Raw genomic sequence first — 246,880 nt, 5'->3', positions numbered from 1 at the left:
TTGTGGGAATGGGAATGAGACAACTGGACCGTCACCCTGACACATGAAATCGTGATGTATCTTTATTTTATGTAAGCTACATACGCTGACCCGTGAAAGACTGGTAAGCAATGATGCCGGCCCTAAGCATACCTAATTATACGTCAAGAACTCTGCTTATATGATGAAAGCTACTCACGAAGTCGTGGCTCCTTCTCATCTGATGTATAAACGAAGTTCCTCTAAAGACTTGTTGGCAATGAAGCTAAGTCACCCTTCTTTTTAATACTTCACTCATTCCTGCTTCGTTTTCCATATTTCAATGCCAATAATTTGGTCATTATTCGAGGGACAATATTGGTAATGTGGGGGCCTTATCCCACGTGTCCACTCACGAGTACATCCATGCGTCTGTCCGCGTGGTATTATCCCAGCTAGGCCACATGACAGTTCTTTATCACTACTCGGACAACCTTTAAAGCACCCGGGGGAACATTCTGTCAGGACCATTTGCACCACTGAACAGCCCGCATCCCCCTAATAGCCTCAAATCTTCTCTAATATGCAAGACCCTGGTTAGTTGACACTAGATTGACTGATGAGACCCTTCCCATCCTCATGTCTAATTCAGTAGATAGGCACGTCAAGTCTCAAGTCACTAGCAAAATTGAAAGGATGGCAAGCTATGTCATGACGCGTCATCTGACACCGCCCCCAGCCATCCTACAAATATGATGATTGCCCTGTCACTACTGCGCAATCATCATTACAATGGTCAGCTCAGCACTACTGAGCCCCTCTCCACCTTCGAACACTATAAAAACCCTACTGTAATAGAACATAAAGGGAGGACATTGTGAGTTTTATGATCTCTCTCTCTCTCTCTCTCTCTCTCTCTCTCTCTCTCTCTAAGGGTTTCCATTCTTCTTAGCGTCTGACTTGGGCGAGGGTGTGCCCAGACGATCCGTTTGGACATCTTATGCAGGGAAGCAAGAAGTTCAGATTCCAGCATCTAAACGGGAGCTTTCATTGCCACTTCAGATGGAGGAATCCATCCTCAGTTGACCTGGTATCAACATTGGCGTCGTCTATGGGAACGAAATACAAATGTCAACACCTTCCAGAAGTCGATCATCGGCCATAGGTAGCAAAGACTACTTCAACTAGCGCGAGTATGGAAAGATGTCAAAGCGAGAGTGACAGACAGATGCAAGCCCTACTCCTCTAAACAAGGAGACTCGGGGAAGAGAACGAAGTGTTGCGTATTCAAGTGTCCTCATCGGGTCCTTCTCGTAGTCGACAGCCTAGAAATTAGCGTGCGAACTCCAAGCAGAACAAGGAAGCTATGTATCCTGGGAATGCAGAGCTCCCCTATAATGAACAAGAAATGCAGTCTGAGCAAAGGTCCTCACCAGCCTGCCATGCATAGCAAGATGAGAGCTCTGACTCTACTCGCGTCTTAGCAAAAATGAGACGCAATAGGAAGTCTCAACTATCGGATGCAATGCGCGCAAAGCTAAAGCCTCAAATGCCTAGCATGGGAGGGAAACCGCATATAGCAACGGTTTCCCAACCACACCAATCGTAACTGACTGGCTCCCTCATCCGCTAGTACAACAACCAGTGGGGGATCTGGTAAGTAAGGGTCCTCCCGGCTCTATCAGTAGGCGACTAGATGACATGCTCTCCACATCTTTCAACCCTTACATCATCAACTACAAGCCCTCAAGAGGGTTCATGGTTCCAAAATTCTCTACATATGATGGAACCAGCGATCCAATTGACCATATCATGCACTACACGTAACTCATGACCCTTGACGTAAGGAATGACACGCTACTGTGCAAGGTCTTTCTAGCCAACCTCCAAGGTCAGGCTCTTTCGTGGTTCCACCGCCTCCCGATGAATTTTGTGAATAACTTTCAGGATCTATCGGAGGCTTTTGTGGGACAATATTTGTGCTCAACACAGCATAAGCAAAACATCAGTACCTTACAAAACATAAAAATGTAGGAAAATGAATCGCTAAGGGAATTTGTGAAGCAGTTCGGGCAAGTTGTACTCCAAGTGGAATCTTACAGCATGGACGTCGTCCTACAAATCTTTAAAAAGAGTATCTACTCAGGTACACCTTTCTTTGAATCTCTCGCCAAGAAGCCTCCAACGATTATGGATGATTTGTTCAAATGAGCAAACAAATACTCTATGCTCGAGGATGACGGTTGCGCAGCTACTCAACAGGTCATGGTCACCAGTCGACCTACCAAAAATGACTCAACTAGGAGCTCTAAAACCACGAGCCAACGAAGGCAATTGAGTAGAGGGCAAGGCGAACAGCAGCAGTCATACCAAACCAACCTCACCCCCCTTAACATTTAATATGAGAAACTTCTCCCCATGATCCGTGAGCTATCTGATTTCAAATGGCCATAACCAATAAAGACGGATCTGACTAAAAGGGACCGGAGCAGAAAGTATGTCTATCACAAAAAAACATGGCCACACCACGGAACAATGTAGAAGTCTCCACTACTTGGTGGAAAAATTAATAAGAGCTGGACATCTGAAACAGTACGTTCGCTCAAAAGAAAAACGTGGGAAAGTAGCCCGGAATATGGTCACCACAGCCCTTATAATTTCAACAGCTCCTAGAGTCATAATCAACTATATTCATGGAGGGCCCATTGATGATAAATACAATGCTAAACGAAATAGGCAAAAGTTACTTTGAGCCGCCTCTGTACGAGAACAGGTTAGTTCCATCCAACCTGGATTAGCTTATGAGGGCATACGCCCAATAAATGGGGTAATCATATTTCCCCCAGTAGACCCCAATCGGGTGTTACAGCCACATCAAGACGCCCTCATCTTAACATTAGGGATTAACGATTTTGATGTAAGGCAGATTTTTGTTGATCCAAGTAGTTTAGTTGACCTGTTACAGATGTCTGCATTTAAACAGATGGAGTTCCCACCATCAGCTCTAGAAAATCTCGGGCGAATACTATTAGGATTCAATGGAGCTTCTACCACCTCTCTGGGTAATATTGTTTTATCTGTCCAAGCCGAGCCAGTTATCCTGAACGTACAATTTTTGGTGGTAGAAGACTTGTCCCCGTTCAATGCCATCATGGGGCGCACATGGCTACATGGCATGAAGTCCATTCCCTCTATATATCACCAAATGGTGAGTTACCTAATCGAAGACGGACAGATCAACCTCTATGGAAGCCAGCTAACAGCACACCAATGTTATTAGGTAGCATGCGAGTCCAGGTTCGCCAGCGATAACGAACCACCCACAAAACCAACGGGTGCAACGAAACAATAGAAATTATAGAGCCTAGCGGAGATAGATTCGCCAGCAGTTGACCCCCTACAGTTCATACATCTCTCAGAGGAAAGTGATCACTTTACCTATGTCAGTTCCCTCTTAGAACTAGAAGAGTTGCAAGCTCTTGAAAGAGTACTTCATCGAAATAAAGATGTCTTCGCATAGACCCATTCTGACATGCCCAGGATCCACCCATCAATAGCCTCGTATCGGCTTAATGTTATGCCATCCTCAAGACCTATCCACCAGAAGATCCGAAGTTTCCATCAGAATAAACAAAAGATCATTCAGGTTGAAGTAGATAAGTTGTTGGCAGTTGGATTTATCAAAAAAGTTGAGTATCCCGATTGATTGGCAAACGTGGTTATGGTCCCAAAAAAATGAGGAAAATGATGAGTTTGTGTCGACTACACTAACTTGAATGACGTCTGCCCAAAGGATAGTTTTTCCTTGGCCTAGATAAATCAGATAGTAGATTCCACCGTCGGACATGGAATGTTCTCCTTCTTAGATGCTTTTTTCAGATACCACCAAATTCCTATGTACCAACCAAATGAAAAAAAAAACCCGTCTTCATAACACCACACGGACTCTATTTCTACAGAGTCATGTTGTTTGGGCTCAAGAACGCCAGAGCCACTTACCAAAAGCTAATGACAAAGATCTTCAAACCTCTAATTGGACGCATTGTAAAGGTGTATATTGACGACATTGTGGTGAAAATTAGAACCAGGAGTGAGTATGCTTGACATTTAGAAGAAATCTTTCACTTGATGAGATGATACAACATGAAGTTTAATCCGGCCAAATGCGCTTTTGGTGTCAGCGTAGGCAAATTCTTGGGATTCATGGTTACTCAAAGGGGCATAGAAGTCAATCCAGACCAAATCAAAGCTGCCATGGCGACATTCCCCTTAAGTTCCAAAAAAAAGTTGTAGTGTCTCACAAGCCGTCTAGCTGCTGCATTGGGACGCTTTATAACAAGTTTCACAAACAAACTAAGACCTTTTTTCCTCACACTAAAAGGATTCAGCACAACCGGATGAACAAGTGACTGTGAGCAAGCAATATGAGAGATTAAACACTATCTTACACAGCTACCCATTCTGAGTAGCCCTCAGCCCGGTGAAGAACTGTATATGTATCTAGCAATATCTTATTATATTGTCAATGCTATACTCTTTCACCACGAGAAAGATAAAGAACAAAGGCTCATCTACTATGTAAGTAAGGCCATGGTTGACGTAGAAATACGATACTCCAAGATGGAGCAGATGGTTTTAACCTTAAAGAGTGCTGCGCAGAAGCTTCACCCTTACTTTCAGGCCCATCAGGTAACCGTGCTCACAAATCAACCACTCATAAGTATTATGCATAAACCTGACCTATTTGGAAGAATGTTGAAGTGGGCCATAGAATTGAGTGAGTACGGAATCAAATATCAACTCAGATTAGCCATAAAGAGGCAGGTCATGGCTGATTTCATAGTTGAGATCCCTCAGAAGTCATCTCAACTCACAAGACCTAGTGAAAATGGATGGTGGATTCTCCACGTTGACTAGGTCTCCCAGGTCTCGGGTTCTAGAATAGGTCTCCTCTTACAATTGCCAACCGGAAAACAACTATAACAAGCCATCTGGCTTGGATTCCCGGTCTCTAATAACGAAGCCGAGTATGAGGTCATTCTATTTGGATTGGATCTTACTCTTGCTTTGTCAGCTTCCAAGCTTGAAATATGCAGTGATTCATAACTAGTTGTTAGACAGATTCAAGGGAAGTACAAAGCCAAGGATGGACGCATGGCTCAGTACCTTTCTAAGGTACGAAATACCTTGGATAAATTAATCAAGTGGGTCATCAAGAGAATCTCCCGCACATAAATCGTACAAGCCAACGTTTGGCCAGAATAGTTGTTACACTTCCTATAAAGGAAGCAGTATTACTGCCCATCCACTTCCAAACTACATCAATTGTAGTCGCACCAATTTGCAACACCAGTTAAACAAGCGTTGGTTGGATGCACGAGATCAAAACCTACCTCCGGACAGAGGATCTACCTCAAGAAAGCAAACAAGCACATAAGATCTGGGTGCAAGCATTCCGCTTCATTCTGATCGGGGACAGCCTCTACAAGCAATCCTTTGGAGGTCTATACCTCAGGTGCTTAAACAACGCGAAGACTCAGTATGTATTGGCATACCTACATGAAGGTGTGTGTGGCAATCACATAAGGGGACAAACCCTAGCCCATTGTGCTCATTCGCAAGGATACTATTGGCCTACCATGAAATAAGACCCAAAAGACTACGTCAAGAGGTGTGATCGGTGCCAAAGACACACACTCATTCCTCACATGCCATCTGAGGTCCCCAATCCAATCACAAGCCCTTGGCCATTCGCGCAATGGGGAATTGACATAGTTGGCCCCTTACCCGTCGCTATCGCACAAAAAAAAAATTCTGATTATAGCCACTGACTACTTTAGAAAATGGGTAGAGTCATAAGCTTATGCCAACATCAAGGACAAAGACGTTTCCAAATTTGTTTGAAAGAACATCATCTGTCGATTCGGAATCCCACAAGTGATTGTAGCTGATAACATACCACAATTTGACAACATTGCCTTTAGTTACTTTTGTTTGGAGCTGAAGATCAAAAATTTGTACTCCATTCCACGTTACCCTCAAAGCAATGGACAAGCAGAGGTAACAAACAAAACCTTGCACTCTACACTAAAGAAAATGCTCGAAAAAACCAAAGGAATGTGGGTGGATGAACTACCCGGAGTCCTGTGGCCTATCAAACGATACTCGAACAACCAACAGAAACTACTCCATTTGCTCTTGCTTATGGGATGGATGCAATTATCCCAACAGAGATAGACATGCCCACAACCCGGATGGCTGTCCAAGGTCAGAGAGACGAAATTCGAGAACTGGAAAGACACTTAGATTGGGCAAACAAAGTAAAAGGAAATGTGGTCATCCTACCAACAAAGAGTCATTGCCCATTACAACAAAAAAGCTCAGTCACGCACGTTTAGAGTTGGGACCCTGGTCCTCAGAAGGGTCTTTGAAAACACAGCGGAAAAATGAATCGGAAAACTCCAAGCAAACTAGGAAGGACCCTATCTTGTATCTAAGGCTGGAGATTCAGGGGCTTACCACTTGCAAACACTAGACGGAACACCCCTGCTCCGCCCCTAGAATGTATCTAACTTAAAACAGTTCTATCAATAAATTGAGTAAAAAAAAAAAAAAACTTCAATAAGAAGACACAAATAGAATAAAAGAAATATGTAGTAATAAGTGTTAAATGTCATTATAATTCGGGCAAAGCAAGACGAAAGAAAAAAAGAAGTACAAAGGAAACAAATCACTGTCCAGATGGACCAGTAGCATTCAGATCTTTTTCTCCTTGGGTCGGGCCACTAACTATTGCATTTTCTTCTTCATCAGAAAGGTATCTAGGGATATCTTGTATGATGTCGTTCTTCCTCATGCAGTATTGGTAGCCGAAGAAGAACATTTCATCAACTTGTTTCTTATAATTTTTCTCCAGCTCCTTCTTTTCAACAATGAACCTAACTCGAAGCTCCTCAAGCTCTTTTTTCTGAGCCTCAAATACTGCCCGGAGCTCCTCTAGCTCCTTCTTTAGTTGGTCCCTCTCCTACTCAGCTTTCTTGCACTTGGCCTCTGCAGCCTCTTTTTCCTCTCCCATCCAGCAAGCCTCAACCTTCACCACTTGCATCCCCTCTTCTAACTCCTTCAGTAGCTTTTTCATGTCTACGACGGCTTTTCGAATAGTGGCTAGCTCATTCTTTACCCGCACAAACTGAGCGCAAAGTCTTTCATTGTTATCTATCTATTGGGTAAAAAATGCACGCATGCTATTCGAGACCTCCAACCATTTGAAGAGCAAGCTTCGTTGCCGCATCAGGTTATGGATAGCAACCACCCCCTAAAACAACATTGAACCAAGTGTTAGAGTAGGACATTAAGTAGATTTGGGCAAAGAAATAGCAAATTTTACCACTTCCGTCGTCTCCTCGGCAATGTACTTCTGCATTGGATAAGTACACTGAAGTATAGACTACAAAGTGCCATGGAAGGGGTGAACCACGCCAGCAAGGCGAGGATCGCTACGTAACTCAACAAAATGATGGCGGGTGAAAGGAAATAAGGCATTCACACCTAATGCTGGAGGTTTGGGTGTAGTAAAGCAAGGAACCGACTTCAATCGCATCGCTATATCCTCCCAGCTTGAAGGACTGATCGGAGTCTCTTTCATTAGTATTGCCGCCCGAAGTGGCTACAGGAGTCACATCTTATGCCAGGCAAATGTCTTCAATAGAAGGATTTGCAACCAGTTCCTGCCCGGGTCTCATGGAATCAGAATGAGGCATCTACACCATAGGGTCATCCAGAACCGATTCCTAGTGAGAAGCCTTCGGGCGAGTCTTTTTAGTAGGCAGAAGTGCAATCGAAAGTGCTTCAGAAAGGCGCTTACGTTGCCTCTTATTGAAGTCGGACCTTAGATTTGAAGCCATTTTTGCTTCTTCTTCTTCTTCTTCTTCTTCTTCTTCTTCTTCTTCTTCTTATTCTTCCTCTCCTTCTGGCTTAAGAATAATGCATGGCACCACTAGCTCAGGTTCCCGGTTCGGACTGACTCCCACTAAAGGCGATCCGGTTAAGCCCTGGTTACTACTGGCGTCTACAGAGAGTGGAAAAAGAAGAAGAAGACGGAGATAAATCCAAGGTCTTCTCAATAGGCCAGGAAACAAACTTCTTCTTGAAAGAGGGGTGAACAGCAGAGCTGGTGGCCGGACAACCTACGCCTGAAGCATGTCTTAGGGTCCCCTCCTGACGTTTTTGCTCTCTTTTATTGAGTCAGTCTTGCCTTGCCTTCGCATCTATCGTTGAGGCTTCCTCGTAAAAAGAGAGATCCTTCAACACATGGTGTTCACCGGGCACCAACACTCTAGGCTCAAAACAAGGAAGAGTGGGAATAGCGTACGGTTGAGAGTCCTGGACCACTGCTTGCAAATTCTAATCAATCATCAAAGTCTCATGATTCTGCTCACTAACAGAAATCACAAATAACTTGTTTAATCGGTCAAAGAAAGTCTTATCCACGAACTCTACCAGCTAGTCTTTCCTCCTCTTTCCTATAAATACATCAAGAGATGCATATCAACAAAAATCCAATAATTATAAAGGAAATGACAAGAGAACAACAATCTTCTCTACCCAGAATCCCCAATGAACGATGTGGCTCAAATCCTTGAGTCGGATGCTCATATGAACTAGCCCAAGGGCCCGAAACAACAATGTGTCCTTTTATTGCACCCTTGGTGGAATCTGGAAGTCCGATCACCAACTGAAGTGACGGAATATGAGCAGACAAACTGAAAACTTCTTTCTAACTCATCTTGACCGTATAGACAGGCAGAACATCTAGCAAAGAAAGGTCCAAGTGGTATAGCATATTCAAAATGCTACACCCCATCAGTATCTTAACAGCGTTCGGATGGAGGAAGATTGGGGGAATCTTTGTAAAATGGATAAACTGCTTGAAGATGAAGAGAAGAGAAAAACGGAGTCTAGCATTTGAATTGCTTCTTACTAAAAAACAGTGGTGTTAAAAGGCTCCTCCTCGATTGACACTAGGCCACCACCCATCAAGCGGATTGTGACCCCATACGGAACATGGAAGCGCTCCCTGAACTTCCGTTCAGTAAAAAGTTTGATGGGCTTCTTCGCATCAGTGCATCTAATACCTTCTCTCGGTTAGACACCCGTCTTACCCTAACCAATCGCGCTGGTAAAAGCAATACCCCCTCGTGATGACATTCTGAAGCGGTGGGCCGAGTAAAACCTGCACGACACAACGACCGAACATCATAAAGCAGTCACTCGGTCCCCCTACTCATGAGCAGTACCTCAATTGTGCAAGGGCCAGCTTACACTGACTCAAAGCCCATACCTGAATAGAGCTCTTAGCTCAGCCTATAGGGTAGACCCTAACCAAGGGTCTCCACCTTAACCATACCCCACATGGGTCTTGAATAAAACAGAAGTGAAACCGCGAAGAACAAACGCCATCGAACCTATCACCAGCGACGGTCTTCCTTCCCCAAAGAAGTACCAGTACAACCCTACATTCTATACACCACAATGTTTATATTGTGTCATGTAAAACCACAAACTCAAAATAATCCCCAATAGCAACTAAATATGGCAAATGAAGTAAAAAGCCAGTATGAGGGAACAAAGTCTTTCCAAAACTCAAAAGAAGCAGCGCTAGCAAAAACTGAGATTTCCTATGCCAAAACTAGGAAAAATGGCAGGACCACTTGGAAGATGGACAGCCACCGGAGATGTGGCGAGGCAGAATGTAAATGTCACCGTGAAGATAAACGACGAGGCGACAAGAAAACAGTAGCTGGATGTAGAATGTAGAGGGGATAATGACGAGAAAAAAGAAAACCTTGGAAACAAGAAACGTCCAAATGAATCCCAAAAGGTCTGAGGTCCTCTATTTATAGGGAACCAAAACCTTAGGAATCCTAAAAGGCAATCGTCAGGTAGCGCACCCCAAAGCGATAGGCCACTTGACAAAATGCCTCGACGGGAGTATCCCTTCTGTAGCCAATTGACACGTGTCTCGCCCACACTAGGGAGGCTCCAAAGGATAGTCTCAACCCATCCATCTCTGTCCAGACACAGCTGCTTGTGCTGAAGGGGGCATTGTAGGAGCCTTATCCCACGTGTCCACCCACGAGTACATTCACGCGTCTGTCCATGTGGCATTATCCCAACTAGGCCACGTGACAGTTCTTCATCACTACTCAGACAACCTTCAAGGAACCCAGTGGAACATTCTGTTCGGACCATTTGCGCCACTGAGCAGCCCGCATCCCCCCGATAGCCTCAAATCTTCTCTGATATGCGAGGTCCTAGTTAACTGACACCAGATTGACTTATAGGACCCTTCCCATCTTCACATCTACTTCAGTAGACAGGCATGTCAAGTCTCAGGTCACCAACAAGATTGAAAGAGCAACAAGCTATGTCATGACGCGCCCTCTGACACTGCCCCTAGCCATTCTGCAAATATGATGATTGCCCTATCACTACTGCATTGCCCTGTCAATATAGCGCAATCATCACTACAATGGCCAGCTCAACACTATTGAGTCTCTCTCCACCTTTGAACACTATAAACACCCTACTGTAATAGAATAGAGGGGGAGGACACTGTGAGTTCTATGATCTCTCTCTCTCTCTCTCTTGTTTTAAGGGTTTCCATTCTTCCTAGCATCTGACTTGGGCTTCAGAGGATGTGTCCGGACATCTTTGTGCAGGGAAGTAGGAAGTCCATATTCCAACATCTAAACGGGAGCTTTCATTGCCACTTCAAATGGAGGAATCCATCTTTAGTTGACCTGGTATCAACAGGTAACACCCTAAAATTTGATCATTCTCAACGACGATGCTATTGGATTTTCAAACCACCACATTCATAGCATAACTAGTGAATCTCTATTGGAGATTTCATTTCACACACCACCATGAATCTTCAATTTGTTCCTTCTTGTCCATTTTTTATATGTTCAATCCTCATCCTTAATACTTTATAATCTATATATGTTTATAGTTTAAACAAATATATGCATAACCAAGGACATGTTGAGTTATAAGCTTTGAGAAAAAAGAATATATTTAAAAAAATCATAAAATTAAAATAAAAAGAAATCTAAAAGTATATGTTCAATCAAAATAACTATCAAACTATTGCATTTGACACACTTGGGTATTCAAGTTACCGAAGATTTTTTTTTTTTTAATAAGTACAATTTTTATTTTTTATTTTTGTTTTCAAACATAAAATCATAATTAGTGACTATTGTTGTGCAAAACCACGACAAAAAATAATAATAAGGAGAAGAGAATAAGAAAATGAAAACAAAATACACAACATTTATGTAGTTCAGCCTTAAGTTTAAATCTATAGGTGAAAATGAAAAAGAACTTTTACTATTGTTAAAGGAAATTACAAGCTTAAAGCTCTCAAATTCTAAAACCTCAATTTATACCCAAAAAGATACTCACTATTTTGGTCAAAATCTCTTCTTCAGAAATTTTTATATAGGAAACTAAGTGTATAATCGTCAAAGACATCTTTTCCTAAAAAGATAATATCATAATAAGATATTTCCTATATGACTAGGAAACTCACTTTTAAGAATATCTTTTATTAGCAAGTTGTCAATAACTTTTCAATTGATTCAAAATACAATTTGAAACACTTTCCAACAATCTCCACCTTAACTCAATTCCCAATATTCAAACAAATTTGAAAGTCTTCCAAGTTATTTCGTTCCTATACCCCATAGGGACCTTCAAATACTACTAACACTAATTAAGTCCAAACAATACTTGAACTTAATCGTAGGAACGGACTTAATCATTATATTTGCAAGATTGTCCATTATAGGGATTTTTTTTTACTACAATAGCACTATGTGCAATCATCAAAACTGTACTTCCAACTTTATATGTGCATTCATTGGAGTCAAGCATCCCTAAATACATCAATTTTTTCTTCAACTCTAGAACATGTCTTACATCAGTTAATGTCATTACAATGTCATTATACAATTTAATTCAAATTATGTCTATCCCAACAACCTTACTATCTACATCAGTTCCCATGAGAACCTTCCCACCATCTATATGTTGGTGGTAGGTATTGAACCAATCTTTATTAAGGAGATATAATAAGAGCATCCTAAATCAAGAATCCACTAATTACCTAAGTTTTAAGTAATTGAAAAAACATTTGCAGTATTTGAATTTTCTTCTACATCATCAAAATTAAAAGTTTTCTCATTTTATTTTCCTTTACGGTCTATACAATTTTTTGCATAATCCCTTCTTTCTTGCACTTGAAACATTTGTTGTTTCCCTGGGACTTTGATCTAGATATCGACCTCTTCTGTCATTATTTTTCTTCCATGTTCTCCCTCTAGCCATCAAACCTTTACCTAAGTCATCTTCTCTACTCTCAGACACTTTCTTTTTCAACTCCCTTGAGTTCAAGGTTGCTCTAACATCTTTTGTAGAGAGAGTATCTTTACGATATATCATGGAATTTATGAAAAGTGCTCATAAGAATTCAATAGGGAACACATCAAAATTATGGTTTGGTCTTCATCATCAATTCTAACATTAATATTCCTTAAATCTATGATAATTTTATTAAACTGATCGAGATGGTCTTTAATGAATGTACCTCCTTTCATCTGGAGAGTATATAATCACTTCTTTAAATACAAACGATTTGTAAGAGACTTCGTCATATGCAAACTTTCCAACTTTAACCATAACTTGGCAACTATATCCTCAATTGTAATCTCACGAAGCACCTCATTACCTAAGCGCAATAGAATAGCACTATGCGTTTTCTCCATAAGTTCATCATTCTCTTCATCAGACATCATTGTCAGTGGAGCTTCTATACCTTTCAGTACTTTGGACAACCTCTGTTGAACCAATAAGGCACGCATCTTAATGTGCCACAAACTGAAATTGTTTCTTCCATCAAACTTCTCAACTTCAAACTTTGTCAACATTCCAGGTCTAATAACCGAAACTCTGATACCAATTTGTTATGCGAAACCACAACAAAGAATAATAATAGGGCAAAATAATAAAAAAAAATGAAAATAAAATACACAATGATTTACGTGGTTTGACCCTAAGCCTATATCCATGGGCGAAGAGAAAGAAGAACTTTCACTATTGTTAAAGGAGATTACAACCTTAAAGTTCTAAAATCCCAAATCCAAAATTATACCTAAAAAAAGATTTACTATTTTTGTTAAAATTTCATCCTATATTTTTTCCTAATTACAAAAAAAGTTTCTATATAAGAAATTAAATGTATAATTGTCAAAGATACCTTTTCCTAAAAGGATCTCATAATAGAATATTTCCTATAATAATAGGAAACCCATTTTTCAAGAATATCTTCTATCATAAACTTTCTGATTTACTCAAAACATAATTTGAGACACATTCCAACCACTATAATTAAATTTATGTTTAAAACCATAAATCAATTATGGTTTTAAACATAAATTTAAAGTCATAGTTAATAATTATAGGTTTGATAATTTAAAGAAAAAATTCAAAATTATAATTATCATATGGGATTTTATGATTTGGATCTGCACATGATAATAAGGGATTTACTTTTTGGATTATTTTTAAATAAATCATATTTGTCCAAAACTGGAGTTTCTTAATCCATCCTTTTTATTTGCCTTTTTAACTGGGCATCACTTCATTAATCACCGTGGACCCTACCAAGTTCCATTTATTCCAGCAACGTCCGAAGACCCAATTGTGAAATGACTGGAACTGATTTTCATTAAGTTGTTAAAGGAGATCCATTGATATTTTATTATTTTATTCCTGAGGGAAGGTGTCCACATTTGCCAGCTAACAATGAGGTCTTAGCTTGTGTGAAACTCTTACAAGGCTGGAAGATGCGTTAGTTTGAATATGTGGTCCTATTAACGAGTGGAAATTAGGCTAGGGAATGCACATGGGAAATTTTGAATATAATTAGGCCAGCGCATGCATATCGTTATAGGACCACCGGCTCATTGAGTCATTGGTGTGGTAGGCCGTAGGCGGTATGCCTAACATTTGTCTTCACTCTTGGTCATGGATGATGACTTATGCTGAGACAATCAATCCTTTGACGAAAGACTCTTTTACTGATTGGAACCCTTCTAGTCAGTTTTGAATAAGAAGGGTAGTTATTCATAAAGGCACGTTGCTTAAAGCACAAGCTGCACCCAGCTACCTAACCAGTCATAAGGCAAAGAATTATCCACACATTTTCTTCCTATAGATCAAGCAGGACCTTCGAGTAGATTTGAGGTCCCATAAACAGCATTGTATGTGCAGACCCGAAAATCAAAAATAAAAAAATAAACAAATAAAAAAGATAACTTTCATGGCATTTGAAATCACAAGCCCATTCATTAGGAGTTTTTTGTGGCTTCAAAATTTGCATTTGAAGTCGCTAGTCCATTCATTCGAACGAAGTGGACCCAAAACATGTCCCAACTTCATATGAGCACACCCATATTTTCAGCAGCAAAAGTGGAAGAAATAAAATGCAAAAATGATGTGATTCATTTGCTAAGCACATTGTTCCCTACAGCTAGATATCGGATTTTGACCCATCCTAACGCTTCATAAGAAGCAGTAGAATGATTTCATTTGCTGAGGAAAAAAAATTTTGCTTGACGTTCAAATAAAAAGTTTTGAGTTACATGAGTACTATGATGTGCATGTGTAAGGGATATCTTTCAGCAGAATTGATCCAATGGAACCATCCAGATTGGTCTTTTTTGGCAATGATCCCTGAACAAACTCCTGGTCAGAAAATGCACATCAAATGGACAGAGAAGGAAAAAATTTGCACATTTCATCATTCTTTAAATTATAGAATCATGATCTGAGTCCCAAATAAGGGATCACACTAGTCAACATCTCACAGTCACTCAAAGAATAGCTGTACAAATAAATAATTTTATATGGAAACCATGGCACCTTGGATTAAAAGTTACACTAGTTTTTAAGGGGGGCATTGTTGATCCTCGCACTTAAGAAGATTCATCCTTTGAGACCTTGAGTGGACTTGCCTGATATTAAGGATATCAATGTAAGTTCGAAGCCTATACCGGTCTGAGTTTGTAAGAGAGAAGGGAGGGTTGAGAATGAGGGACGGTGCTTCCACTAGAAGGAACACTAACAAGTGCACTGCCTTTGAATACAAGGACACTGCGCTTTCCACATCACCCATGAGCTCATCAACCTGCAAACATGTATGAAACAGAAATTCTTAATTGGCACGACCAAATTGCTTTTATGTGACATTAGCTGTTATTCATCTTATTCCAGGTATTCTCAGGGAAGGTGTCATTGTATTTGTGTTGGATCACAAATCCATATCCATATAATGCTATTGCTAACACATCTTTAGTTGCAGACACACTGAGTTTTTGCCAAGGGCAGTTAGTCATAGACTATAATTTAAAAGTCTTAGCATATGGACAGGAAATCTCTTTAGTAGTGAAAAATGACACCAGCCAAACCAAGGCCATGTTTCAGGTTTCCAGCATATCACATGTCAAGTCAAATGGAGAGTGTATGATTAATGATAGACTCCCTCTACTTCAGAGTCTGAGACATGACAAAATGCAATCTTCACACGTGCACTAGTTCATGTTGGACCTTACCTTAAAAATATTCTTATAGGATGTTGCTTGAGGAGCATGACGTCAAAAACTTAAGTAACACCACAAACAAACAACAACCCATACTTATTTTTTCTGATAATTCCAGAAGAGTTCACTTTTCTTTTTCTTTTTTCTTTTTTCTTTTACTTTACAATCTAAAAAGTAATGCAAAGCAAAAGCAAGAAACTTACTGCCAATTAGTTCAATTGAATGTGGTAGTAAAAAGTAGACATGGAAAAGCATGATATGATGTAAGTGCAAGAAATTTCAGGGAAAATAAATCACTCACAGCCCCATTTCTACCCAAGGCAAGGGCAGATTGAAATATCATCTCCATTGCATCTGGCATCTCTGTACTTCCTGCAATCATGATGAGAAAATTGGTGTTTCAAAAATCAAACATTACTGAAAAAAAAAAATCAGGAGTGTGCACTTCTCTATTTATGTTTATAGCCTTAATAGAATGGAGATCTTCCTGCCAATGCATCAAGGCAAACACCCAAACTTGCAATATGGGAATAAAGCTCTATATTTCCTAGAGATAAACCAACAACTTGACATGAAGGATCAAACCAAGAGATTTGGTTGAAATTGTGGTAGTTCAGTTCTCAGTTCTAGTTTATCCAAGCAAAAATAGTTGACATAAACAATTACTGTTATTTACTTATATGGTTGTCCTTTATTAGTTACCAACAAGTTTTGGTCTTCACGACATTCCAGAAATAATAATTTATCAATTAGGCATCATCCAACAGTTTTGGTATACAAAATATGTAAGTAGGCATTAAAGTGGCTTTAAGTTTTAAATCAGATAAAATGGCTGTAAGAATAAAGGAAAATGAAAACATTTGATCCTAGAAGCTACAAATACCCATGCACTCAATTTACCACCTGCATAATAGTTTTGATAAGGATAGTGAAAAATCCATACCAGGCTCAATAACCTTAGCAAGTTCCTCAGCATGCCCAACTTGATGGAGAAATTCCCTCTCAATCTGGGAGCAAATATCCCCTGGCCATTGATTGTTAACAATATCAAGACATTCTCGCATATCAGGACTCCCATGCTTCTTGTCAGTGCTCCTCCTTAATCTAGAAGTTTCTTGGGTTGGACTTCCCTCCATAGCTGAGGCAGCCTGTGTATGGCAAATATGCAGTGCTTGCTTCCAAATTGCAAGAATTACAAGCTGGATTGAGAATGCTTCTAGTTGCTTACCAGCCTCAATCTTTTTGAGGAAAAAGAGACAATGTAGTCATTTAAAGATATACAAATTGTTAGTTAAAAAGAATTTGTATCAGCAGAAATAATACATGGTACTGTAAAACATACCACAAGGTGAGTCTACCACAGACCAGTACGCATGTGGCACACATACAGAGACCAGGAATCAATAATAAGTTAATGTCTATATGGAAATGAGCTCTCAAATACTACTCTATCGTGAGACATTGCATCTATGAATTTACTTGACACATATTGTTGTTAAGACAAAAAATTTCATGTTTTAAACATAAAACAAAATTTGCCGATGCTAAATATACTGATCACTTCCAATCAGGCAAGAAAAGTTTTAACCTCAGATACTAAGTCACACCAGAGCTTATGGGGATCCCAATCCATTTATATGGAGCCAGGATTGTGGCTCTACAATGATTGGTCAATGGTTATTTAGCTGATGATTCCTATACAATATCCTAAAATACAAAGACCTACAGGAGAAACAAATTAGAACAAGTGATCTAGAGTTATTCAGTATTGGGGCAGATTTAGTCCAGCGCCACCCAGAAACCATGCTTGCACTTTTAACCGACAAAATAATTTATTACAGGACAAAATAAGGAGAGTTGATTTCACAAGTAGGATTGATAAGTTACCTTCTCATTTACCAATTCAGTGATGACAGATGCACATTGCTGCAATGACTTAATCCTTGTCATGCAGTGAGTTGATGGCTGCTCTAAAGCATCTCCTATATCCATGGATCCTTGTGAAGTCCCAGAAGGTGCCGAGCTATGACTTTCCAAGCTTCCAGTATAAAATGTATTAGTGATTCCTGCACCAGCAATTGGCATTGGTGCACTTGATTTGGTCTTCATATTTACAGATGTTAGAGGGGCACTCCCTGATCTGCATTGTGAATGACTTGGCTTGGAAGCAATAGCTGAGGAAGATGACACATCCATTGGGGGTCCAGATACAAAAACATAATCCTGATCAACCAACTCCTCCAATGAATCCACAACTGTGGAATCCATACAAATAAGATAATAAAAAAGAACATAAATTTTAGCAACACGTTTTTTTAGATAATAGAATATTAAAATGAGCAATGAAATATTATTGAAAACTTTGGTACCTCTTGAACAACTTCTCATTGGTCTTTGTTCCATGGATTTTAGAGGTTCTTTGACATTCTCATCTGAAGGCCTAAGACTGTCAATCCTAAAGCCAGTAATTTCTGGTTTACGTGATGCACTGCTGTATTTAGAAGCAAGATCCATGTTGTTGGGAGTGTTAAATATTGTTTCCCTTCTATCAACTTTTTTATCAAGAGAAAATCCATAGGTAGACTTCATTGAGGACCTCCTCCTCAAAAATGATGGGCTCCCTTCAGGACCACTAGAATCATCATCTAGAGGGAAAGGCATACAATCCTCTTGAGAACTTTCCTCTGTGTTTCTCACAGGATTGCATTCAGACAAAGGAAACCCATCAATTATTCTTGATGATCTCCTACTACTGCATGCCACGAAGGATTTTAACATGAGTAAAGAATGAAAATATCATATGCCAAGATCGAGAAGAGTAAAATTTTTTGTCTCCTTTACCTTAACGCTTCATCTGGTTGCTTTCGAGAAAGGAATGGATGGTTAAAAAACTCTTCAAATGTTAGTCGTTCCACTGCAGATACAAGGACATAGAAGGATCAAAGAGCTAGTAAACCTCAATAAGCCTTTAGTATCAGAACTACAGTGATTTCTTTTTGGCACAATCAGATATCATATATGTTTCACTTTTGTATCATCTTTAGCTGTTTTAGGCTTTTCACTTGGTGCCATGAAGAATTCCTAGCAACAAACAGATTTCCCCAATAAAACACACACACACACACACACACACACACACACACACATATATATATATATATAAATGCTGCCAGTTTCGAGCTAAATTCTGTGAAATACCTGGATTGCGGCGCAGCAATTTCTGACACAAATCTTTGCAGTCAGCACTCAAATCATTATTATCAGGAGGGAAATGCAATTCACTAGATTTAACAATGTTTTGGAGCAACTGCTCAAGAAACGAGACAAAAAGTTAATCAAGGAAAAGTTAAGGGCTCAAAGAAAGACAAATTAAACCTAGCTAGAGAATTATTACTACTTAAATTAAACACAAGAAGAATCAATAATTAAACCAAGTTGAAAACCCAACCACTACAAATGATTATTTCAGATGGCTAAAAAAAAGAAAAAGAAAAAAAATACCTGTATCTGATTGTTTCCTGTAAATGGTGTTCTTCCAGTCACGAGTTGAAAGAGAATGGCACCAACACTCCAGAGATCTGCCTGCGTATTTGGTTCAAGTTAATAGGAGAAGGTTATGCGAGAAAATGGATGGATTCTTACAGATGGAGAAAGTAAATATCACCTTTGCGTCATATTTCTGAAGTTGCATTATCTCTGGCGCCATGTACAGTGGTGAACCACACAATGTTTCTGCAAGCCCTCTAGGTTGTAGAGATCTGCCAAAAAAGAATTGGAACATATAAACTTATTGAAAGGACCTTAACTATAGAGCCCATTTAGCTGTACTAGAAACTAGAAACGTGAAACAACAGGATTATTAAAATGAAAGAGAACAGGTTTCATTTCAATGAATATTTACACCCTTTGAAATCAGGAGACTCATGAGAAAGTTCAATTTGTTGAATCATTTTGGAATACAAACTGAGGAAAACTTGTTAAAACTTTGTCATGTAATGTTAATATCACAACTTGGTTTTGCTAAAAGTTAGACTATCAAGTGTTCTCAAAAAGGAAAAATAAACAAAAAAAATAAAAAGAAAAAGAATGTATTAAAAGAAAGAATCTTATAGGATTGCTCAAAAAGATTTCAAAAGTAATCACCATCAAAACCCACATACAAAATGTAAAAGATAATATGAATTTTACCTTGCAAATCCAAAATCAGCAATCTTCAGGACTGAATTGTTGTCATTTGTGGAGAGAAGAAGATTCTGTTCCAAGTAATACATATGACAAATGGAATTAGATCTTATGCAATGCCTCTTTTGCACAGGATATACAGCATAAAGAATACCCGTCACTAAAATTCCCATAGTATTTGCAGAGGATAAAAATAAAAAGAGAATGCAGTGATAATCTTCCTGAACCAATAGTTTGCTGACTCTGTCTAAAGACAAAAATATTCTGTCAAGGTCCAAAGTACTGCAGCACTCACTTAAACTATTTGACCATCATTTACTGCTTTTCCATTATGCTCTTCACTTGTTTCTATTGGTGTCAATTCTCTCATACCATTCATTGGTTGGCTGGCTTGGGTTCCTAATAAAAAAAAGACACATGTTTGAAAGTGGAACTTACAAGCACCCAAGTATTTGAGTTGATGAGACAAAGTTATGGTCTGCATAGATGGTCAGGATCCATCACATAATGGTTTCGTCTAAGAAAATTGTTTGCCCAAAATCAGTACTTCATGTAGTAAGATTCCATAGACCCCATTTCACCATGCTTATCCTACGACTTTTAGATTCTAAAGTTCCTCTCAAGTTCTAACTTATAATTAATCCACACTCAAGTCTGATTAACCAAAACAAAGTTATCAATTTTTTTGATAGGCAAAAGAGCAAAAGATATATTAAAGAGCCAAAAAAGGCTACACCATGTACATAGGAAGTATACATGTGTGCACCAAAGAAAAAAAAAAAAGAAAACCCTCCTCTTATTGGTAACTTGACCAATCGATAAAATCAATCATAGAGAATGACTCTTGCCCTAGACCCTCTTTAGTCCATTCTAAAAAAGTAATACAGAAAAGAGAATTTTAACTCTTGATCTGAAAGCTTAATATTATCAAAAGCCCTTTTATTTCTCTCTTTCCTAATAGTCCAAAACAAACAAAGAGAAACAACATTTCACGGCTTCTTTCTCCTCTTCCCAACGGATCAATTATGCTAACTAAGAAGCATTGCTTGGACAGTTGGACTGAGGTATGCAACACCAAAACCACTCCAAACAAGGAGAAGACCAACTGCCATAACAAACTTGCCTTGGAACAATGATGAAAGATGTGATCGCAAGATTCCTTCTCACCTTTGCATAGAAAACATCTGTTCACCAAAGTTCAATCTCTCCTCTTCAAGCTGTCCACATTTAGAATCCCTTTCCAAATTGATTTCCAAACAAGAAAACTCACTTTTATTGGAGCCCAATAATTCCAAATAAGTCTTGCCGGGAAAGATCCTAAACCCCTCTAAACCATCCCATGATAGAAAGATTTAACTAAAAACTGGCCGCCCTTCGTAGCCATCCACACCACCTTGTCACCCACCTCCCTACTCACTGATTTACCATGCAAACGCAAAAGAAGTGCTTCAACACAACCCAACTCCCAATCTTGAAAATTCTTTAAAAACGGGGGTTCCAACACCCCCCAAGATCAGCCTGCTCCCAAGCATCACAGACACAAGCATCCTTTGAGGTGGCTATAATGAACAAAGAGGGGAAAGAGGTCCTCAAAGGGGTGTCCCCACACCAAATGTGCTTCCAAAATCTTATCCTTCTTCCATTGCCCAAATCATAGGAAATCTTGCTTTTGAAAGCATCCCATCCTTTCCTTATAGCCTTCCACAACCCTACACCATAACCCTCCCTCGCCTCCAAAGAGCACCAACCCCCTTCTTCCACTCCACACTTACCAATTATTACTTTCTTCTACGAGGGCTCCCCTTCTGACATGAACCTCCAACTTCATTTGCCTAATAAAGCCTTATTCAAAATAGAAAGATTATGAATGCCTAGTCCTCCTTCCACCCTTAGCTTACAAACTTTGTGCCAACTCACTAAGTGAGGCTTATTTTCAAGAGACACCCCTCCCCATAGAAAGTCCCTTTGAACTTTTTCCAATCTTGGAACCTTATCCTGGATATGCCTCATGATTTTATCCATGACTGATACAAGGTAAGGGCTCAATGTCAGCCCTTGGTATAAACCTGTTGTCATTTGAAATTGATTTGTCTTTGCCAACTATTCCCATACTCCTCCAGCATACGTAACTACCATAATGTTCAAAATCAGCATCATCAATATACTGAATGGAGGATGCAAATTTTATCCTTCAGAAAATTATAAACTTAAGGCTAGAAGTATAAAAAGTCGAGCTTGGTTTTAGGATGCTTCTACCTTCTCTCCTCTCATTAGTGACAAACCAAACAAAGTGTAAATCTTTTACAATCTTGCTGAAAATTTTAGTCAACCAGATTATACCATTGTCACCCATACAGTTCCAATTCGTTCATCTCTATAGCTAAGAAAATCAAACAGAAAACGCAATTTTCAGCAAAAACTAGCATCTTTTTTAGGGAACAGGTGGATGGATGGATACGCATAACAAAATAGTCACAAACTTGAAACAGAACTGACACACTAAACAGAAACAACTAAAACAAACCTGTGGCTTTAGATCTCGATGTATAAGATTATTATCACGAAGAACTTGTAAACCAGCCGCTGTGAAATGCACAAGTTCACCAACGTCATTACATGAATCATTGAAGATACAAAGAAAAGAAGTGAAGAAACAACCAGACAAGTGTGAGACATACCTAGCTGCTGCATGAAGTGCTTTGCAGTTGCTTCTGGAACTCTTACATAGCTTTGAATATACATGGAAAGATCACCCCCTCGGCAGTATTCCAAAACAAGGTGTATCTTTCCAGGAACCTAATGGTGCATATAGGAGATAAACTTTAAAACTAATAACCCAATAAAATTTGGAGAGAGATTATTTAGGGTTCATGCATAAAGGCTGAGATTTTTCATCCAGAAGGAAAAAAAATGTATACAGAATTATAGAAATATTAGGTGCACCATGATCCATTACTTCCACTCAACCCAATTCTTATCTTTCAACAATGGATTTTTTATACAAGCTTTTCCCCAATTAGTACAAGTCCCAGGAGAAATTTTAGAACTTAGTACAGGAAAAGATCAATCGTTCCAAGTATTATTTTACACTCTCCAATCATAATCCTCCCAAATAACCCCTTGAAAAACCTGTTACTCGCCCCGTCAAGTACTGCTCAAAAATCCTTATCTTCAATTTGATGTCTCAGCCCACGTAAATCACCAAGAAGGAAAATAATTTAAATGGGGCTATCATCTCCCAGTGATCGAAGCCATAATTTAACAACTTCCACTGAAAGTATGGTGCTCAAAGCCACTAGAAACAGTAAAACTATTCTTGATCTTGTGTACACAACAATAGATTTTGATTTGACTTCGTTTCAATATACCCCAAATCATCAACAAAATATAAACAAATAAACAACAACAACAGTTCCACATAGAAGCAATGGGTTTGGTATCCACAAAATTGAAATTCCAAATCAAATCCAACTCAGCAAAACCAAATGCCTTCTAACAGTAATCCATAATCCCCTTGCAATCTCAGCTTAAAGTGCTAGTTCCAATTTATCTAGAATGACATAATTTCACAGCTCTTCGATTCCAGAAAATTCTAGAGAATGTTATAGTCTTTTTGCAGAGAGAAAACGAAGCAGCTTCTGGTCTTAAATTTTTGAGAAATGGCAAACTGGAGTCGAGTTGAATTTTTATCTATTTTCCCTCTCTGCTTCTTCAAGAACGGACACAACCAGAAACACGATTTCCAAATTTCTTTTCTTATCTTTCCCTCCAGTTTGTCAACAATAAAAAAGAGAATTAGGTCATAACCCCCTCCTCCAACAATCATTACAGCAACAGAAACAAACAAATAAATAAATAACGTAGCAAGAAAGTACAAATAATTCATCGAATAGATATTCCGAACCTCAATTATATCATGTAAACGAATAATATTTGGATGATTGATCTTCTTCAAAATAAAGATCTCCGACATCAGACTTTCCTGCAATTTCTTGTTCAACCGACCCGTCACGATCTCCTTAATCGCCACCTCGGTTCCGTGAACTCGGTGCCTTGCGTGCCACACCACCGAGAACGATCCTGACCCTATCTGCCGACCCACCAGATAGTCCCCAACCACTCGCCCTCTGCTCGGGGTCTGAGCCATAGTCCAAATTCAAAACCCTAGACTCCCAAAAACCAGCTCCAACCGTCGAAACTGAAGGTTTTCCAGGAGTGGTGAGATAACAAAAGAAACGGACCCTCGTGAATCCGACCCGAAGTCTGTTTTGGTAGAGATGGAAAGACTGGAGATGAAGGGGTGAGATTAATAGAGATTTGTTTAATGGTAAGAGTCCCGTTGTTGATTAGTTTAATGTAAATTAAGTATAATTAAGGAGCTCGATTTGGGAGATGAGCGTGTCGGATTTGGTGGCGTTAACTACAGGGATATGATAGAACGAGGGCGCAAGCGATCCAGATAAGAGGCAATAATGTGGCAAATCCAAATGGGTTTTCTCCTCGGGGGGCTCCCATCCTACGGTGTGCCGGGTGCGTATCGTGCACACAAGCGGTGCTGGTTCTGGGGCAGTGGAGGATTTAATAGGCCTAGGTCCCCGTATGGATTGGGCATAGAGACGTGGCGAATGCTTATTGGCTGGTGGCCAGCAGACTTTAACGACTGCCATGAGGCTTTGATGCCGATCTAATCACCCAGATTCATCACGTCTACATCTAATTTCAATTTCATCCCACCATTTACTCAGCTGTTGAGATGCAAGTACACTACAACGTTAGCATGGCCCATGCCTGTCAACCTTTATTACCTCTCCTTATAAAAGAGAAGAATAATGTGTTGTTTTTTTTTTTTTTTTTTTTTTTTTGGGGGAAACAACGTTTTAAATTCTAACATCTAAGTTAGGATTGATGCACTCATGTTGTCTTTGTTCCTCGCATTGTTACCTATTGAATGTTATTAAAAGCGGATGGATCATTAAATAAAAAAAGTTATCTATTTACAGTTCAATAATCATATAAGTAATTGAATCGTAGTTGAATCGGTGATATAATAAATATATAAATTAATAATTTATATATTATATAAAAATAAAAATAATTATAAAAAATAATCAATATATAGAATTAAAAATTGTAATAATATTTAATTTTTATTTAAAAAATATATATGATATTTAAGTATGAATATATATTTAAGATTAAAGAAAAATAATAATATTTAATTTTATTCATATATCTTATTATATTTAAAATTTATTATATTAATAAATTTATATTATTTTCATCATATAATTGTTATAAAAATAAAAATGAATGTAAATATTTATATTTATTTAATGGTTTATAGAAGAAAAAAAAATCAATGTGTCTACACTAACATATGCTAAAACCATAATGGTATAATGGTTCATGCCTTATATTTAATAATTACAAGTTAATGGCTCAAATCCTCTTAGGCGCCAAAAAAATAAAATAAAATAAAACATTTTTCCTCATCTTCAAATGAATCCCACATCGATAAAAACAGTTTTTTTCATCTTCAAATGAATCCCACATTGAAAATTTGCAGCAACGGACTATTTAAATACCCTGAAACAATTACGGTATCACACATAAGTGTGGGCAATGGACTTGAATATGGCTTTGAGTAAACATAGGCTTTGAATGTGAGGAGCCCAAATAAATTTTGGGTTAATTAGCCTTTGACCGGTTCTTTAAGAATTAGACTGTTCAAACTCAATGGCCTAATCAACGATTCAAACAGTTCAATACCGGTTCAACTGCCAAATGGTTGGATCCAACAAACCGGATCGAAAAGGCCACCGGTTGATGATTCATCTGGTCCGATTGGCTAGTTCGATCCGATTTTAAAAACATTACCTATTCTAGTATCATGAATCTTACTATCATCCTATTAATGATGGAATTTTTTGAACAATACCCTACTAAGGTTTCACAAAATTGAATTTAATATGATGGATTTTGAAAAAATTTAAGTAAGGTAAAATATATTAAAAAGAGATAATAATTTATACCGCAACATAACATCAAATTGGAAGTTCATAAAAAATGAAAAAACATATTTCATAAGTTTATAAAAAATGAAAACATATTTTAGAAATAGCATAAAGCAATGAACTTATGGTCTGGTGTAATAGCAATGAATGATTTTTTAACATTTTCTTAAGTATGGGGTTCAAAACCCCTCATGTGAATTTTTGTATAAAAAATATACCTTCAAAAATTTAAACATTACATATATTTTATTGAAAACTAACATCTGTCTGGGTGGTGTAGTTGGTTATCACGCTAGTCTCACACACTAGAGGTCCCCGGTTCGAACCCGGGCTCAGACATGAATATAAGAAATAATGTGCTAGTATTATTTTTTTATTACTCCTTAAATACATATATGTATAAGAGTATAAATTATGATACAACTTTGTACCATAAAAATAATATATAATTTTAATCTACAAGAATAGATGGTTATACTTATATTATCATTATTTTTACACAACTTTTGTTGTAAAAGCATACAATTTTTTTTACTAAATTTTTAGGCTTCAAAGAGTTAATAGAATAATTTAAATATATATATATATACATATATATTTCTAAAAATTAGATAAACCAAATAAAAATATATGCAATATATGTATCAAATAAATTTTCCTCAATGATAATAATAACAACACTTGATGTGGGAGAGAAGTTTAAGAGGAGGATGAGTCTTTTCGATTTCATAGTCATGAGTCTTATAAATGAGGTAAAGAATAAAAGGAGGAAAAAAAAAAGGAAAATTTTAAATAAAATGGGAATTCGTCCGATCAAGTTATATTTATTTTCATTCTAAATGGTTGCCCTCACAATTATGAAAAGGCCAAAAGTCAACTATTACATTAGTATTTAGACATGAAAACAAAGAGCTAGCAAAAATACCAACAAAAAGGGGTAGTAATTCACATTTTTGAGCATATATTTACGATATATTATTATTATTATTATTATTATTAACTTTCTCTGGCAGTAGCCTCCCCGCAGCATAAAACGCGACCCAGCCCAACAGGGCCACAGATACTTAGGCCATTCCAACCCCATCCATCCACCGATTCCACCCACGCTCACGATTCTCCTTTTTCTCTCACCTCCTGCTTCCTCGTCGTCATCCTTTTCAATTACCACAAATTAAAATTTTTTTCCTAGGGTTTCACAGAGCACCCGATCGACATGGATTGGGGGAACGTAACAGCGGAAGATCTGATCGACGCTCTCCGAGAAGTTGACTGGTCAACACCCCCGCGCCCCCTCTCTGAATTCTTCTCTAGATTCACCCTTCCCAGATCTTACTCCAAATGGAGCAGTCGCCTCAAATGTAATTTCTACTAGTACGTTTCTCGTCCTTGCTCTTGCTTCTTCTTCATCGCCTCCTCTTCGCTTTTATTCCTCCTTTTGGTGTCTAATTCTGTTATTATTACTCTTATTGTTTTTCTTGTATTGAACTGGTTTGTATTTCGATCATCGAATTTGTAATATCCGTTTGGTTGCTGAGAAACTGGATGGATAGAGAAGGAAATTTATTTGAAATCCCATACTCTTAGCGGTGAAAATGAAAATAAAATAAAAATAAAATCAACTCGATCAGAACTGTACAAGTATTTTTTTCTTTTGTATGAGCTTTAATTTTCTAGCAGTAGGGTTTTGAAAATGAATTGATTTTGTTTTTTTGTGTCTTAAATTTTTAAATGTGTTTGCAGCTATAGGACGAACTACTTCATTATGATCGTCTTCATCCTTGGTAAGCCAAGAAAATGATTTAATTTCTGATTTGTTTAGTTGTGTATATTTGGGTACATGTTCATTAGCCTGTCAACTGCAGGGATGGGGTTCTTGAGGAGGCCAATTGCTATTGTTGCTGCTTTCTTAACAGCGCTAAGCATTGCTTTTCTGAATGATAGGTATGCTGCTTCATGCCTGTTCTGTTTTATTGTTATGTATCGTGTTGACAATCTTGAAGGAGGAGGTGTTGGAATACTTGATTACATGAAGCTGAACCTCATAATAGTTCTGCTCTCACGAACATTCTGTTAATAGAAATTTACTTGTCTGTGAATTGCATTTTTGCAACTTTCGTATTCTACATGTTATATAACTCTGTAACTCAAATCCCTCCCTGGTTTTAAGTTTATTATGATTTTGGCCAAGATAAGAGTTTTGCGCGCCTAGATGCAACCTTTAAAAGGCTAAAGGCGGTCTTTTTTTTTTTTTGATAGACAAAGGCTAAAGGTGGTCTTGATAATATTTGTTTTCCTTTGTCCACCAATTGTAGTAATATTTTTCTCATCTATCAATAATAATATAATGATTATATTTGACATACGCCACTAGGACAGCCAACTATTGCCCTATTCTTTCTTCTCAATCTCTCCTTTGCTCTTCCATTTAAAAAGTTAACCGAGAAGTTAACTAAACCCTTATTTCATAAAAAGGTTTGATCAAGTTGGGATCCAATACAAAACTCAAGAAATCTATATTAAATAGCATAGATGATAGAACCCATCAAAACTCAATGAATATTGAGGCTTAAAGTCTCTTAAAAAATATACACCAAAAGCCCACAAAGGCCTAAAACCTTTTGAATTTTTGAGGCTTAGGCCTCAACAACCTTGATGCTTTAGCCTCAAAGCTATAAGCCTTGACAGAGTGAGACTTAATCCTTAATTACCCTAACTGAGGCTATAGAAGGCTAATTTGCAGAGCCTAGCCTTAAGGCGAGCCTCAATAGCCTTTTAAAACATTGCCTAGATGCTAGAAAACTCTCAGATGGAAGATAAGGTCCTGGTTGTGACTTCTGAGTGTTCCATGGAAATCTGTGTTTAGTATAAGTCAAATTCCAACTCTGTATTTTTGCTTCCCTTGTTCATTTTTCAATCACTTTTTAAATAACTGAGTGCAGAGGAAATTTATTGACCTAACCTAAATTTTAAGCTGAATGTGGGGAGTGTTGCATTGCTGAGTGGTAGAGATGTTTGGGTCATCCTATTACAAAAAGGCAAAAAAAATTGAAAACAGTGAGATGGAGTGTCAAAGGATGTCAGTTGGTGAGCAATGATTTTGGCATCAGCTTCTAATAGAACTTGAAAGGGCAATCGATTTTGGATCTGTACAGTATTGTTCAAGTCATCCCCACCCTAGTGAGAGTAATGAAGGGGCTTTCATGCCATTCAGCAAGTGGGCACACAAATAGTTGTTTGGTGGAAGGGCCTTCTAAATGGTGGCAAAATTCCCAGTCCCTTAATTTTCATGCTGCAATAAAAGTGAAGCTGTAAGCCATGTGCAAGTTGCTAAGTTGGATGTTGTGCATGTCTTGAGAGATGTGGGGGGAGTCTGATTGTGCATAGATGGGCGGCTCCTGATTAGTAAGGATCATTCTGATGAATTTGCTATTCCACTTTTGACTATTGTCATATCTAAAGAAACTTTTGCATAATCTGTATGTCCTGTACAATTTTCAATATGGTTTTTGCCTCATTATCAAATAGATTTAGTTTGTCTTATTAGAGCCTTAGTCCCTAACCATGCCTTTTTTTGGCCATTCAGCTCTGTTGATGCAGTGTCATTTGTTAAATCTTAGGCCATCATTTCTTTCCTCATTAGTGATACAGTAATACTTCTTATTGAATTTATATCATGTCTCATTTTTCTGTATCGGTTGCTATAGAAGCAAAATTTGTTGATATAGACAACAAAAATGACTGCATTGGTGGAAGTGTAAAAAGGACATGTCTGGATTCCTTTTTTGTCTTTATACAACAATTGAGATGCTACCTGGTGTTTATTTTCCCATGAGTTATCATTCTTTCAGTTTTCCATTTGTTATTGCTAAGGATTGTTGTTACAGCTTTGCAGGCACTTTTAGTGAAAAGGTGACAAGAACTGTCAGGCAATTCTCTCCACATTTAGCTGCAAAGATGAGACCTCCTCTCACGTAAGTTTGTTGTTGGTCTCTCATTGCTCTTGCAGAGCATTTAGGAATGCTGCTTTTATAACTTTCTACTCATTACCAGGCCTGTTATTCGTGGGCGCCCATCAGCTAAAAGATCAATTCTTATATGTGGACGGCCACGTTGGGTGTTTGTCTTAATATTCTCTTCTGGTATTTATAAAAATTTTCTGATTTATTTCTTTATTCATTGCAGTGCAAACCAAGCCATTTTTATAATCTATTATAGTAATTTAGATCTCATGTTGACTAATCCTTTTTCCTTTTTCTTCTTTCCTCTCTCTGTAGTGAGCTTCATCCTTTGGTTTGTTTCTTGTAGTATCTTAACTGTTCTATGGGCATTGGCCATTGGTCTTCTTGGTATTTTCATCCATTCTTATTTTCTTCCACACTTTTTTCTCTTAGCATTTCGTTTTTTAATACTCTCTCTCTCTCTCTCTCTTGCAGCCACTATCCTCCATGCAAGCTTTAGAACACCGAACTTGAAAGCACGTTTAAACACATTCCGTGAGGAATTTCGTGCAGTTTGGCGCAATTATAGCGAATTGTAATTCCTTGGAGTTTGTAGAATGTAAGTGAGCTCTTGCTTGATCCTTCCATCTAGACTTTACTATTTATTTGTCATTATGCTTTCTTGTTAAAAGCTCTTCATTGGATTCTTGTCCCTATTCCCCCATTATAATTTTTTCTTTTTCCTAATAGGTTTCTTTTAGTAATATGGAATTATCAGTTTCCTTCTTTCCTTTGGTTCTTTTATTATCATCATCATCATCATCATTATTATTAACCTTTTTATTTGGTGAGTGGGGTCATTTTCATCATCATATTGGTTGGGTTTTCCTAACCTCGTGTCAGGGGAGAGATTTCAGGGGGTTATTATTGGGGTTTCTTATCACTTTGTTTCTGTGCATGCACTTTTTTTTTTTTTTTTTTTTTTTTTAATTTCCATTTTTTTGTGGGTGGGTGTGATGGCTGTTGTGGTGATTCAGTAAGAGTTAGTTACACAACCCAGAGAGATGTGTAAATAGAAAATGTAATTTTCACAAAACCTTATAATGTCACATCGAGTGTGTAACTTTCTTCCAATATCACATAGGAAGTTTAACTTTTACTGAAATTTCCAATGTCACAAAATTATTAGTCTCTCTTTAGGTTTCTTATAGAGGAATTGATTCCTTGTATTAACTAAGTGGAACAGTTGCTATCCCAAGAAAATACAACTCAGAGAAATAAGAAAATTAGTGGCCAGTTTGGCGGTGGGTGTATAGGTATTGTATACCTTGAGTCGCTCTTTTGGCGTCTCTTGTCAATAGATCTTTTCTTTACCTATCAAAAAAGAAAAAAAAACTCTTAAGAAAATTAGTAGCTTTGGCTTGGTGAAGTATAATTTGCCTATGGACTAAAATTTGTTATTACCATTGAGAGAATTTTGCCTTTAGTGTTCAGATGAGCTCATTTCCTTCATTTGGTTGCTTCAAACTGATTTTAAATTGGAAGAAATATTTGAGTAGTCCATCTGCTCTTGGGTTGGAGTCATTTGGTTGACTGACCTTGACTTCATGATTGGTTCATTACAACCTGTGTATAGACATGCTAGAGCCTCTGCCTGATGCGCCAAACTGAATGTGATCTTCCCTTTCAATGTGGTCAGATTACTGATTATATTGACCTTGTTTGTTATTTAGGGTTTCTTATATTTGCATGTTTTAATCTAAGTGAATAATCCGTGAAGTTGTTGTATTCAAATTTTCCCATGTCAACATTTTCCTCCAACCATTTTTTACTGTATCAGGTTGAAGCTTGCTAATTGTTATGACAGCATGAAGTGAATATAGCACCAATAGCACAGTCTGTTGTTGGTGGTCGCATGAAGTGAATATAGTGCCAATGGCATAATCTGCATTGATTTATCTTCTTTTCCTGCTATTCTGTTGATTCTTCAAGGCATTTAATGTTTGAAGAAGAAAATTGAACATTGTTAATTTGTAGCAAGCATCTCATTGTTGAATTCTTCAAGTAGATTAAGCAGAGCAGGATAAACATTTATTTTTGACCAGTCTATTCTATGGTTGTTTTTTCTTCCCTACCTTTAAAACTTGAGACATGCAAATGGTCTGAGGCTTGGCAGGTATTAATATTTGGTATTTACTACCGTTCACCTTATATTGATATTAAAACCATTTCATCCATGGAAGCATAGAAGCTGGAATTCAAATGTTTCAGAGATCGGGAGTGTGTTTTTTTTTGTTTTTTTTTAATCATAAACTACTCTTATTTTTGTTTGTTTAATTATGATTGTAAATGACAGCCTTTGCTTCTTTGTTTAGGTTATCTCCTGTTGATTGTGAAGCTAATACAGATTGTTCTTCTGAATTTGGGCTTTAGCTGCTGCTGCTGCACTAAAATAATTTGCTATAGCTCGACTGTGGAATTCTCTGGAGGTGGTCAATGATATATGCATATTCACTAACGGGTTGTAAATTGTCTTGAACACTTGCTGCTGTAAAGCAAACCGTTTCTTTATCATCCATATGCAGGAGAAACGTTTGAAGATTTTAATATGCCTTAAGCTTTCATTCTTAAAATTCTTGTGCCCTATCTAGACACCTTGTCTAGGTGACTGGAACTTCTGTAGTACTCTTTAAAGAAGTTAGTAGTTTAGTTGTATGAGTTCTATAGTGGGAAACCTTGTTCTTTATTTTTATGGATGGATCTCCAATGTTAATTTCAATATGAGCAGGAAAACATTGTTCTTTTATTTTTATGGAACCTACATGTCCAATGATAATTTCATTATGAGCAGGGCTACCATTTCCAGCTGCCATAAATTTAATTAGCCGGTACGTTAATATTTACTAGACATGCTTGTTGATAAAAAGCAATTTTTTTTTCCTCTCTTGCATGGACTACTGATATTGAGCTGGTTGTGCCGGTTCATTGGAGGTGAGTATTTCCTGAAGTGAATGTCTTGCGTCTTTGTGGAGATCGAACAGGCTCCAAAATGAATTAAAGGTTCTATAATGGATGCTGATTATCATGCGACCTGGTACAATGCACGAGCATGAGATTGGTGAAATTCGGTACATAGGAAGAGAGGAAGATTCTATGCCTTTGGTGATGTGCTGATGTTGAAAAAGGTGTACGTTTAAACATTGGGGGCTGGAGCCATGGAGTTAGGGAAGGCGAACAAAAATAGAACCTACCCGATAGGAAACAATTGATTCCCTAGGCTTCTCTTGCTTGGGCAGATTTCTTATTTGCCGTGCAAGGGAGTTGCGGAAAATGAATAAATCAAAGGTTTAAATTATTAATAATAGCAGGCACGGGGTAGAAGAAATGGATTTTAAACCGGAGATGAAAAATTCATGGTAGCCACCAACGTGCTATGTAAGCCACTTATCAACACTGGTAAACACGCGTTTTCAAATGTGAATGGGGCATCCGAATATTTAAGAAAAAGTTGAATCGGGGTTACTTTCGGGCCTTTGGTTTAGGACAAAAGCAACGATGTTCCAGTGGGTTTTCTGACTCGAATATTTTGTAATGTGGAGGCACGCATAAAGCTTTTCTTTTGCTTTCTCCTTTTTCTTCACTACGTTTCTCTTCATTCATTCACGAAACAACACTTCTCCTACGGTCTTTCCAAATCATCATAGGCTCCAGGCCATAGGAAGCCACGTGCTTGTAGCGATTACCTAAAATTTTTGGTGAGTGAGTTGCCAGTTGTAGCTTTTCCAAATCAAGGCTTACACTAGTTCATAGTTCATAGTGCAGAACCTGGCCTTGTATGCAATGAGAGTCGTACAGTCACCTGGATGAGCCGATCCACGTAAATGGCTTCCCTGAGGGCCAAGTGAGCGGCACTTACCAATTACCATGATGGTGCACATTCGTGTGCGCTGGCAATGATCTGATGCCACTAACATTTAAGTTATATTAATGATACACTAAAGCACTTTCAATGCCAGCCCAAAAATATGACTGGAAACATCTTTAAATGTTTTGATCCAGGACCACCACTCTCTCAGCCCTGTAACAATTGCTTTTGCAACTTTGGATTCTCAAAGGTGCCCTCACCCTTAACCCTTCAGCTTGGGAAGATTGAAGATTGAACCAATCACAATGGTATAGGCGGGCTCTCTCCCTCAAAAGCAGAAGGCGCTACATATCTGTATTAAATATTCAAACATTATTATCTTTTTTACTCATGTGCGTAGTACATGAGTTGTAACTCATTAAATCTGGAGTTTTGTCGGCAGAGTCTTTTAGGTTTTAGTAATATTATATTTTTTGAACTTTTTTTATTTTTATTTTTTTATTTTATATTACTTTACAGATAACTTTGTAACCATTAATGATATATAGAACACATAGTATTACATACCATTGAATATATTTGGAAAAAATATCAGAGGCATTTGGGGGTTACCTTCATTATTAAAGCTTAGATTGTAAGGCCTCTGATAAGATATCACAACTGCCACTAGTGCCTAAAGTGCGGGAGAGACTGCAAAGAGTGACCATTCCAATCTCATCCTTTGAATGATGTTTCCAAGTAGTTAACTGAAACAAAAACTCATATCAACAATTGACATGTGGTTTTTGTGGAAGGAAACTTGATGCGACTGTTAGCCGTTAGGTTCACAGTTGCCCCATGTTATTTTGGCCTCTTTCAAGCTCAGCCATGTGCTCCACTAATTCTTTCCCGCGTCTCTCTTCTTCCTTCTCTCACCACCTGATACCATTATTCTTTCACTAATTAAAGAGCTGGCACCATTGATGAATACTCTGTAAGCCGTGTGATGAGCAAGAATAAACTTGTTGATGGCTTGTTGACATGATGGGAGAAGAATTGAGGAAAAGGAAGAAGATGGAGCATTATCTGAAATGGGCGCAGGCCTTGGCCTCAGCTTCGGGCTTCATGCTGTTGATAGGCCTCGTGTGTTGTTGCATCAGCACTAAACCTCCCCAACATGGCGACTTAAGCGGCAACGATGCCAACTGCACTTGTGATGGCTATGCTGGTGTTTAATCACTCTACTCTCTACCTTTCTTAGATTTCATTTTCATTTCCTTTCCTTTCAAAGCTACACATTTGCTTTCCAATTTTTCTATTTGATTGGAGTGTGTAAGGATGTTTGATGTACATGAAGAGTTTTAGATGCCACTCATATAGATTTCTCTATGTCGATTCTATCAAATTAGTGGATAGAGCAATCAAATCACATATATTTTTTCATTAATCTGTTGTTTCTCTCTCTAATTTCCCAACATCCATCATGATCACCATTTTTTTCATTAATTTTGCCACTATGTGATGTTACTTGGCAATGACTAATTGCCCCACTCCCAGATCAGTCTGCAGTCCTGACTTTTTCAGTGCAACACTTTCTTTTGTTTTTTCACCTCCAAGAAACAAATTGGAAAATGTGTTGGGTGCTTAATTCTCTGTCGTGATGCTTTGAGACCGAAATTTAAGCAAGGACTCTGGACAGAAGTGTTAAAAAAAGCATAAGATTGAAGACTCTATTTCAAATTCCAGTATACATTAAATAGAAAACAAATGCTCTTTTCAATGCTTGTCTGGGGAGGTAGCATTCAAGTTCCACAGGTCAACTGAGGCATCCTTGTAAGAGTGTAGGAAACCCCAATAAACCAAAGTCAACTTCTGAACCGCAAAGTTTCTGCATAACATCCTCGATAGCTCAAAGACTTGCCACTATATTGATATAATCTATGGAAGGTTCAAACTTGGCATCCCATGGTCAGTTTCTTCCAGGAAAATGGAAGGGCGTGCTGTCGGCTCATAGCATGCGCATCTGGGTTTGCAGCCATTCTAATCGTGATGTGTCTTTGCAAGCTAGGCCACAGGCAACAGGAAAGATATAAACCGCCATGCAGAGTCACTAAAAGAGCTATGGTAAACAGATGGCGGCACATGGTTGCTCTGGACAGGAGTGATGGTGGCGGATCTGAGAGTTGAAGTGATCATATTGATTTCAGCATGTTGATGATGTCAAGCGAATGAGTTTTAGGTTGTGCAGACAAGTATGTTGGAGTATTCAATCCATAGTAAGGGTGTTTCAATATTCTCAAAGTTTATTTGGATATTACTCTGTATATTGGAGAATGGAAAATTTTCAATTTTAACAATAAAAGAAAGTAATCATTCTAAAATGAAAAAAAATAATTTAGAAGAATTTGAATAATGATTATATTCATGGGGTCATACGAAAGTTAAAGTGATTCATGGAAGGAATTTGGTAAGTTTTCCTCTTTAGTTTCCATTTCCTTTTTGACCCTTTACAATCGATTTGACTCAGGAGTCAAGCTTGCTTACAAAAATGTATGGCGTCCATCTCCCAACAAGGTTCTAATAAAGCTTGACTTACACTAGCGTAAAGTTGGATCCATTGTGGTCAAAACTAAAATCATTCCTTCAAGCCTTCAACTGAATTGTCTTATCTTTGTAATTTTGAAAGTGGACAATTAATTGGTAGTCTCTACTTACATACACTGTGGAAATTGGAAGAAGACGAAGATGGTGTAACTGTGGTTTTAGGTTTTCTATACAGAATGATAGTCTTTACTTCCATCAACCAATCTCCTGCAGACACCCATGGTCTTCAACGTCAATCAATTATATGTCAATGGGAGTCCATTCGTTGTTCATTCATAAGAAGATTTCTCCATCATTCTCAGTGACATTTATAAAGCAATTGGGCTGAATATTATAACTAGTACTTCATTAGAGTTTTCATCGACAGAAAGAGAGAAAAAAAATAATAAAGAAGGTGACTTTCTTCAACTAATCTCCAATCATGGAGGACCTCAGTCTATATCATCAGCTGAAAATTTGTGTATTTTTAAGTTAAAGAAATTAGGCAGCTGAAGGGATCATTTTGGGTTTGTCCTGCTCTTATAATCCAATGGTATCGAACTTTGGGTTTCACCTTATACTCAATTAATCATGCCTCCATGTGTCGTGGGGGTTTAAGAGGTGAACAGATGAAAACAGATGAAGTTGAATCAAAACTGTCCTTACAAAAGGGGTGGAGATGGTGATATTATTATACCTAACAATAATTGGCTAATAGAAACAATTTCTCATGTGTATTAGAGCGAGACCTTAAAATCAAAGCACAACCTTCTCTTAAGCTTATAGTGAGTTTTATCATAGATTGATCGAGTTGCAAGAGATAACTCATCGGATTGTTCAAGTCAATGTTTTCAGAACCGGACCGGTGATCGAATGACTCCTATAAAAGCCATCCTCAGCAAGGGCTTAAGATGGGATTGTGGGCTCAAAACTCAGCCCACATAAAGTGGAATGGGTATGTGGGCCGTGTCATAAGACTGGCCCAACATGTCCTTTAGTAAAATCTATTTTAAGTTCTATGGAAAGCTTGGTAATATTTTCATTTTGTAATTTTTTTTAAAGAAAAATTAAAATCATTTGAATTGGCCGGTTTCCTTGGAATCGGCCGGTTCGTCTGGTTCACCGGTTGAACCGCCGGTTCGAACGATTCAACCCCGGTTCGATCTCAATCCGGTCCAAATGACCGGATCGGACCGGAATGATGACCGGTTGACGATTGGACCGGTCCGACCGGCCGGTCCGGTCCGGTTTTTAAAACATTGGTTCAAGTTCACCAATGCCCTAATTGTTCTCACAAGAAAGATGGAGAAAAAGCATTTATAAGACTCTAAAATTGAATTGCAGACAAAATAGCTTTGCTCCATTGAAATGTATGTTCCAAGTACTAGATTATAACTTACAAGAAGGTTCCGTAGAGAACTGCAAGGCCTATTTCCCAACCATATTGGATAATTGTTTGGTTATATTTAGGCACAAGGTGGGGCGATAGAGGATTTGGTGAGGCAGAGGTGGCGATCGAGGCGGTTGCTGAAATCCATTCTTGAATAATCTCACAATTTTTCTATGTTACACTTTGTTTGGCTCTAGATTTAGAAATTCAGATCTTTCATAGTGAGACAAATGTAAGGCTGTTAGGAAATACTTCATACCCTATCTTCTTCCAAAAATGTTATTCAAATTTCATAGAAATAATTTTTTATTTGATATAATTATAGAGTTTTTTAGCCTTACAATTTACAATTTACAATCCCATTCACTGCAGGCTGAAAGCAGGAAGGAAGTTGAGAGGCAAGAGGCAAGAGCCTGGAGCTTATCCCAGAATACAAATTTTCGACGATCGAACAGACACATCTGACTTTTCTTTGCTTTGACTCGGTAGAGATTACTTTGCGTATAATTCAAGGACGGTTATTAGGAGAATATCTCCGACACGGTCTCTCAACAGCGATGGAAGAAAAAAAGTTGATTTCCTTACATAGTACTATTGAATCTGAAAATCTGAAATTTGACTGTACGTCACATGCATTTTATCTCATAACATGAGGCTTCAGTATAAAACGTGTGCATTTCCTTGACCAAGGAATCAGTCATTTTGACTATTATTTTTTTCGACTTGAGCTGAATTTTCTTATGCCCTTCAACTATATAAGCAGATGAGCAACCGAGATAAGTTTATGCATTTAAAGCGGATATACAAAGACGATAAAGATGAACTCGGTGGTTGTTGCTATGATCGCTGTTTGGTGTTCGGTAGCCGTTGTGGCTGTGGTAGTAGGTCTTCTATGCAGGGCGCGAGGTTATAATGGCAGACCTGGCCGTCTGTCTGGTGGCCATTGGGGTATGGGCGGAGGGGTTGTCAACGTTGGTGGTGGAGGAGGAGATTTTGGAGGTGGGGCTGTCCACGTTGGTGGTGGAGGGGGAGGTTGTGACGGTGGCGCTGGCGCTGGCGGAGGAGGCTGTGGTGGTGGAGGTGGAGGTGGAGGTGGCGCTGGCGCTGGCGCTTGCTGAAATCAAGTGATAAAATGATGTTGCAGTTGCTTAATTGGCGTGGCCTCATTCTTGATTTTGTGACGTTTGTTATTGTAGAAAATATATTTTGTGAAATACGTTTCTTGTACTTCGTAACTGTAGATATTATATTTACATTAAAGGAAATTTTTTATAGTTTGATGTGTTCATGGAGTTTGCTGTCTTAATTAGACGCTGTTGCCTGCAGGAATTCAGAATGAATAAGCTCTCTGAAAACCAATTTCAGCTCTTCACTAGTTTGGGTGTAAATATTAGACCGTGTAACTATTAAATTTAAAATAATTAATTTCATATTATATGAACCAATATACCAACTACTTCTGCTTTCTGTATTGCATTTTAGCATTTGCTACCTCAAAAATAATTCTATAATTTATAATTTTTTAATTTTTTTTATTTTCAATATTTATGATTAATTTAAATTTTTAAAATTTAAATAAAATATAATATTATATTATTAAACATAAAAAATAACTTATATATATTAGGTTTTTATTACAAATTTAATTTTTAATCAAAATTATTTGTTTTATAAAATAAGTAATATAGAAATTTGAAAAAAATGAAGAAAAATGATAAGAAATATAAATTTATGATTGATATATATATATATATATATATATATTTTAACTCTTTAATTTATTTTATATTTGATTGAAAATGATATATAATAAGTGATAAGATAATTTATTACGTCTCATCGTCAATTTATTATCACATCTTTTATTTTATTCATATCATATCGAGTCAATAAAAGATCAACTTAGTGCATATGTTGCACAAATACTAGGACTTCCTAAATTACACATTTATTTCAAGTGTTGGGACAATCCTACATTATAGGTGCATGCTCTCTAATCAACCTATGGACGCAAAATCTACGCTAAGCTAAATCTATGCAATTTAGTGATATAAATATTAAAAATTGTAGATTAATTTAAGGCTTACAAAATGTACCTTTCATTTAAATGTTTCTATATCAAAGTGTTAACCAAACAAGATGATCTCATTTACTATGATGATCTTCCACCTAATCACTCATTCTCTAGACCTTGGCACTTGTATAGAATGATTACACAACCTTCCACTTGTGTAAAGTGACTACATAACCCTCTTAAGGGAGGGGAGGATGGTAGCTCTGTCTAAAAGACAATGGTCAAGTTTTTCTAGATTTAAGTAACTTGAGTACATTTTAGGTTTGAATCGCTTGATTTCATCGACTAGTCATAATTAATTATTTAGTTTTATTGAACTTTAATTAATTAATTAGTTTAATATAAAAAAACTAAAAATAATTAATCATAAAATCTCGTACAATCTCATATTTTTACCAAAATGCTTTTATGCACATAAATAATTAATTCTCCAAAAAACCTCAAGTTTCTATGTTGATAAGGAATATGAGCTCGAGTGAGAACCATTAGGACCTATAAGAAAATCTTGGCTCCTTCAAAATCTAATTTTAAAGTTAACTCAACACTCCGTTAAAGAGATTTAATTACACTTAAGTATCCTATAAAATTAAATCAAAATAAGAAGTTTGGGTCTATGACCTATTATCCATTACATGGTTACTCCCCATGAATTGGTGTTTGGAATCTAATAAGGTAAATGTTATCAACCTCTTAAGATTACATTTTCAATCCTTAAGTCTCACATCCTCTTATCATGTGATCAATTGACATATTCTACCTCATAAAGAGAATATATCAAATTCCACAAAACATTGAAAATTATGATAATAGTTTTCTTGATCACAAATCCTTAGTATCACTCAAGTAAACATAATGATTGAATCTTATCATGAGATATTATGATGTTTATCTTAAAAGTATATGTTGTTATCTACTTTAATCAATCATGATTCAGTTCGTATAGAATATATGATAATCTTAAGGTCTTATCTATAGGTCAAAACCACTAAAGATTTTATCACGAGCTTATTATTTTCTTAAGGCTGAGAGTCAATGTAAGATAGTAATTTGGTGCATTATGATTACTTAATTGATAGATAATATCATGATTCATAATAAATCATGTTCAATGTCTAACTATATACACTAGTATACTTATTATGAAAAAATCATTTCAATGATTATGATAAGTTATTCTTCTAATTAGAATGTAGTATACCACCGTTTATGATGAATTACCCAATTTCATGAACTGGTATGAACTCATATTCTTGTAAGGTAACATTTCTATTCCACCAGTCATATATGGTATTCATGTAAGAGTCCAAGAAATTCCAATAAACCAAAAGCCAATCAAAAGTAAAGTTATGAATCGTAAATTTCTACATGAAATTCTCACCAACTCAAACACTTGCCATTACACTTACATAATCAATGGAAGTTTCGAAGTTGACAACCCACGATCAGTCTCTTGAAGGAAAATGGAAGGGTATGTTATTAGGCTCATAGCATGCGCATCTAGGTTTGCAGCCATTCTAATCGTAATATGTCTTATATATGAAACTAGGCTAAAGACAACAAGAAAGTAATGAATTAAAGAGAATTTTGGAAATTATGTCCTAACATTCTCATTAGGGAATATTTATATATAAATATATTTGAGTTCTACTATAATTTAGACTCTATCTCGTACTATAATTCAAACTTTATATTCTACTATAATTCAAACTAATAATAATAAAATAAATATTAATAGTTAAGTTAAAGATAAATATTTAACTTGTTTAGTTAGAAAGAAATCAAACCACCATACACAACCACCAGAAGAGCTATGACATATAGATGGTGGCACATGGTTGCTCTGGACAGGAGTGATGATGAAGGTGGTGGATCTGGGAGTTGAAGTCATAATTGATTTCAACATGTCGATGATGTCAAGTGAATAAGTTTTATTCTGTAGACAAGTATGTTATAATGTTCATTCCATGGTAAGGGTTTCAATCTTCTCAAAGTTTATTTTGATATTACCCTATATTTTGTGAAGGGAAAATTTTTAATTATAACAATTTCTCTCATTTTCTGGGATAACTCATAGGCTAAGAAAAGTGGAAAAGAGAAATAATAATAATAATAATAATAATAATAATAATAATAAAAAATGAAAATAAAGAATAATCATTTTAGTGAATTTGAATGATGATTATATTCATGGGTCATACGGAAGTTTAAAGTGATCTTCATGGAAGGAATTTGGTAAGTAAATTCCTCTTTAGTGTCCATTTCCTCTTGACTCTTACAATCGATTTGGCTCAAATAGTCAAGTTTGCTTACAGAAATGTATGGCCTCAAGAAGGATCCGTCTCCCAACAAGGTTGTGATAAAGCTTTACTTACACTGGCGCAAAATTGGATCCAATGCAGTCATAACTTCAATCATTCCTTCAAGCCTTCAACTGAATTTTCTTATCTTTGTAATTATGAAAGCAGACAATTAACTGGTAGCTTACATGCTTTATACCTCAGATACAGGAAGAAGAATTTCTCCAATATTTAATATTATTTGAAAATCCCTTTATAACTTATAATTTAATAAGTAATCTTTTCCTTAGTAGCATTAATATTTATGATTTAAAATATCACTAGAACATGTGATATAATAAAATAAAATGGTAACATGACTTATTATATCTTTTAATTTATTTTAACCTCCGTATTCGATACAAATTATTATTTGCTTCATAAAGTTAGCCAAGAGACTTTTTGAATTACTACACATTTGTTTCAACTACCTTTTAACTCCACCAAAACTCACCTGCGAACCAACGAGGAGTGTGGCTAAAAGTGGGCCCATCATAAGGGAGTTGAGAGTGGCCCAGATTGCAAGTTCCCATCCAAGGAAATTGGGTGACTTTTCTTTCGGTTTGGCTGTGAACAGGGTAGGGAGCGGTAAACGAACAAGGCAAGCATGGCATTGGCTACGAGGGAAACGGCTGCCGTAAAGTTACTTACATGACATGCGTCTGAATTTGGCTGAAGCCATGCACACAAAACTCCAGTATTTCCTTCAATCTTCACTTCTCAATTCTCATGACCCGAAAACCTACCAAGAACCAGACGAAATTTCTTCTCTCTTCAATTACAAAAGAGCAATTAATAGATTAATTCATGCTTGTCCAACAGAAATCCAAAGAAGATGAAAGTCACGGTCTGATTATAATTTTGGGTGTGGCACCTACACTCATTATGTTTATTATTGAAAAGAATCCCAAATCTAAATTATTTTGTATAGAATATTTTTTAATTTGATATATTATTATAATATTATATTTGTTTTATAAAATAAGGGTTACTTTATTGAATTTGAGTTATTAATAATATATTTTATAAATATTTTAAGGTATGTGATAAAAGATGACCTTTTAAAAATTATGCATGGAAAGAGATATGAGAGAGAATGAAATTTACTAATTAGGGGCTCGTGGTTTAACATATAGATAAAAAAAGTGAGAAAACATAAGATGTTTTAAAATCTTAATAACTATATTTGATTTTTTTTTTCTGTAATACTTTATATGGTATAGTGAAATGATTTTCTCTCATTCATGAATATAAGGATAATTGATTAAATCACGTTAAAACGTATTTTCATGTGAATTATTTTATTTTTATGTTTTTAAATTAAACTTATTTGCATAACCTTTTGCTACACAACAATTGTAAGTTTTGTATGCAAAGGACGTGGTAATATGGTTGAGAAACGTGAGCCTAAGTAGGCTTTGGTGGTGGGCTTAATGGTGGCATTGATGGAGGAGGAGGACAAGGACGAGGACGAGGACGAGGAGGGGTTGTGGTGGTGGGGATGGGGATGGGGTGGACGTTGCAGTAGTGCTTGTTGAAATCAAATGACAATGTGGCATTTGACTCCATGGACTAGTGTCCTAGTTAATTTTCCTCCTCAATTTTCTCTGTTAACTTTGTTTATCTTTCTACTACCAAAAAAATCTTTTAATATTGAAATAAAAACGTAGGGTCATGGGAATTCCAATGCTCTGGTGTACTTCGTGCTTTATATTAATGCATAGCCAAAACCCATTTTTAAGTCTTTAAAAAAATATAAAAATGGACTGTTGCTTTCAGTTTGACGCCACCTTGTAAATATAATTTTAATTAGTTGTCAGGTATTAAAATTTGGAATAATTTTCTACACATAAGAATTTGCAAGCTCACAGCATTAATAAGTCCAAAAAAATGACCTACCTTTCCCATTGCTTAATCACAGAATTGCCTTCAAAAGAGGAAAGACCAATGGCCTTCATCCATGGTCCACCTCTGTCACCACCCATCTCCCACTCTATACTGTTTCAAGCTGCTTATGCACGTCCCAAAATCTAATTAGCTCCTGATGAAATCAGCCTCAAAGCTAATCTAATTTAAGAAAGGAGACTGCATTTTACCAAAAAAAATTATTGGATTCAGAATGGTGTTGCTCAAGTCTGGTCACCCGAAGAACTACTCTGAGTTGCAGACAAATATTCTGACTATAAAATTGAATTTCAGCCAACTTCTTTGGTTCCCTCAAATGCTTCTGCAAAAATCTCCTGTCCTACATCATTTATTTGATTCGACCATTTCCACTTCCAAAATTATTTTAACATTTTTTGTGCAGATTTCATAGGAATTTGATTACAAGAAGCAATGATAAGCAAACACTTTACAATCTTATAAAGTGGGATAAGATCGATCCTTTGGAACCAGAGAATAAGAATTCAGCAAACCAATAATGAGAATTCTAGCAAGGTCATTCTCAAGAAATAACAACGTATTTTACTTAGGACTAATTATGAAAAATTGTCACTAAAATAAATAATGCTTTGGCAAATAAATATCAGAAAATATAGGATCCAGCAGCTTGTTAATGGCTTAACTTCCTTTCAAAAATTCAATGATATATCTAATAATTGGTCTGATCCCCTCACCCTCAAGCCCATTGCATCTTGCAGGCTCTGGTGGGCAAATATAGGCCGAAAATGCAATTTTCCTCGATACACCACAGTTCTTTCAGAAAAAAAAATCCAGACAGTATATAAATTTTGCTCCATAGAGATTAGGTGACCCATAATTTCCTCACCCAATGGAAGAAAATTAAAAAGGAAAAAAAAATCCTTAAAGCAAAGTGTCATCTGATCGAACTCCAATAAAAGAATCAGCAGGCCTTCGGAACTGAGAATTCGCTCAATGCAGTCAAAATTGCAAAAGATAAATAGCTGCCTCAATGCCAGTCTGTGCGGCTTCATGTACCAAAACTACGGTCTCCAGCGTCTCCAAGTCCAGGAATTATAAACCTGAAAGTGCCTCCAATCAATATAAAGGTAAAATGAAAATAGTTCGCCAATTCCTGTATTACTAGGCGAACTGCTGTGCATGACATCAAGAATAGGTACTTACCCTTTATCATTGACAGTTGGATCAATGATTCCTGTGTATATATGAAGCCTGAGAAATGAAAAACAAGAAGATGTTCAGAGCTCAAGGAATGGTTACTTTCATACAAGTTATGAAATTTAATCAGATAACATTATTACCCAGGGAACTTCTCACTGAGCTTCTGAAGGGCTGGAGGAGCAGCTACAGCAGATATCTGTGACATGGTAGTTTACTTTAGTAGTGTTCTAATTATAGAAAGGTAATGGTTATTAAATCCTCCCTCCCTCCCTGTGTGTGAACATGCAAAATGAAGACTCGATAGAACTTGACTTTATGGTGTTTTACAAACTCAAAATCATCAGCAATATAGTGATAGGACGATTTCTGTCCCTAAGTTCCACAAAGGTTGATCTAGAGTACAAAAACCTTAGTTGAACATATCGCTGCCCATGAAATTAAGAGGACATCTTGTTAAAAGGAGAAATCACTCTCTGTGCAAACAGCAGCAACTTGAATTTATAAGAATGAAAACAACCAGATTAATGCAGGCAAAAAAATTGCTAGACAGAAAATTTTCTCACCGACGTCAGAGATTTTCTCCCAGATGCCACCTGCTCAGTAATCTCTTTAATGATTATCTAGGTTAGGGCTAAGGATGTTTTTACCCAATTTCTTGAAATTAAATGCATCCCCCAGGCGTCTCTCCTCTTTAGCAACTATCACTGGATTCTCATCATATTGAAAAAATTGGGTTTGAATGCTCTTGTCAAATTCAGCATTAAAAAAATGACTGGGAGCCTCCAACTGTCAAGTTTGGCAGATCAACTTTTCAAATGATTAGCTTGATTAGAAAGTTTCCACATGGAACTTGGAACGATCTTTCTGAAGCATGCTCCCTTTTTTTTTAACACAAAATTATATGCAAGAAATTTTAAAATTATGAAACTTTCAGCTAAAATAAATATATGGATGGAGGATCCAATCTTCTATTTGACATTGCATGTTGTGAACAGGACCAGCTCTTTAGGCTGTGACTCAATTTGGACAAAGACAAACCTGCTAGTGACTCGTACAAACAGAATAAACCCATAAAAAATCTGTCACCACCTATTCCATCCATCACAGGCTAAAAATTAACACAGAAAAAACTTTGAACATAAATACGCATACCTTGGTGACCGCCAAATTGCCATACCATCACCAGTACAGTATTGTTCTTACAATACCACCATCATTATACTATTGTTACTTTATTGTGCACACACACTTGTGCCAGAATTGCTAATTGGAATAATAATTGCGTATAAGCTTAAAATGAAACACACAGGAAATCTACTATTTCATTTACCACTTTAATTTGCTTAATGTTAATTCCACGTTCCTTTATGAGGTCCAGAGCCGCCACTATAGTGCCGCCTAAAAACAATTAATATACTATAAGAAACCTATATTCTTCAAAAGAGAGTTCAATCATTGTACAAAGGAATAAAATGCCTCACAAATAAAACAGTTATACTAGTTATGTTATAAACATGCAAAGCTTATTTCAGTAGCTATCATTCACAATCACAAAGAAGATTTATGCACAGTAGAGAGGATCAGCAATAAAAGAAATAAAATATTTTGGAATTTGAAATCTATTGACCACCTTGCTACTAACATGCTAAGAACATTCTGTGCATGGAGGTTCACTGATTAGAACAGTAATCAATTATGGTATCATTAATTTCATGCTTTATCTAATAATACAATAAATTTTTCAGATTGAAACTTGTCCTCAAGATAAAAATCCAAATTATCATAATGTCAACCAAAACATGTTAAATATAACAGAGAGGATATTACTTCTTAGATAGGGAGAGAAAGGATTACAACTCCTTATAGTTCTAGTAGAAAAGGGGACATTTCTTCCAAATGGAAACATCCATTTGCAAAGTCCCACTCAATTGAGCCTCGTTTGATAGCAAGAGTGAAAAATGTTTTGGAATTAGTTGATTTTGATTTGACATGCATTCATTACTGACATAAATGATCTTTTGATTGAAAATTTTGAATATCCTAAAATGCATGAACTTCACAAAGTTTTACAAATATGATTGTAAATTTTGTATTCCAAATGGAAAATATTTGATCTATGAAACTACATTTTTGGGCTTTGAGCTCACTCCCCTTATTGACTAATTCTTAGCCACGCTCAAGAAGTGATGATTAGGGTGAGAATTTGTTCTATGTTAGGATTTGCTTTAGACTTATATTTTTTTCTTTAGGCATATTTAATGAATGGTTTGCAATTATTGAATAATTGGATTGTTTAAAGATTGAAGTTACTTTGAATAATAGCTAAGTATATTGATGTTTTTAGTCTTGATCGTTATTACAAATAATACTTTTGGAGATTGAGTATTGGATGAAAGTAGCACACTTACTTCGATTAGGAGATAACCGGTAAATTTCCAGTTATAAGATACTTGTTTAGGCCATTTACACTTTAAGCCTTTAAGCTTAAAGCATGAAATGACCGTTATATCCTTGGAGTAGGTTTGAGGCATGACAGAGTGCTTGTCCGACCCCATAAGGGGTGTCTGTCTACCCTCACAATCTCATAGGATATAATGAGAATGTTGTGCTTGCATGGGGGGTAATTGTGATTTCTCGCATTAGTTAAGGGAAGAAGTTTTTGGCACTGGAGATGTATTGAACTCCTCTTAATCATGTAAAGAGACATTTTACAGCTATGAGGGCCATTGGGTCCAATGCGAATAAAATCTACATAAAAAGGAGTGGTATGGTTTTCCTTTGTCACTATTCCTCACTTCGAAGGATAGCTCATCCTTCTTCTACCTATTATATTCATTTTTCTATGGCATAAGTTGCTTGCCTTATAATTAAATAAACATGCTTACCATCTTCAAATTTACATTTTTTTAAGAGTCTTTCTTGTCTTTATTCTGCAATATCATTGTTCTAATCCTTGAAGAATAATTGATCCCTATTATACTATTATATTCATTTTCTATGAATAATTTTTTTTTGTTTTCCATATATACACAGACGTCGATCCACTCTTTGAGGGATAGCTCATCCTTCTTTTACTGTGAAATTCATTTTCTATGGAATAAATTGTTTGTTTTCCATCAAAGACACAAATACAGACAGATGAACTCACCTTTCCATCAAAGACTCCATATTAAAATTTTATGCATGAGTCATGACACAGGGCACTAATGACACTGGAAGAAAACTAATACCTGTTGCCAACATAGGATCTACCAAAAAAACTCGAGACCCTTCAGGAAATTTGTCAGGTAACCTGCAAAACGTATTATGAGATGTCACATGACTCACAGGCTAGAACAAGCATAAATACACAAACAAGAAACAAGAAAATCAAGTTTGGAATTTGCTCCAAATAGGAAAAATGAAAAAGAATGAAACAAGAGATGAAAGTTGGTAGGAGTAATTTTTTTTTACGTGAAATCATATTTAACTAGAACTAATGAGAAAAGGTCCTATTTATATGTACTTAGGAACAATGGATGTTAAGGACCAATATGAATAAGAAAACACCTCCCTATTAAATAAAAAGGATTTCTTACTTATTCAAATATATTGTTGGCTGAAGTGTCTCCTCATCTCTGCTTATCCCTAAATTTGCAAAATCAAATACAAGGTATAAACTACTCATGAGATCAGTCGCATGAAGGTAGATGAAACTTCAGTTTGATAAAATAATTTTGATAATGAATTGACTAAGTTAAGACCATCCAAAGCAAATAAGAGCACATAAGAGAGGATAATCTTATTGGAAACATTTACCAGGTTTATATACTTATGGTTACAACTTTTTTTTTTCTTGACAGGTAAATAAGCAATTGTATTAAAAGCGCTTGGAAAAGGCCCACCAAAGTACATGGTTACAACATATATTCAATAACCTCAGAAAAGGGAAAAGAGTTTCAACATATAATTATTATATAGCATGGCCAATAGGCTTTCTGATCCTATCATGCTCAAAAGATTAGGGTAAACATTCTTAAACACTCAATTTCAAGCCCCCTTTGCTGATATGACCACATGCATGGACCTTTACTTACCCAGATGGTATGTTTTCGTTGCTGGCAAGATTGATGATGCATATTCCATAAGAGCAAGACCAGCTCTCAGAATTGGAACAACCTGCATGGCTAGAAGAATAAATTATCAGGAGAGAGAACAGCTCAATGTAAAAGCCTCATTCAGTGTAGTCAAATAAGCTGATCTTATAGAAGACCATCATGGGCTCAAAATACAATCATGGCCAATAAACTATGACAAACATAAATAGGCTAGCCAGAAATCGATTGTAATGAGTAACAGGACAGTCATGTTTAGACTTGACATGATGCAGAATGGAGATAGACTATAAAACACAATCTCATTCAGACTGGGAAGAAAAAAAACACCAATGATACAGAATTGCTGTAATGCACTTACCGCCACAGGCTCCCTTGGATCAATAAATTCAACAGAAGCAACCCCCATTGGTGACTGAATCTCCCCCTTGACAGTAGGCTGCAGTAAATCAGGTCTTAAAAATGTAAACATAAAATATTTGGTTAGATTTATCCTTAATAATTAGGAATATTGGTAGCTGATAGTTGTGAAAGGACCAAAAATTAGAAAATCATCAACTAAATCCAACAGCAGCCCTAGAAGCTGATAAAGCAGGGACTCCACATATTAGTATGTTATGGTTCAACTTCTTCAAAAGACAAAACCTAGTTGTGAACAAGATACAACCTGATTTTGTCAGGCATCTTTCAAAAAATTGTGAATCTTTTGGAACTGTATCAGAAGGTTGGGTGAATTGTCACAAGACATAAGAATTACTGAGAAAAGTAGTTCAATTTTGATAAGAGTTCAAGTGTTCATATTGTGCATGCAATTCCTAATATTCATTATTTTTAGTGAATTTACTATCTGATGAGAAATCCACCAATCTTCAAACTAACATTATTTACTAGGAAAAAAGAAAAGATGCCAAAAAGAACACCCCATATATGGCTGAATAAGCACAAAATGCAATGCTTTAACTAAAATAATGCTTAAAAAGATTAATATTGTGAAATAATATCCAGGTTGCAGACCATAATAATATGAAATGAGCACCATTTTCTAGGGGGCTTCAAGAAAATTTTGACTACACTGGTTTCATACTGATTATTTTTCTAGCTACCCATTCAATTTCAAGCCATTCCCAAAATAAAGTTCATGGAACCCTTGTCAGTGAAATGTTAAGAAGTTTCAATACAGGGGAAGAAGGGTCCACTCCCATGTAAATGAAGGTCAACCACAAGTTCCCAAGTAAGAGAATTTATAAACCCTCTTCCTATTCTTGGCCCCCTGTTTATGGGTAGGGGATACCTCAAATCTTCAATGTGAAGGATCCTTCAAAATGGAAACGGATGGTAGCCTAGTAGGGTTTAAGTGACAAGCCCCCGGAGCCACTTCTCCCCCAACAATAAACCAACCTTCCTGGCAAAGTGGATGTATGGAAGCACGCATATAAACCAAAAATAGTAACAGCATCATAACAGCTAATGGATGCACAATGCAACATCTCACCAACCAATCCCTTGAGGCTTCATACATGAGTAGCCTTCCCAACTCAGCCATTGCATTTCCTATAACCACAGTAAAAAATTAAGGCTCACAAAAAGTTATCTTAAAAAGGTAGAACAATAATAAATACATAAATAAATCTTTGCCAACAATCTTAGCATGGTACATAAGCATCTACCAATTACCAAAAAGTAGAAAAGACATGTAATGTTGTAGTTTCTTGGTAGGTATTCGCAAATCCACTCTCATACAAATAACATAAATAAAGGTATAAAATAAGAAGGGAAAAAGAAAATGGAAAGGCGTCAATGCATCCCAAAATGTGGAAAGGAGCATGATAGATGAGTCATACTCCAGGGTAATAAATTTTTCCCGTGAAATGACTATTGATCTCTAATATCCTGAGTAAAAACTCAAAGATTACAGTTCTAACCATCTGAAAACTCTGTTTCGGATTTTGCATGAGAAAGACAAAAAAAATATGTAAAAAAAAGTTCTGTTAGCTTATAAAGACAAAATATATATATATATATATATATATAAAATCTCTAAATATCTCCAATATTTCCAGTTCTTATAGCCCATAGTGTAAACATGAAGGGACATAGCCTTTGTAATAGGATCTCCAATTCACAATAGCATTGATAATCCGACCTCCATTCCTCACAGCCTTCTCCGGGAGAAACTCATGAAATATCCCTGATACATTTCCATAATCTCTCCATCTGGTACTAGTGAATATTAACCTGCATTCATATTTCCCTTTAGGCCTTTCCCATAGTATTTTTTAAATCATTTTAGTCACCATATGGTTCCTTATTAGCATCATCCTATATACACTCATTTTATCTCATACATCATATATCTTCCATGCAGTCATTCTTTTATTAATATTTTGACTTGATCGATTCATTCTAGTGTTGCATAATGCATTATTGTTTGTATTGACAACTCATATAATTTTATTTCAAGTTAACATGGTTTCACAGTAATTTCTATCATTAGTATAATTTCTATCATTAGTACAAAGTTTTCCCCATATTAACATCCAATGTAAATATCCCATATAGAGAAGCTTTCAACAGTATAATTGACATCAATACTTTGATACAACACGCAGAACTAGACCATGTGTTCCATAGTCATGGATGAATCAGTTTTGTTGGTGGTTCCAGAGGCACTAATGGTCATTCAATGATAAAAGTGAATGGCAATTCCACATGAGCATGCAGATGGTGGTAATATGTAAATCAATGGGATATACCTAAAGGGCTTAGGAATAGGAATTTTGTACTTTCCATGCAATTTCTAACCGGTGCAGCTTTTCACAGTGATGTTTTGAATAACACTTAAAAGCTGCAAAACAGAGGGTGGGGTAAGCTACTTCCTTTGCCAGAATCCTTGGAAGTATTCAATTGGAGACAGCATCCCAAGTGTGATTAGGTGCAAATGTGCCTTTTTGAGAGATTTCTAGTTAGCAACCAAAACACTTCATTTGTCTAAGATGGTGTTTGTTTTTTTGTCTTAAATCTAAATAGACCTCAAGTAAACTTAAGTCTTAATAGTTTATGTAAGTTTTTTTTTTCTTCTTGTTGACTTAAGTGTTAAGCAAGTTGCTTTAAGACTTAAACCATTTTTAAAATAGTTTGTTTTTTAACTTATGACTTTTTCCAAGACGATTTTGTTTTAATGGAAAAAATAAAATTCTTTACTTTTATCTTAAATCTTAAAGCAACTTGCTTTAAGCCTTAAAAAAGGAAAAACAAACAACCCCTACAACCCCTAAGTCTTAATTTCGAGTTTTGTTCCATTATGCCCAAAGCTTTAAATAGCTTTTTCAAGTTTTGTATGATTTTGTTTTGACAGGAAGCAACAAAATTCATAGATTAAAGATCAAAAAGAAACATGAAAGATGAGCAGTTCTTTAAGAAAGAAAACCAACAAAAACAACTGAAATGCTAGATACAAGGACAAAAAATAGCTAGAGTCTGACCCTAAAACCAAAGCACAAAGTTGAGGGAGCTAAGAACTCCCTAACAAACACCACTAACAAGAAAGCACCTCCCTTAGCCAGCATATCAGCAGTTTGATTGGCCAGGTCTGGCATCCATCTAAAAGAATAAGCTATCTACAAAGAAAGACCTACAATTTTATGCAACCAATGTTTCCACTTTTCATGACCTCTATTATTTTTTTGTTTTCCTTTAAATCTTGGGGAAAACCTAAGGAAAAAACAGTAGTTGAGCCTTCTACTACAAAGTAGTTAAAAGCCAAAGAAGAAGCTACTTTCATATCTCAAGCAAGGGCAACAACTCAACCTCAATAACAATACTTGAGCTTTCTCCAAATCAGATCTAAAGTTAACCAAGTAACTTTGACTTCAAGTCAACAATCATGCTGCCAAGCTCTTTTTTTTTTTATTAAAAAAAAATATATAAGCAAAAAATGCAAATATATTAAAATGTGCCAATATATGAAGCACCAAAGTACATGAGACATATACAAATAGCACCTAAAAGCACATCGAACAAGAGAGAACACAAACAATGACCCCCTATTTTAACAAGAACCCAACCACTCTACAAAATCGAATAAAGACATACAACCTAACTTTATGTACATCTTCACCCATGAAAACAAATTTCTAAGAAAATAGTTCTTCAAATATTGATCCAAATGCTCCTCATTATCAAACAACCTTTGATTACTTTCCTTCCTTACCATCCAAGAGATGCACAAAGGAGTTGCTCTTGCTCTTCAAACCTTCTTGAAGTCTTTTACCCACAAAGGGGCTATGCCACCCTAGGAGAACCTCCTTAATGGTTGCAACTTGCACCCATTGGATACCAAAAAGAGTAAACAACAATTGCCAAAGGACCCTAACCTTGGCTTAATGAAGGAGGATGTGATATGTGGATTCTTCCTCATCTTTACAAAAAAACATCTATTAACCAAAGACCACATTCTTTTTTTGAAACTGATCTATTGTCAAAACCTTTCTCAAACTAGGCTTGCATGCAAAAAACCTAACTTTAGAAAGCACCCAAGAGTTCCAAATTACGCTATTTGGAAAGGAAACCGATCCTGCTAGTTCCAAAGTAGCATATACATACTTAACTAAGAACATGTTGTTCCTCAAGTTCATTTGGACCACCTTATCTTCCCCTATAGTATCAACAACCCCTCTTTGCAATCTTGAAGATAAATCTTCTACATCGTCCACTTCCCAATCATTTAAAGGTTTAAAGAAATAGGAGTTCCAATGACCTATCTCCCCCTGTCTTAACCCATAAATCCACAACTCATGCCTCTTTTGAAACAGTTAAGACATATAAATAAGAGAATAAAACATATGACGATTCATCCCCACACCATTTATCCTTCCAAAACTTCATCCTCCTGCCATTACCCACCACAAATGAAGAACTACAGTACAAGTAATCCCACTCTTACTTCACAAGAGCACCATCCTTCGTCTTCCTCCTCATATTTCCACTAATGACCTCATTCCAAAAGGCTCCTCTTTCAATTGCATACTATCAATTCCATTAGCATAAAGTGCCTTATTCAACAAAGAAAGATGTCTAACACCTAAAAACCCTTGCTCTTCTCCATACACATTGTTGACCACCTCACAAGATACATCTTTTTCTCCAACGCACCACCCCCTAGAGGAAATCTCTTTAAATTTTCTCCAACCTCAGTTTGACTTTCCTTGGAATATTAAATAAAGACAAAAAAATATATGTGAATGCTAGACAAAGTACTCTTGATCAACATAAGTCTCGCCCCTTTAGAGAAGTATCGACTTTTCCACATTGAGAGTCTTTTACGAAATCTCTCTTCCACCCATATTTTGCACTAAAGAGATCAAAATTTATGTAAACAATTTTGTTCACATAGTTGAGTTATGCCTTCTTATATTAACAACTCTTTAATATATTCAATTACCTATCAATGAAGAATTATGTCAATAATTTCTATAACTGCATTGAATTCTTAGGGACTTGATTTGGCATTTTTCAATTACATAAAATTTGAAAATCAAGCTAATACCATGGTTTTTGACCTAATGAATTTAAATATAATTCCAAATTAGGCATATAAATCAACCAAACAGCAAAGTGTATTTGGAGCTTCTAATTCCAATTCCATACAAGCAATTAGAGGATAACCAAATTCAATGCAAAAATGCTCATGCCCATCAAGGGTCTTAGGTAGAGCCAACAATTTTTAACATTGACCCACAAACATAACTGAAAATGAGATAAATTAGCAGGTTAGATTGAACTTAACCATGTTTGTTTAGTAATCATTTTAACCTACCTAACCCATTTATTAAATAAAGTCATATTTGGATTAAGAATTCAACCTCTTCAACTCATTTTGTTTGATTCAATTAATCATATCTACTTGACAGAATTACAACTTCACCCTATATGACTCATTTAATTATCATATCAAGTTGACACAATTATGGCTCCTTTTTACAATCCCTTTAGAATTCATATAATTTTGTATACTTATTAAAATTATTGAAAAAAAAACATTGTTATTAATAATATACTATTTTTTGTGTTCTCTCTTCCTTTTTGCTTGCCTATTTTTGGCCCTAATTGTATACATCAAGCATACTTTGTTGCACTCTCTCTAGGCACTTTCTTCATTAATATATATCCTTGTTTGCCTATCAAAAAATAACAATAATATAAATTTATTTTATGACATTTTTACAAAAATTAATTGAAAAACAATTTTTTTTATGAGAAATGACAATATAATATTAAGGTAAGTAAGAATAAGTACAATTGAAAAACAATTTTGATTGCAATTTATATAAATTTAGGCTACATTTGATTCTCAAAAAAATTGGGGGAAAGAAGATAGAGAGGCAAATTAAAAGGAAAGAAAAAGAAAACAAAAAAAATGTAAATTTAAAGTCAATAAATTATTTTTATATGTTACTTCAAACTCATTTTACTTATTTTAAATTTTTTATATAAAGATTACATAATTTAAAAAATCATAAGTTTGCAACTAATTTTAATTATATTTTACTTGTTGCCTATCAACACAAAAGTATATTTTAATTTCTATCGTATTTTTCATGTTGAAACTAAACATGGGAAAATCATTTTTTTTCTTAATATTTTTCAGAAACCAAACACAGCCTTATTAACAATTAAATAGGATTATGTTAAATTGATTATAACCTTCTCAATTGATCACATATACTAACAGCTTATGTGGTCTGAATTTGCCACAACTTGACCTAACTCAACCTAACGTATTTATTAAACAGGATATAGGAATTCTATCATGTTACCCATGTAAATGCTTAAGTGTTTGTGTCACCCGAAAAAATTATTTATGTTCATGTCATTGGCATAAATAAGTCATGTTCATGTCATCGGCATAAGCAAGTTATGTTTATGACGTCCATGTAAATAGATCATGTTTGTATCACTCAAGTAACTGGATCATGTTTATGTCAGAAGATTTTGACTCAAGTATCAAAAACAGGCCAGTCCTCTATGAATTCTATTCAGATTGAAATCTTACTTGATATAACATGAACCCAACACAAACATAAACCATTACACTTTAACAGTAGAAATTATAAGCAACAGGAACTAAATTTGCAGCCACAATCAAACAAAGAATAAATAGAATATATCAAAATGAAGAAGGTACCATCATTTCGACCCTTATTTTGCTTTATCCAGGGTTCACAAAACATAATTCAGAAAAAATTCCTAAATATGAAAACAAAGTTAACCTCCAACTCCCAGCCTGTAAATCTCTAATTCTTCTTTAACACCAAAATCGCATGCCAGAAAAAGAAGCAATGCAGAAGCAACGAATCAAATTTACTTACGAAAAATGGGGCAAGGGGTTTGCTCATTTCTGAGAACTGAAACCCAGTGCTTGATCAAGGGATGCGGAGGAACAAAAACCTAACAATAAATAAATAAATAAGTCAACACATCACATCAGTTGATTAAACTATTAGGCTGCTGAAAAAAGAAACGAAATATTTTTTGTTTGGAAAACCATATCTGTACTGTAGTGCTTCGGCTTCCTAGAAAAAGAGAATAAGTCATGATAAAAATTAGGGTTTAGGAAGAGTGAACTGACTAGCATTTTCTCGTCCGGAAGGGACCTATTATCCGACGTCGTCTGAGACATGGCCGTAATAAGGCAACGGCGCCGATGGTTGGAATACGAAATCTGAGTGAAACGGCTATTAGGGGTTGAAGAATTTAACGAAAAAATCGAACTGGATTGGGTATGTGTTCCTGGACAATTCTTTCCTTACCATTTGGGGAACTTGATGAATTCGAATGCTTTGAGGTTTACATGTAGGCGATAAAATCGGCCCATCGAACTGACACCGGAGAGGAAAATTAATGCGGCACGCCATTCATTCGATTGTGATGTTCAGAGTTGGATTGGTTTATTTGGTTTCACTTTGTTTTTTAATTTTAATTTTTAAAAAAAAAAAATATTCAAAATTGGTTAAATTAATGGGAAATTACCATATAGAAAAGATTACGGGTGATAATCGCCCAAAAAGGATCATCATAAATTTTCAAAATACCAACTCAGATATATTCTCATATTTTCTAATTTAAAGTCAAACATGTTGCTACTTTATCTTTTCTTTATTTTATTCTTTCCCTTTATCTTTTTTCTATTTTATCTTTTACTTTTCTAATAATAATAATAATAATAATAATTAATATTATTATTATTATTATTATTTATTTTATTTTTATTTTTTTACAAAATTATTGTTTCATTTTATAATTAAAAATATAAAGTTGTTACTTTATCTTTTCTTTATTTTATTCTTTCCATTTATCTTTTTTCTATTTTATCTTTTACTTTTCTAATAATAATAATATTATTATTATTATTATTATTTTTACAAATTATTGTTTCATTTGATAATTAAAAATATAAAGTTATTATATTTTTTATTATATAGATTTCATAAATTTTGTTTCTAGTTTTACAATATAATTATTAAGAAAATATTACAATTAAATAGATTTCATAAATTTTGAATTATTTAACTTTACATTATAATTATTAAGAAAGCAATATAATAAAAAATTTTGATTTTATAATGGTTAAATATCGAAATTAAAACATGTAATAATGTATTGCGTTTTTAGTATGTTTATCTTGTAAATTCAATGCATATGTATTTATAATTTGGGTCTTTTTGTTCTAATTATTATTATTATTATTATTATTATTATTATTATTATTATTATTATTATTATTATTATTATTATTATTGTCATCATCATCAAACTATCAAATAAGAATAAAATTAATACTAATAAAAATAAATAATATAATAATTAATTATAAATTATTGTTTCATTAATTATTACTTTAAAGATATTATAAATAACTTATCCAAAATAATAAGAATAATATAAAATATAATAATTTTACTAATTATTGTTTAATTCCAATAATTAAAAATATAAAATTCTTATATTTTTTATTATATAGATTTTGTAAATTTTGAAACATTTAATTTTATAATATAACTGCTAATAATAATAATTTTTATAACAAAAATCATAAACTTAAAAAAAAAAAAAATGTCTTCTAAGGTTAATTTATAGTAAAAATAATTTTAAATATCTTCCAGGTTATTTTAAAGAGAATTTTGAAATGGTTCATTTTTTATTATTATCTTGTCTTGCGAGATAATTAACTCAATATTCCCTTATAACCAGAAATGCAACAAGAGAAATACACCTATTATCATTGTTTCCTCCACCCGTTTAGTAGAGATTATAGGTGTATTGAGTAAGAGAGTGCTATGGTTTATCACTATATAATTCCAATAAGAAATTCACTTCGAATTCGTTTTTTTAATTTTCAAATATAATTCCAATAAGTAATTTCTCTTCGAATTCGTTTTTTTAATTTTCAAATGTATTTTTTTCAAATAAGAAGTTACATAAAGTTTTATTTCCTATTTTGTTTTCTTTTTAAAGATAAAATAAAATAAAATAAGTAGTATCTCTAGTTTCAAAATTTGGATTTTCATAAAATAAAAAAAAGGACCATGTGAAAATTTGGCATATAGAAATATAAATATGCAAAACATTCAAATAAATATAAATAAAAAAAATAGAATTAACATGATATGAAGGAGATCTCTCTCATTATTCAATTCAACCATGCAACAAACAAGTATACTAAAAAAAAAGAAAAAAAAAAAGACACATAAATAATAATGTAAATATGTGGAATATGCAAATGAGACAAATAAAATTAACATGACATGAAGGAGACTATCGTGCATTATTCATCCATATAATTAACTGGTGTAGTAAAAAAGTGAAAAAGACAAATTAATAATATTCTAACATGCTAAACACATATTTCCGAACTAATGTAAATAACTAAAAAAATTAGATAATCTAAAAAAAAAAAAATAAATGAAAAATAAATAATGGGAAGGAGAATAGTGTACCCAAATGCAACTCTCCAAAGCTTCCCAAAGTTCCAATAATATAACCAAAATATCTCAACTCTCACTTACAAAACCCCAATGTTTTTAGAATGAGACCAGTCATTAAATCGAAAAAGTTATCAATTCACTAATTAGACCTATGACGGTGACATCATAAATATATATTATTAAAATTAAAAAATAAATAATTTACTTTCAAATCAACTATTTATTTAAAATTTAAAAATTAGAATTTCATTTGAAAATTAACACAAATTTCAATAATTTCAATAAATTAAAATTCCAATGTACAATAAATAAACAAAAAATTATAAAAATTAAAATATTAAACATAACATTAAAACTATAATAAAAAGTTAAGGCATTCAAAATAAAACATTAAGAATTAAATTTTAAAAAATAAAAATGGAAGTTTAATCAACTGAAAGAGTTGGGGTAGGGGCAAAGAGTGTTGGGGTACAGATTGCAGGAGTTGGGGCTTTGGAACCGCATAGGAGAGGGGAAGGGTAAATGGTGGTTTGTTGTGTGGACAAGGCAGGTGCAGGCGTCGGTGGCAGGCGCAAGCGCAAATGTTGGCAGTTGTTGTTGGAGCGGTTGTTGAACTGTCCGGTTTGGAGAGAACCGGCCAATCGGACTGCTAGTTCACCTGATTCGATTCCGGTTCAATTATATTCCGGTTCAATTCATCGGATCAGATCGAAATCGTGATCGATTGATGATTGGACCGGAAATCAAAATTTTAAAATCATGCAAAATACAATCACTTAAAAAATACAAACAGAACAAAGAAAGCATAAAATAAGAGAGAGCCATCCAAACCCCCACAGTCCCATCCCCACTTGCTTGTGCCCTAAGGTTTGACTTTTTATAGGCTTCTTCAAGTGAGAAAATCTTAACCTCGTGTTGATCATCCTACCGATTTACCATCCTCCAATAATCATCCCAACTAACAAAGAAGCCATGCAAAAAAAAAAAAATGAAATAAAGCCCAAGAGTAAAACAAAGTCGAACAATTTAATTAGGTCTAATAGAAAATCAAGCCCAAACTTAATCCAAAGACAAACGAAGCCCAAATCCAAATAAATAAGATTCCACAAACAATTAGAAATTAAGCCTAATAGAACAAGCCCAAATAAACATGCAATTCAATATCAAATCTAAAAGCCCAAATAAACATAAACCAGCCCAAACCAGTAAACCCAATAATCACATTCAAAGCCCAAATCAAAATTCAAACCTAAATAAACAAACATTCATTGCAAAATAAAAAAATAATATCATAAGGGATCAAGATATGTAATGGTGGTTGGAGTGGGATGAAATTGAATCAACCATATATTCTAAATTATTGTTTTTCTTGAAATATTTTTTTGATGAGTTAGGGAGGCTTGTGGAAGTATTTTTTTTACTAAGTATTTAAAATGGCCTATTTTAAGATTGATTCAGAATTGCAATTTTGTGATGGTACTTTGTTGGATCAAACATTTCTTGTAACTTAAATAACAAAAATTTGTTTCCTAAAATGTAGAGACACCAGCAGTCATTAGCCTTTGTGCTATCTTCTTCTTATTACTAAATTTAGGATGTTTAGTTGCTAAGAATATCTTTTTTTCTTTTCCTAATTTTCAAACTATTTTCAATGGATTTTCTTAAGAAAAAGAAAAATGGGTTGATTGATTCATTCATTTATCTCTCAATCTTTGATCTATTTGGGTTTAGGTAAAAACTCATTTTCTTGTTAAGTAAAGATGTCAAGTATGTCTCAAAAGATGAAGGTATAAAGTGCTAGTTACTTTTTTTAATACACCTTGATTTATTTTTTAATTTTGGTTTTTATTTATTATTTGAAGATAAGTTGAATGAAAGGACAATGAGTTGAAGTAGGTGCGATCTTTTTTAATATCTTGAATATATTTTTCTGTGTATTTTAATATAGATATTCAATAGAAATTGGAAATTATGTTAATGAGAAATTGTTTTTATAAATTGTGTTGGGGGGTGTTAAAGCATGTCTATATGACTTAAATTTGAAAATTGTTGGAGACTGTTCTTACATTCATATTTACACATGACTTTTTCTTTGTTGGAAAGTATTTAGAGAAAGGAAAAAAATTGTTAAAAATCTCCGGGATCCTTCTGAATTGTTTTAAAGATCACCTATTGACCCTTTTAGGTATAGTGCATAATTGACATTCACCTTCAATAATAATAATAATAATAATAATAGTGCCGCGAGGTAGTCGGGGACTCTGCTGGTGGCGGTGCAAGGGGGAAGAATGGTGGCCATGAGAGAGTGGCAGTGGGTTTGGAGTGCTGTGAGTGGTGGGAAAAGAGAAGGGGAAAAAGAAGAGAGAAAAAGAAGGAAAGGGAATGAAGAAGGAGAGGAAGAAGTGGGGAGTGGACCGAGTGGTGGTTGCTGTAGTAGGGAGTAGAAAGGAGGAAGAAAGTGAGGGTGGGTGAGCGTGAGAGGAAATCAATAAAATCAAGAAAAATAGGAGAAAAAAAGAGAAGTGTGGCGGCTGCCGAGATGAGAGGGAGAAGGGTGGGTCAAAAAAAGGGGTTGTAGGGCTTTTGTTGCCTTTTGGGGGTGTACAATATGATATATGATATATCCCATTATAATAAATTTACCATTTTTATCGATTTTCTATATTACTCATCTCCTAAAACAAATAATTTTGATTAAACTAAAAAAATTAAATTTATAAATTATAATTAAAAAACTATAATAAAAACTATTATATATATAAACATAAATTATTTTCTATATTTAATAATATTGCATAATATTTTTATTTATAAATTTTAAATATTTTAAATCATAAATATTATGAATAAATAAATAAAAATACATAATAAATTGTAAATTAGATAGTGATTTTCAAATAATAAATGAATGAGAGATTTCATATTTTTTTTTAAAAAAAGACAAATATCAAAATACAATATAATATTTAATTTAAAGATATATCTAACATTGAAATCCAATGTATTATAAAAATATAATACCTTGATCATTTCATCCTCCGGGATATCATATTTCACAAAAAATGATATTTTAAGTCCGTCATGAGCTGGAATTTGAAAGTCAGATCTTTGATATAATTTTTGTGAAGCAAAATACATATGAAGTACAAGAAATGTATTCCTTACATTTTGATTCCAAATGGCAAAATATCATTTCCTACTATAACAAACACAAACGAAAATGAACGTACAAAACAAAATTAAGAATGAGACCACGCCAAGCAAGGGCAATATCCTATTGTCACTTGATTCCAGCAAGCGCCACCTCCTCCCCCTCCTCCTCCTCCTCCATGTACAACCTCCTTCGCCACAGCCATCGCCTACACCGCCGCCTCCATCACACTCACCGACCCCACTACCACCCCCCCACCGCCCCACTAAATGTGACGCAGCCTCCATCTTCTTCCCCGTCATACCACCGCGACAGCTAGATCCTGCAATAAGAGATCGCAGCTAGCGCATATAAAGTATAACCACAATTAATGCAGCAACTACCGAAATCACAAAAGCACCGATTTCCTCTGCGTCCTTCTTTAATGTCTTTGTATATCCGCTTCAAAAGCATGAACTTATCTCAATTGTCCATTCTTTTTTTGATCGGTGATGGAGACTGGAAGGGCAATCTTGGCACTTATCTCAGAATGTATGAAGGAAATATTATTTTCCATATTAAGATCCGATTCTCATATTTCATAAAATTGGGTTTTAAAAACCATATATTTATCAAATGATCCCATCAAAACACAAGTTTCCAATATTAAATGGAAAATGAGAGAAATTAGGTATGAAACTAATTAAAAATAAAAAAAAATGTACAAATTATGAATAATTTATATGGTAGGAGCTGGTTTATTCATGATGGATAAGTTTAGGTTATGGTTCAACTGATAGAATATTTCAAAATCAGCATTGGTTATTGAAAATCCATCAAGATTGATTCTTAATATCTAGAGAGAGACTTTGAAGGTAGGTACTTCTTTCTAAGATGTTAAAAAAAATTCTTCACTATGATACACAATATCATATACTAGAAGTTTTATTCGTCACCAACCATGGATATATCTTTATGAAACGAAATCAATTCGGAACTTGAAAAACTATTTTTTCTAGTTGATGGTTATATGAATCTCTCCCGTTCCACAAATATTTACTTTTAGATGAGTTTCGTTGATAAACAAATTATAATTATAATTTTATTATTAATTTATACATGACACCAACAATATAAATTAAAAAAATAAGGCTTTGATTGGAAAATATTTTTTAAAAATAATTCTGAAAAATAGTTTTTGAAAATAATTTTTAAAAATTGTTCTTTATGTTTTAAAGTACAAAAGTATGTTTGAGAATTAAACATATTTTTAGTCTATATTTTATGTTTTTGAATGTGTTTTGAAAATTATTTTTATATATATTGCTTTATATTTAACCATTTGTATCTATTTGTATAATTATTTTTAAAACAACCTTCAAACATTAAGTGAAAATAATTGAAAGATATTTTTTGAAAATACTATGTTTTCTAGTTTTTAGAATAAAAAACTATTTTTATTTTATTTTTTATTATAAAAAATGTTTTTCTATTTTTTTTAAATGAAAAACTATTTTTAAAAACAATTTTCAAATAGGACCCAGATTTAATACCTACACAATATTCTAATCTCCATAATTAAAAATACTCATAAAAATCTAAATTATTGAAAGAAGATACAAACAAATATGATTATGAGAAGAAAATAAGACTAATTATAAAAGCAATCAATATACTTTTACAACAAACACTTAACCACATTTTTTTTATGAGTATCGAACAACATGTATAATCGCATGTATTAATTATGTATGCTGAAAGATTGGGACTAAGAACCGCCAAAATGGACACTATAAAAAAAAGGGAGAGGATGACAGGAAAATATTGTCATCTTGGCTAGTTACTTTTTTTAATGATCTCTATTTATTCAAGTTATTTTTTATTAATGAAGCCTATTTTCTACTATTAATTAGTTGGTGAATATTTTTCTTGATTTCCAAAGCTTTCTTTCAATCATTATAATAAATATTATGAAAATGATCATTTATGCCTTTTATGTTTATTTTTCTTTTCTTTGTTATATGCATTTACTAATTATCATCAAATATTTAATTTTAGGTTGTGTTTAATTCTTGAAAAATACTAAAGAAAGAAAAAAAAAATACAAAGGAAAATATTTTTTTTTTTATATTTGGTTGTCCAATGAAAAATATAAAAGAAAATAAAATATAATTAATCTTTATATTGATGAGTTAAAATAAATAAAATGAGTTTGAAGTAACAAATAAAAATAATTTAGCGACTTTTAATCTATTTTTTATTTTTCTTTATTTATTTTTTATTCTACATTTCCTTTGTATTTTTTTCCCTTCCATTTTCCCTCAAATTTTATGGGATCCAAATATATCCTCACATTAAAATTTTTTATTAGGACTTATTGCAACGTTGTCGAGGACTTCTTGTGATGCTATGCATGTGGAGTAGTTTTTAGTTGTAGTAGATAACTTATATTTTAAATTTAACAAAACTATAATATAACAAAGGCAAAAATATAAGCAAATTTGAAAAAATTTAAAAACAAATAAAATATAATTAATTGATATTGTTAGTACTACATTTTAAGGGAAAAACTGCCAAAGTATGTTAACACCATTAAAGTATATCCATAACAAAAGATTGATCTAAAAAAGAAAAATATCTTTTATAGCCTATGATTTTGTTGGATACAGACAATCTACTTTACAAGTGCATAACATATGAGATGTGTGACTTTCAATAACATTGAGATTTTCTAAGTAATGGCTTTTGAAAATAGATTTTAAGAATAGTTTTTGAAAACTTTTCTTTAATATTTTGTAAATAAAAAATCAATTTGAAAACTTGAAATATTTTTAACTTATTTTTAATATATTTTAAAAATAATTTTTATGTCTCTAGAACTTTATTTTTAATCAATATGCATGTTTATATAATTATTTTTTAAAATAACTTAAAAAAAAAAATGAAAACAACTAAAAGATATTATAAAAAAACATCATATTTTATATTTTTAAGAATAAAAATATTAATGTCCTAGTTAGTCTTTTTTTTTTCAGGATAAATGTGAATGGTTATAAAAATTCCAGCCCACTCGAAGGCCCAGTGACCAGGTCATCGACGGACCTCAGTTTCCGGACAATTTCCCGTAGGTTGTGGTCCTATGAGATCTCAATCCATGGTTGTCTCGACTCTTGAGTGAGGCCATGTGTGTTGCTCAATTATTGTATATGATTGCGAATCTCGCCAGCGATGCGTGTTCTAGATTAATTAGTTGGCGAGTGGACTTTTAAGCATGACCATTATTTGTTTAAATTATTTTAAAATTGTTACAAATGAATAAGGATAAAATTAGGCCTTAAATAAGTCTGGACCATCGCGATTAGCTGAGTGAACTCAATACTAATTAAATTAATTGCCAATCATTTAAGCCCAAGAATTGTAGGTGAGCCAACATTTAATGGTCAATGGAGAAAAAAACAAGATTGGAACTGGTGGATGAACAGCGACAACAACGGCATCCATTCCCCCTTGGTTACGCGCAGAAGATTCCTTCAATGACATTGAGCGCTGCTGCCTAACTGGTGAGTCAATAAAATTAACATTTCCACGACAATTTCACAATCTTTTTGCAATTTGCGATTTACGAGTAGTTGAACTTTCAAAGAAGACCGGTGTCAGTCTTCCCTATAAATTTGCCTTTAGCTGGAGGGATATCATTCACCAAGGGCAGAGAAATAGGTCCAGTTATGAAGCCCAACATAAAAGAGCACTTCACAAATCCGGGCCATTCACTAACAGAGGCTTATGGGAGCGAAGAGTTCCATTGCGATGGCTGCAAGACCCCTGGAAATGGCCCCAGATATCGATGCCACACATGCGATTCCACTCTGCATGAGTACTGTGGAGTGTGCCCAACCACCCTCTCCACCTTTATGCACCCCCGGCACCAGCTCAAACAAGTGATTCGAACCCAAGGCAGGCGCGTTAACGAGCGGTTGTGCACTTTGTGCAGGGACGAAGTTGAGGGGCTGTTCTATCGGTGCGCGGTCTGCGACTTCAACATCCACCCGCTATGCACCAAAATTCCCGAGTCTGTGCGCCACCCCCTCCACCCCACTCATCAATTAAAGCTCCGGACGTCGTCCTCCGGCCGGTGCAGTGTCTGCAAAGGGGAGTGCACTTCATGGCGGTACGGATGTGGGATTTGTAGTTTTGATATTCATCTTGAGTGCATTTTAGCACCGTGCGAGACGCCAACGATTTCACGCTCAATGGGAGCGCCAACTACTCCAGCACCACCGCCTTATGGTCCTTATGGTATTGCACCACCGCTGCATCCATGGGGTGTTTATGGAGGGCTGCCTCCTTATAGTGCTTACGGGCCGTGGTATCCTTATTATTCGTCAACACCACATCTTTATAATTGGCCATCGCCAACTCCTTTTAGTGCTTATGCTCCACCACCCCCATCTTCTTTTCCTGTGCCACCTCCGTCTTCTGGTTTTTATGCTCATGGAGGTACCACTGATTTTGGTCCACATAACACGAATAATCAAGCTCAAGGAACTGGTAAACCGTCAAAAGGGATGCTGAGCAAGATTATATATTCGCTATCGATGGGAATGTTGACTAATTTGATCGCAGGCGGAATAACAGGCTGACCTTCTTAATTTGCAATGAATTTACATTGGATGTCTTGTGAGGTTTAATTCTGTACGCTCGGGCTTGTTTTGAGAGGTGACTAACATCTCTTTTCTATTGAAAAATTGAAAAATGAAAAAGGAGAAAGATCCTTGATATCATTTTTCTCAATCCCAAAGAGGATTCAACGTTGAGATACTTAATTTATTTTGTTATTTTAAAATGTTTCAAAAACAAAAAACAAAAAAAGAGAGAAAATATTTAGTGAAAAGTATCAAAACTTTTCTTTACAACGGACTTTCTAAGCATTGCAAAATTCACAGGCCTCTCATGGTAAACAATCAAAACCTATATCGACTTGTTCTTGTTCATTCAATCCAATCAATCCAGCTAGTGCATACTCACAAATGAATTGTTTTTTTTTTTTTTTTTTAATAAACCAAATGTCATCTTAAGCTAACATTTGGTATGCTCGATTAGGTCATTATTCCCTTAAGATTTTATCTCAAGCTCTTTCCTATAATTTTTTGCTTCACATCAGTTTGACAAACACGAAAGTCAGTTTGGCATGCTCCATATTATCTTCAATCTTCTTTTGCATTCCTCTATTTTTATATATATACTTGAAAAGCATATCCAAGTTAAAAAAAAAAAAAAAATCAAACTCACATGGTCCCTAGAAATAAAACAATTTATTGAACAAGATCGTGAACAAACATGTTTGAAAAAAAAAAAAGAAGGAATAAATGAAAAATTAAGGATACTTACCAATAGTTTTAAGGGGCATTCTCAATTCAATCACCAATTAGGTCCACCTTTCTCGGCAAAATAGCGAACTAAAGTAATTAATTAGCTTCAGCCAACCAAACCCGATGAAACCGGATTTGCACATGGACCTCTGGGTGTTTTTGGTAATTTTCTTTTATTTCAGATGACCTGGTGATGAGGTAATCAGTAATAAATATAATGATCAATATGGGAGATATTTTAGATTAATTGGGAACCGTACCTTCATCCATCACCGCTAGATTATGTCCAACTTGATTATTAAGAAAATAGAAATTAAAAAAGTAGTAAAAATGGAATAAAATAGAAGTTTCAAATAAAATTTTTCTCTATACCAGTGTCTTAATTTTCTCCAATCGGGAGGGTTATAAATTTTCCTAGATTTCTGTCGTTGGTCTATTAGCTCTAAAACGCCGCATGTTTCATCTTTGATGATGAAACTACAGTGGGAGTCTTAACGGTTAAACTAATTGTTACTGGAAAGAACATATCGCTGCTACACGGATTATGATCGTAATGGGTCATATTGAACCAAAAAATATAGCATTGAGATCACCGGAAAATAAGGGTAAGCGCCTTTACGAGTCAACGGGAAGAACAGCATTCTCTTGATACATGCACCAACTCCAAATCGATAATTGCTGCCAAACACTCAAGTCTGAGTCAACGGAATAAAATTTCCAATTTTCTATCTCACCAACCATGAACCCCTTGAAAGTCTAGCTATTATGTAAAGTTTTGCCATCATACAATTGAAATTAAGCAGAGAGACTGTTGAGCAGGCAGAGACAGATGGCTCCGGTGCCGAAGAAGAAGACAATAAAGCACTTCACTCACCCAGGACATGATTTGGCAGAGATTTCAACGAACGAAGAGTACCTCTGCGGTGGTTGCAGAACTCCAGGAGGGGTGGGCACCAGATACCGATGCCATCATTGTGATTTCAATCTGCACGAGTACTGTGGCTCCTGCCCCTCCACCCTCTCCTCCTTCATGCACCCACAGCACCACCTCAATATAGTGGTTCGAACCCAAGGCGGGCGCCAGAACCAGCGTATCTGCGATTTGTGCGGCGACTCTGTGGAGGGGCTTTTCTACAGGTGCAAGCTCTGCGACTTCGACGTCCACCCGCTGTGCACCCAGTTGCCTCAGTACGTGCGACACGCGCTTCACCCAGATCATCAATTGATGCTCCAGCCCTCCGCGCCTGGCTGGTGTGCGGTTTGCAAAAGCGTGTGCAGTTCTTGGCGGTACAGGTGCAAGACTTGTAGCTTTGATATTCATCTCGAGTGCATATTATTAGTACCGTTCAATGGAGCGTCGACGTCACGCTCAGTACCGCCGACAGGTCCGCCACCACATTTTTATTGGGCTGCGCTACCACCTCCACATGGTGCTCATGGCTATGGGGTCCCTCCTGGTTTCAGTCCACAGTATAACCCTGTTAGCGAAGCACAAGGAAGTAGTAAGCCGTCGAAAGGGAAGAAGCTGGGCAAGATGATGTATACGCTCGTGGGGAAGCTAACCATTGGAGTGATTGCTAATGTGTTGTTTGGAGTGGGAGATTTCTCTTCGTCCTCCTGACTTTACGTGGGAGGACTTTTGCTTTTAATTTTGTGCAGGCAGTACTTGATTCTGTTGTTATTCAAGTGTTCATCAAATTGATGTTATTGAAGTGTTCGTAATTTCGCTCTCTGTATTGGGTTTCTATGACACTACAAATCCGGCTGATCATGGTTCAGAAAAGTCATGGTAAGCAAGCTACAGGTGAAGTATGGATATATGGGTGAAAAAAATTCCCTCTCAAAGAACGTCAAGGTCGGCGAGTATTACAAGCTTTTTAATTTGTAGTAATCATGAATTAAGAAATTCTTTGTCAGAACCGCAAACATTTTTGCCATAGACATAAAGCAACAAGGTGAATCAGCCGTCTTTAACAAATATTGAATGCAAAATGAGAGGAATTAGGCATGGAAATAATTAAAATTAAGAAAAAAAAAATGTACAAATTATGAATAATTTATATGGTAGGAGCCGGTTTATTCATGATGAATAAGTCTAGGTTATGGTTCAACTGATAGAATATTTCAAAATCAGCTTTGGTTATTGAAAATCCATAATCAAGATTGATTCTTAAATATCTAGAGAGAGACTTTGAAGGTGGGTACTTCTTTCTAAGATGTTAAAAAAATTTCTTCACTATGATACACAACATCATATACTAGAAGTTTTATTCATCACCAACCATGGATTTATCTTTACGAAACGAAATAAATTCGGAACTTGAAAAACTATTTTTTCTAGTTGATGGTTATATGAATCTCTCCCGTAGTTATTCAACATCCACAAATATTTACTTTTAGATGAGTTTCGTTCATAATCAAATTATAATTATAATTTTATTATTAATTTATACATGACACTAACAATATAAATTAAAAAATAAGGCTTTGATTAGAAAATATTTTTTAAAAACAATTTTGAAAAACAGTTTTTAAAAAGTATTTTTTGATATTTTAAAGTACATAAGTATGTTTGAGAACTAAACATATTTTTAGTCTATATTTTATGTTGTTGAATGTGTTTTGAAAATTATTTTTATATGTATTGCTTTATATTTAATCATTTGTACTTATTTGAATAATTATTTTTAAAATAATCTTCATAAATTAAGTGAAAATAATTGAAAGATATTTTTTGAAAACACTATGTTTTCTATTTTTTAGAATAAAAAAGCTATTTTTATTTTATTTTTTATTATAAAAAATGTTTTTCTATTTTTTTTAAAATAGAAAACTATTTTTAAAAACAATTTTCAAATAGGACCTAGATTTAATACCTACATAATATTATAATCTCTATAATTAAAAATACTCATAAAAATCTAAATTATTGAAAGAAGATACAAACAAATATGATTAAGGGAAGAAAATAAGACTAATTATAAAAGCAATCAATATACTTTTACGATTAGAATTTAAACACATTTTTTTTTTCATGAGTATCGAACAACATGTACAATCACATGTATTAATTATGTATGCTGAAAGATTGGGACTAAGAAACGCCAAAATGGACATTATAAAGAAAAAGGGAGAGGATGACTGGAAATTATTGTCATCTTTGCTAGTGACTTTTTTTAATGATCTCTATTTATTCAAGTTATTTTTTATTAATGAAGTCTATTTTCTACTATTAATTTGTTGGTGAATATTTTTCTTGATTTTCAAAGCTTTCTTTCAATCATTATAATAGATATTATGAAAATGATCATTTATGCCTTTTATGTTTATTTTTCTTTTCTTTGTTATATGCATTTACTAATTATCATCAAATATTTAATTTTAAGTTGTGTTTGGTTCTTGAAAAAAACTAAAGAAAGAAAAAAATATAAAGGAAAATGATTTTTTCATATTTGGTTGTCCTATAAAAAATATAAAAGAAAATAAAATATAATTAAAATTTATGTATGTTTAAATTATTTAATCTTTAGATCGATGAGTTAAAATAAATAAAATGAGTTTATAGTAACAAATAAAAATAATTTAGTGACTTTTAATCTTTTTTTTTTTTTTCGCTTTTTCTTTCATTCTACATTTCCTTTGTATTTTTTTTCTCTTTCACTTTCCCTCAAATTTTATAGGAACCAAATATATCCTCACATTAAAATTTTTTATTAGGACTTATTGCAATGTTGTTGAGGACTTCTTGTGATGCTATGCATGTTGAGTAGTTTTTAGTTGTAGTAGATAACTTATATTTTAAATTTAACAAAACTATAATATAACAAAGGCAAAAATATAAACAAATTTGAAAAAATTTAAAAACAAATAAAATATAATTAATTGATATTGTTAGTCCTACATTTTAAGGAAAAAACTGTCAAAGTATGTTAACACCATTAAAGTATGTCCATAACAAAAGATTGATCTAAAAAAGAAAAATATCTCTTATAGCCTATGATTTTGTTGGATATAGATAATCTACTCTACAAGTGCATGACATATGAGACGTGTGACTTTCAATAACATTGAGATTTTCTAAGTAATGACTTTTGAAAACAGTTCTTTAATGTTTTGTAAATAAAAAATCAATTTGAGAACTTGAAATATTTTTAACTTATTTTTAATATTTTTTTAATATATTTTAAAAATAATTTTTATGTCTCTAGAACTTTATTTTTAATCCATATGTATGTTTATATAATTATTTTTTAAAATAACTTTAAAAAAATAAAAATAATTAAAAGATATTATAAAAAAACATCATATTTTATAGTTTTAAGAATAAAAATATTGATTTCCTAGTTACTCTATTTTTTTTTTCAGGATAAATGTGAATTTTTATAAAAAATTCCAGCCCACTCGAAGGCCTAGTGACCAGGTCATCGACGGGCCTCAGTTTCCGGACAATTTCCCGTAGGTTGTGGTCTTATGAGATCTCAATCCATGGTTGTCTCGACTCTTGAGTGAGGCCATGTGTGCTGCTCAACTATCGTATATAATTGCGAATCTCGCCAGTGATGCGTGTACTGGGTGGGTATGTTCTAGATTAATTAGTTGGCTAGTGTACTCTTAAGCATGACCATTACTTGTTTAAATTATTTTAAAATTGTTACAAATGAATAAGGATAAAATTAGGCCTATGAATAAGTCTGGACCATCGCGATTAGCTGAGTGAACTCAATACTAATTAAATTAATTGCCAATCATTTAAGCCCAAGAATTGTAGGTGAGCCAACATTTAATGGTCAATGGAGAAAAAACAAGATTTGAACTAGTGAATGGCAGCGACAAAAGAACAGAAGGGCATCCATTCCCCCTTGGTTACGTCCAGAAGACTCCTTCAATGACATCGAATGCTGCTTCCTAACTGGTGAGCCTTAAGTCAACAAAATTAAAATTTCCACGAAAATTTCACAAGCTGTTAATAAGAGCAAAACACGAATGCGATTTGTGAGTACTTGAACTCCCCAAGAAGACCGGTGGAAGCCTTCCCCGTTAATTTGCCTTTAACTGGAGGGACATCATTCACCAAGTGCAAAGGAATAGTTCCAGTTCTGAAGCCCAACATTGAGCACTTCACACATCCAGGCCATTCACTAACAGAGACTTATATGGGAGCGAAGAGTTCCATTTCGATGGCTGCAAGACCCTTGGAAATGGCCCAAATATCGATGCCACCCATGCCATTTCAATATGCATTAGTAGTGTGGGGGTGTGCCCATCCACCATCTCCACCTTTAATGCACCTCACTTTACATAATAACAGCTTTGTATATTTGAGCCGAAGACATATCTTTTTATTCATTATGAATGGTATATATAATACACAAATGATAACAATATAACTAACAACCAAACTAATCAGCTTAACAACCAGCTAATAACAAAAACTGGTACAACTAGTTTTGCTGTTCAACATCCCTCCCAAGCTGAACGACGGATAAGAAAGTGAAAGCTTGGAACACAGAAACTGAAACTGAGAAAGAGACAAAGACTTAGTAAACAAGTCTATTGGTTGTTCCTGATCAGAGGGTATATAGCGAACTTCAAGAGTATGGTGGAGAATCTTTTCTCGGATGAAATGGACATCCACCTCAATATGTTTAGTGTGTGAATGATAAATAGGATTGTGGACAAGAGCATGCACACCCAGGTTATCACACCAAGCTATGGGACGATGCTATATTGGAAGTTGAAGTTCATCCAGTAAAGATTTTATCCAAATTAATTCCATAGTAACACTAGCCAGCGCCCGATACTCGAATTCAGTACTGGACCTTGCAACGACCTATTGTTTGTGAGAATTCCAAGTTACTAAATTGCCACCAAGAAAAACACAATATCTGGTCTTCTGTCATCAACATTACACGCTCAATCCGCATCCGAGAAGCCTTCAAGTGTAAATCGAGCAATAGGTAGGAAAAATAAACCAAGAGTGCGGGTACCACTAACATAGCACAAGAGACATTTACAAGCACTCCAATGATGTTGTGTAGGAGCCTTAAGAAATTGGCTCAAATTATTAACCGAGAAAGATATGTCAGGCCAAGTTAAAGTTAAGTATTGGAGAGCACCGATGGTGCTATGATACAAGGTGACATCAGGAAAATGAGCACTGTCTTCAAGAGCAAGTTTCTGACCGAGAGCCATTGGTGTAGAGGATGGTTTAGCATGAACCATGTTTGTCTTTACAAGTAAATCGGAAATATATTTGGCCTGATTGAGATAGAGACCAGAGTTATCTCTAAATGCTTCAAATCCAAGAAAGTAACTAATAGAACCAAGAGTCTTCAAAGCAAACCGATAAGTGAGAGCCTGAATCACAAAATGAATTACTGTAGAACTATCGCCAGTTATTAGGATATCATCAACATATACTAATACCAAAACCAAATGACCATTATTCTGAGAGTGAAATAAGGAATTATCAGAAATGGAAGACTGAAATCCCCATAAGACTAGAGCATTTCGAAGCTGAACAAACCAAGCTCGAGGAGCTTGTTTAAGCCCATAGAGTGACTTGATCAGCTTGCAGACATGAGTAAGATGAGTAGAACTAACAAACCCTTCAGGTTGACACATATAGACATCTTTATGAAGAATGCCATTTAGAAAGGCATAATAGATATCGATCTGCTGTATGTCCCAATTGTAAGCGACAACAAGAGTAAAAATTATCTGAATAGTAGAGGCTTTGACAACTGGACTAAATGTGTCTGAGAAATCTACACCAGCATGTTGTTGAATCCCCTTAGCAACTAATCTGGCTTTGAATTTATCCAAAGAACCATCAGCCTTCAACTTGGTTTTAAAGATTCATTTGTTCTGGACAATATGCATTCCTTTAGTTTTAGGAACCAACCGCCAAGTACCATTGCAAACAAGGGCAGAATATTCAGCCTTCATTACTGTTTTCCAGTGAGGTAATTCTAAAGCTTATTGAACACTAGAGGGCTATTGGAAGTGATCTGGCAAAGCAACAACAACTATGTAAACCTTAGGTTTGTAGACGCCACTTTTAAACCTTGTCTGCATAGAATGAATATTGGTAGAAGTGTGGAGGAGAGGCTGGGACATAGTAGCAGTAATAAGCTGAACAACATGCGTGCAAGGTGTGGAAACTATGTTGTCAACAATAGGAACTATAGTGCCGGTAGCAAGACAAGAGTGTAGTGAAACATAACCTGTTGTAGAATTAGAAAAACTAGAGCACGCATTGTCAGATAAAGCATTAGAGACAGGTATGGTAAGAGCCATTGGAGTATCGGTAACAACTCCAGTAAAAGTATTAGACATATTGGCAAAAGAAGAAATATGGCGTTGAGAAGATGAAGTAGGTAAATGAGTAGAAGATGGAGAAACCGAAGGACAATAAGGCAACACATATGATGAACAATTGAACTTGTGGATAAAAGATTGATATGGAGTATTAGGTTGAGTAAACGACGTAGAGTAAGGAAAGTCATTTTCATTGAATGTGACTGACTTAGCAACATAAATCCGATTAGAAGGACTAATACATCTATACCCATTATGAGCAGGGTTATAACCAAGAAAAAGACACTTGGTGGACCTGAAAGAAAACTTGTGAGAATTCTAAGGATGTAAGTAAGGATAACAAGAACAACCAAAAACTTTGAAAAATGAGTAATGAGGTTTAGAACCAAAAAGAGTTTCAAAAGGAGACTGAAAATTTGCTAGAACTTTTGTAGGTAACCGGATGATGATGAAAACAAAAGACACACAAGCATCCCACCAAAATGTTAAGGGCATAATAGCTTGGGCAAGAAGTGTGAGGCTAAGATCAATGATATGACGATGCTTTCGCTCAACTCTTCCTTGTTGTTGACGGGTGTAGGGACAAGGGAATCGAAAAATAATACCAGATTTTTCAAAAATAGGTAATAAGGGCTGAAATTCCCCTCCCCAATCTATTTGCAAGGCTAAAATTTTAGAAGAAAATTGTTTTTCAACAAAAACTTGGAATTTAAGAAATATAGAAGGTATCTCAGACTTGTGTTTCACAGGATATATCCAATAAAAAAGACTAAAATCATCTACAAACAATAAATAAAATCGATAACCTTCAATGGAAATATTAGGAGAAAGACCCCACACATCCGAGTGTATCAATTGAAGAGGTTTATTAGTTTTGACAACAACAAAAGGAAAAGATTCTTGATGAAGTTTGCCTAGTTTACAAGCATCATAAAACATCTGATGAGAAGATGGTGAGATTGACATAGAATGTAAGATGTTATTGAGAACAGAAACAGATGGATGCCCTAATCTATTATGCCATAGAGATTTTACAAGAGAATCTTGAACAACAGAAGTATTACAACTGTCATGTGATTTATTTGGAAAGGAAACATTACAAGCCACAGAAGAGTGACAATAAGCAATTTTATTGTAAAAACATGAAGAACAAGATTCGGGTTGACTAGAATGAGCAAGGAACGCCTGTGTAGTACGAGTAGGAGACAACTCAAGATGGTAAAGTCCATGATCATGTACTCCCTTCAGTAAAGTGGCCCCCGTGATCAGATCCTTAACATAACAGCAAGAAGGTGTAAATTCAATAGAAACAGAGTTGTCAGTGGTAAACTTGGAAATACTAACAAGATTTTTGGTAATATGAAGAACATGTTAAATGTTATTAAGACATAAAGATTTGTCAGAATGATGAGAAAGAAATTTGGAATTGCCAATATGACTAATATGAAGTTTAGAACCATTACCATTAACCAATTTCTCTTTGCCGTTGTAATCATTCTTGCTGGCCAAATTAGAGCTGTCAGTTGTAATATGATGTGTAGCTCCACTGTCCAGAAACCAAGAATTGTTGTTTGGATCATCAGAACTTAGTGCAGCCATGTAAGCTTGAAGATTGGTATATGTTGTAGATGAAGTATTAGCTGAATTAGCGTTGGCAGTAGCTTCTTGACCTTGATAACTAAGATCAAACCGATGATAACATTTTAATGCTATGTGTCCGGGTTTCCTGCAGACCTGACATATCGGTTTATTCTTGGACTGATTCCGTTCTACTCTTCCACCTCGTGAACCATGAGGTCGTCCACGGTAATTTCCATTGCCTCTGTTATAACCAGAGTTGAAGGAGTTCTCCTTGGTAGCATAGTGAACACTAGTGCCATTAACATCCACTTGTGTAGTAGATTCACAACTTTCAATTCTTTGTTCATGATTTTGCAACATGAACATAACACGTTGAAGTGTTATATGATTTTTAGAGGTTATATTCACCACAAAAGACTCATATTCTGGACCAAGACCAAATAAAATGTAAAGAATAACCTCATCATTAGATATTGGTTGACCAGTAGCAATTAAACAATATGCTAATGTACATTTTTTTAAGACATATTCATCAACAAGTGTAGCACCTTTCTTAAGTTGTAATTGTTAACGCAACTGAAGAATTCTTGCCTTAGATTGAATTCCAAATACCTCATGAAGTGTGCTTCAAATCTTTTTTGCGGAAGTGCACCGTATAACATGTCCAAGTATTGCCTCAGAAATGGATCAAATTAACCAGCTAACAAGAAATTGATCCATACAAGTCCAGTAGAGGAAATCAGGATTTTCAACAAACACTTGAGGATCCTTTGCATCGGCTACCATGGCAGGTGGACGGACATGATCACTAGTTAAAAATCCTACAAGACCATATGCTCGGACTGCAGGAAGAATCTGTGATTTCCAAAATGAATAATTGGTGTGGTTGAGTCGAATATGTAATGGAGGAAGCGTTGTCGGGATCTAAAAATTAGCGCCAGTATTGAATGGAGCAGAAGAAGAAGCATCTATGGAAGCAAGAACCGTTCTGTGCTTTGATACCAACTTAACAAAATAACAACTTTGTATATTTGAGCCGAAGAGATATATTTCTATTCATTATGAATGGTATATATAATATACAAATGATAACAATATAACTAACAACCAAACTAATCAGCTTAACAACCAGCTAATAATAGAAACTAGTATAACTAGTTTTGTTGTTCAACAACCCCCAACACCAACTTAAGCTAGTGATTTGAACCCAAGGCAGGCGCGATAACGAGATGTTGTGCAATTTGTGCAGGAATGACGTTGAGGGGATGTTCTACCGGTGCACGCTCTGCTACTTCGACATCCATCAGCTATGCACCAAACTTCCCAAGTATGTGCCCTATCCCATCCACCCCACTCATCAATTAAAGCTCCAAACGTTGTCCTCCGGCTGGTGCAGTGTCTGCAAAAGCGAGTGTACTTCATGGCAAAACGGATGTAGGATTTGTAGTTTTGAGATTCATCTCGAGTGAATTTTAGCACCGTGCGAGACGCCAACGACGTCACACTCAATGGGAGCGCCAACCACCCCAACACCACCGCCTTATGATCCTTATGGTATTGCACCACCACGACATCCTTGGGGTGTTTATGGATTGCCACCTCCTTATAGTGCTTACGGGCCACAGTATCCTTATTATTCGTCAACACCACATCTTTATAATTGGTTATTGCCAACTCCTTTTAGTGCTTATGCTCATGCTTGTGCCTATACTCCACCACACCATCTTCTTTTGTTTTGCCACCTTCGTCTTCTGGTTTTTATGTGTAGGGAAGTACCACTCCATGTAACATGAATAATTTGTTGGGAAGTTTCCAAATTCCTTTTTGTAAAAGAATATCATGTAGAATATTTTCTTAATTGATATATGATTGTTATATTATATTTTTTTTTTATAAAATAAGAAAAGTTATTAGAAACATTTTTATAAATATTCTAGGTTATGATATAAAAAAGTTATGAGATGGAGATGTATTTATAAACTATACGAGATGGATAGAAATGTGAGGGAGAACGCGAGATACTTGGTGGAGCTCGTGGTAGGGTAAAAATATAAGGAGTTGGGAAACATAAGATGTTTTGGAAACCCAATAGTTGTATTCAGCTTTATCATTTGTAATATTTTTTATGATATAATGAAAAGATTCTCTCTCATCCGTTGATGTAAGCATGATTGGGCAAATTACATTAAAACCTTGTGTACTTTTATATTGATTGTCTTATATTTTTATTCTTAATTTAACATTGTTGGTATCAAAACTTTTGCTGACATAACATAATTAGACTCAAGGAAGTGATAAACCGACAAAAGGGATTTTGAGCATGATTATATATGCGTCCTTAATGGGATTGTTTTCTAATTTGATTGTAGATGGAATAACAAGTTCACCTTCTTAATTTTGCAGTGAATTTACATTGGACATCTTGTGAGATTTAATTCTATGCATTTGGGCATGTTTTGAGAGGGGATCAACATCGCTTTTCTATTGAAAAATTGAAAAATGATAAAGGAGAAGAATCCTTAATATCATTTTTCTCAATCTCAAAGAAGGTTCAATGTCGAGATACTCAATTTATTTTATATATATATATATATATATATATATATATATATATATATATATATATATAAAAGAGAGAGTATTTAGTGAAAAGTTATTTAAGCATTAATTCTATTTATCTGTGTCCGTCATGACATTACAAGGCTAGGCAGCATTATAGACAATATAGATGGTTCAAGAAAATGACCTCATTTTGGCTCGTGCTAAAGAATTTTGGTACGAAGGATTGGCTTGACCCAATCAATTGCAAGGCCAAACTCCGGCTTTTGTCATTCATGAAGTTCTACTTTAGATGTTGTATGAAAAAACTCTTCATATTTAAACGCTGAAATCTCCCACTTTTTGTCAATGGGAAGAAGAGACATGCAAAGGAGCTAACTTCAAGATTAAAGTAGGATGCAACTTGGGCTTGTTTAACCAATAAATTTATATCCAATTGAAGAGCAAATGCTTCTGTTGAGCTTTCTACATCAGAAACAATAAAATGATACAAATATATGAAGTCCATTGAAATCGCAAAATTTTAAAATCCTGCTTTGTTTCCGGGTGATCATTGCCTATATATATATATACACAAACTTTAATGTTCTCCAAAGGACCATCTTGAAGGTGTTTTGGCCGGTGATCAAAAGGTTGCAAGTTGAATTTTCAGTCATTGTTTCTGTGTATGTAACCTTGAAAAAAAATAAATTTTATTCCATTTAAGATTTTATTAATTTCATTTGTGAAATTCAATAATACTGTATTTGCATTTGGAAAAAAAATAAAATTTCTTAATTACAATTTAATATCTCACTTAAGCTTATTTAAAAAATAAATTTAAATCATCAATGTAACAAGGCTCACAATGATTAAAAAAAATATTAAACATCAAGAAAAAAAAGTTGAAATTGGACTAATTTTAGCTAGTTGGGGAAAACAAGAAACATAGTTCAACAAAATGGGAAAAATAACTAGAGATATGGATTTTAATTTTGTTTTATAGGGGGAAAAAAAAAGAGAAAGAAATCAATTCATGTCTTCAAAAAATTTTAAAATCTCTAAGATAAACTATTTTTGTTGCCTAAATAAGATAGGATAGGAAAGAAATAAACCTATTTTTATGGCATTAAGCATTGCCGTGTGCATTTGTTATATAATATTTTGATCTTACTGGGGGTTAATTAGAATTTGGTAATTTTCCACAAAAATTCTAGCCACTAGAAGGCATAGTGACCACTGACCAGGTCATTGATGGGCAAAATTTTCGACAATTTACCTTTGAATAGCAGCTCCAGTGAGACCTATCAGTCCATATGGTTTTTGGTCAGTGAGGTAATGTGCGCCACTCAATTATTGTGAACATTGTTTAAATTATTTAAACAATTTTACATCGTCCTAAACTTCACTCCGCCGTGGGCAAATGAATAAAGCTAAAATAGGCTCATGGATCATGTAAATTGAGTCCTAGTAAATTCGTAACATTCTTCAGTCAAAATTATAATGGAACCTATGAGGTATGGCTGTAGTTTAGAAGCATCCATCAAAGGACAGAAGGGCATTTATTGATCAATTCCCCCTTTTTACGCGCAGAAGGGTGAAGACTACTTCAATGAGATCGACTGCTGTTTCCTAAGTGGTGACCTTACTCTTAAGTCAACAAAATTAAAATTTCCATGAAACTCCCACAAGCTGTTAATAAGAGAAAGCGTGTGCAACTTGCCAGTCGAACTCTCAAGGAAGACCCGTGATAAAGTCTTCCCTACAGCTTAAATATGCCATAAACTGAAGCCATATCATTCACAAAGGAAGGAGAAATAGGTCCAGTAACGAAGCCCAACATGGAGCACTTCACACATCCAGGCCATTCGCTAGCAGAAGTTTATGGGAGCGAAGAGTTCCAGTGCGACGGTTGCAAGACCCCCGGGAATGGCCCCCGATATCGCTGCCACATATGCGATTTCAATTTGCACGACTGCTGTGGGCGCTGCCCACCCACCCTCTCCACCTTCATGCACCCCCAACACCACCTCAAACTCGTGATCGGAACCCAAGGCAGGCACGATAACAAGGGTTCCTGCGACTTGTGCGGGGACAACGTTGAGGGGCTGTTCTACCAGTGCACGCTCTGCGACTTCAACATCCACCCGCTATGCACCAAACTTCCTGAGTATGTGCCCCACGCCCTCGACCCCATTCATCAATTAAAGCTCCAGACGTCGTCGTCCCCCGGGTGGTGCAGGGTCTGCAAAAGCGAGTGCACTTCATGGCGGTACGGATGTAGGACTTGTAATTTTGATATTCATCTTGAGTGCATCTTAGATCGGTGCGATGCGTCCACGGCCTCACGCTCAGTGGCAGCGCCAGCTTCACCGCATGGTGTTGCGTCACCGCTGCCTCCTTGGGGTTGGGGTTGGGGTTGTTCTTATGGAGGCCTAACTCTTCATGGTGCTTATGGGCCTGCTCCTTATGGTACTTATGGGCCTGCTCCTTATGGTACTTATGGGCCTGCTCCTCATGATGCTTATCGACCTTCTCCTTATTATGCTTATGGGCCGCAGCATCCTTATTATTCATCAACACCACCTCCTTATTTCCCATCAGGACCACCACCAACTCACTTTGGTGCCTATGTTCATCCTTATGCATTTACTCCACCACCACCATCTTTTTATGGTGCTGCACCACCATCTTTTTATGGTGCTGCACCACCACCTTTTCATGGCGTTGCACCACCACCACCACCTACTTATGGTGCTGCACCACCGCCTACCTATGGTGCTGCACCACCGCCTACCTATGGTGCTGCACCACCGCCTACCTATGGTGCTGCACCACCACCACCTTCTTATGATGGTTATGCTTACGGGGAACCTCCTGGTTTCAGTCAACATAGTGCGGATCACTCTGTTAGCGAAGCTCAAGGGAGTGGTAAGCCGTCAAAATTAGGGAAGAAGCTGGGCAAGATTATATATTCCCTTGTAGAGAACCTAACGATTGGGTTGCTTTGTGGTGCAATCTTCGGATGAAGTTATCTTCTTTGCCGTGAATTTTACATTGAAGGAGGACGTCTCATTGTTTTTGTGCACTCGATTTTAGGGCCTGTTCAGGAGGTGTGGTTGCACCTGCACCTAATTTTGTGCACTCGCCGATATTGGACAAGAGACAAGGCATATCTTTTCTATTGAAAATTTTAAAAATGATAAAAAAAAAAATGCTTATAGCATTTTGCAAACCCTCAAAGAATATTTAATGTTAAGATTATTTATTTTGTAATTGTAAATTATTGTTTCAAAAAAAAAAAAGTGAGAATATCTTGTGAAGTGTTTTTTTTTGTCGGTTGGCCTGCCAAATTAATATTTGTTAAGTATTTCAACCTGCCTGCAGGTCTTTTAAAATGACATTACAAAACAGGCCGGCCACTACCGGACAATGTGCAACGCGTCATCTATCCATAGATGAAAATATTGGAAATCTCGCCTAAAATCTCTCTTCGGCAACTGAAACTGACACGAGGGGCAGTGAAGTTTTACATTTAAATGCTGAAAGTTCAATCAGGGTTAACCAACTCTGAAAAACCTGTTTGAATAAGGATTCTATAACTGAAAAGGGATGAATTGTATCTGATTGTAATTCGATCTTCTGGTTGACCTTATCTCCCACTCTTTTACTCGATGGGAATAAGAGATATTATAATTTTGATTATTTATTCAATGATTTAAATTAAACATTCAATAATTGGAATTAAGTTATGATGATACAACATGGCCACGAATAAGTTTATATTCCAAACGAAGAGAAAATGCTCTCATTGAGCTTTCTACATCAGAAACAATAAAATACCCATTGATTCTTAAAGACAAGTAAGCCAAGTTCATTGTATTCATAAATTTTCTAAACACTGCTTTGTTTTTGGTTGGTTATTGCCATCATATATGTCCTAAACATTCATATATATAGAAAACCCGTGATATTCTCCAAAGGTGTTTGGCCGACCGGAAGACTGCAATTCGAATATCTGGTCATTGTTTTCGTCAATGTAACCTTGGGAGCTGAAATCCGGTATGGCCGGAATGGTTCATAATCATTTAGGCTATATATGATGAGTACGTTGCTGGCTAATGAAGAGAGGACTCCTTTAATGCTTTTCAACCATCTTCAAGTTTGCAGCTTAGCTTCGGTGCTAAATCATGGGTCCTGCTGCCAAGGTTACATTGACGAGAGTAGTGCCCACAGCCTTAGTTTTCACTTGAGATTGCACCGGTATGCATTCATTTGATTGGTTTTCAACATCTATAACCATTGTTTTTAGTTGGTATTCTGTTAATTATTGTTTGGGTCATGGGAAAATAGAACATCTCTGAAGCCTCTCGTTCCAGAATGTAAAATTATTTTTCAGCTCACCCCATTTTCCTTCTTACAAAAAGGAAACCCCGTTTTCTTCATCAAGTGTTCGTAATTTTATAATTATAATTATTATTGGTTTTTAAATATAAAATTATTTATAAACTAATATATTTAATACAGATATATTTTTTTAAATTATATATTTGTGGTATGCCTTTGAATTTATGCATGAATGATAATTTTTTGTCGGTGTATGATTCCATACGATATAATCAGGGCTCGCGGATAAACATAGGTGAATATTTTGATAAAAATATTAGTGAAGTGATTTTTTTTTTTAAATTTATAAAAATATTTTAAAAAACTTTAAGTGATACAAGAATATACCTATACATTTTAAAATTATTTTATAAATATAATTGATATAGATATGATCAATGCTAATATTTATCAATTTTTTTTAAAAAAATTATCTCAAATTCCTTTCACATATTTCTATATATATATTTATTTTAAAATTTAAAAACTACCTTTATTAAAACATGTTTTATTACATTTTAAATAAAAAATTAAAACCTTTTAAGATTTATATAAAATATTTTACTCAAAATTTTATTACTTGTGGTGACAATTTTTTTCTATTGATATTAATTTATTTAAATAATTAAATTATTAAAATTTATATTATTATCAAATTAATTTTATTAAATAAAATATTATAACTTCATTATTATTATTTTTATATTTTTAAATAAAAACATTCAAAATTAAAAGGATAAATATAAAAAAACTTAAAAGTAAAGTGATAGTATTAAAATATGATTAATAAGATAAATAATGATACATTTGATATTAAAATTTATTTAATTCTAACACATCTAATAATATAAAATAAATGATGATATATATATAATTTTTTTTAATATTTATATTTAATTACCATATAAATGATATAATTTTTTTTATACTTTTAATCAATTAAATAAAATTTAAAATAAAATAATTAGAATTAATTTATTTATTAAAATATTCTTTTTAATAATACGCTTTAATATATTTGAATTTGTGCATACATGTCCATAATGGCAGATTCACCCCGTTGTTGCCTGGCTTCACTCCAAGTCTTTTGGCCTTGGCTAGGGTTCGAATCCCCAGCCCTCACTTCACATTTAAATCATGTTGAAAACTAACCAATATTAAAAAAAATATACATATTAAAAGGGTTGGGAAAAATGATATTAACAAAATGTGTTTTTGTGATGTGATCATGTTTAAACGTAAATCTTAAGAAAATTAAAAGGAAAAGTGGGATTTGATTACTAAATATATATATATATATATATATATATATATATATATATATATATATATATATATAAGAAAATATCAAAATTTTAAAATTAGTATTATTCTAATCTATTTAAAAATAATTTAAAATATATACACTTTTTAATAAATTATCTAATTATTTTCTAAAATACTCATTTTATTTGTTATATCGTTAATATCAATTGACAATTAAATTCATTCATGTAAATGTTTTTCTTTTTTTAGATATTATTATTATTTTATTTAGGGATTTTTTTTCTCTATAAACATTATAAAGTAAGAATTTGAAAGAAAAAAAAGTTTATTCTAGTATTAATAAGATAAAAATAAATTAAAATTAATAATAATAAATAAATCAATAATAAATTTGTATTTATTATATAACATTAATAATTGTTTAATATAATAGAGAGTAAAATTTATTGTAGGAGTTTTTCAGATATAAAATATTTTACAATATGATTGTACTTTGATATATAGTATAAAAATAAATAAATAAATAACTAAATAAATATTTTATATTAAATAAATTTATAATAATTAAAATAATTATAAATTATTAAAGTTATTATTTATTATCTAATAAACAACCTTATTACTTTTTTGAATTGGTAATTATGATTAAATAGAATTTGTTTGAAAATATTTCCTTTTAAAATTCTAGGAAATAAAAAAATATATTATGATCTTTTTTACACAATATTTCCTAAACTTTTAGGAAACAAAAATAAGAATCTTATGAGGTTTTTATTTCTAAAGAAAAAAAAATCCCAAATAAAATAATAATAATAAAATATTTAAAAGGAAGGAAAACATTTATACGAAAGAGTCTAGTTGTCAATTGATTTGAATAACATGACAAGTAAAAAAATATTTTTTGGAATAATTAGATGACTGATAAAAAAATACATGAATTTCAAATTATTTTAAATAGATTAAGATAATACTAATTTAAAAAAATTAAAGTTCTTTATATATATATATATATATATATATATATATATTTTCATATTAGTGAATTAAATCCCACTTTTCTCAAAATTAAAAGTGTAGTTGAAGAGATTTTTCATTATTAATGGCAATAATAATATAGATATTACTAGATAAAAGTACATTAATAAACAATGGAAGACTTAGATTTAGACATTCTTTAATTTTAATTTTTTGATGATGCCTCTTGATCAAGTGAAAAAGGATCTCACGTGATGAATGCTATAAAAGCAAATACCAATTTATTGACTTAATAACTTAATATAGATCATTAAATAAAATAAATATTTGAGAAAATAAATTAATATCACTATCTAAAGTAAAAAGAACTTTAAATATTAAGTTAAAATTATTAATTTATTTTTAATGTTAAATTTTTTTTGACTCATTTACTCATATTCAATGAGAATATATTTTATAATCATGACTTTACATTCCCAACTCATCTTTTGTAATAAATATTTTTATAATTATCAAATGCATTTATAATACTTCAAATTTATATGTATCACAAATAAATTTATTATTTAAAAATAATGAAAGGATAGATATCTATTAAAATTAATAATGATAAATATATATAATGTGATGATTTAGAAAAAAATTTAAGTTTAATTTACCAAATAACCTTAATACTTAACTCAAAATTAAGTAATAATTTTTAAATTAATAATTTAAAAATAATTTAATTTAAAATTAATTTAAGTCGATTAAGTTTCACCGAATACTTTGCATCTATGATTTAAAAAGTCAAGAAAAACAGAAGTTCATATAGGGTAACTATTCACCTCCATATGTCAATTTTTTTTATATGTTTATTGTTAACAATGAGGAAAGAAGACTCCTAATTCTATAAACACTAAGGTAGAAGACCCGGTAGAATTAAACCCAAACTCGTGCTTCATCTCTGTGTGTGTGAAAAACTTACAACATGAAGACAAGTTTAAACAGAAGAATGAAGTTGGTCATATTTAATGTTGATTTTCTATATCAAATTTTAGTGCATGTTTTGGGATTTGGATATGAATCCTTTATAATTTTTTTTTCTTGTATAGGTGTGTATACATATGATTTTGATTTAGATATGAAATTTTATATTTTTATTACAGTTAGTGATTGGATATGGAGCAAGATACTGAAATTATTGAGAATACCTTTTATATGAACAAATAAAAATAAATAAATATAGATGTGAATATAGATTTTATGAATAATTATTAGGTCTACCAATTTTCATATTGTAGGAACCATCGATAACATTGGCACCATAAAAAATAATTCACATGCATGGATGGGTCATGTTCACAAAATCTAAAAATATGTAATGTGCAATAAAATTTTGACTTAACTATAAATTAGATATATTTATAAAAAATAGTAAAATGGAAAATGGTTAATTTTATCATATTTCATTATGAGAAAGACTAGGAAAAGTGGATTATGAATCACTAATTTGAAAAAATATATATATAAAAAATCAATTTTATAAATTAGTTTTAATTTTTATCTATTTAAAAATATTTTGAAATATATATATATTCTTTCATAAATCAAGTAATTATTTCTTGAAATGATCATTTTACTTGGTTTGTTATTTCTAGAAAGAACCATTTTACTTGTTGTGCTATTTCTTGAAATTTCATTTCACTTGATATATCAATAACTCCAATTAAGAAGTAAACTCATATATGCTTAATTATCTTTTAATTATGTTTTTTTAATCATGAGATTTGATTCAAAAAAAAAAAAAGAAAAGGAAATTTAGTCCTTACTAATATTGAACAACAATAAAATAAGAAATTTAAAAAAATTTAAAATACCATTAAAACTCAAATACTTATTTTTTTTTTTTAAATATTGATTGCTATTGTATTTCTTTTTTCTTGATATCTATATTTTTAACTAGCATATTAAGTGAAAATCAATATTTTATTTTTATATTTTTTACTTTTAATTTTTTTTAAAATTTCTTATTTTATTGTTAATGTTAATCAATAAAAATTTTATTAAAAAAAGATAAGAAGATGAAGAGATTTATATAATATAAAATATAAAATCATTGTTAATTAGAGAATTAAAAAATATTTTATTTACCACTTGAGAATTCGATATAAATTTTCAATAATAATTTGTAACTCATATTATATAATAAAAATTTATAATATATTTATTTATAAGATACTTTTATTTAATATATCACTTGAAAATTGGAATATTATTTTTAAATAAAATCTGTTTTAATATTTTTGGATTGAAAAAACAAAAAGGTAAGTCATAATTTTTTATACATTTTTGTCTTGTCACATCTTATTCTAATTTTTGCATTTTTATTTATGTATTAATAATAGTAAAAGTATTATATTTTAGAATGAGAGTTTTTGGTAAAATAATCATAAATATAAAAGAAAGACATAATTAAAGAAATAAAGGAAAATACAGTTGAAAAATGGAAAAAGAAATTTATAATCATAGGATATATCAATTCCATCCTTTGGACATCAAAGAAGAATATGTATAAGAAGTACGAGAAATGAACTGCTATGTTGCAACCAATTATGAGATAAAGAGGGGTTATTGGTAGGTTTAGTTAACAGATAATCTTTATCTGTTAATGAAATAAAAATAAAAATATATTTTTCAAATAGAAAATATGTTGCATTCCAATTTGGGGATTACTAAATTCGCATAAACAAACGAGGAACAGAATGAATATGTTATTTGACTTGGTATTTTATTCTGTTCTCAATCAAATGTACAAAAAGTAGCCATGCATACATGTATCTATTTATATTATTCTGTTCCCATATGTTATTTGACGACACCATATGGGAAGGGTTAGAAGGTGGTGTATGTGAGGGGCGGAGAAGTGACATGAAATGGTAGTAAGGGGTAACTAGGGCCAGTTTACTTGGATCGGGCGTGGAGATATTGGTAATTATCAGCGATTCAAATGAGTAGGGAAGCTGGCAAAAGATGGCAAGCTGGTATTTGATGGAGAACAAGAGTTGAGGGATCATTAGTCGTAACTGTTCACTCAAGCGCCTCTCTCCGCTCGTTTCGCTTGCCCAGTTCTGCCAACCGCATTCTTCATCATCATCTCTCAGTGTGGGTGAGTCGACTCCGTTCCAGACTCCATGGATTCCTCTCGCGAGTTCGTCAAGGACGTCAAGCGTGTCATTGTTAAGGTTGTTTCATACTCTCATTTTCTGCGCACCTTTTTACTGTTTCATCATCTTTCACCTTCGATTTCGTAAGCCCTAGTCTCAGAGTCGTCAGGATATATATATATATATATATATATATATATATATATATATATATATATATATATATATGCATGTATGATCACGTATGATTCCTTTATCCTTTTTTCTGTGTATCATTTTCTTTCTTGTTCACGGCTCTTTGCAGGGAGATTTTGATTTTTAAACAAATAAAGAAAAAAGTAATGCTATTCTGATTGGGAAACGAAAACAAAAATAAAAAAGGCTGTTGATTGAGAAAAGTGACAACCTATGTCCTTTTCTATTATTATTTTCCCTTTAAATTAAAAGACTGATATAGACCAGCGTCATTATTAGACGCAATATTTTGATTTGGTTTTGAAAATCAAGTTAAATTACTTAATGTGATTTTAATTTTTAATTGCATATTCAGATCGTTTCCTTTTGAAGATCGTCGCTTTCCATTTGATTTGGCATTTGTTATTGAAAATAAAAGAAGAAAAGTGATAAGTCAAGTGAATGCTTCATGGCATTAAGCATTCTAATCCTTTGATCATTTACTGTGGCTTTAGTCAGATTTATTTATTTTAATTTTTTGTTTTTCTGGCAATCTTGACGCAATTGGATACCATTAATTCTGTGCCATTCAATTCTATTGATTTGTTTCTCGATTTATTTTAATTAATTATTTTTTTAATTGATCTCAGTAATGGGATTTTGGCTTAGAAATTAAACAGACAAGTGATCATTTATATTATGTAAAAATTTGATGATTTATCATGCTTCCGATGATCCGGCATTATTAGCATTCACCATTTGTTTTGTTGACTGGTTGGTTTTTGGATGGTGAAGGTTGGAACAGCTGTGGTTACTCGAGCCGATGGAAGATTAGCAGTGGGTAGAGTTGGAGCTCTTTGTGAGCAGGTACATTTGGCTTGCAATGACCATTTGTTTGGAGGTTTTCCGAAAAGCTTGCTAATCTAGCACATCCTGCAACAATGCCTTCCACTTGTTTTGCCTTTTGCTTTCCTTACTGTTTCTTCTTTCTGACAATATTATGTTTCAAATGAATGAAAACCCTACAGCTTAAAGAATTGAACTCCCAAGGCTATGAGGTCATATTGGTGGCTTCAGGTGCTGTTGGTGTTGGCATCCAAAGGCTTCGATACAGGAGATTGGTCAACAGCAGGTTTTGTCATCACTGGTTATGCTTGCTGGTTTCTTTTATCGCCTTGTTTCTTGAGAATGATTAGTGTTTTAGTTTCGTTATTATCTATAGTATATAAATGGTTTTGGCTTAACTCCAAAATTATGAGCATGGTGTTTTTCTGTGCTTTTTTACACCTGGAAACTTTAGTGCTTGAAGCAGTCTGGCTGGAAAATTATGCATGTAGATGGCAAAATAGTTCTGAGATAAAATATTTTGTCCATTCAGATGTTAAATTCAACCTGTGCCGAGCTGGTAAATTCTTAACATTCACACCAAAATGCTAGGTTGATTTGATTCTTCTAGTTGTTAAGACGGAAAAAGGAAAAATGAAATCATGGTGTAATAAGTTGTTAAATCAATGATCATTTTGTTGGAGTGATAATTGTTTGTATTATTAGAAAGACACTCATGTTTGGTTCTAAAGAAAGAAGGAAATTTAATCGTTTCTTTCCTTTGAAAGGGAGAGAATGGATTGCCTGAAGGAATTCCACATTTGTTTTGCAGCTTGGATGATCTCCAGAAACCGCAAATTGAGCTTGATTCAAAAGCTTGTGCAGCTGTCGGACAGAGTAGTCTCATGGCTCTGTATGATACTTTATTCAGCCAGGTGAAAAATAATCTATTTACTATCGCATTCTGGAATATGGAATTGCATTAGAACATTTATTATGGCTTCAGTACTTACCTATTTATGGGTAGACTAAGCTAGTTACCATTTCTAATGGATTAGCCCCAGCTGGTGGCTGTTGAGGTTAATTTCTTTGAGGTACTAATGAAGCACTCGTTTTTATGCAGCTGGATGTTACGGCTTCTCAACTTCTAGTCACGAATAGTGATTTTAGAAATCCAGATTTCAGAATGCAACTTTCTGAAACAGTTGGATCCTTGTTAGATCTAAGGGTCATTCCTATTTTTAATGAAAATGATGCAATCAGTACCAGGGATCATCCAAATGAGGTATGTTACTGCTTTAAGTTTGCAGCTACTTCTACATTTGGCTTCATTTTCAGTTAATAAGAATTGATGATATTTCTAATCAATCAACAAATTTATAACGGCTCTAGACCAATTTACCTATATGGTAATGTTATATGAAGCCTATGTGCATATGTTCCTGTATAAATACACAAATACACATATTACATGTGTTATTAAACTGGTGGGCCTAGAAGATTGGATAATCCCTACTTCTGGTATGAAATTTAGTCAGGCTGAAACTCATCACAGTCTCCCATCAGGGTCCAACTGGGCTCAGGGTTCATGCTCTAAACTAGACTGCCACAATGGGCTAGATGTATGCTTGTTGTATTCATATCTGTTTTGGTAGTTTTATGCAGTTTTACCCTTTGGAAGGTCACTGACTCACTGCTATCTGGCGCTGACACATTCATGGTTCATTTTGTAATTTTCAGAACTGGGTAATTTAGAGGCTTGCTACAAATGACAAATGATCAATTACTTTCATGCATGCACATATGACAAACATATGATGCTTTTATAAGATTTCTCATTATGTGCGTCGAACATACAACACTACTTTTTGATTGGTAATTGCAGATTTACCATGAGGACATGGAAAATATATGCGATAGTTTTTTTTTTTTTTTTTAGGAGCAGCTTGTCTTTACGAAGCCACTGCCTAGCACTAATTTTGTTAAAACCCTTAGTTCATGCTTCCCCTGTTTTAACTCATCTGAAATTCATGTGTCTGTTACTTCTATGCTCCCTTTTTCTATTATTTATTTATTTTATTATTTTTGCACTTCAGTTGCTTACTTATGTCATTTGCCAGATATATATGTTGTCTGATTATGAAAACTGTTTTCAGGATTCTTCTGGTATATTTTGTGATAATGACAGTCTGGCAACTCTACTGGCTCTGGAACTAAAAGCTGACCTTCTTGTCTTGTTGAGTGATGTAGAGGGTCTGTACAATGCCCCTCCAAATAAGCCACATGCGGAATTAATCCATACATATGTTAAGGAAAAACATGAAGGAGAAATTACATTTGGAGACAAGTCTAAGGTTGGAAGAGGGGGTATGACTGCTAAAGTAAAAGCTGCTAACCAGGCAGCCGATGCTGGCACCCCTACAGTGATTACAAGGTACAGTTGTATCCAATTCTTGTTTCATCATACAGAACAATCCGAATTTGGAGTCAGGGATGCTTTCTATTTCCTCAGCATCCAATGTTTGCAGACCTTGGATATTGGCCAACTAGTGGAAGGGATTGGTTTATGTGTTAGCTGTTCAGTCTGAATGGCCAGGTTTAACCATGTGGTTAAATGTGTGATGGTTAAACATGGTAATTGAGTACAAATATGAAAGAAAGAAACTCGGATAAACCCAAATGAGGGGAGGGTTCTTTTATAAGGATTGTTTTTGGGAAACTAGAAAGGTGCTTGATTGATCATCTAGCTGGTTCAAACATCCAGTCTGGTTGAGAACACTGGCGTTTGTGTTTGAACATGTGGCTGTAGTTAATGGCAAGTTCTCTTAGTGTCTCAATAATATCTAACTGTGATTGAAAACATAACCTGATCCATCATTTGACCCAGTTTCAATTATTGAATTTAACCTGCTCCTTCAGAAGTCAATTCACCAAAAATCTAATCCTCCCTCCATTTCATTCTTAGATATTCCGTTTTTTTTTAATGCTTAATATGTATTATATATCCCAAGACTTGATTTATTATTGTCTTTGGGAGCCAATATATCACCAAGTATTGTGAGAGGCATGCTGGTTTTCTCAATAGGATGGTTGTTCCATGTTTGAATTCTAAATTTCTTTCTTTCTTTCTTGAAGTGGGTACGCCACTGACAACATTGTAAAAGTACTTCAAGGGCAGCGTGTCGGTACACTTTTCCATAAAGATGCACATTCATGGACCCTAGTGAAAGAAATTGGTGCCCGTGAAATGGCAGTGGCTGCACGAGAATGTTCCAGGCGGCTTCAGGTAACTACATTCTTTATAATTGCACGACTAGAGGTTCTTGTAACATAACTTTCTTTGGCATCCAATATTTCCTCACTATAACTTCTTAGCTTTCTGTATTCTTTAATTTATAGTTTATTGGGAAAGTGGTTACACTGGAATTTTGAATAATCCATATGGATACTTTTTCAGGCCCTGCCTTCAAAAGATAGGAGGAAAATTTTGTTGGACATAGCCGATGCCCTAGAAGCAAATGAAAGCTTGATTAAAGTTGAGAATGAAGCTGATGTTGCTGCTGCACAGGAGGCTGGGTATGACAAGTCATTACTATCTCGTTTGGCCTTAAAGCCTGGGAAGGTGGGGAACTATTGATTAGTGGAGTACTATCATGACTAAGAGCTTGCATATTCATACCTACTTTGTTTCTTCTTCTATTCTTTGGTTTTTGGTTGCTAATGAGTTTTTCTTTTTTCTTTTTTTTTTCCTTAATAAAAAGAAGACTTCATCCTGTTGTTATAACTGTCTTAGTTGGTGCTCTTCTGTTTGTTTCTCAAAGCTTGCCTGTCTTATTTCAATGTTTAAGAGAAGTATGTCCATGTTCTTCATAAAGTTCATTGTGTTTATGCAGATCTCTGGTCTAGCAAAATCAATTCGGATGTTAGCAGACATGAAAGAACCCATTGGTCATGTTTTAAGTAGAATGGAGGTAAGAAAACGATCTGCAGAGTTATGTAATCTTGATCATCAATAACCAAACTATGAAATGAGGTTTGGATGGTTATTTAACGTGGAGACATCAATGCTACACGTCTCCCTTTTAGGTATCTGTAACATACTGATGGTGTCTGACTTCTGCTTCCTATAAAAGTTGTATTATTTGTTTAGAAGTCTAGTTTTCAAATTCTACAAAACAACAATAGATTCAATCATCAAACATGATTACTCTTTGGACTCATGAAATATGCACTAGGCTTGATATGATTTTGTCCATATGCTTTGGTTATTAGTTGTCTCGACATCTGATGACTGCTCTTGCATCCAGCTTGCAGATGGACTTATCTTAGAGAAGACATCTTGTCCTATGGGTGTCCTCCTGGTTGTTTTTGAGGCTCGACCTGATGCGCTAGTTCAGGTAGACAAGAAATTTCTCTTCTCATCAATCCCAGCATATTTTTATTGATTAGTATGTTTAAGGTTTAACAAGAAAGAAAGAAAGAAAGACTATTTAAGGTCCCACTGAACAAGTTGATTTGGTTCTGTTATGCTCAGTGGTGGCATCTGATATCATTAAGCAGTAAAGCAACGCTGCTTGGATGCATAAGGATTTTTCTATTAGCAGTGACTATGGAAGATAATTCATACTTCTGAGCCAATCTTTGGCTCTCCCATCCTTTTTCTCCTAGTCATTGAATAGACAGTGGTTTTGTGCTGTTGTCAGTCAGCTAATCTACTCTCTAGTATTTTCTTGATTTATTGACCATTAATTTTTTTAATCATTCAATAGATAGCTTCATTAGCAATTCGGAGTGGGAACGGTTTACTGTTGAAAGGAGGGAAAGAAGCTAATAGATCAAATGCAATCTTGCACAAGGTTTGATATCATTACCCATGAAATTCTTTCTCAACTATTCTGAAGCATGATATTAACTGATTTTCCTTGTCTACATTTTCATTTGAGCTACGTTTTTTTAGAAGGATTTCTTCACTTTTATAGGTTATCACTGAAGCTATCCCAGATACTGTTGGTGAAAAACTTATTGGACTTGTCACTTCAAGAGAGCAGATTCCCGATTTACTAAAGGTGGGGATTGACATTGGATATGTTTGATGGTTTTTCATAATAGGTTGGTTATTAACTTGTTTTAGTTCTGCTCCAGCTTGATGATGTCATAGATCTTGTGATCCCTAGAGGCAGCAACAAACTCGTTTCTCAAATCAAGGATTCAACTAAAATCCCTGTTCTTGGTCATGCTGGTAAGATAAATTGTGACTCTTTAAATTTATAATCTGCAAACTAGAGGTTTTATTATAGTGTTTGCTTTCAGATGGTATTTGCCATGTTTACATCGACAAGTCAGCTAATATGAAAATGGCAAAGCACATTGTTCTGGATGCGAAGACCGATTATCCTGCAGCCTGTAATGCAATGGTACTCCACTCCACATTTTCTGTGACTAACCATCTAGTTTTTGTTTTATCTAGCCTAGATTTATAGCAGATGCATGCTATTAAAGAATATCTTTACCAATCATTTATTAATCTAGTTTCTTATTGTTGCTCACCTGGTATTCTCAGGAAACCCTTCTTGTTCACAAGGATTTTTTGAGTAATGGTGGGTTCAATAAGCTTGTTACAGAGCTCCAACGTAAAGGTATGAATTTCTCCAGGAATTAGTATCCTCTCTGCAAAAATATGTTCTACATCTTCAGCTTGTCTGTTAATACTGTAGCCAAGTTTCAAAGATTTTCCATAGAACAGTTATGATTGTTCTGCTACTTATAATTGTGAGGACACATAATCTGCTACATTTGGCATGTCAGACAAGAAGTCCGGATAGGATGTGATATGATATTATTTTCCAAGGATATAATATCCATAGTTAAAGATGTTCCACTCATGAAACCTTAGGTTGAGATGGATATCCCAATCCAATGGATATACATATCACCTATTTGGGGGGGATTATGGGAGATTAGAAAAACTGGTTGGATAACTTATCCTGTCCCTCCCATCCTACCCATATCCAAACGTGGAATAGGTTTTCTAAACAAACTTAGCCTTACAGTAGAAATTAATTAATCAGTGGAGAAAATGTATTGTAGCCACTCGATAGCAGATAGATTTGACAGTTTCTTTGAAAGTAAGTATTCCAAGAGAATCATTTTCAGTCAAGAAGAGGAAGCCTGAAGTTAAATGTTTACTTTTGACATGGTTAATATGGGTTTCATCCATTATGATACCCTAAGAGTGCACTCCTCAATCAAGACTGGGAAGCCCAGACTCGTTAGTTTAGGCATGGAAGAACATATTAATCATGAGGTTTAGAAAACCATCAACTTAAGAGCTAGCTACTAGCAGTGATGTTGATCACAAAATAAAAATTAAATCTTGGCCTGTACTTCATGGCCTTGAAGAAATTTGAAGATATTCATTTACTCAGGGAATATATGGTGACCATGAAAGAAATTATTTAGGCAAAAGCAGACCATTTAAGGGAGACATTGACATCTAATTAAACTGTTGTAAGTTCATCTGCTGCAGGTGTTACTCTACACGGTGGACCAAGAGCAAGTGCACTGTTAAATATTTCTCAGGTTAACTCATTCCATCATGAGTACAATTCCATGGATTGCACAGTTGAAATTGTAGATGATGTGCATTCTGCCATTGACCATATACATCGACATGGAAGGCATGTTGAATACTCTCATTTTTCTTCTTTTGTTTTGTATATAAATATTTTATGGCCGTTTGTGATATTCTGGTTTTTCTTTAACTTTTCTTTCAGTTCTCATACTGATTGTATCATCACAGAAGACTCCAAAATTGCTGAAATTTTCCTACTTCAAGTGGACAGGTATGGATGATTTGATAATGCAGCTCTATCTTACAGTATAAAGATAAAATAGTAGTGTATACCTTCGGCCCTGCTTCCTGAGTCTTTCTGGTTTTGTTGTCTTACAAATGCAATGGTCTGTAAATACTAAATAGTTTGAATAATTTATGCTAAATTGTTGCACATATTTGTGTTAACCTTGAAATGTGGCTTCATTATCTATCTCAACAGTGCTGCAGTTTTCCATAATGCAAGTACCCGATTTTGTGATGGAGCACGTTTTGGACTTGGTGCAGAGGTATGGGATCTTCCAACTATCCAGCTGTTAGAAATCAACATGAAAGAATCTTGGTTTCATTTGCTGGTCTTGTTTGATGTTTGAATAGGTTGGCATAAGTACGAGCAGGATTCATGCTCGAGGTCCAGTAGGAGTCGAAGGATTGTTGACGAGCCGATGGTATGTAAAAGTCTGAATTTCTTTATTGTGCAATCAAGTGTTTTTTTTTTTTTTTTTTTTTTTGTGTAATCTAGCAATTAGATGGGTTATGGTGCAGTAAGAAAAATGTCAGGCTATTAAGAACTGGCATTTTGAGGGAGTGTATAGCTAATGTGGATTCTGAGATTGATGGGTTGGAAGCAAACGCAAGAAATTGGAAATGAGAATAGATAACAAATGTTTCTGCGTAGCCTCTTTTTGTGAGTGGTGGAGAGCTGTTGATTGGGCTTCCTAGGCACTGTAGTAGCTCAAATTCTGTACAATAGTCTTCTTTCCTTCAACAACCATGGCTCTACATTCTTCCTTCCAATTCATAGATGGGGGCCTTTTTTTTTCCTTGTTCTCTCTCCATGAAAGTGAGAATTTTGGTTCGTGATTGATCGCTTCCATTTTCTGTAAATGCAGGATTCTGAAAGGAAATGGACACATTGTGGATGGCGATGAAGGGGTCATTTACACCCACAAGAGTCTCGCTCTACAATCTTGATTGTGCTGCAAGATATCTGTCGTGGCCCCCCGCTCCAAATGGCTCCAAATGCCTCTGCTTAATTTTTATATTAGCTACTGTTCTTAAAATACGTCAACACACCTTCATTTCATGTCCTACGGATTGTACTTCCATCATCAATTTTCTCCATCGAGGGGACCTTTGCCTGATCTTTTATAGCCGGAAAGTGCCTGGGGCCACAAGCTCTTTGTATTTATTTGCTTAAGTTTTTCAGTTTCATACGCAGCTTCTTGACAGTACTTTTTGCTGAGAATCAATTTAGAGAATCGTTGAGAATCTAAAACCGAATTGGCATTGTTGAGAATCGTGCTTGTTTATTTATGGCACCCGTATCTTTGCATATCTACCTGAACGAATTCTTTCCAAGAAATGAAAGTAAACCCTCCTTGAATGCCTCCGTAGTCCACAACCAAGAATCCAAATGCTCCATGAATCTATCAAACACTGCAATATTAGAAATCCATAACCAGGAAAATGGATCTGAGAATTTAGAATCCAGAGCTTCTGGGAATTTATTGGTGAAATCTAAACCGTTCCACTTCGCAGATCTAGTCTGCAAAAGGCTAATGTAATTTCCACTAATTGGTTGAATTACCAAAACATTCTCCAATTCAACACGAACCAAAAACAACCCAAATTGCCGCTTACACATCTGGAATTCAAGGTAATCTGGCTGAACCATGGACCAAATGGTTGGAGGGATCACACTCCAATCGCTCCTCAAGAATGAGCGATGTAGACTGAAAGGTAGCTGAAAAATATAGAAAGTCGCAGGTCGGCTCCATGTTTGATGCTTCAGCTTAAGTCTGCCTTGGTGTTCCAAAGTACGCTGGCAGGGACGCGTGAAGGAACATGCTCAAGTGGTTTTTTATTGTAATTTTATGGCCAGGCTGGGCTGCCATAATCAAGTTTCTGCAAAACGTTTTTATACCAATAACTTGCAACTTTAGCTCCAAAAGCTTAACTTCCATGTTTTGTTTGAGAGAGATCTGGGTACTAGTTTATATGATGTCCAATTGCTTCTTAAACGAGACTTTCATAAACAAAAAATCCTGAGTTTTCTGTTAGATCAAAATAAGATTTGAGGATCTTCTATCATTCTCATATTTCTCCATCCCACAGTTCTTCCAGGCTTTTGTAAGGGCTACAGCTTTCATGGACTGCAGAATCCCCACGAAGAAGCCTTTGCTGCATCAGATATCATCAGCATTTTAGAATCCTAAGCAGGCAATTCACTGTCTAGGACATGCATGTATCTAGGTGCAAATGTATGTCCTGAGGCACATTTACCTGGTGGATAGCAGAAAATTTTGAGAAGAGTTCTGGAGGGATGAACCAGTCAAATAAACTGAAGTTCTCCTTAATCCTAGACTCATGTACACTCTTGGGAAGGACACTGTGACCGCTCTGAATACCCCATCTGAGAGCTACTTGTGCAGGTGACTTGTTCAGCTTCTCAGCAACCTCCAGCAATATTGGTTCCTTCAAGATTTCCCCTTTTACCCAAGACCCTGGGGATCCAAGAGGAGAGTACGCCTGCAAAGAGAATGTTCATCCATATGCTTCATTCAAGTTTCATTTGATACCACAAATTATGCCAATCATCAAACTGGAAGATTGTACAGTGAATACCGAGAGGTGAACACCGGTTGATTTGCACAAGTTGTGAAGTGCAGTTTGCTGCCAAACAGGGTGGCATTCCACCTGAACGACAGCAGGTGGGACTTTTGAATATATGAGCAGGTCCTGCAGCTTCTTAGTTGAGAAGTTGCTTACCCCAATTGCACGTGCCTGGCCTGATGCATACAAGCCCTCCATTGCAGTCCATGTTTCTGAGAGGCATAATGGAGCCATGACATCAGGGTCCCACCCACGAGAGCCAGGCTGTGTCCGAAATGGCCAATGTATCTGTAACACAGTCATATTCCAAAACCATTTCAAATATATCATCTCTGCAGTTCCAGCATAGTACATGATTAGACAGACCGACAACAATATGAACTATCACATAATCCAGATGGCACTTGCCTAGGCAAGATACGCCCAAGAGTTGAGACTAATAAGGACTTTTAAACTGGGTGTTCTGCCTAGGTTTTGACTGAGACAAGATTAAGTTTGTAACTAAAAATAAACTCAATGGTGGTAGCACTTCAAAGAGACATACAAGATATAGGTCAATATAGTCAAGTTGCAGGTCTTCTAAACTCTTGCTCAATGCCCTGGAGACATCTTCTGGTGCATGATCACTGCACCTGTAAATGATATAATATAAGTTGAAAAGTTTCCACAGAGAACAAAATGACATGTCTGGGGTTGGGAGCCAGAATCTCACTAGAACCAAAATGATAAACAATATTCAACCTTAGAGAATAAATATGAAAACTGATTGAACAAACAGAGATAAGAAATTCTAAATCAAACAGGAGACGAGAGAAAGAACTATTAGGAACTTACCATAGCTTAGATGTGATCCAAATTTCATTGCGCTTCACCACTCCATTGGAAAATACTTCCTTCAGTGCTGCCCCTATCTGCACCAGATCAATATATCACAAAAAGTTACCCTATATGTATAAAATATTGAGCATGATGAACACAATGAAGATGCATTTACTCCTGGAAATAGAACAAAACTGCATAAACTGTGTTAAAGTGGTTGTTCACCAAATGACCCTTGTGCATTGTAATTAATCTTCCCCTTCGCCACAAGAATCAATTAAAAGATCTTGACTAAAAAGAAACTAACAAAAACTCAAAAGAAGTTTACCTCTTTTTCATTATCATATACTCGAGCACAGTCGATATGTCTGTAACCAGCCTGCATCCATTTAGGAACCAGAACAACCATACCTTAAGATCAGGTTTTTATAACTGTAACAGAAAGAAGAGACATGATTTTTATGAGGGAAGGCATGCTAGGAAATTGTTTTTGACAACAATTTTGTTCATTAGGATAGAAAACAGTTTTTCTTTTTTTCTATAAAGATTTTACTAATATCAGCATTTGGAAAATTTGTTCTGAAAATCGGTATCTTAAGAGTAGATTTGAGGGGTTTTAAGTATTTTTGTAAAATGTTTTGAAAACAATTGAATATAAGGTGAATATATTTTGGAAAATTTATATTTTACTCAAGTGCAACAAAATTTTGTTCGAGAAAATAACTGAGAACTATTTTGAAAAAGTGTTTTTTGAAAGCCAATTTTTAAAATTATTTCTTGAGAACTTATCAAACATTACTCGAGTTTCTTAATACTATGTTTAATTTTAAAAAATTGCCAGGAAATTGGAAGAAAAAACAATAAATCAATAAATTTTTTAAATAGAAAATGCAGAGCTCAAGAACGTAAAATTTTCTTCCCAATTTTCATGTATTATTTTTGTATTTCTTACTTTCTATTACAATTTACAACCAAACAGAAATCTATTCTCTCTACATTTTTCCTTTTCCCAGTTTTCCTCGACACCGACATCCAAAATAGTGGTGGAGTTTTGAAGTTAGAATCCCTAACTTACAAGACAAAACAAACTTGCAATTTCAGAATTCTTTTTGTATCATTTGTTCATAATTTCAGTCCTACTTAATTATTTAAATATGATCTGCAATTGTAATCCAGATATCACACAAATTTAATAACAGAGAATAGATGTCAGCATTTTTCTTTCTCCAGAATTCAATTTAAGGAAGAGAACCTTAACGGCAGCGATGACAGCTTCACCGACCACGCCGGGAGGGGCTTTCCAGGTTCCGAGACCGACGGACGGCATCTTAGCTCCGGTATTCAACTCAAAATACAATTCACTCTCTTCATCCATTTCTTCTTCTGCCAAAGAAATGTAATTGAGCCACAATGGATTAGAGAGGATAGGACGGGTTTGACGAATGGAAGATGATAATAGAATAGGTTAATACCTGAAAGAGTGAGGAACGTGAGATTGTTTAGGAGCGAAATCAACAATCAGGATAGCCGGCAACCACCAACCTACTCATGCCCAAATGTTTTGTTCCCTCCGAGTTTATGCCGAGAAAGTCGGATCTGTGGTCGTCGTCTTTCCATAAAAACGATGAAGTGTGCCTCTTTACCTATCTCATAGTTTAAAATTATTTTACATAATTGCGTATTACATAGAATTTTCTATTTTTGAATTCAAAATCGATTGTGATGTAACGTCTGGGGGGGATTGGTCAATATAGTCCACGGGTGAAGAAACTTTATAAAAGGCTTGGAATCCTGATCTTGTAATGCAAGAAGTTGGTTGTGCTGGGTTTGACTGATGTCGAGGAAAAGGGGGAAATCTCACCAGGGAAAGCAGCGACTCCATTTCATACTTCTTTAGAAACACCCACAGCCAGTGGAATACTAGACTGACCGATAATTATTGTCATAATCGCCAACTCTCATGACGTACGTCAGGCATGTCAACTTCAACTTGATTCCCACTTATTGTTCACCTTGTTGTATTGTGGCCTTTCTTAAAAAAAGGATAAGTGTGGAAGCAGAAAGAAGGAATTTAGCAATTGACAAACATGTCTCTATATGTCGTGTTAGCATTAAAATTCATAGTATTTGAAAGCAACCCTGCCACTAGAGCAGAGAAAATATGTTCCTTATCTAATCTCCACGGGACAATTTGGGCCGACAGATTCGCAAGGCTAAACAATACCCAAATGACTTAATGAGACTCATCAATTATTTTCTTTAGATGATAAGCTTCTTGTCTTTTTAGTTCAGCTTTACTAAACATGTACATAATTTCTTGAATTATTCAGCAGAAATATAACCGTCACTGCGAATATTCACTAATATGTCTGTATCAGATCTCACCATCCCAAAATTCCTCAACAGTCTTGTAGGGGCTCAAGGTGTCATGGACAAAGAAGCTTGCTGTCATAAGTCTTGCCTGCAGAGTTAAAAACCAAACTGTTATTACTTATTATTATGAAAGAACGGGTAAGAAGAAGAGTATCTAGCACAAGATCCTGTGCCTCTCAAATGATCTTATACTTCCTTGTATATCACCACATACACCATCCAATCGTCCAGTCGTTAAAGGAATCAAGTAAAAAGATTTATATAGTGGCCCACTAGTCAACAATTACTAGGAGCCATGATGATAAGGGAATCGACAGAGGCAATGAGGAAAAGAACTACTTGCCTGCTCAATTTCAGAAAACTTAGCAAACAGGTCTTCAGGTATAGACCACCCAAACACATCAAAATTCTGCTTGATCCTTGATTCACTTGTACTCTTGGGAAGCACGCTATGACCCATTTGCAGGCCCCAGCGGAGAGCAACCTGTGCTGGAGACTTGCCCAATTTCTCTGCAGCCATAGTCAGAACTGGATGCTTAAGGACATCACCTTTGAACCATGTTGTACCTGGAGAACCCAGTGGAGAAAACCCCTGAAAGATACATGAAAATAAAAATAAAAGAAAAAAATTATTGTAGTTTCTAGATGAACATAGTTGAGTAAAAAAAAGAGTGAATTAAGGTTTGCTCTTCAATAATATAATTAGCTAATGCAAATTTCAAAGTGAATAAAAGATTGGCTACACACAGTTAGGTGAACCCCCTTGGATTTACAGAAAGCATGCAATTTGGTCTGCTGCCATGAAGGATGACACTCCACTTGGATGACAGCAGGAGGAACACGTGCAACCTCCAACAGGTCCCCCAGTTTCTTTGTGGAGAAATTGCTTACACCAATAGCTCGAGCCTTGCCAGAATCATAGAGTGCTTCCATTGCTCTCCATGTGCTTGGTATATCTGGTTGGGCGAGGTTTTCAGGTTTGAAGCCAACAGAACCCTTTTTCATACTCATTGGCCAATGGATCTACAAGAATCAGCCACATTTAGTTACAACCAAATAATCTCTTGAATAATGCAATTAAATTAAAATGCTGATCAACCATTATTCAAAGTTTGATTGCTTTCTAAGTGCCTAAGATAGAAACAAGGTTGCAGAATAAAGGGACTCAAAGATTTGGCCATATTTCAAACTTCGCTCAAATATCTAAAGATGACATGATTAACGAGATTCCATCTTCTGAGGAATGCCTTCCTTCAGTTTTGAACTTTTCTTTCTGCAAACTTCACAAAACTTTGATAGGGTCCAAAGACCTGCAATGTTTATTCGATGACACATTCTTCTGGTAACTGTTAATAAACAACTAGTGCCATACATACAAGATACAAATCAACGTAGTCGAGCTGCAGGTCCTTTAAAGTTCTGTTTAGTGCCTCCGGTACATCTTCTGGTGCATGATCAGTACACCTGCAGATAATTTAAGTTGTGAATGGTAGAAGCTAAGAACTGCAAGAGACCAGTTTACTCCAGAAAGGAAAATGACGTAGTAGATAATACAAACAGCAATGCTACAGCAGCATCTTAAGATAAAGAGCACTATTGTTGCTATAATGTTAATATTTTCAATTAAGCGAAAAATAAAACTGAGACAGACCAGAGCTTGGAGGTAATCCACAAATCCTCACGCTTCACTATGCCATCTTCAAACAGCTTCTTTAAAACAAAACCGATCTAGAAGAAAAGAAAACAATATCATAGCGCTATAAAATCCTTGTTACAAGTCATTAACTTTCAAACACTGAGACATGAGAATAATTAACAGTGCAGAGACCACTGATCATTTGTGAATTAGCAAGTTCAATTTATGTCGAGGGTTGGGATCGTGTCCCTATGGCCATAGCCTATGTTTGGGTCATGATTGAATTGACTAGGCATAAGCAAAAAAAGGTCCCATGGTTTATGTTACTTGTTTACCTCATAATTTTCCTATGTCAGGTATGAACTTTAGAATCAAAACTAGGAGAATCAATGAATATGTAAAGTGCAATTGAGTAAACTCAAGAATAGAAACAAAAAACAGTGAAGAATGATGGCCAGCAGAGATCCAAAATAGTGATTTTCATTATGTTGGATCCACCACCCAAAGAGAAAGGGACATAGAAAGTAGCAGAAGCCATATGAAGTGGTAAAGTGGTTATAGGGGTGTCGGTGATCATCAAAGACAACGGGGAACAGAAGTTGAATGATTTTAGTTAAAAGAACCAATCAACTTTGAACATCGAAGAAATATACCCAGATTAGTATCAGAAGGAAAAATCAATTGCTTAAAATGATTTAACCTACAATATTGTACAAGATATATACAGACAACAGTTACAATGATGAAGATGATAACACAGATTATCAAAATCAGTTCAGCATATTTGCAGTAACTACCTCCTCCTCATTGCCGTAGACTTGAGCACAATCGATATGGCGGTATCCAACCTGTAGAGACCAGGAATAAATATGCTTGAGTATGCATCATTAAAACACTAGATAATCATTTTCATATCTAAGAGAAGTCTCTCCTTTTTGTTTAGAATAAGTTGGCGGTGGGTAAAATTGAAGACTTAATGCACAATAATTTGAAGCGCTTTAAATGATTTTTCCTGAATTTTTGGACTCCAAAGTTATTACAGAATCTGTATTTTGAATATTAAGATTATTCAACAAAACGTACTTCTCTGAACTACAAAAGTTAATGTATTTACACTCGTTGAAATTAGGTAAACTGTAAAAGACTGATGAGAGAGACACAGTGGAGGAAAGAGTTGATGATTGTGGCAAAGAGTTGATGAGAAGTGGCTTCTCTGATTAATTTTAAATATGCATGGGAGAAGTGGCTTCACAAAGATTACTTTCAAGAGGGTGATTCCCCTCATTAAAGAAGATGAAATCACAATACAAAGAAGACCCCTAGTTTTGTTCTCAAGTGTTGATCTCCTATCAATTAATCAGAGAAGCTCCACCACTTTTGGGTACATGATCGTCCATGAGTTGAATGCAGGAGCGCATTGGAAAGAGATTTTATCCTGGAAGGAAAAGAAGCATCCAACCAAAAGTGGACTATATCTAGTACAAAAAGGCATCGAACCAACAACTTTATCTCCAATCTGGTAAAAGAACAGACTGTGGTATCAACACAAACGCTATTCTTCAACCGCAAACACTAGATACCAGCAGTTCCTTGAAGAGCATTTCCATACTACCAAACACACTCTTAACAGACATTCAAAAGATTGGAATAGGTGCATGGTATTATCAAAACATCTTGCCTTTCAAACTACTCACGCGCTGATGGATCCCAATTGTTCTAAAAAAAAATACTGACGCGCTCTTTTTACGTTTCAAGATGATTTTTGCCTGAGCAAAACTCAATCACAAATCCAGATCCCAAGAATTCCAAAAGTTCTTGTAACCATAGAGCAAGAAGTCATAAAGAAGAAGAAGAGAGACCTTGATGGCGATGGCTACAGCCTGGCCGACAAGACCTGGATCTGACTGCCACGTACCCAACCCTACCGAAGGCATCTTAGCTCCAGTGTTGAGTTGAAAGAACCGGATGTCGTCCGACATTTCCAGATGATCTGACGAAAAACACCGAAAGGTGGACAACTCTACAGACTCCAAAGATGTGAAAAAAAAAGAAAAGAAGTTAAGAGTGTCAGAAGCTCCTCTCCTGTCGCATCTTGCTCTTGCTGTCTTAACGTTACATTTTGTGGCCACAAAAATCGAACCAAAATATTTTTATTTAAAAAAAATCCACATTGGATATGAAGATAATATCGAATCTTACGTGGACATCTATCTTTTTCTGTTTCAAAAGATAAAGAAACCGCACCTCAATCCTCATTGCTACTGCGAGGCGGCGATGTAAAAGAAACGACGCATGAATCCGTTCCTACCTTTTGCCTTTTAAGCGTAAACTCCCTTTTTTTTTTTTTTCCTTTTTCACTAAAAATAATTATCTTGCACCAACTCATATATTATAATTATTTAATTTATTTTTTATTTTTTATTTTATGTAAAAGAGGTTTTAAAGATAATATGTTCGGCAGCATCAAATTAAAAAGGTAATTAAAAATCTAATTTTAAAATTTTAAATATATATATATATATATATATTTATCATTGGTAGGAAAATTTCATTTTTAAATTGCTACACTAATTTTATTAAAGGTACTCAAATTTTTATCAAATTTAAAGCAGTTTTAATTTTAGAAAGCAAGTTGAACCTATTTTGGTAATTTAGTAATATATATTTTACAATTTAACATTCTCGGTATCATTATAATATCTTGTAGAAAAAAATCCATTACTCAATTTATGGAAGTTATAATACTACCCTTAATAGTTAATATATGTAAGGGTAGCACTTGGGCAACTAGTATTTGATAAGAGATATGAATTAAAAACTTATTAAAAAGTATTTTTATTTTTTTTAATACTACCCTTGATAGTTGATATAATACTACCCTCTTTCCTCCCCATTTTCTCCCCTTCTTTTTTTTCTTCCCACGCCTCCAGCTTCCCCACTGCTACACACTCCCCCTCCCTCCCTTCTCTCTTTCTTTCCCATTTTTCTCTCTTTTTTTTTTTCTTCCTTCTTCCCCCACTTTTTTTTTTATTCGCTCCTTCCTCCTCAACCTAGCCCACTCCACCGACATCTCCAACACGGCTGGCCAGTTGCCGCTGGCGAACCACTGCCGGCCGGCGACCCCCCTTCCCCTCTCTCATTCTTCCCTGCCCTCGCTTTCTCACCTCACTCATTTTCCCTTTTTATTATTCATTTTTTTTCTTCTTTCTTCCTCCCTCAACTCCACACCGCCGGCCACCGCCGACTAGCAACTCCGGCTATTTCCCTTTTACTTTATTTTATTTTCGTTTTATTTTTATTTTTTATTTTGGTTCGTACAGTAATTGATTTTATTTGTGTGGAATTCAATTTGGATTTATTTATTAATTTAGGACCATGGATATTGAACTATTGAACTATTGGAACGTTTGATTGGGTGTAGGTTGGTTTTTTTTTTTTTTTTTGTATTATTATTGTTATCGGATTTTAGGCTTGTATTTTTTTTTTTTTTTACTTGATATCATATTGGGTGTAGTTGTGGGTGTGGTAGCTTTTATTTTGGTTATTAATTTGGAGATATTAGATTAGATTGGTAAAATGTGAGATTTTAAGTGAGTTATATTTGTTAATTTGAACTAATTTTAATTGGACTAATTTGAAGTTTATTTTTGGGTTTATTTAATTTAGGTTTGAATATTTGTTTTGGACTTTATGAATTTTTATTTTGTATAAGCTCATTCCATTTGATATTTTGTTGGTTAAGTATGGATGTATTTGTATGACGGGGAGGGCATTAAACTTTTTGTAAGTTTGTTTTCATTTCTATTGTTCTTATAAAATATTCTTTTATTTATATTTATTGAGTGTATATAGAATTAAACACTTAATAACTCATAAATTTTGTTTGAATGAAATAAATAGTTCTAACAATCATGTTTTAATAAAGATAATAAAGCTCGATATGAAGGAACCAATATGAATTGAAAGGTCATTGGAGGTTATAAATGAAAAAGTTATTGTCGATGAGAATATGCATGAATTTCTTATATAATTAGAATAAATTTAGGTAGATATAAGTAATATAATAAAAATATTATTAAATTATAATTTTTATTTTTAAAAAAAAAGCATTACCTAAATTTTTATTGTGAAATTTGATAATAACATTTAACTATTCATATTGAAAGGAGAAACATAATTTACACTTATTTTTTATTGAATAAATGAAGAATGAAAACTATTATTATTATTATTGGAGAATTGAGTGTATATTAAAGAGGTTTTTTGTTTTAAATTTGGATTCAAAAACAATTTAATTAAAAAAAATTAATATTTGTATTTATTTTTATGTTTTTAAGAAGTTAAATAAACTAATATTTATCTAAATAATTTATTGTTGAATAGAATAATTAAATAATTAGAAGTAAAATATTATTAGAGAGGAAAAAACGTATCATACTAATATATGTATTTAATCATCTATGTTTTTTTTCTAAAACTTTTGGTAATAATATTTAAATTTTCATGTTAAAATTATTTTAATTAATTTTTTAAAAGAGAAATACTATTTAAATCGATTTTTAGGTTCTTAAAAAAAGATTAATTAAATAAAACATAAAATAATAAAGAGATTAATTAAATAAAATAATGATAGGATGTAAAATGCATATAAATGTGATGATAAGAACACTTTAGGAGACAATAAATCGAGAAACACTTCTTTTAGTATAAATATTTCCAAATTAGATTCTAAATACTACTCTCATAACATTCTCTCATTTCTTTAAATATAATGTCAGTCATATAACATTACTAAGGAAAATACTAATTTGGAAACTTGATTTGCAAAAGGTTCATCCAAAAGCAGCTTCAAGCACAATTTCACTGATTGAACCAAACATAACCCGTGTCAAATCCTTTTTCCCCTATTTTCCCCTATTTCTTTATTGCCCCTTGATCATGCTGCTTTTGTGTATCTTGTTACATACACCTAAATAAATACACACAAAATTCCTTGAGAACTCACCTTATCCGAGTCCTTGTTACTGAATAGGCAGTGGTCAACCATTCAAGCGATTAAGATGGAGCCCAAAAAGGAAAAAAGAAAGAGGTGGGGTTGGGGATGGGGATGTGGTGTTTTCCAAATCCACAGGAGTGCCACAGATGATGATATATATAAAATTGAAATATAAAAATATAATGCATTTTGGTTTACCGAGTCGAAAAATGCAACTGCCATCAAAGTTACGCTCAAGTTAATTTTCCTCTTTTATTAGGAGGGAATGGTGGCAAGCTGAACTGGACGACACCTTAAGCCCAATTCAAGCTGAACCTGATTTAATTAGCAATTCACCTAAACTGAATTCACAATAACTCGCCATTATTGGGAATATTTTATGCTCTGAGTTGATAGTCCTAACGACTGAATCTACTTATTGTCTTTTTAGTTCAGTTTCACTAACATCTACATAATTTCTTGAATTATTCAGCCTAAAATTTTTGGATTGCATAGCATTGAAACATTTTCTTTTTCTCAATTTTGGAGCATGTACCATTGCTTTCTATACTTCCAACTTTCTATGGAAATCAAAAGCATTGTTTTATTATCACGTCTCACTGAAACTAAACAGTCCAGAGTACCAATCAAGTAAACGTTGCTGATATGAGAGGGACACTAACCCACACACCTCTCCCTATCAAAAAGCCCAACCCGTCACTGCAAATATTCACTAAATTGTCTGATCAGAGCTCACCATCCCAAAGTTCCTCAACAGTCTTGTAGTGGCCCAAGGTCTCATGGGCAAATGAGCTTCCTCTGAGAAGTCTTGCCTGCACAGTTAAAAACCAAAATATTATTATTATTAGAAAAGGTCAGGAGAAGAGTATCTGACACAAGATCCTGTGCCTCTCAAATGATCCTACACTTGTATATCATCATATACACCATCCAATCATCCAGTCGCTAAAGGAATCAGTAAAAAGCTTCATATGCAACAGGAAAAAATAGAGTATAACTGATGTTCGCAATCTTTCTGCTGTTTTAACTCTAATTTATTGGTGCTAGGTGCATAATGCTTCTGGCAGTTACAATGGCAATATAGTGGCCCACTATTAAACAATTACTAGGAGCCATGATGATAGGGGGAATCGACAGAGGCAATGAGGAAAAGAACTACTTGCCTGCTCAATGTCAGAAAACTTAGCAAACAGGTCTTCAGGTATAGACCACCCAAACACATCAAAATTCTCCTTGATCCTTGATTCATGTGTACTCTTGGGAAGCACGCTATGACCCATTTGCAGGCCCCAGCGAAGAGCAACCTGTGCAGGAGATTTGCCCAATTTCTCTGCAACCATTTTCAGAACTGGATGCTTAAGGACGTCACTTTTGAGCCATGTTGTACCTGGAGAACCCAATGGTGAATACCCCTGAAAGATACATGCAAATTAAAATTAAAGAAAAAAATTATTATAGTTCTAGATGTGCGTAGCCGAATCAAAATAATGAGTAAATTAAGATATGCTCTTCAACAATATAAGGAGCTAACCCAAATTTCAAAGTAAATTAAGGATTAACTACTTACACTTAGGTGAACCCCCCTGGATTTACAAAAGGCACGCAGTTTTCTCTGGTCCCATGAAGGATGACACTCCACTTGGTCGACAGCTGGAGGAACACGTGCAATCTCCAACAGGTCCCCCAGTTTCTTTGTGGAGAAATTGCTTACACCAATAGCTCGAGCCTTGCCAGAATCACAGAGTGCTTCCATTGCTCTCCATGTGCTTGGTATATCTGGTTGGGTGAGGTTTTCAGGTTTGAAGCCAACAGAACCCTTTTTCATACGAACCGGCCAATGGATCTACAAGAATCAGCCGCATTTAGTTACAATCAAATAATCTCCTGAATAATGCAATCTAAATTAAAATGCAGATTATCAATTATTCAAAGTCGATTCAATTTCTAAGTTCCTAAGATACAGACAAGGTTGCAGAATCAAGGGACTCAAAGATTTGGCCATATTGCAAATTTCACTCAAAGATCTAAATATGGCATTAACAAGAGTCCATCTTCTGAGGAATGCCTTTCATCAGTTTTGACCTTTTCTTTCTGCAAACTTCACAGAACTTTGATAGGGTCCAAAGACCTGCAATATTTATTGGATGACACATTCTTCTAGTTACTTTTAACAAATAACTAACGCAACACATACAAGATATAAATCAATGTAGTCGAGCTGCAAGTCTCGCAATGTTCTGTTTAGTGCCTCTGGTACATCTTCTGGTCCATGATCAGTACACCTGCAAATAATTTAAGTTGTAAATGGTAGAAGCTAAGAACTGCAAGAGACCAGTTTACTCTAGAAAAGGAAAATGAATTAGTAGATAGTATAAGCAGCACTGCAACAGCAGCATCTTAAGATAAAGAGTAACAGATAGCTATTGTTGCTATAATGTTAATATTTTCAATCAAGCCAAAATCAAACTGAGACAAACCAGAGCTTGGAGGTAATCCACAAATCCTCACGCTTCACTATGCCATCTTCAAACATCTTCTTTAAAACAATACCAATCTACAAGAAAAGAAAACAATAACATAGGGCTATAAAATCCTTGTTACAAGTCAATAACGTTCAAACACTGAGATATGAGAATAATGAACACTGGAGATTCTACTGATCATTTAATAATTAGCAAGTTCAATTCATTTCGAGGGTTGGGATTGTCCCTATGGCCATAGCCTATGTATGGGCTATGATTGAATTGACTAGGCATAAGCACAAACAGGTGCCATGGTTTATGTTACTTGTTCACATCATGGTTTCTCCTATGTCAAGAGTATTGATCAATAATAAAAACTAGGGAGAGATTCCTCAGAATCAAAATGAGGAGTAACAATAAATATGTAAAATGCAATTGACTAAAATTAAGAGCAGAAACAAAAAACAGCGAAGAATGATGGATATCAGAGAACCAAAATGATGAATACATTATATATGTTGAATCCATCACCCATATAAAAAGGGACATAGAAAGTAGCAGATGCCAGATGAAATCATAAAGTGGTTATAGCCTTATAGGGTGTTGGTGATCATCAAGTTCACATTAAATTTAAACAAAAATTGCAGCCATTCTTTACATTGCAGCTAGCCATGTCACAATGACATTTCCACTAAATGTGCAAAGCTTAAAAGAGGATGCTATTATAATAAATATTAGACAACCAAGGATATAACTAGAATGATTGCTTTTGGAGAATATATATAACAAGATAATCAGGAGAATAGAATTCAGCTAAATAATGATCCTTCTTAATTTTTTAATTATCATTTAAAGTGTTAAGACAGCTAACTTACAAGTTTTAGATATAAATCAGAGGGTATAGATTTTGATAGAAAGATACACAAAGTTCGTAGGTTGAGCAAATAGAAATTGAGACATGCTCTAATAAGCAAGAGAATTAAAGAGAAAATAGGGAACAATAGTTGAATGATTTTAGTTTAAGAACCAATCAACTTTGAACATATAAGAAATATGTAGGAAAATCGATTGCTTAAAACACTCTAAGCGACAACATTGTGCAAGATATATATAGACAACAACTACAATGATGAAGATGACAACACACAGATTGTCAAAATCAGGTCTGCATATTTGCAGTAACTACCTCCTTCTCGTTGCCGTAAACTTGAGCACAATCGATATGGCGGTATCCAACCTGTAGAGACAAGGAATAAATATGCTTGAGTATGCATCATTAAAACACTAGATAATCATCTTTCATATCTAAGAGAAGTCTGCCCTTTTAGTTTAGAATAAGTTGGTTGTGGGTAAAACTGAAAACTAAATGCTCAATGATTTCAAAAGACTTTAGTATGAATTTTGATTTTTTTTTCACTTATAACTTATTACAGAATAAAACTTACTTTCTGTTTTTTGAACTATAAAATTTGATGTATTTACACTCACTGATATTAAGTAAACTGTAAAAGACCAATGAGAGAGACACAAGGGAGGAAAGCGTTGATGGCTGTGGTAGAGAGATGAGAAGGTCAACAGTTTTGGGCAATGAAAGCATGACACTATTTTAGATTCACTAGAAAACAATATTTTTAACTTTAAATTGATTTTGATTTTAAATAGCAACATTAAGTTATTTTATCAAATATACTTAATGACTTAAATTAAGTTAATCATATTAAGTTGGTTATCAAATGCCCCTTTAAGTATGAGATGTTTAGTTTAGGGTTCTTTAAATACAAATGTGCTGGGTAAAACCTAAAAGAAGCAAATACTGTGATTAGTAATCATGAGCAGTATTCAATATGTCAAAGAACATATCTTCCCCTCCTGTGAGTAGTCAGCAGTCAGACTAACCATAATGATTTTCTCCTATTGCAATAGCTACTAATGTTAAACATCTATTGGATGATGGAGTACTTGTCTGCATTATGGACAATATATATTTATGATTGAATAACAAATTGATCATCCAAAGAATGAACCCAAGCTATGACGGTTAGGTCCAATCAAAACCTAGCCATAGTAGCTCATAAGCCAAACCAATGTATAGGTGTGGAATAGCAGCATCCATAACATTTAGAAGAAAGAGAACTGAGTTCTTTTTCAAAAAGAAAAGATAATAGCCGTGAAAATGTAGATCTGGCAGGAGGAAATATTATTGCTCATCAACAGGGAAATATGCATGAAAGAAGCGTCTTCACAAAGATTATTTCCAAGAGTACGTGATTCCCCTCACCAAATAATATGAAATCCCAAATACAAAGAAGGCACCTAGCTTCGTTCTCAAGCGCGGATCTCCTATCAAAATCAGAAGCTCCACCGCTTGTAGGAACATTAATATCTATGAGTGGAATGCAGAACCGCACTGGAAAGAGATTTTATCCTAAAAGGAAGGAAGCTCCGTCTCGGTTCATCCCATATTTGGAATCTAGCTCTATTTCTATATTGCCAACATGCTAAGAAATTTTAAACAAAAGCAGAAATGTCATTTGCGCTTGTAGAAAATGGAATCAAATGAAAAGGCTATATAAGTGTAGTTCAAAAAGGCATCTAACCAACAACTTCATCCCCAATCTGGTAAAATAACGGAATGTGGGGGGATTTCCATATTACCAAACATACTTTGAACAAATATTCAGAAGCTTGGAACATTTACATTGTATTATCAAAACATCTCGCCTTTTAAGCCCTATTTCTACCTTCTGATGGATCCTAATTTTTTCTGAAAATCCTCACGGCACGCTCTCTTTATATTTCAAGATGATTCTTGCCTCGAAAAAAAAAAAAAAAACACTCAATCACAAATCCAGATACAAGGATTCCAAAAAATGCAAGCAGACATAGAGCAGGAAGTCATGAAGAAGAAGAGAGAGACCTTGATAGCGATGGCCACAGCCTCGCCCACGAGACCCGGATCGGACTGCCACGTGCCCAAACCGACGGAAGGCATCTTAGCTCCAGTGTTGAGTTCAAAGAATCGGATGTCGTCGGACATTTTCAGACGATAGGAAGAAAAACGAAAAATATGGACGAGTACTACTCTAGAGACTCCAAATATCTGAAAAGAGAACGCAGAGTGCCACAAGCACTTCTCCTCTCCTCTTATATAAAAGTGGGAAACGGGAATCATGCTGGCGTCTTGCTTTTGCCGTCTTGCCCTTACCATTCGTGGCCACAAAGATCCACCGTCCACTTGTCGTTTTGCTGAAAAATTCATTGTTCGCTCGGAACCTTTGACGGTTTTAAACCGCTTCGGATGTCACGGGGATACGATTTATTTTGCAACAAACAAAAATGAAAAAACACTTGCCCACCAGCTTTCCACGGTTTTTTTAATAAATTCATTTAAAATTTTTTATAAGACGAAAAAGTCATATCCTTTTATCTCTATTATCAATATTTGTTAATCTTTGAAATGGATTTTACATTTTTTTGTGGACCTTAAACTCATTATCACTTTTATCTACACAATTATTTCTTTAAAATAATTTTTAATGGATAAAATAAATCTATACATATATAAATCTAGAAGTAGCTGGACAAATAAAATCCGATATAATTAGACAAAATCATATCATTTCTTGAACAATAATGTTGGGCATATAAATTACTAGATATTCAGATTGCATGAGAAATTTTTTATGCTAAACCATAAATGATATTTTCCCTTTTATCACCAATTTTTCTTTTCTTTTCTTAAATATCAGGTGATAATTTAAGGAATTTAAAATTTAATAAATAAGTATATATATATATATTATGATATCATATTTTTTTTTTAGAAAGTCATATCAGACATGATATGCATGTGTCTTATCAGATATGATATGTTTTTCCTATTAGGATATGTTCCCAAGCTAATAGTATGCTTATATCTTATTTGTAAAATGAACTAAAAAGTAAAACGAAGAATCTATTATTTTTTAATATTTATTTGAAATAAAAATTATATTGTATTCCAATATTTATTATTAAAAAAATATGAATTTTCTTTTATAAATAATAATATTTAAAAAATATTTAATAATTTAAAATTTATAAATGAAAAATTTTATATTATATTATTGCAAAAATATGATATATATTAAATAATACATATAATAGTAATATTTAACAATATATTTTATAAATATTTTTTTAGTTTTTTTTTTAACTACAAATTTAATTTTTTTAGTCAAAATTTTTTATTTTACAAATAAGTGATATATAAAAAAATCTAAAGAAAAAATAATCTTATTTTGTAGCTCATGTAAAAGATATTATATATATATATATATATATATATAAGGTGAATTATATACCCGTTAATTATCTCATTCAACATTTGGTTGACCATATTTTTATCATATTCTATGTTATAAGAATTGTGTAAGATTTTTCAGATGAAGTGTAAATACCAATGTCAGCTTCTATTCCATTCTTATGTATAAAAAACATAGATGTATATTAATTTTGTCCTAAACAACTAACCAAATATCCTAATTAAAACCACCAGTGGGATTACCTGGTCCATTAGAAATACCACCGCAACTAGGCGTTTGACATTAGAATTAAGTAGTAACCAAACAAATTAAGGATAGTTGTGCATATAAAGAAAACATTTTACATAAACAATTGCATGTATGCTCAAATCTCACCATCCCACAGTTCTTCAAGGCTTCTGTATACTCCAAAAGTCTCGTGCACAAAATTACTACCTTTAACTAGCCTCACCTGCGCAATCAAAACCCATAAACTAAACCATCAATACAGACATTGAAGTCACTTTGTATTCTAAAATCAACTCAGAATTGCCCATAATATTCGATAGGAAATTGGGCGTGTTAACGCCTGAATGGTCGCTGTATCTATGGGCCGGCAGACATTTCCATTTTTTATAGAATCAAGTAGGGTATGGTTTATCCTGTTCAATCAGAAAAGGGTAATGGCTGAAAATAAAAATATGTAATACTATCAAATCCACAAGATAAATGACTAGGATCTTAAGCTTCACATGCATACATTTATACTTAGCAGAGAGAGATTAAAGTAGTTAAAGAGAAATCAAGTCATCTCATAATCCTAGCAACTCGGGTTAAGAGAGACTACTGGCCTGCTCAATTTCTGAGAACTTGGCAAAGAGGTCTTCAGGTATAGACCAGTCAAAAACATCAAAATTTTCCTTGAGTCTACCCTCGTTTGTGCTCTTTGGTAGCACGCTGTGACCCATCTGCAGCCCCCACCGAAGAGCAACTTGTGCAGGAGACTTGCCCAATTTCTCTGCAATCATATTGAGAACAGGATCCTTAAGGAGCTGCCTGCTCTTGCCAGATGTGCCACCTGGGGAACCCATTGGTGCATACGCCTGAAATCAAGAAAACTCATGGTCATCATTAAATAATCATCTGTGGGCTGTCTGCAGATACATAGAGATGATTTTAATCCATTACTTTTTTGAAGCATCTTGTAACAAGTCCATTTCCTTAACGGAAATATTTAAAGTGGACCTCTCTGTTTTGCTTAATACATGTTCAGCCCAAAAGGAAGATTCAAGTACTTTTTATCAGCATACTCACAGAAAGGTGAACTCCATTAGATTTACAGAATGAATGTAACTGTGGCTGTTGCCATGAAGGGTGGCACTCCACTTGATTGACAGCAGGAGGAACACGGGCCACCTTTAATAGATCCCCCAGCTTCTTTGTGGAGAAGTTGCTCACACCTATTGCTCGAGCCTTGCCAGAGTCATAAAGCATCTCCATAGCTCTCCATGTACTGGGTATGTCAGGTTGAGTAAGATATTCAGGCTTAAAACCAATCGACCCCCTTTTCAGGCTGACTGGCCAGTGGATCTTCACAATTTCAACAGCGCCATTTAGTAGCATGGAAATGACGGGAATTAAGATATCCACAAAAGAAAAAGAAGAAATGAATGCCAGCTCAAAGCTAGAATCGACTCTTGATATGCGTTACAATAAATGCATTCCTAGTTTTCCACCAATATCTGTAGATCAACTTGAACAAGCAGCTTAATCATGATCTACATACCAAGTACAAGTCTAGATAGTCAAGCTGCAAATTCCTCAAAGTCCTGTCTAATGCTTTTGGTACATCTTCTGGGGAATGATCAGAACACCTGCAAATTATTGCACTTCCACTTAAACAGTAGAAAACAGGCAACGTGCCACATGGTAACCATGTTTCGAACTTTTCATTACAATTTTCAATTGATAATTTCAATTTTATGAAAACCCAGTATATTTTTAGGTCAGCACAAGATTCAAACAAACCAGAGTTTCGAAGTGATCCATAAATCCTCTCGTTTCACTATACCATCTTCAAAAATCTTCTTCAAGGCAAAGCCAATCTAAAAGAAATAAAACTAGATAAGAATGTTATAAAATTGAATAAAATCCTTACACAAAAATTATAAGAATTGTTTATGAATCAGAAAATAATAAATTGTGTTCCATGTCCGAGATCAGGATTGTCCCCCTACTCCATGCATGAATTATGGGTGAACTCGCATATGTAATGCATGAAAAGGTTCATCGGGCAGCATTGCTTGTCATTGTCACAGGGATAGATTCCTCAGAATCAAAAGAATTTTACAACAAACAGAATTGACAATGAGGACAAAAACAAGAAGTGGAGAATAAGGACTAGAAGAGACCCAAAAATTTGGATCAATTATCCATAAAATAGGAAGTTGAAGACACATTGCAGATAGCGAATGATGGATGAAATGGAGAAGAGGTTACAGAGTGTTGGTGAGTATCAAACTCTCTCCTAACTTTTAGAAAGCACTAAGAAAAACATCAACTAGTTTAGATATAATCGATGGAGCAGAATTAAATCTAAAAAAACAAAGAATAAAAAAATCAATAAAATAATTTCAAACATTCCCTTGTATAGGCAATAAAGTAAAATAAAAGATGGTGTACAAAAGTAAAATGATTTTTCAGTTAAAAGACTAATCATATAACCAATTTAAAAAAAAAAATGGATATGTTAAATCCACAGAAGTTTACCTACATTTCTATCACTAAGAGCTAAGAGAATCAGTTCTTAAATCGCCATAAGAAAAAAAAATACTTGATATTAAAAAATAAAAAAGAAAGAAAAGAAACGAAGGGAGGTGCAGGACCTTAAAAGATTTCATTCCTATTAGTTTGGATGGGTAGCATCTATGAAATACTATTTTGATCTGTTAGCTTCGAAAGGTGTAAGAAGGTGATCGTGAAGCACAGAAAACTTGATGCAGTATTGACTGAAAATAAGTGCATTTCAAGAAGGTGATTTGGAAGATGGAATTCTTAATGTAGTATTACATGTCACATCTCAATGATGAGCTTCTCAGTTGATTTTTCTCCCTCTTTTTTGGTGCCCAGGCTTTGATTTCAGGGCAATCAGACAGGAAGTTCTGAACTGCTATTACAGAAAGCAGACTAGAGTTGGAGTAGTCGGTTTCCCTCTCAAAGAAATTGGCTAAAGGCCCAGACAGAAGCTTGGGCAAAATCCTTAATTGGGAAGGACAACTCCCAATGAATGTTGCATATGCAGGAGGAAGAGGAAGACTGGACCAATTTTTATTCATTCTCTGGTGACTTGGGACTCTTGGTCTCTGTTTCTCATTATGCTTGCAATACAGCAGGTTTTCATGAAATTTCTAAAACAATTGACTAGTTGGCATGGCTAGTTTATGGGGAGGGGAGGGGCAAAAATAAGGAAGACATGGTTTGCACAATAGAAGAAGATGAACATGATTAATAATCATGAGCAGAATTCGAAGTACATAAGAAAGAATATTCACCTCTCCCTGATCAAGCTATCAACAATCTAGGTGTAGGAATTTTGGAGAAGAAGATCAAAGAACTGATCCTGCAGACCCTTTTCATTTGGATGTCAATTTCTGATGTAAACCAGCAAAGATAATTCTTTCATGAGTGGGGATAGACTTGAGAAATTGCTTTAGTAGAATACTGTCTTTCATTTCTGTTCTGATGATTGTTTCTCTGTTTTACATCAGGGTTTCTTGCACACTACTCATATTTTTTTCTTTCTAAACTTCAATGCAATTTAAGTATTTACTATAAATAGACACAGACAATAATCATGATGATGGGGTGAATGACACAGAAATTAGAACTGCATCATTGTTGTAACTACCTCTTCCTCATTTTCATAAAGTTGAGCACAATCAATATGGCGGTATCCAACCTGCAGGGACAAAAAGAAAAAGGAATAGTTATGAATCATCAAAATATTAGATGACCACTTCTAAATCCAAGAAATCTGCATCTTTTTGGGTCCAAAATCAAGTATAAGCTGTTTGAATCAGTGTCTTAATATAGGTGCACCACAAAATGACAAACTACGATGAGCTACTATGTTAGCATTTTAGCTAGATCAACCTAAGGTTATCACCATAGGGGGAGTGGATAGGGTGATGGCTTTTTGTTTTTTAAATTTAAATTGTATGAATGCAAGAGATAACTATATGCAAATATATAATAAACACAATGAAAAGTAATGATATATAAATTAAAGAGATTAGGGAAGAGAAAATGCTAACTCTTTTTTTTATGGTGGTTCACTACAACCCAACCTATGTCCACTCTCCTCAAGCTCCTAACCAAGTGAGGGTTCCACCATTCCGAGGCTTTTAACCAAACCTCCAAACTTTACAATTGGATTATGGTTCCAAACAACCCTCTTGGACTTCTGGTTTCAAGCACATTTTACAATCTTTACAAGATACCTTACTCTTGAATAATCCCTCAAGTGATACCCCACACTTGAGAATCCCTATATGATACCTCACACTTAGATTTTTCCCTCTCAAAGGTTTACAAGAAATGTTAGGAAATATCCTCACAAAATCCTAGTACAAAATTTAGGTTCAAATGATAGAAGATAAACTAGAATTGAATAGTACACTAATGATATATAAGTTTTGAAACAAAGTGCACAAAAAAACACTCCCTCAAGGCTCAAATGATATTCATAAAAGATTTAGAACTATTACACTTTTAAATAAAGAACTTTAGAGCCTTTAAATAGAGTTTGGAAGCTTAAACTAGCCGTTAGACACAGTTTTGGAGTCGAGCACTAGTTCAGCCGGTTCACTAGTCATTAGAATTTAATGCTTCTAGCAAGTGACCACTAGGGTTCAAGGCTTTGATTGGGCCTCAACCGATTAAGGTTTAGCCTCAATTGAATACATGACATTGGAAGAGAGGGTGTGTGCAAATGCACCTTGTTAGCCTAAGAGTTCTCTTAATCAAATTTTGATAATAACAAAACATGGTTAAGTATACTAATTGTTTTAAATCAAGTTAAGTTTCAGTTTTATAACAAGAAAATCAAAAGAAAATGACAAGTTCACTTAAAAGAATTCAAGGAAAGCAAAATCAATGATGCATGAAGACTTATTAAACCTAGGAAATTAATGTAAGATGAATCCTTTGGGTGCTCTTAGGATTTAAATTTTTTTTCATGCATTTCTTCATACTTAGTTTTTTGAAAAAGTGCCTAAAAGTTCTCACTTTACTTGAAACTAAGTTAAACTTCAAAAACCTTAGGCAAAACTCTTCAAAATAGAGTCACAAATTACCTAAACACATTGCTAAGCATTAGAAAGCTTTTGGGAAGAAAAAGTTTTTAGGCCTTTTAGGTGCAACCAATCTAGGGTGCACTTGAACCAACTCAACCGGTTGGAAACTGGTTCAATCAGTTACCTTTTTTCTAGTCGAGATCCATCCTAGGTTCTAGAAAATTTTCTCTCTTCCAAAGAGCTTGCTTTCTTGGTCTAGGCTTCACCTTTCCCAATTGAGGCCTGATTGAAGCTCAAAAAGGACTAATGGTCGTCTACAATGCATTTAATACTCAACGACTAGTCAACTGGTCGAAACGGAGCTCAACCGGCCAAGGCTCATTTTTGTGGAAAAAGATATCCAAGGTTAAAAACCTATGAATAGAAAGCTCTTATGCATTTATTGATAAGGTAATAATTCCATTAAATTATCAAACCACCATTTTCTCTCATTCAAAGCTCTTATTCCTTTGTGAATTAATCATTCACTCACAAATCTTTCCTAATGTACCCATTTGTTCATTCTAACTTCTCTTGTTTTCAAGCATTTATTGTGCTAGGTTAAGTGTTGTTAAACCTTTATCAATTTGAGTAAGGCTAAGTGTTGAAGCTTGAAGTTAGGATTGAACTTGAAGAGATTGTGTACGTGCCTATTGGAGCCATTGAATCCAAATGTAGAACTTGAAGGCTTTGGTTGGAAGCCTCAAAATGGTGGAAGCCTCACATGGAAGGAGTTTGAGGAGATTGGATATAGGTGGGATTTGCCGAACCACCATAAAAATCGAGTTTGCATCTCTCTATCTCTCTCTCTTTACTTTTTTTTGAGCTATTAAAATTAAGTGTATTCTTTGAAACAATTTTAAAACCCAATTCAACCCCTCTCTCTCCCCCTTTTTAGGTGTTTTGTTTAATCTAATTAGCCTTGTTTAACAATTACTATTAAAGCTAGATCTCTTGTGAAAGATTTAACCATCTACGAGAATATGGATAATCCATCAAACTCATCCCATTTGAAAGGTTTTTCAACCACCCGACCTCCATTATTTATGGGAACCGAGTATGCATATTGGAAATAAAAAATGACTTGGTTTGTATAATCTACCGATTTTGATCTTTAAGATGTCATTGAAAATAGTCCCACCATCCCTTCAAAATTAGAAAATGGAGTGAAGATTCCAAAACCTAGTCAAGAATGGGATAAGCTTGATAAGAGAAAAGTTTAATTGAATGTCAAGGTCATTTACCTTTTACATTATATTATTGGTAGTAATGAATACAATCGTGTTTATTGATGTAAATTGGCCAAAGAAATTTAGAGACTTCTTGAAGTAAACTCATGAGGGAACTAATCAAGTAAAAGAGTCTGAAATTAATTTGTCTGCTCATAGTTATAAATTATTTTCTATGAATGATAATGAAACCATTGTTAAGATGTTCAGTAGGTTCACTAACATTGTCAATGGTCTTCAAGCTTTGGGAAAGATGTATATTGAATCTGAAAAAGTGATGAAGATGCTAAGATCTCTTCCAAAGAAATGGGAAGCCTAGGTTACCGCAATCTAAGAGGTCAAGGACTTGACCAATCTATCATTAGAAGAATTGATGGGGTCATTGATGACCAATGAGATCACCATGAAGAGCCATCAAGATGTGGAAGACAAAAAAAAGAAGAGTATAGCCCTGAAAAGTCACCAGTAGCAGGTTAGTACAGTCACCGGCAGTAGTAACATGGGAAAACCACTTAAAACATGACTTATTTGAAAAAAGCCTCAACTATTGGAGAAGAGGTTAATGAAAATGATAGTGAAGAATATGAAGACTTGACCCTCATTATAAAGAAATTCAAGAAATTTATGAAGGGTGGGAAACTCAAAGGAAGGAGATCCACTCCTAGAAGAGACAATCAAAAGAAGGAAGCTTCATCGAAGGTGACAAGGACAAGAAGGATTATATATGCTACAATACAAGAAACAAAGGCAAATTAAATATGATTGCCCTTTCCACAAGAGTGAAACAAAGAAAGGAAAGAAGAAGGCAATGATGGCCACTTGGACTAATAGTGAAGATGACTCTCGAAGAAGAAGAAAATGAGAAGGAAGTGGCAAACATGTGCTTCATGGTCATTGATGAGCTTAATGAGATAAACCCGAACCTTAGCTATGATGATTTACTCAAACCTAAGCACACTTAAAATAAAACATTACTTCTAAACCTTATTTTGTTACCATCAAAATTGAGATTAACCAAACCTTGGTTTAACATAGCAGTTAAAATGCCTATAGAGGCATTCCTCCCAGAGTTAGCAATCAAACCAATCATAATGGTTCACTAATACTGAAGTGGCTACTTGCTAAACATCTATTTTGTGATGACCTACTTGTCCATATCATGGGCAGTGTTTGTGCATATATTATATTTCTACAACCTATCAAAAAAAATATATATATTTATGTTTCTACAACTAAGTTGATGTATGCATCTATGATATATGGAATTGGTTCTATAAATATTAAATTAATTAGCAAAAGAAAGAAACCAAAGCTATGAAGTCTAAACATAAGCCAACTCATGTACAGAGAAAGGACAACAACATCTACAAGATAGAGTACAGAAACCTCTTCCAAACATTAAAGCTAATTTCAATAAGAAAAAAATAACAGTCAATAGAGGGAAATATTAGTTGTCATCAACATTGAAATAAGAACATATAAATAGGGGAACCCTTAATAATGAAAAGATTGTCTTCACGAGGTTATTTCAAGGGGAGGCTAATCCTCTCACCATTCAGGGCTATGGTAGAAGAAAAGAGACTATAGAATCCAATACAAGTGAGTTAGACATTTTTTAAAGGCATTTTCCAATCAAAATAGAGGCTCTATTAGCTAAAACATTTTTTATCTATTCGATGCAAAACTCCTTAAAAAAACAAAACAAAACAAGGAAAAAGGAAAATAAGAAGCATCATTTGGATTACCCCTTAATGAACTATTGACTCTTTTCCATACATGAACAACTGTAAATTAGGGAATTCAATAGAATCAAAGCCTCCAAATTAAATAATGCGATCAACATGGAAATTGGATTGATATATTGGAGGAATTTACCATACCATGCCATTCTTTTTATATCATGTATTATGTGATATTTCAAATTATATGGACACCGTATTACTAATATTACCTCACATTTTGAAGCAAGTTAGTAGACATCATAGCCCTTAATTAGCTAAGTTTGCCTTATCCCTCTATGTGGGCAGTTATCATGGCTTTCAAGTTGTATGTAATACTTTATAGGTATTTCCCTTCAAGATCTCAAACTCGAATTACTTAAAAAAATAATTTTGAGTATTGGGCTGATCTTAGAGAGATCACGAATTTTGCACAAAGGTTTAGAAGCAAGAACAAAGTAGCAAAATAAGAGGAAGCTCACATAACTCTGCCGTAGGCCTCATTTCGACCAATTTAGGGAGAAATAAATTTTCAAAAATCCTAGACTCATGGAAGAATGGATCTGCTAATTTTCACCAAATTCTAAGGTCATTTTCCCTACTGGAAAAATCACACAAATCAGGGAAAATTTTAAAATATCTGCTAAAGCTAAAGCAAGGGATTTCAGTCTTTAACCCAAGAAGGCCCAAACACCATCTTTTGATACTGAGATGACCTATTTAAACATCTTTTGAACTGAGAAGGGATCTTTTATATAAGTTTGAGAAGAGGAACAGGCACACAAAGGGAGAGAAGAAGAGTGGCAGCAAACAGGTTTTCTCATTCAACACACCTATGAAGATCTCCTTGAAGTTTTGTTTTCCTTTTATACCGAGTGGTGTTAGGAACTTGATTATCTTTGATTTAAAACTTTTAGTTTTGATTCTTAGAGTTTATTTCACTTTCTAGAATCTGCAAGAACTCGATTTTGAAATGTCTAGTTTAGCACAATTTTTAAAGATTCAATCTTTTTAGATTTGATGATTGTTTTCATTCCTTATGGCAGTTTCAATGCTTTCTATGTTTGGTTAAATTATTGGCTAAGATGAGGGTGACCTTGGGACTCAAACATGAGGCTGGAAGCGTTCCAAACAAAAAGGATTGATCATGCCCACATCTGGTCCATTTGGTTGCCTAGAAAACTTGGAATTAACTCAACAGAACATCTCCTACTCAACCAATAAACTTGCACAATGCATGCACAAGCCAACTGAAACTCACAGCTCCACCACCAAGCACCTACTTCTTTGTATCTATCTATATACATATCTAGGTAAATAGAAAACATATATATATTGAAGATGCCAAAGCAAATGCCACAACAAAGTACACACGGTGAAATTATTTCAATACCTTAAAAATACACTTTGACATGGTCTCTACCTTAATTGCAACTAACCTTTCCATGTCATTAATGCTGATAAGGTTGGGAACTGCAATGACTATACTTCCCTGATGGTCTACCTTGTCTGCTTAGGCAGTAATGCTGTTTCATAGCACTCACACAAAAAGGACACTATGAACCACACCTCAATCAAGGCCAAGTATTGGGTCCTTCCTCCACTGCTATCAAGATCCTTCAGGTTTGCTCTTCTCAGTGAGCTTGGCATTTCATTATCCAGGCAACCTACTATTTACAGCCACAATTTTGGAGCCACGCATCTATCTGCCGGACATCCACTTTGCCCCTTATCAAGTTATCAGGAGGATCCTTACTGTTTCTTACATTTCAACTACGAATCAATTGGGAATTGGCTGATGCACTTATTAAGCCCCTGTCCCATCAACAGTTTCATCATTCTTTGTTCCAAGATTTGTATCTCCAATGGAAGCACCATCTTGTGAGTATGAGATCTTTCATATTGTGGTTAATTGTCCGTTATCCTTGATCCCACGACTGTTTCTCTATGATTTTGGCCATTCTTTTCAGTAGTCACCATAATTTAGGCTATTCTTTTGTAAGTTACTGTAAATAGCTTCCAGGCCCGTATATTTATTTAGTTTCCTGGTGGTGAATTGATTTTCATTCAAGCAATAATTTTTCTGGTACCTTCAATACAATAAGCCCAAGCAGAAAAACACCCTATAAAAACCTGTACAAATGTTTATTCACAAGGTCATCAAGGCCATGATCTTGACGTCCTTAGGAAAATTATAAAGAATTTGCACCATTAGGCACAAAAAAACGTAACTTTACCTTCACACCCAGAAAGAATATAATTTTTTTTATAGGTAAAGAAAAGTCGTATATAAAGTAAAGAGGAGACACCCAGAAAGAAAATAATATACACAAAACACCAAATTCCTGGAGCTATGAACCCTAATTAGATAAGTACCATTAACAAATATATACAATATATTGGAGAGGATCCACACACAAATACAGGTGCAAAACGTACAAATAGAAAAGGAAGAAAAAGAAGAAGTGACGCGTATGGGGGAGAGAGACCTTGATTGCGGTGGCAAGGGCATCGCCAATGAGACCATGATCAGCCCTCCAGGTTCCCAATCCTACGGAAGTGATCTTGGCTCCAGTGTTCAATTCAAAGAACGGAGACATTTCTAGATACGAGAAAACAGAAACTGCTAATCCACCCTTCAAAGCTCCGAATAACAGAAACGTCTTCCTTAAGAGAAAAGGGCGTAGGGTTATTGGATTAAAAGCCTTTCCATGTTTTTTTTTTCGTGGAAAGATTAAATTCCAAAATTTGGGTTTTGAGTGGCGTTTAAATCAAATAATTAACAGTATTTATGTTAAAAATTAATGATTCTTAAAAAAATATGAAAATGTTAAGGTTATGTTTGATTTTTAGAAAATTTGAGGAAAAATACGAAGGAAAGAAAATAGAGAGAAAAAGCATAAGAAAAAAAAAAGTGAAAAAAATAAAAAATAAAATTAAAATTGATAAATTATTTTTATTTTCTATTTTAAACTTATTTTATTTATTTTAATTCATCAATATAAATATTAAATAATTTTAAAATATATAAGTTTCTAACTAATTTTAATTAAATTTAACTTTTTTTAATTTTCTATAATATAATCAAATATAAGAAAATCATTTTCCTTATCATTTTTTGCTTTCTTTAATACTTTTCGGGAATCAAACATAACCTAAAATTGAAAATTATTTCAATCCTTTTAACTTTTAACTAATTAACTCAAGAGCATATAAAAAAATTTCTTTCACTAAAATTACTAACTAGTTAATGCTTATAGCCTAGAGCCAACCATGTTTACTTGCATAATTTTGAGCTTGGATCAAAACCCGCTACTTGGTAGTATTTTTGTCAAAAATTTGAGGGGGGCATTTGCCCCTTGGGCATAGCCTGGCTCCACTTCTGCTTCTATATACACCAAAAGTTTCATGCACGTAATTACTACATGCAACTAGCCTCATGCGCGTAGTCAAGACGCATAAAGGACTTCACTTTTTAACGTTACTGTACCTGGAGAACCCAATGGTGAATACCCCTGAAAGATACATGCAAATCAAAATTAAAGAAAAAAAAATAATTATAGTTCTAGATGCACATAACTGAATCAAAATAATGAGTACTATAAGATATGCTCTTCAGCAAAATATAAGTAGCTAACCCAAATTTCGAAGTAAATTAAGGATTGACTACTTACAGTTAGGTGAACCCCCCTGGATTTACAGAAAGTACGCAGTTTTCTCTGGTCCCATGAAGGAGGACACTCCACATGGTCGACAGCAGGAGGAACACGTGCAATCTCCAACAGGTCCCCCAGTTTCCTTGTGGATAAGTTGCTTACACCAATAGCTCGAACCTTGCCAGAATCATAGAGTGCTTCCATTGCTCTCCATGTGCTTGGTATATCTGGTTGGATGAGGTTTTCAGGTTTGGTGACAACAGAACTCTTTTTCATACGGACCGGCCAATGGATCTACAAGAATCAGCCACATTTAGTTACAATCAAATAATCTCCTGAATAAGGCAATCTAAATTAAAATACAGATTATCCATTATTCAAAGTTCGATTCGCTTTCAAGTTCCTAAGATAGAGACAAGGTTGCAGAATCAAGAGACTCAAAGATTTGGCCATATTTCAAATTTCACTCAAAGATCTAAGATGGCATTAACGAGAGTCCATCTTCTGAGTGATGCCTTTCATCAGTTTTGACCTTTTCTTTCCTGCAAACTTCACAAAACTTTGATAGCGTTTATATTTGTTAAGAGCCCAAAGACATGCAATGTTTATTAGATAACACATTCTTCTAGTAACTTTTAACAAACAACTAGGGCAATACATACAAGATACAAATCAATGAAGTCGAGCTGCAAGTCTTGCAAAGTTCTGTTTAGTGCCTCTGGCACATCTTATCTTCTGGTGCACGTACGATCAGCACACCTGCAGATAATTTTAAGTTGTAAATGGTAGAAGCTAAGAACTGCAAGAGCCAAGAGACCAGTTTACTCTAGAAAAGGAAAATGAATTAGCTAGTGGATAGTACAAACAGCACTGCAACAGCAGCATCTTAAGATAAAAGAGAAACAGATAGCTATTGTTACTATAATGTAATTAATATTTTCAATGAAAGCCAAAATCAAAGTGAGACAAACCAGAGCTTGGAGGTAATCCACAAATCCTCACGCTTCACTACGCCATCATCAAACAGCTCCTTTAAAACAATACCAATCTACAAGAAAAGAAAACAATATCATAGGGCTATAAAATCCTTGTTACAAGTCAATGGACGTTCAAACACTGAGACAAGTACTCCATAAAGTTCAAACATGTAAGAAATATGTAGGAAAATGAATTGCTTAAAACACTCTTAAGCTACAATATTGTACAAGATATATACAGACAACAATTACAACGATGAAGATGATGACACAGATTATCAAAATCAGTTCTGCATACTTGTAGTAAGTACCTCCTTCTCATTGTTGTAAATTCGAGCACAATCGATATGGCGGAATCCAACCTGTAGAGACAAGGAATAAATATGCTTGAGTATGCATCATTTCTAAAAGAAGTCTGCCCTTTTTGTTTAGAACAAGTTGGTTGTGGGTAAAACTGAAAACTAAATTCTCAATGATTTCGAAAGACTTCAATACAAATTTTGTTGAATTTTTTTTTTTTTTTGGGGACTTATAACTTATTATAGAATAAAACTTACTTCTTGTTTTTTGAACTATAAAATTTGATGTATTTACACATTGATATTAAGTAAACTGTAAAAGACTAATGAGAGAGACACAAGGGAGGAAAGAGTTGATGGTTGTGGTAGAGAGATGAGAATGTCAACAATTTTGGGCAGATTCACTAGAAAACAATATTTTTAACCTTAAATTGATTTTGATTTTAAATAGCAACATAAGTAATTTTACCATATACACTTAACATGCTTAATGACTTAAACTAAGTATTTGATTCACTTTAAGTTAGTTATTTACGATATGTTTAGTTGACAGTTATTTAATACAGATGTACTAAGTAACCCAACTAAAAATGCAAGCAGACATAGAGGAGGAAGTCATGAAGAAGGAGAGAGACCTTGATCGCGGTGGCCACAGCCTGGCCAACCCTAATGAAGGCATCTTAGCTCCAGTGTTGAGTTCAAAGAATCGAATGTCGTTGGACATTTTCAGATGATCAGAAGAGACGAGCAAAATATGTACTACCCCAGAGACTCCAAGTACGTGAAAAAGAGCATGCAGTGTCGGAAACTCTTCTCCTCTCCTCATATAAAAGAGGGAAATAGAAAACATCTAGTTGTCATGTTATTTCCTAATATAATTTTTGCCAAAATCACCACATCATGTTGGCATCTTGCTTTAATTTGCTGCCTTAACCTTACCATTTGTGGCACAAAAATCCTCCGTCCACTTAAAAGTTCATGTACAAGGAAGGAAACCTATAAGTAATAAAAACCTGTTGTTTTTAATTTTTAAAATAAAAAATAGTTCTTCGAAGTTTCTATTAAAAATATAATGATTTTCAAAAATTGATAAATTAATTACAATATTAAAAATTTTAGTTTTAAAAAATGTTTAATTTAATTTTTTGTAAAAAAATTTATAATAAATACTGTCAATATATGCATTTTACATAAAAGGTTTTTACATTTTTACACAAAAATTTTCATTTTTAAATATAAAAAGCTTAAAAAACTTATTGCGAGTCACAATTGCCACTCAAAGCTCAATTGGTCTTACCTCAACTTTTACATTTTCTTTCTTATTTTATAGGTTGCTTTTTTTACATAAAGAAATTACAAAAAAACATATAAAAAGATCATCATTGTCAAATTATTTCTTAATATAAATTTTTTATCTCGATATCTTGACATTCGATCATGGAACATATCCCTCCATGAAATAGGAATCATTTTCATTATGATTACTCAAATGTTTTTATATTTCAAAAATTAATAAATTAATTAAAAAAATTGAGATATTAAAAATTTTACGGCCTTGAGTTTTAATATTATTTTAATTTAATTTAAAATATATATTTTTTAATCAATAATATAAATATGTACATTTTACATAAAAATTAAAAATCTTTATGCAGAAATTTCCATTTTTATACAGAAGTCAGGATTATCATTCAAGGTCGATTGATATTTCCTTTACTTTTACTTTTTCCTTTCTTATTTTGTTCTTTGAGTTTTCTTTCAAATAGAGAAATTACGAAGACACATAAAAGATCATGGTTGTCAAGTTATTTCCTATTATAATTTATTTTTCTCTTGATATCTTGATATTTCATTATGGAACATTTTCCTCCATAAAATAAGAATCATTTTTATTATGATTACTCAAATATATACAAATATTTTGATTAAACTTATACTTAACATGATACAAATATCATGCTTATATTTAATTTGTAAAATAAATAAAAAGAATAAAATAAAAATATACTATTTTTTAAAAATTGTTTAAAAATTACATACCAATATTTGCTATTAAAAAAAAATATGAAATTTCTCTTAAGTTTAATAATATTTATAAATTTTCAATAATTTAAAATTTAGTAATTAGTTAATTATTTAAAAATATAAAAAAATTATATTATATTATTCCATATAATATATAATACATATAATATTATTATTTAACAATATATTCTATAATATTTTTTTAGCTATTTTTTAACTACAAATTTAATTTTTTAATCAAAATTTTTTATTTTTCAAAATAAGTAATATATTGAAAAATAACAATGAAAAAATAAGGTACTATTTGACAACTATTTTTTAGAATAATTTTCTATTCTACAAAATAAAAAAATAGGTAAATATACAAAAATAGGAAAACATGCTTAGTAATCTGAAAATTGTTTTTTTTTTGTTCTTAAAATAAAAATAGGGTGATTTTACAAAACATCTTTTAATTGTTTTATAAAAGTTGTTTTAAAAAATAATTATACAAATATAAAAAATATTTAAAAATAAAACACTAGATATAAAAATTATGTTTAAAACATATTTAAAAACATTAAAAATAAGTTAAAAATATTTTAAGTTTCTAAATAAAATTTTGTTCCATAAAATATTAAAGAATAATTTTTAGAAACTATTTTTTGAAACTATTTTAAAAAATAGTTATCCAATAGACCTATTTTTTATATATCCCATGTAAAAGAGATGCACAAAAACAAAATGAATTATATACCTTAATATTAGCTTATCTCATATTTGATTGAACACATCATCAATTAAAAATAGTATATGATATATTATTTTTCTGTTATTCTATCCCATAATACTTTGTTGTGCAATATTTTTCACTTGAGAAGTGTAAAAACCAGTGATGGCTTCTATTCTATTCTTATATATAAAAAACAACTATAAGATAGTATTTAAAAACATTCTATCTTTTATCCTTAAGAACAAAAAATTGTTTTCAATTATCAAATTTGTTTTTTCATTTTTTGCTCACATTCTTTTTAAGGGGTGAAATTTTTTCCTATAAAGGTATATCGAAACCTCTAACTATTATTATTTAAAAATTTTAATTATTATATGTTTAAAATTATTTTTTAATTATAGACTTTTGCCAGCAAAAAATCATATGAATTTATGTTTTTATATAGCCATGTAGCATGAGGATGTTAGTATTTAATATTTAAAGTAAAACATTTAAAACCAATTCTTTAAATATCATTTTTGAGCACATATTGTTCATAATTTTACCATAAACCCTTCTCAATTGAAATATTTTCTATATCTTTGGTTTAAATCACTCACCCTAATTTTAGTTTTTGAAATATTGGAAGGAAAATGCAAAGGTATATATATATATATATATATATATATATATATATATATATACACGGTCTACAAAAGGTAGTACAGTGGTGCACAAAGATCAATGTCTATGCAGCAGAAGCAGGACGAACTGTGATGGCAACTCTCTGCCCAGACTAAAGTGAGGGGATAGGACAAAGGATATGGTTTTTCAGACATAACATAAAAGGTTACACAACAATGGGCATAGGTATTGAATGAAATTCACCTTTATTATGCTATATCACCATATACATCTCATTGCTCTGGACCTAATATCTGCTGGAAAAATTCTCTGTTATTTCTTTGAAACTCCACTACTAGAATTAGCTCTGGCGATTAATCGCAGAATACTAAGATTTAAGCAGTAATTGAATAAGCACAGAAGAATCATTTGGGATGTCGACCAAATAGTTTATGCAAACTCTCTGTGTCTGCTCAAAGCTCACCATCCCAGAGCTCTTCAACGGTTTTATACGCGCCAAAAGTCTCGTGCACAAATGGGGAACCTCTAACAAGCCTTGCCTGCATAATTAGAATTCACAAAATAAGCAAACAGGGAACTAGACATGCACAGAATGTCGAAGAAATTAGAGAGAAAATAAAATCAATTCATAATCCCAGCTATTCGGGATTGAGGGAAACTACTTGCCTGCTCTAGTTCAGACAACTTGGCAAAGAGGTCATCAGGGATTGACCAGTCAAAAACGTCAAAGTTTTCCTTGATCCTAGCCTCACTTGTGCTCTTGGGTAGAACACTGTGACCCATCTGTAGGCCCCACCGAAGAGCAACTTGTGCGGGAGACTTGCCCAATTTCTCTGCCACCATATTTAAAATGGGATTCTTAAGGACCTCGCTCTTGAGAGATGCTGTACCTGGGGAACCCAATGGTGAATACCCCTGAAATCAGAAAAATTCATCATGACTAAGCAGTGCCGGGACAACATAGAATTACATAAATTCCTTTCTTTTTGGCATTTAAAATAGTCCTGCTTTTTCCCCTCATTGACACTTCATCAAGCGTCCAAAGAATAAAAATAAATTAATTCAATACTTTTTAGCTGCATATTAAAAACTCACAGATAGGTGAACTCCCTTGGATTTACAGAATGCACGAAGCTTGGACTGCTGCCATGAAGGATGACATTCTACTTGGTTGACAGCGGGAGGAATACGTGCTACCTCCAACAAATCCCCTAGCTTCTTTGGGGAGAAATTGCTCACACCGATAGCTCGAGCCTTGCCAGCATCGTAGAGTGTTTCCATTGCTCTCCATGTATTGGGTATGTCAGGATGAATAAGATTTTCAGGCTTAAAACCTACTGATCCCCTTTTCATGCTGACCGGCCAATGGATCTTCAAAGATTTAGAAGCCCATTTAGCAAGTGAAAAATATCAAACTTCAACCATGCAGAAAAAGAAAAAATAATTCTTATTCCATTTTACATTTATCTTATAGCAAGATCTTAGTTTAACTTCAACGAAGCAAAAATTTCTAGCTAGAAGAAGAAATAAAGATTTAGGAGACTAGATCATGAATCTGAAGCAGAAGAAAAAGAAGTGAAAAAAAAAATTTCTAATAAGAAGAATAAGAAATAAACATCTAGGAACAGCTATTCCTCTAGAAGATCAAAGTATGAATCTTTGAAATAGTTTTTGCATAAAGCTTAATTATGATATACGCACCAGATACAAGTCTAGATAGTCAAGTTGCAAGTCCCTCAAAGTTCTGTCTAGTGCTACTGGAACATCTTCTGGAGCATGATCAGTACACCTGCAAATCACCATGTGGTAACTATAGATTTGAAATTTGAATTACACATTAAACTTCCATTGATAATTTCGATTTGATGAACGCAGTGGTGTATTTTTAAATCACCATAAGAATTAAAACAAACCATAGTTTGGAGGTGATCCATAAGTCTTCACGCTTCACTATACCATCTTCAAATAGCTTCTTCAAAACGGCACCAATCTACAAAATCAAAACATCGGATCATGAAAAAAAAAATCATTTTTAGCTGTTATAGCAAAAGGAGGGTAAAGCCAGTTCACTGGTTCCAAAAATGGAATCATTGAATTCAATTCATACTTAGAATAATCTTTACGGTTAGTGTGAGGTTTTCCATAAAAATTCATGTGTTCAACTCCTATATTGTAATGAATTTTAACTTAAGGCCCTTATATATTACCCTAGTAGACAAACAGTTTTTGAAAAATGTACTGCTTTAATCAATTTTCCACATGGATTTTGTTGAAGCATGAAGCTTTTAACTTAGGTTACGTAGAAGCATGAAGCCTCAACTCACACTCACAGATTGAATAAAAACTATCAAAACAAGTTCAAATACTAAGAAATAAACATCTTCAACCAGTTACATTACAACTTGCAGAAACTAAGACAACTAAAAAAAATTTGAACTTAATGTTGTGAGAAAACATTACCTCCTCCTCATTGCCATAAGCTTGAGCACAATCGATATGTCTATACCCAACCTGCACCGCCACATAAGCAGCTTTAAGCCAACTTCTCAATTTAACATGTGTTAACCTAATCATGCACACATAGTAGAAAATTAATAAAAAAGAAAAAAAAGACAAGATTTACGAGGTTCGACGATCAATGTCATCCTACATCTACGAAGTGTACCAACACTCAATAATCTATTAATCAAAACGAATAAGAAGAATTATAATGATGAAACTCTAAAAAAATATCTCAATTACAGTCATTTTCTAAATATCGAAACCTTAGAGATAAAAGAGTTAAATATATAATAATGTTAAACTTGTCAATTATTATATAAAAAAAAAATTTCCATGGGGTGCTGCCCCTTTGGACCCCGTAAGTTATTGGACAATTTGATCCGTTATTCTGAATGAAACAAGATAAAATTGATTTAAACTTTATAATTTAATAATATAGCCATCCGGATTGGAAGAGACTTCACATGGTAGGTAACAGAGCATTTTATTTCTACGATGCTGTGTTGCTGAGAGGTTTTTAATTTTGATTTCTAAAATTTTAACAGTGAAATTGAAAGGAAAAATAGTAAGGGAGTAAAAACAACAGTTTTGTAGGCAAAACATTTCTGAAGCATATTAATAAAGTAGGAAATCAGATATTAATTAAGAGAGATAGGAAGATAAAATACCTTAATTGCTGTGGCGACAGCGTCGCCGACTACGCCGGGGGCAGCCTGCCATGTGCCTAGGGCCACGGAGGGGATCTGAGCTCCGGTGTTCACTTCGAAGAATCGAATAGCTCTCGCCATTTTTCAAAATTATCAACAATCTGTCCATCAGCGGCGGACGCACTGACTTTTATAGACGCGCGAACGAAATTATTCAAACGAATGAACTAAGCAATGACGTAAATGTCCCATAGACCTGACACGTGTCAGCTGCACAGATAAAGATGTGTTAGTCTTGTTTAGTTGTTTTTTGACGTGGGGTTGTGCCGGTGGAATCTCACGAGTCACGACATAAGGAGAAAGTTTGCCAAGTCAGCGTGAATTTTGAGAAAGAATTTAAGAAAGTATGTGTATATATACAATAAAACAATTAGAAAATCATAAAATAAAAAAATTGTAATTGTTTTCACATGTTAGGTAACTACCAAACAAGAAAATAAGAACAAACCCACATGCTTAATCAAGAAAAAAATTATAACCATAATTAAAAATTATTTATATTTTCAATTTTTTAAAATAATAAACATATAACAACACCAAAAATTTAATAAACAAAATATTTCATGATAAATGATAATTTTGTATCAACTAATTAGTTCAAAGCACTAGTCAATGAATTTCCACGTGAGGGAACGGATAGTTGTTGGAAGTTGGAACAATATCTTGTGAGATGAAAAAAGACACACCAACTAAGCATCTATTGCTGGCCCAAACCACCTTTAGTCCTCAAAGGGCATGTCCATGTGATCAAATAGAGATTCTTGGTATCAATTCCATATATAGCGAATTTGTAATCTTACTATTTAATAGCAAGAGTTGGCACATTAACTTCGAGTACTTTTCTGGTTTAAATTAAAAAATGGCCCAAGAAAATTACTCATGATACCGATTGCCACCTCGAGGTTGAAATGAATACCTTTAAATTTGGGCTTTTAAAGTGTTATAGCAAACATTTTTGGCATCAGTAAATTACCATTGGGGACCTTTTTCAATCTAAACTAAAAAGGAAAAGATGGTGTAGAATTGAATGGAAAAGAGACAATAGTACAAATAGCGTTAAATTTATTAAAAGTTTTAAAAAAAACTTATACATACACCAAAAGAAGTTAAAATTGATTTTCATTATCCTAGGTTCTTTAGCATCTAAATGAAAATGTGATTTTTAGTTTTCATGAGTAAATAAAAGAGTAAAAGCTTTCCGACTAGCAAACATTCTATATCGTATGTAAAACATATTGACTGGACTTGTCACTTCACTGAAAGCTCGATTCAGACTCAAAAATTGTCGTTAATTTTTAAAATAAAAGAAACAAAATGTATGTAATGCTTATAAGTGTTTGTTTTTTTTTTTTTTTTTAAAAAGAAATATATATAGATATATATATTAAAAAAATTAATATGTTAAAAAAATTAATATTTTGAAAAAACTATATAAAATAATTTTTGAAGAATTATTTTGTTGTGCATGGTTTGGGTGTCCAGGTGGACTAACCCAACCCAATCAATAACCACCTTGCATTGAACCCAACCCAACCACTAACCACCTAGTATTGATACAGGAAATAAAAATTAAATAAATTACTATAGAAAAATAAATTAAATATAAAAATATGCATTTTTTAATAAATAGAAAAGAGGTGTTTCTTTTTTATTTATTTTTGAATACGGAAGTTAAAGCTTTGAGATTTTTTTAGTGGTTTTGATATTCACAATTTCATCCATGACTTAAAAGTAAGAAACTTCTCAATTAAACAATCATATTGGGATCGTCATGTATGTATTAAAATTTTTTAAGTGATTTTGATATTCATAATTTCATCTATAACTTAAAAGCAGAAAACTTCTCAATGAAACAATCATTTATGGGATTGTTATGTGTGTTGTGAAATTTTTTTAGTGGTGAAATTTTTTGAGTGGTTTTTTGGTGGGTTTCCCTCCATGTGTCCTTCCTCAAATTAAAAACCTTTGGTCTGTCCAAGGTAAGCAAATCATCCATCTAGAGTCATTCGTTTAAACCAAAACAAACTCCGTGGGCGTAAGAGAAAAGAGATTTCCTTCTTTTTGAGAGTTAGATGGAATGGACAGACCATGTCAATTGAGATCTCCAGACGGATTAACCAGCATATCCAGATATTCTAAGCATTAAGTAGATAGATAATCACATCCAGTGTCTGAGCAACGACCTAGGCAACATTTACACTTAAAAGTTAATGTCTATTAATTGCTACAGGCAATTTGCGACATTGACAAATGTAAATGCATAGTCAATTACATGGTTCGAGATTTTTGCTTGACAACTGATAAATGACACCAATCAGCGGATTTTGTTTTGTATGATTGTCTAATCTACATAGAGATAATGACGTTAACTTTCTTGTTAAGGCTTGATTTTTGTCGTGATGGCAAACACCATCACAGAAAATACATGAAGGCACCAGCAACGCTATGATAATAGTGTCATCCGTTCTATAAAAGCCCCATGAGAAGCATGAAAAAGGTACGCTCATATAAAGCCATTTAAAAGAATTAAACCCGTTTTGTTTCTTTTTTGACTTAAGCTTTAGAGGGGTGTGCCTGGATCACCTATCCAAACATCCTTTTATATAGAGAAGAAACTCGTATAACTTTAGAGAAGGTAGACAAACTCTATTTGGTTGACACTGCACTAACAATTTTGATATTCGTAATTTCATCCATAACTTAAAAAGCAAAAAACTTCTCAATGAAACAATCATATATGAGATTGTCATGTGTGTTGTGAAATTTTTTGATATTCATGATTTCATCTATAACTTGAAGCTGAAAACTTCTCAATGAAACAGTCATATCAGGATTGTCATGTGTATAGTGAATTTTTTTGAATGGTTTTGATATTTATAATTTCATTCATAATTTAAAAATAGGAAACTTCTTAATGAAACAATCATATTGGGATTGTCATGTGTGTAATAAATTTTTTTAAGCTATTTAAATATTCATAATTTCATCTATAACTTAAAGCAAAAAACTTCTCAATGCAACAATCATATTACAATTGTCATGTCTATAGTTAATTTTTTTTAAGTGATTTTAATATTTATAATTTTATCCATAACTTAAAAGCAAAAAACTTCTTAATGAAACCGTCATATTAGGATTTTTGGGTATTGTGAAGGCAATTCTTAAGCATTCAATGATCAAGGGTGTTAGGTATAAGAGTTACTTCGAGATGAATTCTAATTCAAAGATTGAAGCATAAGTTTTATTAATTTTGCTTTTTCTTTAATTCCCCCGTTCTACCAAGAAAAATAAAAAATAAAAAGTAAAAAATAATAATAATAATAATGATAACAACAACGTTCATTGTCATCATTTCTCGTGCTACCCCGTGATCACTTTTTCAATTTTAATACCAACCAAAACGAATGATTAAAAAAAGAAAAAGAAAGAAAAGAAAGTGGGACCACAGGCACAACCTCACTTTCACGGGTACCCAAATCTCCTACTTCTAGGAGTCAAGCTTTCTCCAGATACCCCTCCTCAGTCCCGTATAAGTATAACCCCTCAATTTGAAGCGCTTATTGCTTTATCATCAAATACTCAGAAATCAGAATATCAATTCATTCATGAATTACTTCCCTTAATTCAGTGGAACGTCATTTCATATCAATTCCTGTTCCTTTTAATTACCATTTGAGGATATAGGCGACAGACGTCACAGGCCTCACGTATGTGGTCGTATCTCACCACGTCAGATGGGTACCTTCTAATGGGCCCCGCCCGATGTGGCCAAGCCTGGGTGGGAAACAGGAGGCTCCGGGCCGTACGGTGTGGGCCAAAAGCTTTAATAATCGGCTACTCCTCAGACCATCGACAATTAGTGGACTTTGCCTGTCATTTCAGTACACGTTTCTACACTGTTCAATTTTCTAAGACTCGGATTCTAATTTTGCGACACCACAGCCCTCTCACCTGGACGCTCGCCCGACTGAAGCAACTCTCAGTACTCGAGAGTGGGTTGGAAAAGGCTGAAAAGGCAAATAAAAAGAACTCCACGTAGGATGGTCAGTCTAGAAAACAGCCCCGATCCTCCGACAGTGATAATTATAGTTTAATTTTTAATTAATGAAATTAATAGAATAAAATACAATACAATTATTGAGATTTCTTTAAGCAAACGATTCGGCGAAGAAATGAATAGGTTTTTGGACGAAAAATAATGGCGATGAAAACCCAATCTCACCTTTCACGCATTACGTGACTGAAATCTAAACCGTAGATCTTGAGGTGTAGTTGAGTCTTTCTGAAATCTCGCCCCCAGAAACAACAGAGATAATCGATCAAACTGAGAAGAAATGGAGCTTTGGAGAATCTAGGGTTTCTAGTAAGGGCCCTTTGGTTATAGAGAGGGCCCTGTATAGAGGAGGGCAATGAAGGAGTTGATAGGGAGTCCAGGTACCGCCAGTGGGCTTGTGTTGAGAATAGGGCAGTGTATGTTCGCTGCGGCTTCAATTGGAGTCATGGTCTCTGCTATTGGCTTCTCTAACTACACTGCTTTCTGGTATTTTTTCTTTTAACCCACTCCGCGTTCGCCTTTGTTCTCTCTTCTTTTCCATTTTTTTTTATCTATTTCGTTGATTTCTTTTAAGCCCTAGTGGGTTTTACTGTTCCCTTCGTGGCGGTGTTGTGCAGATTCATTTGTCATTTCAAAAATTTTATTTTTTGTCTTTTTTTTTTCTCCACTCATATTCCGGATTTAGGTTATGTGGCTTTTTTCCTCATACTTGATGAGTGTTAAGAACTTAGAAGTTAGAATTGCATTGTTTTAATGTTTTTCCCGATCACATTTTTAATAACTGGCAAGTGATTTCTTCGATTTTTTTGGGTTGTTGTTGTGGTGTAAGGAGTTCTGTTTTAAGAGAATTTCTGCATCGAGACTGTAGACAGAAGGGGTGTAAAGGGAAAAACAAAAGAAAGGAAAACCATCAATATAATCGATATAGCTGAGGCAATTGGAAAAGTGATTACAGAAATGGGAGTGAGGGCAAAGTTAAAATCGATATGCTTGGGGGTTTCACTAGTATTGATGATTTTTATTTTTATTTTGAAATTTTTTTAAATCAAAAGCAAAAAATTCACTGAAATGTATTGATAACCATGTAGGATGAGACACCCTCCCAATACATAAAGAAACTAGTTTTGATGTTTTCGCTGTACCTTCTTAATTCATAAGATGTCTCTTTGTTGAAGTTCAGGAATCATAAATGGAGAAATTGAAAATGAAATTGTGATGGTTTTGTTGAGGCCAAAAGCATTTAAGCTGTGATCTATATTAGCCATACTAAAATGGCCTACTGAGAAATTCAGTTTCAGCCTGTTCTGTTTATATTGTATCATGTATGAATCAAGAAGAGTGGATTTTGTGCATAAAATCTTTTTGTTTTGTTGGAGAATTGAAAAGTGATAATAGATGTTTCTTTAGGAAACTATATGTTTCTTTGTATCGTAATTAAGGCAATTTTTTAGCACTAAATAATCATGTGAAGATACAGAATGCAAAGAACTTTTGCTGACTATCCTCATTTGCAGCTACCCTTAAGAGTTTTTTTCATTTTCTTAATGAATTGGGATTTTCATTTTCTGTGATTGCCATACAAAAATTTGGTTCAGAAAGTGTTTCCCCAGTCAGCAATGTTCATTTGTGTGCTTCTCAGCAAATTATGTCATGTTATTGACAAATTTGATGCTAGGTATCTAGTAGAATATTTGAAATTTCTGTTGGTAATATCCTTGTTCTTTGAATTTATGAACAGAAAATTTGTTGTCCTTTTTTCTTAAAGAAACACATTTAGCTGTTTTGATATTTCTGAAGTAGACCATCTGGTGATGCATTTTTGTTTTTGCTTAAAACATTCTACCAGACACCACAATGTCTATTTGTTTACACACCTTTGGCAATGATATTTTCCTTTGGATTCAGTTATTTAATTGCATCGATGGGGCTTCAAGTGCTGTGGAGCTTTGGACTTGCATGTCTCGATGTCTATGCTTTGAAGATAAAGAGAGACCTTCAAAATCCAGTTCTTGTGAGCCTATTTGTTGTTGGTGATTGGGTATGTAGTTTGCTCCTGAACTCTTCATTACACGTATTTTCTTTGAAAGGTGCATGAGCATTGTCATATTGTGGACATGCATGCACATAGGCATGCATTTTCTAAATTGTAGTGATTATATTTCACCCCAATTGTTTATTTACCTTTCCACATTTCTTCGTAGTTCGTAATTGTGTCATCATTGTCTTGGCAACCAACTGCCTCGTGGACTGATTTTCCCTTTCAAACAGCCAGGCTGTGTTTGGTTAACCAACGAAATAACATAATGTTGGGATTATTTCTGTGTGATTGTTATGATTGACTTCAAGTACCAACTATTGAAGAAAGGAGTAAAATAAAATTTTGTTTGCTGGGGTCATGCCCTCCATGGGTTTGGGGATGGTCATGTTCCAGTAAAATACTCCTATCACCGTTTGAGTAGGTCTAGTGTTGTTGTAGGGATGCTGATGGTTCTTGTCTTTTATATTATTCATTGTTGATGATGTTGCCTAAGAGCTGATTGTCTTAACAGAGTATATAATTCTCTTCTCTGTTGTCACAATGAAATTTCACTTAGGTTCTTCTATAACATTCCTTAGTTTTTATCTTTCACCTCAGGTCTACATGTCATCTATTGATTGGCCAAAGCTGTAACTGTTCCTAACAGAAGAATATTATTTGGAATTATATTGCCGTATCCATAAGAATACGGTTTCATGTCCATGTTCTTATGAATACGATCTAATGGTCGTGTTCTAAAGAACACGGCCTATCAGTTGTGTTCTAAAGAACTCGGTTTTTATTAGGTTAACCCGTGTTGGTATCCCAAGACGGCTAGCCTATAGTTCGTTGTATTCACTATAGTGCCGACCTAACACTCAGGTGATTGCATGGTACGCTCCTAGTTTTAATCCAATTTTTGTAGATTTGCATATTTAGGCAGTTTGATTAGCTGGTAGTTGAACCCCTAACATCTTTTTAGTACATTATCCTTTTTGCCTCTATGGTCTCATCAAGAATGTTGATTCTAAATCGGTTTTATGTTCATGCACGATGCATTTGGGATCTGTTACCCTGCACAGTTATTTGTGGTTTTACCAAGATGAATCATGTAGTTTGGACACCAAACACATTCTATCAGGAATAATCATCTCTCTATTCCTGCTTTGTAATGCGATTTTTTTGTAACAGATGGTATGAAAATAATTGTTGAAAGTGCAGGTGACAGCCACCTTATCGCTTGCAGCTGCATGCTCATCTGCTGGGGTGATGGTACTGTATGCAAGGGACCTGGATTTTTGTAGGGCAGAAATGCATATTCCATGCAGCAGGTTCCAGATCTCCATAGCTTTGGCATTCATCACCTGGTTTTTTATTGCCATTTCTTCTCATGTGATGTTTTGGATCTTAGCCTCGGTTTAGATGACTCAACCCAGAGGCCAAACACACAACATACATCGTGTTCTATTTCATATGTAAATGTTATTGTCTTGAGCAATTTTCAATGGCAGTGAGTTTTCTTGGTGTATGATAGGGTTTCTTGTTCATGTCTTCCTTTCTTCCTCAGCGTTTATGCAAAGCTAACCCCTGCCAAATTGCCTAACCTATGGACTCTGTTTAATTTGTTCCTACATTTTTAATTATTATCCATGTTTTTATAATTATTCTTTCAAAGAATCCTATGAAAGAATAAAATTTTTTTGCCTGTTTTCTGTTTTTTTTGTTGTAAAATGTAATTTTTCGTTTTTTGGTTCTGAAGACTAAAAAATTGTTTTAACATCAAATTAATTTTTATAAAGTAATGTAAGGAATATTATCATAGGATGTTTGGTTAAAATTTGGTCTCGAAAAAATATTTTCCTTTTCTCACAACTAGAAGAGTGATATGTTTGGCATAAAAATTGTTTTTGAAAACTGTTTTTGTATATATAAGATTATATTTAAGTTATTTTTATCAACCAAAGAATATTTTAATCGTTTGATCTTAATACCTTACTATTATTTTTTCCTATTTAAAAAAATATGGAAGGAAGTATGTAACCTTGGGAAGGGGAAAATATTTTGGTGCTCTTGGAACGAATATTCCTGAGGTTGGCCGTAGCCGTTAGGTTATTGAACGGCCAAGAGGCCCACCTCACCAAAACCATCAATGATTTAACATGACCTATATAAGGAAAGAGGATAGGAGATTATTGCACTAAAATTTGAGGATATGTTTGATAATATTTTTAAAAATCATTATTAATTTTTTAAAATTATTTTAAGAATAAATTACTAAAAAAGTCCTATAAAAATTATTTATTTTTATAATAAAATTTTACAAAATAATTTTAATTAAAACTCTATCAAATTTATTTCCTAAGCTAAAAAAAGTTTTCCTAAAAATGAGAAACTATTTTAAGGTTAGCGCGTACAGGCTGTAAAACTTTTCACGATTTGTTTTCCTTCCCGACGCACGTGAAGGCAGAAAGTCGGTTAGACGCCAATATAAAATACAGAGAAAGCCCCAGTTCTTAGGGCAGTGGCCCAGTTCCTCGATATAGACTAGAGACCACACCAGCAGGCCTATCGATGGTGATCGACGCAGCACCGCAACCCAACAAGGTCCGATGGGGAGAGCTGGAGGAGGACGACACTGAGGACCTCGATTTCCTCCTCCCTCCTCCCCAAGTAATTGGGCCCGACGACAACGGCATCAAAAAGGTTATCGAGTACAAGTTCAACGACGATGGTGACAAGGTCAAGATCACCACCACAACTCGGGTCCGCAAACTCGCCAATGCTCGACTCAGTAAGCGAGCCGTGGAGCGCCGTTCATGGCCTAAATTCGGTGACGCCATCCACGAAGATGTGGGAAGCAGACTCACCATGGTTTCCACTGAAGAGATTTTGATCGAGAGGCCTAGGGCTCATGGTTCGATTCTCCCTCTTTTATTTGTCCTGCTGAATATTTTTGGTATTTTTTAGTTGTAACGTTTGTTTTTTATGCCGCTAATTATATAAGCCCTAAACCCTAATAAGCGACTGATGAAGAAACCTAACCCTAGACCCTGAACATGTCCCTGAGAAACTCCAACCTTAGGTCCCTAATAATTGAAGAAACCCTAACCCTAGATCGTATTCCGTAAGCTTTCATATACTTTCCAGTATTTGGTTTAATATTATTGTTTTGTTCTAATTTATTTGTTATTTAATGTTGTGAAAAACCTTAATTGTTATGAAGAAATAATACCTGGCCGATTTGTAGATCCTCATATCATTTGCGTGTACTTCTATTATATTTTTTAAAAGCTTAAGGGAACTTTAGCATTAAAGGGTCCCTGAATGTTGTCGTGTCACAGGGCGTTTCTTAGCCGAGTTTATACTTTCCCTGCGTGAAAATGAAAGGTCTAAGCCCCTTAATTGACACTGTAAGACTGACACACGAGTAAAAGAACAAAGGTGAAATTAATTAAGTTTAATGATTTTGGCTGGGATGTGGATTTTGATTTTGAAGCCTGAGGAGGGATTTATTGCTTTTGTTCTATGTGATAGAGGTATTTCTGAAATTGTTGTCTCACATAGAATGATTCACATATACCTTGGACGCACTCTGGTCATGGTAGCCAAGTTCTTACCTGGAGATGCCTAGGAAATGCCAAGTGTTTGAGAATAGGTGGAATGGTTTCTATTTTCTTCCCATATTCTGATTAGACTTTGGAGAGGAGTGGAGATGGCTGAGGGAGATTCCAAAAAACCAGAGAGTAAATCTTTTTTCTGAAATGTATTTTATTTTGTCCTTGATAAAGGCTTTCCAATGATGAACCCAGAAGCTTAGATCTGTAGCCACCTGCTAATGTACATTCATCTCTCATTATATCATGTGCTTAAAATGGAAAATTTGAAAATAGAAGTTGTTGGTGACTTAATTTTTACAGTTTATAGGTAAATTTAGAATTTTTATTTGAGATGGCTCCAAGAGCACTTTATTGTAATTATAGGACTTAAACCTATGGATATAAATAATTCAAGTTAATTGGATAAAACAGGGTGCTAGTGAGATTCATGTCGATAATTTATTGATTTTGGTAATGTTAAATTTTATTCAATTCCTTTATAATTTGGGTTTAAGGTGATGCTTAACTATTGTATCTTTGTTTCTATGTGGTGAGTTCATAATCCATTTATGCACACACTTGCACATTTTCATAATATGCATTAACATATCGGTTTGAGGAGTGAGTATATTTTCAAGTACGCCATGTTCTTATCATATTATGTTGTGAACTCCTTGCTTCTTTATTAGTCTAATACTGAGAGTATTGTTGAGTTCTTCACTAGGAGCTTACCCATATGCAAAATGCAGAACCCATTTTGTAGCTGGGTTCATAGACTGGCACACTCCAAACTGGGGTCATTCTCGTTTTGGCGTATTTATATTTGATTTCTTCTCTTTGTCTATCAAAAAAAAAAAAAACTGGGGTCATTCTCATAGGAGGGTGCAGTAAGTTAGGAACATGTTATTTTCATCCCACCCATCCAAACTCCTCTCTCATTTTCGACTTTTCATTAGAAATCTTCAATCAGTAATACTCTGGCATACTTTTTTGCTTGTCTATGCTACTGCAAGTCTTTAACACATGCCCCTTTACAGAGTCAAAGGAGAAATATATGCATACAAGCACAGTCTGATGATAGAAACAAGATATCACATTATTACCCATCATTAGGAGATGTATTTTATTAAACCTGACCCTAAAACTTCTCATAACAAGTCACTTAGGAACTAATTGTAAGCAATTGTTATTCATGATCTTTGCATGATTACAATCTCCACACACAAAAAAGAAAAGTATATTTTTTGCTTCCTCTGCAATTCTTTCATAGTGGAACCTTACCAGACTATCCATGGAAAATTACTTGTGATCGAACCAGACTCTTTCATATTGTCTAGGATGGCATTGTTGGGAGGTGAAGTAAAATGCTTTGAAAGCTTCATGGAGTTCATCACTAAATAATTTATGTTTTATCTGGTGTTATCACTGAACATAATCTCTTTATTTATTTATTTATTTTGTCTCTTTGTCCTAGTCGTTCTTTTGGGTAAACTTATGGGGCGTATCTCCTGCCTTATTTAGTCTCTTTGCCCTAGTGGTTCTTTAGGGTAAACTAATTGTGCGATATCTAATGCACCCATGGTGTCATGTGGGAATTGGAATGGCCAAAATGGTCGAGAGTGGATTGGAAATGCTGGGTTATGAAAGTCAAGATTTCCATTGTTGAAGTTCTTCTCCCTTCATATTAGAAATTGATTTTGAATAGATAGAAACTAAGATTCAGCATTTCTTGTTAACGACTCAATTTTGTATTTAGCTGATGTAGAGCCACTATATTTGTTTTGCCATATTCTAATATATAGGTAGTTTTGGATTTCCTGACTAGCTAACTAGTTGAGTTGTGTGAAGCCTATTTATATTGTACACATTTCTCTGCTAGGCAAATTTCTAAAGGGGTGTTTTTTAAGTATTCTACACGTGTTAGTCTTCTCTTATTTTCACCTTATATAAGGGATTATTAGGGCGGTCAATTTTTTAGAGTGGGAAAACAGAGGAGAGATGATTATTGTAAGGCGTGAGATCACCCTATATATATATATATATTATTGTAGTGAATATTTGCAGCAACAAAGTGGATGTATGTGAGAGTGAATAGCTATTAATCTTGTATGTCTGTCAATTTTTTTTTGTTTCTAGTGTATTATTGCTCTGGTAAATAGGGATTTACTTTTAACAGTTTCAGCTAAGATTGAACAAAATCCTTAATTTGCTAGTTTTCAGAAAATGTGCCACATAGAATAGCCCCTATGTAGAAGACTTATTGTTTATCATTAATTCTATTCTAGGATGAATAGAAACCATGTCATTTTAATTCCTCACTTGGGGTTGAGTCATTCTGTGTATCTGTTGTAACTTTCCACTCTATTTGTTTTTTTGTATTGAGAGAATGAAAGTTCAGTATTGATGGAAAATATATGTTTTCTACTGAATTTGTAGGACTATTTCTGATCTTATCAAGTGTCTTAGTTCCTCCTCAATACTGGCTCAATATTCCCTTTCTTTTTGCCGGTATTTTACATTTTTACTGAACATATTTCAATGATGGAACTGAAAATAGGTAGCAAAGCAGAGGAAACCAATACTGTGGGAGGAGATTCCCTGGCACAGCTTACAAAAGGAGGTGCTGTACTCATGGTGTGCAGGACTTGTGGGAAGAAGGGTGATCACTGGACATCCAGGTGTCCTTATAAGGATCTTGCACCTCAACCTGAAGCCTTCATTGACAAACCTACTGGATCAGATCCCACTGCTGCGGCTTCTGTAACAAAGGGTGCATATGTTCCACCAAGCATGAGAGCTGGTGCTGATAGAAGCAGTGGTACAGATATGAGGCGCAGGAATGAAGAGAATGCTGTCCGGGTCAGCAATCTCTCAGAGGATACTCATGAGGCTGACTTGCGTGAGCTATTTACCCGTTTTGGGCCACTAACCCGTGTTTATGTTGCCATTGACCACAAGACTGGTTTGAGCAGAGGTTTTGGGTATGTCAATTTTGTCAACAGGGAAGATGCTGAGAGAGCTATTAATAAGCTCAATGGATATGGTTATGACAGTCTCATCCTGCAAGTTGAGTGGTCCACACCAAGACCGAACTAGATATATATTTCTTGTCATGAAGGGTAGCTCTAGAGAATTTTGTTATAGCAGAGGCAGTTGGAAATCTTGCAGAAAATGGTTTTCTGTTCATGTACGATGGAGGAGACCTGGAAGAAGTAGCATGTTTAGATAGGATGTTTTGTTCTGGTTTCAGCAACTAAATTGTCTAATGTGCAAGAGTAATGCAACGCTTAGGTAATTTCTATTATGGAAATATTCTTCCTGGAATTCTTTCTTTGAAGTTTTTGTCAGTACTGTGTCTTGGTTGTCCAGCATGCTCATGTGGTGTAAAGCAATTTGACCACGGGCATGAATTAGAGATGTAATGGGTTCAAATCAGGCAGGTGGGTAACAAGCGAGTACGCCTAGTTTAGCCTTTGTTACAAGGCTTAAGGTTCTCCTAGTCCTACACATAAAAGAAGCTCAATTTTGCTGCGGAATCTCCACGACCTGTCCACTCACAAAATCACTTTTGTGTGACAGGTTCATGGTTGGTTTAGGTAATGTGTTACAGGTGTCTTTAGAAAATCGTCATCACACGGCTTAGACAGGCTGCAGTTAATTTAATATTACAGATGTTGAAGGAGGGGATGATCTCCATTCTCCTCTAGGCTATAGGTTTCTCTTGAGTCTCTTTTGATGACCATCCATTAGTGTGAAGCATGGGTGCCATCACGACGGCGCTCAGTATTGGCAGTGCCTAAACTCAAAATGGATGAGATCTACGGAATTGAGAGGAGGTTGTTGCACTTCTCATGTTCATAAATGCACATCCCCTTCTTTTCTCTTTGCCTGTCAGCAAGTGGATGGTGTCTCACCTTTGGGATCCTATGCCGTACGAATGAAACCAAAAAAGCCAAAAAGATTCTTCTTCGGTTAAAGTCGTCAACCTTATAGGCTTATACAGCGATGCTGAGATGAGGTGTCAACTAACATTTTTAGAATTATGGAGGGGACAGGGCATTGGTCGAGTCCAATGATAATATTATGCGTCCTTCCCCTGAATTTGCCTCTTTTTTGAGATTAAAATTGAAAGGAGCACTCGTGAATGTGCTGCTTATTGTTATTGGTTTCATCCAAAGTTTAGGTCGCAGAGAAGTGCACCATGAAAGAACGCCATCACATCTCCAACTTTATGATTAGCCTATCTTTCATGATTCTGACCCTCATTCGCAAGTCTACAAATTAATTTCGAAGTCTTTGGTGAAATTTTAGGTTGAATTAACCAAAAATCATGGCACCAGTTATTCATGGCAGCATCATTACAGACAATTATTCCTTTGGAACCTCAATAATGCTAATGATGTACTCAATCTCCTCAGCAGCTTCTTTCATTGAAGGCCGATTCTGCCTTCGATCGTCCAAACATGCTGCTGCCAGCAACCCCAATGCCTTCACACTCTCCATGTCCACCTTGCTAGCTCCTTCTTTAAGCACCGGATCAATGACATCCATCAACTTCTCGTCTTTCATAATCTTTTTAATGTACAGCACAAGGTTCACATCTTCTTCATCTCTGTTAAAATCAATAGCTTTCTTGGAGGTTAACAGCTCCAACAACACAACCCCAAAGCTATAAACATCACTCTTGTCAGTAAGTTGAAAGTTGCGATAATATTCAGGGTCAAGATAACCTAAGGTTCCTTGCGCACATGTAGTGATATGACTCGCATTCGCCTCTGAAACAACTGCCAGCCTCGACAGCCCAAAGTCAGAAACCTTGGCGTCAAGCTTTTCATCTAGTAAAATGTTACTTGATTTAACGTCCCGATGGTAAATGGGTGGCACGGCAGACGAGTGGAGATAAGCAAGGCCTTCAGCAGTCTGGAGGGCAATAGAGAGGCGGCGGCGCCAGGTGAGTGCAGGCCACTTTCTGGAATGGTGCCCATGGAGATGGTCAAAGAGGGTGCCGTTGGGGATGTACTCGTATATCATGATAGGTTGTTCAAGCTCCACACAACAGCCAAGAAGACGAACCAGGCACCGATGGTTCACTTGGCAAAGAATTCGAACCTCGTTCAGAACTTGATCAGTGCCTTTGGTGTTTCCGAGCTTGGCGCGCTTGACGGCGGTCACTGTCCCGTCGTCAAGGATGCCCTTGAAGACCTCACTGAAGCCACCAGAGCCTATGAAATTGTCTTTGGAGAAGTTGTTTGTTGCCCTTTTTATTTCCTTGCCACTGAAGATCTTGGCCATTTTACCACTGTTGTTGGCATTTAACATGTCTTCTCGCTTTTTTATTAAGCTCCCCTGGGCTTCTCTCTTAAGGTTCTGACGATGCCTGCAGACTAGAATTCCAACTGGGACCAGGATTAGGATTGCAGCCACCACTGCCACACCTGAAGAGATAGATTCAGGATAACGAAACACATGCATGTTATGATTATTTAACCCAAAATTGGATTCCTATCCAAAACATTAGCTCATTTCCACACAGACATGTTGTTGCCTCTTCAACATTAGTCCACCATTTTCATGACACCATCCATCATTTGCAAGTAAGGAAACACAGAATAATGTTTTGACCATTAAACAAAATCAAATAACGAAGATCTTTGGGGAAGCTAAAGCGTACCTCCAAGGAGTGGGGTCCGTGACTTCTTTTTGTGCTTGCAAGATTTTGCTTTTTCACACTTCAAATCTACAAGGAAGAAGCATTGTAATCAAAGACTGTCATGCAAACACAGCAATTAATCCACTGGAACTTGTTCTAATTTAATAGCTTGCAGTGAGTAGGTGAGACGTGAGATATGGTCCACGACTTTGCGGCGGGAAACTCAATAAAGAAATTTTTAAACAAAAATATTGCTGCTCTTTTCGATCAAACTTAAAGAGTGGTTTGGAAAGAAGGATCGATAATCTAATTACTCACTTTGACACAATCCATTGATGGGGTCCCAATGGAACCCGGCTTTGCAGAAGCACCTCCTCTGTCCAAGGATTGCCCCATCTGGCAAACACATAGAATTCAACAAGGTCGAGCAATCTTTTGGGATTTTGCAAATTGGCTCTTGTGGTAACGCCCACTCTATCTCCAGCCCGGGCTCTGGCCACCTCTTCACTGGCAATGAAGTGGCCAAATTTACAAAACTCTGATACGCCATGCACCCCTCATCACGAACACCGATTTTATACGCGTTCACTGGCCCCCCAGTCTTGAACCAACAGCATTTTGCCGTACTCCTACACGCAGCCGCCGCCACATTCTCGCTGATATAGGCATGACAGATACTGTTTGGCGAGCAATTAACAGATGAATTCAGCACTGCATTTGAACAGTTCATCAGCATGATCGTGTTGCTGCTAGGCATGTTGTAGGGTGAGATGCGGTCAAGCTGGAGACCCCCAACTTGGATATCGGTTGTGATGCAAGTGTTTGCAAGGAGGCTTGCTGGTTTGACGATCATCCGTCGAGTTCCCGGGTTGATTGACGTGATAACATAGGAAGATTGGCTGAGGGCATCAAACCACAGCGTGCCTGCATTGCACCGGACCTTGTAGGACTGGTCACCGCACTCAGGTCCAGTGCTGAGGGGGTAAGGCACAGGAGTGCGGCCACAGTCTCCGCAGCGTGGTGCGCACATTGCAGCCCTGGTGCATAGCAGCACAGCCAGTGCATGCAACAACAAAGGAAGCACATTCTTTTCCATTGAGAGACAGAATGGGCTTGCCCCGCAGTAAGAATGATTTCCGTTCTAAGTTTGAACTTTTAAGTACGCCCATCTATTATTATTATTATCTCCTTCGATACATTCAATCCTCTGATACCGCAAAGACAATAATATTATTGCATTGGAAAGGGGCAATGGAGCATTTGTCATGCCCTTCAGATTGAAGGGTCCCCCTCCATATCTAGTTTGGAGGACTAATGAATGGAGTGGACATTCGTCAACTTAATCGTTGACATGAACATAACTGATCGACAACGTTGTCTTCCGGAGATTCTCATGTTTAGAAATCAGAAATTAATTAATAGGAATCGTTAGCATAGTGCTTTACAAGTACATCGTCCCTGCAAGATGGCTCTTGCATATGCTTGTATGCCACTTTTTCCAATGTGACGAATATAATTTAATAGATGGAGGGCAAAATGCATATTATTTAGTGAATAGGTATCAGCCGTTCACCCATTCATGCATCTGCAGAAGGATCCTTTTCATGGTTCCAAGACCTTCAAGTAGTAGGAACTACAATAAATAATTGATGGGACCAAAAAGGAGCTTTAGTTCATCAAGGAACGAAATAATTCTCAGACCCACAAGTACCAACAACAAGGATATGGCATGGGTTCCAAAAACTACCATTTGCCCATCTATTAATCCCTCAGGATTGTTTGGTAGGTGTTTTCAAAAACGATTTTTTATTCTTTAAAATAAAAAATCAGAAAAATATATTTGATAACCAAAAATAGTTTTTTATTTTTTAGATAACATCTTTTAATTATTTTATATCATTTTCACTTGTTTTTTAAGGGTTATTTTAAAAAATAGTTATACAAATATATAAAATAATTAAAAATAAAATAATACACATAAAAATTATTTTTAAAAACATTAAAAACAAGTTAAAAATATTTTTAGTTCTCCAACGAATTTTTATTTTACAAAACAATGAGAGAAAAAAGTTTTAAAATCTATTTTTTAGAATTGTTTTTAAAATAGTTACTAAACAAACCCCTAATTTTTAAAAAAACAAAGTGGAAGGTGAAAAAACAAAACAAAATTTACCAAGTAGAGTGGAGTTATTTTTGTGAGATTTTAACAATTTTCAATTAAAGTAACCATTAGAAATTAGGTTGTTGATTATTAATTTGATATGATTTAATGATTAAATTTGATTTATTAAGCATACTAAAAATAAGTTAATATTATAATTAAAGTAGTAAGTAAAAAAAATATAACATTTTCTTGAATCTAAATATCATGACTTAATATTAATGAAGGTGAATATAACAATTTTATAGTTTAGAAAAGCCTTTTGAGTTCATTTGTTAATGATTTTGGTAAAAATAATTAAAGTAATTGATGAAATATATTTTTAAAAGTTAGAAAATAATTATTAATTACCCAACCGTCGAAAAGACTAGAAGGTATAATGTGAAAGCGTTTGGAGGATTGGATGGGATGATTCGCAACAAAAATGCAGGACACAAGTAATTCTATGTCCACTACGACGACTCGGAGGATCGTAGAAATATTAGACTTCCTTTGGCCTTCCAAGAAGATGTTCCCCAATTGACAATCTCAATGTGCATCACCCAGCACGGAGGAAAACATGTAAATTTGTGCACTCCCAAATCCAATTTTTTGGGATTCAAGCTTACACGCGTAGCTTTATCAGTGGGAGTCCAATGCAGTGGCCGCAGAAACGAGCTTCTCATCTCGTTGGAAAGCATAATGATATTCCAAGATCAGCAATTACGATGCCTCAGATCACATGCAACCTGTTACATATATGGCTTCCAACTGTAGCACATACCCTGTTCTTGGTCACAATGCCAATCTAGAGTGCCACTGCTTTCCCTTATTTAAATGATTTTTTCTTTTAATGTGAGTGGTGAAAATTGTATATAAAATACGTTTGATAGAAGCTTTTACAAAGTGCATTTTGAAAGACAGCTGATCAAACCTTCTTTTTGGTTAACAATGTTTCACGATATGTTGGATTATTTTGTTAAGAAAGTTCCTTGTCTTACAAACAAGCTTAACGAAGAAAAGTGAAAGGGAAAATATTCGCTTTAAAAAGTGTTTTTCAGAATAATTTTTTAAGATAGTTTTTGAAAGCATTAAATTTAACAAATAAAAGACAAAGAAAAATATTCACTTTAAAAAGTGTTTTCCAAAAATGTGTTTTTTAAAATTATTTTTTAATATTTTATAAAATAAAAGTCTATTTAAAACTTAGAAATGTTTTTAAATATGTTTTGAAAATGCTTTTATGTGTAATTTTTTTAATTATTTTTATATTTATTTAAAAAATAATTCAAAAATATTTGTGAAACATATTTTTCTATTTTTTTTTTAAAATAATAATTATCAAACAAAACCTGTATTTCTCTGAAACACCTTTTTTTTTTTTTTTTTTTCTTATTTGATAATAGATCCTTTAAAATTATGGCTTTTATTTTACTTTGAAGTTGTAACTACAGTGAAAATGGGCTTTTGTAACAGAGGGGCAAAAACTTCCAAATAGGCAGTCATTATCTGAAAAGAAACATAACAACATCTAAACTTGACTCACAAGAAAACCAATCAAATCACAACCCCTCAACTGTGAAGACTACAATTCTACTCTGACGACATAAAAAGGACGAAATCTTGTTAAGGAAGCTTCGCCAGTAAACACTAAGAAAGACTATAAAAAGTTAAAAGCAATACAGGAAGGAATAAAAGGAGGATGTCAATCACTCCGTCTCTGGTCTCTACCAAGCATATAATAAAAATTCAACCATCTGTTGAGGGATTTTAGCAACTTCAAGGAATATGCCCTAGACATTAAAATTGATCTCATAATAATATTATTTTTTTTCATCATTTTTATTACTTTTTTTTTTTATCACCTATTTACTTACAAAGTGTTAGATTTGATGTGTTGTATGGTAGTTAATATACATTAAGACAACATCAAAGCTTGTAAGTCATGCAATGAGCTTGAGCGATGAAGTCTAATTTCATTTAAAGATATTTGACAAAAAGTAGATTTATCATTTTTATTTTTATTTATTTAAAAATATTTTAAAATCTTTCGACTTATATTCAATAGTGTAGGAGTTTATACTTATATAATGTCAAATTTTTTATTTTTTTATATCCAATGTGAGATATCAGAAATATCTCTCAATGTAAACATAATATCCTTATTGTGTCTCACAAGCTTGGCCCTAACATCTTTTACATGACCAAATAAACCTTCACATTGGGGTTGAGAATCAATTTTGATACTATTTGTAATGATCTACACCTAATTATGTAAGTATTATCCACTTTAAATGCAAATGAACATTTAGGACTTTAAAATACGTTTATGGAGTTGAGAAGAGACCATACTTATATAACGTCATGAACTTTTTTCCTTGTCCGATGTAGGATATCATAAATAAATATAAATATCTTTTAATCATGTAGATACGTTTTAAAACTGTGAGGGTTCCTTTGAGTCCATAACGGATAATATGCACACGGTTAAGAATAGATTGTTACAAATGATATTAAATCTAATCCCAATCCTAATATAGGGGTTTGTTTACCCTGATGATGGGTGTCTATTTATTTGACTTCACAATCTCATGGGATATTGTATCTACATGGGAGAGTATTTGTAATATCCCACATCAGATTAAAAAATAAAGTTTTTTACACTATATAAGTATAGACTTCTTTTAACCTTGTGCATATCTTTTAAAGTCACGAGGATTCCTTTAAGTTTGGGTATAAATCATTACTATCTCATCTAAATATCTCATCTAAATATTGAACTATTTTGAATGATAACATAAATGAGTTTGAATTTTGCAAAAATAAGATTTATTATTATTTTTCCAATAATTTACAAGTATATAATGGTTTTCCTTTAAAATATTTTATAAATCTCTTTAGGTTTTTTCATTTAAGGCTAAGTTGGGTCAAGGACTTTGATTGTTCTTGACATTTTCTCTTATTAGAAGATAGAGATTAAGATAAAGATAATGGACTGACTTTTTTCATTTAAAGTTCTTCAACATGTAAAGTTCTTGAGTGCAATAATTGGTCGTCAAGAAAAATAAAAGAAAAAAAATCACCATCTAAGTCAACACCATTACATCCTTATCCCTGTGAAAATATTAAAATAATTAATTAGATGGCATCAGGTAAGAAAATTTATGTTAGGATCATTATTCTCATTCATTGCTGAAAAGAAAAAGAAAAAGAAAAAAACCCTAATTCCTACAAAATCCCGTATTCCACTTCCCTCTATTTTCCAATTTAACCATAAACTAATGGAAAACCGCTTTAATATTTTTACACCCCTTTGTTTATAGAGTTTGAAATGCAAACATCTATAATCATATCTTTCACTATGGATAAGAGTTGGAAACAAAAAATGGGAAATGGGTGCTATGCATTTGGGGAATCTAATTGTGAATAGGTATTATTGACATAAAAAACGAAATGAATATTTTAGGAAGTAATTATTTAACTCATAAAAAATTATATGTAATTTGAAATATTTTTAAGTTGATGAAAATAAATATGATATATAAAATTTGGGTATTTTTTTAATTTCTTTTTTCAAATTAATAGGTAAAAACTACTTTTCCCAAAAAAGGATAAGATGATTTTTAATTTAAAAATCAACCTTTAACTTTTTAAAAATATGAAAATTTACCCTTTTTTTTTCACAACAAAAATACCTTTATCAATTTTCTTTATAAAAAGAAAAAAGTATGAATTATTTCATACCATTGGCACACCTGCAGTTCTCAATGGAAACGGCCCACTAGAACAGGGGAGTCCTGCAGCGAATGTGCAAGAAAACATTACCCACTGTCTCACCCGACCCAGCCAAACCTGCATCGTCGGGTCGGATCATAATGACCATAAGAAATAAAATAAACTTCATGACATCTGATATGACAAAAGTCTCCATCCTGTTAGGCAGAATATTTTATAAGATAAAGAGGACTACTTTGTTGTTGAAAAACTGTACACACCCAATTATTTATCTTCATATGTACTTTTGAAATTCAAGGTTGGAAATCATGCCTCATCCGGATGTCTCGCCAGTTGGTGAGCGGTAGGACCATTTCTCCACGTTCTAAGCTTCTCTCACATCTATTAGGATGGAGCCCCTCCAGGGAAGTATCATGAAAAACGACACGATTTTAAAAAAATAAAAATCGTGAGCATTAGGGGAATCTTTTCCATATCTAAAACCCAAAGGCGTCCACACTGAACCACCCCAGGACTCCTTCTAGAAACTTCATTTAATATTTAGCAACAAATTCTCAAATGTGGAAGCAAAAAGTAAACGAAATGAATTTTACAATTGATAGACAGCACGGCCCTTTTGGGCATTAAAACATCAAATATTCCCAATCATCACAACAATATTTACAGAGACATAGCTTGGATTTTTTATAATCGGTAACTTTGATTTCACACTAACAACACAAAGCGTACGGCTCCTTTGGTATTCCGCATGCTTATTAACCCCAAACTAAGAAGCTTTTAAAGAAAATAAAAGAAGATTATCATACACAGGTTCAAAGTTCAAACCCCAACCATATTCAACTAGTCACGCGCCTTCGGGTTTCCTCAGGTGCGTCACACAGTACCATCGGTAGCACAACATTCACGTAACAACTCGACGAGAAGTCATACGACGAGCCGGAGACTGAATTCCGGTGGAGACCATGATCTTGGCGTTGGCGGAAGAAGCCATTGAAGATGGAGAAGTAGCGGAGAAAGCATAATCTGAGCGGAAAAGTTGGATATCGGAGGTCTGGAAGCGGCCGGAATCACCAGGGAGTAGTATGTATGAACATGAAGGCGACTCGCTCAACCACGACCTCTGCCCACCATTTTTGTATTGGACAATGGCCCTGTACACGAAAGGAATAAGACCCTCCATTTGAGAGAGAGAGAGAAAGAGAGAGATAGGGAGTGTTTAGTTTAAGTTTTGAATGAAGGAGGGAGGGGGTCGAAGAATGGTATAAAAGAGGGAGGAGGGGGTGATGAGGTGGCGAAATGGGTTGGAGTCCAGCTACTCACGCCAAGCCACGCAGATTCTGAGGGAGACTTCAACGCAAACCCGCACGAAGACCCTGATAGCTATATCCAAACCACATCCACCTCTACTACATCCCACCAAATCTCACTACAATCTTTTCTTTATGCTACCATTTATTCAATATTTTTTTTTCTTAATAATTGTCGTTTTTTACAAGGATCGGTCGGTTTCGGTCTATTCGTCTTAAGAGATCACTACTTTCTTCCTTATACATCATTCATTGTTTATTAATTCTTTTTTAATTGTTGGTCACTATTTTGTTCCTTGTATATCATTCATTATTTACTTATTCTTTTTACTTGTTGGTCCATAACATCGATGTGAAACATGAACTACAATAATGATACATGTGCTTCTATTTTCTAAAATAGAAATTAAACCATGACATATCGTAATTTGGATTACATTTTGGAAGTGTATTTTAAGTATTGGCTTGACGTGATTTTGTGATAAGGGTGTGCCGGTGTGGGTAGTGTGTAAGAAAAGCCAAAAAATGCTCATGAATATAACAAAAGGACCCCCTGATGATTGCTTTACTATTAAATACTTGCTATAAAAGATGCTTCAATAAGCTGCAAATTTTTTTGGTCCAATTAATGCTTAATCTGATGACGAAAAGTCTCCAGATTAACAAAAAAAGATAAACAAGTAAACCCATGGAGAAGGATAGTGCAACAACTTCCATGTGTATCTATCTTCCTATGTTTGCCAACTATTTCTCCTATCTCTGCAATTCAAAATCCAGACATGAGACCAACATGGTCTATGCCAAACACCATAGAATATCCATCCGCAGGATAAGACCAGTCACAACCGCGTGCCCAGTTTTTGAATTCCTCTAGTTGAAAAAAATAACCCTTTCTCTTAGAGAAAAATAAAATAAAAAATGACCCGTTGACATGAAAGGTATGCTTAGCTTGCTTCAATATGATACCCACTCCATTGTCTCCATGGTTGATGAAGTCATTACTTACATCATTACAATCATCAAATGGTCAGAAATTAATCCATTTTCTGTCCCTTTCTATTTCCATTTAAAATTTTAGCTTCAAAGCCGAGATTGATACCACCCCGACTCCCAAGGTAAAGCAAATACTGCGTGCGCCTGGAGTTATGTGTTAGGGGGTTAGGTAAAGAGGGGAGAGAGCTGGTGTCACACATTCTAATTATTTTCCCCTTTGAAACTTAAAAGTGGCAAAGCAATACAGATTAAAAAAAAAAAAACCATTAACTTGTATGTATATATCGTTGGCTTTCAGGTGCCATTCATGTGCACCTACCGCTTTCAATCAATAGACAATCTTCATGGTGGGGTGGGGGGCCTCAAATCTTCCTAATGCCATGATTCTATGACCTGTTACTAAACCTTGAATTGGTCGAATCTTCCGAACGTGAATTTAGTTCGTAATGTACGAATCAAATCTGTATATTGATTATGTGTTAAAGTGTTGCAGAAGTTAATATGTGCTGGATCTTTCAGCATTGATGCAAATTTGAGCTTATCTGGTTCTGAAGGTGATGGCTCAGTACAGTGAGAGAGGAGTTTCCCTTCCCTGGGAAAAAGCTAATAGGTTTGAAATAACCGAGTGGGATAGCTTACCTAGAGTTTCTTAATTAATTAAATTAGAGAATCATCATTAATGTCTCTTTCTCTTTCTGGATTTTATAATTTTGGGCTCTTGTCTTCTTGATAATGGAGTACTGCACTGGTGTTTTGCTCAAAGGCGTGATGAATCAAGCATTGACCAGGTGACAAGTGTCACAAAAAATAAATGGTAAGTATTACCTTTCTTTTTACTTTTTGTAAAGGGAGAAAGGAAAGTGTCATGTAATGAATTCTTAAACGAGCTTATGAATTGGCCCACTTGGCTGCATCATCCTTTGAGGAAATACACTGGAAATAAAATTTAAACTAATTAAGGGAACTTGAACTCAAACCTGCTCCCAGCCCAGATGGCGCACTTGTCATTTTCTTTTCCTTTTTCTTTTTTTAAATAGATAAGGGTGGCGTGGGTGTGAGATCAGGCTCAGGCCTCTATTGGATGATTTCATTTTCAGGACAAATGTTTCTAGTCATTGGTATGAATAACTATTTTCTGAGTTAGATACTTCCAAACCAAATACACCCACCCAATGTCAGGGTGCTTAATTTATCATATTCTGATCATTACTTACCCCTGCAAAGGCAGCCTTATAAAGTATAGGGATCATATAATATTTGTTTGGATCCTCTTCTTGTACTTTATTTTACTTTTAATTTCATTAAAACAACTTTTAGATCATAAATTCCTTTTGTTCTCAAGTTCTGCTATGCGAGTAAATATGTCCAAATATTGTAACACTTAAATCAGTTAAAAAAACTAATACACTTGATTGTTTGAGACAACTTGACAAAAAACCAAGCTCATCAAGCTTTGGTGAAAAATACCCATATAAAGTTAATCATGTGGAAGGATCTTGTAAACTTGATGCAGTGAAACTCCTGTGTGCTTCAGGCCAATTTTAGGTTGGGCTGGGTCCGTGATGCACAAAAATGGTCATTTGATTAATAGCCAATTAGCTGGGAATGACTCCATGCCTGTTCAGGTACACGACCATACTGTGGGCTGTTGGAATGTCAGAAACAAGATTATGAATCTTTGAGCATGTCTTGTTTTGGACCTAATTCTTTTGCTATAGATAGAGATACAGACCTTTTCCTCTCCTCTGTACATACTACATACATCCATGATTGCTTTTCCAGATATACATAGAATGGGACCTCATGGTCTGTTTTGGCTCTATCAGTAATTCCATGGGGAGGTGGATGTAATACTTGTAGTTTTCTGGATTGTATGTTTATAATTTGATATAAAGAGCATGGAATATGGGGGAGGGTTGGAGAGAAGTAGAAATAACAACAAAGTAAGTTATTAAAAAAAAAAAAAAAAGCCGAATAAATGCCATGCAACTCTGTCCCTAGTAGGAGAAGCTTGAGATAATGATACATAAGTTAGGATGTTGAGTTTTTTAAAATTCTTTCATTTATTTTTATTTTTTATTTTTTATGAATTCTAACATTACCTTGTTACTCCTCGTAGCACCTAGATTATATATAAAATAAAATAAAATAAATTATATATATATATATATATATATATATATATTTCATTTTTTAGCATATCAAATGAAAAAAATCAAATCTACCTTTTTAAAAATAAATTATAAATAAATTTTTTTAACCCTTGATCCCATTCCCATGGAGAAGTTGGCTATGTGGCTGTTACTTTGATTCCCACTGAAATTGGGGTATTGTTCAAATAATCGAATCTCCCTTTGCTTTAACAGGCGCGGGAGCATTGAACTAGGATCAAACCTTTGATCCACCTTCATGGATCCATCCTTATCACTAACCTAAGTCACACCCCAACGGGCTTCACAAGCAGGCCCCCAGTACAAATTCCCATGTCACTTGGTGACCATACCAGAGGTTCACCCTTATCGTAGAATTTCTCATCAATTACTAATGCCATAACCTTTAATTTTTTTAAAAAATATAATCAATATAAATCAGTAAAGCATTTTCCTTTTATTTTTGTTTCTACAAATACTTCAAGTATTTAAGAATGTAAGTGACAGAATTGATCAAATGATAGACAATTTGCTATAATCCTAGAACAAATAGATGCCTGGTTATCGTTTTCAAGTAGCTACAACAACGTATATGCATTATTTTCTTGGGAATAAATGATTGTACTTTGTTTTTTCTGTGAAGGATCGAGCTCATATTTGAAAATTATTACCGTCAATCAGATTTCTAAATCCAAAAATCGTATTTCTCGTTTTCAATAAAATCCAATCATGATAATTTAAATCAGATAAATCCAAGTTCCTACTCCTGCATCCGAACCTAACTCAGATAGTTCCCTACAAACAAATCAAGTTCTCACTGTCCAATTGAATTTTTGTTGAATTCAACCAACCATTTGATGTCAATCTGGCAGCCTAGATATGTTGCGGAAGAGAAGTGCAACATGACTTGGTGATAAATGACCTGCAATGATCCAAAGGTGAAGAGCTGGTGCCAGGTACCTAACTTTGAAATGTCAATTGTCTTTCTCTTGGATATGTCTTCTGATTATATCTGAAATTCCAGTGTTGGCTTTATGTATTTTGTTTGGCTATTTGCATCTTGTCATTGTTCTCTCGCTTCATTTATCGCTATTAATGCAGGGCCAAGTGATGGGAAGTGATCCTAAATCTCCAAGTGTAGTTGGTTCTGGTCACCTTTTCTTATGGCATTGTCTACCTGATTAGGGAGCCTCTCTAGCAAGAACATCCAAATTACTGACAGTATGTTAGGTACCTGTATGGATCTTAGCATTTCATGACACGCCACCTTGAGCTTGTCGGGTGAGTGAGGCCAGGCACCTGCTAATAGATCCAGGGTGTGATCGAATACTCTCAGAATGTGCATGGTCCTGTCCTGCCCCACCTTGGATCTATTATACCTAGATGACTGGATTTTTTGCTAACTAGAGATATTTAAAACATGTTCCAGTCAGCCTCATCCTACCAAGGTGTCATGTTGACAAAGCATGGCCACATATCCAGGAGAGATCCTACTCCTGCTGCTTAAGTGTGTATGTTACGCATATGGAACACCATTCTTGATCATAAAGGCTCCACTTCTGTTCTTCCCCAAACTGTTTCCTAAACCTAGTGCTGTTGCTGCTACCATTGACCTGTTGACATTCACCATCTTTACAGGTACTGCATCAAGTAATTATTGAATCCACAATTCCTCACTATGATGCTCAATTATTACAATACCTGGCCTCAATTATATTCCTCAGGCATTTAATAATTGATTTAGTTCTTCCTTTTACAATCTTATAGCTATCTTGATGCGATGGTATCATTTTAAATTCGATTGCATTCATTAGGTGATCTCCTCATTAACCTCTGTAGCTGAAGCTATTGTCGATGCTCTTCATCATAGAACGAATTCTTTTATTGATCTCTCTTAATTATACTTCTGGACCTGGTGGGTGGTAGCAAGATGTAATTCACTTACGCCTCGGTGGATTAGGTAGGAGTATTCCATGTACTTCTCGCACACTTAAATTCGAATAATGAGAAATATATGATTAGGCAGGGTTTCAGAATCCCAAATGTGCTAACCTCCCAACAAGATACTTAATTTCCAATTTCAGAGCAGTTTTTCCTGACAATTAGTGGGTTCGCTTATGCTTCACACGATTAATTTCTAGTTCTGATCTGGACTTTAGACTTGTTGATCAAAAGTTTAGCTGATTTATTAGTGTCTCGTTGTTGAGTTTCATCTTCCTTGTTTTTAATTGAAGGATATCTTCAAATTAATGGAGTTTTGAGCTAAAAACAGGGCTTGGTAGGTGGTAGGTACAGACTTCACTTTTATATACCCCACCTAGTGTTCATCGTTACCAAGATTTTCACTGGGGACTATGAGGAGTGAGGGCACATGTCCCACATACAGGAAGGTAGTAACCACTATTCATGTGAACTTGTCAGTAGTGTCCGACTATTATTTATGCCTAGTGCAGCGCCCTGAAGCATGAAACTATCTCTGAGCAAACTTCAGTAGATTGCATTTGTTTATCTATAATTGTGGTGTTTGATGTAGGCTTGATCCTTAATGGACCAAGATCTTGCATATTCCATCTGATTTCTATGTCCCTGTTTTCATATATATTACTATCCCTTGCGACTAGTTTTTGAAACCTACTTCGCTCTCATAGGTGATATAGAAACCCATTACACTATCGAGTGCACTCAAGTTAGAGCTTGGAAATGAATCATAGCCTTTTTTACCATGTTCATAATTGCCCTCTAGCTTTGCTTTTGCCCTGGCCGTATTGGCACTTCCTCCTTTCGCCCCCCTGAAGAAGTCCTCTGTCAAATTTGTTCCGGCGAAAAGATCTTGACCATCTACTCTATTAATTAGATTTTCTTATGAACCACTCTTGTTTTGGAATTGAGCACGTTTCTTGTAGGCAACTTTATCGAAGGCTAACCATTTTCCCTGTCGAAATTGATGAAAGAAACCCCGACTGTGCCATTGATGAGATTTTGAGAATGTCACTCGTCCACGACACTGCACGCGTGATCATAGCCGCTCCATCTGCAAAAAAAAATTGTCTCATTCAGGCGGCGAACCAATGTCATAAATTTTGTTTGCCATATTTTAGCAAGATATCCAACTGCCATGCTGAGTGAGGCGCAAACTCTTACCGGTACTCTTTTTCAAATATGGTCCCGGAAGAATATACATGCAGCCTTTGAGTAAAGAGGAAAGACGCCTCAACTGGAAAAGCTAGCAAATAAGAAATAGTGGCGAGGATAGGAAAGGAATGCCAGAATTGTAGTAGCCCACTATTAAGTCGGTACATGGCCCCCGGCCCCCCCAATTGAAGAGTTACCACTTACCAGTAGTTTTGCCCCTGGGCAATGATTTAGTCGGTAATGGCCCCATCAAGAGGGTGGCATTAGCTGGGTCTTCGGTGATTCAGTTTTGGTCATATACGGTGGAGATTCGAGCAATGACCGAGCTGAGGGTGGCCTCCAACAGCGGCGCGTGGAGATAAGTGAAGGGCAAGGGTGACGTATGGCACTGAAGTGGTAAAATTTTCAATTTTCCTCTTTTTACTTTGGGTGTGTTGAGTGGATGCCTTGAGTTGCACTCCACCTTGCTCACCATCCAAAAGCCGTCTCTACAGGCTGTGCAGAGATGGTCCCCAGCCGTACCCTACACATGGAATACCTGTCCCCTTCAGTGGTGGGTCCCTTTCTTCCTAGCACCCCTCCCCATTCCTCCCCTGCCATGCCTCCACTCCCCTTGTGCGCATTGCGCATCCTCGTTTTTCTCTCCAAATTTACTTTTAACAAAAATCAGATTTGCATATCACTTACCAGTTACCATCAATTTATTTGATTATACAATAACTGAATCTGTTCAACAACTACTTCTAGAACTTAAGTTATTACGAACTGAGCAGAAGACACTGCTTCCAAATTCTCCATGTGTGGAAGTTTATAATTTACATCTTAATATGCCATATATTTAATTTATTAATTTAATTATACAATATCAATAATTTGATCATCCAAATGTCAGTTATTTTAAAAGTTTAACTGAAAATATTTGGGAATACTGTTTTCACGAGGTACAACCAAAGAAGAAGGAAACTATTAAAAGTTAAAACCAAACCATGAGCGTACTCATATCTAACCAAACTAAAAGAATGCAACTTGACTGAGCGTATCGAGAGCGAGCCGAAGGATCCGGGCGTATTAATGCCTCATGGGACTATCGGATGTATAATAAATGAAGTGAGTGTCGTCACCTAGTACGTTTCGGGAGAGTATGGGGTTGACACGCGTCCCAACGATAAGTTGGTGAGGCCCACTCACGTGTTTGGACTGTGATTGGAGCGGCGTAGGAGCAACAGCTCCAATCAACACTCTTTATTGTGTCGGCCGTCAACCGGCTAATTCTTACCTCTCTGACACCTTTCCCTATGAGTATGAATCCACGTGTATGTATGCCTCTGCTCCTCGATTCTCCCCCTTCTATCTGCTTTTTCTAAAATTTTATACCGCTTTGAACCCCATGGGCCTCTAAATATTTTGTTTGTGGCTTCGAATTAGGTTGAATCTTTTAATGTAAATATTTCTCTGATGAGTTTTGTACTAAAAACCTCTTTCATTTTACTAATATGAAATAAAAATTGGTTTTCTAACTCTTTTCATTATAAAACACTTTTAGGAAGTCAAATCACTTCAAGACAATTTAAAAACAAAACCTTGTAGTGAGGATGTATTATTTGAATAATTGAACATTGACTTCTTATGTCCCAAAAAATATTAGTGCTCCACTGTAATTAACAAATGGTTCTAAAGCTTATATATTACTCTCAAGGATTTTCTTTCCTGTAAAAAAGTCTTCTTTTGTGAATTACGTGGTGAGGTGGATTAGGGTCTAGTTTACGCATCCCATCGGCTCTTTTTAGTTTTGGGAATCCGATGATGATTAAAAGAAAAAGAAAAAGAAAAAAAAAAAAGAAGTAAAATATCACCAAGGATTAGCTAAAGAATGGTATGATGGTGATCATGATTTGATTCACAACCTTTTATACGAAAATCAAGTAATAATCACATGAGATTTGTGGGGATTTTATCGACTCACTCACTAATTACCAATGACGTCATTTTTATCTGTTGCTATTCAGCTAAGGATGGAGGGGGACCCATTTGGATTCAGATTTAAGTTTCTAATTTTTCCGGTTTTGTACTAAAACAAAAAACAATCCCAACATTCTTTCTCAAAGTTTATGATGAGATTTGACTCCGCCGCTTAAGTCAGAATCATAATACTGGCCGCCCGCATTCTCATTGGTTCATAAATCACATTGCTTGATGGAGCTGCAACGTTTAGAAAAACAACAGGGTGGTGGACCGTTTTTATCGACGTTTCCAATTTTATATTCCTTCAATCCAGTTGTGCAATAAATTAACCATGTCGGTATTAATTTATTTATGTTATCAATGTCAACTTTATCTGCCAATAGGACTTTCAAGAATTCCTGGTTGTTTCTCGAGCCAAGTGGTTGAAGATGTGTCACGGCATATATTTATATCATATGTTTCAGGTTTGTCATGACGCGCGATGTCTAGGGAAAATGTTAAATAAATTCATATGATAATTAACCAGTGGCTTTATGATTCCTCCATGAGACTGAGGGCGAGCCAGAACCACCACATAGGCATTCACAGAAGTCATTTCTAAACCAATAGGTCACTCCATAGACGATCGATCCATGTTATTTCTTTAATGCTCTAAGGATTTAAAATGATTGTCTAAACTTGCAAGAGACAAAAACGTATTATAAAAATAATAAAAATAGATTTATTTCAAAATATTAAACTAAACCCTATTTAAAAAAAAGAAAAAAAAAAAGTCAAACTTTTTGTAACAATATAAATATCCATAAAAAGATGTTTTAGTTTAGGAGCTCCATTTGGTGGCTTTTAAAGGCGTTTGCCCTTTCAAAATGAACCTCAGTAGGTAATCATCTCAGCTTTATTTATATAAGAAATGAGCATGTGTGCATTGAATCCATCTTCCTTTGGTCACTTTCATTCACATTAGTTGTATGCAGGGAGGGGGTTTGCTGCTACACAAATCTTTTATTGAATTGACCTCCGAAGTCCGAAAGGATCGAATCAGTTGTTAGTCTTCGATTATTAATTTTGTTAATAGAGGGCCAGTGAGAGCACCCAGTCACGGTCTTCGTCTCTCTATATATATATGATAAGTCTACTGAATATTTTATCAAACATAACATAACCCTCATTTGTCTGATAAGCACTCGTTAATTTTTCTTGCAAGATTCGGCCCATTGACTTTGAGCCTTTTCTCAGCCGTTAATTCGATTCTAATCTCCCAAAATGTAGAATTGAGATTTTTACCATGTAAAGAAAATAAAAAAAAACTAGGATTTTGTAGTTTTTAGAATTCAAGTTTGCTGATTAATCACGCAACTACAACTTTGTAGTATGAATAGGTCAAATGCTTGATAAATATAGAAGTTGGGTAAGTCGCTGATGAAGCGAGGTTGTCATAAAATTACCATTTTCCTCTAATTTCTAGTCAAAATATCACTGGTTTTAATATCGAATAAGTTAGAAAATTTCCTCTACTTATCACGCTCGAAATCAGTCAAGGTTTGAGATGCGTTTAAGTAATTTAAAATCAAGGAATATATCCAGCAATAATGATAACCCAATATATTAGTTAGTATTTAATGGGGACCCGCCCAATCCCTTATTAGAAAAAGACACGTGGATCTGAGGATTTTATTTTATTTTTCAAATGAGATATAGCATATAGGCAGAATTTGTTGAACAAGGTACCAACTAAATGCTGTTTTTAATTTGGAATTTTGAATTTTAAAAATAATTTTATAAATCATGTTTAATAGTTTTAATTGTTTAATTCTCAAAATAAAAAATTATTAACATCTATTTTATTTTATCAAATCCTTTGACTTTCTATTTTCGTGGCATCAATAAACGAACTTTATGGGAGCTTTAAATAGCGTATAAATTGAAGTTACAATAAGTCCATATCAATCGGTCAATTTCGTCTTTTATTTCTGAGTATTGGTTTTCTAACCATATTTTAAATAAGGTGAGTAGCTACATCTTACATAATTATGTATTTTTCGAATGTCATGCTACAGTAAAGTTGGCGCCGACCCCTTATGAAATTAAATTTTTTTAAAAATATATAACATTATATATGACCAAAATGTAGGAAATTTTTTGATAAAATAGATAAAAAGACACGATTTTTGTCTAGAAATGATAAGTGTAAGCTCCATTTAAGCCTATCTAAAATGCAGAGACAGAGATAGGGACAGGGCAATGGCGTCCCCAAGTGGCGCGTGAAATAAGCGAGTGTGGGAGAAAAGAGGAAGCATAGGATGGACCTCTCTTAAAGTCTCCCCACTCTAGTGCCGTTTACAGGGTGCAAGAATGGGGTGTTCACTTTCAATGTTCACTCGCTTCCACTAGCGAGTGTTATCAACCATCCCAGTTTGTCGCGACTCCAAACTGTGTGTGGGGCCGGGATCCCACTGTGCTCCAAACGAATTATTAAATCCAATTGTAGAAAGCTTTGAAATCCGGGGGGAGAAGAGTATATAAAACGGTTAATGGTAAAGGCGCGGACTCTGTATGTGCTCGGAAGTGGAAAAGAGGAGTTTTCGCCACTCACTTCGTTTCCCATTCCAAATCATATCTGTTTCTACAGAGAAGAACAGACTATGGAGGCCAACGAATTTGAATTTCGTTGTAATATTCTGATCTGAAAATGAAACGATTCAATCTAGAGGTAAGGATTTGATTATGATTTCCTTTTATTTTTGTTTGCTTGTTTTGTTTTGTTTTTTTTTTTTTTTGTGCTCTGTTTGGTTGCCGAGAAAAATGGAAGAGGACGAAGATAAATTTTGCTCTTAAGTTTTTTTGTAGGTTTGGTTTTCTCAGAAATGAAAAAGCTCCAAAGCTACGTCATTGTATTAGGTTCAGTTTTGTGGAAACCTTTTTTACTCGGACCCAAATTTTGGTTTCTTTTTTTATTTTCCATCTTTTTCTCTTTCTTGGCAGCCAAACGGTAAATTGTTTTATTTGAGGAATTGATTTTCATAGCTTCTTGAGCAGTAAGAGTGAATCACCACTAGTACTTCTTCAACACAAGAGCGAGAACAAGAATAGCAAGAACAACAACAACAAACAGATTCTACAAAGTTTGGCTTGTTTGAGGTTCTGGTTTTAGTAACCCTACTGTGGAGTCTTTAGATCTTTGGCTCAGATCAAGAATTGCGGTTTGCTGTGTGTGGTGCGATCTTTGTGTGATTCTTGTTTGTGATTTCATGGACCACTCATACCAAAGCATGGAAAATATGGAGCTCTTTGACGCTTCTTGCCTTCTTTAACTGTTATTACAACACCTACTTCATTAATATCTGCTACTTGCTTCTTGAGTGAGGGTTTAGCTATGGGCTTTTTGTTGCTTGGCTTGATTCGGCCAGTGATGAAGCGAAGAGCAGGCCTATGGATAACACAAGCGGGACGGGGTTCATATCGGGGCAGCTAGAAAGGGTTGTATTACGAACTGGTACTAGGATTTTGTGTTTTTTCCTCTAAATTCTTCAACAGATGGAGACTAGTGCTTTAAGGCAGTTGCTTAAGAGCTTTTGCAACAATTCGCATTGGAAATATGCAGTCTTTTGGAGACTTAAGCACCAGAACCCAATGTAAGTTGTTTCTAACTCACTTCTAACTCACTTCTAACTCACTTCTTAGGCATATGTGTTGGAATAGCAGTGTGTTCCAACAAATTGCGGCATCTTATAGCGAACATTGTTGCATCTATTATTGAATTTACGCAATTTTTCTGCATGCTCTTGGAGTTTAATAATGTTGTTTAGTAACACAATGGATTTTGACAGTACTGCACTAGAGATTACATCCACTCATCTAGTGAGGTTATATTGGTATTATTTTTTATTCTCCTATTGCCTGAATTCATTTCCTAGATTTGGAAATGTATTTGGCTTCTTCATAACTGGATCATGCAATTTTGGAATTGTTGGTCTTGAGTTATGTGAAACAGATGCAAGAATCTCTGTAGTCTAAATCAAAAGAAAAAAGAGAAAAACATGTTGTCAGATGAAAATTAGGATGGAATGCTGGCTTGAGTTTTCCATGTGATATCCACTTATTTAGATTTTGGCCTGACTTATGCATCCACAATTTTCTGCCTAAGACACATAAGATTGAGGTTGTTGGTGATGGAGCTCTCCTAGCAATAAGTTGGAAAAAGGAATCATTATAGGCTTAAAGTTATTTCTCTACCAGCTTTGGTCATTGTCACACATTGTCCGGGGGCCCAACCTTTTGGTGGATGGGATATAGGTGTAGTAAAGAGTTGTCATATAGGTGATCTTTCGGTAGCTTTTTGTATTCAAATTCCTTCTAAACAACTGCTTTTCTTATTATGAATGTGAGGAAATTAGTGTGTTTGAATTGTGGTTGTGGTTACTGGACACTGGGACAGTATTTTGAGCACATTTGTGTGTATGATTGTATTTTGATGATCAATACAATCTGTGCTGTTGTTATGCAAGTTTGATATAAATTTCTGTGATTTTGTTTTTTCAGGCTTTTGACATGGGAAGATGGGTATTGTGATTATCCAAATCCAAGAGAACCTGTGGAAAGCATATCAGATGATATTTACTTGAACAATGCAAATGATATATCTTCTTTAAACTGTGAAATAGATGGATTCAATGGAAGTTATCGATATCCAGTGGAACTAGCAGTGGCTAATATGTCATGTCTTCAGTATGCATTTGGAGAGGGGTACAATCCTGGGCTTGACTGATATCATTTCAATTGTGTACTTTTTTCTTCTATTCCCCATTGAAGCCATACTTTCATGTGCGCAGAACATATTTAATCATTTACATACTGTTTAGTTGATTAATCCTTCTTGAAGGTAGTTTTGAAGCTGAGGACTCAGGAGTTTCAGCTTTTAGATCTTTTCTTTAGCCTTTCCACACCTTCTCCAACTAAAGTTTCTGTTTCACCATGATTTACAGAATTGTACTTCTGCATGTCCCTCTCTCTTTCACTCTTTCTTTCCCTCTCTCATATGTCTGATAGAGTTAAATGCTTTGAACTCTTGCTTAGATGACCATTAAGGAGCCCATTCACTTGTTTAGTCTAAATCTTCCACAGTTAGGTTTCTCTTCTGACCTTCATAAGAAGAAGGTTTGGATCCTATCGAGGTGGCTAGCTGGTCTCATATTTGGATAAAATGAAGCTAAATCATGTGTTTACAAGTGGAATTCATTTGTATGCAAGTTAAGAAAAGTTAGGTTGGAAATTAATGTTAATGCAATCTGAGTTTCCAAATTGCACAGGGGGTTGTTGGTGAAGTGGCAAACACAGGAAACCACTGCTGGGTCTTCACTGATGACATTTTTGCCAGCAGATTCAACACTATAGTCCCTGAGGTGAGCTTCCAATCAAAGTAATTGATTATGCTTATGCAAGAAAGGGATTGATTCTTGTTCTTCAAATACCAGACAAGATACCTCACTGATCCAATTCTTTCTATTGGTAGTGTCCAGATGAATGGCTACTCCAGTTTGTGGCAGGTATTAAGGTAACTTATTGCTGAACAATACTAATGGATCAAATAGCATGCATACATTAGCATCTTAATGTGTTGTGTGCATGCATGTTCATGTGTTGGCATGCTAGGTAGACTTAAGTGCACAAATTCCAAAATTTAAACCTCTTGGGTAGGTTTTGTGTTGATCATTCGGATAATGCTCATGCAGACTGTACTGCTGGTGCCTGTTATTCCACATGGGGTTTTGCAACTTGGATCATTGGAGAAGGTGCGACTTTATTATAATTATTGTGGTTTAACTATTGTGTCATTATCCTAATGTAGATAGGAAAGCTTGATACTCAGCATATTGGTAGTGTTAGCAGTTTGCTCTTATCTTCCCTTGCTATTACACTGTATTATTGCAGGCAGTGTATAACTATGTCAAGGTAGTTACAGAGTCATGAATCTGAGATTCATGATGATGGAATCCATGTAGACCACCCAAGAAAGGGTCCATTATACATGTATGGAAAATGCTATATCTCCTGACAAAAAACCTGCATACATGACAGTGGAAACCTTATGCAAGAGAGAGAGAGTAGTGAAAGATTTTTTTTTTTCGCCTGTACAAAAAAAAAAAAAAAAAAAAAAACCCTTTCGCTGCTCTCTCTCTCTCTTGCATGCAAGTGTTGCATTTTGGCTTGCGAATGTTCAACTTACATGTGTTTTTCCTTCCTGTCAAGGCTGCAGGTTGCTGAAAATGTGGCTGTTGTTGCTTGTATTAAAGATAGTTTTGACACCCTTCAAAATGAAGTGGGGTTTTCAGTACCTTTCATCTCAAACTGGAATTGCCTACTCCACAAGGTTCTGTATGAAGACTCAGAGGTGGTTGACAGTGTCAAGCCCAAAAATAGCAAATTGTTGAGCACAAATCAAGCTATACCACTTTTCACGGTTCAAGATGCTCTTCAAGCATTTGGAGAAGATCTTCCATTGATTCATGAAAGTGAAAGCAAAAAGGAGATCAGTGTCTTTTCTGTGGGTTTAAATGAAGTATCAACTCTAAAAGGTCAGTGCATAAATAATAGTCAATGGGGGGTAATAGAGAGTAACCTATCCAGATTTTCTTGTCTGGAAGAAGAATTACATGCTGTTTCTCAGTATAACAACTACAATTTGGAGGTTCTTGAAGAATCTTCTGAAGGAATTATGAAGTCTTACTGTGCTGGAGGTTTGATTGAGCCGTCAGTTGGAGACAAGGATGCTAATGATACAGGCCATAGAAGTACAGACAGTTTCTTCAGTTTTCCCTTAGACTGTGAACTGCACAAAGCACTTGGATTGGCTATGCAGAGACAAACTAGTGATTATATTCGGGGATCATCTGAGGATGCATCTAGCACTGCAAAACCAATTTGCAATAGAGATATTGTTGATGTTATTGAGCCATTGACCCAGGAATCCAGTGGATATTTTGCCAAAGGAGGCGATGCAGTGAATCTCTTGGAAGATGTAGTTGCCAACATGCATAGTGGCTCAGATGATACGTCATCTCATAGATCCAATAGTGTTAAGTCATCTACAACCTTGTCAGGACAATTTTCTACCTCCTCCCATGTGGGTAATCAATCGGAAGGAAGTGCCTTGGTGCAAGATGATTCACTTCTGTGGAGCCATGTGAAACCTGAATTTGTTGCTAGCAGAGGAAATGCTTTTACTAATTCCTCGATTTCGTCGTCTTCATTTAAGAGCACAATGACCACATTGGTTGATGAAGAGCAGCAGAAAAAGGGGTATGGTTGCTTGCAGCCAAGGAAGGGCTCAAAGTTGTCTAATGTGAACAAAAAAAGGGCTAGTCCTGGTAATAACCAGAGGCCTAGACCGAGGGATAGACAGATGATTCAGGATCGAGTCAAGGAGCTGCGGGAACTTGTCCCAAATGGTGCCAAGGTGTGTGCTTTTTCATGGTTCTTGTTGCATTTCTAATGGATTATCACTTATTTGCTCTTTTATTTTCTTTGGATTAATTGCTCTGTGTTAAATGACAACTACAGTGCAGCATAGATGGCCTGTTAGATCGAACCATAAAGCACATGTTGTTTTTAAGAAAGACCACCGATCAGGCTGCAAAATTGAAGCAAAGGGTGCATCAAGAGGTATGTATAGGTGAATGGCAGAGTCAAATTTATGTACCTAGATAGTTAGGTGAATGGCAGAATTCTATCTTGTCTATGATAAGATGGGATTTTGCCCAAGTCCCAAATACTGCAGTGTAGATGGATCTCATTCTGTGATTGTCCTGAAGGTTAGTTGATATCAAATTTCCCACCTGTAATTTTTAACCACATTCTTAACTATCTGAACTGTGAAAATCACCAATAGGAACTTTAAGGAACATGCCTCAAATATATATATTTTTTTATTTTATAATTTTGAATGGATTTTGGTGGTTGTGAGGAAAGATGGTGTCTATGATTTATCAGAAGATATTTCCCCTTGATAGAGTAGAAGAATATTAACAAAAGAAAAAAATATATTGAGAAAAATAATTCTCATATTTAGTTTTACTAAGAAAAATATTAAAAAAATCAAATCATATGAGGAAGCAATTATCTGTTTCATGTTTAACCACTTGCTTGTGATGCAATAAATGCAATCAATGTTGAGTGCCAATAGTTCATGGTTATTAACTATGCCAAAGTTTTGAGGAATTAGTATAAATCCATCATGGATTTTTTCATGATGTGAAGCACTGATTGAATGATAGGTAGGTTCCCTGTAACTTAAAGTAGCAAAGCTGTGTATCAGAAATTTATGGTGTGCTGAAACTGAAATGTTCAACAGGCAGCTAGTCAGAAGTCTGAAAACAAATGCAGTCATCAGAATGGGACAAGCTGGGCTTTTGAATTGGGAAGTGAGCTTAAAGTATGCCCCATAGTTGTCGAAGATCTTGAATGCCCTGGGCACATGCTCATTGAGGTTAGTACTATGATCATTGAAAATCTCCATAAGTTTTATGAGTTTATTCAACTGGTTGTGATTCTTGCAATATATTGAAATATTCCTCTTCAAGTTGTGCTTCATACTTAAATTGCGCTTAAGATAACCTCTGACCTCTGTTACAGATGCTATGTAATGAGCATGGACTTTTCCTAGAGATTGCACAGGTAATTCGTGGATTAGAGTTGACCATCTTGAAGGGGGTGATGGAAAGCCGTTGCGACAATATGTGGGCTCAGTTTATCGTTGAGGTACTGGATTGATCTTAAACCTCTACAGGCAACATGTATTATCTTATCATGGCAAACATTTATGAAAGCAATTCATGCAGGTTTCTAGGGGCTTTCACAGAATGGATATTTTCTGGCCTCTGATGCAGCTTTTGCAGCAAAATCAGAATACCATCTCAGGCAAGAGTTAATTCTGTTAGGTATTGACGGTGAAAAATCCAATGGCATATGACTGTTGATTTTGGGTTTGTAGGGCAAACATATTACAAGATATTAGAGACGTTTAATAGTTTTATATGTTTTGGCAGCTTCAGATTGCAAGGAATGTAATTAATTTGTAGTGTGTTATAACGGCTGTGTGAATTGTATTGAAAAAAGGGCTAAACTTCGCTTTGGATGTAAATTCTCACAATCAGCAATTAAAGCTAAAACACTGAACCAAGGGACACATTATTGCGCCGCTCGTATATGCATGGGAACATATTGTACATAAAACATGAAACACATGGCATGCATTATTTTACTCTGGATAATTTCATGAATCACTATTCTAACAAAACTGTTCCTCATCTCTGTTCTCCTTGACAAGCTTGGTTGAGGTTGTGGCCAGTAGCAGTGTGTGCCACCAACCGCATGCAACATTTTTAAGCTGGCAACCACCAATGGAGACTGGGGAAGGGATGTTCCTATCAATACAATCACCAAGACCAAGCTGCATACAGAGCGCGAAAACCTTTCATGAGAAGAAAAAAAAAAAAGAAAATGGTATAGTGAAAGCGTTCCCTAGATTGATCAGGATTATAAACATACCTGGCCATACTTGTTCCATCCCCAGCTAAAAATTTCTCCTCCCTCTGTAATACAGGCACATAAAAAAGTAAAATAAAATAAAAAACTATTGAATGCTTCATTTCTAAAAGATAGGGCCCCAGAATTAAGAGACTTTTTCTTCCCTCACTTTATCCCATCCTTTAGAGAGTCTTAAGGATGGAATCACTTGTAGATTGTGTGTTGGAAAGAAATAAACTACAAGCAATTCAGCAGAACTATGCCGCCTAGCCTCTCTTCACATGATCCTGGTATTGGTTTTAAGTCATATCATACCTGTCAGTACGACACTGTGGCGAGCCCCGCAAGACACTATTTTGACACGCTTATTTTCCAAATTTGAAGCATCCAAAAGCTTAGGCAGAGTCTAAAACAAACAGAGAAAATGCTTCAGTTAGTTCCGCAAATTTCCTCTCAACGGAATTGGTTGTTAAGAATGGCTATTGAAGGAGCAAACATCACAAACAGATATAAAACTGTACCAGCTGTTGCCACATGGATCGAACCTGGAACCTTCCCTATTCCCACCCCAACCCTTGCCACCTAAGCTAGGCCTCAGGGACTTGATTTGGCATCATATTTCTACAATGTGAAGCATTGCCTGAGCTAGCAACTAGAAAAAATGTTTTGTAATCTACCTCAGTGAGACGTTTTCTGAATTCTCCCAGTGATGGAATAGGGATTCGGGAATCAAACTGAACAATAAAAAGAATGTACCACGTAACCAAAAAAGAAATCTACCTCAGCCTGATCTGCTCCAGTTCCTAACTGTCCAAATTGATTCCCACCGAAAGCATAGACCTGGCCCTCAGCAGAGAAGCAGAGTGTGTGCCATAGTCCAGCGGCAATTCCTGTAACTTTGACACCCGATAGAGCAGACACACAAGCTGGTCTCAGCTGATCATGTGTATTCCCTAGTCCACACTGGATCAAAACCACGATCGTAAGAAAGAACATTTTAAGTAATTAGACAATGAAGAACCTGCTGAAGGTCAACTCTGAATGATCCTTTATCAGGTACACCTACACTATCTACATAAACCATTTTTTGCCATTTTGTCAAAATCTAGGACAAGATAAGATAAGACTTCTTTTACAGACTTGCCAGTCCCTTTTGCTCCTCAAATTTCTAGCATTAACATATGTCAGCTAAGAAAACAATTAATAACTAAACAGAAAAATGAAAATCAATTACTTTTCAGGAAAAGAAATCCCAAGGAAAGGAAATTCATGCATACCATGGTTCCAACCAACATAGCCATCTATAATTATTAGGTTACAAAGTTCTCAGAGTTAAATAATTTTAAGTGTTTCAGTTACATCAAGGCAGGTGTTTGAGGTGGCATCAGATTTCCATTATCAATTAAGTAGTTCAAACAATTTCATCCAGTGAATCAAGCTACCATAAATCACTTATAAAACCAGTTTTCATAGAGATATAATTCCATTTCAATTTGATGTAAAATAATATCAAAGGGTGAAGAACACATTTCCATACATATCAGTCAATTAATTTTCAACAAGCTCACATTTTCACCCATTCAAAAGATTTCCTAGAACAAATCATCCAGCAGTTGCTACATATTTTTTTAGGTGAACGACTTTATGCTCTCATAAATTTTATGCTTTCATCCATATCCCATTTATATTTATTGACTTCATCCTCTTCTATTTGCCAATTTGCTCATTCCCTCATCATCCCACCCATTGGCTCTACCAAAGAGAGAGAAGAAAAAAAAGGAAAAAAAATGTAAATGTTCTGTGTTTTCATCAAGTATTGGTAGCATGAGATTTTCTGGCTCCCCTTCCTAATTCTGCAGCATCCAAATATCACACAGAATCTACAGATATTTAGTCATATCTATTCCCCCATAACAAGCTGCCACCTTATAGAACATCTTTCATTCAAAATGAAGATCAAGCAACAAGCATGGAGCTGCTTTAAGATCCTGGAAGGGGATTAAATGCTTAACTATTTGGTATGGAGTCAAAAAGTGAAATCTCTTGGTTGGACGAATATAACTTCATAAAGAGCAGGATTCAAAGCCAAAGCATACAAAACTTCATGGAAATGTAACAGAAGTCCTAGAGTTTCACCAACTGATATAGCCAAAAGGATATGCAGTGAATACAACTAATATCATCAATATTACACCAGAAACAAAGATGGCATGTTGGAAATTCCCATGAGTAAGGTTGACATAATACATTTTTTAACTTCAAAACTAAGTTTTCCACATTGTTGTTCCATCATTCATGCTCATTCCAGCTACAATACTCACTAGACAAACCTAGAGAGCTCCATTTTTCTAACAAAGAAAAAAAAGGCCTTTGGAAACACGATGCTTGAACAGGTCAAATAACAAAGAGAAGAGGTCACTTTTACTTCTTGAGAAGTGTTCTGAGCTGGAATTAGGGATAAAAGATGTATTATCTATCTCTCTATGCTACAGAAGCTATAAAAATGGCTCTGTTGAAAGAAAAGAATTAATGGGAATTCTGAAGTAGGGGAGAGAGAGAACTTAAATAAAGATCCCAATAACATTACCAAGCAATGATGCTTCCACTAATCAAACATTTCTTTAAGTCCTAAAAGAGAACCTAAACAAAGACACTCCAATAAAATTACCAAGCAATGATGCCTCTACTAACCAAACATTTGTCGAAGCATATTGTTCCTTGTTAACACAGTTCATGTCCATAAATTTTGGAATCCCAACAGACAACGTGAACCATGTCAATAAAACCATATTGGTCTAGTAAAATGAAGATACAACACATTCTTTAACAAATACTGAAACCAAACTAGCTTCAGTAAGGAAGTGGAATTATAACAATGAGTTAAATGAGTCATTAATGCAAGGTAATTCCATTAACACAAGGAAATGATTTAAAGCTCACCTGTCCATGAAGCCCCCAACCAAATGTGAGTAATTGGCCAGCATCTAGTGATGAAAGAATTGAAGGGCAAAAGAGAAGCCAAGTGAGCATACTGTTAATGAAGTAAGGTCAAGAGACACACTAGGAATGCGACTCATAAAATCATAAAAACAATAGACCAAGCAAATATGTATGAGCATTAACAGTGAGGTAGGCAAAACAAAACCAGGGAAACCAAAATATATCATTGAGGCATGGCATTTAAATCTGTAACTCACAGAATCTTAGAGAATTAGTCCAGTGATTTCTTCTTCATTGTCTGGGCAAGAACAAAAAATGTGTTCCAGTGATGACAGCTAAAGAACAAGCCACTCACCAGTTATTACTGCACTATGCCGACCTCCACAAGCAATCCCTTTCACACGACTTCCAGGAACTTTGGAAATGTCCTCCGTTGAACTCAAGCTTCCTTGATGAACTAATGATGGCCTGTCTTTTCCATAAGCAGATGGATTGAAGCAAGGTATGAGATGAGGAGAAGACACCAGCTTTGTCCGAGAACCCAAACCTAGCTGCCCTTCGCCTCCATAGCCCCAACCCCACACCTGTCCCATATCTGAAACTTTTGTTAAATTAGGTGTCTTGCTTTACATTAAAGATCTTCCATAGCTTCGTACTTCAAATGACCTACAAAACTATATAGTGTAACCACAAAGAAGAAATTGCTACACCTGAAAACTGTGGCTTGTGTGGGCTGCAGTGACCCAGGGGATGGAGAATTTACCTGACAGTGCTAAAGTGTGGCGCCCACCAGCAGCAACGGTGGATATCCTCACTCCAGGACCCAAAGTTACGAGACAGGGTGATGCCAAAAAAGTTTCATCATCAGACATTGAAGAGCTCTCAGGTTCCTGTTTAGCTGATGATGTTCTCCTTTTCTTGATACTTCCCTCTCTTGCCTTTCTATTGTCAACACGAGATAACATTCCGCCAGTTGAATTTGAGCTTTGAGGCTTTGGACCCTCTGTATCAAGTTCAGGCTTCGCTACATTAGTCTGAAACAAATTGAATATGCTCTAGTTGTTTCATTAGATTAATAAATAGATTTAATTGCAATCACCTTGTTCAGTCTGTAACAAACTTTGTTTTCCAAATGAATCCTTTTCAAAGCGTACCCCAGTAGAATCAAGGAGGACTTTCCCAGAGGGAACACATTCTTTCCAACCCCATGTGTATGCTTCACCTTTGTCTGCAAATTGAGAAATGAATATGATATACTGATAAATTTTTTATAAATAGCCATCAAAAAACTTAAAAAGGCTCCATAAGCTTTGATGGGCAAGCAAGAAGCTTCTAGCCATTTCCCCCCCTTTTTTGCACATAGTACTCAATAGATAAATAAGAAAGAAATGCTCTGAGAAAGGGAAGGTACCTGTAAGTGAAACACAATGTGCCCAACCAGCAGCAGCCTTCACTATTGGAGCTTCAGTTGGAAGGGGAAAAGGCTCTGGTGTTTCCTTAACAAATTGCAGTGGAACAAGATGCAAAATAATTCAAAGGGAAAAAGAAGAAAAAAGGCAAAGAAATTTGAGTGTCAGTGCAGTACCCCATGCTGGCCTGAAGTTAAATAGCTTTGTCCTAGATCATCCTCGGAACCCCACGTTATGAGCTTTCCAGACTCTGATTACATAAAAAGGAAGAGCAGAGATACGAGTATACAAGTTTTTTTAAGGGAACAAAAGGTGGAATTAATACAGTGAGTGAACAATGATTTATGCATTCTGAATTTTAGAATAGTTTAATGCTTCATTCTCCATTTCTAGGGGGGAATCATACTCATCGACATGGAGAAGAAACATAATCAAATATGTCACACAAGAAATTATTGAAGAAAGTCATTCAAATGAAGTCAAAAGCTATTATAGGGGAGAGTAAGAGAACATGAACCGAAGCACTTGTTAAACGCCCCTGACCTGTGTCATTTATTGAATTTCAACAGAAATTCTAACAGAGGAACGGCAAATTGAAGACAAAATATTCATGGACTTGAATCAATGTTTGGTTGCCAAGAAATTTATACTCTGTAATCTATATTCCATTTTTCCTTCTTTTGCTTCTTTTCCAGACATGAGTAACGAGAAAACTTACTCAATCTCAAAGTTTTGATTTCTTTTCTTTTCCTGCATTTCTCGGCAACCAAACGGAGCCTACAGCACAAAGGCTTCTGAAAAACGGAGGAAGCTATAGAGAAAGAATAGATCCAAGAGTCACCTGAGATTGCCACAGCGAATCCACATCCGCCGCCACAAACATCCTTCCATGATTCCTCGGAGAGAGTCGAAGCCGGCAGCGCAACCGGTACCGGAGAAAGCAGCGGCGAGCCCTGCGGCGAAGCTCCGGGAAGATAGCCCCACATATACACCACAGATTCCTCCATCTTCATAGCTTCTCCTTCTTCACTGCCATCACAGTCTCAATACTCTTTGCAGTGAAAGGCGTATCAGTTGCAGGCACCAGCAGGTGCCACGTTGGATGCCCACGTGTCCTAGAGACCCGTGGGTTGATCTGCACCGCATACGTCGATTATCCTTTGATTAGCCATGGGTTACCCAGAAGTTTCTGGAAGATGGTCTAGGAAGTCTTTCTCGTTGCTTGCCACGTGAAGGGATCGTACTATTTTTAAAATTTAATCTTAATTTACTACTTTCTACGCGTTTCCTTGCTGGCTTGGAATCAATCCGACGTCAAGAATGTGTTGCGTGGCACGAGCTCTTCCGTTGAATCCTACGACTCTTAACCATTCAAAAGTAGGTTTCCAGATTAAAAATTTTTCTCTTTTAAGTTTTATTATTGTGTTATTTATTTTCATCCTCATTCAAAAAAAATTAAATGTAACAAGTTGGGTTGAGGAATTCTCCATATTTTTATTTAAATTTCTTTTAATTAGATTAAAAAACAAATATAATTTGTAAAAATAAAAAATAGATATGAAAATATTTTTTCTTCTTTTTCTTTCATTTCTTGAAGTTACAGAAGAAAATGAATGTCAAGAAAAGGACGAAGATATACTCGTTTGAAAAGTGGTGTTGATTTGTGGGCACAAAAGTGAATTGATGGGTGAGGTGATGGCCACTTGTCGTGTCTCCAAGGGCAAATGTGAATGACACTCAACTATTGAAGCACCGGTGAGGTCATCCAAATTAACATGAATTCTGTCAGTCTGTCACCGCTACCCTCATTCATACCAAAACATGAAGAAAATAAAATGAAAGAAAGAATATTAAAAGAAAACAATTGTTGTAGAAATAAATTGGGGGAGAAGAAAATATAGAATGTTCAGCAAAAAAAAAATTGAATGAATTCATTGAGGTTTTTAATTCTCAATTAAAATTTAAAATTTAAGACCCAAAATAAGTAAATAAAGTTTTAAAATTTGATTGGCTTAAAATTTCTAATTACCAATTAAAAATTAAAATTCAAAAAAGTAAAAATCAAAGTTTCAAAATTTGCTTATTGCTAATAAAATTTCTTATTTCAAATCCTTTTGATATTAGGGTTTCTAATTACCAATTAAAAAAAAAAAGTAATGGAAATTTTCAAAAAAATTGTTCACTCACTCTCAAATTTGTGAAGGAGGCAATTGTAGAAATACGGATTTTATTTTTTATGTATTTTTTATGCATTCATTAATTGCCAAGTGACAATAATTGAATAATAATATATTTACATGTTATAATAAAAAATTAAATAAATTTTACAACTATCATAGGCTTGTATGAAAATGGGCCAGTATTTTCGAATTTCACGGTCTACACTCTCTCAAGTTCTGAAATGGGGCCAACTCGGAAGAGAACATTTTTGTTTAACCCTCCATCAACACAAATAACTTGCCTAGTAACGTATGAAACAATGGGGAAGACAGAAACGCCCCTACTTATTCAAAAAGAAAAACCCCTTCAGAAAGCATAATGTCTCAATCCAACAACTTCCTTTTATTTTTACAACCCAAAGACCACACAAAATGAAACACGAGAAACAAATAAATTAAAAGCCAGTTACTTTATATCCTCCATCGACGCAAATCACTTGCCCAGTGATGTACGAAGCGACGGGGAAACAAAGAAATGCCACCAATGGTGAAACCTCATCGGGCTCCCCTGGACGACTAATAGGAGTTCTGGAGATCAAGCGTGACATATTTTCCTTTATATTAGGCTGATCCTGTAAAGAGAGAGAATGAAAGTAATATGAGATTTGGCTACAAAATTTGATGCATGAAACGGCCAGTTAGAATTTTACGTCTATAACATGGAGGAGTGAGGTTTTGATAATCCACGGTGCAATTGTATTAACACGAATGCCATCCTTTGCCCATTCACATGCCAGATTTTTTGTGACTTGATTCATTGCCCCTGGCACAAAATACTCACATTTGTAACTCGCTCTTAAATTCTTAATCAATCTCCCAAACCGTCATTGACCATATATATATATCTCATTAGTTAATTTCAACCTACCTTTAGATGCCGCATAGATAGAAGAAGCAGGTAGGGCCAATAGACCGGAAATGGAAGAGATGAATACAATGCTTCCATTCCCGGTTGCTTTCAAGAGAGGGTGTCCAAGTTGACTAAGAGTCTAAGATGATAAGCTGACTCAAAATTGGTGCCCATTATAGTGGAGAAATCTTCAGCTGTACACTCTGTAGCTTCCTTGAGAATAATTGTTCCAGCATTGTTTACCTATATAAATTAATTACTGAGTTCAGATAAAGATTAAGAGAAGCTAATTTATTTTGTAATCAATAAAAGTATGCAATAAGCGGTATTTGACGGGCTGTTAGGCTAGGTTTGGTTCTAGAAAATTTAAAAAATAGAGAGGGAAAAAAAAGAAAAGAAAAAAAAAATGGAGAAAAACAAAATTAAAAGTTCATAAATTATTTTTATCTATTATTTAAAAAATGTTCACTTATTTAGCTATTCTATATGAATATTAAATTATTTTAAAATATGTAAATTTTTTAATAATTTTAATTTTAAATAAATTGATAAAAAAAATATGTTTAAACACCTCATAAAATAATTTTTTTTTCAAACTTACAAAATATATAATAAATATTTTTTAAACACCTTAAAAAAATATTATTATTCTTTTTTATCTTTTATATATATATATATATATATAAGTTATTTTTTTTATATAAATATCTTTAATATTATAGACAATCATTTGAATATTTTCTTGATTTTATAGACAATACTCTATATTTTGTAACATGATTATCTTTTAATTAATAGTGATAATTAATTTTTAATTGAATAATATATTATAATTTAATAATTTAAAAAATATTAAAATACCTTTTTAAATCTGAAATAGATATGGAGTTGATATAGTTTAAATTATTAAAACATGATGCTATTAAGTCAAACAAATATATCATATTAAGAGATGTGCATATAATTATATCATAATTTTCTCTTTTTTTTTTTCCTCGTGATACATTTTGTATAAAGTTTTATAAATGAAAAATAATAAAACTTTTGTTATGTAAAGAGGTATAAAAACACATTAAAATAATAATAAAAAAAGAATGTAATGGAACACAAATTAGACTAAAATCACCTTAAATAGGAATATAACAAAAAACATGAAAATGTGAGAAAAAACAAGTTTAGAAAAAAGAAAAAGTAAAAAAAAATAAAAAAGATTTAAAATTAATAAATAATTTTTATCTATTATTTAAAAAAAAATCACTTATTTAACTATTCTATATAAATATTAAATAATTTTAAAATATATAATTTTTTTTAATAATTTTAATTTTAAATAAATTGATAAAAAAAATGTTTAAACAAATAATATTTTAATAATTGAATGGTGGTATTAGAGGACATGCTTGGGACAGTATACAATATGTTCTGTAAATTATGAAGGTCTAACAATTCTTAGAAATTCTATCGCCGCCGGCCGAAATGTTGTTTTTTAAAAAGTAGCGTGACAGAGAACCTAAGAGTAAAAAATAAATTCAAGAAATTTCTAAATGCTTCTTTTTATTTAAAATGATTTTGGGGTAATTAAAATTTTTTTAAAAAAATTGTGCCAAAAAATCTAACCTACCAATCATTCAGAAAAGAATACATTTTAGATATTTAGATGGTTTTCAATGTCACAAATTTTTAATGAACCCCAGCTGTATGCACCAAGCTCAGATAAAACTTACAAGGATGCTAAGCTTGCCGTCAAAGATAGAGGAGACTGTCTCCATGAGTTGAGTGCGCTGAGACCGCGATGACACGTCACAGAGGGATGCACTGACTTTAAAGCCCTTGTTTTTCCATTCTTGTAACCGTTGATCTAGCTCCTCTTGGTTTCGAGAACATGTATGAACTGTTGCCCCAAATGCTGCCAATTCTTCCACAATTGCATGCCTAAGTACTCAATCAAATTAACGCAAAAATCAGTGGCTGTTACTATAACAACAGGATAGATACATGATCACGGTAGCGCAAAATTAATGCATGTCACTTGCCCTATGCCTCGACTTCCTCCGGTGACGAGAGCGGTCATTCCCTCGAGAGACCATCTTCTGTTTCTGCTGCTCATCTCTGCTTCTGTCATGCTGATCTCTCTGCCTTCCAAATCCCAACTATGGAACTCCCTGAAACTGAAACACCTATTGCCTGCAATTATACATAGAAAATCTGGTACTAGCCGGGTTTTGTGGCTCTCTTTAGGGTTTGAATATGGTTGGCAGGCATCAGGACACGTACTCAAGGACAAAGATGGGGGATAGTTAATCTTGTCTTTTGCAGCAAATAAGGGTGGTTTGTGTCTTTTGCAGGGTTTCTTTGGTTACCAAATTAAGAATATGTTTTTGATGAAATTGTCTTTTTAAAATGTTTTGTTTGGAGAATCAACTTGTATGTTTTTAATATTATAAATTATTTTCTAAATTTTTTTAAAAAAATCTAAATTTTATCAAATATCTATTTTTTTTTTCAAAAAAAAAGAGGCACTTTTTAGGTTGAAGTGTTTTTTAAAAACAGTGTTGAACCACCGAAAATTGGTATGATAAAGTGGGTCTGGATGATGATACGGTTAGGTTCCTTGATGCTGAGTCATGATTTGGGTTGATGTGTCAAATGCCGTAGTTCATGTGGCAAATCTTTCAGAACGACAGGCCAATCCATGCAAGCCTCAAATCCCTCATCTTCTTACCTTTAATCATACGCCTCTTGGATGCAATTTTACACTCATCTCTCCTTTCTATCTAGTTTTTAGCCATTAGTTATTTACTTATCTACATTCATTTTTGACAGTTAAATAAATAAAGAAAAACAATTAATGAAGTATTCTAGTTCTTAGCATGAAATGTAGAACTAGAAGCCAGTTATTGTATGTCTACCATCAACACATACCACGGTTGCAGGAAAGCAAAGGAACGCCACCACCAATGAGACGTCAGTAGGCTCTCCTGGACGACAAATAGGAGTTTGAGAGAGTGAACGTGCCAAACTGTCCTTCATAACATGATCATTCTATAGAAATATGGAGCATAATTTTAAAAAATTAACAAATAAAGATTTAAACCGAGTTCTTTGAACATTTTCTTTCTTTTTCTTAACAAGAAATCCTTAATGTGAGCATGTTCAATGAAAAGGAAAGGAGTGAGTTGGGATTTTACTTCTATTTTGTCAACCATCCAGGTTCTGATGATCCAAGGTGCAATTGTGTCAACCCGAATGTCGTCCTTTGCCCACTCGAATGCCAAATTTTTTGTCACTTGATTCATTGCTCCTACATAAAATAAAAACATTTGTCAACCACTTATTAGCATTATACTAATTTGTTACTAATATTATCATTTGACTATCTCAATATACCTTTAGATGCTGCATAAATAGAAAGAGTAGGCAACGCTAAAACACCTGCAACTGAGGAGATAAATACTATATTTCCACCACCGGATGGTTTTAAGAGGGTGTCCAAGTTGACGCAAATGGTAAGCCGACTCAAAATTGGTACACATTATAGTTGAGAAATCTTCTTCTGTATATTCTGTAGCTCCTTCAAGTATAGCCACACCAGCATTGTTTACCTAGATAAATTTGAAGATCAATGATGTGAAGTTTCATTAACTCGTCATATAAGCAAGAAATGTATCATTATTTGGATCAAGACTTGCACACTGTGAAATTCAAATATCGTATATGTGTGATAATTTTAAAATTTTATTCTTTTTAGAGGTGAAAAAAATCCTTTTCCTAAAGGAGAAAGCCAATAAGAAAGAGATTTAAGGAAATTATGAAAAAATTAATTATTTTTTAATTTTAAGCATATGGGTTTCAAATAAAAGAATCATTGCACTTGGATTTTGTTTAGAAATAATTTTTATTTTAAATATATATATATATATATATATATATATATATATATATATATATATAAATAGTAATAATTTTTTTTATATAAGAAGTATGAAACTATCTTATATACTTAAAACTAGTTTAATTTTTAAAAAAAAATTAAATAATAAAATCTTTTGATACCATAATTTTTTTTAAATTTTTTTTTTTTTTACAAACTATTACCATTTTAATACAATCCTTTAAGAATTCTTATATTTTAAAATAAGTTTATCAACTTTCTTATGAAGTAGGACTGCATTAATATAAAGATTGTAGCTCTTGCTTTTGAATTTTCCTATTTCAACTAATTTCAAGAAAGGTAATGAAACAAAGCCCTACTCCCTTTCCTTTTAAATCCCATCAGCCCACATGCATGATGCATCTTGAATTTTCCTTTTTTAAATAGGACAATTCAATCCTAAAATGATTCCCACTTCTAAGGTTTTTTGTCATTGATAAGTACAACATCTTGTAGATTATTAATTTAAATGGTCATTGGGATTTAATGACAGCGAACTAAAATAACGAGGTCGCCTTCCTAAAGTGTACTTTCAAGTTTCAACTAATCTTTTAAGAACATTCACGAGATGAACCGCTTGCAGTGGCCCAATATGTAAAGGCCCGTTGTTAAGCCCAAATTCTTCACCTAAGCCCACACTTGTTCTATCATAAGGAATGGCAAATTTACAGCCCGTTTTTCCTTGCATGCAAAATCAAAAGATGGACCACCATACCATGCTTGCATCTTATCATAGAAAAGCATTTAAAAGATTATAATTACATCAAATCCAAAATGAATATAAATACTTTTGATTTATCTATAATAATATCAAAATAATATAAATAAAAGAACTAATAATTTTGAAGAAAATAAAATATATAGCTATTGAAATGCAAATAAATTTAAATAATAAAATCTTATTTATCTTAAAAACTAAAAGTTACATATTTAATAAATTTAAAATAGTAATAATTTAATAAATCTTTATGTTATTCTTATCATAATTTAAGCTATCAATATTAATGATGATTAATGTGTTTAAAAACTTACATTTTTCATATATTTTCCAATTTCTTATAATATTTTAATTTTAATAATATATAAATTATATATTTATGATATCATTGTTTAATCACAGTTAACCATTAAATTATGAATAGGTAACTTTTATGATTGATTGGTTCAAGTTTGAAAACACTACTTTAAACAACAATAGCAAGAGTTACGATATTTATATTAATGCAGTCCTACTTCATAAGAAAGTTGATAAACTTATTTTATAATTTAATCTTGAACTTTTATGATTGAATACTTTTAATTAGTATATGATAAAAATTGTCTCCATATTTTTATCATGTTTTAATTTAACCTCATTTTTTTTTTTTTTAAAGTAACATGAACATGAACTATATGCAAATGTTAAATAATTAACCTCTTTTGTTATGATTTTTCATTAAAGGAGGATGAAAAAACCATATGACAAATACATGAATGTTACATGTTATTTAGAAAATTGATAAGAGTTGGAAAAAATTATTCATAAGAGACTTGGTACATGGCTTTCTTCATTTATTGTCAATAAAAAAAAAAAAAAAGATATTATGTAATATTTGAGTATTATTTAAGATTGACATTAAAAAAAATTAAGGATTAAACTAAAATTGTGAAACTAAATGAATAGAATTAATAATAAATTACAAAAATAATAAATAATAGAATTAATGAAATACTTATTAGGTAATTTGTCTTTAACATTTTGATAATTCATTAAAAATATAAGATAAGAGCTGACTCCTCAAAGTGAGAGTGGAGGAAGTGTTGTCAATGGCTTTAGTCTTCGGGCCTAACTAGCGTTATGACTAATGTATTATAGATTGATGATTTGATGGTGAATATATCCAACTCTAATATGAATCAAGAAACATTTTATTTTAATATTTTAATACTCACTTTTAATTGTGCGGATATTATTTGATTTGAACTTAAAAAATTCTCATAGTTTTAAAATGTATTTATAAGTTTTTTTTTTTTTTTTTCATATTTGATATGAGATATTACAATCACCTTTCATACAAACATAATGTCCTTATTGTGTTTCATAAAATTACGATATCAAATAGGTAAATACTCCTTAAAATACTATCAAACTCTCACATCAAGATGAAAGATTAACTCTAATACCATTTGTAATAACTTACTCTAACTATATAATGTAAAAACATTTTAAAGTGGTAAAGATCTTTTAGGTCCCAAGCTAACAATATTTATATAATTGGTAATAAGTTATTATAGATGGTATTAGAGTTGATCTTTAATCCCAATGTAAGAATTTGTTTAGCTTAACATGGAGTGTATGTTTGTTAGACTTTACGATTTCATGGGACATGACGAAAACATTATATCTGCATAATGAGTGATTATGATATCTCATATCAAATAATGGAAAAAGTTTTTTATGTTATATATACGTAAAAACTCCTTTTAATAATGTAAATAAGTTTTAAAATTATTAATGCTATATATATATTATATTATATTGATAGAAAGTTATAATGGATCGCAATAGCAACAACTAGCTCCAAATATCTTTCTGGAGACCTTATTCAATTATAGTTTTGAGCATGTAGGGTAGAACTAGAAGCCAGTCACTGAATATCCACCATCAACACATATCACTTGTCCAGTGATATATGAAGCAGCAGGGAAGCAAAGGAATGCCACCAATGATGAAACCTCATCAGGCTCTCCCATGCGGCAAATAGGAGTTCGAGAGATTATGCGCTTTAGCTTTTCTTCTGAGGAAGGATCATCCTGTAGAAGGAGGAAACCAAAAACAATGATGAATTTCGCCTAAAATGGATGGAATCATGTGAGTGAATCAGAGAGATGAAAGCACCATACAGATAAAAGCAAAACATTAGTAATTTACGACTATATTGTTCTTGAGACGTGTAGATCATTCAATCTTTGAAATCAATATAGATAATAAATTATATAAATTTAATTCAAATAATTAAAAAACAAAATACTTAAACTAATTTCTTTGAACCTTTTTGTTTGTTATAATAAAAAAAAAATTCAAATATAATCATATTATTGAACTACTAATCTCATATGAGGGCATGCAATCCCATATTCATATCCACACATGGAAAGATATCATAAAATTACAAATTGGAGAAATAAACATATAAATTACATAGAGATGTCTCGAACCCATAAACTCCGATCAAACCAAGTTTTGATATTATATTAAATTATCAATTTTTGTAAAAGTTTAAGTAGTAAAGTTAGAATCTTACTTTTGCTTTATCGACGAGTGAGGTGTTAATAACCCAAGGTGCAATTGTATTAACTCGTATATTATCCTCTGCCCACTCACACGCTAAATTTTTTGTGACTTGATTCATTGCCCCTGTATAAAATAATCACATTTGTGATACCTTTATTAGTAAAATACCAAATTCTTATCAATTTTGTCATTTCATTACGTAACATACCTTTAGAAGCAGCATAGATAGAAATAATAGGCAAGGCCACGACGCCAGCAACAGAGGAGATAAATACTATGCTTCCCCTGCCAGATGCTTTCAAGAGGGGATATCCAAGTTGAGACAGATGATAAGCAGATTCAAAATTGGTACCCATTATGATTGAGACATCTTCAACCGTATATTCTTCGGTTCTCTTAGATATAACCGTACCAGCATTGTTTACCTAGACAAACCATGAGATTATAAAACAAGAGAAAAAGAACAACCAAAGCAAAACAAGTTTGTGGGATCAATGATGCGAAGTTTCATCAACGTGTCACCATGAAAGTAATTTTGGTTTTGATTCCGATGCTAATAACGACATTTTATAAACTATGTTGTGATTCGGTATTTTTAATGATCAATGTTTATCTCTTAGTTTTGTTTGCTACACTTTGTATTAATGCAATTGTCATCATGTCAACATTCTATTATGCTAAAAACACGAAGAAAAAAAAATCTAAATTCTTGATTTATTTTTAAGAATGACTTAAAAGATTAATAGATCAATACAATGATATTTTTATATACAAAGACTATGTTTGGTTCTCGAAAAAATACAAGAGAAAAAAAATAAAAATAAATAAATAAATGGATTTAAAATCAATAAATTATTTTATATACTACTGTAAACTCATTTCACCTATTTTTCATTTTCTATAAAAAAAATTAAATAATTTAAAAATATATAAATTTCTAATTAATTTTAATTATATTTGATTTTCTTTTATATTTTTTACATTAAAATCAAATATGATAAAATTATTTTTCTTAACATTTTTTTCTTTCTTCAATATTTTTCAAGAATCAAACATAACAAAAAATAATAAACTAAGAATATGAAGTCTTGTCATATCCAAATATCCTATATTTGTGATGTTTATAAAATTTTTATTACTTCCTTTTTCTAAAATGAAAACTTTAATTTTTTTTATTAATAAAAGAAATATAAAGAAAAGCAAATTAAGAAACAAAACATACGAGATTTTAACCTAATTCAACTCATTATATCGATATCTATTGAATAAGTGAAAACAAATCTAATACACTATGAGGACTTAAAAGAGGAAATCGAAAATAAATATAAATCCCAAGTCTTAAAACAATTTAATGTGTTTTTTATATATCATAAATGTATTTTTTTAAATAAAAAATAAAAGATTTAATGAAACTTTTACAAGGATGTTCAGCTTGCCGTCGAAGAGGGAGGAGACGGTGTCCATGAGCTGAGTCCGCTGAGGTCGCGATGACACGTCACAGACGGATCCACTCACTTTAAAGCCTTTGCTTTTCCATACTTGTAACATCTCATCCAGTTCCTTCTGGTTTCGAGAACACGTATGAACTGTTGCCCCGAATGCTGCTAATTCTTCTACGATCGCATGCCTAACTCATAACCGAATTCACATCAAATTAATCACTATCACGATGAAATTTGAGCAAACAAAAATTAGGAAGGTCACTAACCCTATGCCTCGAGTTCCACCGGTGACGAGAGCGGTCATTCCCTGGAGGGACCATCTTCTATTTCTGCTGCTCATCTCTGTTTGTGCCGGGTCCATCTCTCCGGCTGCCAAGTCCCAATAATGGAGCTCCTAAAACTGAAGCACCTCGTATGCATAAACCCAAAACAAGCGGCTTTTTGTAACTTTGTGCTGGCCGTTGAGTTATGCGGTAAGCATGAAATTTCACGTGTAAAGGACAAAAATAGCAGATGGGTAATGCTTGTCTTTTGCAGCAATTGGGAGGCTTTGTCATGCGGAAGTGTTGGTGGCGTGGTGATGCTGGGCATAATTAAATAGCCTCGCTTAGATAACACGAGTATCGTGATGGTGTACCTAGCCCAACAACTCGTCTAGATAGGCGCTCGTGGTGGCCAAGCTAGCGTATGAATGAGCCACTCGTCTAAACGAATATTCACAGCAGTCCTGTTAGCTCTAACACTATCGTACAAGTCCAAAAAACCATTGGATAGTTCCAAAGCAATTAGGGGATGACACGTGGTAGCTTGATGAAGTATAAATATCTATCAACATTTTGGTATACTTAATCTAATAATTATTTCTCTCTTTAAAAATTTCACCTTTATGTCGAAACCTTCTAATATATGATATCACTAACAATAATATCCTAGGTTTAATCCTTTGAAAATTTGAAGGAAATTTTAAGCTATTACCCTGTATTTGATTTAAAATTTAAGTAAAAAATACTTAAAATTAGAAATTAGTTTTAGATACTCGATCAAATTCATTTTATTTATTTGTATTATTTTATATAAAAATTAAATAATTTTTAAAAATATCTAAATTCATAACAAATTTTAATTATATTTTATTTTCTTTTTTCTTATGACAAATCAAGTATAAGAAAATAATTTTTTTTAGTGTATTTAAGAAAATACTAAGGTTTTTTTTTTCTTCTTGGAAAGTATTAATGAAACAAATAAAATCTTTAGGAAAATTATTTTCCCTTATTTTATAGTACCATGAAAAATATTAAAAAAAATAAAATTACTTAACTACTTATAATTTTTAAATTATTTATTATCTTTGGCTTCTAAAAAATTTGATAAAAAAAAACAAAAAGACAAATAAAAAGGAAAGAAATAGTGAAAGAAAACAAAAAACAAAAAATAAATAGATTTAACATTAATAAATTATTTTTATATGTATTTCAAACTTTTTTCATTTATTTTCTTTTGTCGATTAAATAATTTAAAAATACATAAATTTTTAATTGTATTTCTTTCGCTTTTTTCATAATGAAACAAAACATTATTATTATGATTATTATTTATTTTTTTAAAATTTTATATTGAAAGGTTAAAACAAGTTAAATGAGTTTGAGATAATATATATAAATAATTTATTATATTTAAATCTTTTTTTTTTCTACTATTCATACCTATTTTTTTTCTTTTCTTTTTTCTCAATTCTGATAGCCAAACATAACATTTTATTTATATTTTTTTTTCCTCAATTCTAAAAGTTAAGCATAACATAAGAAAAAAAAAAATTAAGAAAACGTGAAACAAACAACAATAAAAATCTGCAAGATGACCCAATACTCAATCAACTAATGAGAAGAGAAGAGAAATATAGAGATGATGAACAACGACACCCTCTTTTCAAACCAGATGTTAATGGTTTGTTGTTATTATTTTATTATTACTATTTTTATAATTTGAAAGAAAGGGCATTTCATAACCACACGAGAGAGTGGAATTTATCCATTTTTTTTTAAGTAGGGGGGACCTCCCATAGACCTCCATGCATGGACGTGTGGTGATCCTTCAGCAGCCGGCCCATGACGGTGGTTGAGGATGGAGATTGCTGAGGTGTGCACAGGAAAGCAGGTATTGGCTTGCAGGAGAAAGATATTTTTTCGGAGTGGGAGTTTCTGGGGAGTGAGGAGATATTCAAAGTTAGAGAGGAACAGGAGAAAAATAGAAAGAAGAGGGAAAAACGTTCAGGATTTTTTTGGAGAGGAGGGTATTCATTGTTGTGGAGAGATTACCAGAGAGGGTGAGGTTGTTGGGGTTTTTATTACTAAGAGGGAAAATCAGAGAAGAGGAATGGGGTTTGAAGAGTAGCCTTTTGAAAGAGGTTTTGAGTTGAGCATCTTCCAGAGAGGCCATAAAAAATTTAAAAAAAAAAAAAAAAAAAAAAAAAAACAGAGCTTACAGTAAGGCGAGTTTTCGCTTATGAGGAGGCTTTTGAGGTATGGATCCTGTTCATTATCTTCCATCTTGTTTCTGGACATCATTGTTTTTTTTTGTTTTGGGTATGGACATCAAATCGTATGTTTAGCTTTCACTGATCTCTAGAATAATAATGGATTCGTTGTCATTGTTTTACCATATATTCTCTTCTTCTTGGCTTTGCTGAAGAGTAACTTGACTTTGCTTTTAGCTTCATTGTGAGATATCTCAGAATTTACTCCCCTGTTTTTGTATGAACCCATAGTCTCTCAAACTCTCTTGCAAGCCCGTGGATGGAACAATGAAATGGGGCTTCACTCATTGATCTTTTGTCTTTATACTCTGTTTTTGTAAATGCTCCTTTCATGTTTTCCTTTGTTCTTAATGGAATGGGTCATGAGATCAATGGTGCAATTTGGTTTGGGTTGATGAGTCTGGTTCTTTGAACTACTAGTAGCATCTCTGTAAGTGAGGTTTGAGTAGAAAACAAGCTTATGCAGATGGGTTGACAAGGATAAACCGACTCTGGAAGATAGAAGATGATGCTCTGAACCAAGAGCCATTATATGCTTTTGGACTGAGTTATGGAGCTGTTGAGACATGAACAGGGGATCCCAGAAGAATGCATTGTGGCTAAAAAATTTGAGAATCTTCCATTAGAGTCCAAGCTACAGTTGAAGTTTGATCAAAGGTTCACCATGCCCTACATCATCCATTTTCGTTCCATCACTCCATACCCACAAAGTCATTTTCTCTCACCATTTGTGGCTGTGCTCCACACCCATCCCATGCACATGGTCACCCTCATGCCTATCATGCCCATCTCTACACCACAACCATACCCATTGCTATCATACCCACGCATATACCTATTTCCATGCCCATGCATGCCACCACTCCCTTCTAAACCCATTTAATCCTCTCTCATGCCCGTCTCATGCTCACATCTTCCTAACATCTTCACCCTCACATCTCATACCTCCCATACTTGTACTCCTTCAACCACATGCCCACCACCACCTTTTCTCTCTCTACACCACACCACATACCCATTTCTCTTCGAATGCCTTTCAAACCCATTCCTTTCACCTTTTCATGGCTATATGTGGCCACACTAATGTCCATTTCACCATCCTTCCACCCTCCATACACACCGTTTTACCACTCACCCATTACACTCGCTACCTATCTCATCTTCACATACATTCCTTTGCATATTACCCTTCCTAGACGCATGCATGGCAGTTCAAAATTCATCCAAAGCCTTCATTAAGGTTCCAAATTCACCCATCCACGTGCACGGGAACCATGCATACACGGTAATCCTTCCATCCTCCATACCAGTCACCACCCCCCTCTCTTCCTACATTCACATACCCACTCACTATCCCTCATCCTCTATTCCGTCATAACCAACTAGAAAAGGAGCAGGATGCGCCGCGCTCAGTGTCTCTGTTCATGCTGCCACTATTTCACGTGTTCTGATTTTTTCATGCTCGTGAAGGCAGCCTCATTGGCGGAGATCTCGGTTATGATGGAGATGTTGATTTCGAGAATATGTTGGAGGCTGTAGAGAGGTGTCGAAGCATGTATATGTTGGTGTCGCCGCTCCTTAGGGTGGCGCTCGCGAAGTCAGAGCTTGTAGATGGTACCGAGATATGGCTTAATTGAAAGCCGTAAAGGGTCCCTGCTACAAGAAGAAGCTGACATGTCCGACTAAGGGCTTCACCTCTTACAGTCGACCCGGCAAGAACTACGGCGCCGGCAAGGGTGGGAGTGGGTGCACCTTCGACTGTAGGAAGAAGTGCACCGCTTATTGTTAGAGCGTGGGTTATGGTTTGGCTGTGGCCGGTAATAGTTTCTATTATTAGTATTTGATGTAGTTTTTTAGGAAGTTGATATGCAGATTTGAGTTATGGGCCTAAATTGGTTCAGGTGAGCCTTAAGCCCTTTTTTTTTTAGTTTGGGCCTGATTAGTTCATATTGGGCCCGGTATGATTGGGTTTCACTGCAAGCTACTTGGCATATTGTTGTTGTTCTTTTTGTGGCTCTGAGCCCTTGTTCATTTGGTGTAGAACCCAATGGGCCAAGCATTTGGCCCTCTCAAGTCTTCATTTTTTTTTTATTACGATACAAATATAACTTTTTATAAAAACTCCGTCCTTAAATAACCTTTCAAAACTCACTTTCTTTTTATATATTCTGATTTTCAAATCCTTTTCCGCAATTCCAATTTTCAAAGTTTAGTTTACAAAACTTTAATTCTTAAAATTCAATTTTCCAAAACTCCATTTTTAAGTTTATATATACAAAATACCATTTTCTAAATAATTTCCTAAAATTTGATTTAAAATTTAGTTTATAAAACTTTGATTCCCGAAAATTCAATTTACCTATACTTCGTTTTCTTTAAAAATTCAATTTTCCAAATTTCCGCTCTTGAAGTAATTTTCTAAGGTTCTAATTTTAGGTATAATTCTCCAATATTCAAATTTTTAAATTTAATTTTTCCAACAAAATTCCACTATTAACATTCATTCATTTAAGTATTATTTTCATTATTATTATTCTATTTATTTATTTATTTTAAAATTTTCATCTTTAAACAATTTTTCAGAATTCCGTCTTCCAAATTTAATTTTCGATTTCAAAAACTTCACTATTCACGTTCATTCATTTAAGTATTATTTTTATTTTTATTATTATTATTATTCCATTTATTTATTTGTTTGTTTGTTTTAAAAATTCCATCTTTAAACAATTTTTCAGAATTCCATCTTCCAAATTTAATTTCCAATTTCAAAAACTCCACCATTCACGTTCATTCATTTAAGTATTATTTACGTTATTATTATTATTATCTCATTTATTTATTTATTTTAAAATTTTCATCTTTAAACAATTTTTCAGAATTCTATTTTCCCAATTTAATTCCCGATTTCAAAAATTCCACTATCCACGTTCATTCATTTAAGTATTATTTTTTTTTTATTATTATTACATTTATTTATTTATTTAAAAATTTCATCTTTAAATAATTTTTCAAAATTCCGTCTTCCAAACTTAATTTTCGATTTCAAAAATTCCACTATTCATGTTCATTTATTTAAGTATTATTTTTGTTATTATTATTATTATTCCATTTATTTATTTATTTTATAATTCAATATTTAAACAATTCTTCAAAATTCCAACTTCCAAATTTAATTTTCAATCTAAAAAATTCCACTATTCATGCTTACTCATTTAAGTATTATTTTCGTTATTATTCTATTTATTTATTTATTATTCCACCTTCGATTAATTTTCAAAATTCCAATTCTTAAATTTAATTCTCAATACCCCAATTTTCAAATAATTTTCTAGGCTTCAATTTTCAAATAAATTCCAAAAATCTAGTTTTCTCTTTAACAGTTTTAATTCCACTTCGGTTTTCAAATAATCTTCTATTTCTTTTGATTTTTCGTAAATAAGAATGAATTTTTCATAATTTCGATGAGACCAATGCATGCAAGATAAATTGGGCTTTGGTGGGGGGCCCTACATATGAGATTTCTCTTCTCATTGTTAATTGCTATGTCTAACAGATTTTTTTTTTTTTTTTTTTTTTTTTTTTTTTTTTTTAATCTTGGACATGCATGCGATATATTTTGTATTTTTTATTGAGCGCTAACCCTGTTTCATGATAGCGCTTTATTACCTGCTGCCAAGGTACGCTCCCGCTCTCACTTTGTTCATTTATTCATTATCATGACTTGCTTCTTATTTGTGATCACTTTTGTATTCATTGATTTCCTTGTCAATTGTCATGCTTGCTTCATTTTATTAGTAAATACGTGACTTTAGGGACTTAAAGGGATGCTACTATCTTTACCGTATCTTTCCGATAAGTAACTTAATCCCCGAACTTGATCCGATTTTTCACAAACCACATTTTCCAAAATAAGGAGTCGCACTTACACTCAAAGAAGTAACGGAAAAACCCTAAATCAAGGTGTAGCCACAATCTCAATTGAGTCGATGTTAATCATGTCCAAGCTTGACAATAGTAGTAGTGATTTTGAGTCTCTGTAAGTGCAACTCTCTTATGAGGTGGAAGATAAGGCAGACGGACCCTGTTATTCAAGCTTACACGTAAAGAGCAACGGAAAAACAACCCAACGAACCCTTTTTACAATCACTTGGGAAGTCCCTTTTCAGCTAAAAACACAGAGCCAAAGAAACTTAGCCAATCTCTTGCCTTCACTCTTTTGTGGCACAACTGACTGTCAGTGGAAACTACATGATCGATGATTATATGGATACAATTTGTCCAAATTTTATGTCTTTATTTGAAAAAAATAAAGTAACCCAACTTTCAAATTTTCTTATTATATGGTGAAATCCAAGAAAGCACACAAAGTTTTGGAGAGGATATAAAAATGTACCTCACTCAATGTGCATTTTTTCTTGCTTGACTTGTTTTCTAGCGGAGAAATTAACTATTTAACTAATGTCCAAAAAGCTATTGAGAAATTAAATATGCTATCATGCACAAAGGAGTAAGGTTGGAATTAATTAATTTCAACTCTTGTTGCTCAAAAAATTTTGAGACCCTATTTGTTTTATATAGTAGAAAATCTTTACTTTAATATTATTCTTAATGTTATACCAAGTAAATTAAGCCGAAGAATGGGAAAGAAAAATTCCAAATCATAGTAGAAAATCAATACTTACAAATTTATTTTTAATGTCATATATGTTTAATACATTAAATGATTCTTTATTTGGCTATAGTAGGGATGATAATGAGACGAGTTTTTTGGGTATCCGTCACGCCCCATCCTTAATGAGACGAGTTTGAAATTTAAATAAACGAGTTTAGAATGAGTTTGAAATATTTTTTAAAATCCGGAACAAGTTCGAAAATTGCCTTATCTCGCCCCAATTATATATAAAATTAATTTAATTTTTTTTCTATTTTTAATATATTGATAATTGTAATAATAATAAAATATTTTTTAATAAAATAAGTTATAAAAAAATTATAATATTTTAATTTTTATAAAATATATTTATTTTGATATAATTAAAAAATGTTAAGAAAAAAATTAAAAAGGTTAAACAGGGTGGGATGGGGCGGTATGCTTGCTTCACCCCACCCCACCATGTTTAATTTTTCTTAATCGGACACAGATGAGAATTATCTTGAACAAATAAGGCGGAGTTGGGATGAGAGTGATATGTCCCAAATCCACTATGCTGTCATCCCTAAACTATAGTTCCACAAAGACATTATTATGACTGAAGTTGGATCCATAAATATAACCGATGATGAAACCTCATTAGACTCTTCCAAGAGGCAAATAACCTTTTTAGGCGATGTATATGCTATAATCTCCATAAGATTAACCTAAATGTAAAAGGAAGAAAATGAAAATAGTAAGATCGATTCAATGGCGAAATTGATGAATCATGTAAGTTATTATAGAATAGTGAACACCTAGTAGCTAAAAATAGAACATTAGGACTTAGTGATCACTACACTGTTATTAAGATACGATGATAATTTAATTATTAAAAATATTAAATTATATAAAATCTAATTTAGAAAATTAAAAAGATGCTTTAGCATTTTTTTTTCATCTGATATGAAAAAAGTTATTTTCAGTATCATAATTAAATATTTTTATGTTTCAAATAAAGAAATAAAAGGTAAGAATTTTACTTCAATATCATCAATTAGCAATGTGTTACTGACCCAAGATGCAATTATATAAACTCCAATATTATCTTTTGCATGGTCATGTTTCAGACCTCTTGTGATTTTATTCATGTCTCCATATAAAACAATCACATTTGAGATTCATTTATTAATATGCAATATTCTACTTGGTTGTCGATATTATTATTCCATTATTCAATATACCTTTAAATGTTGTGGGCTTAATTTACGTTTAAGAGTATTTCTATTTGAAATGTTTTTAGGAAAATTACTTATTTCAATACTAAAAATGATTTTTCAAAATTTTAAAAATGTTTCTTAAATTTTTTGTTCAATACCTAATGCTTTTTCAAAAATACTTTTTAAATTCATAGGTCTTTCTAAAATCTTAGTCAATTTGACTCTTAATAGAAATGAGTCATATTAAGACACCAACTTAAAAGATAAATACTATACTTCTACCCAAATGCTTTTAAAAGGGGAGGTGCACACTCTTGGTACCATCTTCAAAAGCTTATTATGTAGCATTATTAATTTATCTAGCTAGACAAATTAATTATGATTTTATAGAGAATGATAATTGAACGTTTAATAAAAACAATTCGTGGGACCAACGATGTGAAATTTCATCTGGTTGTCTCATATGCAAAAAATAAATTTGGTAATTAGTTGTTTTTTTTTAGGCCTTGATAAAAATATAGAATATTCCCATCGTGGTCCCGCTATTTTCTTTGAATAAAAATATAGAATATTTCGAAAGTATCATCTCATTGTTTTCTTAAAATATGGCTTTGACTTTTGAGTCGATGAGGCGATGAGGCTAATAACGGCATTTTATAAAGGGATTAAGATTTTGTAAGGATGAGTTCCCATTGATATGGATTTGAATTTTGGTCTTATTCCGGGAAATGACCAAAATTATTACTGATAAGGGATACATCAACGGTGATAAAAAAAACAAAAAAAAAAGGTAAGGCACGAAATGGGTCAACGCAAATAACTTGGGGCTAGAAACCATTGACTGAAAATCCACCATCAACACAAATAACTTGGCCAGTGATGTATGAAGCAGCAGGAAGGCAAAGGAACGCAACTAGTGGTGACACCTCATCAGGCTCTGCAATTCGGTGGAGAGGAGTTCGAGCGAGTAGCTGTGGATATGCGGTTGCCATAGGGTTGTCCTGGAGAGGAGAGGAGTTTTCGAATGTAAGCTAGACATGTGGTTACAACAACTACAATAAAGAACATTTATGTATTGATTCATATTAGCAGCATAAAAGAGCTGTAGATGGGGACGATTTATATTTATTTATCTTACCGGCTCCAAAATAGGTCTGACGGAGGTTCTAACGGTCCATGGTGCAACTGCGTTTGTGCGAATGTTGTCCTTAGCCCATTCACATGCCAAGTTCTTGGTAACTTGATTAATCGCTCCTGAAAACAGCCATGATATATATGTAAATTAATCAAACTCTTTTGAGCAGAGACCTTCAAGTATTTTTGCTATTCTAGAAACATAGATAAGATATACCTTTGGTCGCGGCATAAACAGACATGTGAGGTAGGGATATCAGGCCAGCTACAGAGGAGATGAATATGATACTCCCTCTTCCTGATGCTTTCAAGAGGGGGTGTGCGAGTTGACACAGATGGTAAGGAGACTCAAAGTTGGTTTGGAGTATAGATGAGCAATCTTCAGCTGTGTAGTTTGTAGTTGCTTTCAGGGCAACTGTAGCTGCATTGTTTACCTGAGAGGCAACATCATCCACAGGTAATTAGGTTGGAAAATGATCGACTACAATCAATTGCATGCCTCCCCATATGAAAAGTAGGACAGCTGAAACTATCTAATCCATTAATTGTGGAGACAAGAAGTTGAAATTTGTTTTCTTATTTTTAAATATTGTCCTCTTAAGACAAAGTAAATTAATCACTATTGCTAGTAAAAGGGAAACATCAAACTTATGGGGACGGCAACTCTAAGGAAGATTACATAATTGATCTCATCCAACTCACAACTCTCAAAGTCAAAAGAATGAAAAGGAAAATCTCTTTACCAAAAAGAAAAGAATCCTTCAAAAATTACAATATACACAACATAGATATGACTTCGGTGCGGAAGGACTTCCCCAAATCTCGGATGAGGTCCTACTCCCTCTAGAAGACCCATAGCTGATAGCTGTGGTCTCAAAGTCTAATATATGACAACCACGAAAATGTCAGATACCTACAACAATAATAACATTATAAATTAACTAGGAGTGATATTTTAATCTAATCCCAACTACTGTTCTTACGAAGGGGCTGCAGGATTGGCTTCTTGTGAAACTACCTGATGTACAGTTGATACACATCTAATCAGATCAGTGGAAAATGCAGTTTAGCTTGAGAGTCTTGATGATGGAATGAGGTGATCCTTTTATTTCTTTTAAAAAAATAAAAAATGCACCATTCAATTATGAGAAACAAAGCTAGTTATGGATTTGCTTTAGGTAAAAACACTTACAAGGATGTTGAGCTTGCCCTCAAAAAGAGAGGACACGGTCTCCATCAGCTTCTCCCTTTGAGCTCTAGATGTCAGGTCGCAAACTGAACCACTCACTCTGAATCCCTTTCCCTCCCATTCTTGCAAGCGATCATTGAGTTCTGTTTGGTTGCGAGAACATGTATGCACAATTGCACCCAGTTCTGCTAGTTCTTCTACGATGGCATATCTGAATTGAAAAGCTCACACACATGACAAATAAGAAGAAATAAAAATATAGAGAGAGAGATGGAGGGAGAGACCGAACAGTTACTAACCCAATGCCTCTAGTGCCGCCTGTGACCAAAGCGGTCATGCCCTTGAGAGACCATCTCTTTGCTCTGCAACTTGGCTCAGAGGCCGCCATGTTTTGCTTCTGCAAGTGTTGCTTTTTCTGGCTTGGGTTGGAAAAAAATATAAGAGACGGGGGCCTAAAAGACCGGGAACCAAAATCATAATTAAATCAAAAGTTTTATAATGTGTGAAATTAAAAACAAGTAAACAACTGGACTTGTCCCCATCCCGTTTGCTCCCCGCCAGCTGTGTGCATTAATATATAGCTTACTTTGATCATCTCAATTATTTGAAGCCTTCCTTGGCAAGCAACATAGTTGACTATCATGAGGCCCTTGTTTTGTTTTAGGAAACAGATATTAAATATTATTCACTTTTGAAACCTTAGATCTTTGGTTTTCATCCGGAGGAAAAAAAGTAGATCAACCCATATTGATTTTTATTTTATTTTGTTTTATCTTTGTCATCTTTGAGCCTTTGACGAAGACTGTAATCAGGTAAAGATGGTGTGGTTGTCCATACTATGTAATAAATTGGAAATAGATTCAAGTTAATGTTCACATATAATTAAAAAGGGAAGGGTGACTTTGAAATACAAGATACAACTGGCCATATTTTCCCCAGGAGGCAGTGGTCATCATCACTGACGGAAAACTCAGTATCCACGTCAGAGGGAAAGAAGTCTATGCCGACTTTGTCTGCAGGACGACAGGTGTCCATTGGTGGGAGTGGCGTAACGGGCGGGATCGTTGCCCACAGAACCAACCCAGCCCGTCCCCCACCTGTTTGGATAGGCTTCACTTCACTCTACCATATGGGCCCGAGAAGGCCTCCCATGCTTTTACTTCATTTCTGTCCAATCACTCCTAATCACTATTCTTATTAGTAGTGATAAAGGAAGAATATCACCTTCATATTACAGCTTTTTGGTCTGCTGAATCTTAAGCCAGTAAAATTGCTTCTCTCTTTTTTGGTGGGGCCCACTGAGTTCGATCCCAGTTGAAGCCTTGAAGGTGGAAGCATCATTTTGTGCTGTACATAGTACAAGCAGTTCATTTATTCCCTCCAACAAATTGGGCTTAACTAACTTTCAGGCCCAAATAATTCAGATTCAGCCCATTAAGGCAGTTCCCTTGTCCATCACCCGCTTCGTTCAAGGCCCATGAGGGGGTAGTTTTTACAAATATTTTAGAAGGGAGAGGAGATAGAATGTTAAAGCAGTGTACAAATATTTCAGATAATAATGTTTAGTGTAAATCTGAAGACTATTTCAAATCAGTCAGGGATAGCAAAATTGACTCGACGACTGAAAAAAGTCTTGCATACAAATCCTATTCAAAATCCATGGTTAGTTGCATTTTAATAATCCTTATGAAACCCTATATTAAAGCCGACTACGTCAATAGATAAGGTGATAAGCATGGCATGACATAATCTACTGCTAAATTAGAAAGTGACTTGAATTTTAAACTTGGGGTTGGTTGACCATTTGTCACTAGAATTACCAAGGCATTATTATAAATCTTAGAATTGAGTTGTCACTTTGCATCTTAACAGCTCATTTATTATAGTTTTCTCAACGAAGCAAAAATAATGAAAATTATAGCACGTTTTTTCAATTTTTTTTCTATGTGACATAAATGATATAAATTGATTTTTTTTATTTATCAATTTAAGGATATTTATGTCAAAAAGAAAAAAGAAAAAAAAGAAAAATCAGTGTTTCAATGCAGTGAAACATTGGTCAGCATTTGAGCTTGGAAGTTGGAAGTAATTAATAAGTTTGTGTGAACGTCTACATGGGAAAATAATAAGAATAATATATAGTGACGGGCATAGAGACTGTAGGGCATAGAAGTTGACAAGTTCAACACCCCATGGAACATGGGGGAGTGATTTCTCTTCCTTGCCGTGTTAGCTATGATCTAGGTCCATCATCCTTAAATAATTAATCAATCAATTTCAATAAAATTAGCCTACCTCCACAAGCAAGAGGATGGTCTCTCTCCCTCTCTGCCTCTCTCGTGATGTGATATTAATTAAATGTTTTCTAATCTCAGAAAGGGACATTCAACCAAATTCTAAAAATGATCTTTCATCGCGGATGTAACATATGACGGAAAATTCTAAGCGGGTCAAACGGTTGAACCAAAAGTCCTACAAGAAACAATTAGTTATGAAGCCAAAGGAATTTGTTACGAGCCAGCTAGGTTCCATTTTTAGTCATATACCACAACTTACAATACACATTCTAAAAATTATGAAATGACCCATGAAATTGGTAATTTATTTTACCATATGAATAATAGTATTAAATAACGATATATCATACGGATGATTACAACTTTCATCTCAAATGACTTTTTGTAACGGGGATGACGTTTAATTCAAATCACACCCGTTTATTTTACCAATAAGTTTAATATTTTACTATGATGTATTACTAGCAACTAGTAATTAAAAATAGTTGTTGATATAGAAATATATTGAACAAGTAAAATAAAGCAACACTTGTACAGCCCAATCTTGATCACTAATCGCTTAAGCAAATTTGCTTTGTTTAATTAGCAACGTCCCTGTGGATCAAGATGAGTAGAATATACTTTATAGTAATAGGATGGATAAAAATACTACATTACTTAAGAAGATATTAACCTTATTATATACATGTTATGTCGTCGGGTAGTAATCAATTTAGTGGTGACATGTCCATACAAATCTTCAACATGCATGTTTGTGAGAGTTTTTCTGTATTTTTATTCACTCATTTTTTTATGAAAGAAGGTACCAGTCACAGCTATATTTGTCTTTTTTTATTTTAAAAAGCAAGAAATTCCAAAGATAACAACCCTTACCGACACTTTCTCTCCAAAATATTTTAATGATCAGAGGGTAAGAAAACAACATGTAATTATTCAATTCTTTATGCAAGAATCTGAGGAGGTGCGAAGTTTCATAACTCCAGCTCTTAGTTGTTTGAGAAAGCAAGCTATTGAATGCCAGATGGTATAAAATCATTGTTTCATTATAGGAACAGTAACATAAAGTTTAGCTGATAGAGGTAGGTCCTGATCTCTACTGTTGCCTGGTCACTCAGTGTCATGTCACTGCAGCCAATAATATTGGTCCCCGTCTACAATCATTTAGAATTTGATGTCTTGAGCTGAATAATGCAATTATCTCTGTTTTTTTTTTATTGAAAGCTTGGCCTTTGTTTTTCAAACAAGTTGAGGAATGAAAACATTTTAGTGGGTAGAATCTCCAGAGATGAGACAATGTTAGTGGTATATTTTAATGGAGAAGCCGTCTGATTAGTCTTCGAAGTGGTTTTAATATAATAGGGAAATGGTGGGTATGTCCATGTCCATTATCTTGCGTCTAAATATTTGGAATTCGTGGATCAATTCTTCTCTGTGGGAATGAGGCCATCAATCATGCAAGGATTTAATAGGTATTTTTTTTTTTATCTCTTTTTAATATTTTCTATATTTAAAATGAGAAGATGAAATCAATGTTTTGACCTTGAATTAAGCTTGTTCAATATTGAAACAGTAAATACAGTTAGATTGAATTTCAAATGATGTTTCAAAGCATATTTTTTCTTCCTATATTATTAATTATTTCATTTTTCATTTTTTTATATTAGATATTTTATTTTTGCTAAAGTTTGGTGACCAGAATTTTTTTTTTCAACCTGAAAAGCTTGTACCATATATATGTATTTTAAAGTTATGATGATGATTATATTTTTCTTCATCATTTATAATTTTTTTATTTAAAATTTTTCATGTAAATCTATATATTTTTATTTTATTATTCTTATTATCTATTCTCTTTATTTTATAACAATTTTATTTAATTTTATTTTAATAAAAGGAATCATACTCATATTTATAGAAAATTGAGGTAATGGAACTTGGATTGAGAATATTTATCTTTTGTGTTATTCTATCTTTTATTGATAAAAGACTTCATAAATTTCATTGATATTTAATTTTCTTCTATTTAATTCAATTAATGAATTAAATTTACTAATGAGGTAAGTTAATTTTGTTTTTGGAATAATAAAATCTGTGACAGTTACTATAACTCTTTCCGATGAGTCTCCTTTTATGAACTACTTGATCACGTTCACGGTTTCCTTTTACCTCCATTGAATCACCCAGAACTTCTAGAATCCAATTTGACCCTAGAACGCAGTACCAATGAGGAAACGACGAGTCCTCTAGCATCAGATGTGGCTATGCCGGTCAAATGGGCCAAGCATAACGCTACAGACAATAAAATATAAGATCTTGACCCTTCTCAACCACCCAATATTCATTTTAATTTAAATTAACCATTAATTAAATTTATTATTTAATGGGAGGCGAAATTCAGTCAATATATTGACCTGTAATGTTGACATTATCCCCAAGGCAAAGAGTTTAGCTGCTGGAGAGACGGAAAGAAAGATACATTTTAAGCCAAGCTATCAATTAGGTGGTTTTTGGGGACCCAAAAGTCCTGCATGGCTACAAACAGAGTATTAATTGAATCCTTTACACTGCGGGAGACTCTTTAAATGGCTATCCAGCTACCCTACTATTCTGATATCCAATCACGTCATGGCATGCGGGTGCTGATCAAGTGTTTAGTCAAGCCAACTATACGTATTTATTTTGAATTCGATGAGTGCCTTTTTAAAGCTTTTTATAAGGGCTTTCATGTGGATCTAATATGACGGGCTACATACAAGTATAGCCTAAGAAATATGAGACGGGACGGACGGTCAGAGGCCGAAACGGTAGTCTTTATGTGAATGTCTTCCCGACCAGGCCGCCACCACTCATGCATGCACTTTCTTCGTTAATTTTGTAAGGCTTCTATTTGTATTAATTCTTTCATTTTATTTCCATTGCGAGTTGTGTGATAGATGTAATTTATTTTATAAGTGGAGGGATTATATGATTGAAATCAGTCAATGGTGTTTCAAATCTACTAACATTTAATGAAGAATATTGCTGTCTAGCAAGCTATTTTATTAATGGTTTTTACTGAGGATTCTTGCTGGAGAAGCAAGCCTATAAAGAGGTGTCAGAATTGAGGAATAGTCCAAGTCTAGTACATGAAATAGCAGGTACAGGAAGTTGTTATCTTCCAATAAAATGTCTACAAGAGGAATCTTGTAAAAATGGATTTCAGGCAAATCAATTTCTCAACTGATGACCCATTTGGCTCCAACGTAAGCTGAAGTGCTTTGGTACCTGGTTCTTAAAAATAGTATTTAAGAGTATATTTTTTAAAATTGTTTTATAATGTTTTATAAAATAAAAATTTATTTACAAATTTAAAATATTTTTAACTTATTTTTTAAAATAATTTTTATATTTAATATCTTATTTTTAATTATATTATATGTTTGAATAATTATTTTTAAAATAGTTTTCAATAAATATATAAATAAAAAATAACTAATTTGAAAATATTCTATTTTCATTTTACAAGAATTAAAAATAAAAAACAAATTTTGGTTGTTAAATGCCTTTTCCTTTTTTTTTTCTAGATAATAAAAAACTATTATAAAAAATCATTATCAAATAAACCTTTAAGTTTTCTTCTTACAAGATTTATAATAAATAGAAGAAATTTATTATTTGTGGCTAAACACTCTTATTTTCAATTTCCATATACCTTTAACGGGTAATTATACATATTATAAAGTTTACTTCACAGCAAAAGAAAAGAGAAAAAAAAAAGAGGCATGCATCTGAAGCTTTATTTATTAATATTATAATTTAATTAGTTTACCCCCTAACTTATTATGAAAGTAAACTGAAAAATGTTTGAAACCACGGGACACGCGCCCTCAATTTTGTTTTTTAAAGTAAATTTTTAATATTTGAATTTAATTTTAATGATTTTGCCCATATTTTAAAAATATTTAAATTATTAAATTGTCTTTTTGTCTCATAGTCTTCTTTCCTAGAGAAATTTTAATATTATTTTTTCAACCTTATCTTATACCTTTGTTTTCAATGACTCAATAATAATAATAATAATAATTAAGAAATCTGAACAGAAGTATAAAATGATTAAAACCAAAATTGGTATGAGCAGTGAGCAATCCAAGCCGCAAGGGTCTTTTATCTCGAGATGTCAGATGAATCCTCTGTAAGGGATCATGATCTAAAGAAAGTGCTCTTACCTCTCTCTCTTCATCACGTTAATAATGATATTGATATGGTTAATGGAGACACTGATGATTTTAACAATAATTGAAGATAAATGTTGTGTTCGCAGGCGCACTTCCTTTCTAATGTAACCCACCTTTCTAGTTCATATATATGGGAGGTTTTTTTTTTTTTTTTTTTCAATTGCAAAATTAAATGAAATAAAAAAATAAAAAATTATTAATATCAATCTGGAAATCTTGAGTTTGGGCTCCTTGGTGTTGAGATTTAAAACTTTTGGTCAGTTGGTGCAGTGAAATGCTTGTGGACATGTATAGATATTAGAGGGTGTTGGATGGGCATGTGGCTTTTCTGGAGCACATGTGGTTGCCACCCCGCCATCATTCCAAAATGCTGCCATTCTAGCTTCACCCTTAATATTACTACCACGTGTATAATTACCTTCCCTGAAACACTATTTGAAATTTGGAATCGGGCTGCTTTGGTTCGGAGCGAACGATGGACTCATTTTTTATTTTTTTAACACATTTTTTGTACATCAAGTTTGGGCAAGCTCACGAGCTGATCAACCAGTCTTTATCAGTAGATGCATTAATTACGCTCTTGGGATAAATTCTGAAAATGAAAAGGAGTGTGTTGGGATACAAAGTGGTGCAAATCAAAGTCATCATACGACTTCATTTTGATGGGTCCCTGCTACCCATGTCATTTCAGAGGGTTATATAAGTTTGTCTGTAAGCATACACCCTCAAGGTGTAAGACCTATCATGACCCACACTGGTGATTTTCTGAGTCTTTTGTTTCTCCTTCCACAGAAAATTGCAGGAAAAGAAAATAGAATACTCATTACAGTGACTGTGTAGGGAGCCGACTAATAAACCAAAAAAGGTAGCTACACTGAAACAGCCAAAATAGGAGTACCCACCACTTCACCTTCCAAAACAACCCCCTCAGCAAGAGAAGAGACTTTTCTCATTCAATTGCTCTCACTTGTAGATTCTCGCAGGTAGCTTTCAGGTCTCCATGTTGGATGTAGAGTCGCCCTCATCCATCTGCATTCATCTCCGGCCTCCACAATCGCCTCTGTTGCTATACCTTCATATATGAACTGATCTTTGCTTTTCAGCTCGGTCAAGTTGATCTCAGGTTCTAGTACAATGGAGCAGGCACGATTCTGGATGTGGACAAAGCGGAAACATAGTTTGAGTTCTCATGTTCAAGCATCCACTAATCCTTCATACAGTGATTCATGGGAAGAACAGGCTTTTGCAGAAGATGCAGCTGGGCCTCTTGGAGGGTGTATTTGGCCTCCAAGGTCCTATTCTTGCAGTTTTTGTAAAAGAGAATTCAGGTCAGCTCAAGCTCTAGGTGGTCATATGAATGTTCATAGGAGGGATAGAGCCAGACTAAAGCAGTCTCCAAGTCCCCACAATGAAATTCTTCACCATCACCATCAAAATCACCACAATCATACTCAGCATCCCTGTTCATCTTTGGGTTTTCAATACCCATCTCAGGTTTGTACCTTTGTTTATAACCCTAACCCTAATTCTGATCCAGATGTTCTTGCATCACCTTCCTCACTTTCTAGGGTTTCAGCCCCAAAAACGCAAGAGAATTGTATTGAACAGATCTTGGTCCCTCCTTATTCTTCCTCTATTATCCAAGAGCACAAAAAGAGGACTCCTTTTTCTCCCGCACCATCAAATCCAAACTCGGGTGCGGATGGATATATTTGCGTGTCGGATCCAAAAGCTGAAGGAGAAAAGAGCTCTAGAATTCTAGAATCAGGATGTTGGGCTAAAGGGGACTATGTCAAACCTGATTTATCTGTAAGCTTGAATTGGGTGGTCCGAAGAACTCGTCAAACTGCGTCATCAGGTGGCATGGAGGAGACCATTAGTTGCAAGAGAAGGAGAACGGATTCACCATCATTATTACCTTTCTTCCTTAAACCAAGTTCAAGTGATAGACATCACGTCCAACCAGAGGTACTTGAACTTCGCGCTAGCTCCTTAGAAGACTTGGATCTCGAGCTCAGGCTTGGTGAACGGCCAAAGGTGAAGTAGAATTGCAGATCCCATGTCCTTAAATACAGACAATTTTTTTTTTTTTCATTTCTGTATTTCTTATTTTAATCTCCCTTCAATTTCTTTTCCTTTTCCCTTTGATCTAATGGCCAAGCCTCTATGCTTTGAGTTTGATCACTTGGTTCCCTCTAAGTCCCCCATGAGCTTTCAGCTTGTAACAATCACCATATGGAAATCACAGAATTGAAAAGTCCATCTTTCATGGAAGAAGGATGGTGTATTATTAGTATATACATATCAGGTTGTTACTACACATTCCTAGTTAATATCACGATTCTGTGGATAAACACTACGGTGTTCCAGCCAAGGCTGATTAAGAAGTTGAAACTGACAATATCTATGCCTTCATAATATGAAATTATTTTTGTCGTACTCTTGCCACCATTACTGATATAGATTAGTATAGTTGTGTAAGGTTGTGGCTAGGGTTTCTCTGGTGCAACATATCATGATACAGAAGACATGCACGGTTAAAAGCAGTCCAAGAAACCATCCTGCGCCCAGGAGGAATGTATTTGTTCAGCAAACAAGAGGAAGAGAGGGACAGACCTATAGAAAGTTGAACACTGTCAGATGAGAGTATATGCGAATGTAGGTACATAAGATGGAACGAATAGAGAGAGAGAGAGAGATTTTGAATATTAGCTAAGGGGTTTAGAAAGATAGATTGGTGAAGAGAATAGGCATATGTGCTCGGTTTTAGGGGGTGAAGGAACTGACTGAAAATGCATGGAATATTATTCCTAGTCAGTAAGTCACTGACATTCTATCAGTGCATAACTAAACTAACCCACAATACACACAAAGGTGAATTTTCAAGGACATATAAGTCAGATACATTGCAACATGGATTCCCTTTTTTCTTGTATTATTATCATCATCATCATCAGATCTGCTGCAGTTACAGTATTCCCCCGCAAAAATCCATTTGCGTCTGGTCTCATCTCTCACTTTTCTCTCTCTTTCTCAATCCCTCCAAAATTGCCAACAACTCTTCGGAATCTATCCATTTAAGTATTGCACATAATATGATAAATACACTTTTTAAATACCACAGAATATTATCGCATCACGACTCATAAGCGCTATCTACGCGTCTTTTGTTTCTACTTGTGTACACATAATTAGTTATATATTTACACCCTCTCAATGACAAACCCTAGACAACTGATGAAATAAAGAATAAAGAATCAAACCCATCTAAACCCTAACCCTAGGTGCAGTGCTTGTAATCGTCCAGGATGCGAGACGATCATTCTGGGTCGGTTTTTCTTCTTTCTCTTTAAGGAAAAATGAGTAGACATTGTCTTTGACTTAAATGGGTTTGCAGAGAAACTGAGAAAGAGCCTTTGTACGGAGTGAATTTAAGTCATACCCAACAAATATTTTCCTCCCACGTCTGAGAATCACAGCTTGCTTTAATGAGTTGAGGGTCTTTTCGATGTGGGTTTTTTGTTTTTTACGATGCATGTGAAAGGGAAAGAGAGAGAGAGGGTGGGAAACTATGTAGAAAGACGGTCGCAGAGGGAAAGTAAGATTGTTTGCTTAGGCTTCTACGAAGTACTTCATCTGTGTAAGAGAGGGATAAAGGTGATTGGTTGGGGTTTGTCGTGTTTAGGGTTGTGAGCTGTGAGTTGGATAGAAGTTTGCTTAGTAACGGCTAGCGAGGTCTGCTGACTGCAGAGGGTGTGAGTGAAGTTTTAGGAGGGCAATGCAGCAGTGCACATGGGGCATCTGACGTCCTTCCTCTGTTCTTTTTTAAGTATATGGTTATTATAGAATTGAGTGAAGAGAATGGGAAATTATTCTCCGCTTGCGTAGGTTACTCTGTATAGGTCACTAGGTGATTCCACAATATTCATTAAACAATGAAATTGTTTCAACAAAAAAAATTCCAGTGTAATTGGGTTGGATTTAATTAGGTAATTCTTTATACTTGTCTTGACAACTAAGAGGAGTATATTTGCATGGGAGAGAGTTCCTGTCTCACCAGCCCACTGTTTTCTCTCTCATCCTCTTAATTATCAAAATATACTTATGTACATATATAATGGGCCTGATCTACGTACCCATATTTCCTCAATTGTATCAAAGAATTCATTCAGGATAGCGAACAAGGTTTAGGCACGTGCAGCTATATATGCGGTAATATTAGCACAAATTAATCTGTACTTGGCTAGTAAGCTTTTGAAATGAGCAGTTTATGTAATGCAGGACTTGGCAATCTCAAAAAAATCATGAATAGTACTCCATTAGTTTGCCTACGATAAAATCTGAGATTTTATCGCTTAATGAACTATAGTTGCCTAAAAGTCGCACAGGTTGAGATTTTATCGCTTAATGAACTATAGTTGCCTAAAAGTCGCACAGGTTCTAACAATAAGCATCAAGGATATAGTACAAATAAGGATTTAACAGTTTCTTCTGCTGCTACACGCCAGTGCTTCTACCTAAATCATATTTTTCAATCTTGAAAGTTCTTATCTATTGCCTAGTTTTCCACACATACACACACACACTGTATATATAGAAGAATACATGGTGAGAAAAATTCTTCCCCTATATTACACCACAAATGGTACTTCCATTAAAAACACCGATCTTGGTCTAAAGTTGGAGAAGCTTTTGCCATGAGAAGGGTTTGGTCAAATCATCAACAATTAAGCTAGTCAGAGGTGGAAACATATGATACTCGATCACGTTGAGCTTGATCATATACAAAATTAAAATCAATGACAATATGCTTCATATGTGAGTGAAAGATTGGATTAGCACAAAACTAAGTGGTTTCCACATTGTCGTGGAGAACAGTTGGCAAAGATTGATTGTTGACGTTGAGTTCTTTGAGAAAAGAATGGATTTAATTAATTTCTTCTGCAGTAGTAGTAACAAATCTATATTCTGATTTGGTCATTAATAGTCGATCAACTATCCTTTTCTTGCAAGAGGATGTAACATGGTTCTTTGAGAACCATGCTACCAATGAATGTATAGTTTTTGATGAAAATTTGATTTTTCACCTATAATAAAAACATTATCCACATGGATTAGAAGATAAATTGTTATTTGATTTCATGAATGAATAAATAAATAAATAAGGGATGTGTCAGATTTGGAGCTGACGAACCATAGTTGAGCAAGAAGTGACTCAACTCTTGATACCAAGCTTATGCTACCTGTTTTAAGCTATGCATTGCCCTTTTGAGTTTGCCTGCATAAGATGGAAATTTATTGTGAGTGAAGTTGATCATATAAACACCATTTTTCAGTTTGCCTTGTGAAAACGCTTTGTTACATATAGTTGTCAAATCGGCTAACCATGAGAGACAACTATAAAACAAAGCCAACCTATAGGTGGTAAATTTTACAAATAGGCTAAATGTCAAGACGTCGAGAAAAACATTTGGTCACGTCTCACTTTGTAGTGAGAAATGGGTCCAGTACGTTTTTGCTTTTGATTGTGGTACAATCATTGGTCTGACTATTAAACCGTGAACCAATAACTTTTTAAGTTCATTAACCGATTTGGTTCTGAAAACATTGATAATATATATAAGGTATTAAAGTATAGTTGACTCTCTGTAATGAGATATTTAGTTAACTTCAAAATTGGATTATGTAGGAGCTACAATTATCTTGTGGATCCCAATGGTCTTTACTCGAACTCATATTCTTTAATGACATAATTTATGAGAGTTCAATTGATTCTTAGTTTACTTGTGTGCATAAGGGTGTTTTGGTAAATGTGCAATATTACACAAGAGTTAGTGAATGGTTTATTTAAATTGAGCTAGATTAAGTGACCTAATTAAGCACAAGGTGGAATACCCAAGTCTCTTAAACCCATGACAAGCCTATAAATACCCTTTTTAGGGGTCAGGGTTTCACTCTTGATAGTTTTGTTTTTTGGCCACTTAGAGAAAAAAAAAAAAAAAAACCTTATCCTTCATCATTTGTGAGGTCTCTACCATTTCAATGTATTGGATTCAAGGAGGAGCCATCAGGTGAAATATTATTGCATTTGTAGGAACTTCTACAAAATTGGAGTTTTCTACACTAATAAAAATTGATTTAGGAACATCTGGATCTAGGTAAACACATCTAAACTTTTAAATTTAGATCTTCAAAAAGTTTTTATATACTTGTTTGATTTTGTTGTTATGATCTAGATAGCCTTATGAAGATTGCAAGCACATAATTGGCGCACCTAATCAATCCAAGGTTAGAGAACGGAGTAATCCAAAATTCCCTACAACCACCTTTGTTGTTAGAATAGTCCTTGGGCCAATGGTTAGGCTATTTAGACTTTCAATAGTAGTTGGTAGTTGTTAGGACATTGAGTATTGTTTATTATTAGCAAGTTTGTTTATTTTTATGTTTGGTCATAGAAGGTTTTTTTTTTTTTTTTTTTAACTTAAAATGATTTTAAAATTGACTTTTGAAGGAGGGTAGAACTGCTCAAGCGGCTTGGAGCGCTCAAGCCATACCACTTAAGTGTTCAAGGTGCTTAAGTAGTAGGTAAGCTGGCTTGAGCAGTCATGTAGATTCTGTCGAGTTTTTCAAACAAGTTTGATTCAAAACTCTTCCAAAACTAAAACTCTTTGAGCTTTTGCATATAAATACCTTTCTATTAACCCCTTTAAGGTTAGAGATCAAGATCATTGAGAGACCTTATATTCTTTAAAGAAGGTCTTTTAGAGAGAAAACCTAAAGTGTCACACCATTCCTGATATCTCAATTAAGAATTTGATATTTGAATCTTGTTTTGAAAACCTTCATCCCTTCAATGAGGCTGAGGTAATCCATTGGAGCAATTAAAGGTTATTGTGTCGTGAATGTGAATCAAGTTATAGGTACTAGAGAGTAAGTCTTTAGGGTAAAACGGTCAAGTAAATCTTTATAATTTGATTTTATATAATGAATTTAGATTAGTAGACCCTAGACCTCATGGTTTTTTATCTTCATAGTTAGTGTAGAAGTTTTCTACGTAAAAAATCTTATGCATGCCTCATTATTTATATATTTTATATTTGATGTTTGAATTATCTATAATTGATATAATTGATTATCCTTTAACATCTCGTAGGATAAAAGAATTTGGTATAACATATAAATCTTTATTGATATATTTTTTTTAAATCACCCATTCAACCCCCTTTGGGTGTTCCTTATAGAACTTTGATTTTTCAGTAATAAATGACAAATTGTTAGTCAAGTTTGTGTCCTCTTTAAAAGTGAAGTCATAGTTAAAAAATGAGTCATGAATGTAAATCATAGTTATAAAATATACTTTTATTAGGTGTGAGAAAATAAAGTAAAAAGATTTGAATAAAGAATAAATAACAAGTTTAACTTAATATATAATTTTTTTTAAAGTTTGTGATATTACGGTTATTTTAATAAATAAAATTAATCTATTTAATAATTTTAAGTTATTAATTAAATTCTATTAAGTCATTAAGTTGATTTAACAAACCTCTTAGTGACTCATCCATAAATAAAATCTTAATTCTACTGTAATTTTTTTCTATAAACAATTGTATTTGATAGGATTCTTAAGATCATTAATTAGGAAAGGATAGTAAATTACAAAATCATCTTAGAAAATATTAGGTTGAAAAATTAATCACCTTTTTTTATATATCTATATTAGAACTAATTTTTAGGAAAGTTTTCAAAAACTATTTCTGACAAAAAAAATTTATAACATTCCTTCAATTTTTTTCTTGTCATGAATTTTTTTTTTTAAAAAATTCATTTTTGCTATCATATAGGTCTTTAACTTCCTCAAGAAATCATTATTCCTCGAACAGTGTAAACAAAGGGCTGGCCAGCCACTGAACTCTACATTCCTGATGGTCTTGCTTGGGGCCATCATTATTTAGCCCAACTATAATCGAATTGGGCTTAAAAGGAAGGACCTGATTTGGGGCCATGCGGAGCGCCACCGAAATTGCCAAATTGGCCACTAATCCTCCCACGCCAGGTGTTCTAGGCTCGGCTTCCACCTATAACCTAACGGTCCTAACCGGCTAACCTTTCCCCACCTACAAAGAGCAGACGTAACTATTAGAAGAAGAAAAAAATCAAGAGTACGCAACAATTAAAAAGTAAACAGAATAAACGTTGGCTTTGCAATTTAAAGAAAAAAAAATGGAACTGTTAGTCGGCCAGCCATTTATTTTGTCACACGAATCATACATTAATTTTAAGATAAATCGTCTTTTTTGTGTTTTATATAACGATGATGGAATAGTTGGTAACCACATCAAAAAGCCCCTGCACGCCTCTAGCCAACCCTAAATTTCTTTGACTGGATGCATTGCATTTGTATGAACAACCAACTAACAAGCTTTGAACTTATGTGAACCATATCATCACCAAGTTTCACTGTCACTCATGTCGTCATTGTTACATGCGAACTACCTAGTCGGATCCAACACCACCACGTCAGACCCTAGAGGCTAGAGGACGGTGACGCCCCCGACGTTAAAATATACCCCATAACGCCCCACTTCATTAATCAATACCTTATATGTCGTTTAATAATCACCTCTTCGTGTCCTTACTGGGGTACAACATACTGTATGGCATCCGTAAAGGAGCATGATCTTGACAATTTAATGAGAATTGACCTTTGGGTGATGGATCTATAGTTTCTTTTTTGGGAAAAAAAATGGATTTGTGGCGATTTTAATACTATGTAATTTTTCCATGGGCTTAAATTACGTACTCGTACATGGTTTTCACAAGCTTTCAAAAAGAAAAGTCTAATGGAACCGTCAAGATCAAACACGATAGGATAGGAAGGAGATAAGAAGACATCAGACTATTATCTTAACCATTTCAGAAAACTTGGAAAAGTTGTTGATAAGCTTCATGGTACTTGATTAATTCTTTCAACTTCGTGTTCCACTTGTTGATCTTATAATCTAAAATGAAGACTTCAAACATGGTTATCTGCCCACCATACCGTCCACCATGGGTTTCAATAGTGACATTAGTTAATTACTGTCTTATGATCAGATAAATGTAGATGTTCAATGGAGACTCCGTTGAATATATGGTAATTCGCTTATTCAAACTTTGAAGCTGTTTTTTTTTAATGTTCATTTTGTAGGGTGGTTTGTTGACTGAATTGTGTACTTGTATGTTACATATATAAAATGTCTAGAAGGAAGCTAGCCTGTAGGTGAAGTTCACTCAACAAAAACATCTTCTCCACCGACAGTTGACCACTTGTATTCGCCCCCAAGCTCTCTCTTTCTCCTGTCTCTCTCTCTCTCTCACACACAGTGTCTTGGAAAATGGAGATTAATCCCCCAAGTGTAGAAAAGTTTGAGCAAATAGTATGCAACTTAGATGAGCAGGGTTCAGGGGAGCAAGTTCGGGCTTATACATGTACCTTCTGCAAGAGAGGCTTCTCAAATGCACAAGCCCTAGGAGGTCACATGAATATCCATAGGAAAGACAGGGCCAAGCTCAAACAAACCGAAGATGAAAGCCTACTCTCTGTGGACATGGCAAATAAGAATCCCTTAATCCATCCTCAGCCATCTGCAGACAACTTATCTCAACTGGGATCAACGGAAGGCAAAGATTGCACACTTAAAAGGCCATTGACCTTGTCTGGAGAAGACGATATCAGTCCTTCAGGGAAAGATGGCATGGAAAAACTGCACCAGCTGTCCTTGTTTTCTGAGAAGCCATCAAAGAGCAATGATCAAAGGGCAAGTTCTGCTGGCGGGCATAAGGAGAAGACAAGGCACAGTCATCATGGTTCATCTCAGAAAGAATTGGACCTGGAGCTTCGTTTAGGGCCAGAACCCCATGAGACATCTGCATCCGGATCCAGAGAGTTCTTTTGAATTTGCAGAGAATAGGGTGGATGTGATTTAATGAATAGGTTTTCTTCTCATCCTTTTCTTCTACTACTTTATGTTCAAAGAGATATAATAACAACCGTCTTCTAAAGGGAATAACATGAAGGAAAATAGTCTATGCTTTTCCTATAAACTTCTAGTGCAACTGATGCATGAGTAGAAAAAGGAAGTCGCTTTTGCTTAGTTCTTCGTATGTATTCAAGTCTTTTTCCAAGAAATTCATGTTTATGTATTGAGTCTCCACTCATTCTTTCCCTCCCTTTTGGTGATGCTTTGATCCTTATCTTTGCCGTTTGAAGCTTATTTAGAGATCATGAATTTAAACATCATATGAGAAACCAATGTTTCAGATTGGTTTTCTAATCTGGTTTTTGAGGGATTTGCCTAAAATGGAAAATCTTCATGCTTTGTGGGAACAATAAAGAAAAAGAAAATCACTCCTGAAACCTTAAAAGGATGATTGAATCCTATTCCAACTACTGCCAATGGGATGGGTTCTACATATATGGTTAAATTATACAGGATGCATGACAGAATAATCATCAAGAAAGAGGCTTAACTGATAAGTGTTTTACAACATCCCATTGGAATTAATGAATCATTCGATTGCAAACTTCCTTGCATTTCAATGTATGAGCTTATCCAAACCCTAAATAATAAGTCCATGTTAAGGAAATTAAACAAGATGGGCTCATTTCTGCTGCATAGACAGCAAGGAATAATGTCTAATGCTATGAAAAAGCACATATATAGAAGGATTGGTTTGTTTTCAATGGAACACAACAAAGTGGGCTAGTTGAGTATCATTTATAAGAGAATGCTTTAATAAGGATGCTTTCCTCGTACCATAATCACTAGTATCATGTTGGGCTTAGTTATACTTCATAACAAATTATATCCTTGGAGGGTTTAGCTATGGAATTGTAGCTACCTTAGATTCTCGGTGCCTATCAAAAAGATACCACCAATCATATGGTATCACAAATACAATTTTTTATTTCATTATTTATATCTTGATCTCATTTATTTGTATATTTATATTTTGATTTTTGTATCTTTTTATCCCATTTATTATCTTATCATTTAATAGCTTTGAATCTCATTATATATTTCAATGGTTCAAATCTTTTTTACAATAAATACCATTTTGGCATGTTAGCATATGTTGTACTTAGAATAGTGACATTATAATGCATATAACTTTTGTCATTCAAAGAAAACTTGAGAGAGTAGACCATTTAGCTCTAGGTTTAGTTTGGTCTTGCTTTCAAGAATTTTGTTGGATACAATTGGTTTTACCCTAATATGACTTTTAATTATTATTGTAGTACGATTATAATCAAAGAAGGTATTTTATTTTTATTTATTTATTTGTAAATGGTGAGTTTCATGAGCTTGAGAATGGTTGACTTTGTAGTACATTTAAAAGCCGACACATGGGAATTTCCTTCTCTTTTTTCAGGCATTTTCTCTTTTCAATAGGTCAGATTCCCGCACCTGCACCAAACTCAATGACCCACAACCACATACACAAATTTTGTGTTTTGGTGGAAGAATATCAAATAAAATTTTCTTTTTCTATGAGAAAAAAATGTCAAAAGCAGAGATGGAAGCAGACGTACTCAATAGATACCACGAACAACCGGCCAAATGCTGTGCCATGACAATTGCATAATGGTGGTTGCAAAATGGGATGGGTCGGTTCGGTGGGCCCTCTTTGCCAAACTCGATTCATTCTCGTAATTGGCATGTTGATTGCCTGCGCCGTACGTGGGCAGTTCTCGATGGGCTATTAAATGCAACGGACTACGGAGGAGTGAAAGCCCAAACTGGGGCAAAACTTGCAAGTTGCAAGCATATATATATAATATATATACACATTATATGCGGGGTCAGAAAGCAGTAAATTCCATCTGAGGCATTGTTCAGACACAATATTTACCCCCCATTAATGGAACATTTATAAATGGAAGAAATATAAAGATCCCAGAAATAAAAAGGGAGGTCAGCCTCTGACTTTCTACTTTATTGGCATTTGCCTGGGGCACGGTTGTATCTCTAACCAAAGAATCAGGTCTACCCCACTTTATTAGTTGGATTATATTCTCTCTACAATGACAAATATTTTTTGCAACATTCCATTATTTTATAAATATTAATTGTATTTTTTTAACCATGATATCTATGAAATTCCATATATGAGAGAGAGCCAATTTCATTGGTACCGTTAATGTGATCAAAATTTTTAATTTTTTTTCTGTCTCTCTTGAAAGAATCAAATTAATTGATCAGTAATTGAAAAATTAAATATTAATTATAGTCAGTGGCCTCATCAACTGTCATAACCATTTAGGGGTCCATGTTTCAATTTATAGATATACATACAATATATGTACATATTGTTGGAATTTTTTTAATTAAAAAAATGTTTCAAATTATTAAAATTTTAAGTCAAACCACTCTCGAATGTGAGAGCATTAGTAATAAATAATAATTAACCATCCCTTGTAATGCAGCCACATTTGGCATAATGGAAGTTTTTAAAAAAATCCATGTAAAAGAATTCATTTATTAACCTACTTTAGGAAGATCTTTTCTTGGCCTACGTATTTCCATTGCTTTGTAACTTAATCTCATTTATTTATGCCTAATTTCATATTTTTGCACCTTAATTAATGAATTAGATTTCATCATATCGATTCAATAAGATTTTGTTCAAATCTCATTTGCTTATACCTAATTCCATATTTTTGCACCTTTATTAAATGAAGTAGATTTCATCGAATTGATTCAGGAAGTTAGATTTTATTCAAATCTATTTTATAAGTAATTATGTATGAGGTTTTTTCTTAAATATAAATAGATAAGATTATAGATTCTAACTTTTATTATAAAAATATTTAAGGTTTAAATAATGTTATTTATAAATGCTTTTTTTCAAAGACTTATAATTTTTTTTAAATCTATAATCATTTATAAATATTATAGATTCTAAACTTTGTCATAAGAACATTTAGGTTTATCATAAATAATAGTTCTATTTGTTCAAGTATTTGGATCAAGCTTTAATTATCTTATTTAAAAACAACTCTAATACCAATTCCCATATCCAATTTCAATTGTTTCATATGAAAATCAATAAATACACATTGATATTAAATCAAATATTTTATAATATTCAACATCGCATTTTATAAATTTGTTCTAAGAGTCATCATTGTTGTACCTTGTTGTACCTATGTTTAAGATGTTTTAAAACAATAACAATGAGAACAATTTTCCTTATTTTCAAATCTAGTTTATTTATTCTCAAATTTGGAGGGGTTAGAGAGCACTTACTATTTAAAATGTTTTAAAATTAAATTATATTAAATCAATAAATGAATTCATCAAAGATCCTTGCAAGTTGTTTCTTCTTCTTTACAATCTTTATGTCTAGTGGTAGAGCCAAAGACTTTTTTTAGGGTGGAATGAAAAAAATATTATATTATAATCCTCATTTATAAATTATAAGGTAATTAATAGTATTTACTATCATTATTAATAAATAATTAAATAATTTCAAATATTAATTATACAAATGTATCAAATTAATCAACCATAATACTAAGAAAATTTAAAAAAAGTTTTTGATTTTACATATAAAAAAATTATTATCAAGAACATTTAAAGGAGTTTCAAAAGAAATAAAAATAATTAGAAATTTTCAATAATTTTACTTATTTTGTAGCAAACCCTTAAAATTATTTTAAGCAATCCAATAATTTTTATTATATATTTTGATATTTTTCAAAAGAAGAGGTATGCGCTTTTAGGTCTCATTGTCTTATAATTAGATTTTTTTTATTTATACCTTAGTTTCATTTTTTGAATTTACGTTCAACGACTTAGATTTTTCTATGTGCTTTTAAATATAGAGATGAAGATATTCATAAATAGCAAATCAATATCTTAATTTCTTTTTCTTTTTCAAATAACTAAGTATAAGATAGTTAGAAATAAAGGCTTTTATATTTATGACTTATGGCTCATATAATAAATCCTCATTGAAATAATAGTAGCTTAAAAGTATTATTTTTTATGATTTAGATAAACTTAATAACACAAAATCATAACAAAAAAAAAAAAGTATAAAAAGAAAAAAGATTAAATAAACAAGAAAATAAGTATGAATATTAAATAAGATTTTATTTTATTTTTTAAATTTTAGTTCAATCTTAATACTTTATCAGTAATTAATAATAAATATTATTTTTTGTAATAATATTTAGTTGTCATTATTTTAAAAAAAAAATTCTAAAATTAAATTTATATTTTCTTTTGGGAAAATTGTGGGTGGCCAGTGTTTATATTTTAGCAAGTATATACTCCTTTGTATGTGTCCACGATGAAATGAATGGACAAATTAATGAAAATATATTTTTAAAGAGGGAATGTGTTAAAAGATAGGATGTTGAAGGAAAATAAGGTGGAGAGGGTAAATTTTCAAGGGAAAGTTTAAAATTATTTTATTTAAAGATTTTCTTCTAATTTATAGATGAAATGAAATTGAGCCCTCAATTTTACCAAAAATAAAATTTCTAAATGTGCAAAAACATTTTCTAATTGGGAGAATTATCATATAAGGTGGATTGTGTGTGATAATGACATAAAATAGTCAACTACTTTAATAATTCATGGAGAGGATAAGAAAAAATAGAGAAAATTATTTCAAAATCTATTTCATACTATAATAAGCTAAAGTACCATAAATGTACTAAAACCTTTTGAAAACATTTCACCTTTTTTTTGTTAGGATATCTAAGTTACTTGGGTCCCACATTCATTGTAATCATTGACATCCTAATTTTTAAATCAAAATTTTAATTTTAACCTTGAACAATATTATATATTTATTTAAAACCAAAATACTTCTAAGAAATATTTCAAAATAACAACTAATGAAGTTTTTTTTTTACAAATTTCTTTTTTTATTATAATGTTTAATTTTATTAAAAACAAAACAAGTTTCATAATTATGTAATAAGAATGATGAATTTTTCATATATATATTTAAAATTTTGAATTGATAAATCATATTTTTGTATTGAGTTTAATCAAGATAAAATATTTAATTTTCATTTGAATTGTCTAAAAAGAATAAGAAAATGATGGGGAATGTTTAATCTTTTATATATATATATATATATATATATATATATATATATATATATATATATATATAATAAAATAATTTTAAAAAATGATATGATTTTTCTATACTTTTCCTTTGTATAGTGTTTTTTTTTCTCTTAATTCTTGTATATATATATTCAATGCATCGAGTGGACTATGTTAATAAGTATAATATGTTGAATTTCAATCAGGTATAAAAAAAGATCTCTATGACTATTACCTTTATTATAAAATACAGGTACCCAAAAATATATTATAATTATAATATATTATAATAAAATTTAATTAGAAAAATTTTGAATTATTAATCATTTTTAAAACCAAATGAAGTATTAATTTGAATTTATGAGATTTGTAGTTATATATATATATATATTATAATTATAATATATTATAATAAAATTTAATTAGAAAAATTTTGAATTATTAATCATTTTTAAAACCAAATGAAGTATTAATTTGAATTTATGAGATTTGTAGTTATATATATATATAAATTATTAAACAATTTCAATGTATTGAGAGAATGATATAAATATATTGATATGATGTTCAAATAGGGTATAAATAGGCATTTCTATAATGATTACTTTTGTCGTAAAATATAGGTATGGACATAAATTATTATATTTATTATATAAATACACAAATGTTACAATATATTACAACATAATTTAATTTATTTATAAAAAAAATTTCACATGTGACATCAAACAAATAGTCGTGTTATTCAACTAAATAGTTGTATATTATTCCATTTATGAGCGTTTGTGAAAAATAATTGTTCATTTTATTATGGTAACAAAGTTTTTAATTATATGTTATATATATAGAACGTCATAATAATCTTTAGGTGTGGTTTTTATTTAAGAGATATTGAATTTTTTTTTATCAAGTTCTTTAAAAATTCTCAATTCCTTTTTTTAATATATATATTTTTTCAATATCGAAACACTTCATAAGAGATTCATAAAAAATTAAGGATAAAATCGAAGATCCCTTAACCAACCTTAAGTATCCTAAACTTCATAACTTTATGTGGTACAAGAACATGTTCCTAGCAAAAATCATGTTAAGATCATATTGTAACTAGCCTTTTTGAAAAGAAAAATTTATTTCAAGTTTACCTACACTTTTCTATAAAAAGATTAAGATTAAGATGAGAGAAAAACTCAATATTTTTTTTTCCACTTTTCCAATTTTTTTCAACCCATGTACAAAGGAATTAAAAAAAAAAAGATAAATTTATTAAATATACCATATTGATATCATAATACAAAATAATAAATTAGATTAATAATGCACAATTTATTAGATTATTTTTATGATAATTTTAACATTTAAGTAAATAATAAAATTATCTTACTTTTCACTTTTCTAAGCAAAATTTTTGTTAAACAAGTTTGGGGCAAGAGTGGAAAATAATTTTTTGGGACATGAGATTTGCACTATTAATTATACTTATCATCATTAGAAATTTATTTATAAATAATACCGAAAACCATGTTCAAGGGTAAAATTGTACTATAATAAATTTTGTTGTTGATAGGAGTTTTTAAGAAATGTTCTCCTTACCGGAAATTAACCCTTTTTATCACTTTCCCTTTCTAATTTTTTTTTTTCTTTTTTTTCATATTTTCTTTTTATTTATTTATTTTGGGTCTTTTTAAGACGAAGAGAGAGCATTGGAGTATAAAAATCAGAGGTAAGACCAGCAAGTTTTTCAGGCTAAAAGGCAGAAGACATGTCTCCCACAAGGCAAACTGTCCAACATCCCTTCAAAGCCTGGAAGTTCCTTGTTATTGCCACGACAAAACCCGTCGATGTCTTTAAAGTTTTGATGAAAACAACACTGATTTTTTGCATTGTCGCTTCGATTTCTCTTGTCTCTTTCTTTTCTTTGTCAAGCCAATCGCGATGGTTTGGTTGCCCACAATGTGATAGACGGTTTGGGGACTCCGCTTACCAGAAGATAACCGACGGCGATGTGGGCAGACTGGGCTATGAAAGGACCAACATTTCTCATATCTTGTTTGGGATCGGAGGTTCGACGGCAACGTGGAGTGAACGTCGGCGTTACTGTGAGTTATGGTGGAAACCTAACGTCACACGCGGATTTGTCTGGCTCGATGAGAAGCCTGCAGAGAACGAAACGTGGCCGGAGACCTCTCCACCGTACCAAGTCTCCGGAGACACGTCGGGATTCAAGTACCCGAGTTGGAGCGGTTCTGCGTCTGCAGTTCGTATTGCGCGAATCGTGAAGGAGAGTTTCGAACTAGGTTTGGAGAATGTGAGGTGGTTCGTGATGGGAGACGATGATACGGTGTTCTTCACTGAGAATTTAGTGGCGGTGTTGGCGAGGTATGATCATAACCAGATGTATTACATTGGTGGGAGTTCCGAGAGCGTGGAACAAAATATGATACACTCGTACAACATGGCCTTTGGTGGCGGTGGGTTCGCCATTAGTTACCCTTTGGCTGCTGAGCTTGTTAGGATTTTGGACGAGTGCATTGACCGTTATTATCTATTCTATGGCTCTGATCAGAAGATCCATGGTTGCATAAGCGAGATTGGAGTGCCTCTCACCAAAGAGCTTGGTTTTCATCAGGTCTCTTTCTTTCCTTTTCTCTCTATATAGTCTATGAGATATCGGATATCACATGCTGGTTCTGTTGTCTTGTTTCCATCTCATAGTCATTTTCCATTTTGTGCTTCTTATTGCTTTCATGCAGCAAATATTCTTACCATTGGTGTTATGATATAACTAATTACGAAATCTCAGGTTGCTATTATCAGAAACGAAGAACAGCCTTAATAAGTTTAATGTTGAAAAATACAGGTTGATATTCGGGGAGATCCTTATGGTTTTCTGGCAGCACACCCAGTGGCGCCGTTGGTGTCTCTTCACCACATTGACTTCGTGCAGTCATTGTTTCCAAGCATGACCCAGATTGAATCGCTGAAGAGGCTGGTCCGCGCCTATGAGGTTGACCCGGGTCGAACCCTGCAGCAGAGCATTTGCTACGATTTCAGTCGTAATCGGTCGGTTTCAGTGGCCTGGGGTTACAGCGTGCAGCTGTATCCATCGTTGGTGACAACGGAGGAGCTGGAAACGCCCTTTCAGACATTTCAAACGTGGCGGAGTTGGGGCTCCCAGCCCTTTACGTTCAACACCCGGCCCATGAGTGAGGAGCCGTGTGAGAGACCCATCATTTACTTCTTGGACCGGGTTCAGATGACAGGGATTAATGGTCAGACCCTGACCACCTATGAGAGGCTTGGCTTTCAGCCAGAAAAGGACTGCAACCAGTCTCACTATGCCCCGCTCTTGGCTGTTCACTCATTTAACGTCTCCGCTTTTCAATTAAGGCCTGAATCGTGGGAAAAGGTCATAAATCTCTCACTCTCTACTTCTCTCTCCGCATCATAAATCTTTTCACAGGTGTGGGTTCTGTTGCTTGGCTGGTGGGCTCGGATCTTAGCTTAAGTATGCAATGCCCATCCAAATGGTTAATTGAAGTTTTCATCATCTCATGTTTAAGTTGATTGTATGATGATGATCAACAGGCACGACGTAGACAATGCTGCGAGGTGGTCGACGGTACAGATGGGGTGGAAAGCGTCGTTCAGGTGAAGATTAGAGAGTGTAGTCACGGGGAGATCCTGAGCCCGGCATCCAAAGTAGACACCAACGGAGGAGCCGCCTCTTAGGGGCCACAAGGTCAATCAAGTCTATAAATATTTGGTTAAAAGGATAAATAATCCCTCCATGTTTTTTTCTCGAAAATAACTAATTTTTCACGTAACTTTCTTTTATCATTTCAAATATTTACGGATTTTAAAAAAAGATTATTTTGTAAAAGAAAAATAATAAGAGCATTTTTATTAAAATAAGACTAAAAAAAAAAGATAGATGGTTAAATTTCAAAAATTGAATTTTCAAAAACCTTTTTAATCAAATAACCCTTTAACTCTGTCCACCCGATATATTGAGTTACCAATATTTTTAAGAATCCCCGATTAATTCTTGCTAATATACTCCTATATTTGGCACAGTAAAATGGGCAGGTGCGAGGCTGCGAGCTGGTACCCGACCTCTCGGTGGATTTGAGTTTAAGTGTACTAATAAGAGTAAAAAAATATGCATTAAATGTGCTAAAAAAAAATAATGTAGCTTATGTTACTTTTTCCACAGCACTCCAAAGAAGGTCAGGTCTAATAAATGATCCATCAAACTAATGAAATAAGATGGTCGTGTTTCTTCGGTGGTAGTGTTGAATGATATTTCCTTTTCCCTTTGAAGCATTACAGTTTTTTCTTCCTAGGATTTGACATGGTAAAAATTTTACATTAATGATATATAAAACATACACTATAAAAATAATTGATAGTGTCTTTATTTATGGTGTCATTTTTAAAATAATAATACCATAAAACTTAAAATTTACGAAGGTGGTATTTTATATAAAAAAATCTCCTATTAGTTAGATGATGCTAATTTTAGATATATGACATTATTTTTCAAAAATTAATATCATATGAAATAAAAAAAAATTAAATATTATAACTTAATGCACCCTTTTTTAGAATAGTAACTAAGGATAATGCATGAAAAGCACATTATTTCTTGTTAGAGTGAATTCACGATATTTCAACAAACATCAGGATTTTTCTATTATTTATTTGTATAAAATTAAATAGATAATAACAATTAGCAACAATAAATGAATAAACTTATGCAACGAAAAAATAAACCAAACATCACGAGAAAAATCCCTAAATCCGAAGGGAAAAACCACAAAACCTAATTCAGTTCAAACTTCCACTATCAATAATAATGAGTTACATATGTCTTCTCTAAAATAATCTCTAGAGACTGCCAAATACATTAAGAGCACATATAGCATTGGATTATATAATCTCTCTTGGCAAAAAAACAAAGAAATTTGGATAAAGAATACCCAAAAACACGTCATTATTGTTCATAGGCACTAACACCTGTTCCTAATCTCTACCATTCAGATTGTAGCTACTCAAGTTTCGAACTTCTCCTCCAAATTTCGACTTGATCGGACCACAGATGAAGTAAGATTGACACTTTGATGAAATCTGAGTAATAAGATGTGTTTTTTCTTTTTCTCTTCTCTTCTCTTCGTTTTTTTTTTATTGTAATTGACTTGCGCCCAAAAATATGGGGCCCACTCCCTCACATACGAGGGAGCCAACATTTCTATATTCAAAAAAATCTGATTAGGCAATCTTAAGCATAATCTTCTCTGGCCTCTTCTCACACCCGCAACCGATATTATCTACTTGGTATATTGAGTAACTCAAAACCCCTTAAATATGTCATATTTATTTATTTTTATTAAAATCAAAATTCTTGTATGAGCAATTGATTTATCTGGGATATGTGTAACGTGGGTTTGGTAAATGATTTTTTTTATTGAGTTTCAAGAAAGAAAGAAAGAGTTTTAAACTTCTATATCCATCACCTGTCAAATCAATTTATTTTTAAATCCAAATCAAACCCATGACTAGTTTCATTGCGGAGCCCATAAGCCCCAAACGCCAATGAAAACAAGGACAAAGAATGATTTTTTGATGTGCGTCTGATTGAGAAACAGACATACAACATGTGCCTACGCAGCACTATTTCAAACTTGGTAAGCTCTGCCACATACTCTTCATCCTCCACTAAGCCAAACATATCATTAAATAGTACCTAAACAAGAAGGTAGTATTAAATAATTTAGATTTTTATAAGCCGTATGAGTATTGTCTTCAACGGTTAGCAATATGTGCAGATATCAGTAGGATCAAAGATGTTACGCGCCAAAAAAATTCTCGTGTTTGTTTATTGAAATAACCGGCTGGCTTAAATTTGTCATGTCAGGTATGAGACGTCGCTTGTGAAATATGCCAAAATTAGGACTCATGATTGAATTACTTTTTGAGTGAAAAAACAGAAAAATTGCTTACAAGTTACAACTAAGCAGCCAAATTGCAAAGAAAAATCTAAGTCCAGCAAGACTTCGTAGTTGTGGCATCTGCTTTTCCACATCAATGTCGTTACACTGTTTGAAACCTTTACTAGTTTCTAGGTGGGTTGCTCTCACACTACTCCATAAGCTAGAATTTTCTGGGATCTAAAAGAGATTTTCCTTCTATACGCGATTCATTCATTGTATTTATGAAAAAATTGGTGCCATTCACGGAGGTAAGAGCGGGCAAAAGGATGAGAAGTGTTAGCCTATGTTTGCTCAGCCTATGAGTTCATATATTAAACTATTTTATATTTGGATATTCCTTAAATCCAAATATGGATATATAAATACCATTAAGGTTTTGGTATTACAAGAGAAAGACATTTGATTGAGAGAAGGGCGTTTGATTGAGAGAATGAAAGAAGTTCAGGTTTGTTTTTCTGGGCACCATTCTAGGGCTCAAGGGTAAAGTTACAAGTATCTTTCAACAATCTTTTAAAGAATTCTTGTGATATGTTTTCTCATGATTTCTTTTTATTCATGTTTCTTGGGGTGATGAATTCTTACCTCAAGTATTGAGATATTTATATAAGTTCTCAAGGAGAAGAAACCTAAGGACTTAATTATTGTATCCCCATGTATTGAAGTGGAAAAAATTTTCTTTGTGGTTTTTTACCTCCATTTGGAGGGTTTTTCACATTATATTTGGTGTCTCTTTTGTGGTTAAATGTTTTTTATTGTTGTTCTTGATTTTTGTTAAGTTATTATTCTTGAGAAGTGGTTATTATTGTTGAGTGATTGTTATTTTTGTGGATGAATTTTTTAACCATGGTAGGTTAATACTCTTGATTATCTTCCGGTATCAAAGCATGGTTGTGAAACTTTTATTCTTGAAATGGATAGAGATAGAAGGGAACCAACCTCCATGATAAAACTTAACAATTCAAATTGGGCTATGTGGAAGTCCATGATTGAAGATTTTCTCACCATCAAAGATTTGTTAGATAGTCTTAAAGGTGAAGAGTCTAGGCCCAAAGATATTTCTGATTTGGAATGGAATAAGATGAACAAAAAGGCAATTGCCTATATTAGGCAATGGATTGACACATCCTCACATTATCATGTGGCAAAAGAAACAAATGTCTATAATCTTTGGAAGAAATTAGAATCGGTGTTTGAACAAAAAATTGTTGGGAATAAAATTTTCTTGTTAAAAAAGTTGGTGAATATGAAGTTAAAGGAATGAACACTAATGACAGATCACTTGAATGCTTTTTAGAGCATTGTTAATCAATTGGCTGCTATGAAAATGGTTATGGATGATGAGATGCAAACATCTTTATTGTTGTGTTCATTACCAGATAGTTGGGAAACTTTTGTTATGACTATTAGCAACTCTATTCTAAATGGTGCATTGTCTATTGAGCTTGTGAAGGGAAATTTGTTCAATGAAGAGACAAGAAGGAAGGCTTATGAGATAGAAAATGCATTGGCCCTCATCACAAAAAGTAAAGGAAGAAACAAGAATAAAGGATAGAAAAGTCATGACAAGTTTGAGGGAATGTCCTAATCCAGAGATAAAATCAAATGTTTTCATTATGGAAAAGGACTTATGAAAAGGAATTGTCGAATTTGGAAAAATGAACAAAATAAGCAAAATCAGGAAAAAGAAAATGACAAGAATACAACAACATTTGTATTTAACAGTGATGAAGTTTTAGTGCTTTTAGATGAGTGTTTGCATGTAGATGAGCAAGAAGTTGAGTGGATTATAGACACTGCAACTTCCTACCATACTACTCCTCACTTGGAGTTGTTTTCTGATTATAAAGTTAGAGACTTTGACACAGTCAAGATGAGAAACTCTAGTGACTCTAAGATTGTAGGGATGAGTGATGTTTGCTTTAAAACTAACATGGAGTGCAAGTTGACATTAAAAAATGTAAGACATGTTCCAGATTTACGCCTTAATCTGATGTTCGGTTTTTCCTTGGACAAGCAAGGTTATGAAAACCACTTTGGAAAAGGCAAATGGAAGCTCATTAAAGGCTTATTGGTTATTGCAAAAGGAAAAGCATGTTGCACTTTGTACAAGACCTAAGGGAAAGTTTGTGATGATGAGTTACATGCTATAAAGGGTACTTCCTTAGAGTTGTGGCATAAAAGGTTGGAGCATATGAGTGAGAAAGGATTGCAAGTTTTAGCAAGGAAGTCCTTAATTCCCTTGGCAAAAAATGAATCCTTGTCTTCTTGTGATTATTGTTTGGTTGGAAAACAATATAAGGTTTTTTTTAGTAGTAGATCTAAGAAGAAGTTAAAGAAGTTGAAGTTGGTATACTATGATGTTTGTGGCCCCATGAATGTGAAAACACTTGGAGGAAATGGGTACTTTGTCACTTTTAATGATGATGCTACCAAGAAGGTATGAATTTATTTGCTTAGATCAAAAGATCAAGTCATTGAGTATTTCCTACAGTTTCATGCCAAGGTTGAGAGAGAGATTGGAAGAAAATTGAAGTGTTGTAGGTTTGATAATTGAGGTGAGTACACCTCAAGGAAGTTTGAAACTTACTACACTAAAAATGATATAAGGCATGAGAAAACAATTCCTGGCACTCCACAACATACTGGTATGGTTGAAATGATGAATCGTACCATCATTGAGAGGGTTAGGTGTATGCTGAAGACTGCAAAGTTGCCTAAGGTGTTTTGTGGTGAAGCTTCCCAGATTGCTTGCTATTTGATAAACAGATCTCCATTAAGTCCATTGACTTTGAGGTTCTAGAGAAAGCATGGACAAGAAAAGATGTTTCCTATTCCCATTTAAGAGTCTTTGGATGTAAAACTTTTGTGCTTATTCCCAAATAACAAAGATCCAAACTTGATGATAAGACAATTCCATATGTCTTAGTTGGGTATGGTGATGAAGATTTTGAATTCAGATGGTGGGATCCAACTAAGAAAAAATTGGTGAGAAGTAGAAATGTAGTCTTCCAAGAGGATCAAACCTTGGGAGATTTTGACAGAGCTAATCAATCTAAAGGTACAAGTGATGACTTCATTGAGTGGGTACCTATTCCTCTATCATTAGAGCAACCCAAAAATGAAGAGAAGGAAATTGATGAGCTACCAAGAGATGATAGTGTAAGTGACATACTTGCACAGGAGCTAGTTGAGGATGAGGAGCAGGAAGATTTGATACCCCATGCTAAGAGGTCTACTAGAGAGCATGTTAGTAATTGATGAGGGGAAGCCATAGAGTTTTCAAGAAGCTATGCAAGATAAAATGGATTTCTTGCAGAAAAATAAAAACTAAGTTGGTACAACTTCCTAAAGGAAAAAAATAATTAAAAAACAAAAATGGGTGTTCAAGTGGTTGAGAGATATGGTTGAAGAAAATGCAACTAAGTTGAAGAAGATTCACATAAACAAGAATGCCTCAAACATGTTGATAAAGGTTGTTCCCAAGTAGAAGCTTCAATTGTGCATTTGGACAATAGGTTTGAACTTTATGTGATAGAGTTATGGATTGACATTCCTCCCTCATGTGTTGGAGGGGGAGATTGTTGGGTTATGTTTGTCCAACCCATGAACCCATATATTAGACCATTTTATATTTGGGTATTCTCTAAGCCCAAATATGGATATATATATATAGCATTAGGACTTTGTTACGATGAGAGAAAGACATTTGATTGATAGAAAGGCATTTCATTGAGAAAAAAAAGAAGAAGATCAAGGTTTGTTTTTTGGAAGATCTATGGCTCAAGGGTGAAGTTATAAGTTCCTTTCATCAATCTTGGGAGTTCTTGTGGTATATTTTCTCCCTAATTTCTTATGTTCATGTTTCCTGAGTGATGGATTTCTACCTCAAATATTGAGATATTTATATAAATTTCAAGGAGAAGAAATCTGAAAACTTAATTATTGTATTCCCATTTATTGAAATGGAAGAAATTTTCTTTGTGATTTTTTACAGAAGGTTTTTTCATGTTATATTTGGTGTCTTTCTTGTGGTTGAATGTTTTTTTATTGTTATTCTTAATTTTTGTTAAGTTGTTATTAGTCTTGAGATGTGGTTATGATAGTTGAATGATCGTTATTCTTGTAAAAGGATCTTTTAACCTTTGGCAGGTTAATACTCTATTCTTTTAATGAATTTCCCGTACCTTTGTCCTTCTTGGATTTGCTTGGAAAAACACACTGACTCAATTTACTGTGTGACTAAATATGAGAGAGTCAATAGAGGGGGCACCTCCATTTCCCAGTGTGAAACTGCTTTACTATCATCTCAACAGGAAAAGACATTATTGGGTACTGGGAGTCAATTCAATGCATTTGAACTTGCAAACCTTCACTTCACTGATAGAGATAAGAAAGTCGACGGAACGAGTAATTTCATCCAATTTCTCTCTTCTTGTTGTCTAATATTGATTTTTTCACACAGCATCGCACAAATTTGGTGGGAGTACGTGGGTGACCAAAAGCAAATATAGAAGTAAAGTTATGTCGTTAAAAGTCGTTAATCATGAGGCCATGTGAATGGACTGAATGGGGGTTGGTTGGAAATTTGGTTGGGAATGTTCCAACTGATGCCGACGTGGTGTAATACAAGTGATGGTGCAGGTAATGGGGAAGGGCGGAGGAGGCGGGGATGATTCCTTCCATAACTTGTAACCCGGGGGCCACAGTTCACTCAAAAAGAATTCAAAGGGCAACGTAACGTAACTCCCGCATGACCGTAGACTCAAATATCTCTCTCCTCCTCCACTTCCTCTGTGTCCAAAAGGCACCACCGACCTGTCACCGCCGTTCGTTCGTCTCAGCAACTCCAACTGTCCAAACGCATCCCAAATGAAGAAGGTCCCAAGGTGTCCCTCTCCAACCCCCACCTCTCATTCACCCAACCTATTTCTCCCACCTAAAACCCTAACTGTCACCCAACGAACGCATCAACCGCCAGAGAGAGGGAGACATTGGCCATGGTTGTTGCCACAATGGAGCGTTTCCCTGGGTCCTCCACCCTCAAACGTTATGCCACCTCCGACACCAAGAAGAGCGTTTGCCGTCTTTCCCACCATGACCCTCCGCCCAACACTCTCGGCATCCTCGCCTTCGAGGCCGCTAAAACCATGTCACGTCTCTTCTCTCTCTACAAATCTTTGTCGGATGATGAGATCTTCAAGCTCCGAAAGGAGGTCATGAGGGCTCCGGGCGTCTCTTACTTGAACTGCAAGGACGAGGGCTTCCTCCTCAATCTCGCCTGCGTTGAGAGGCTTGAAGAGCTCGATAGAGCCGCCTCCGCCGTCTCTCGATTGGGCCGGAAATGTGTGGATTTCGGACTCAACCGATTCGATCTCGTCTACAATGATCTGAAAGATGGTATGGTTGATCTATGGAAGATACAATACAAATCCAAAGAGATAGACAAGGTCATATACAAGATGAAGAAATTCATATCCACGACGTCGAGCTTGTATTCAGCCTTAGAATCCCTTTCAGAAATGGAAGTATCAGAGCGTAAATTACAAACGTGGAACAAGAGCGTCGTTGCGCAGAAAACCAACTTCGATCTTTTCAATCAGAAGATTGCATGGCAAAGAAAGCAAGTCCGAACCTTGAAAGAGGTTTCTCTATGGAGCCAAACCTTCGACAAAAGCGTGAGTCTTATGGCCAGAATCGTCTGCATCGTCTACGCCCGAATCTGTGACATTTTCAGACCTTACATTGCTGTTCTACCTCGCATGTCCTCAAAACAAAAAATTAGGATTCATCTTCTTGACGAAAATCCACTCATGACAAAATCGGGACCCATCCCGAAAACTCTCCAATCGGGCGTGGTCCACTTCTACAACCGAGAATCAAAACTCTACTTTGCAGACCAAATCAGTTTCGGTATCGGCTTGAAACAAAACGGATATTTCGATTTCGACGAAATCGGTCGAAAGAAGAGCGTTTTACAAGGGGCGCCGCCGTCGACCTTGGGGGGTTCGGGGCTCGCGTTGCGATATGCCAACATAATAATCCTGGCGGAGAGGTATCTACACGCGCCGAACATAGCGGAGGGCGCGCGTGAGGACCTGTACCATATGTTGCCAGATAGCCTGAAAGTATCAGTAGAAGCGAAGCTAAAGAGGGGTTGGCAGCTTAGGGAGGAGGACGAGCCTCTGGCGGAGGGCTGGAGCGAGGCCGTCAAGGAGATCCTGAGGTGGCTTGCGCCGATGGCCCACGACACGTTGAAATGGCAGACGGATAGGAACCTGGAGAAACAGAAATTCGAGGGAAAATCGACCGTGCTGTTGTTGCAGACATTGTACTATTCCGATAGGGAGAAGACGGAGGCGGCCATCGCGGAGGTGTTGGTGGGGCTGAGTTGTATATATCAGTACCGCACCTCCGTTGGGGAAAGGTATAGATGATGACGTCGGGTTTCATTTTCTTTGGTGGGAGGAAATCATAAAAAGAAAAAAAAAAATGAAAACCTGTATTCTTGGTTGGGGAAATATTAAGAAAGAAAAATAGAAGGGAATATAGAGGTGAATTTTTTACTTTTTGTTTTTGTTTTTTATTTTTGGCGTTTTCTAATTGCTTTTATTAAGCTCTGAAAAAATTTAATGCTACTTGTGATTCCCAAGAATCCATGATCATCTTCCTTCAAGTTTAACACTTTAATGATACGAGCACAACACAATAGTAACAACGGAGTTTTGGGTCAAAATGACCCTTTTGTAACCATTTTTTGAAACTTATGTTCAAATTGATCTTTTTTGGTGCTACGTAGGTGTCGTGTTATTAAAAAATATTTTTTTTTTCGTCATTTTAGTGAAAGCCACAGCGGCTTCATTTTTTAACTAAAGACGCCATTGGATGGCCGCAACTACGGCTTCATTTTTGTACTAAATCCGCAGTTACCAAACGCGATTTCATTTTTTAACTAAAGCTTAAAATTTTAATTAAAAATTATTAAACTACAATTTATGAATAAAATTTAAAAATATACTTAAATAATAAATTATTTATATTTAAATTTAAAATTCTAGTATTACTTCAACAAACATAAATTGATAAATAGAAGATATTATAAATGAATATTTTATTTATTAATAAATTAATAATCTTAAAATAATAAACTTATATAACATATAAATAATATATAAAATTGTATAATTTATTAATTTAAGATATTTAATTTGTTATTTTTTAAGATATTCATTTATTTGTATTATGATAAATTTATCTTTATTGAAATAATAGTATACTTTTAAGCCGTAGTTGATAACTGAAATTTCAATTATAATTTTTTTTTTTACTTTCAAATTTAATTAAAAACTATTAAATTACAATTTATGATTGAAATTTTAAAAATATACTTAAATAATAAATTATTTATATTTAAATTTAAAATTCTAGTATTACTTCAATAAACATAAATTGATAAATATAAGATATTATAAATGAATATTTTATTTATTAATAAATTAATAATCTTAAAATAATAAACTTATGTAACATATAAATAATATATAAAATTGTATAATTGATTAATTTAAGATATTTAATTTGTTATTTTTTAAGATATTAATTTATTTGTATTATGATAAATTTATCTTTATCAAAATAATAGTATACTTTTAAACCGCGATTGATAACTGAGATTTCAATTATAATATTTTTTTTACTTTCAAATTTAATTAAAAACTATTAAATTATAATTTATTATTGAAATTTAAAATATATACTTAAATAATAAATTATTTATATTTAAACTTAAAAATCTAGTATTACTTCAACAAACATAAATTGATAAATAAAAGATATTATAAATGAGTATTTTATTTATTAATAATCTTAAAATAATAAATTTATATAACATATAAATAATATATAAAATTGTATAATTTATTAATTTAAGATATTTAATTTGTTGTTTTTTAAGATATTAATTTATTTGTATTATGATAAATTTATTTTTATCGAAATAATAGTATACTTTTAAGCCGCAGTTGGTAACTGAGATTTCAATTATAATTTTTTTTTTACTTTCAAATTTAATTAAAAACTATTAAATTACAATTTATTATTGAAATTAAAAAAAATACTTTAATTATAAATTATTTATATTTAAACTTAAGAATATAATATTACTTCAACAAACATAAATTAATAAATAGAAGATATTATAAATGAATATTTTATTTATTACTAAATTAATAATCTTAAAATAATATATTTATATAACATATAAATAATATATAAAATTGTATAATTTATTAATTTAAAATATTTAATTTGTTTTTTTAAGATATTAATTTATTTGTATTATGACAAATTTATCTTTATCGAAATAATAGTATACTCTTAAGCCGTAGTTGTCATATATAGATTTTTTTACAAAATTAGTTAATGAAATTAATTAAAAAAAGTCTACTACAAAATGTAATTTTTAATAGTTTAATTAAAGTCACAAAAAATATATACTAAATATTAATATAGTGGAAAATAAAAAACATATATAATCTCACATGCCTCCATAAGGAGAGAACCTATGTGTAACTGGAACTCTCTTCCTTTTTGGACGCTCCTCTTTAACTGTAGCAGGTACTGCATATGACACATGAAGAACATCTGTCTGTGATGGGGCTAAAGTTGGAAATAGAGGTGGTGGTGGAGGTAACAATCTAGGTCGACGTAGGCCCCGCCTATCCTCAGAATGGCTAGCGGTAAATCTAGCTGAGTAGATATGTCAATCTGCACTAATGGTGGGTCTGAAGAGGTAGGAGGTTGTAATGGAGGTAGGTCTAAAGAGGTGGGGGATTGTATTGATGGTGGGTCTGAAGAGGTAAAGGGTTAGGCTGATGGTGGGTCTGAGAAAGTAGGGTGTTGTACTAATGGTACATCTGAAGAAATGGGTGACTGTACTAATCGTGAGGATAAAAAGGTAAGGGGTTGTAATGATGCTGATACTGACAATGTGATGGGCTGACAACTACTATATTTACCTCTTCCTCAAGATGTCGACCGACCTCAAACAAGTGGTGGTCGAGCAACTATCGACTAAGCTGGTGACCTACCTTCTTCATGCTCTACATGTGGGAGACGATAATCCTCCTGAATAATGCACATAACATCAGTGGTCATACGAATAATATCAACAATACCAGTGCGGCAAGCATCAGTATCAGAGTCCTCCAATGCATGACCTCCTCAAGATATGATATATGTCATAGTCTCAATTTGTCACATAAAATGATATATAATTATTTATTGGAATAAATATTATACACAATATGTACATAATAATAAAGTGATACAAACCAATAAGTGGACAGAAAAAACAGTAGTCTGATACCGCATAGGTCCAAAATCATTCATAGGTGTAATAAAACAACATGTAATACAACGATACCATGTCATGTACGGAGCATGGTAGTCCATATGAGGCCATATAGGCTCCACAGTGACAATGCGGTCCCCCTTAGCCTCCCATAATACCACGTAGTGCTCATGATACAACCTCCAATCAAACTAAGGTATATGGTCTATTTTAGAATAGGTTTTTTTAGAGTTGGACCATTGATTTTATACTTTTACTATTTTATTTTAATAATATTTTTATTAAAAGTATGGGGAATTTTGATATCTTTAAAAATTATAATTAAATAAAAATTAAATTTTTGGATATAACCAAATACAAAAGTCTTTTTAAAGAGAAAGTGTCTGTACTTTAAGAATCTGGTTTTTTTTTTTAAAAAAAAAAAGTGTTTACTTGTATTTGAGAAGTTTTCTTGATATCAAGGCAAAAAAAAATTCTAGATGACTATTTTATATTTAAGAGCTGTTGAGACAAAATTATTCAAGATCTCTTGATAAAAAAAAATTATTTATTCATTTTTTACTTTGAAATTGTTTATATCCAAAATCATTTTTTTCCTAGCAAACATGTTAGTAAATATATAACGTTTCCGAGACCTTAATTCGTTACTTTTAAAAAGCTAGTATTTTATATTATAACCTCAAATAGATGAACAATTCTTCCATAATAGTAGAACTTCTATCAAAAACTTCACTTCAGTTTGGGAAAAATAAAATATTTTGAATGTTGAGGCATTTCCTCCTTCAAAGACAAGGAATGAGTGTAAGTGAATGCATGGGTAGATTGACACAAAAATAAAACATCCTAAATTCAATCATATTAATGACAATGTGTTGTCTCACATTCAGAACAAATAGAAGTTGGAGACATCTTTAAGAACAGATTCAATCCAACATATCATCGGTTCAGCCAAGGTCACAATCACTTTACAAAACAGAATATCGCCAAATTTCTGAAACATGGCTTGGAAACTCACACTATCTATTGAGTCGATCGAAATTCTTAGCAAACACATTCCCTATTCCACTCAAATTCTAAAAAAAGAAAAAATAAAATAAAAATCATTCCATTCAAATATGTTTATCATTATTTACAACTTTCATTTTTTTTAAAATCTGTTATCTATGGCTATTAATATTATTAATTAATGCCCCATAATAAATTCAAAAAATTCTTTTCGATTAATCCTAATTTTTTCCCCTTAACTACAAAATCTTATAAGTTAATTTTGTACATATGATAATATCCTCATAAATCCTTTTATTATTTAAATATTATAGAATATTATATTTTTGTTATTTCAAAATTTAAATTAAAAATGCATTCTAATCTCTATGTGAATTGCATTTTCTACCCAAAGCCCAAACCAATTTGAACCTCTCCTAATCCGTTTCAAGCAACCGTTTCATACTACAAATTTACATAATTAACCCTATTTTTTTCTTTCATCTTTGATGGATATGGATTTAGTATATAAATAATATTATCATAAATTCTATTACTATTTAAATATTATATAAAATTAATTTGATTGAGAGTCATGACTCATGCACACACAAATATTAATCATGGGATACCTAAAAAAATATTTAAAATACAATACAAATTTTAATTATTGAAATAGAAATTGGATAATTTTTTGTGGCTAACTACTTATTGAGACAAAAGGTTATTGCAAACATGAACTTAAATACAAAAAAAACCAAACCCAGAACCTTTTAAGCAACAACCATCTTTTTCATGTTCATTTCCTTTTCTTGTTCTGTTTTTCAGAACATTAAAAACTCATTTTAATTAAGCCCAACAGCTGTAATGGGAGGCTTCGATTTTCTGTGACAATAATTTACTTCCCTTGTAGCCAATTCTCACCAACCAAACAAAGCAACAAGTGTAACACAATCAACACAACCCACACTTCTCACCTATTTTTCTGCAGACGAGTAGCTCCTCAATGCCGACACCGCAGGCCTAATCCTTCCCAACGATTGCCCCAAAACCTAATACAAATAGCCATCAATTCACCATAACCACACTCCCTTACCAATCATTCACAACAATGGAAAAAAAAAAATTGAAAAATTGAGATTCTGATATGGGAAAAAAAATGGAAAGGTACCAAAAACTTTACATAAAGTAAGCCAAAAAAAAAAATTATGACTAACTTCAAACTTGATACTTTGTAGCTCCAACGTCTCTCTCAGTGGCCCACTAGTAGGGCTAAGGTTTTGAACGAAAAAATCACACACAAATGGGAAGAGAGAACAACACTGGAATGGAAGTTGGTAAATTAAAAACAAATAGTATAAAAAAATGGTTTCTATGTTGATGTGGATTCAAGAGGGCTATTTTGAGCATTACTTTGAAAAAGAGCCCACTTTCAATATTAAGTTCCAGTACAAGCCCATTTTGGCCCAAAAGTCGTAACAAAGAAAGACGAAAAGGGAAAAAGAGGACTTGATTCAGTACTTATAATCAGAAAATCTGTTAAAACGATTTCAATTGAACATACTGGGATACTTCTCAACAGTCCAAAGAAGCCCTATCAGCAGCACCCTCGGGATGAAAGGATTGATTGGACACATAGTTCAAGGTATCCATGTATTTACTGTTCTTATGAGTGGTCCATTTCTTTATTCCCTTGTTAAGCAATATTGCTGATGGTTTCATTGAGTGGTAACTGAAGAACAGCAGAAAAGCAAACACAGGGTAAAATACGATAAGACAAGAACATCCTTTTTCAACTAGTTGAGATGGTTTTGTGAGCAACAGCATCTGAATCTGAATTGTGATGGAGTATACTTCAAATCAAAAAGATTTTGATTAATCCAAAATCTTCTAAAAATAGAATTCCAATTAACTATCCATGTGAAGCCATTCAGTAAGTCATCCTTCTTTTGGCTCTATTCTTCACCCTTAACCATTCTCAAGCTTCGCTACGCATACCCCATTTCAACAACTCAACAGATCAAGATGTCCTCCTTTCCTTCAAGGCCCAAGTAACCAAGGATCCAAACGGGGTTTTAGATACTTGGAAGCCAAACACATCTTTTTGCAATTGGCATGGAGTCCTCTGCAATCCCATGAAGAACAGAGTTACTGGTCTTACTCTTAGAAACCTTACCCTTGCAGGAACAATTACTTCTTATATCGCAAATCTCTCCTTCCTACGTCGTCTTGACTTGCAAGAGAATAGTTTTCATGGTACCATTCCCATAGACTTTGGCAGGCTTTTTCGCCTAGTTACTCTAATTTTAGCTTCCAACAATATTCATGGAAATATTCCTTCTTCACTTGGGCTTTGCTCTAGGCTTCAGGTCATTGATCTTTCAGATAACCAGCTCCAAGGAACAATTCCATCAGAATTAGGTAATCTACTAGAGCTTCAAGATTTGAGTTTTGCAAAGAATAATCTTTCAGGGAACATCCCTTCCTCTCTTGGCAACTGTTCTTCTCTTAACAACCTCATCTTATTGTCAAATAACCTCCAGGGGACAATTCCCACTGAATTGGGCCATCTCAGTCTTCTTCTACAGCTGAACTTAGGGAACAACAATCTTTCAGGTGAGATTCCGCCATCACTCTTCAACATTTCTTCTTTGCTCATTTTGGGCCTAGCAAAGAATCAGATTTCAGGCCATCTTCCTTCGAATTTATTTACAACATTGCCTAATCTAAACACCTTGTTTGTGGGAGGGAATCTGCTTCAAGGACACATCCCTGGATCTCTATCCAATGCTTCAAGCCTTGAAAAGCTTGATCTCTCAACAAACCTATTCACAGGAAAGGTTCCATTGTTATGGAATCTTCCAAACATCCAGATTTTGAATCTTGAAATCAATATGTTTGTCAGTGAAGGGGAACACGGGTTGGATTTTATTACTTCTCTGTCGAATTCTACTTCTCTGAGAGTATTCTCAGTTGCAACCAATAAACTGACTGGTCACCTTCCTTCCTCAATTGGCAACCTCTCAAGCCAGCTCGCTTTGTTAGTTATGGGACAAAACCATTTTGAGGGAAACATACCTGAAGGAGTTGGGAACCTGAGGAGTCTTATTCAGTTATCCATGGAAGAAAATGTCTTAACCGGACACATTCCTTCTACAATTGGAAACCTTCAAAACCTACAAAGCTTGATTTTAGACTCCAACTATTTGTCAGGTTCAATACCTGAATCATTGGGAAACCTGACTCAATTGTATGAGCTGGGTTTGAGTGGGAACAATATTACAGGGAGAATTCCTTCAAGCCTTTCAAGTTGTCAACGTCTCCAACTTTTGGATCTGTCAATCAATGGCCTCAGAGACAACATACCCAAAGAAATCTTTAGCTTCCCGAATCTAGCAACAGTTCTAAATCCTTCATGGAACTCTCTAAGTGGATCTTTGCCTTCTGAAATTGGCAACTTAAAGATGGTACAGGGTATAGACATCTCCAACAACAGGCTTTCAGGAGCAATTCCAACAACAGTTGGGGTCTGTTCAAATCTGTTATACCTGGATCTGTCCAGCAATTCCTTTCAAGGACTAATTCCTGATTCTTTAGAGGAGATAAGAGGTATAGAATATATTGATCTTTCATCTAATAATTTGTCTGGCTTGATTCCTTCACTTGGTACCCTTAAGTACCTCCAACTATTGAATCTCTCTGCTAATAAGCTTCAAGGGGAGGTACCCAAAGGAGGCATCTTTAGCAACACATCTGCGGTTTTCCTTTCTGGAAATCCAGGGCTCTGCGGTGGCCTTCCGGTGTTGGAACTACCCAATTGCCCTGCCACTGGGAGCCGCTCTAGTAGCTCCAGGACCAGGAAGATGCTGATTGTAGGGCTAACTGCAGGCGCAGCAGCTATGTGCATTCTGATTGTCCTCTTTATGTTTTTAATCATGAAGAGGAAGAAGAAACATGACCCAACGGTCACAGATGTAATTTCTTTTGAGGGTCCTCCCAGATTGTACTCCTACTATGTCCTGAAATCTGCAACAAATAATTTCAGTAGTGAGAACTTGATTGGGGAAGGGAGTTTTGGCTGTGTCTACAGGGGAGCTATGAGAGATGGGACTTTGGCTGCTGTGAAAGTCTTTAACATGGACCAACATGGAGCTTCCAGAAGCTTTCTAGCCGAGTGTGAAGCCCTTAGATATGTTCGGCATCGGAACCTAGTGAAGATCCTGAGTGCTTGCTCATCTCCAACATTCAAGGCTCTGGTGTTGCAATTCATGCCGAACGGAAGCTTGGAGAAGTGGCTTCACCATGGGAGGGAAGATGGAAGACAAAGGCTTAATCTAAAGCAGAGAATGGACATTGTCGTCGAGGTCGCATCTGCAATGGAGTATCTCCATCACAACTGCGAAACCCCAGTGGTGCACTGTGATCTCAAGCCAAGTAATGTCCTCCTGGATCAGGACATGACTGCTCATGTGGGGGACTTCGGACTCGCAAGGATACTTCATGGAGCTGCATCCGATCATCAAATCAGTAGCACTCTCGGCTTAAAAGGATCAATAGGCTATATTGCACCAGGTAAGTACTCATACTTGCACATATCTCATCTTAAACTCGTCATGTTTTTCTTTCTATTACTGTTCTTAACATAAAGACATGTAACTTTTTGTAACTTGACTGTAGAGTACGGTTTGGGGGGCGGTGTGTCCACAAAGGGCGATGTGTATTGTTTTGGAATACTTGTGCTGGAGATGTTTACAGGAAAGAAACCAACCCAGGAGATGTTCAGCGGAGAATTTAGTCTTCGAAGGTGGGTGGAAGCAGCCGTGCCGGATCAAGTGATGGGGATTATGGACAATGAATTGGAGGGAGATTGTAAAATTTTGGGCGTGGAATATTTGAACTCAGTCATACAGATTGGTCTATCGTGTGCCTCTGAGAATCCAGTAGATAGACCAGACATGAAAGACGTTTGTGCAATGATGGAGAAAACTAGGGCTGTCCTCTTCACCGCTCCCACCGAAATCTGCAATTCGCAATGTTAAACTGTACGACTGTTTGACTTTCAAGAAGAGGGATAAATTCCTCTCAAATATTTTTCTTGTAGATTCGGTGATGTGAAATATAAATTGAGGTTGGTTGTAATTAGGAGGGTTTGGAAACCTTGGGGTTAAGTTAATAAACTCAATCTAAATTGAGAAATATTTAATGCAATTTCAATCTAATTTAGTCCGATTTTTAACTTAAGGTAATCCAAATTGAGAAATAATTCATTCAAGTTCAATCTAATCGAATCCAATTTTTAGCTTGAGGTATTCAATCAACCCTAATTCAATCTCATTTTTTAAATTCGAATTAGTTGGATCTGATACAAATTGATAGGATTAGCAGATTGTACAATTCAAAATCCACTTTAAATAGTAAATAAGACAAATTCTGAAGATATAAAAAATGTATATATAAGTATATTTACATATTTAATAAAAAAATAAAATAAAAGATGATATGATATAATTATAATTTGATATATTTCTATTAAAAAAATTAAATCGATTATGGGTTAGACTCGATTTCTAATCCAAATTAAATTCAAGTTGAAATAACCCTAAAATATAAAAAATAATTTTCTCGACCATGGAAAAGTTTACTTTGGATTTGATTGAACAGCCTAAGTTAAGGGGCTGTGGCAATTCTGGGCGTCATCTAGTATATGTTGAACTAGTTTATGTCTGATCCACTGTGAGCCCGAGTTGCTGACCACCCAGATCGATGCAAGTGGACTCAGGCCCATGTCCAATTGGCCATGGTCCCAAGACTAATGTGGGCCCAAGCCTGATGTGGGCCGATTTGTGGCCTACGAAGATAATGCGACTTGGAGCCCTTTTGCTGATTTGTCATAGGGATGAGACACGATAGAAGTGAGAAGAACAGTGTGGAAACGACGCCTAACAAGGCATATTCCGAAGCAAGACAAAAGGTTACAAAGAATATGTTGTAATGATGCGACATTCGTCTCTCCAAGCCTCTGAGTAACTATAATTGGTTAGAAGGTGACCACGTGGCTAATAAATATCACCCTTTTGACGAGTCAGAACTCTCAAGGGAAGTTTCCGGATGTGTAGAAATTATTTTGCCAATGCGTAGTTGGGGGTTGTTTGGTGATCGAGACTTTGCTGTGTTCTTCCAAATTCAGAGTTAGCCATGGAGCCCCCTATCTAGGGGACAGTCTCCAGCTCATGGTCTCGGGGGCCCTTCGTGCATA

General features: G+C 34.3%; 25 protein-coding genes, 1 non-coding gene and 3 pseudogenes across 37 annotated transcripts; 14 read left to right on the top strand and 15 right to left on the bottom strand.

Annotated features, from left to right (window-relative positions):
* Positions 1-4,875, top strand: part of LOC117920652 — an 11,756-nt pseudogene extending 6,881 nt beyond the window's left edge.
* A 9,919-nt stretch (positions 4,876-14,794) lies between these two features.
* On the bottom strand, positions 14,795-24,320 carry LOC117920709 (serine/threonine-protein kinase ATG1c-like). The gene is made up of 13 exons (XM_034838297.1): positions 23,710-24,320; positions 22,484-22,601; positions 22,330-22,388; positions 19,812-19,876; positions 19,288-19,381; positions 19,125-19,205; positions 18,822-18,930; positions 18,465-18,537; positions 17,993-18,375; positions 17,511-17,878; positions 16,567-16,861; positions 15,925-15,995; positions 14,795-15,211 (listed from the first exon to the last, which is right to left on the bottom strand). Exons 1-13 carry the CDS (start codon positions 23,950-23,952, stop codon positions 14,972-14,974), a joined length of 2,199 nt encoding a protein of 732 aa, XP_034694188.1. The 5' UTR covers positions 23,953-24,320; the 3' UTR covers positions 14,795-14,971.
* A 1,764-nt stretch (positions 24,321-26,084) lies between these two features.
* On the top strand, positions 26,085-26,158 carry TRNAV-CAC. The gene has a single exon. It is a non-coding gene; the product is annotated as a tRNA-Val (tRNA).
* A 721-nt stretch (positions 26,159-26,879) lies between these two features.
* On the top strand, positions 26,880-32,563 carry LOC117921140 (PRA1 family protein A1-like). Of its 3 annotated transcripts, none has more exons than XM_034838941.1 (8): positions 26,882-27,190; positions 27,560-27,600; positions 27,682-27,760; positions 29,704-29,790; positions 29,870-29,958; positions 30,094-30,165; positions 30,253-30,376; positions 32,191-32,563. In XM_034838941.1, the coding sequence occupies exons 1-7, from the start codon at positions 27,033-27,035 to the stop codon at positions 30,354-30,356; spliced, it is 630 nt and encodes a 209-aa protein (XP_034694832.1). In that variant the 5' UTR covers positions 26,882-27,032; the 3' UTR covers positions 30,357-30,376; positions 32,191-32,563. The 3 variants fall into 3 exon arrangements, with proteins under 3 accessions (XP_034694833.1, XP_034694832.1, XP_034694831.1); XM_034838940.1 differs by having other exon boundaries at positions 32,133-32,563; XM_034838942.1 differs by lacking the exon at positions 30,094-30,165 and having other exon boundaries at positions 26,880-27,190; positions 32,133-32,563.
* Positions 32,564-44,481: 11,918 nt separating this feature from the next.
* LOC117919559 (uracil phosphoribosyltransferase) lies at positions 44,482-57,093 on the bottom strand. Of its 2 annotated transcripts, XM_034836722.1 has the most exons (12): positions 56,971-57,093; positions 56,790-56,882; positions 56,530-56,608; positions 50,655-50,713; positions 49,524-49,601; positions 49,145-49,226; positions 48,647-48,695; positions 48,299-48,360; positions 46,399-46,466; positions 45,209-45,264; positions 45,072-45,119; positions 44,482-44,968 (listed from the first exon to the last, which is right to left on the bottom strand). In XM_034836722.1, the coding sequence occupies exons 1-12, from the start codon at positions 57,073-57,075 to the stop codon at positions 44,917-44,919; spliced, it is 831 nt and encodes a 276-aa protein (XP_034692613.1). In that variant the 5' UTR covers positions 57,076-57,093; the 3' UTR covers positions 44,482-44,916. The 2 variants fall into 2 exon arrangements, with proteins under 2 accessions (XP_034692613.1, XP_034692612.1); XM_034836721.1 differs by lacking the exons at positions 44,482-44,968; positions 45,072-45,119; positions 45,209-45,264 and adding an exon at positions 45,632-45,854.
* Positions 57,094-59,667: 2,574 nt separating this feature from the next.
* LOC117920651 lies at positions 59,668-67,110 on the top strand. Its single transcript, XM_034838249.1, has 2 exons — positions 59,668-59,817; positions 65,905-67,110. The coding sequence occupies exons 1-2, from the start codon at positions 59,668-59,670 to the stop codon at positions 66,913-66,915; spliced, it is 1,161 nt and encodes a 386-aa protein (XP_034694140.1). The 3' UTR covers positions 66,916-67,110.
* Positions 67,111-68,425: 1,315 nt separating this feature from the next.
* On the top strand, positions 68,426-69,376 carry LOC117921074 (diacylglycerol kinase theta-like). The gene has a single exon (XM_034838855.1). The coding sequence runs from the start codon at positions 68,474-68,476 to the stop codon at positions 69,263-69,265; it is 792 nt and encodes a 263-aa protein (XP_034694746.1). The 5' UTR covers positions 68,426-68,473; the 3' UTR covers positions 69,266-69,376.
* Positions 69,377-88,542: 19,166 nt separating this feature from the next.
* On the top strand, positions 88,543-97,660 carry LOC117919926 (delta-1-pyrroline-5-carboxylate synthase-like). 2 transcript variants are annotated; one of them, XM_034837233.1, is made up of 20 exons: positions 88,543-88,934; positions 89,826-89,897; positions 90,059-90,162; positions 90,688-90,790; positions 90,979-91,140; positions 92,012-92,289; positions 92,991-93,141; positions 93,313-93,477; positions 93,749-93,826; positions 94,163-94,252; positions 94,625-94,711; positions 94,835-94,921; positions 94,998-95,094; positions 95,166-95,269; positions 95,416-95,491; positions 96,382-96,532; positions 96,629-96,697; positions 96,908-96,974; positions 97,063-97,133; positions 97,578-97,660. In XM_034837233.1, exons 1-20 carry the CDS (start codon positions 88,884-88,886, stop codon positions 97,657-97,659), a joined length of 2,145 nt encoding a protein of 714 aa, XP_034693124.1. In that variant the 5' UTR covers positions 88,543-88,883; the 3' UTR covers position 97,660. The 2 variants fall into 2 exon arrangements, with proteins under 2 accessions (XP_034693124.1, XP_034693123.1); XM_034837232.1 differs by having other exon boundaries at positions 96,382-96,697.
* LOC117919929 (NADPH-dependent aldo-keto reductase, chloroplastic-like) lies at positions 97,278-102,090 on the bottom strand. Of its 3 annotated transcripts, XM_034837236.1 has the most exons (8): positions 101,592-102,090; positions 101,372-101,502; positions 100,448-100,498; positions 100,135-100,211; positions 99,845-99,932; positions 99,313-99,588; positions 98,971-99,216; positions 98,118-98,868 (listed from the first exon to the last, which is right to left on the bottom strand). In XM_034837236.1, the coding sequence occupies exons 2-8, from the start codon at positions 101,492-101,494 to the stop codon at positions 98,782-98,784; spliced, it is 948 nt and encodes a 315-aa protein (XP_034693127.1). In that variant the 5' UTR covers positions 101,495-101,502; positions 101,592-102,090; the 3' UTR covers positions 98,118-98,781. The 3 variants fall into 3 exon arrangements, with proteins under 3 accessions (XP_034693128.1, XP_034693129.1, XP_034693127.1); XM_034837237.1 differs by lacking the exon at positions 101,592-102,090 and having other exon boundaries at positions 97,278-98,868; positions 101,372-101,555; XM_034837238.1 differs by lacking the exon at positions 101,592-102,090 and having other exon boundaries at positions 97,278-98,868; positions 100,448-100,551; positions 101,372-101,437.
* A 127-nt stretch (positions 102,091-102,217) lies between these two features.
* LOC117919928 (NADPH-dependent aldo-keto reductase, chloroplastic-like) lies at positions 102,218-106,211 on the bottom strand. The gene is made up of 7 exons (XM_034837235.1): positions 105,988-106,211; positions 104,926-104,976; positions 104,144-104,220; positions 103,869-103,956; positions 103,240-103,515; positions 102,836-103,084; positions 102,218-102,580 (listed from the first exon to the last, which is right to left on the bottom strand). The coding sequence occupies exons 1-7, from the start codon at positions 106,105-106,107 to the stop codon at positions 102,494-102,496; spliced, it is 948 nt and encodes a 315-aa protein (XP_034693126.1). The 5' UTR covers positions 106,108-106,211; the 3' UTR covers positions 102,218-102,493.
* Positions 106,212-109,663: 3,452 nt separating this feature from the next.
* On the bottom strand, positions 109,664-114,724 carry LOC117919927 (NADPH-dependent aldo-keto reductase, chloroplastic-like). The gene is made up of 7 exons (XM_034837234.1): positions 114,504-114,724; positions 112,773-112,823; positions 111,602-111,678; positions 111,319-111,406; positions 110,692-110,967; positions 110,288-110,536; positions 109,664-109,936 (listed from the first exon to the last, which is right to left on the bottom strand). The coding sequence occupies exons 1-7, from the start codon at positions 114,621-114,623 to the stop codon at positions 109,850-109,852; spliced, it is 948 nt and encodes a 315-aa protein (XP_034693125.1). The 5' UTR covers positions 114,624-114,724; the 3' UTR covers positions 109,664-109,849.
* Positions 114,725-116,018: 1,294 nt separating this feature from the next.
* LOC117919793 (NADPH-dependent aldo-keto reductase, chloroplastic-like) lies at positions 116,019-126,842 on the bottom strand. Its single transcript, XM_034837047.1, has 7 exons — positions 126,639-126,842; positions 119,777-119,827; positions 117,898-117,974; positions 117,656-117,743; positions 117,184-117,459; positions 116,721-116,972; positions 116,019-116,341 (listed from the first exon to the last, which is right to left on the bottom strand). Exons 1-7 carry the CDS (start codon positions 126,747-126,749, stop codon positions 116,255-116,257), a joined length of 942 nt encoding a protein of 313 aa, XP_034692938.1. The 5' UTR covers positions 126,750-126,842; the 3' UTR covers positions 116,019-116,254.
* A 756-nt stretch (positions 126,843-127,598) lies between these two features.
* Positions 127,599-129,805, bottom strand: LOC117920650 (annotated as a pseudogene).
* A 2,859-nt stretch (positions 129,806-132,664) lies between these two features.
* LOC117920038 (NADPH-dependent aldo-keto reductase, chloroplastic-like) lies at positions 132,665-135,732 on the bottom strand. The gene is made up of 7 exons (XM_034837387.1): positions 135,613-135,732; positions 134,903-134,953; positions 134,356-134,432; positions 134,144-134,231; positions 133,538-133,813; positions 133,109-133,357; positions 132,665-132,981 (listed from the first exon to the last, which is right to left on the bottom strand). Exons 1-7 carry the CDS (start codon positions 135,730-135,732, stop codon positions 132,895-132,897), a joined length of 948 nt encoding a protein of 315 aa, XP_034693278.1. The 3' UTR covers positions 132,665-132,894.
* A 4,071-nt stretch (positions 135,733-139,803) lies between these two features.
* On the top strand, positions 139,804-143,269 carry LOC117919745 (CASP-like protein 5B2). The gene is made up of 3 exons (XM_034836989.1): positions 139,804-140,191; positions 141,611-141,743; positions 142,944-143,269. Exons 1-3 carry the CDS (start codon positions 140,061-140,063, stop codon positions 143,142-143,144), a joined length of 465 nt encoding a protein of 154 aa, XP_034692880.1. The 5' UTR covers positions 139,804-140,060; the 3' UTR covers positions 143,145-143,269.
* Positions 143,270-144,227: 958 nt separating this feature from the next.
* On the top strand, positions 144,228-148,655 carry LOC117920931 (eukaryotic translation initiation factor 3 subunit G-2-like). The gene is made up of 2 exons (XM_034838633.1): positions 144,228-144,636; positions 147,876-148,655. The coding sequence occupies exons 1-2, from the start codon at positions 144,294-144,296 to the stop codon at positions 148,412-148,414; spliced, it is 882 nt and encodes a 293-aa protein (XP_034694524.1). The 5' UTR covers positions 144,228-144,293; the 3' UTR covers positions 148,415-148,655.
* A 1,031-nt stretch (positions 148,656-149,686) lies between these two features.
* On the bottom strand, positions 149,687-152,064 carry LOC117920649 (wall-associated receptor kinase-like 20). Its single transcript, XM_034838248.1, has 3 exons — positions 151,287-152,064; positions 150,990-151,055; positions 149,687-150,753 (listed from the first exon to the last, which is right to left on the bottom strand). The coding sequence occupies exons 1-3, from the start codon at positions 152,062-152,064 to the stop codon at positions 149,687-149,689; spliced, it is 1,911 nt and encodes a 636-aa protein (XP_034694139.1).
* Positions 152,065-157,402: 5,338 nt separating this feature from the next.
* On the bottom strand, positions 157,403-158,146 carry LOC117920860. Its single transcript, XM_034838523.1, has one exon. The coding sequence runs from the start codon at positions 158,021-158,023 to the stop codon at positions 157,745-157,747; it is 279 nt and encodes a 92-aa protein (XP_034694414.1). The 5' UTR covers positions 158,024-158,146; the 3' UTR covers positions 157,403-157,744.
* Positions 158,147-168,934: 10,788 nt separating this feature from the next.
* Positions 168,935-175,515, top strand: LOC117920456 (transcription factor EMB1444-like). 4 transcript variants are annotated; one of them, XM_034838000.1, is made up of 11 exons: positions 168,935-169,097; positions 169,424-170,019; positions 170,927-171,130; positions 171,696-171,786; positions 171,904-171,938; positions 172,117-172,176; positions 172,634-173,840; positions 173,945-174,046; positions 174,735-174,869; positions 175,016-175,141; positions 175,222-175,515. In XM_034838000.1, exons 2-11 carry the CDS (start codon positions 169,922-169,924, stop codon positions 175,309-175,311), a joined length of 2,148 nt encoding a protein of 715 aa, XP_034693891.1. In that variant the 5' UTR covers positions 168,935-169,097; positions 169,424-169,921; the 3' UTR covers positions 175,312-175,515. The 4 variants fall into 4 exon arrangements, with proteins under 4 accessions (XP_034693891.1, XP_034693889.1, XP_034693890.1 ...); XM_034837998.1 differs by having other exon boundaries at positions 168,936-169,097; positions 171,897-171,938; positions 172,641-173,840; XM_034837999.1 differs by having other exon boundaries at positions 168,936-169,097; positions 169,412-170,019; positions 171,897-171,938; positions 172,641-173,840.
* A 39-nt stretch (positions 175,516-175,554) lies between these two features.
* LOC117920457 (ultraviolet-B receptor UVR8-like) lies at positions 175,555-181,395 on the bottom strand. 3 transcript variants are annotated; one of them, XM_034838002.1, is made up of 11 exons: positions 181,100-181,385; positions 180,435-180,508; positions 180,261-180,345; positions 179,949-180,077; positions 179,613-179,852; positions 179,205-179,444; positions 178,850-178,893; positions 176,690-176,872; positions 176,225-176,315; positions 175,931-175,974; positions 175,555-175,832 (listed from the first exon to the last, which is right to left on the bottom strand). In XM_034838002.1, the coding sequence occupies exons 1-11, from the start codon at positions 181,269-181,271 to the stop codon at positions 175,671-175,673; spliced, it is 1,464 nt and encodes a 487-aa protein (XP_034693893.1). In that variant the 5' UTR covers positions 181,272-181,385; the 3' UTR covers positions 175,555-175,670. The 3 variants fall into 3 exon arrangements, with proteins under 3 accessions (XP_034693893.1, XP_034693894.1, XP_034693895.1); XM_034838003.1 differs by lacking the exon at positions 176,690-176,872 and having other exon boundaries at positions 181,100-181,389; XM_034838004.1 differs by lacking the exons at positions 175,555-175,832; positions 175,931-175,974; positions 176,225-176,315 and adding an exon at positions 176,442-176,561 and having other exon boundaries at positions 181,100-181,395.
* A 1,204-nt stretch (positions 181,396-182,599) lies between these two features.
* LOC117919937 (tropinone reductase homolog) lies at positions 182,600-185,506 on the bottom strand. Its single transcript, XM_034837248.1, is given in 6 exon segments — positions 182,600-183,049; positions 183,128-183,240; positions 183,346-183,469; positions 183,472-183,570; positions 185,052-185,259; positions 185,361-185,506. Coding segments are annotated over 6 exon segments (810 nt in total). The 5' UTR covers positions 185,450-185,506; the 3' UTR covers positions 182,600-182,872.
* A 704-nt stretch (positions 185,507-186,210) lies between these two features.
* LOC117920648 lies at positions 186,211-187,984 on the bottom strand (annotated as a pseudogene).
* A 1,762-nt stretch (positions 187,985-189,746) lies between these two features.
* LOC117919589 (tropinone reductase homolog) lies at positions 189,747-192,398 on the bottom strand. Its single transcript, XM_034836780.1, has 5 exons — positions 192,241-192,398; positions 191,952-192,159; positions 190,741-190,957; positions 190,543-190,655; positions 189,747-190,051 (listed from the first exon to the last, which is right to left on the bottom strand). The coding sequence occupies exons 1-5, from the start codon at positions 192,333-192,335 to the stop codon at positions 189,875-189,877; spliced, it is 810 nt and encodes a 269-aa protein (XP_034692671.1). The 5' UTR covers positions 192,336-192,398; the 3' UTR covers positions 189,747-189,874.
* Positions 192,399-200,992: 8,594 nt separating this feature from the next.
* On the bottom strand, positions 200,993-203,117 carry LOC117919590 (tropinone reductase homolog At2g29290-like). Its single transcript, XM_034836781.1, has 5 exons — positions 202,980-203,117; positions 202,684-202,891; positions 201,709-201,925; positions 201,496-201,611; positions 200,993-201,358 (listed from the first exon to the last, which is right to left on the bottom strand). Exons 1-5 carry the CDS (start codon positions 203,066-203,068, stop codon positions 201,185-201,187), a joined length of 804 nt encoding a protein of 267 aa, XP_034692672.1. The 5' UTR covers positions 203,069-203,117; the 3' UTR covers positions 200,993-201,184.
* Positions 203,118-210,000: 6,883 nt separating this feature from the next.
* Positions 210,001-211,511, top strand: LOC117920073 (zinc finger protein 10-like). The gene has a single exon (XM_034837424.1). It carries the CDS (start codon positions 210,326-210,328, stop codon positions 211,235-211,237), a length of 912 nt encoding a protein of 303 aa, XP_034693315.1. The 5' UTR covers positions 210,001-210,325; the 3' UTR covers positions 211,238-211,511.
* A 6,944-nt stretch (positions 211,512-218,455) lies between these two features.
* On the top strand, positions 218,456-219,388 carry LOC117921051 (transcriptional regulator TAC1-like). Its single transcript, XM_034838818.1, has one exon. It carries the CDS (start codon positions 218,566-218,568, stop codon positions 219,124-219,126), a length of 561 nt encoding a protein of 186 aa, XP_034694709.1. The 5' UTR covers positions 218,456-218,565; the 3' UTR covers positions 219,127-219,388.
* Positions 219,389-226,060: 6,672 nt separating this feature from the next.
* Positions 226,061-228,459, top strand: LOC117920647. Its single transcript, XM_034838247.1, has 4 exons — positions 226,061-226,927; positions 227,159-227,707; positions 227,887-228,040; positions 228,376-228,459. The coding sequence occupies exons 1-3, from the start codon at positions 226,061-226,063 to the stop codon at positions 228,028-228,030; spliced, it is 1,560 nt and encodes a 519-aa protein (XP_034694138.1). The 3' UTR covers positions 228,031-228,040; positions 228,376-228,459.
* Positions 228,460-235,082: 6,623 nt separating this feature from the next.
* On the top strand, positions 235,083-236,935 carry LOC117921058. Its single transcript, XM_034838826.1, has one exon. It carries the CDS (start codon positions 235,289-235,291, stop codon positions 236,723-236,725), a length of 1,437 nt encoding a protein of 478 aa, XP_034694717.1. The 5' UTR covers positions 235,083-235,288; the 3' UTR covers positions 236,726-236,935.
* A 5,640-nt stretch (positions 236,936-242,575) lies between these two features.
* Positions 242,576-245,763, top strand: LOC117920156 (probable LRR receptor-like serine/threonine-protein kinase At3g47570). The gene is made up of 2 exons (XM_034837526.1): positions 242,576-245,196; positions 245,302-245,763. The coding sequence occupies exons 1-2, from the start codon at positions 242,760-242,762 to the stop codon at positions 245,661-245,663; spliced, it is 2,799 nt and encodes a 932-aa protein (XP_034693417.1). The 5' UTR covers positions 242,576-242,759; the 3' UTR covers positions 245,664-245,763.
* Positions 245,764-246,880: the final 1,117 nt, after the last annotated feature.

Source organism: Vitis riparia, chromosome 8 (assembly GCF_004353265.1).
Source record: "Vitis riparia cultivar Riparia Gloire de Montpellier isolate 1030 chromosome 8, EGFV_Vit.rip_1.0, whole genome shotgun sequence".
Classification (NCBI taxonomy): domain Eukaryota; kingdom Viridiplantae; phylum Streptophyta; class Magnoliopsida; order Vitales; family Vitaceae; genus Vitis; species Vitis riparia.
This window is presented reverse-complemented; position numbering and strand designations above follow the sequence as displayed.

Coding starts and splice junctions, on each gene's coding strand:
- LOC117920709 (XM_034838297.1), bottom strand. CDS start 23,952: ATGGCTCAGACCCCGAGCAGAGGGCGAGTGGTTGGGGACTATCTGGTG. Junction 19,382..19,811: donor GCTGATTTTGGATTTGCAAG/GTAAAATTCATA, acceptor CTTTTTTGGCAG/ATCTCTACAACCTAGAGGGC. Junction 15,212..15,924: donor CCTTGGGTAGAAATGGGGCT/GTGAGTGATTTA, acceptor ACATGTTTGCAG/GTTGATGAGCTCATGGGTGA.
- LOC117921140 (XM_034838941.1), top strand. CDS start 27,033: ATGGATTGGGGGAACGTAACAGCGGAAGATCTGATCGACGCTCTCCGA. Junction 27,601..27,681: donor TATGATCGTCTTCATCCTTG/GTAAGCCAAGAA, acceptor TGTCAACTGCAG/GGATGGGGTTCTTGAGGAGG. Junction 27,761..29,703: donor ATTGCTTTTCTGAATGATAG/GTATGCTGCTTC, acceptor TTGTTGTTACAG/CTTTGCAGGCACTTTTAGTG.
- LOC117919559 (XM_034836721.1), bottom strand. CDS start 57,075: ATGGCGTGCCGCATTAATTTTCCTCTCCGGTGTCAGTTCGATGGGCCG. Junction 56,883..56,970: donor TTCATCAAGTTCCCCAAATG/GTAAGGAAAGAA, acceptor CGTTTCACTCAG/ATTTCGTATTCCAACCATCG. Junction 45,855..46,398: donor ACATTAAGCAAATTAAAGTG/GTAAATGAAATA, acceptor CAAACTTGACAG/TTGGAGGCTCCCAGTCATTT.
- LOC117920651 (XM_034838249.1), top strand. CDS start 59,668: ATGGTGGTTTGTTGTGTGGACAAGGCAGGTGCAGGCGTCGGTGGCAGG. Junction 59,818..65,904: donor GTTCACCTGATTCGATTCCG/GTTCAATTATAT, acceptor ATTTACGAGTAG/TTGAACTTTCAAAGAAGACC.
- LOC117921074 (XM_034838855.1), top strand. CDS start 68,474: ATGGCTCCGGTGCCGAAGAAGAAGACAATAAAGCACTTCACTCACCCA.
- LOC117919926 (XM_034837232.1), top strand. CDS start 88,884: ATGGATTCCTCTCGCGAGTTCGTCAAGGACGTCAAGCGTGTCATTGTT. Junction 95,095..95,165: donor CCCTGTTCTTGGTCATGCTG/GTAAGATAAATT, acceptor GTTTGCTTTCAG/ATGGTATTTGCCATGTTTAC. Junction 96,975..97,062: donor GTTTTGGACTTGGTGCAGAG/GTATGGGATCTT, acceptor ATGTTTGAATAG/GTTGGCATAAGTACGAGCAG.
- LOC117919929 (XM_034837236.1), bottom strand. CDS start 101,494: ATGGATGAAGAGAGTGAATTGTATTTTGAGTTGAATACCGGAGCTAAG. Junction 99,933..100,134: donor TGGATCACATCTAAGCTATG/GTAAGTTCCTAA, acceptor TATCATTTACAG/GTGCAGTGATCATGCACCAG. Junction 98,869..98,970: donor AATTTTCTGCTATCCACCAG/GTAAATGTGCCT, acceptor TATCTGATGCAG/CAAAGGCTTCTTCGTGGGGA.
- LOC117919928 (XM_034837235.1), bottom strand. CDS start 106,107: ATGTCGGACGACATCCGGTTCTTTCAACTCAACACTGGAGCTAAGATG. Junction 103,957..104,143: donor TGGATTACCTCCAAGCTCTG/GTCTGTCTCAGT, acceptor AATTATCTGCAG/GTGTACTGATCATGCACCAG. Junction 103,516..103,868: donor ACTACGTTGATTTGTATCTT/GTATGTATGGCA, acceptor TGATTCTTGTAG/ATCCATTGGCCAATGAGTAT.
- LOC117919927 (XM_034837234.1), bottom strand. CDS start 114,623: ATGTCCGACGACATCCGATTCTTTGAACTCAACACTGGAGCTAAGATG. Junction 112,824..114,503: donor CTGTGGCCATCGCTATCAAG/GTCTCTCTCTTC, acceptor TTGTCTCTACAG/GTTGGATACCGCCATATCGA. Junction 110,968..111,318: donor ACTACATTGATTTATATCTT/GTATGTGTTGCG, acceptor TGATTCTTGTAG/ATCCATTGGCCGGTTCGTAT.
- LOC117919793 (XM_034837047.1), bottom strand. CDS start 126,749: ATGTCTCCGTTCTTTGAATTGAACACTGGAGCCAAGATCACTTCCGTA. Junction 117,744..117,897: donor TGGATCACTTCGAAACTCTG/GTTTGTTTGAAT, acceptor AATAATTTGCAG/GTGTTCTGATCATTCCCCAG. Junction 116,342..116,720: donor AGTTCTCAGAAATTGAGCAG/GCCAGTAGTCTC, acceptor TTGATTGCGCAG/GTGAGGCTAGTTAAAGGTAG.
- LOC117920038 (XM_034837387.1), bottom strand. CDS start 135,732: ATGGCGAGAGCTATTCGATTCTTCGAAGTGAACACCGGAGCTCAGATC. Junction 133,814..134,143: donor ACTATCTAGACTTGTATCTG/GTGCGTATATCA, acceptor AAATCTTTGAAG/ATCCATTGGCCGGTCAGCAT. Junction 133,358..133,537: donor CCAAGGGAGTTCACCTATCT/GTGAGTTTTTAA, acceptor TTCTGATTTCAG/GGGTATTCACCATTGGGTTC.
- LOC117919745 (XM_034836989.1), top strand. CDS start 140,061: ATGAAGGAGTTGATAGGGAGTCCAGGTACCGCCAGTGGGCTTGTGTTG. Junction 140,192..141,610: donor TCTAACTACACTGCTTTCTG/GTATTTTTTCTT, acceptor CTTTGGATTCAG/TTATTTAATTGCATCGATGG. Junction 141,744..142,943: donor TATTTGTTGTTGGTGATTGG/GTATGTAGTTTG, acceptor TTGAAAGTGCAG/GTGACAGCCACCTTATCGCT.
- LOC117920931 (XM_034838633.1), top strand. CDS start 144,294: ATGGTGATCGACGCAGCACCGCAACCCAACAAGGTCCGATGGGGAGAG. Junction 144,637..147,875: donor CGAGAGGCCTAGGGCTCATG/GTTCGATTCTCC, acceptor AACTGAAAATAG/GTAGCAAAGCAGAGGAAACC.
- LOC117920649 (XM_034838248.1), bottom strand. CDS start 152,064: ATGGAAAAGAATGTGCTTCCTTTGTTGTTGCATGCACTGGCTGTGCTG. Junction 151,056..151,286: donor CATCAATGGATTGTGTCAAA/GTGAGTAATTAG, acceptor TCTTCCTTGTAG/ATTTGAAGTGTGAAAAAGCA. Junction 150,754..150,989: donor ACGGACCCCACTCCTTGGAG/GTACGCTTTAGC, acceptor CTATCTCTTCAG/GTGTGGCAGTGGTGGCTGCA.
- LOC117920860 (XM_034838523.1), bottom strand. CDS start 158,023: ATGGAGGGTCTTATTCCTTTCGTGTACAGGGCCATTGTCCAATACAAA.
- LOC117920456 (XM_034838000.1), top strand. CDS start 169,922: ATGGAGACTAGTGCTTTAAGGCAGTTGCTTAAGAGCTTTTGCAACAAT. Junction 170,020..170,926: donor CTTAAGCACCAGAACCCAAT/GTAAGTTGTTTC, acceptor TTGTTTTTTCAG/GCTTTTGACATGGGAAGATG. Junction 171,131..171,695: donor CAGTATGCATTTGGAGAGGG/GTACAATCCTGG, acceptor AATTGCACAGGG/GGTTGTTGGTGAAGTGGCAA.
- LOC117920457 (XM_034838002.1), bottom strand. CDS start 181,271: ATGAAGATGGAGGAATCTGTGGTGTATATGTGGGGCTATCTTCCCGGA. Junction 180,078..180,260: donor ACATTGTGTTTCACTTACAG/GTACCTTCCCTT, acceptor CTCAATTTGCAG/ACAAAGGTGAAGCATACACA. Junction 179,445..179,612: donor CCACACTTTAGCACTGTCAG/GTAAATTCTCCA, acceptor CAAAAGTTTCAG/ATATGGGACAGGTGTGGGGT.
- LOC117919589 (XM_034836780.1), bottom strand. CDS start 192,335: ATGGACCCGGCACAAACAGAGATGAGCAGCAGAAATAGAAGATGGTCC. Junction 190,656..190,740: donor TATCTATGCTGCTTCTAAAG/GTATGTTACGTA, acceptor TATTTTATACAG/GGGCAATGAATCAAGTCACA. Junction 190,052..190,542: donor CACTCGTCGATAAAGCAAAA/GTAAGATTCTAA, acceptor CTCCTTCTACAG/GATGATCCTTCCTCAGAAGA.
- LOC117919590 (XM_034836781.1), bottom strand. CDS start 203,068: ATGGCGGCCTCTGAGCCAAGTTGCAGAGCAAAGAGATGGTCTCTCAAG. Junction 201,612..201,708: donor TGTTTATGCCGCGACCAAAG/GTATATCTTATC, acceptor GGCTGTTTTCAG/GAGCGATTAATCAAGTTACC. Junction 201,359..201,495: donor TCAGACCTATTTTGGAGCCG/GTAAGATAAATA, acceptor TCTCCTCTCCAG/GACAACCCTATGGCAACCGC.
- LOC117920073 (XM_034837424.1), top strand. CDS start 210,326: ATGGAGCAGGCACGATTCTGGATGTGGACAAAGCGGAAACATAGTTTG.
- LOC117921051 (XM_034838818.1), top strand. CDS start 218,566: ATGGAGATTAATCCCCCAAGTGTAGAAAAGTTTGAGCAAATAGTATGC.
- LOC117920647 (XM_034838247.1), top strand. CDS start 226,061: ATGTCTCCCACAAGGCAAACTGTCCAACATCCCTTCAAAGCCTGGAAG. Junction 226,928..227,158: donor AAGAGCTTGGTTTTCATCAG/GTCTCTTTCTTT, acceptor TGAAAAATACAG/GTTGATATTCGGGGAGATCC. Junction 227,708..227,886: donor GGCCTGAATCGTGGGAAAAG/GTCATAAATCTC, acceptor GATGATCAACAG/GCACGACGTAGACAATGCTG.
- LOC117921058 (XM_034838826.1), top strand. CDS start 235,289: ATGGTTGTTGCCACAATGGAGCGTTTCCCTGGGTCCTCCACCCTCAAA.
- LOC117920156 (XM_034837526.1), top strand. CDS start 242,760: ATGAAGAACAGAGTTACTGGTCTTACTCTTAGAAACCTTACCCTTGCA. Junction 245,197..245,301: donor AATAGGCTATATTGCACCAG/GTAAGTACTCAT, acceptor ACTTGACTGTAG/AGTACGGTTTGGGGGGCGGT.